Here is a 210,702-nt window from a genome sequence, read left to right as displayed (position 1 = left end):
AGTTTTATCTGCCTCTAAATGCACAAGATATCAGGTTTGAGAATTGTATAAAATTGAAAATCATTTAACTGCATGTTGCATTTATTGTCAAAAATTATATGTACGTATAGTTCTATATTGAAATATTTTGGTGTCGTGTATAGTGTATTAATTGATTGGTTTTAGGGAAGACTGTCTTACGAAACATTTCCTGCATTTTTGTCAGTGCAATTTTCAGTTGAAATGACATGTGACTTGGCTGCTAAAATTGGATCATACCAATACCCAAATGCAACGGCCATGCCATCACCAACATTTTTTTTAAGTTACTCAACTAAGTTCTATTATCAATCCTAAATACAGTTGAGCATTATTTTGAGTAAATGGCTGATAATTAGATGGGGACAGTTGACGATGACGCGCCCGGTGAGCAGTGTTGCTGATGGGCTTCGTTTCAGCTTTTTAATTCCACCAAACACACTGCTATTGATTCTCATCAAATAAAAACAATCTCCAATGCTTTGTTCAAAAATATATAATTGATCTAACATGCACAGCAGAATAAAACATGTGGTAATTAAAAAGAAATCTCAAGAGACATGGAACAAATTGCCAAAACAACACATAGTGCATACTGACTGACAATAGAAGAACATGTACTAAAAGAAGTGACCCAAAATTTTTAATTAAAATGATGATAAAAACATTTTTTTTATTTGGAGGATTTTGCATAAGCAAACATCATATATACTGTAGCCTGGTAAGGCTCAATATGAATTTATACACTTACAAAAATCTTAACACTTTTAAAGCTTAACTGATTAGAAATAAGTACATGTAATGTGGTACTGATTGATATATATAAAACTTCTATCAAACACAGAAATCTTGCATGTTAAACAGACATTACTCAAAATGACATTATATTTATCGTTACCATAATCTATAAAATTTTGTAACAAACGGTGACAGTTTAAATATTACAAACACGTATAAAGCACCCTCGAGTTAAACACATATACATGTACTTTACATGTCCATTATGTATTTCCATTTTATCTTGGAATGTAGTTGATTTCTGTCTTCTGAGAAATGCACATATTGAATAAAATACTGTTATAATTTATCACAAGCAAGGAACTGTCTATAAATCCTGGTTCACACAACTGGAACAATTACAGAGGAGTCTAGGTCAAGTAACAAATTGTGAACCATTTTCTGAATATACTTGTGAAACACTTATAATCATTCACTGCCATCAATTAGTCTTTATTATGAATATACATGTAACACTTAGAGGGTCTATAAATTATGATTTACAGAACAATGTTTTCTTAAGCTATTCTATTCCATCATACTTGTTATGAAACAACTGACTTTCAACTCAGATATTTTCTCTTTCAGTGTTGGGATGACTTACCCTAAAACTTGTTTCAATGAAAAGGTTGAAGAAAGTAGAGAAAATGTTTTTCTATTAAGCTTATGTATCATTATTTTGTATCTTATCCAACAAGGAAATGTAAATTTCAAGGCAAAAATTCAGATAATACAGGGTAGTAGTATAAGATTTCCAAGTCATTTTAGCATCTCATTTTGCTACAAAAATACAACAATGTTCTTGTACAGCAACAGTACCAGACCAAAAGTCAATTTCTGGTGATTTGATTATACAATGTACAATGTAGTTTTGTTGAGTTGTTAATATTAAAAAACTGAATGTCTAGAGTACTTATCTTACTCATATACAGACTCGCGATAAATATCTTTTAAAATGAAACTGAAATTACACTAACATTATGTCACACAATTCCATTGAGAACAAGGAAAAATGTCCAAGACAGTGGAAAAATTAACAAATATCAAATAAAACAAAGTCCCAATACTGTATACAGGGTTTTTTTTCGCCCCATGATATTTTCGCTCTTTACACTTGCAAACGGCTTCTCCCAATCTTTAATTTGCCGTGATACAGTAGTGTTAAAAGAGATATTATTTAAGAAATTGGAACTTGCACACTAACAAGGAGGGCGAAAGGGGCGAAAATAAAACAGTGGCGAATATTTCCCTGCATAAAGTATGTCACACAGGCTATCACAATAAGCACCTCTAACATAATCTTCACAGTCCGATTTGTCCTCATTCATTCAGTCAAAGGTCTCCCAGTTTTTCTTCGGGGAGGGATTTTCACCACTTTTGTTTGAGAGAGACTGTTCTAGAAGGTCTGAGAAAGGGTCTGATGAACGGTCAGTCGACGCCACAGAGCTACCACTTGTACGCTGAGAGCAAACAGAAGAATGAGGCGAGGAATTGTTGGGCAGTTTGATGTTAGATACATTCATAGAAGCTTGTTGAATTTGATGGGGAGTAAAGTGACTAAGTCTGGCAAGTGGCTGATGGGTATTTTGACTAGAGATGAAATGTGGCGGACTAGGGAAACCTAAATGTGGGGATTTATGTGCAAAAGGTTTTTCATCAGAACGAGGTTGATTCTGTGACTTTGTTAGAGTGTGAAGCTCCCAATTCTGCATAAGTTCATGCACACTTTTCCTTTGTTCCTCTTTGCTTTGGGTTGGTTTGGCAGAAGAGTTACACAGTGGATCAAACGTTTCAATGCCATCCAATGATCTTTCCGCTTTTACAGCACTGCCACCTTTTAAATTTTCAAAAGAGTTTTCTCGTGAAGGTCGTCCATTAGGTTTCTTGATCGCTGCTGTCCTCCTCAGCAAAGATGGAGAACCCTCACTTCTCTCTCTCAGTGTTTCAACTGTGCCAACAGTTTGTGATTTGGGAGAGGAGAAGGGGTCAAAGTCATCATCTACTGAATCTAACTGAATCAAAGGTTTAGCCGCTGCTTCTTTCTTTGGTTCTCCCTCTGGTTTAATCTGTGCGATGTCAACTTTCACTTCGTCTGACAGACTCTGTCTGGGGGCAGGCTTGGGCCTCTCTTTCGATGTACGGACACCAATCAACCGGTCCTTCACAACCACATTGTCCTCCTTCTTCTTCTCCACTCTCCGTCTCCTGGGAGGGGCTACGGGGCGGATGCCGGGATTTTCCAAGTCTGAGGTGTTACTCATCGAGTCTGAGCCATCGGCCAATGGGACAGCACTGAAGCTGTCCTGAGTGCTGGTTGATCCGATGCTATGAGAGTCGATCTCTATGAGCGAGGAAAAGGAGGATGGAGCGGGTGAGCTGTTACAAGAGGAGTCCGATTCCTCCGTTACATCAATCTGTCAAACAAATGAAAACACAATAATTACACATTGTACAGTGACTGGTTAACAGTGACATGCAGACCTTAAAACTAATCACAAAAGACTTAGACTTTATAAACACACTGAGCTACATGCAAATTTTTTTCAATAACCTAATAAATTTCAAGTGAAATATGTTAGTAAAATTACTGCAAACAGCTCAAGAGAAGGCATCACTGTAGATTTCTTATTTTACGCAAGTACTTGTACTTAATTCCACAATCCCGCTGGTTTTTATCAAATCGCGAAAACACAAAATCACGATCGCAGATCTTTTTATCCTAATCTCTTATAGATCTCAACACTCAGAAAATAAAAGTGAGATTATAAAAATCCCTAGGTGTGCTTCTCACGATTTTACTCAAATATGAATACCTCGCGTCTACTTAGGAATCTACAGTATTCACTGTGAATGCATGTACCCTAATTGTTAGTAATGATTATAGACAATTTAGTAGAAAATATTATTTTTCTTCAAATACTTTGAGAATTTTGAAACGTAATGTTATAGGAAACAATAATTTGAAATAATTTCAAGATTATTAGGATAATTAGAGCTCAACATCTTATAAAAAGTAGCATTAAACATCTCAAATGCAGCACATGTAGTAAACAGTAAACTGCTAAAAAGACACATCCATGAATTTTAATAGTTCTTAATTTTAGTCTTATGCATAATGGTAGATAAAACTAATTTATGCAAGGATTTTAAAATCAACATTTAAATAAGTTGGCACAACAAACCAAAAACCAAAAATCTGTTAGCAGAACATTTCATGTACATTAAATGGTAAAAAGCCACAGTAGTTACATGTACATGTACTAGTATCAAGAATTTTCATAAAGTAAAATGAAAAAAAAAACCCTGAGATTAACCACAAAATATTATAAGGCTCATAGACAATTACAAGTTAGTTATTTCTCATCTCAATCATTTCTCACCTCAGTACATGTATTAAAATGTTAAATCATTTAAAAGAAGGTTTCATTTATAAATATCCATGTGGTCTCCCAATCCCCTAAGGATGTGTGTTTTACACAAACCTGGGCATAGTGGCAAAAATGCTTCATGATAGATATGGGTTTTGTGTGTCTATAATAGGTAGAAGCTTGAAGTACAAGATATGGGTTGATTGCAATAAAACGATGTCATAAATAGCAAGGGTACTGCAATGTGGAGCATCCCTATGAAGGAAATATTAATTAGGAAAGAAGAATTCCAAACCTGAATGTATGTGACATGGATCTCAATGAAAATTATTCTACATGTATTACTCAGTTGCAAAGGTATGATAAAGGTGACATTTATGGTGACAATGTTTACTCGCAATAACTGTTAAAGGCGTATAAAACATCTACATGTAAATACTGACTGTCTAATAAACCAGAATTTAGCATTTGTGGGTACAGTTTTCCTTTGATATTTTCAAGATTCTTTTGAATGTAGTATGATAGTGCATGCTTAAAAATCAGGCAACTTGACTAATCATCATGGATATATCTACTGGTAAATGCTACTAATATAAGTCATCTACATCAGATTTTTCAAGAAAATTGTGGAGCAATTTACAAAAGTAACCATTTCATTATTTATTAATTAATTATCCAAGCTCTCTATCTCTTTTTAATCCAATAACATTTCTTTCTTTTTTTCATTATCTTAAAGCTTAAAGCTGTTTATAAAATCTTTCAAAGACAAAGCCAAACCCCAAATCCAAACCAGCACAGTGAAAATGAATGGAACGAAAATGTACATAGCATGCAGCTGGAACAGAGAGGCAGCATACGAGAGCCAATATGAATCCGGTGATATGTGGTGCATACAGATGGGAGCCATGCGCCACTATAACCAGACATACCAAGGAGAACCTTTGAGGGGAGACAAGGTCTTCAGCACTGGCCGATTTATTCAGGGCATTCTGGATGTCGGGGTCACCTAGCAGATTGATACTAACACGGCTGTAAGGGAGGTCCATCCCCGAGTCGTCGCTGGGCCTCTCCCTCTCCTCGATGATTTGGTACGTACTCTTCCTGAAACAGAACAGAGAACACCCCTACTTAGCTTCTTACGTGTCTATGTTATTCTAGAAGAAGAAAAATGGAGATTATTTTCAAAGGTTATAAATGTGGACTAAATGTAGATTATCATCATGCTCATCCTTTACCCCAAACTTGTGATTTTTTTAACAGTGTCAACTGAAATGAAACAAAGTTTAAGGATGTCATTGTCTTTGTTTCAATTTTCTGATTTCATTGTTGTCATATTCATAACTAAGTTAAATCAGCAGAGTTCTCAAAGATTTGATTACTATGTAATTGTCATTGGTTGACAGTAAGTAATATACAAGTCTAGATAATCTGTCATTGGTTTGTCAGTAGGTCACATTAAGTCTAGATGTCAGTCATTAGTTTAACAATAGATCACAAGAAAACTTTGTTGACATGTCATTTGTTTGACGGTTAGTGATGGCAAATGTAGATGATTTGTCATTTGATTGACAGTAAGCCATTACAAGTCAATATGACCTGTCATTGATAAGAAAGTCTTAATTAGCAAGTCTAATAAGTCATAACAAGGCTTAACTAGAAAACTGACCAGTCAGGAAGGGCCCCGCTATGACAATTAATATAGAGAAGTGAAAAAAACTTTGAATTCCATCCTCTTTATATTAACAATGATGAAAAATAAATGCCCGGCAGAAGATGTAAAGAACTGGAATATATAGGATCTCGTGATTTGTAGTTGGATATGATTTTCATCCAACAATTAAAGTGTTTTTTTCTTGAGCCTTAGTGAGGGGATAAAACACACAAGTTGGATAAAAATCATATTATACTACAAATCATGAGATTCTATTTATCCCATATTTTATACACCGCAATCAATGTTTACACTGTTTATAAAACTCTACATTATTTTTACTTCATTATGCCTAGGCAAATCCCATTGTAAAGTCACAACTGTGGAATATCAAAAAAATATCCAATGAGTCATATCCACGGGATAAAGTGGGTTAACATGGGATGAAATAAAATTTGTTAAAAAAACAAAGAATTGATACCAATGCAATGATACCTAGGCTTTGCCTCTATTCAATAAAACTATCAGAAATCATTGTGTACGGTATTTTAACCAAAAAAAATATGAATATTATATTTCAAATCCATATTTCAAAGAATGTACACAATACTACACATCATTCAAAATTGACCTTAACTTCAAAACAAAGTTCATTTGCAGACACAGGCAGTGCAGTAATTAATCTCAATGTGACAGATAAAGATAAAGCTTAGGATTTTCTTCCTGTGGAAGGTTAATTAATCCCAAAGGACAAATATTGCACAGCCTTCCATGTATACAATGGTAACATTCTCAGCAGTTATCTCTCTTTGCCCATTCATTCTCAGCAGTTATCTCTCTTTGCCCATTCTTCTTATGCATAGTTAGGAATCTACCCCACCACCCCAGCTCCAAACCAGAAGACATAGAGAACCAAACTTAGCATCAAAATATGTATTTCTGCCTACTGAACTACCATACCAAATTTGAACTTGATTGGGCAACCATAAAAAAAGTTATTAGAAAAAAACAGGAAATTTGTGGACGGAAGAGTGACAGACGGACGGACGGACAGAAGGACGGACGGACAGAGTGATTACTATAGGGCACCCGCAAATCCTTGCGGGGCCCTAATAATTATCTGTCATTTGCTTTAACAGTAAGTTATAACGAGTCTTAATTTTCTGTCATTTCTTATAATAGTAAGTCATAACATATCTTAATTATCTGTCATTTGTTTAACAGTAAGTCATTGCAAGTTTTTCAAATCTAGTTTAGACAAAATAAATTACTGTGAAAAAATTTTAAGGGGAGTAAAAACAATTTTGCATAATGGGGACCATACTGTCAATTCCTTATTTTACACAAGTACTTAGTTCCGCAATTTCGCTGTTTTGTGTCGATTTGTGAAAATATAAAATGGCATGCACTGAACTTCAACTATCATTAAATATAGATCACAACTGTAAAAACAAGAGGCCCATGGGCCACATCGCTCACCTGAGGAACAATAGGTATGATAAAATCAGCTTAATGGAGTCATAATACAAACAATCTGGACAATGTACAATAATACATGTAGATCCTGTATAAAAAAAATCCATTTTTCCCCCTGGATATTCTTATGTTTATAATCATTAGTCTCTTTTCTAACAGGATGATTCTATAGTCATATCACATGTTGAGTATTGCAGTTCTCAAAAAGATCCTAAACAATTGTTTATATATGGATAAAAAAAGCAACATCAAACTCTGAACCTTCTTGTGAGGCCGAAGAATTGTCCTGGAGCCAAAGTATTAACAATTATAAAGAATCATCTGGCTGATTAGTTTCTGAGAAGAAGATTTTAAAGATTTACTCTATATTCCTATGTAAAACTTCGACCCCCCTCCCCCATTGTGGCCCCACCCTACCCTCGGGGGTCATGATTTTCACAACTTTGAATCTACACTACCTGTGGATGCTTCCACACAAGTTTCAGCTTTCCTGGCTGATTAGTTTCTGAGAAGAAGATTTTTTAAGATTTACTCTATATATTCTTATGTAAAACTTTAACACCCCCCCCCCCCAATGTGGCCTCACCCTACCCCCAGGGATCATGATTTTCACAACTTTGAATCTACACTACCTGAGGATACTTCCATGCAAGTTTCAGCTATCATGGCAGATTAGTTTCTGAGAAGAAGATTTTTAAAGATTTACTCTATATATTCCCATGAAAAACTTCAACCCCCCTCCCCCATTGTGGCCCCACCCTACCCTCGGGGGTCAGGATTTTCACAACTTTGAATCTACACTTCTTGAGGATGCTTCCACACAAGTTTCAGCTTTCCTGGCTGATTAGTTTCTGAGAAGAAGATTTTTAAAGATTTACTCTATATATTCCTATGTAAAAATTTGACCCCCCCCCCCCATTGTGGCCCCACCCTACCCCCAGGGGTCATGATTTTCACAACTTTGAATCTACACTACCTGAGGATGCTTCCATACAAGTTCCAGCTTTCCTGGCTGATTAGTTTCTGAGAAGAAGATTTTTAAAGATTTACTCTATATATTCCTATGTAAAACTTCGACCCCCCCATTGTGGCCCCACCCTACCCCCAGGGGTCATGATTTTCACAACTTTGAATCTACACTTCTTGAGGATGCTTCCACACAAGTTTCAGCTTTCTTGGCTGATTAGTTTCTGAGAAGAAGATTTTTAAAGATTTACTCTATATATTCCTATGTAAAACTTCGACCCCCCATTGTGGCCCCACCCTACCACCGGGAGTCATGATTTTCACAACTTTGAATCTACACTACCTTAGGATGCTTCCACACAAGTTTCAGCTTTCCTGGCTGATTAGTTTCTGAGAAGAAGATTTTTAAAGATTTACTCTATATATTCCTATGTAAAACTTCGACCCCCCATTGTGGCCCCACCCTACCCCCAGGGGTCATGATTTTCACAACTTTGAATCTACACTTCTTGAGGATGGCTCCACACAAGTTTCAGCTTTCCTGGCTGATTAGTTTCTGAGAAGAAGATTTTTAAAGATTTACTCTATATATTCCTATGTAAAACTTCGACCCCCCATTGTGGCCCCACCCTACCACCGGGAGTCATGATTTTCACAACTTTGAATCTACACTACCTTAGGATGCTTCCACACAAGTTTCAGCTTTCCTGGCTGATTAGTTTCTGAGAAGAAGATTTTTAAAGATTTACTCTATATATTCCTATGTAAAACTTCGACCCCCCATTGTGGCCCCACCCTACCACCAGGAGTCATGATTTTCACAACTTTGAATCTACACTACCTTAGGATGCTTCCACACAAGTTTCAGCTTTCCTGGCTGATTAGTTTCTGAGAAGAAGATTTTTAAAGATTTACTCTATATATTCCTATGTAAAACTTCGACCCCCCATTGTGGCCCCACCCTACCCCAAGGGGTCATGATTTTCACAACTTTGAATCTACACTTCTTGAGGATGCTTCCACACAAGTTTCAGCTTTCCTGGCTGATTAGTTTCTGAGAAGAAGATTTTTAAAGATTTACTCTATATATTCCTATGTAAAACTTCGACCCCCCATTGTGGCCCCACCCTACCACCGGGAGTCATGATTTTCACAACTTTGAATCTACACTACCTTAGGATGCTTCCACACAAGTTTCAGCTTTCCTGGCTGATTAGTTTCTGAGAAGAAGATTTTTAAAGATTTACTCTATATATTCCTATGTAAAACTTCGACCCCCCATTGTGGCCCCACCCTACCCCCAGGGGTCATGATTTTCACAACTTTGAATCTACACTTCTTGAGGATGCTTCCACACAAGTTTCAGCTTTCCTGGCTGATTAGTTTCTGAGAAGAAGATTTTTAAAGATTTACTCTATATATTCCTATGTAAAACTTCGACCCCCCATTGTGGCCCCACCCTACCACCGGGAGTCATGATTTTCACAACTTTGAATCTACACTACCTTAGGATGCTTCCACACAAGTTTCAGCTTTCCTGGCTGATTAGTTTCTGAGAAGAAGATTTTTAAAGATTTACTCTATATATTCCTATGTAAAACTTCGACCCCCCATTGTGGCCCCACCCTACCACCAGGAGTCATGATTTTCACAACTTTGAATCTACACTACCTTAGGATGCTTCCACACAAGTTTCAGCTTTCCTGGCTGATTAGTTTCTGAGAAGAAGATTTTTAAAGATTTACTCTATATATTCCTATGTAAAACTTCGACCCCCCATTGTGGCCCCACCCTACCCCCAGGGGTCATGATTTTCACAACTTTGAATCTACACTTCTTGAGGATGCTTCCACACAAGTTTCAGCTTTCCTGGCTGATTAGTTTCTGAGAAGAAGATTTTTAAAGATTTACTCTATATATTCCTATGTAAAACTTCGACCCCCCATTGTGGCCCCACCCTACCACCGGGAGTCATGATTTTCACAACTTTGAATCTACACTACCTTAGGATGCTTCCACACAAGTTTCAGCTTTCCTGGCTGATTAGTTTCTGAGAAGAAGATTTTTAAAGATTTACTCTATATATTCCTATGTAAAACTTCGACCCCCCATTGTGGCCCCACCCTACCCCCAGGGGTCATGATTTTCACAACTTTGAATCTACACTTCTTGAGGATGCTTCCACACAAGTTTCAGCTTTCCTGGCTGATTAGTTTCTGAGAAGAAGATTTTTAAAGATTTACTCTATATATTCCTATGTAAAACTTCGACCCCCCATTGTGGCCCCACCCTACCACCGGGAGTCATGATTTTCACAACTTTGAATCTACACTACCTTAGGATGCTTCCACACAAGTTTCAGCTTTCCTGGCTGATTAGTTTCTGAGAAGAAGATTTTTAAAGATTTACTCTATATATTCCTATGTAAAACTTCGACCCCCCATTGTGGCCCCACCCTACCACCGGGAGTCATGATTTTCACAACTTTGAATCTACACTACCTTAGGATGCTTCCACACAAGTTTCAGCTTTCCTGGCTGATTAGTTTCTGAGAAGAAGATTTTTAAAGATTTACTCTATATATTCCTATGTAAAACTTCGACCCCCCATTGTGGCCCCACCCTACCACCGGGAGTCATGATTTTCACAACTTTGAATCTACACTACCTTAGGATGCTTCCACACAAGTTTCAGCTTTCCTGGCTGATTAGTTTCTGAGAAGAAGATTTTTAAAGATTTACTCTATATATTCCTTTGTAAAACTTCGACCCCCCATTGTGGCCCCACCCTACCCCCGGGGGTCATGAATTTCACAACTTTGAATCTACACTACCTGAGGATGCTTCCACATAAGTTTCAGCTTTCCTGGCTTTCTGGTTCTTGAGAAGAAGATTTTTGAAAATATCTCGAAATTTTTCATTAATTTCTAATTATCTCCCCTTGAAAACGGGTGTGACCCTTAATTTTCACAACTTTAAATCCCCTTTGCCTAAGGATGATTTGTGCCAAGTTTGGTTGAAATTGGCCCAGTAGTTCTTGAGAAGATGTTGAAAATGTGAAAAGTTTACGGACAGACGGACGGACGACAGACAAAATGTGATCAGAATAGCTCACTTGAGCTTTCAGCTCAGGTGAGCTAAAAATGACAGTAAGATTTTAAATTCGGCAAAATTTTTCCTTGGATATTTATTCCTCACTTATAATCGGGAATCAACAGTATTTCATAGAGAGAGGGATGAGTTCAGTAATTTCCAGCAGCCATTATTTGTCATTACACAAACTTACCTTGCTTGAGTTCCGTAAACCTTCAGTGACTTCACAGACTGGGTATCTGGAGACTTGCCGGGCCTCATAGGCTGTTAAGTGCAGGAATAATTAGAGCAATAAGTATTCTGAGATATTATGACTTGGTGGCTTTTGTGTCGAACTTCTGGACCATTTTGGTTGCTTTCAACATACATGCAATATAACGCATGCCCATAACAGCCATGCAAACATTTCATTCAATTCATGCAGCGTCAGCTGTAATGTATTTAATCTTTATATAGCTCATGCAAATATTTCATATAAAACTCAGAACTGATTATGTATACTGTTCATATTGTTTTTAATTTATAATTATATGGATGATAAAAGGAAACAAATTAAATCAAACCAACTCTTCTGCCATGAATTGACTGAATTGAAAATAAAGCAGGTGTCCAAAAAATAAAGATAGGTATGCAATAATGAATGTAAGTGCAACAGCAACAAAATTATAGGAGTCCTGTTTATCTGTGTTATAACCACATGTATTCTTTCAGCATTATATATTGTTACTTTGTAAATTCCAGGCTAATTAAAAAAATCATTTCTGTAAAGATTTATGAAATCTTAAGTGCATAGATTTACATTTTATTAACTTTAACGCTCGATTAGTCAGTCCAAAAATATGCAATTTTTCTTGCACCATAAATTGCAAATTTTTAAAAACATATGGAACTGTAGCTCCCAAATTGTCCATCCGAATTCTTTTGGCTGGGAGCTACAGCTAGATTAATTTATTCATGCTTTATTTCATGAAATCAATTTATTTCATAAAATTTTTAATTATGAAATTATACAGTACTGATACTCTTTAAGTCAAAAAAGATTAATCATCACCACATGCATGTACATACATTAAAAAAAAACATTATTCTCTTTGGATGCATATGCAAGTCTATGCACCATAAAATCGTAAAATCTCTGTTTATATATTGACACGCCCACTTACTCGCTGGGCTCGCAGTTCTTGCCCCAGATTGATGGTGTTGGGTCGATTGCGATTGCGATTGTTTGCAGGGGGGCGTGAAGATTTTCCTTCATCCTGAAACACATAAACTTTCAAGGGGCTGCTCAAGAAATTCTTCCTCATCAAAAATACATGCATCAAAACCCTAACAACACCCCATAACCAACTGGAAACTCTGTACGGGGCAAGTAAAATTCATTTTAACTCCAAAATGTTATAAACGTATTTCTAAATTGAAATTTCTGGAAGATTTGGGTACTTGTGCAATGGAAATGGAGAAATGTGTATGAACTTAAAACATGTAAAATAAAATGAACTGCAAGCATGGCCAATGATTACAGCAAGCATGGATAAATCAAAGGGGATACAAACACACACAGGATAATAATGTACCGGGTATATGATAACACTGGAGTCTTATGGTGGATATTTTATATATTGCTATATCTAATCTCATTTCTCACATGCTTTTATATACATGTATTTCTAGAATGTAGAGTGTTCTAATTAGGGTAAACAGACAATATTTCATCAACAATGCAAACACATACATGTATACATGTAACTACAATCTGTTTAACATCAAACACCATTTTTTTTTCTAAAGCAATACTCATGAACATTCATTACACCACTAAATGACATCAAAATGCATGTTTTACGTTTTTTTACAATACAAATTATAGACAAAGTTTTTGCTCTACTTTATATACTAGTAAATCATTTGATAAAAATTTTTAAGAATTACAGTAGGCTATCTCTAACCAGTGCAAATAATGCCATATGATTATTATTCTCATAGGTATAAAATGAATAAATAATGTTTGAATCAATATAAATAACTGCCAAAATGTTTCAATTAAGTTTCTTGACAAAAGAGAAATGTGCATGACCTAAATTTCAATTGATTTTGTAATATGTAATTCAAGTGTATATTATTCCTACTATAAATCAGTTTTTCCATTCTGTGTTGATAAAAAGGGACCATACCTTGGATTTCTGTAGTTCTGAAAATTTGTCTTTGAAATTTGAAAAGTTCTTCTTTGTTCTATCTCGAATCTACAGAAGAAAAATCACAAAAGATCAGCGATATATACAGCTTTTAGTTTTACATTGACTGAAAAAGAAATGCCAGCCAGGACTATCTGTTATGCTCTGTAAATGATGACATTACACTTCATGTTCATGATGGTGATTACTCTCAGAACTCCATGATCAAATGACTTAAATGATTTATTAACTTCAAGACCCTCAAAAAATTTTGTTCATGCCTTCAAGAAAAGTTTAGAATCTATTATAGCCAAAGTATTAAGAGGCTGTAGATATAGATAGATTAGTGAGAAAACTTAATTAATTTTTTGGGGGTAAAGCTTTTCTAGAACAGATGCAGAACAATTCAATGCACCCTAAAATATCTTAATTTCAGTGTATATGCACATTACACAATCATTTTGAATTCACTTTGCATTTCTTGTCTGAATCAGGCCTTATAAATCTAAATGCAACTCTTGCAAACAAATGTCAAAATGCTAAAAAAAAATGATACATGCAGATCAAAACAATGAGTTTCAATAAAATTCAAAGGAAGAAAAATGGGAAAAGAAAAAAAAGATCATATACCATGTTATTAAAAATTTGTGAATAAATTATTTCACTTGTCATGATTGGTTTCCATGGTTTGTGGCTATAAATGTACTGATTATATATGATAAGTGATTTGATTTTTGCTTTCAAAACTGGGTTGTTTTTTTTTCACTTTAAAACCAAAAATAAAATTTTCATAGTAGACATACATGTATTTCCCTTTCAATACAGATAATTATAGACTATCTTGAGTATGATATGTTCACTTTAATCAATGAGTTAATGTAAATAGATTGCCTGCCCATGAGCCTTTTTTCTGTTACAAAATTATTCTTAAAATATTAGACATCATATAAAGTGGTCATCTTTCTGATGTTGAATCAAGATATTAATTAAATTAATAATACTTATGAAACATCAAGACAAATTGATTGCATGCTTTGCACAATACACTTTAATTTAATAGACAGACATGACAAATCATCTTTGAATTCTTAGGGCACAAAATTAATATAAATCAATATACATGTCTAAAACTATTATACATGTATAGAAAAAGAAATTATGATAACAACCCCAAACCATTGATATTTCATTAAATGAAATTTGTTTTAGAACCACTGAACCAATGAACTATACAGGTGTGAGATAATGAATTTGATATGGTGAGGTATATATGGGTATAGCTAGTGATTTTTGTGATTATTCAAAGTGTGTAATTCATTGTAAGTTACTGTATATAAATGTCTGAATTAAATTATACTGCAGTAGTCATAAAGCAAAGGAATTTTTTTTTATAATAGCCTTACATTATGTAAACTGTTCAGTATATAGGATCCACATTAGACATCAAATCAAGTTATTGTAATATATTAAATCTACATGTCTATAATTTCCCTTTGAGACGATACTTGTACAAGTGATGGTGAAGCTGCTATAATGGTTAGGCTGACAGAGGACTGAGCTTGCTTGCAATGCCTGCACTACATACAGGCAGAATATCTCACAATAATGCAGTTAACATAAACATAGGCCACAGACATGAAACATATGGACAAGACACATGCTAATGACTTACAGTATCCATCATATTGGTGACTGTTGGAGCAGCCTGTGTTATAAATAATCACAATACAAAAAGCTGAATAGCCTCCCCTTACACCCATGATAAACACAAAATAACAGATGTGATTTCTACAAATCAATGCCAGACTGATATTTCAAAAGATCTGAATGTGAATATTTTTCTTTATGATACACAGTACTGATGATTTACAATAGCAACATGGAGATAAACAAAAAGTGTGGATGTGTAATATATCTTTAAGTGGATAAATGAATATCTTAATAATTTGTGCGCATTGTACTATTATTAAAAAAAATGATTGGATATTTTTCAAAAAACTTTTGTGCTTACTGCTTGAACATATATTTCTGTATTTCAGCACTGAAACTCACCTTTTCTTTAAAGTCAGCCCAAACATCTTTACTTCCTTTCTGCATTCGTTTACCCTGAGACTGTAATAGATAAATACATATAACATGAAATAAATAAATAACAGAGATGTGAATGAAATTTCTGTTCTCTCCTTGAGCAAGGTGCAGTTTTGAAAACAAAGGTAATGTTACATTCATTGTTATAAAATTAATTAAATCCTGTGAAAAATAATTATAATGATCAATACAGATTTCATTTTTTACATTTTTAATATCTCCTACATGTATACTATTATGTAAATATATATCACATGAGTCAGAAGTTATAAGTACATACATACATACACATGTATAATTGCCTTTTTCCATCTGAAGTTCAATTTTCTCAGTCAGCATGAAACATTGTTCCGAATGACATTAGTAAACCAGTCCTTGTCTTTTTAACACCATTCTTATACTGTCCATAACATTGTGAAACTGATCCTTATACTAACCTTGACATTCTAAAACCTGTCCTTGAACTCTCTTTGTTACTATGATCTTAACATTATAAATCCAATTTGACCTTGTTCTTGTTGTACTAACCTTGACATTATGAAGCCAGTCCTTGTACCGGGATTGAGTATTCAGTTTGTCAGCTCGTGTCATGGCTTCTCTCTCAAAGATGTCTGTAAATCCCTCTCCGCAGTTTAACATGTCCAATCGCTCATTGATAAACTAAAATGCCATGAAAAATTGGTGAATAAGCAAGTCAACAGCAAAATTATGTTAAATAATGGAGAATTTCATCAATCAATCCTAGGGAGTAGAGAATTGACCTGGTTTTGTTTATTTTTTACTATATCATGAATCATTTGATATTCTTTTAATATGGTTGTGAACATTTCATTGGATCTAACAAAGCTCTTATCAAACTGATTGAGCAGAATATTTTTATGTTACACAATGCAAAGAGAAATTACAATGCTAATACCTCTTGAAATATTTGTAGATGAAGAATTTTTTCTAGGAAAGGTTGCATGGATTCTGGTCTTGACTGTACAAATGCTTGTGGATTAAAGGTGATTTCTTCTCCAGGGTGAAACTTTAGAGCATCCCTGTAGCCACCTACAAAATGCCCCATAATTGTTAACTTATTGTATTCACAAAGTTAACATAAATGCTTCAAAGTACACTAGGTACTCTTTCATCACGTTTGCCTGATTATCCAGTAGATATCCCGCATGAAATTCAAAACAATTTTAGATCTTACACAGAACAAATTTTGTGGAACACTGTTGAAATGATATATATTAAAATATCTTTTTTCAAGTCTCTCCCAAGATCTGTAATGGAAGGGGATTTTTATGCTATCCATTTCTCTTTTCAAGGCTAAGAGATGGAAAAGACAATCAATGGATAAAAATTACATTTTGTCAAAAGTTATGCAAAACTCTATGTCAGAGATCACAATTATTTGTTATTTATTTAACACCTACCTATCAACTTCACAAGGGACATGAGGAAGGTTTTGGGAATAGCATCACCAGAGGCTGCCATGGCAACACTGATTTTGTCTTTTTTAAGGTACTTCTTCAAATAGGATTGCTGAAAAGATGAGAAATACTTTTTTAAAAAACAACTTTATGGTGGTACAGGACACCTCCATGCTGCGACGTATTGTTTATGAAATAAACAGTGAAATGAAGTGTAATCATATAAGTAGTTTCTTTCTCAATATGGTCACCTAACAGCATAGAGCAATGGGTTAGAGGGTTTATTACAAATCTATAAGTCATGAGTTTGAATCCCCCTGGGGTTTTTACATTTTTTACCTCCTTATATATTTTCCTATTTTTTGGTTAAAAATATGGTAAAATTTGAAAATTCTAAACCGGTGAAAGTATTCTAATTATGATGTACTTTAATCCACATTAATATTGACAGATGTCCAATACCATTTTCATCATTTCATAAATTAACCTCCAAACTATACTAAACATGTAAACAAAGTACTGAAAATATACACATAATTGACTATTAATTGTTAGCTCCATATCCAAAAGACTATAGAGCTATTAAACTTACAATTTCTGAAGGTAGTTCCTCTAGATCATTAAAACAGGTTTTGATTGTGTTTTCATCCACATCAACTACTACAGCATCTCCAAGTTCACTTTCTCGTACTTTCTGGAAAACAAATAAAAGTACATAAATGAATAAGTAGAATAATGTATAATGCAAGTATAAATATAATGTGACTATTAAAAAAGGTTAAGTACATGTATAATGTAAACAGGATGATATAATCTACTTCATATAACATGTACAGGATCAACAGAGTTTCAAAAAACATTTTACCTCCAAGAGCGATTTGTGGGCTCCAATTAAATATGGCATTGGTGCACTGAAATATTGACATCATGATAAATACATATGTATGTATATATGTAAGTTGATAAGTTGCTCATTTTTTTTTTATTATATCTGATAAAGGTTTAGAAATACAACAAACTTATTTTTATCAGAGAGCATTACTAGATGCAAAGTAGGTCACCATACCTGAGGTAGTCAATCAGGAAAGCTGGTAAAACTGGAATGAACAGGTGTTGCCTAAGAAAACAAGGTAAAACAGCTGATTAGTGAAGAAACATTACAAATCACCAGTACTAGTACTAGTACTTATGGCTATATTACATAACGGAAATCATCAATGTTCATTAATAACCCTGAACGATACATTGTAACCAACTTTTACTATTAGCAACTTTATTTTGTGATGTACCAGATATAATCAGTTTCACAACACTGCTTTGGTAGATTACTATAGATTCTTTTTTTTACGCAAGTACTTAATTCCACTATTCAGCCGTTTTCCATTAAATCGTGAGCATATAAAATCACAAATCCCAAATTTTTATCATAGTTTCATGTTGTTTACTTATTCGAAAAATAAAAGCGAGATTTTAAAATTTGTCAGATGTGCTTCTCCCGATTTTATGCAAATATTAATTCCTCGTGTTTAAAAAGGAATCTACAGTAACTTAACAATTACAAGAAACATTTACTCACAAATAGTATCATGATTGAGACTTACCAATGCATCGGGTAAAGGAGTGTGGCAGAGGCGTGCACGCAGGCCGTCAGTCGGTTCAGTCGCTTGGAGGTTATCACAATTCGGCGCTCATTAAGCATGCTGGCAAAAACCATCATCATCTTCTCAGTGTCCACAGCATTAAAGTACTCAGTCAGGTTTCTCTGTAAAGTCAAATACGTCTGTATTGTTGGCTGAATTGTTATGAAATATTTACTTCTAATGTAACTTTTAGTTTACAGGATCATCAATTTTATTACATCATGCGTATCTTTATTTAATTTGCATGATACACTCCCTTTCAATGCTAAAACTGTCTATCTGTGTATAAAAATATGATAAACATATATATAGGCCTAAACAAAGTGTTATCACAGTGTGATACATAGAGTTTGCTCTTCCAGTATACAAGTTTGTGACACATGTACAGGGTTGTCTCTAAAAATTGAAGTAGAAGGAGGAAATGAAAAGGTAGCAGGGGGTCTGGGGTCTTACTTAAAGCTACAATGTGTTTGAAATGCAATAATATCCAGGTAATTAAGGCATTATAGGCGGGGGAATTCCCCGCCTCCCGAGTCTTAGAGACAACCCTGCATGTAATACATGTACATGTATGTTTCTGTATGAACCAGTATACAGTATGTTCCAATGTACAAATTAATGTTCCAGTGTGTACTTGTGCATGATACATGTATATGGAGTAAGTTCAGGTGTGTAAAAAATGGAGTATATTCCAGTTTATACCAGTGTGACATATGTCGTATGTGCCAGTACATGTACCGGTATGTAACAATACTTACACTAGATGGAATACTGGGGAGTTTCTCAGGATCCGGTGGTGTAAATGTCCATTCCTGGATGAGGAAATTGCTCTCAATTAATATATAAATCAATAACAATATTGGAATACAATCTAATTGGTACAAATATTTATACACTCATCAAGTAAACATAATTTCCCTTTTGGAACATTTCACCTAAATTGACCAATAGAAGAGTCCATACCTCTTGTCCTGCCACAATTTTGGTGGTCTGGTTGGGACCTGGTACCCCATTGGCATAGGCCGCTCTCAGGAGATCGGTCACATCATTGTCCTCGCTCCGATTTATCATCTCTGCCAGCAGGTTCAGAAGTTTGTAAAACACTTCGAACCAAGGCAGAAAACTGAAAAAAAATGAAATAAATATTGCAATATATGTGTATCTAAGGTATTTCTTTAGGGTTCTTTGGTTTTAACAAATTGACTAGCTTCTTTTCTGTTTCTGTTCAGCACAGAACACAGTCAAAATCATTTCTCTTATATAGGTTATCACTACATTAAAGCAGTTTTAATTACCTAGTGTTATTTGAAACTTTTTACAGGTGATTAATAATACTGAGACAATGCATTGCATTCTCCATCAAAAAACAATACACAAAGCCATATGTTTACCCTCAATATGACCGTACACATAATGTCATTACAATCATTATGATAGATAGGTTGGAAAGAGTGGTCACCCCTAATTACCTGACAACACATAGGCATGTCTGAGCTCCTGTAGCGTAGCGACAATATCCAAACTTGTATTTACTCTCAAGGTCAGTCAGCACGAAGGTGAAGTGGTCCACTGTAGTCCTGGGTTAATAGCATACATTATCAGCAAAATTATCACATGGGAAATACCCGGTATACAAAACATGGTCTGAACTATAGGCTCCTTATATATGTGTACTTCAAAAACTGATTTGAAATCCTTTATCATCTTCTGTATAATGAAACTGAATTCAAATTCTAGCATTTTTCTTTTTCTGAGTATGCTACAATGTATGAGTATTATTTAGAGTTAGTAATGTTAATAAAACAGAGCAAATCTATCTATCGTAAGTTAAAACAATATCTAGCAGCGTGATAGGAATTAAAATCTAGCCCAAATCAAACTATGAATACATGAGTAGAGCAATGGATGAGCTTCTTAGTACGCCTTTATTTAAATTTTGTTCCATACAAACTTTCACTGAAACTTGCATAGATATCTTTTGTCTGAAAATTTAGAAAATATAGACAAGAACAGAATTCCTGGTATTGAAATTACCAGTAAGTATTAAATGAAAATATTCAAAGCAACAAATTAAAATCAAAATGCAGCATTCATGCTTTCCATTTGCAACAAAGTATACCACGATTCTTCACAGTAAGACATTGAATGAGTGATCCTGATTGTACACAGAGACGCTTGATTCTGCACTCCAAGAAGTCATACACAGAGGTCAGCAATTAATGGTTAGTAAGCCCGCGGCCATGAAAAACTTACGTATACCTGTCAGTCTCGCAAGGGAAAGCAAAGCTTGGTACCGACTTGAGAGTGTCCTTGAAAAAAAAGGATACTGATAAACTTTTTGAAATCTAGGATTCAATATCCTGTAGAAGGAGAAACATTCGTTGAGTATTTTATTTTTTTATTTTCATTGGGATTATTAATCAACAAAATTAAATTCAGACAATTTTTAACCTCAGTATTCATAAATACAGCGTTGATACATTTTAGAGATTACGAAGGACAAAATTTAATCCCAACAAAATTTTATTTGGTTTAAAAACAACAAAATTTTAACCCAACAAATATATGTGCTTCTACAGTATTTGCTGTCAAATCTGGTAATCTCATATCTGAGGGATCAAGAGAAAAACTTGATCCCAAGATATCATAAAAAATGTAGATAACGAGGGTTTTTTCTGTGCACTGATTTTGTAATACAAATCATAAAAAGAAATATCAGTTTGCAGCTGTCTGTCTCAATGTTACAAATAATATTGCATTAAATTTCACAAAGGAAATTTAACAAAAATGTAGTTCACATTTGATAAACAGGGCCCATGCAGACATTTTTGTTATCATAACATCAAAGTCATGTTGTGAAGCACATACTAAATTGTTCAAATGATCATCACAGAGGTCAATAACTTCAGAGTAATCATAAACCTTCTGACCCTATATAAATTGACAATCGTCAAGTATAGAAAAAATACTACATCCAAACAATTGCTTTAAACCTCCCTCTTCAATAATACCAGTTACTTAACGAAAATTCACAATGGGCCATAAGAAAAAAACTTAGGGGAAAATCAACATTTCAATCAGAAAGTAAGTGCACCTGTCAATGATAGGGCAGGTGTACATGTATTATCTGAATTGTCAAAATGGTCGGCCATGTAGATATCAAGTTTTTCTTACTATCTACATTGGCCATGGATATCAGGTATCATTATCTTTTTCCTTATCAGTCCATTGAACTTTAACCTTTAACCTACTTAAGCACAAAGTAACAGACTACTGGAGGTACATGTAATACTAAATGGATTTCTGATTGGCCAAATTTGAAATTTTGAAAACTTTACTTGCACTATTAAATTATTCACAATGAAGGTTTCACATTTCGCCTTGTTGTAACTTGACATCAACACATTAATCATTAAAATATAAGTTCTACAATATTTATTCAATATTAAGCATATTCATCACTTCCCCATGTGTCAGACAATATGCATTCTAGTCCACAAAATAATGTAAAACAACCTGGTGAAAGGAAAGTACTGTCCCAAAGAAACCACCTATATACAGGACAAACAACGGGGAGGTTTTTACATGACAATAATTAACCTACAAGGTATTAATATTACACCTCCTTATTTACGACATAACCGAGAACCACTTTCAACCTTTGATCCACGACCAAATGTTGTATGTACATTGTACCTTATGCAATGACTTCACTGACCATTAATGCTAGAAACGACACTCCCTAATGCCCATCCTACAGAATAGCAAATTCATGCATGTACAACTTATCTACATCCTGTCACTCTATAATATCGAAGCTGAATTAACTTTTATTAATAGAAAATATAGTTCCACCCTTGACTCCTTAAACCACAAGCAAAATTGGTATAATAGTACAAAATGAAAGTGAAAAATCTATAGCACTCACATCTCTAAGTGCATAATACTTTGACGCTGGTGATTTAATACAAACTAGTCAATATAAGTACTGGTACATGTATATATAAATGTGTACATCAGAAAGATTTAAAAGTATTAAATGATACACTTGTGGGATATCCCTATAATAAACTTGTTCCTATAACAACTTCAACCAAACTCTGACCAATCTTCCCCCCAGAATATTTCAATCACCCCTACTCCTACCACCATTCTCAATGCAGAGCAGGGGTATATATAAGTGACAAAGCACAAATAAGACTAAAATCTTTAAAACAACAGAGAAGGCTTTATATCCAGTTCTGTTGCCTAACATTACCTCATCTTCGTAGTTTGGAGGATATTTCTGCACTATAAAGGTTTCCTCTGAAAAAAGAATAAACAATAACCACTTTATGTATTAAAAAATCTAAATATACACTTTGCTGTCAGAGAAGTAACTAAATTATACTTCAGTTCTTTTCTTTTTAATTTTTCCTTTTGATTTTTTTTTAAATTCTGCTTTTCATGACCTTTTTTTCTCTTTTTTTTTCCAGTTTCATTCAATTTCTAAGGATTTTTCTAGGTAAATAATATACCGGTGTTATATCAATAACATAAAGAATGAATCTTGATAAATGTTTCCTTTGCTTCACAAATTTCAGGCTCTGGCTATTAGCCCCAGTGAGAGGCGAGGTTAAGTACTTCCTGGTAACAACATAAACACGCAAAGGCTATAGCACATCTACACCCAACAGGGCTGCGAGACAGTACACAAATTCTTGGGCGTGCTTAGCAGGACTAGGAGCTACTTACTTCCATCCTTGTCGCATTCAGGTTTCGCCACTTCAAGGAAAACTTCAAATATTCTCTCAGGGTTCGTCCTGAAACACAATTACATTCTTCAAATTGCAATTATAGAAAATTTCACATCTGCATGAGTTCATGAGGCTACTTAACTTTACAACCTTGAGCTGTTTTTCAATCATGATTTAGAATTTACTCCTTTTCATCATTTTTTATCAGTTAAATGGAAACCATCAGTGGAAATTTTCATTATTCATTCAATAACTTGGAAATTGAAAAATAAAGATTTCAATTTTAATATTTTCCTTTCTTTAATACATGTACATACAAATGCTCAAGACTACATTTAAGATTAGTCACTGTGGTATATTGCAGGTGAATACATCATAACATATTGCACTCCTCAGTATCTCTCAGGAAATTGTTGTAAATTGGAAAGCATGGTTCTCTTTAATGTTTAGCTGATATACAAATCTTTTAATTTGGAATGCATGGTTCTGTATAATGTCTGGGTGATATACAGGAATTTTCTTAAATTTCGGTTATAATGAAATCTTTGCTGTAGTTAAATGAATCTCTCCAAATATATCCCAACACAATATCCCAGCAAAATACCGTTAGCATATTTTCTTCTTCCAGGAAAGAAATTTTTATCCAACAAGAACACCTATCATAAATGAATGCAATGTTTGAGCACAGACTTCAAATGAAGAAAATTCCTAGAGACCATTTGCATGAAACAAAAATGAACAGTCACTATTAATTAATCATTTGTAGGGAGAGGGCTACATAATATAAAACTTATGTCCAATTCCATTGTACAGTAATATATAACAATGAGATATGCTCAAAAAAATCATTTGTATTGCATAAGCTTCTCATCAATTTAATCATGAAACACACTACTTCAAAGGCCATGTCAAAGCTATAAAATCGCACATTTTAGCCCTGCTATTTAAGTTGACACAAGAGGAATAAACACAGGCTTCTAAAAGCAACTCAAAAGTGGTGCTAATTAATCAATATGATTTTGATATATTAATGTTACAATTACGGTAAATACAGTTGAACTTCAGTTCTGTATCTCTAACACCAATATCTCGAATACAATAGATATATATGTCAAAGTAATTTGTAAGTCCCAACGACTTATACTTTAAGTATTTCACCATTGACATCTTGAATACTCATATATCTCAAAGTATCTCAAAGTATATCTCAAACTAGTCACATCTAGTTCGAGATAAAGAGGTTTGACTGTATATTCATGCAGGCTTAATGATCTGTAATTAATCCTATACCTTATATTCAATAACTTTTGCAAAGGTCTAATTTTAGTTTTTTTGTAATCACTTTCACATCGCAAAATATTTAATACGCAGAGTTTATATCCGATATTGTTTGCTATAGGATACTTTTAAAGATGCAAAAAAATTTAAAAAGTTACACATTTTCCTCATTTTTGCAAATTTTGTGACACGCAAATAAAAAACGGAGATACGGTACAATCTAATCAGAAATCTAACTTTCTACATTTTAAATGCGGATTAACAAATGCAAAAGATCTTAACTTGGTTAAATTTGGATCCAAAATCAAGAATCTTTCATTTCATTCTGAATATCTTACACCAATTCGATTTATTATCGTCTAAACCACTAAAAAAGTTCATTGACAAGGTCTTATAGATGACGGATCAATAGAATTGGAATTTGTTGGAGGAAAATAATGGGAATATTTAGTGCTGGACTTGTTATTTTATATACCATTGATATAGTGCCATCCAGTTATATAATTTATCAAATTAAAATGTATACAATTCAAAAACAATACAGAAAAAAGTTTTAAATATTTAAGCTGAAATTGCATAAGCATTCTTGAATTTAGTGATAAGTGGACATAAACTATTGCATGAAGAATTGTGTCATGTTTTATGGATTTTTTTTTTTTGATATTGTACGTCCTATAACACATCAGGATGTGCAGACAAATTACATGTATGCCAGAGATTGTACGAATAGATAAATCTTCCATAAAAGTCATAAAATAACTCTGATCATAAAGGACAAACATAATTAAGTAATCAGTTACAAAAAAATAGGTTAATGTTTTTGGTAAAATGTCTAAAGTTTTGGTAAAACTTACAATACTATTGGTATTCAAAATGCCTAAAAATTGTTACTTATATAGTCATACTTGTGATGACGTGTTCTTGAATGAACATTACAAATTTCTAATGCAAACATAAGAAAATGAAATGGAAGCATGATGACATTTTCAACAAGATGTTGATAGTACATAAATAAGAATAAACTATCATGATAATGTAAAATTAGTATGTACTAGCTATGGAGAGTATGCAAATTTTTGTTCTGTTCGACAAATTACGGGAGAGTTGCCTTGATCCATGTAATCAAGCATTTTGGTAATGATAATTAAGGCAGTGAAGACAGCTTTTGTACTCATGTTCATAATATACTTGGCATTTAGCAATGCAAGCATTATCTAAGTGACTCTTGTTCATGGAGTTTATATATTTTCACAATTGATTAGAAATAATACAACTTTAACTGTTTAAAAGCTATTCCATGATTGCTAGTAAAGTATGTTTCAGATGGCGTATAAAATACATAAGAGTTAATCGATAAGAATAAGTTTATGTTAAGATGGACCTTAAACACCATTGAACCATGACACGCCTTCTAAAGTAGACTGCATATCATAGATATCATTCGAGTAAAAAATGTAAAAGGATTACCTTAATCGTGAACCCATTTCACCTAATCTTTGAGCGATATGTTTCTTTACTTCTTTCCATGGCTACATATTGGCATACTTGAATAACTGTTGTAAAATTCGCTATTTACGCTAAACAACAAATTTCATCCGTTTTGACAGGAAGTGACCAGCCATGAATTAATTCGGATAGCCTCGGGGCTTAACACACACGTCATTAATTCGTACTTGAATCAAACTAATGTATGTTTCAGTTTACAAAATGAATTCGGGCGACCTCTATGTAAAATTAATTAATTTCCAATTAATCAGTTTCAACTCTCTATTACAGTATATGTTCTTTTCAGGCTCTCTAGAATTAAATAAGCAGTATAAGAAAATCTGATATGTTCCGAATGAGTTTCACTTTCGATTTAAAGAAGCAGAGGTGTCACTAGTGTTAGATGTTTAATATTTTTCGTGTTGTTGTGGACCTAGCGGTTAGATAATGGGAATTCTAAAAAGATGGTATCAATCTGCAACACGGCATACAAATTTGTACAAGTTCTGCAAAAGAAACCAGCCAGTGTCATATTCTTTTCTGAAGACTCTACATTATAAGAGCACACAAGACATTGACTTGACATCTTGTGACTTTGGTGGCATAAGGAATATTCATACAGAAAGTCAGAGTGAGATGGAGGCCTGGGAAGCTATGGTTGATTATTCAAAGTTATCAGAAACAGATCTTAAAATTCATCAGAGACATGTTGCGGCAAATAAGGTACACATTTTTTCTCAAATTTTTGCTTACTCAAACCTTGAAAAAAAAAATGAAATCTTGTGTGAAGATTTATTTTCTAATTTCTCACAATTGATACATGAACAAAAATCCTTAAAAATGAAAATAGAACCACTGTCTGTCTTTGAACAATGAACAGTGATGAAGCCAAATATTGAATGTAATTTTTTTGCTTTTACATTCCACCTTTATAAAGAAATTGTCATTTGAATTTTCATCTGCTTAAAGACTTTTATAAATTAATAATATGCAAAAAGTGTCCCCTTTATCTGATTCGTTCCATTCAGCAAGACTTCATGTTGTTTATAAATGATCCCTGATATTTCTAGCTATCCTCTATTTTTTACCTTTGATAATTGCTACTGCCACTAATTATTAAATTTTAGGTGCTATACCTCCACAAATTTATGAAATAGTATTTTCCAAAAAGAAGCACATTTTTCATATATGCTTGTAATGCAGGACTATATAATGAAATTTCAGGCAAGAAAACTTTTTTATGTTGATCCTCAAACCGGCTACCAAGTTATGACAAGACGTGCCCATCTGGAGAGAGGCGAATGTTGTGGCAACGAATGCAGACATGTAAATCACAATTATGTCTCCCCTTTCAAAGGGGAGACATATTGTTTTTGTCGACTTTCTTATTCTTATTCTTCTTCTTCTTCTTCTTCTTCTTCATCCAAATTTGTCCAGGCCGTAACTTAAATACCCTTTGACATTAAGAGTTCAAACTTGAAACATAGGTAGATGGTATTGAGAAGGAGTGCACGCCACCAAAAGTTTTGACCTTGACCTATTTTGTTTTTCAAGGTCAAGCTTTTCATAAAAAATATTGTTCGGACCATAACACAAGACTCCTTTAACATACAGACTTTTAACTTGTATCATAGATAGATGGTATATAACCTAGTTGAACCTTACCAACATTTTTGACCTTGACCTAGAATTTGTATTTCAAGGTCATATTAGAAAAATCTTCATTGTTCAACTTCTGAATATACTTTGACAGAAGGACTTCAAACTTTAAACAAAGAACACTAATAATACACTTAGGTGTACTATTGAATAATATTTGACCTTGACCTTGTTTTACTCAAGGTCAAATTAAGAAAAAAATAATAAAATTTTGTCTAGGTTATAACTTTAATACCCTTTGACATTAAGACTTCAAACTTGGAACATAGGTAGATAGTATTGGGGAGGAGTGCACACCACCAAATTTTTTGACCTTGACTTATTTTGCTCTTCAAGGTCAAGCTTTTAATTAAAAATATTGTCTGGACCATAACACAAGAATCCTTTAACATACAGACTTTTAACTTGTATCATAGATAGATGGTATATAACCTAGTTGAACCTTACCAACATTTTTGACCTTGACCTAGAATTTGTATTTCAAGGTCATATTAGAAAAATCTTCATTGTTCAACTCCTGAATATACTTTGACAGAAGGACTTCAAACTTTAAACAAAGAACAATAATAATACACTTAGGTGTACTATTGAAAAATATATTTGACCTTGACCTTGTTTTACTCAAGGTCAAATTAAGAAAAAAATAAAATTTTGTCTGGATCATAACTTTAATACCCTTTGACATTTAGACTTCAAACTTGGAACATAGGTAGATGGTAATGAGAAGGAGTGCACCTCACCAAAAGTTTTGATCTTGACCTTATTTGCTTTTAAAGGTCTGGCTTTTCACAAAAAATATTGTCCGGACCATAACACAAGACTCCTTTAACATACAGACTTTTACCTTGTATCATGGATAGTTGGTATATAATCTAGTTGAACCTTACCAAAAATTTTGACCTTGACCTAAAAATTTTATTTCAAGGTCAAATTAGATAAAAACTTCATTGTTCAACTCCTGAATATACTTTGACAGAAGGACTTCAAACTTTAAACAAAGAACAATAATAATACACTTAGGTGTACTATTGATTTATATATGACCTTGACCATGTTTTACTCAAGGTCAAATTAAGAAAAAGATAATAAAATTCTGGGTCTGGGTAACATATAGTTGACATCATTCTTTTTCAATTGTTAAATTTGCCCCATATAACAATCCTTGGGGAGAAGGGGAGACATGTGTTTTTTTTTGTAAAAAAACAATACCCACTAGTTTTATTTAACTTTTGATTTTGCAAATGAGGTTTTAAAAGTACAAATAAGGAATATATCCATTAGATATCATTGACAACAAAATTGCAATGTTATCAAGTTTTATTTTTCTTTTTTCAGTGTCCATATGGTAGAAAAAATGTTTCTGAGGAGAAAAGAAGAAAAAAATTTAATTCTGCTTTCTACATTTGATTAAATTGTTTAATAATTGTTTATCATTTAATAAAATTCATTAAAATAAGTAATCTGTTTCTATCCTGAAAAGTATAAGTGAATCTTAAATTCAAAATACTGTTCATGTTCATGTAAATGTTTCTCAGTATGGTACATGTAAACTAAAAAGTAAATTCATTGACCAATCAAAACAATTTACTGATTAAAATGTTTTGTCCAATACCCAATGTAATATACATGACTAATGTAGAATTCCACATGCTCCAGTAAACATTAAAGACTACAGGTTCAATACATGAGCAAACTGTTCACATGCTGAAGCCATGTGTGGCCCCTCCCAGAAAATCTTTCCACATTTGACACAAATGTAGAAGGAATCCACAATGCTAAATATTTTCTGAGGTATAGTGTCAATCCTAATATCGACTCCTGTCTTCACAAAAGATGTGTTCCTAGAGTTAATCTGGTAAGTAGTCAACATGTGTTCATCCCAACTGTCCCTAGGTGGAGCTCCATGCGAACGCTTCATATTTTCCGCTTTCTCTGACATTCTGAGTACATCCTTGCTTGGTATCTGTAGAAAGTTGTCACTGTTGCAAACCTACTGGTCAATATAAATAATGAATTACCAGATGTAGCAATAGTTAGCAGTAAAGTCATTCATGTACAGTTATGGTTTATGACGGGTTTACTTACTTGGCATCGGCTTAATATGTCCTCCTTTTTTACTTTCACTTTAAAATGTTGTAGAACACCTACAATCTGTTCCTTAGCTGGCAAAGTATTGTCAACATTATAGCACCTCTCTGCTCCTATTTTGGAACAAATCTGCAAAGTTGTATAAAAGTAATCATTACTTAGAAATTAAAGTTCAATACATTATAATAGTTTGACTTTAAAGTACTGTCCTTTCACTGTACATTTCCTTCTAATGTTACAGTCAACTTACAGTTTGATAAGGGGTCCCTGATGATAACACAATTCTATTCTCCTGCATAGCAGCCTGAAATTATCAAATTAATCAAATCATTAAAGAGATAGAGGTTTTTGATCTGACATAAACTTCGATTTGTTATAAGATTTACTTTTAGGCGTAAAAACTAGACCATTGGGACACTGACCATTTAAATGGGCCTAACTAAATAAAAGTCATGAACTCATGATGAAAAAAAAATTAGTAACTTTTGCAGACTTATATAGAAATTTTAGAAATTTATTTTTAGATCTTAACATGCGTTTTATCATACCCACATTATATGGGTGTAGTATAAGACAAGTAGAACCAAGAAGAAAAAAGCCCATAGGTTCTTGAAAAGTATTTTAAAAACAGAGGTCTGCAATGATTTTGACCATAGGAGCTTGATGTCATGGTCACTGTATACCCATTATTTACAGACAAATTAACTGTAAAGTCAGAGCAAGTTTGGGTCAAAGTGAGAGAAATTAAGGTACAAAATACCTGGTATACATAAGCCATTGACCAAAAAATTTGGCTCAAGGTTACTGCACTTCCTTTATACACAAAAATTGTTTATGTAAAAAAATGAGCAAGATAGGATCGAGGGTAAATAATACTGTATAAGGATTTTCAAAAGAGTTCTGATATTACCTTGATCTTTAACCTAGAGACATGGTTCAAGGTTGCATACCTTTTTATCCAAAGGCTCTCTGGGTTAAGTTTGGACACTGATTGGGCCAAGGGGAGAAAAATATAATCCAGACAAGAATTTTACACATAAGTCTGCAATGACCTAAACCTCTGACCCAGAAAGTTGGATTAAGGTCACTGTAAACCCTTTCCCCAAAGCCACTCTGTAGGTGAAGTATGAGCCATATTGGGCCGAGGGGAGAGAAAATATGCTCCGAAAAGTAATGCCAAATGGAAGGACCTACAGACTAATCACTATAAGGTGCTCGCAATGTGGACCCCTAATTACAAAAATACTTACCGGTACACATTCCATCATAGCCATATCTTTAAAAATTGAATATTTGAGTTTCCATAACTTTTCAAACAATCAAGATCATATATCAACTCTTGTCAAAATACTCATGGAAAAAATTGAAGGGAGATAACTCATTTTCCACAATACATCAATATTGACTTGATCTTAGGATATAAATATAGCAGTAGAATTTAATTAAAGGAATTTTCAAACTCAGGACTATCTGCATTTCATCAATATTGGTTTGATCTAAAAGGTACGGTAATCGGGTAATGACTAAATATTTGTGTGCCTTTGTTACCAAGTGTAAACTACAAGAACTAAGAATTTATACTTAATATTTGAAGTTGCCCCACTCTTATGTTGTTCTTTTCAGTGCCAAAACATTTTTCTCATTATATATAAACAAAGAAATATGTTCAAAATTCAATGAAAACCCACCTGAACTGCTTTCTGATGGTCCTCATCATAATTCAGTATTTGGACGTCCACCCCACAATTCCTGAGCTGTCGCCCCAGGCCCTGTAGCATTGAGTCCACTACCACCCTAAACTGTCCAGGCTCCATCTCTGACCCTAGGTAAGCAGTCGTCTCTGGTTTCTAAGTGGCCCAACAAAATTAATTAGTCTCTAAGGCAAAAAATTTCAAATACAATGTACTTGTACTGGACAGGAATTTTATTGTATTTATATCCTGCCCTGCTGAATGGCAATTAAAATATTGGATGAGGCGGCATGTGACCTTAACTAATGGGAAGGTGCCTTGCTTGCTATATAATGATGTAAATGTAGACTTTGACTGTTGATAATATATATATTGATGTAAATGATGACTGACTTTGGTGGCTGATAGTATAAATAGTCATGTAAATGTTGACTTGATATTCTGTAAACTGAAGCGTGACACAGTAACCTTAGAACAGCATATTGAATGACTGTGTTTTTATACCTACAAAATAAATACCATATTTTTCGAAAATTAGGTCGATACGGTTTATTGGGTGAAGGAGGCCGTTTTTAGCCAAAAAAAAAAGAAAGTATAAATAGGTCGACTTTGAAGAATTGGTCGAAAAATTACCGCTAGTTCTAATGAATAAATGGTTTAAACCAATAACGTTATCATATAGTAGCCTTTAATCTTATTTCACAGTTTTAAACAAAAGGGAAATAAAATGTATTTCTTGAAAACATCGTAAGAAAATGTCTGAAATTGCATCAACATTTTCAAACCAATTAATTCAGTACGGCCGGTTTTAATTTAAGATCGTTTTTTATTACTTCTCTGCCATGTGTACAAACTGGTGTTAACCGGGGGATAGTAACCTAGCCTGGAGGCATGACTACGGTAGCACATGCCACCCTGTGTCTCTGTGTGACTTTTTACTGTGTATATACACACGAGTCAACCTCGATCTTATTGAAGCCTGCGGGCATGAGTAGCACGTGCCGAGAGTTCAACTGTGTATAAACAAAGTAAGCGTTACCCAGACTGATTTCAGAGACACCTGGCTAAAATTTCATCGAAAGTTTTATGTTGAATATACAGAAAAAAACTTGTTCATGTATTCTATTATGAAAACAAATTGGTTTTTTTTTATTTCTACCCGACTATATTTCCCCCCCGTAATTACCCTTTGTACGGTTCTCATTTTACCTTTACCGCGCGAAATCGATTTCCTGTTTATCGTAAGCACACGATCAAAATGCATGACAGCATAAAATAATGATCGAAAGATGATTCAGTCAGTGATCTAAGTAAGAAATGTAAGAAAAATAAATCTATTTACATTTAATTTTGTTTAAATGATAAATTACTACAGAATATTGATTAAAATCCATACGATTTTTACACAGAAATTCAAGCAGTATTATAGTAAACACTCATGATTTTATTGGAGGGTTGCATAAATTTTTGCAAAATTTCATATCAAATTTTCCAACCAAAACAAAAAAAAACATAAGTTGGGCGAAGCGATGAATACGGCGAGGTCCACGTGGCAGGAAAAAAAGTATCGACCTAATTCCCGAAAAATACGGTACTTTTGTGGCCGATATTTTTTATATCTTCAGTATAAATACCGGTGTAAATGTTGACTTTGGTGGCCGATAGTTCTTTGCCTTGGCCTTCATCCTGTCCAGCTTGCTGTCCTTGCTCCACTTCACAGTGACTGGAGGTTCCACATCTATCTCCATCTTCTCCCTCTTAGCAGTTTCTTTTAATCTTTCATATACTTCCAGCAAGACAAAAGCATCCAGAGCTGTTTGATAAAGGTACATGTCTTAGAATCTGATGTTTATATTATTAACTTAACATCCACAAAAAGCTATGTAGGCATCAACAAATAGAATATATGTGGCTATAAAAATCGTCCACTATATTTTCTATTGGAGTTTATCTAAATATCTATTAAAAAACTTGATAAAATGGCAGTGTGCTCTGGAAAAACTAACTATGGTAACACGTGCCTGCCTGCATACCTAGAAGTAGAGAAGCATACCTGCATACTGGATCTGTGTGTTACGTAGAGGACGTCTCTCCCAGTCTGACATCTGCTCGCCTTTGTTCAAGGGTTTACCGAAGCACTGTCTGACGAGCTCACTGAGCCCCCGCTGCTCGACTGCCTGGAACTTGACGTTGACCCCGCTGTCCTTGTCCTCGAGTCCCTCGTCGTCCGAGTCACCCACGGTGTCTGGCATCAGATTGATGGCCTTGTCAATCACCTACAGAACCAAACACAGGAACAGTATACATGTACTTATCAGTCAGGGATTTAAATTACCTGAATGTGACATTACAAATCTCCACTTTTAGTAGCTTTGTCAATCACCAATATGTACAGAAGCAAAGACCAAAACAAAGGTATACAGTGGAATCATTTTAATTTATGGCGATCACTTTTCAAGGGTAGCCACATTTTTTCTGGTTTATGGGGACGGAATTTCGTTGGTAGAAAGTTTTGGATAATTTGAATAAATATTAAACAAATGCTGGTATATTCGTTCACGAGGATGTAAATTCGTGGGCATGGATACCCTTAAAAGCATCGAATATTGGTCACCCAAGAACAATGATGATTCCACAGTAATATATACATTGACTGTCACACATTCATATGAATCTTTATGTGTCATTCTATATCTTCTGAGATCGAATATATAGTACAAGACTTTTGTCAAGATAGTTTATTACAGTAAATAGAAAATATATGAATTCCTTTTTAAAAAGTGGGATTGGCATGTTTTATTTAAGTAACATTGTGTGAAGAAAATTGGTGCTTCCCTGTCAAATGAGTGGGAAAATAATATACCGTAAATACCTTTCTCTTCTATTCAAATACATGTACATGTAAACAAGCAAAATAATAAATTTTTTAGCACTAAATTTTGAACACCTGAGTTTTTAGAGCATGTTTGTACCTTTGCTGCTAGTTTCTCCAAGTCCACTGTTCTCTTTAGATGTGTTAGTGGTTCCTTCAGGAAAGGATAAGTCTTCACAACCATCTTAAGATCAGAATCAAATCCATACCCTACCAAAATAGAAAACACAGATGTCTAAGGTCTCTCATAAATAAGATGTTGAAAGGTAATGCACATGAATCTACAGTGTTTTATCTTCAAAAATAAGATGGGTCAATTCATTTGCTGACCTAGTTTAATCATTTCCTCATTACAAAACAGAGCATTGGCGAGCAAGAACCAATCACTCTTGTGAAGTAGGGAGTGCAATGTAATCATGTCCAACAGAAATATCTGATCCGAGGTAGCAAACTGCATTAATGCTATCCTACAAAGTAAAATGGACAAAAATATACTATGGACAGGTATCAAAAATTATGATCGATTCATGAACAAGAAATATCCATATGCATACAGCGTACATGCATTTTTTTCAACATGTACATGTTTATGTGCCCTGCAGTTCTTAAAATTTTGATCATGTTTGTGCTAAACTAATTCTGCAAATATGTGTACTGTACTTGGTGAAATGATTCAAACCTTTGTGTAGTATTTCCAAAAGATGGTTTCCATTCTGAATCAACCCCAATTGTTAAACCTGGCTGGAAGTAAATAAATATGAATGAATTAATTCATTTCCAACTGTTTCCCCAGTGATCAAATTGCATACATCTAAATTTAACCAATTATAAGCAATTCAGTTTGACTCCATTTACAATTCCATCCAAAATGGTACCCGAGAAAGCCTGGAGATACACTCGTGGTATTTCTCCTTGGTGTCCACCAGCTGAATGCTGGAAGGGTCTAGATTCAGTTTGTAGTAATACGCATCCATTCCATCCACAGACATCAGCTCATCCTCCCAACTCTCCTCCCCGCCCACAGCAGCAGGGGCTGAGGTCGGACCCCTGGGTTAACAACGAATACATAAATATAATGTATATTAATTTAATAAAAAGCAAACAGTTCTAAATGTGCATGTTTCGTATTTACTTGTTGTGTTACATGTATTTCAAATCTCATATTTCAGAAATCTTTGCAGGCTTATTTTATTTCACTAATTTTCATTACTGTAGCAATTAGCAAACTAATCTTCCAAATGTGAGCACAAGAATCTTCTCTTTCTACATGAATATTACCTTTTTGTTAAACCAAGACTCAAGACGTCTAATCTTAGATCTATTCTATCATAAATAAATGGTTGGTTTTTTATAACCACAGTTATGAATGTGAGAATGGATAGAATCTTACTCGGCCAACCGTTTCCTCTCCTCTCTGACAGGATGTGACAATTTTTCGTCTGGTATCTTGTAGAAGTTGGCCCACTTCGCGGCAGACTTGGCATCGTTGTAACACTGCAGCTGTTCTACCAGCTCCAGTTGTAGAGTCTCGTTGTCCCCCACTGCATTTTCCACCATATCCTCCCAGCTACCAGCGGCCATGCTGTTCTACAAAACATCATTCACATATAAATAGTACCTAATATATCGGTACATACATCATGCTTTACTTTACAGTTTTACCTAACCTAGCGGTTACTCAAAGCTTGCGTGATTTGAAATGTGTGTGCAATAAATTAATGCATTTAAATCACTGCTTCAGTAACAGAATACTGTCAGATCATAAATAGTCAAAGGAGATAAAAGTTTCCTTGTACATTTACATAAATGTCTGTTCAGAGTGGTGCAAAATTTAATGCATGGATTATTGCTTACGACACAAATCCCTAAAAACAATAAATATGGCTGAATTTCCATTAGTTTCTTGGCAAAGATGTAATAGTTCTCAATGAATTAATTTCTTTCATGAATAGTATGGTATATTTCATGCCTACAATATTACGTAATTCCAAAGTAAAGATTGGCTTTAAAATTACACTCCCAATTTTAATTTATCATGAAACTGATACATGTACCTCTAAAAATCAATGGTTCTATCAGAAAAAAGCCCTGAAAAATGTAATACTAGTACCAAGTACCCAGTAGAGTGTGAATGTTCAATATCTTTATCTCTACTATATTAAACCTACAGACATTGGTCTTCAGTATACAATTACTCACTACAATTTAAACATACCTCAATGTATCGCTTGTACAGAAGAAATCTCAATGCCCCAAGGCCCCTGGCTGTCACAATATTGGGAATAAGATCTAAAAGAGAAAGAAGTAATGGACCTGTAAAATCTGTGGTGTCAGTCTTATAATTTGTCAAATGATGTTCTGCGTAGTATTCTACAAAATCATCACCCAGCAATGTTGCAACCTATTCGAATGATTTCATTAGCAGATATTAAAGTATAAATCTACAAGTTACTAGAAGACATAATTTACATGTAAATCTAATGCAAGAACATGTTATTAATCTTAATTAAATAGGTCATTATTTTAATTATCACTTCAAGTAAACATGATATAAAATTTGCATGCAATGTCCAAACACATATATTGTATGCCATGTTCAAACACATACTGTATAATGTAAGTAATATTCAAACAGATGTCTGGGCAATCCTTACCATTAGGAATCTCATACAGTTTGGCCAGCCTAGTGGCCAGTTTGCTGATGGATTTTTTCTGCAAGTGACTCATTTTGACATCAGGAACAGACATGGAACTGAGGATCAAAACGCACAACAGTATTATATAAAGTTGTATTCAGTGATCACTAACAATGTTATTAAATTCAAAAGGAATACACAAAGAATCTACTCAAATTTAGATATATATGATGTGTACCTGGTAAACAGATCTGATTTTTTCCTTATGTGGTATATTTTGTGTCTCTACATTGACATACACGTAGTACTGTACATGTAGCTACCATTGCCAAACATTTGACTCGTAACGGCATTATTTTGGTAAACAGAGACACAGATTGAGACAAAGCGGCCCATACCTGACCAGGTTGTTTATGTTGTAGCCTTTCTCACACATACGGTCTAGGAACTGTACCACCAACATCTGCTGACCAGAGTTCCCCCTGAGGTAGGTCTCCAACAGGTTCAGTTTGTTCTGTAGGATCAGAGGAACTGCTATCTGGAAACATGTACAAGTGCACCTTTATGATTATAACGACAAATTACACTTACCATGTCTTTGATCTCAACTAAAATAAACAAGATGAGTTACAACTTTATACAAACATAGTTAAAATGTAGATCATATGATAAGAAATCTACTCTCCCTTTTTCTTGGTTTTTTGTTAGGGAAACTAGACATCAAATTTTTCTTGTGAATTTTAGATTTACAGCACCTACCTCATCAATAGTGAAATGGTCTTGCAGTCCTAGATGTCCGGCCAACAATGCACACTGTAAAACAGATGAAATATTGCTGAGTTAATCCACAAGATGAAATGTTAATCAAAGCTTTATACTGGTGACCTTGGTGTTCATGAGAAAATTCATAAGGATTTTATGTTCATAATCGGTACAGGTAAATGAGACCACATTGTTAAAATTTTTTAGCTACTTTAGTTCTTACCTCGTTGTATTTTTTCTTCTCCAAAAATCGCTTTATTTCTGGCAACATGTAACCGTTACCCTGGTGTCTGAGCTCATATATTTTAAGAACCAGTTGAAACATTACTGTGTGATATCTGCAAAAATGAATAAAAACATCTCTAATTCAAATTTAATAGTCACCAAATACTACTTAACAATTGAAAGAAATTCATCTGTTCATTCAAAGTGTACAATGAACCAATGCAGTACAATATTACTCTGATGTAAGATACATATGTATTAAAGCCATTATAAAAGTCAAAAGGTATAAATATAGTTGATGCAAACCATGTATTAAAAATGAAAAGTTATAAATTTTATCATAGGAAATAAAAATGTCATTTTAATGTTTATTTTACATGTAACTGTGACAACTTACCTCATTGCAACGCTTAAAGCATCAAGCTTTATTTCTGGCGTCAAGATCTGGTTCTTATTTTTAACGTTGCACTGAGAGGAAAACAACCACCCACAGAACTCTTTACAAACTGCATAGGAATAGGTCGTGGTTTTGTGAACATGAAGATCATGTGAATCGTTCAACAGAAAAACAACAAATGAATATGGATTATCGCTTTCTTTCAAATAGTCTCTGAACTGATTCATCACAGGCACTTTATCTTTCCTCTCCTGCCACATTTCCTGCAAGTGACCAGATTTGGCCTTCATGAGTTGTATTTTTTTCTCATCTCCACTCCTCATGGCAGATGCTGCCCATCCAACTGACACTTTAGGGTTGGCTTCTTTAAATGCTTCAGCATCAAAGTTACTTTTGTCTTCACCAGACATGGCTCCAAATTTCTTTGCTTTGTGGTGTGATTTCAGTTTGTTATTAAATTGCAGACTGCTCCACTCATTGTCTTCAGGTCTTCTGTTACTTGTATATGATCTTTGGAAGCAGAGTCTTGGATCACAATGAGAATCTAGAAGATTGTGGTTTTCTACAAATAAAGTTTCCTATATTTTTTTTGTACTGAAACACCCCCTGCCCCATTTTTGTCCGTGATATAGTAAGAACCAATGATATTGTTAGACTTTGCTATCCTTCTACATAGATTTACATGTACGGAAATTATTTTCTGAAATCTTTTTGTCATATTGACATATCAACCACCATGTTGTACCTCTGTTTCTCGCTTCTAAAATCAACAAAGCTCTTTGATCATCTTCAAACGTTATTTCTGAAATATCATAAACACCAATAAGACACAACAAATATTAAAATAATCAATTAAAATTACATAAAAGATTTATCATATTGCGAAATATTTACACTCGTGTTGACATAAAGCTTACGCTATGCTTTATATAGTTCGATCTATTTTCTATTTTTATTTTCCCCTACAAGACCGCTCTTTTATAAATGGAGGTAATAAATACCAACCAGACGTTTTCGTTACCTTTTAGTACAGAATTCACTGCATTCAGCTGTGCCTCGCAAACTTGAACAGCTTTATTGGATGTTTTTATTCTGCATACACCTGATATATATTTTCTCATCAACGTGGACATCAAAATGAACAGCACAATCATCCCACGTGCATAGTTCCTGCCGCATAAACATTCGGATTGTAAAAGAGAAAACCAAACACGGGCAAATCGGGTACGGATTGGTGCTTTTCATTTATTTCTTTTTATTTAGACTGTGAAATACTTTTCATCATTATGACATGAAATATTTAAGATTTTCAAGACAAGCGGATGTGCTCACCAACTAATGAATAAAATACAAATAAAGAAATAGCATATGTCTTGTGGTTTACATAAAAATGAGTATTTTTACGGACTTAGCGTACCGGTATTACATGTATATATATAGACGTCATTTAAAAAAAAAATATGATATCAGAATATGATTTTTGATATAAGAAATTAATTCCAATTCGAAATATATAAAAACACATTTTTTCTTATATGAAAAATTCGGATTTTGTTGTATCACGTACGTAATGATTTTTTCACTTTAAATAAAATTCAAACTGTTTTTAGATATCACAAGATATATTCTTGAAATGAAAAATAATTTAGCCAAGGATCGTCACATAATTGATACCCCTTTAACCTCCCAAAAAAACCGTCGAACTACATAGCCCATTTCGCTTTTTTAAAATCCACGAAAATCTGTTATTTTTTTTTATAGATTATATTTTGAAAATTTATGTTAATAAAAAGGTTTTATAAGTGTTCCGTTCCTGATATTTTTTTTTTTTTGCTTGCACGTATTGAATCAGAAACCTTGACCTGACCTTTGACTTTGTCAAAATTTCATGAATTTCTTATTATAAGAAGTATGTTTGATAACGAGAAGACTCCTTCCTTAACGACGAATTGCAGCCAAAGCATTGTAGAGCCATTGTAGATATGAAGGAGCTTGCCATAATGAAATAAAATAAACCATTAAAATTAAGCCTAGCTAGATACTTAATTTCTTACATACATCTACAGATTTAAAATAAATTTCTGACGGGAGGATGAAGATTGCGTCACAGGGGACATTCATTATGTACAGTCAATCGTTATTTTATGTAAAGCAGAATTTAATTATGATACAGGTCTACTGTCTGCTGTCAGAAAATACAAATGATTTTTTATGCAAGGAAAATCGTTTTCTGATTCAAAAGATATAGAATTTCTGGGACAAAAAATGACAGGTGTTTTTTTTGCAATCAAGAATTCGACTGATAATTTCAATTCAATCAACATTAAATCTCGATATAAATCGAGATACAGCATGGATTTTTGTTTCTTTTATGAATACCGACAGTTTTAAAAGTTAATTTTAACCACAGATTTGAACCTTCGTATGTCACTTGCAAGTCGAACGCAAGCTGAACTCCCGTATTTCTATGGGATATAATAGTTTGGGGTTGATGCGAAACCTTTTCCTGAATGTGTGAAGGACCCTCAGTCTAATTAGAATTAGAACTTCCATCCGCTCCCCGGTTTTGTTATTGTCATTGTAAATTATGTATCTACTGCCACCCGGTAAATCAAACTTTACAACATACATGACATACCCAGCATCGCAAACTTATACGGCCAGTCTTGTATACATTTGCTGACTATGGGTCTATAATCTTTTCATAAGTGGACAGGCATGCATAGCCTACATCCACTTGATATAGGCTATGCCTGTCCACTTCTCAAAAAGAGAATAACTATATGGGTCAACCCACTGATTGCTTCTTCACAGTTTTGTGCATGTAGGTAATATTGCCAATTACCATTGTATATGCATGCATATATTAACCACAACAATGCTTTAAAAATATTTAACATGGTCTTCAAAGCTTACAGAAAATATGCTCTCTTAATGGTAAATTAATGAAACCAAGAAAAGTGGCCCGTTGTCTGCGGTTGTGTGCGAGACTGAATGTGTTATGCTTATTTTGGCCCTGATTTTATAATAAATGTTTTTTATTATTTCCATGCAGCGTAGTCTTAAAAGTCATTTTTAATTCATGGTTCATTGCAAACTTAGACCTTTAAAACTCTTTTGCAGGGTAATGTCCCCTTGTTTTGACTGGCGATGGACAGATTGATTGGCTTATCCTTCTTGGCGGGCGGTGGAATGCTCGGTATATACTATTGTACATGGATACTTGTATTGGTAAGTCCCCGTGCTATTAGTTTTATGAGAAAAATAAAACATGTATATTGATTCTGTCGATTGTTTCTAAAAAAAAAACCAAGAGACACATGGGCCACGTCGCTCACCTGAGCAACACTGCCATTATAAAATCAGCTGTATGGAGTATTATACAAAATATCTAAACAATGTAGTAAAATGTATCCTGTATAGAAAGATTACATGTATGTCAAGATGCTCGCATGTAAGTAATACCATACATTATAGCATTTGATTTTTTGAAAATAATTTTTAAAAAATTTCTTATATAAAACTCAACCCCTTAATGTGTCCCACCCTACTCCTGGTGATCATGATTTTGACAAACTTGAATCTACACTATCCGAGGTTTTATAGAGTCAGTTTTGTTGGCCGATTGATTCGCGAGAAGAAGATTTTCTCTTTATAATTTGACACCCCTGCCCCCTGTTATGGCCCATTGTAATATCAGGAAATCACAATTTGAACAAACTTGAATCTACACTACCTGGGGACTCATAGAAATATAAGCTTTTCTGGCCAAATTGATTTTAAGAAGATTTTTCTCTATATATTTTTATGTGAAAATATGACACCCCCTCCATTGTCGCCCTTATCTACCCCTAGGGATCGTGATTTGAATAATCATGAATCTACTTTACCTGAGAATGTTTCCACAGATGTTTCAGCTTTTCTGGCCGAATGGTTTTTGAGAAGATTTTTAAATTTTGTAAAGGTAAAAAACTGCCCCACCCTATTGTGGCCCAGTTCTACCCCCTGGAATCATGATTTGAACAAACTTGAATCTACACTACCTGAGGATGCTTCCACACAAGTTTGAGCTTTTCTAACCATATTAATTTTTAAAGATATTTGAATATACGAACACATTTTCGATAATTCCTAGTAATCTCCCCTTGAAAAAAGGCATGGTCCATTGTTTAACAAACTTGAATCTCCTTCATCCAATGGTTCTGGAGAAGGTCTTAAATTTTCAAAAGTTTACAGACAGACAGACGGGCGGACAGATGCCGGACAAAAAAGTGATAAGAAAAGCTCACTTGAGCCTCAGCTCAGGTGAGCTAAAAATTATAATATGAAAAAACATGAATAATCAAAGTACTGAAGAACTGACGGGGGTTGATTTTGTCGATGTTTATTTATTTTAAAATCAATGATATGTTATTTTGCATGACAAGTACATGTAGTTTTTAATTTGAATTACGCACATTTTTATAATATGATTTTTTTGACTTTTTCGACAAGAATGTCGAGAAACCCGGGCACCATATGAATCATGTTTTAAAATAATATTTAAAGATAAAATTAATTCAATCAAACTATGTATCAGTAATAGAAATATTTCTCGAACATTGTATGGACCCAAGCAATATTGAACTCTAGTCTCGTTCAACCAAACGCTCAGCTGACACCATAAATCTCCGACAAGGATTTACGGAGACAGCCGAGCGTCGAGTTGAACGAGACTATATTGAACTCTGGCGTAGGAATACATACGACTACAAAAAATATTTAAATTGTTCGTACCATTTAAAATCTGACTATTTTCAAGGTATGTATAAATAAGTTTCCTTAAAAACCATGCTTTAGCATACATTACATCGAATTTATCAATTATTTTCAAGAACTAAGTCTTGTCAGCAGCAATGGTTTGTGCTGAGGTCCAAAACTGATTCACTTTCGGTTTGTCTGAGTAACTGCATAGGAGAGTTGATTAAAATCAACTCCCAAAAATTAACTTTCCGTTTATGAATCAAGATTAACTTTCCGCTTAGGATCGTTAATGAACACTTAAATTTATTGAAGATTAAGTTGAAGGTCAGAGTAGGTTTGGAATTTTTGGCCTTGTGTAATTGTTCCTGATGTCAGACCATTCAGGCAACCTGCATTTAGTTCTGTTGTCGACGTGTTTTTGCATTACCAATATCCTGTATTGACCTGTAATTATCAAGACATATCTAAAATAAGTTTACATGAATTTAATGAAGTAATGTTATCTTTTTTTCTTTATAATAGCCATTTGTGGACAAAGAAAACATTTTGCAGATGTTTTTTCCTCCCAAAGTTTTTGCAGTCGCATTTCCTCTTGCAATTGGTGTGATTGGTCTTCTAGTAATAGGTAATGGTACAATATTTCCCCCGATTTTTCTGATGTGTTCAGCAGTCGACAACAAAGAACTGAATTAATATTTCAATAATCTTAAATTAATTGTATTTATCAATGCATTTATACATTGAGTTTACGAATCAGAATTTTCCTTGTAGGTTTATTCACCAGTGTAACAATGTCGCAAAGAAAAGGCGTCAACGTTTCCAAAAAGTCGTAATGCAATTTGTCTGCTGCAGTTAACATTAACCTAGCTTTTTCTGAAGACATTTTATTAATATTGTAATAAAGGTTTTGGCATGATGCATATTAAATATTATCAACTACCAGTAGTTTATTTTGTTTTGGTATACATGTAGTTTTATATATCAGATACCGATATATGACGGCTCTCCTGCAATATCTTCACATTTCAACAAAAACACTATAAGGTTTTAACAAAACATGTACTATATAAACAAGTTTAAACAAATTAATTTATAGATTTATTATAATAAGAAATCATCAAAAAATGAAATTATTACACAATGAATGGCATTTTCATAACATACGGTAATACATAATTATGTATTACATATTCATCAAGACTTTTCCCTTATTATATATTCGACTTGAGGTATATTAAACTCATTACGTTTTAGTAAATGCTCACACGTTTGTTATTTTCTTTGTAGTTTTGAAGTATGTTATGTCTACATATTTTAATGGCACACTTCTAGAGAAACTCTTGATGTAATAAAATGGAAGAGTAAGATGCCTTAATATAATTATTATATCTAGCAGATACATAAATAACAGTTATTTATGTCTGTATCTAGTTGTTAGTCCTTATTTTTTTTTTTCATATAGATCTAAATATATCCCTTGCGTTTACTAGGAGCTCGGTGGTTGTGGCCGTTTTTAGACTTATTGATCTCCTTTAGAAGAAGAGCTCTTCATTGAAATATAGAAAATATCCAAATTTAAAGTACATTAACATTAAAATACTTTCACCGGTTTAGAATTTTCAAATTTTACACTATTTAACCAAAAAATAGCGTTCTGGAGAGGTAAAAAAATGTAAAAACTCCAGCAGGAATCGAACTCATGACTTATTAATTAGTAGAAAACCCTCTAATCCACTGCGCTGTGCTGTTAGGTGACAATATTGAGACATAAACTACTTAAATAATTAGACTTCATTTTATTGTTTATTTCGATAAACAATTACACGTCACAACATGGGTGGGTCCTATACACCTTAAGCTCGCTCGCTAGTTCACTGTTGTGCATGTTTTAAGAAATGTAAAATGGCATATAAAAGGTAATGCGTGATTTGGGGCCGACAGGTGGTTGTAAATGTGCGTTTTTGTGTAAAAAAAAAAAATGAACGCTAGCGAGCAGCATTCTTATGCAATACTTTTTGTATTTATTCATGTAGACCTTTATTGTTTTATATTCGTACTGACATATTGAGGGAGAATGTAACAAAAGAAATTGACAACTAATGTGGCGGTAGTCTGAGAAAAGGGGAAATATATGTATTTATGAATTCATGTCAGCTTTAAGTTTTTGGAATTTTTCCTCACTAAATAATAGCTTATAGACAAACCTATCATATCTTAAAATTCTGATTAGGTCTGATGGCTAATTTGTTGACTATCCGGCCTCATTAATAGAAGTAGTTGGAACAGTTAAAAACAAGTCACAAACTGGGTCAAACGATATCGGCAAATATTGAGCCGTTTTAACAAGAGTTTGGACTTTGGGCAGTACTCCGTTAACTTTGGCGGTGGACACTTATGGTTAAGCAGTCATTGGCAGATCTTTGGGAAAAACTTTCCAATTTTGACAGTCTATAAATATTAATGAGCTTCTTTTAACGAAATAAAAGAAAGGAGGTCAATATTTGACAGCTCGTTTTGATGAACAGATTAGATGGTTACATCCCAGTGAATGAAAGTCCAAGCTGTTGTTATAACGGCTCTAGCACTTATTGAATGAGACTGTAGATGAATTTGTGTTGGTATTTGACCTCCTATCTACTTCAAAATAATAGCATGAGTGAATGTATGTTTGAAAAGTTCTAACTTCAAAGAAAAGATATATATTGACCATTGCACTATGATATGGTGGAATGTTATTGTCAACCCAAGAGAAAATACAAACTCACACAAGGGTACAATGTGTTAAACTAATCATGGAGTCAAAACTGAGTTAAAAAGTGTTTATTTTTCATTATTTGCGAGCAGAGATTGCACTAAAAGGGTTGCCTCTCTCACTCTTCAACTTTAGATAATTGACATCATGAAATCCAGCTTTTTTTAGGGAGTCAATATATTTCTCAGGGTCCGTATTGCCATATTTCATGATCCCCTTTTCATTGACCTCCTTGAGACTAAACTCATTTAATACGGTAATCATTTTTGCATTTTGTTTCATGACTCTTCGCAATTCTTTAACACAAGCTACTTGGTCATCCCAAAAATAGTAACAGTTACAATGAAACACGTGGTCAAACATGTCCGACTCAAAAGGCAGATTGATTACGTCAGCTAGAACGAGCTCCACCTTTCCTGCAGAGATCTGAGGTTGAAGCTTTTGAGTTGCTTTTTGGATCATTTTCTTGGAAATTTCAGCACCATAAATTTTGCCCTTGCCATCTGTAAATATTTACAGAACATTTTTAGTTTGTATCACGATGTACAAAAATCATATAATAAATTTAAAGATTTATATTGCTGAAATTCTAATTCATATTGAATGTAACTTACCTTTTATTCTCATGTAGGCCTCTTGAATTCCAATGCCTGGACCAAATCCCACTTCCAACACAGAGTCATCTTTAGAAATATCGCACAATTTAACAGCATTTTCTTCAAGTCCTCTATTGAGGTTCTCAAAAACATATCTCTGAAAAAAGAGAGCATTCTGTAGATTCCATATATATATATCGGATAATCTGCTTAATATCGCGAGAGGCACACCTCGCGGATTCTGGAATCGCGCCTTTATTCTTAGGACAGATGTAACTAAATGAAACTATGGTAAAACTTCGGTGTTCGCGATTTAACATTTATAAAAGCGATATGATGCAAAACGATTCAATCGCGGAATTAAGTACTCGCGTAAAATAAAGAATCTATAGTAGGCTATTCATAAACAAGTAGGTATTGTTGACAAAACGATGACCCTTGATGACTTCTAAACTTTGACATCATTTTAAACATTTATACTTACATTCACAAACCATCCAACTGGCCCTCCTCTCGGCTGTCTCAAGTTTCTGGCAAGAGCATCTTTAATGAAACTTGCCTTAATATTAGAAATGAAATGTTAATTAAATTCGGATATTTGTTTAATAACAGTTTTGATTAGAAAATGTTAATAACACACAACCACACAATTTATTTTAACTTCAACTGTGGGTGTTTAAAAACTTTTGGGCCAATTCTTAACCACAGCTAAAATTACGATCGATTTCCCAATGCACATTTGTTATATCATGTTAAAATATACATTAACAAGGGGACCATGTGCCCCATCGCTCACCTGAATAATAGTTCTAAAATCATTCTATTTCGAAGTGGTTTAATAATAAACTCTTCAAAAATACTAGTAAACGAGATGTAAAACTCTCACAAATTCCAAGATTTGACCACAAATTAAACAATACAATCAGTGGACCAGTGAAGCCTACTTTTCGTGGACATAATATCCTTTGACTTTAATAAGAGGATATGAAGATATGAAGATGCTTAGTTACATAGCAAAAGAACTAAGCGTAGCGTTGTATTTCTTTAAAAAAAAGATTTTCAAACCATTTTCCCAATACCTTTCTAAGAAATTTCAAAATATTTTACACATTTTAAAAAATATCATTTTGTATCCCAACAATTGAACGTTTTAGAAAAAATACAAGTCAGTAAATTCGTGGCTAAAGTCGGATATTGCATTTATACGACACAAGTTCTTGTGACTGAAATAGCAAATTTGGTTCAGTTGTTGTAGAGAAGAAGTCAAAAATGTGAAAACTTTACAGAGGGATGGACGACGAACAACAGGTGATCAGAAAAGCTCACTTGAACCCTCGGTTCAGGTGAGCTAAAAAGTTTAACATGACCAAAACCTAAATCAATTTTTGAAAGGAAAAGAGGTTAATGTAGGTTTAGAATTTAATATTCTCCCTATAACACACACATCCCGTTTGACTCTAAATATAGCGGAGTTTAAAAACAGCCTATCAAGAGATTCGTTTCTAGATTTGCAATGATGCTGTATCTATATTAATTAGGTCAACTTCTTAGTTGTAACGTTCGTCGTATATGTTCAGTTATCAAAAGAATAAAAATGACCACATACACAGCATTTTTTTTCTTTTGCACGTGATTCCTTTTGATAGAGCTGATTGAAAAACTACATGTAAGTCTGATATAGTCACACTTGAATCTTATTCAAGGGTATCGCTACCTACGTTTGTGATGTAATCGAGTCCACCGGAGAAAAATTGTTTACAAACATCATTGAAATGCACACAAATGATAACACTAGCGGTGAAGCGGAATTAATACCCGAGTAGATAATAAACATTAAAAAGCGCCTATTTTTTAACCTCTTTACCCCCAGAAGGAAACGTGTACAGTACTTAAAGAACCTCGACCAGGTTTTGAGTCGTTTCTACTTTCGATAGCATATATATTTATGAGCACTTAAAGACCTGCAACTGTGGTTAGCGACGATTATTTCTCAAAACAATTACTTACCATGGTAGATCAAACTGTGAGAACTTCTTAGTTCTAAGTTCAACAACTCCACTGCATTTGGTGCGTTCAATACTAGCACACCTATAGTACAGGTGGGTCCGTTCAAAGTACTACCCAACAATGTCTGTCGGCTTACATCCGTACTGTACTCGACAATGCTGGTACCGGACATCCATGTTCTCCCTATATTAAATGTGTTTATTTATGGATTGTTATTAGAGAAAAATATCTCTCTTCTGTATACTAGTATTTATCAACAACTAAATATGCTGTGGGGTTATCTATAAATTATTTGATCTGCTACAGTATGGAACCCCGTTTAAGCTTAAAACGTAAAGGAACATAAATTGTACATTGTAAACTTATAGAATTATAGGGAAATTCATTTTATGTATCAGCAAAATTGCTCATCAAATAATTTTATAAAGGTGGTTTACACTCCTGGTAACAAGAAGATAAACCCGATTCTTGATAATCAAATAAAAAGTTGATATATTTATGCAACAAAGAATATATACAAGTGAAATAAAGGAGCAAACAGTAACATAAATTATGAATTGAACTGTATTACCACGCCAAATTCCTATTTTAAAATTGCATCAAAGATGCTTGTTGACTGGACCCCCCCCCCCCCCCCCCATTTACGCTTTTTTATAATCTGCTTCGCGGATTAAAATGCGTAAACTGCCCCAACACAGGTTATACGAGTATAGCTTGGGTAGATATTGGGTTCATTTCTAAACTAATTTAATTCTGGTTGTAACGCACTTTCTGATTGGCTAAAAAAATTATTTTATATCGTATAAAGAATGTTGCCTACGCCATAGTAAGACTAACATCAAAAACGTATGTATCAATACGCCTGACGTTATGTTTGAATTGTTTGAATTTTGGACAATTTTACGTCATTTTAAAGGTCAAATGACCGTTTTTATCTATATTGAAGAGTAAAAAATTTAAATTATAAGCAATGAATTCCATGTTTATTAGTATTATAAGATATAAAATGGTTTAAATTCATTCCTTAATTAACTAAATTTTTCTATCAAATCAAATGCCGCGTTACAACCAGAATTAAATTATATAATTTGTATAACCTGGTTTGCACGTCACAAGACACTTCACCAACGTCAAAAACGTACTATAAGTCTGTCCCAAGTTATTGCTTCCATCACTTTTTGATGATTTTACCTGTAAAAGAAATACAATTGAAATCAATGAAAGGGAATATATCCAAGATATCTTCATTGAACAATTATCCCTTTTCACTCATAAAATTTCACAGGAACGTAAACAATTTTCTTACGGAGATTTATAATGGGAAATTTTTACATCTTTTCTCCATTCGGAATACACTCGAAATACATCGCGCAATTTTTTTAACGCTATCATCCGGGCTTATTAATGGCTGATGCAATGCTAAATCTCCGTAGACTTTCAATTTTGGGATGTGTATTGAAACCTAAAGTGGTAGAGGGGGCGTTTCAAAACAGATAATCTGGACTTTTTCATATTAGCGGATGAACGTAGTTTAAGCACAAAGGTATTTATCTCGCATAGCCACCTAACTCCGTCACTACCCCAACTCCGTCACTTTCGGGAAACTCCTCGCCGTTTGAAATCAAGTACGATTATGACGTAATTTTTTACATGTCAAAAATCTTTAATCAAATGTCAACAATTTGCAACGGTTAAAATTTAAGAATGTGTCAAAAAATAACAGAATTAAACCTTGTTCATTTTATGCACCATTAATTGCGTGAAATCAGCTAAAACTTTTTCACGGGTGGACTAAAATATCGATATTTCTGACATGCGGGCCCATTCGACCATTTACGGTGGTCAGCCATTTTTAGAGAGGTCAAGATGAAACATTTCACATGTAATACATTTTTTATTAAGGTAATTAATTACATTTGTTTCAGTCCGCAATAGCCTTTATGCACTACTCTTGATGATAACGTCAAATCGCTCATGCCGATACTTTTGCCTTATACAGGGTATAGATATCTCCGGTATATCACTATTTAGAATATGCTACATTTCTAAAAATGTAATAAATAAATAATATAATAAGTAATATATTAATTAATGATATAAAATATTTGAAATATGTAAGGACATAAATCAAACGGCATCCATACATTCTGAAAAGGCCATTGTGATTGTTGTTACATGGACCCATTTTTTATTCGGGCGATCATTTTATTTCGATGAAATTAGATACAATTTAAATTGTATGCACCATTTTTACTTATTATAACTTGGCCTAGATACAAATGGAGTTTTAACTAAATTGTTAATGTGTCTTCATTCCCTGCCATATCATAGAGTATGTGGGTGACGGAGTTGGGTTCATAAGATATAATAAGCACGCGTGATAAGCGTCGTATTCAGAGAGCTTATTTGAATAAAAATAAAAATATTTTTGTTAATAATTTTATAAATTATATTGTTTCAGATTATATTTAGTGATTGCAAATGATAAAAACCACACAAAAGTAATTTACAGAGAAACGCGGGAGGTTTTCTGCTTATGGTGACGGAGTTTGGGTATTCGGGGATACTATTATTGAAATATCAAGCAAAAAGTGGTGGAAGCAAAAACTCGGGATAAAGTATAATCCGCTTGACGTTATGTTTGAATTTCGAACAGTTTAACATTTTTAAAAGTAAAACGAACTCAATTTGTACAGCAAATAACAGAAAGTTAAATTATAAGGAATGAACTCAATGTCTACCCAAGTTATACGGTATAACCTGGGTTGTAGCAATTTACACTTTTTTATAATCCGCTTCGCAGATTATACCCGTACGGGCTTGCAATAAAATGCTTAAATATTACGTCAATGTTTGCTGCAGTATACGGAACGCACCTGATTTTTTTTCCGGGAATTTTAATGTTGCACGGAACATGGTTCACTTAAAAATGGCAAAAGAAAATGTTGATTATAAAAAACTTCAAACTGACTTAGAACAGCAAGAATTAGAGGTAATTTGCAATTATCAAGGATTATTCTAAAGTCTTATATAATTTTAAAATACTCTGATAGTGAAATTAGGGTTACTTTCAAAGATTATGAAAATTTGTATAACTCGAATTATCTCTGCAATTGTTTATTTTGATATAAGTTGGTGTTAATAGCTTCTGACGGCAATGATTATACCGACAGACCATACAAAACTGAAACAAATTTTCTGTAGTCCACTTTGTTGATTAAAAAGTGTTATGCCATAGCTAGACTCGGCAAATACAGATTAACACGATTTTACTACAGGGTGTGTCTATTTCACTCATTAAACATCTGCCTGCTTTAGTCAAACAATCTTGATAATAGTGTAAAAACATGGCAAAAATCCAACACTTTACTTAAATCAAAATTGCATTTAAAACATTGTCTATACTTGAGTGTATTGACTATTGAGTATCTAGTGGTAACGTGGAGGTCTATTTGATTTTGTGGACGCTGGATCAAATTCACCAAGTATTAAATATTCTTATTTATTTAATTGAAACATGAAAAGAAAAGAAAGATTAAGTAACATGTATCTAGTCTTCTGTTTTTGTGTGTAAGTTATCTTATTTAATTTAGTCTGAGTATGAGCACACACAATATATTAAACAATCTCCGCATTAACACTATACATGTACTCTATTTACACTTAGATCCATTGCATTTTTCTTGAATTTATCACAATTCAGAATATCAACTAACATTATACATAGAGTTTCCCGAATATAAGACAAATTGGTTGTTACAGACACCATTATAAAACCAGTATCTATAGGTTTCGAAAATCATATTGCGACAGCTAGGTACCTGAAGCTATTTTTAGTAACAGGTACTTTCTGTCCATACACAGGTGTAGGCAAAATAATGGGAAAAGGCGCTAAACCTCAATACTGAATTAACAAATAAACAATAATGTGCCTTTTATTTGAACATGTAGATTTATCTACTCAGAAATTTCAGGATGACAGAGTTTCACAAAAAAGCATCTCTGCTAAATGTCTACGAATTCCAAAAGTGTAAAGTTGTAATGTAGTCATAGGAAGTATATTTGAAACTCTGATGCCAGCTAATAGCAGGGATTCCACTTCAGTATGGCTTGTGCACTGACAGGGACCACACTCCATAAATATTATAAAGGGAGGAGTATTCTATAATCTTATTTGATTGAAGCTAATCTTTATTTAATATAAAATTTCAACTTAAATAAATTACAGAAGGTTTGATTCTTTCTAATCAATCTTTCAAACTAATGAAATGCAGGACCCTGTTTTGTATCTATAGAATTTTGATATTAAGTGAAGTACACACATTTGAGATGTTTTTCATGTTCTGTCAGAGATGCTGAAGAAGGTAAGACTGAGTGTATCTTATTTACTTGGATATATTTGTGCAGGTGTATGATATTATTTTCAGTCAGCAGGAGGGGTGGCACCTGCCCAGGTGTATAATCAGCTGCTAGCTCTCTACCTACTTCATAATGACATGTAAGTTTGAAAAAAGCAGAAAAATCTTGACTTATTTTAAAAAGCTTGAATTTATTACTATATAATGATAAAATGAATCAAATAGGTGTATGGTAGTTATTGATAAGAAAAGAAACTACATTGATAGGTTAACCAGATATGAGAACTGTCAGTATTTAAACCTCTTTAATACACTTATTATTGAATGTAAATTAATATTGTGATTTTTTTCCTGTCTTGAAACATCTGTAATATTTTTTTTTAGGTGCAATGCCAAATTTCTATGGAAGAGGATTCCACAGACAGTAAAAAGTGTAAGCCAATTGACTGTTTTCATTGGAATAAATGTTTTCATTCTTTCATGTCAATAGGTACATTTAATTAAAAACTATGATATTTTAAACCAGTTGTAAATGTACACACTGTTGTAATTACCCTAATAAATTATAAATTCTCTCAATATAGTCAACCCCTGAAACAGTCCAGATTTGGGCCGTAGGTCAGAAACTATGGTTACGGGACTACCCAGGAATCTACGAAGCTTTGAAAAAGGAGTGGTCAGAAAGCATCTCTCAAATAATGGAAGCAGTAAAAGGTACTTGTAAACCCAAGGTGTGCTGCCTAATTTACATACCCTTACAAATGCAAACACGTGTCCATAGTTGTATTTCTTATTGTATGCATATGACAGAGTAGTCAAAGGGGTTAAGTCATAACTGTAAGGTCGCTGGTTGGAGCCCCACTATGATCACTTGATGTTGTGTCCTTAGAAAAGGCACTTTATCTGTATTGTCTCGGCCCACCAAGCTGCAGTGGGTACCAGCTTATGCCAAGGGTTAACTGAAATGGGTCTATAGTTACCACAGATAGGCACCAACTTCATGAGCCTCATGGTGCGGAGGATTGAACTTACATGTACCTTGTGTGCTTGTATCAAAATGTGTGGCCATTAGGGGCATGTTTTGGACTTCCCTAAAATTGTGAGAACTCATTCTTTTCAGCTGCCACAAGGGAAAGAGCGAAGACATTAGTATCCAAGGCCTACAGTTCCATTGATAGTGATGATTTTGCTGTATTTATGGGAATGCCTTTAAGTGAGGCGATACAAGGTTGGAACTTTTTCATGTCAAGTTCAAGGACAGGTTTAAACAGATTAAAAGAAATGCTTATGGACAGAAATTCTGTTTATTGAAATTGTGCATTGCCATTATCACAAAAAAAACGTACCGGTAATATGGAGTTTTAATTTAAAAAATTGACTGATAACCCTTTACAAGTAATTTATAAGATAATTCTTTTGTTTCTAAATCCCTAATGTATTCTCTCTGTAGCTGCAACACAAGAAGGATGGACATATGATTCAGCAACTAAATACATCAAACCTACAAAACCAGGTAAAACAGAAATAATGCTGATACTGCCTCTCAGATTGTAAACCTCAATTGTATCTGTTCATCACGGTACACCAGTTTTTAAATGCCCAACATATACATGGACAGCACATGAAGTCAAATCTGTCATGTCTTTCTTCTGTCCTTTCGTTATGCTTTGTTTTACGAGAGCTGGATGACTGTAGCCATTTTAAAGACTTTATTATAATCTTATTTAGATGAAGTGCTCTGTATAAATATACAAAAAATATTCAAAATTTTAAAATATTTTGATTTTTAAATTACTAATTAATAGTTTATGGTCAAAAGTATCATATTAGAAATTTTAAGGCAGATCTGAAGGGTAATTTGTTGACTATCCAGCCTCCTTAAGCTTAATTTCAAATTTTTTTTTATCAAACATCATATGAAGAACATATAATATTTTTAATATAATTTTTACAAATACATGTCATTTTATTTTGATCTTGACCTTTCCTTTAATCTTCACAATACCATATTTTGCAATTAGCTCAACTTCAAAATTATTTTAATTAATCATCATATGAGGAAGGGTACAGGTGATGGCAATTGAACTGTGCCACCTTATCTTTACCTTAAATTTTTATTTAAATTTGTAAAACTTAATTTTTCTAGGATGCTATATTTTTCAAAATCTTTTGGAATTATCTGTAACATGTAGTACATGTATAACTAAATAAAATGTATTTTTATTTATTGAACTTTCAGTTTCTACATGTGTATTTTTTCATTATTTACAGTAATGCTAAAAGATCCAGAGTTATTAAGTGAACAGCAGTTGTCAGTGCTAACAGACTATGTGTCTTTTCTGGAGGCGTGACAAGGGGAAAGAAAGAGTCTGTGTATTACATCATCAGTTGGTGCTTAACTTCACGATGCATGAAAACCGACTCATTAGGAGAGGATTAAACAGAGGCTGGCGAATTAATTCTATGAAGATTTCTAGATTTCTGGAGAATTCTAACCCTCCAATACCATCAGTATAAATTATTAACCAGACAGTCAGAATTCAAAATAGTTTGGTGAAATACTTTACTAGTACATGTACAGTGTATATACCCAGTATATGTACTAATGGTGTATATTTTAAATATTTGTAGTCATCTCATGCAGCCACCGAAATGTTTTGCAAGGAAATTACTTAAAACAAAAACATGTGTATGAACTGTTAAATATTTTACTGTTGATTTTTGGTGTTTGAAAACCTGTCAAGTGTATATGTGCATAATGTATCTGTGGGAATCTTTAGTAAATAAACACTGTGATAACCAATTATGACCAGGTGTTTTTATGAAGTAAATCTTGTTTGTCCAAAAACAGAGGGTATAATTAGCAGTACAATGAAGTGCACGGAGATGCATGTAAACAGTTGTTTTTGCAATCAATACCAATACCATACTCCTCAAGTGCAATACACTTGCCCTTAGATGTGAATTGTGATACCTGGACACAAGTAATCAAGAACATTGTGATTCATGTATCTAGAATATTCAGAAAGTTTTCAAATGAATAAAGTACTAAACTTCTAGGAAAACGAAATTACACGTACTACAAAAATAATTTGAGAATCAATTTTGTTACAAATATTTACCTGATTTGTGTATACAATAAAATTACAATTGCAATTTCCTGCCAAATGAGTTTTTAGAATGAAATGTTGTATAATACACCATCAGGTCAAATGTTACCCACAAGGAAAGCAATCTAAACGAGATGTTTGCACGACACTTATTTAGTTATGCCCCCTCCCTTTGACATACATAATAAGGTGCACAAGCCTTTATTATGGGCAATATATACGAAAATAAAATTGACCTTTTGAACTCAAAATCAATAGGGGTCATCTACTGGTACTATCTGGGATGCATCAACCTATCAAAGATGATGTGTCTAACATGTCTTAGTCAACATATTGTGGACTTGTAACCCAGGTAACTCAATTTAAGAGCATTCAAGAAATAGTCTTCTACATCATATCTTAGGCAGAAATACATTTTTCAAGATATATCAGTAATTAACTTGTTCAACCTTTGCAGAAATAATGAACAGAAAGCAAATATTAAATTGGAATTTTTCTAAGTCCAAGGGGCATAACTCTGTCAAAAATTGCTCGATCATACCCAAAACATAACTTAACCTAAATATTCTCATGATAAAACTGTATACCAAATTTCATTTCAATATATGCATCCTCTGCTAAGAAAATGAATGGAAACTGCAAATAATTGTAATTTTTCTAAGTCCAAGGGGCATAACTCTGTCAATATTTGCTCGATCATACTCCAAACCGAACTTGGCCTTGATATGATAAATATACATAATTTCAGTATGTGCAACATCTGCAAAGAAAATGAACAGAAACTGTTAGTTGTGGACTGACCAACCTACAGTAGCAAAGCAATATGCCCTCCCTTCTTTGAAGGGGGCATGAAAATAACAAAGTACCAAAAATGTTTGTAAAATTTACTTAAGACATTGTACTTCATACAGAGCCATATAAAAAGAAAAACAAACAAATATCTTATCATATGAACAAGCAGACATTTAATCTTCTGGATCAGTAACCTCCATCCTGTAGGAGGTGGGTGATTTAATCTGAGGGGTGACAGTTCTATTGTATTTCAAACAAGTTGTAGTACATACAAAATACTGCAGATGATTTCCATTATAAATTAGTAAAATATTATTTTTTTTTTTTACTGATAAACATGATACCAAGTGTTGCTAATACTGTTTATATAAATAAATATATCTAATATTAAATTAGAAACTAATGCCAGAATTTTGATGGTGTAGGAGTGTAATTAATAGGCATGTGTACTAGTACGGTATTTATCAGTAAATCTTGAATACCGGAAGCTTTATTTTTAGAGGAAGCAAAACATTTTGGGGATTTGCTCAAACAATGAAACCTTTCTGACTAGATTACTTTCCTCATAACAATTTCTCTAAAGTAAATGTGTTAATAGATGATGTACAATGATACGTATTGATTAGTGAACATGATAGGAAATCTGTTGCTAAAAGTTAAGCTGTTTCGACTTGTTGTATAAATTACAGATACTAGTATAGTTTACTAGAGTAGCACTTCTCTTATACATCTCATCCAGTACTTGATCATCAAATACGTCAATAATCCACGGCACAAATAAATAAATGTTACTATGTATTATTTCCCTTGAACACACCCAATATCTATCACATCCAAGCTATAAACAAATATGTTGTACAAGACACAAACCTGCAAGAAATGAATAAGTTATATACTCATTCTATTAACACACTAGCCTTCCAGTCAGCTGATTCTATGTACATACAATTATACGTATCAACCCATGCAGAGTCTAAAGAAATCCTTACCCATCAGATCTGATTTTTTAACCCCCCCCCCCCCCCCCAGCCCCTAGTAGAACTAGTATTTAGATTCATTGTAACCAAAGCCATAAACTCTGCAATGGGCCAACAAAATATTTGAAATCATACAAGTTATATATTGCACCTTTGTCATATTAGTTTTATACAGTCTCACACAGGGTAATCTCAGTCATTACAGACAATCTACCTTCATACCATTTTGTCTTTAAGTTTGTAAATTCTTGGAGAAATATCTGTCATGCACTGAAAACAAAGTTTCCTGAACCTGCAGCCAAACACTGTTTTTTAATAGAATAGTTATGTGTTTTTTTTATCTATTATTTTGCAATTCAAAAACAACAGAACAAAACAGCAGATAAAATATTGCATTCTTATATCTAAAAAAAAAAACCCCCAACTACCCCAAAGTCTTATAGATAAAAAGATTTTATGTTTACAATATCGACTTTTAAGTATGGTCTTTTTGACATAAAACACTGTGTCAGCCTGATATATGTCTTTGTCTTAACAACAACTTGTTCTCAATCTGTGAGTAGCAGAATGAAAGTTGGGAATATAATAACCTTAATAGTTAATTACTGAATTTAAAAAGTAATGCAGCATTGCTATGTTTAGAAGCAAAATTATACGAACCTGACTATGTTCTTTCAATACATTTCTATTATGCTTTCATCAATAAAAAAAATGAACTATTCTGTGATTTCATATTGATGATAAATTTGACAATACATGTATCACATGTATACTAGAATTTGTCAAAGTGTTGCCTTTTACCATCACATTTTTTTCCAACATTCTTAAGAAATGAATGTATTTCCATTACATGGATACATACATGTATGTTTTATACCCAGCAGGCAAAAGCAGCACTTTATAAGAAACTCTACACCTTACATCAAAATAATACAGTGTACACATTTTCACAAGAATAACTACAAAACAGTTGATTGACTACAAAGGAAAATGGAATTTCTTTAGGAAGGGGAATAACAATGGGTTTTGTTATATGCAAACAATACACACACATATGTTAATGTTCCATTGGTATGTTCCTCTAGCAAGCACTTCTCTGTGCCCTAACTTTAGGGAAGCTGCACCAATATTTGTTCTTGCATAATAGTTTACATATTGTAAGCCACGTAGATTGGGTCCAGCTGGTCAGCCAAGAATCCATCCCTTAGATGCATCCTCTGCTTTTCACCCCTTGAGTTGATTGGAATAACTCCTGGATCCACCACTACTACCACCCCTACAATAAGGTAGTGCTCCTCTAGTGTTACATTGGTTACCAGGGGAACCAAATCCAGAGCCTCGTTTTCACTTCCTTCCAGTTCCACAACCACAACCAACAAATTTGTCCATGTAAAAACAGCACTGAAAATTGTAAATAGAATCTTATTGATATATCCTCATCTTAATCATATATAATGTTAACAATGTGATGAGCTACCAATAAAGAAATCAGAATTGTATAATACTCTCACTCACCATTCACAGATTTTGCGATGGCACCTAACAACACTCATCTCTATGTCAATGGGGTGGTACCTCATTCCTCTTAACATTATGGTTTCATCTAATGCACCCACCACAAATATTGCATCATGCCTCCCTAAAAAAAGATACATATTATTTCACCATGGACTCTGAAGTTTAGTTTCAAAATCTACAGTACTTTTGTACTTTTGTTTGTTTAACAACATACGGTAATTCAGTCTCTGCACAAAAAATACAGATTTTATACCTGTATTACATTTTATAAATGCAATCTATGGATCCACTGTGATTTCCTTAAACTGTTTTCTTATTTAGATCACTTTCATATGAGGACCTGTTAATCAATTTTATGTGTACCTCCATCACTTTGTGTCAGCTCTGTTCGACGGACAAATCCGAGGAAGCCTGTTCTGGCGTATCTCGTTGATAAGTCGCCGGTGGCTAGATGAGAGTCGAAATGTTCAGCATGAAGCGAGTCATCCCCATAGATCATAAAGTACCCTGATGCATTGTGTGGACTGTTGACCCAAATCTGTCAATAAACCAACAAGATATTAAACAGAGACTCCTCATAACTATAACAACTGAAATGGTTTAGATAGCTTAATGTTGGACTTCAGCTAGTCTTGGACTTACCTCCCCCAGGTGAGAGTCAGCACACTGACCCTTTGTATCTGGATTGGCTATCACAACTTTTACACCTGGCAACAACTGAAAAGCATAAAACATACTCAAAGTCAATTGCTTGGGACACCTGCATGCAAGCGTATTTGATATGCATGCAGAATTGAAAAGTTAGGTGAATTACAATGTATACTGTGGAATCATTGGATTTCGTGGTGGCTCAATTTACGTGGAATTCGTGGGTACCTCGCATCCATGAATTAACATCCTCCACAAATTAATAAATTAGAGTAATAAAGTCATATTTCCTTTGTAGGTATAAGAAAATACACGAAATAACGTCCCCACGAACCTGTAAAATTTAAGCAATCCACAAAAATTGGTCCCCACGAAATTTAATGATTCCACAGTAAGCAAAACTACATAGAATTCTTTCATATAAACATGTATCTTTGGGATACCAAAAAGATTAGTCATGTGATCAGATCAGAGGGTCTCACCTTGCCAGACTCCATGATACAGAGACTGTGGGGGCTTCCCTTCTCCACCAGTGTCACCCTGTCGTTCCTCATGGCTCGCTTGTCAACATACACAGTGGTGGGATCAGGGCAAGATGCTCCCTGCAGAGTAAAGAAACACAACCACTTACAACTATAAATGTGTTTATGTTGTTTACTAAGCAAAAAAATACATTTACTCAAATTACAAACCCAGCACTCATACTAAAACACTTTTAACAGAATATTTCAGAAAAGTTTTCTTTGTGAAACAGCCAAAACTAGATGTACTGTGAGCAAGCTCACAATTGATACCCCCCGCTAAGAAAAAAATCATAACGCGTGTATTTTTGCTATTATAGAAAATATTGGATGAATCTATTTCACTGTCCATTTTCTATAAATAACAACTGCTTTATTTTTGAAAACTGTTAATTTTCAGCTTCTTATATTTCCATTAATACAAGACATGACACAGACATAATTTAGCTTTGTTGAAACAATGACCTTGAACTTTCTCAATTGACCTTGGGTCAAGGTCATGACACACCCTTTAATCATAAGCAATCTTTGTGTGAAGTAAGAACTTCCAATGTTTCCCAATAAGAAAGATATTGACCGGACACGAATTTTGCATTTTTTCTGCCAGTGACCTTGACCTTGCCCGAATGACCTTGGGTCAAGGTCATGACACACCCTTAGGTCATAAGCAATCTTTGTGTGAAGTAAGAACTTCCAATGTTTCTCCATAAGAAAGATATGGACCGGACACGAATTTTGCACTTTTTCTGCCAGTGACCTTGACCTTGCCCGAATGACCTTGGGTCAAGGTCATGACACACCCTTAGGTCATAAGCAATCTTTGTGTGAAGTAAGAACTTCCAATGTTTCTCCATAAGAAAGATATGGACCGGACACGAATTTTGCACTTTTTCTGCCAGTGACCTTGACCTTGCCCGAATGACCTTGGGTCAAGGTCATGACACACCCTTAGGTCATAAGCAATCTTTGTGTGAAGTAAGAACTTCCAATGTTTCTCCATAAGAAAGATATGGACCGGACACGATTGCACAGACAGACGGACAGACAGACAGACGGACAGACGGACGGACGGACAAGGTGATTCCTATATACCCCCCCAAACTTTGTTTGCGGGGGGTATAATAAATGCTATCTCTGAAAAAGAACCTTACCTGTAATGCCATTCCCAGATTAACTCTGCAGCCGAAACTGGTGCTGACTGACCGAGGAGTAAGTCCGAGGTTAGCGAATAACTTAGTGAAAGACGTGGTGAGCTGGATCCGGGGCCGCTCCTCTGCTATCACACAGCAGGTCCTCACACAGGCCAGGTTTATCCCCCTTTGCTTAAAGACAATACAAGACCATCATTTATCTTTTATTTTTATGCTTAAATTTTCTTTTACTTGCAAGGATGTAAAAATTGACTTATTTTCAGGATATGACTTTTGAAGAGTGTAAAAAGTATTTTGTTAACTTGGTGGGGTGGGGGTTTATGACTTAATTTACCTTTAGCGTAGCAGTTGAAGTGCCTAGACCTCTCGTGCACAATTCCATTACTCCATACGAACAGAAAGTGTCCCGCACTGCAAACATACAGTAAAGATACATATCAGTCACATACAAATTTATTGAGAAATCGTAAGTAATGCTGTAATACTGCTGATAATCAAATGCAGTGACCTGTTGAGTTCTTACCTTTATAATTACTGACAGCAGTGAGCCAAACAGCCGGGTTTGTTTCTACCTCTGATGGAGCAATCAATATGGAATGATGACCAGAATATATACTGAAAGACACAATTAAGGGCATGGTCAAATAGCAAATATGATAATATTGCTATATATAGATTTATTCATGGTAATTTAACACTTTTACAATCATATTTATGATATCTGTACTACATGGTAAGTCAGCTTTATAACTAGTGAATATATTAACTTGATGATAAACTTGAACATGAACAAAATCTCTGTAAAATACATGAAAAAGGCAGAAAGAATAAAGGGAAGTGACTCTTACCTAGCGAGACACCAAAGAACAAAACCAAGTCCACAGTAAGGGTCGAGACACAGGGTTACTTCCCTTGATGGATACAGCTCACATTGTAACTTGATGGATCGACACAGCGCAGTGGTTGAAGCATGAGACATCTGAAATGGAGACAAGATATTTTTTACTGTGTCAGAAACATAGAATATGGTATAAATTGCAATAAATTGGAATAAAAGTCTCAGTACTTTAAAATACTAAAATGTGATTCAAATTGAAAACAAGAAATGTTTGTGAAACACCTATGCCCCCATCCCTTGGAAACATCCACACAGAAAATGAACGTAAACTGCAAATATTTGGCATTTTTCTTCAAGGGGCATAACTCTGTCGAAAATTGCTCAACCATACCCAAAATCAAACTTGACCTAGATATTATTTAGACAAAACTGTAAACCAAATTTCATATCATTATGTGCACCCTCTGCTAAGAAAATAAGCGGAAACTGCAATTAACTGAAATTTTTCTATGTCGAAGGGGCATAACTCTGTCGAAAATTGCTCAACCATACCCAAAATCAAACTTGACCTAGATTTTATTTAGATAAAACTGTAAACCAAATTTAATATCAATATGTGCATCCTCTGTGAAGAAAATAAGCGGAAACTGCAAATAACTGAATTTTTTCTATGTCCAAGGGGCAAAGCTCTGTCGAAAATTGCTCAACCATACCCCAAATCAAATTTGACCTAGATATTATTAAGATAAAACTGTAAACCAAATTTAATATCAATATGTGCACCCTCTGTGAAGAAAATAAGCGGAAACTGCAAATAACTAAAAATTTTCTATGTCCAAGGGGCATAGCTCTGTCGAAAATTGCTTGATCGTACCCAATATCAAACTTGACCTAGATATTATCACGATAAACCTGTATACCAAATTTCATTTCAATATGTTCATCCTCTGCAAAGAAAATGAACAGAAACTGTTGGTGGACCAGCAGCAAAGCAATATGCCCTCCCTTCTTCGAAGGGGGCATAAAAATGTTTCAGAATTTCAATCTACTGATTCCCTTACTTTTACTCCAGCTAGCATTCCTGTGGTTGACACGCTGAAGTCGAGGTAACAAATCATTTCTGGGGTGGGAGCTCGATAAATGGCAGCTAATTTCTTTTTTGGAAGATCATCTGTGTCCAATATTGTTGGCCAAGATTTGGATTCTAGAATCTGTGTTGCCTCCTGTGAAGAAGTTTATATCATTACCAGGTAATTCTTCTTATCATCACAAAAGCTAAACTTTTAGAGTATTATACATGTACCTATGTTTGATGCCTCTAATGAAACACAATTCTTGTTATAATTATGTTCTGAAAGGATTCTTCACTTGCCTTGGATTTGAGTAACTTATGCACAATACTGTTGGTAAGAATGGCGGAGGATTTGCTGACTTCTACAATCATTTTAACTGTGGGGAGGGTGGTGGCAATATTCTGGGGGTGAGGGGGTCGGATAGTGACAGGAACACAGCCCACATACAGACACCCATAGAAAGCTGCTATCAAATCAACACCTAAAAGTAAACAAAATGATTACCCTGTGTATTGAAATCAATGTTAGAATTAACAAATAGTGGGAAAAAATGAAAAGAAATGAAAGAAAATTATGATGAGAGAATCATGTGTTCCTTTTAATTTAACTATCATTGAAGAAATTTGTTGATGAATCATACTATGAGAAACATATAATGCTCATTTTTATTTGTTAAATGTGGCATCAAGTTTATTTATTCCTGAAAACTGCATAACACATATATCTCATAGATGACTAAATTTGCCTAGGATTTCAGTAAGAATATATGCACTATACTGTTGGTAGAAAGACAGATGATTTTGTGACTTTACAATCATTTTTTCACTGCGCAGAGGGTGGTGGCAATATTTCATTATGAGGGACAAAACCCTCCACATTGAATTGTTTTCCATAAAGTTGCCAAAATGAAACACCAAATCATTGTGTCAGAAGATGAAATGATTTGCCTTCATAACAAATTACAAAACCTGTCACACTGAATTGTTTTAAATGGAGGTTCTAATTTGTGAGACTGACCTGGAGGATAAATTAGGGCGACGTGGTCCCCAGTGTTCAGCCGGCCCTTCTCCATCAGCATACAGCCGATCCGCTCTGCCCGCTTGTGGAGCTGAGAGCAGGACATCTGGATCTGAGGCTGAACCTGAAAAACAGGGCCAAAAATTACCATCTCTGGCCACCACCCCAGGATGGACATTTGTCTTTTTTCAGAAACTTGAAGTACATGAAGTACACCAGAAGCTGGAATACTGGTATGCTACAGTGTGTATGCATTCAATGCAGTCGATACAGCAATATAACATGCCATTCAGTCAACTCTCATCTGTGAAGTTTCACCACATGCGTAGTGTATGATATAGGAAAGCATTAGTTGTAATTTGTATGTTTTATGAATATGTCTTGTGTATGGTTTTTTTTAGATAGCTCAATAACCTTCACATTATTTTATTGATATATGTCATGAATAATTGGTCAAGAGTATAATTCAAGCTTGTTATTTGTTGAAAATCAAAATGGCCCTTCCAAACATCATCACAAATTTTACTCTCAAATAACCTGTCCTCAATTTGGTGTCTTAAAACAAAGACTGTTAAAATCTATTACCTGTACGCATTAAACTAAAGTTTCATAATGAACAGTAGATTCTACACAAAGATACATGGGAAAACCATTATGGTAAACAAACAGAAATTCATTCATAAGATAATCTTCAACATAAAATTTATAACTTTAAGTTTAAACGATATATATGTATGTCATAACCAAGCTTTACAGAGACTAATACGTATGAAAAAATGTTTGGCATGCTGCAGAGTTTCAACCAAATTGAATTCATAGAAAAGTTACAGACATCCATTTTTTGTTCATGCAGCCATATAGGAGAATATTCAATAAACATGAAGGCATATCAAGGGCAAATGCTTGTAAAATCTGCTTGCATTGCCATTATATCATAGCAATCATCTTAATTATAAATGTGTATTTGACCACCAAAGTGAATATTTTCTTCTCTTAACAGTAATTGATATACAAAGTCAGTGGTAAGATAAAATATCTGTAATAAATACAAGGCTGACACTCCCAGCTAACATAGATACGAACCTGATAGGGCCATTTTCCTTGTATCTAAAATTTAATCAAGTCAATTCTTAAGATATTTCAAACTAAACAACTTTTTAGCATCCTGTATTTTTGAGCCAAATCATCATTATGCATGATTCTGACTTTCATACGTTACAGTTGTATATACAGCAATCAAAAAGCATATCATATATATGGGTATATGTACATGTATATCAGAACCAAGATGCTTTAGATTTTTTTAAGAAAGTTTTTAAAAATATTTAAACATTCAATATTTAATATGTACATGTATGAACTTGTTCTTTTTAAGCCAATGTATGGTTAAGTTCTCTAAAACTAACATACAATGTGAATATCCACTCTAACATGAGCAGTATATTCACAAGAAATGTTATATGTATACATGTCAAAAACTAGAAGTGATGAAATGGTTCAATAAACATTAAGCCATACCCAACAACAACCACTATCATAAGGTATGTACAGAGGAAGAGCTGACCCTACTGGTCACCTGTTCCTTGAGCAACACAGGAAGAGTTGACCCTATTGGTTGTCTGTTCCTTGAGCAACACAGGAAGAGCTGACCCTATTGGTCGCCCGTTCCTTAAGCAACACAGGAAGAGCCAACCCTATTGGTCGTTCGTTCCTTAAGCAACACAGGAAGAGCCGACCCTATTGGTCGTTCGTTCCTTGAGCAACACAGGAAGAGATGACCCTATTGGTCACCTGTTCCTTGAGCAACACAGGAAGAGCCGACCCATTTGGTCGTTTGTTCCTTGAGCAACACAGGAAGAGATGACCCTACTGGTCACCTGTTCCTTGAGCAACACAGGAAGAGCCGACCCTATTCGTTGTCTGTTCCTTGAGCAACACAGGAAGAGCTGACCCTATTGGTCGTCCGTTCCTTGAGCAACAGAGGAAGAGCTGACCCTACTGGTCACCTGTTCCTTGAGCAACACAGGAAGAGCCGACCCTATTCGTTGTCTGTTCCTTGAGCAACACAGGAAGAGCTGACCCTATTGGTCGTCCGTTCCTTGAGCAACACAGGAAGAGCTGACCCTACTGGACATTGTATCCTTGAGCAACACAGGTTCTTGAGAAGTGGACTGACCTTGGAGTTGAGCAGAGTGAACACAATATGGTCAGGTGTTGTCTGTGACCTCCAGCGAAGGATTTCTGTTAAAAACATGTGCTGAAAAACAATAAATCCGAGGAGTCAGTGACACAGATCCAGTCAGGTGTAGTAGAAATTGAATTTGACATGTTTGTGATTTGAAAATATTTGGTTAATACAAAGCAGTTATAGTAATTATACAAAATAAATTCCTCAAGACTACTGGTATATATAAAAATCAAAATGTTAAATAATTGAAATCTATACACTTGCTAAAGTCCCGCTATAGTAAATAAATAACGGGTTGTTAGAGATATACTGTACAATAAGATAGCTAAACTATATACAGATATTTATTATAATAATAACAAAATGAAAAATAATCAATTTTAGAGACAACATGCTAATAAAACAAAAGGTTATTACATGTATATATGCACATGTATTATAAAAAAAAAAACCATATTAAAAGATAAGAATTAGACCATACCTGTTACAAGTAATGCTACTATAACACTCGACTATGAGGAGCTAGCTACACCATGCTTAACAATAGAAAGGAGACATACTTGAGGACCTACTTTACGGGCAGTGTCCGACTCCTCCTCGGAGCTGCCCAGCTCCCGGCCCTGGGCCTGGGCCATGCGGGCTCCCTGTACGATGTTCCCTACGTGAACCGCTGAGGGAGTGACATCTAAAACAACAGACACAGGAGAGTGAATTTTCTTGCTGTTGAAAAGGTCAGTCAACAAAAGACAAATCAACTATACAATATGTGTGGTACAGATAACTTGTTATTAAAATGAGTTAAAAAGGATTTGTGTGCTATTAATGAAGCATCAAAAAATGGTTCTATATAGATGAAGTTTAAAACACAGTGTTTCAATCATTGTAAACAAAACAAAAATCATAACAATAGGTGGAAATTAAAGAAAATTTCCACTTTTGCCTGAGAGCTAAAAAGAAAAGTATGAAGTGATAATTTTTCATGTTTTTACATACCTCTGGCTTAAGTCATGAATTTAGAGCATTCCTAAGTTTTGGTTAAAATATTTTTATTTTTTTTTACTTTTTGGCCTTGACGTTTCCATTTTCAGATTCTGATTTTTTATTTACACACATATTTAACACATCCCTAATACATGTACAGGTACGTTGATTTCCTATATTTGTCCTGAGAAAAATGCTCTATTTATCTGACCTCACTGATACTGTGTATGTTAACCAATCAGAAAAGAGTTTTAAAGAATACCAGTAGTATGACATAACATATAAAAAAATGAGTCTTGGCTTGCATGGAGGAATGATCTGTAATCCAAAACAATCCAACAGACAGATAAAGAGATATCTGTTTACAAACGTGTGATCAAAAATACACAAGCACTGTGTAAATAGAAATGGAATTTAGCACTAAGCACTTTCTCAGTAAATCAATCACGATATTGACGTCTTAATGAATTGCTCCAGGAATCTGTTATTTGTCTGATTAGTAATGCTGTTTAGAGTTAAAAAAAGAAAAGAAATGTGTTAAAGCAATATCACATCTATAACTGTATAAAGTATTGAAATGTCAAATTTCAATCAGAGAATATCACAGCATGCTAAAATATCATTGTCTGTTTGTCTGTGTTATTACAATGTAATTCATGTACATGTATCTTGGTCTCATCAAATGGCTAATGAATCCAATATACCAGCAAATTATAATAACATGCTTCAGGAAGACAGGCCCCAGAGAGGTTAATAATAGCACAGTGGACCTTCACAGGGATTCTCCCCTTGGGTTCCCCTGCTGAACTGTGAAGATTATCTGAACTGCTACTTTAACAAAGTGGATGAATATTTAACATTCCCAGCAACGGCTTAAAAAAATGAAAAAGCTATGGATACTGGAATTTTTTAACTGAAGTAAAGGGAAATCAAAATGGTAAAAAAGAATTTCAACATAAATATTGAGAGAGAATTTGAGCTTTGAAGACAAATGGAGGAAACATGACCGAAAATGCTGGATTGAAATGGCAATTTAAAAAAGAAAGGAAGTGTGGCATGCTGGGAGGTAATGTGTCCCATTTTTTGTTCTACAAAGATACACATGTATAAATAAATGTAGTTTGATGTCCAAGTCTTTGAAGCCATGGCTGTTATGAATGCTGGAGATGTCCTGTGGAGTTGATACTTACACGGAATGGCTGAGGGAGGTAAATGGTCTAAAACACCAACAACCACATTAATCTCACAACCCCAACGTAAAGAGTTACACAAACAGATGAAAGGACATTACAGTGTGTGTGAATAATTTATAAACAAAATGTCCCATTACCCAGAAATTCAAATGCATTATTGTTAGATGTTTTATTGTGTTACACGTGTATGAAAATCAATTTTTTACAGCAAACAAGTGTCAGTTTTCTGTCCTCATATTTAGTACATCTTGCAAATAAGATCATTCAAAGTTTAATAATACATGGGTACATGTGGTTTTTACCTGGCCTGTGTTCCCTGGGCTTGGGAAGATTTGTGACACAGGTGTGGGGACACATTAAAACATTGGCAGGGTGAAGGGAACCCTCCAGGAACTTCTTTTTGGTTTCTGGTAAATGTATACCACCAAGAGGTGTCTGCAAATAACAAAATAAGTACTCAAAATTGTCTAAGATGCAACTATGTTCATGTATTTAACGTACATTTGTTTATTATTTTTTGTGTTGCAAATTTGTCAAAAATGAGGTAAATTTGTGAATTTCGTATTCATGGAATATCTCATGTGTCTTGAATAGTTACATATAGCTATAATTTATTGCATTTCAGCAGGATTTGATTTTTGTACCTTAAGTTATAATATAATGTGATTATAAACATGATTGCAAACAAGAGGCCCATGGGGCCACATCGCTCACCTGAGCAACAATGGGCGTTCAAAAGATATTGTGCCATATGGTCCCTCGGTAGAAAAACAAAAAATAAATACATTGTATTGTAAAGTATTCGAATTTTACACTTATTTTTGTATACATGTAATCTTTAACATTGTACCTTCATGAAATATTATTTTTTACCAGAATAAGAAAATTCTACGCAAGATATAAAACTAAACATTTGGTAGAGGTATACTGTTAAGTTGTTAACTTCCAAATCCCTATATTTTCGTTCTGCCCCCCCCCCCCCCTTTGTAAAGCGATCAAAATATATGAGAGCATATAGGTACATTTTTTTCATCAACTACTCAGTACTTACTAGTTATTGTATTAAAAAAAAATAGTAGTTATTGTTTTTTATTTTAAAAACCCTACATGTATAGATGTGAAGAAGAAAATTGTACATCAATGTGCTCAATTCCTCAAATTAAAAACATTCAAAAATTTTATTTGTTTTTTACTTCGCGTACAAACCAGGATAATTTTCCGCTGTAGTATTCTTAGGAATAGCGATAATTACTTTATCCCCGCGACAGAAATGTGTCAGAAATATGGAAACTGTTTTAAAGATGTCGTTTTTATTTACTCGTGTCTGAAAAACTATCAAAATTGATGTAGATTTCACATTATTTATTGTATAAAGAGAGGGCCCCAGAGAGTAGATATATACAGAATATTAGTATCATTCTTTTATTTTGTTTGTACAAGTATTTAACATGCTCTAATTCATAGAGATTTTCTAATGTTCAACCAAAATTTCAGCGTCAATTGTAGAATTATAAGCAAGATACAGAGCTCACAGTTCGCCTAGGTTTGATTCATATTTTGTTCACATGAGTTTATTACATTCAGCTTATGATTTTTAACTTGGTATTTCCTATTCAGTATTTAAACTGGAAAAAAAGAATGGCCTAAGATTTTATATTCTTTTATTAACTCAAGACCAGTTCACTGGTATTTGAGGTTCAAAATCAGTGTATACAAATGTACACAAACACAGTGAAGGATCACATGTACAGTAGGAGTAATAATGACGAAAAATGTTAAGTTTACAATACAATAAGATGTTAAAGTTGGTTTCTGAACGTACAGACTTTGAAAATTTTCTTAATAAATATTGAAAATTTTTTTACTTTTTTAATCTTTAGTTTTTAAGATCTGTGTACAAACATAGAATTGTGAGCAAATCTCTGTATCTTGCTTATAATTTTAAGCTTAACACTCAAATATGGTTAGTAAATAGAAATTGAAAACAATTAAACACAAGAAACATTCACTATAACAAATAAAGAACACAATTTATTTTTTCGAAATGAATCATATATATACATGTATATACCTACATATTTCCGTCAGCAATGTCAAACTTTATTTTAAATAAATAAACTCGAGAAAATGCCGAGCATCGCAACAAAACCTAATGCATTAATCTACCATTACGCAAAAGATAATGCCGATCGAATTACCGATCGAATGAATTGTATTTCATTATTTTTTGATACATCAGATTTTGCTTAATTTGCGCAGGTAAACAGTTAACTGTTTGATTTACCAAAGTCTCTGTTTGATTAGATACGTAAAAATCACGAAATAATACAGACGATAGTTCCCAGGTTACAAGCAGAAATAATGAAAACGAAACGAAAATCGGAACAAGCTAACACCAACGTCATGTGTGAAAACTGTCAACGCATTGAAATATTTAGCCTCAATTTACTTCACAAAATCGGCAACAATATATTTTGCATGTTTCAAAAATTTCCCATCATACGCGAACTGTTGCACAACAAGCAAATTCATCATAGTCAGATCGACCCTTTTTCGTATAATGTCATGGCTGCTTTAAACAAAGAACCTCGTTTTAGAAGTATGGAATACGAGTCTAGGTAAAATAGGTATGCAAACCCGGGCCGTGGCAAAATAAAAGCCAAGGCAGATCGACAATCGTCAATTCCAAATACGCATTATTTTGCAGCAATATTTACAGCGAATACAAATATACTACTCCATCAAATATCCTGAAATTTTAATGAGATTGGCAGATTAATAACTGCCAATCTTTGTTTTGCCCAGACCACGTCTTGCCTACCCATTTTACCGGATGCCGGATTACCGGATGCCGAACCCGAAGCTATTAAACTGATTGAAACACGCATTTCCTTTATTATTATTTTCGTAATAACTCAGATTTGAAACAGAATTAGCACTTAATTTTTGCAATTTATATTTTCCTTCCCATAAAGATAATTTATGCTAAACTACGTTGAATTGGAATCAGTAGTTCTTGAGAAGAAGATTTTTAAAAATGCACCCCCCTTTTTCTACAGTTTCAAGGTTTTCTCCGCTTTGAATACAGATCGGACTTTTATTTTTGCAATTTATATTCGCCCTCACATAAGAATGCTTTGTGCCAAATTTGGTTGAAATTGGATAAGCGGTTTTAGAGAAGAAGTTCAAAATGTAAAAAGTTTACAGACGGACAGACAGACGGACAGACGGACGGACGGACGGACGACGGACAAAAAGTGATCAGAATAGCTCACTTGAGCTTTCAGCTCAGGTGAGCTAAAAAAGAGAAAATATTTTTTTGTGAGGAAAAAAAACCCTTTTGTACATTATGTGCATCAAACTCTTGCTTTTTTTTCAATCCAACAAGAAATGAATTAATTTACTTTAAAATGTAAATAAATGAGAGTTGTTTCTATGAGTGGTCACTGACCTTGGGTAGGTAGTTGGGCGGGACTAGAGCGAGGCAGTAGACACCCACTTGGTGGATACTATCAACAGCTTGTAACACACGACTCATCCATTGGAAACTCTGACAAACACAACATACATTGAAATATTACACTGCCGTATGCACAAGATCCAAAACAGATTTAAATTGCTATAAATATAAGATGGTGTTGGATTGCTTACCTCTTCCTCTGTGCAGTCTGGACGCTGCTCAGCTATTATGATAATTCTCTCATCTTTCAAAACCGAAACAGAAAATACAGCAATCCTGAAAAAAGAAAACAACACTTGTTTTTAAAGACCATTAACCATGTATATAATATTATTAACACAAAAAAACATTGCTAAAACACATAACGTTGTATTTTTATTTAATCATACAATGATTTTTAAATGTAAATTCAAATATATGTAGTGATGAGTAACAAACCTTCCTCTGTAGATGAACTTCATCGGTTCCACAGCTAAAACGGTGGCAATGATGTCATCAGTGTTATGGCGACGCCCTGACACGGTCATCAAACCTTCCTTACTGCCACACACAAAAACCAGTCCACCCTATCAACACACACATCATAAGAAATACTGACAGATATTAGCAACCATTGCTGACTATACAACATTTAAGTGAATGACAAAGAAATCAACAATCAATGATTGTGGTTAAAGACCGAGCTAGAAACTTACCGGTCCGAGGAACCCGAGGAGACCTGTGCGCACATATTGCTTGTCCCCAATGATCGTACCATCAGGGTGCTGTGGCTGCACCTTTGAGAACAAAGTTATTTCATTACAATATACATACATGAACTTGAAAATGTAATTTATCATAATCACAAAAACTGGTATACCTTAAGACTTAAACAATTTATATGTGTTATGTACTTATTCAACAACTGTTTGCCATTAAAGAAAATCTCTTGTTCTTTTCAAATGGTCAGAATTTTACTTCTTTCAGTTTTACCTGGAAGGTTGTTGAGGAAATCCCCTGCAGACCCCAGTAGCTGACCCCTGTGTAGTCTGCACAGAGACACAGTTCTCCCACCTCGTCTGTCTGACACAGGATTGAGGGGCCCTCAGTCTTCACAACGATCATCATAGCTAAAACAAAAACAAAAGAGTATATTATACATGTAGATACACAAAATAATATGTTACTGATCCAATTAACAAAGGTGACATATCATAACATACATGTACATAAACCAACTCACATAGTCATTTAAATCTATGTGCTTTTTTATGCAAAGTAGTATTTTAGTCTGACTTTGATGAGATTGGAAAGATTAGTATCTGACTATCCCAACCAGAACTATAGAATAGAAATCTTATCACAATGCATTTGTCATTCAAATTGCTACATGTACATCCTTTATTGAACTCTGATTATTGACCTACCTCCTGGCATGACCTGACCACAGTCCTGCAGGGTCAGTGAGGTCAAACTGTTCTCTGTGTCCACACGCACCACCCCGTGACTCAGGCCCTGCATGGAGAGGATGCCTCGACCCGTAGCACTCGCGCTGGACCTGCCCGGTCTGTCAACAGAACAAAAGTTTTTACTGTCTTTATAGCACATGTATATGCTGCAAAACACAGCAAAGGCAAAACAGGAAGCAATACATGGATTTCATGTTCACTATATTCATGAAAAAAAAAACAACTTAATATGCATATACATTGCTGATGGTTTTAAACCTTTGGCATATTACCTTCTTATTGAGACAGTTAACGCTTCAGAAGAACTGGCACATGGACATATTGCCTCTGGCTTCAATCCCTTACTTTGGAATAAGTTCAGGAATGCATCACAGGAAGTTAAAGACCCTGTTGAAAAAGCAGTGACATCATAATATTCAATATTCACCACAGCAAAGAGTTTTTCTTCTGAAATGTTTGAACATTTTTGAGAAACAAAACCACAGGATAGCTTACATGGATTGGCTCCATCAGCCACCAATAAAAGTCTCAGTGAGGCGAAACTAATGTCCTTGTGATCCTTCTGAGCCAGAAGTCCCCAGTGCATATCTCTGGACTTCACAATGGCCACTGAGGCTGCAAAAATATACAATAATTTGTATGTTTACATGTGCTTTCTTGTTAATACCAACAAAATTCTAACACAAAAACTCCAGTACGAAAAGCAATCAAAGTACTGAAGAACTGACGGGAGTTGGTTTTGTCGATGTTTATTTATTTTAAAATCAATGATATGTTATTTTGCATGACAAATACATGTAGTTTCTAATTTGAATTACGGACATTTTTATAATATGAATTTTTGGACTTTTTTTTACAAGAATGTCGACAAACCCCCATATGAATCATGTTAAATAATATTTAAAGATAAAATTACTTCAATCAAACTATGTATCAGTAATAGAAATATTTTTCGAAAATTGTATGGATCCAAGCAATATTGAACTCTAGTCTCGTTCAACCAAACGCTCTGCTGACACCGTAAATCTCCGACAAGGATTTATGGAGGCAGCCGAGCGTCGAGTTGAACGAGACTTTATTGAACTCTGGCGTAGGAATACATACGACTACAAAAAATATTTAAATTGTTCATACTATTTAAAATCTGACTATTTTCAAAGTACTAATAAATAAGTTTCCTTGAAAAACAATGCTTTAGCATACATTACATCGAATTTATCAATTCTTTTCAAGAACTAAGTCTTGTCAGCAGCAATGATTTGTGCTGAGGTCCAAACACTGTTTCACTTTCGGTTTGTCTGAGTAACTGCATAGGAGAGTTGATTAAAATCAACTCCCAAAAATCATCAAACTATTATCCACATTGAGACTGTGGTTTGAACTTGGCAGACCTTATATCGAATGCATTGAATGTTTTATTGTTTAGTACCTTTATACTTGGTTATCATCTTCATCCAGGAAGCTGGATCAACTTTCATCAAAGAATATGGAATAAATATCACATGCATGCCATTAAACACACTCTGAAACAAACAATGATATAGATAAATAGTGCATACTTCAGTAACTGGGGAATGCCTGAAAGACATAAGTCAGGAACTGGATCTATAACAAAAAGTTCATGTAACAGTACTTACACACAATATACCATGCCAAAGTCCAACATCTCTTTTGAAGTCTAAAACACACACCATAACTTCACCTGAAAATGAGAGAATGTTATTACAATCACTCTACATGCAAGACTTGTTTAACTTGTTATCTTAAGTGAATTCCCTTTATTTACAATCAACCAACATCTCAGTCCAGATATGAAGTTGTGTTCATTCAGTATCTAGACTAAGTCAAGCCTTACCCTCAGTGTAGTTGGAGGCCAGGGTGAGGGTTTGGGCATGACACAACATGGCTTTTCTGGTCACTGTTACTCCTACTGTGCTGCCATCCTTGCTCTGTGTGTACTGAAAACAGAAAACACATTAGTCATTACTGGTGCTGAGAATGAATATTTGATATCTTGAATTCATGAAATTAATGGAGAGTGGTGTTACTTATATACCTGAATCCTGTAAACATAAAACTTTATAAAACATTTTATTAACATGTATCAAAAAGAGTGGCATACCTCAACATAAGCAGGGATGTCCTCTGATTGCTTGGGTGGGGGTTGCCAGTCTTTTGAAGACTTGTGAAAGTTGTCTGTTACTAACCAATTGAGCTTTGGCCATCCTATAAAATTAAGAATTTCGTTATAGATATATTCAGACCTGTGTGTGTGTGCATTTCTGTAGACATTTTGAAATTTATTAAATTCTAGTAGTCACATCACAACCTAATGCATATTAAGCTACGAAATAATCACACACCTTTGAACTGTACAACTTCTCCACTGGCCGTCTTAGACAAGCTCTTGTGACATGCCTCGGATGTCAAGGCATATTTGACATTCAGACTGCCCAATAAAAATCCTATACCCTGGCCCCCTGCATCCTGTAAATAAATGATAGTCCACAACATTAGGAGTGTAATACATGAATGATAGTACATGTATCCTATAAATCATTCAGTTTCCATAAAGAAAAGTTTGATTGGTTACAAGGGAACTTACTCTTCTAGATGAGGGGACTTCCACTGGCACTGGTATCACTCCTGCTTGTAAACAGCCATAAAATCCACTAATGAAAGAGATTGGGTCATTGTTTGGATACACAAGGGCCACCTACAAAATCACAAAGCAAGCATGTAAAAATATGGAATTGGTGTGACAAAATTAAGGAACTTAATGTGATATTTTTGGATATGAATGGCTCCATTTTGACATAGAGCCAAACAGTTCATGTAAGAGCAATATTTAAGACATTAGTTTGAAGAAACCTAAGAATATTAAAAAAAAAATTGTTGATAATACATGTACCAAAATCAAGAGTTGATGGGTACAAATAAATGTACACGTTATATTTGCATGTTATATCTTCTGAAATGAAACTTTTGATTTTGCACAGAGGTTCCAGTTTTAATTCAGTCGACTTGAGAACAACTGTAAGCCATTTGTAGGAATCTATAAAACATACAGTATTGAACATACCCTGTCGTTCGGCTTGATTCCGCCTTCCCCTTTGTGCCCGGTTTTTTGTAACATGTTGTAAGCAATCTTCTGTGTTCTGGCCAGCAGTTTTCCTGTAGAAAAATTATCATACTACATGTGTACAAGATATTTGTATAACTTCATCAATACAGGTTTCTGATTGCGTTCATTACAAACAGTGATTGTATTTCAATTTGATATGTACCATAAGTGAGTGTAAGAGATGGTTTTCCATTCTGGTCTAAAACAGTCACAGCATTGGCTTTGTAAGAAGAGGAGCCATATCGTTGTAGCGCAGACTCTAAATTACGGGGGAGACCTGTTGGAATCTACCAACAACAAGAGCAATACCGTCAAGTAACCCTAACCCTGTTCTCCTCAGTTTGAGGTTTTTGTGTCATGGTAAAAACAATACAATACCTGGTAGTTCCAGAGATATGGATATACTGGTAAATACATTGTGTTTTAATAAGACCAATAAAATGTTTTAAACATTTATCCAAGAGAAAGCCAAGTGAATTACATGAAAATCATAAATCACTAAGAAACAATACATTCATGGGATATAAAAATACATGTAAATACTGTAAACATAGGGTTTTCCACTATAAAGTATATCAAGCTCTTACCACCAGCGGTTCTCCAGGGAATGGAGACATGGTACTGCCCTCTGGTTTTGGTGCATTTGGATCAGGTGCTGGTGCTTCAAATAAATATAAAACAGCTTTTATAATCATTGCCAAGTTTTCAAACAACTCTCTACTTTCATTCATTACACACTACGGTCATTAACTCTTGCCATGTCCTTCAAATACTAACTTTTCATTAACTTTCTGGATTTTTCTCCCCTTTTAAGAATAATTTGTGCCCTATTACATTTAGATCTTTCACATTTATGCATTGGAAATCTCCCTAATGGTATGAATGCTAACACATGCTTATAAAAAGCAGCATGAATTACTAACATCATAAAACTTATAAAACTAAGGAAATTTCAGAAGTTTGCCCATGCAGAGTCTGAAAGAGTATGGAAGACTTGAGGTGTATTTCTGACAATGTTCTGACATTAAATTCAATCTTTCAGCAAATCCTTCTATATCAACAATCATAACACAAAAACATTCTAAAATTGTGTACTTACTTTCCAAAGCATCATCCTCTTCCACGAAAAACTCTGTTAGTGGTTTTCGTTTTGGTCTCTGCAATTAACATGAATCAGTAAACAAATGAATGCATATGGTCAAACCTTTAGGAGACTACAACAAAAGCAAACTACTCTAGACCAAATTTTCATACCTTCAACGTATTTAATAACTGTTGTATCTTGGCAGAGACCTTCCCTTGATGTCGAATTTCTGGAAAAGAAGAGACACACTTCTTTAATTTTTCCTGTACACAGAAAATAAACCATTTCACAATTCCAAAAAGAATTTGATTTTTTCAAAGCAAGCACTTGCCATCATCTTGAAGGCCTGAGATGTTCCCTGAATTGTTCATTCTGACCGATGATATGTGTGCTGGGGCATAGTGGCCCACTCTGTCTGCCTGTCTGGTGCTCTTAGCATTGTTTGTCACATCAGGGGGCTGAGAGATGGGCTGGGCTGTATATAAGTAAACAACAGAAAGGTCATCCATAGAAGAATTTATATATTAATGCACTACAGTAAAGATAATTGTATCCCCATTCTCCAGGAATACAGGGTATTTTATATTTAGCTAAACTATATATTTCTGACTCCTTCCTAAAGGAAATACATACATATTTAGCTTCAGAAAAGTTATTAAATTTCTGTTTTAACATTTTTAAACCAAACGTTAAAAAAAAATTAAAAATACATATACAGCCTGGTTCAAGGAAATAAACATGCAGTATAACATCTCAGAAGTTTTTTTTGTTTCTTTTTCAAATTAATGATGTTCAAAACAAAAAAAATTCAGATTGACACTACAGTGATCAGGGTCAATGCTTACAGTGCCTGGTGCTCTGTAAAACATCAGCGAGGGCCTGGCGGGAGGTGTTCCCAGGAATGGCATAGGCAGCACTGTGGGGACGACTGTCTCCCCCTCTACCCCCATGGTGTGGGGAGGCACTGGCATCAGAGAAGGAGGAGGAGCTGGCCCCACTGTCGCGGTACCGCCCACCTCGCTGGAAATCTCTGTGCTGGTCGTCCCCGAATATACTATCATCATCGTCAGACGATGATTCTACAAAACCCAAACAAAACATCAATCTCACAACCACAGACCCCAAATAACATTCAAAGTAGCATGTAGAATCGAGTGATAAGATATACACTACCATGTCTTTCCCTGGGCCTCTGTTGTTGACCTGGATACTGGACAGATGTTCGTTTGGATGGCAGAGGAACAACCGGTTTTTTGTGTAGAGCGAGGGCTTGCATCACCGCCTCTGTTCTGATCTCTACAACACATACAGATGGTGCTCTAACATCTTGCACTTAATAGCTTTAATACAAAGAGGCTTGATTGCATATGCTAATTTATTTATTTAGTGTTGTTAAGTTGGAATGCAAGGTGAGGTTTCCTGTTGCGGTCTCATGACCACTCGATTATAGTACATTGTATACACACACCTGTTTTAAAGAGATATGAATGATGTCTACAGAAAACCTTCACAGTTCATAATTCATGTTAAAAATAACAATAATACACAAAGCTGCTATTATTTAAAGAATTCAATTTTAACTCATTAATTTTATATAACATGCAATAGGTTTTCAAAATATCTATGGCAAAGATGCTCCTTGTGACCCTTTTTTTAAATAATTCAGTAATGGGGCAATTTTCTGAATGTGATAAGTGCCAGAGTTTTACTTTTTAACACACATATAGGCATGAGTACAGTGCTTTTCCCAGGAATGCAGACTTAACTTCTTATGCCATAATTAGGTCAAACTTACAAGTGTTGTAGGTCAAACTACAAGTGCCGAACATAAAAAAAATAGTTCCATTACATGCAAGAATTTGGCACTAGATGACATACATGAGTGCAGCAGTTATAAATCTATATGAACACCTGTTTACTGAGAAAACATCAAAACAAAGTATAAATGTATTTAGTTATTGGTAACATAAAAACTATCAGTGGTCTGATTCTAACATCCTAAATTAGTCAAAATAAGAGGAAGAAGAGGTGAACCCAAGTGGTAGCATTGCCCTCCCTGGTTAATGATTCTACTTAACTTAATCAAAGGTACCATTATTAACTAGACCATTCTATCACTGATCACAGTAGATTTTAATTATTCCTGAATCAGTCAAAATAAGTGGTAGAAGTGGCGTACCTGAGTGGTAGCGGTTGTCCTCCCTGGTGAGCCGCCGATGTGCCTTTCTTTGAGCGGCAGTCTGGGGGCTCGGTGCACTTGGCTCTGTAAATAATTACATAATGAAGAGAACATGATCAAATCAACAACCACCAAAGCAGGTTTCTTCATCAAAAATGTGAGCAAGTCTGCTGTAATGAATGGTGTTTTTCATGAGACTGAATACACGGTTTCAAGAGGCCGGGTAATAGATACGATGTGGATAACCTTTAATCAAACCTGCTGATGTTTTTATAAAGAGCGTAAGAGGTACAGGTTTATTTATGATCAGAATTGATAGTAAAGTGCGAAAGCACACAGCAACCCTTCGTTCACTGGCCTGACAGTGATGTTTTCACCTGCATATTACACTGCATTAAGATTTACTAAGGCAGACAACAAAATCATCCCTAATCCACTATGTAAACTTTAAAGTCAGACAGGTATCATTTTTTAGGTGTTTTTATTAAGTCTTTACAAATTCTCCACAGACAGTCTGTAAGGATATTTCTACAACATAATATAGTTCAGGTAGTTCTCACGCATACATAAATTATCTAATGAGACATCCTATTTAAAGTTAAAGCACAATTGTAATATTATCTCAAACCACGTAAATAAAGAACTGAATTGTGAGTTTGAGGACTATCTCAATTAACGCATCCAATATAAAGATTAATATATACAAAGCTTCTCCCCCTACACACACACACATACACACATATATACATTGGGGCCCATACCTGTAACAGTGATTAATTAATTAGTGATGTGTACATATGTGCTGTGAGTTAGTAAATAAACAAATCCAATACAGCTCATAAACCAATATCATATCAATAAAATTACAAATGGCTCTCACTTCTCGGGTTTTTGATCTTATGTATTATAATAACAAAGGAAGAATGTGCATTAAATGGTCGGTACATGCTGACAAAACATCCAATTCACCTTAAAAGCCCATAGTGTGTGTCACAGTAACTACCTTCTACCCCTAATCTATCACTCTACCTGCAGGTGAACTACATATTGAACAAAGAACATAGGTGTTTATTACTGGTCGGTGATCACCTTCTAATAAACTCCCTTTCTTCTGGACTATAAACGGGACATTAGGACTTGGACCAATGTGGATATACATGTATAAAGGCAGCTTGAACTATCATTTGGCACAAAGACAACTTAAAGGGTCGGTAAAACATCATCAAATATAAAGGAGTGTTTGCTATTCACATGTATATATTTAAATCCTGAAAAAATTGAAACTTGCTTCTACACATTCTAGTTTTGAGTAAATTAAATAAAACTCAACTAAAAAGGAAAAGTGGGAGATACTGCATCAGTCTAATAACTTCCTAAACTCACAAAACATATACAAAAGTAGAACAAGGTTTCTCTCTGTCCTAGAGTAGATTAGCTCAATGTGAACAAACTAGTAGAGGAAACAGGGCATTCTAAATCATAAAAGGACTATACAAAGCACTGAACTCAACCACCAAAATTATACATGTGTGTGATCTAGATTCCAGCAAGGCGAGGGCCGAGCCTTTGTACGCTAAGTGGAGAAAATTATCAAGTGGGTAGTTGGGTCTGAGGGTTTTTTTTTTTTTTTGAAGGCTTGTTAATGGTTATAAATGGTTGAGTTCTATACTTTGTCACAACTCAGTGAAAGGCTACATTTCCTGAAATAAACGAATACAATAAAGTGATGAATACCTTGATTGAACTTGAAGGGGTGTTCAGAACCACATCTACATTCTGATGTAATCAAACTGCCAGACACAAAGACAGGAAACTGCCGAATCCAAAAACTTCCATATCACTAACTGAACTTGGTTTGAAACATGGCAAAAATAGCCATTAAACACTAAATCTCACATGAATATGTTCCTCCCACAACAAAAAGACAAAGATGGTGGTAAAATGAAAGCATTAAATAATGTTTTTTGAGCACGACTAAGTACACATAGCAAGGCTTAAAATGTTACACATAGCCACCAGCAAACACCAACACATGCAAACTAAATATCCACCACAGGAATTCAACACTGGGATAAGATCAGAAAATCAAAGATAGGGATTTTTTTCATGATTTTTTTTAATTCTGTAAAAAGAAACACTTACGTAATATTGCAAGCAATTTTCCTACAATAAAATTTTGCTTACAGATGTAAAAGTTTAAGAACATGCTCTTTTGTTTCAAATCTTGATTGTTTTAACCTTTTTGATAACACCTCATGCTGCTTATCTACTCAGAAACCTACAAAATGGCTTAAAATTAGCCTTTCCTTTTCCTTTCTGGCAATTACAGAAAACCCCTATCATGCCTGCACCTTACATCTTTTACAGTAAGTCTAAAGCCAATGCTGGTCCTCATCTAATACTACACAGCTACACACAAAAGGTTTTGACATGCAATAATAAGCTAATCAAAAGCTGGATATTAGCTAGTTCATGTGGTAAATGTAATCTTGAATAAGAGCTAATTTGTATGCCTAGACTGGAGAGTTTGACCATACACCCGGCACCTATCAGGGCAGTCCATTAGGGGAGCTCCTGACATGAGTCTGATTGCATCTTATCAAACTGTGCTTTCTGAGCTTTGGGAATGTTTACATTACAATACACAAAAACAAACAGTCAACTCCCATTTATTTATCTCACTCTGACCATAGCACAGCTTCTCAAATCTCAATGCACAGCAGAATACGTCAGCTTCTGGGGAAGCTTGTGGAGAAGCTAGTGGGCACAGAATAGTGGGTCACTAGCAATAAGACTTTATATCAATTCAACAAATATTGCTCAATTATTCTGACTATATCATTTTTTTTTTAGAGTCTAGATCATTAGATGTAATCATGTTATGATATAAAAGGTATCTGAGTAATAATTATTCATCATTCGACTACTTTTTTGCCGAATAAATAGATCCCCATAAATACCTAATTATGATAAGAGACAGGTTATTATCAATGTTTACCTGCGGGTGAGTGGGAGACATAGTTGGCCAATAGGCGAGTCCTCTTCTTCTCATAGCCTTTCTGAGTAATGTCACCTGAAATATACAAACAATCCTTGTCTTAATTAACAAAGCTAATGAGTCTCTGCTTAATGAAAAATAATTTGTCAAGGCTTTGCCTGACCTATTCCCTGTGTCAAGTCAAGCAGTTTTTAGTTCTACCACATCTATCATGCTACAGTTCAATCCTATCTGTCTCAACAATAAAGCAATGTATCTACCTGTAGTTTCTACCATGTTGTAATTGCAAGTTCTCACTTTTTGTTTAAACTAAAGCACAGACAATGATATAGACCCTGCCTTACACAAATATTATTGCTTCAATACTGTATATACCTTTCATGTTTCACCATCAGCATCCAGGGATACACTAGAACCAAAAGGTCATGGGAGTCTGAGTTCTTGTCTAAATAATTTAAGGAAAACCAGATGGCTTCTCTATGACACACAGGCCATTAACATATTTTATAGTTTATCAAACAAAATTATGATGTTCTCCTAGATATACTCTGGAAGAAATCCAATGAATCAACCTTCAGGTTTAAAACTCTGCATCTTCTGATAAAAAAGTTCAAATTGTAATAATCATAAACCTTTAAACTTGAAGAATAACTCTGCTTTCTAATTATGTTTAACAATGCAGAGAAGAATGGTATGGATTTCTCGAATGAACTACACTTTTAAATCATTTTTTGGAGAGAGATATGTGTCAGTTCTTCCCTGGTGGCCGCTCCATTTATTATCACTTTACTACCTTCACCTCATCATCTTTCAGTCAGACCCCTGTCTAGACCGTATCTCTGCTCCACCAAGAGAAAGAGAGAGCCCAGGGGCTACTAATCTGATTACACATTGACAGTGGGGTATAGGGGGGAGGGGCAAAAAACCATATTACAAGGCAATATCCCTTCATAAACTGATTGATTTACCTGCATCCGAAACTACAGCAATTCAGAACAGCTATAATCAGCATGTATACTACATGTAGTACATGTATTACCTATACTTATACCAGTAGACTGTAGTGTACAGTTTAAAAAATATACTTTGTTCAATATTTTTTATATCACTACTGACTTGAATGCACTGATAATGAATGAGGTAGAGTGAATAATAACATTGCTCCAAGTCCTTTTATAAATCTTGACAATCATCTATGCCAATAAATACTAAATATGATCAATTATGAAGAAATGAATAACGAATACACCTAGATCATTATGAGAAAAATGACTAATTATTAATTAATGTATGCACACAATCGCATGTTACACAACAAATGAGAACAAATCCTTAATGAAATAATCTATATCCTTGCTAATATCTCAAGACAATAGACAAAACATGGAGTGAATATTGTAGTCCTATGGTGTACATTCACCCCTATATTTGAATATCCTATTATAAATGCTCAAATTAAAATTTTATAGCTGAATGACTGAGGCCACGACAGCACTGTCTTTCCTGTTCAGTGCTGGCAGCTCCGTCCCTGTGACTGGAATTCTTGCTCTGCCAGACATCCTTGTCATCTGGTTTTCATTTCCAGCTTATATTGTGTAACAGCAGGCCCTCATTGATCTCAAGTCGCTTTAGCCAATTTTAATTCCCTGAATTTACTATAAAACATAGGATCATACTGGCTCCCTTACAACCAAAAATTATCTTTCATCTAGTGGTGAATTTTTATGTATGTGTAAAGTGACCTGGGTCCTTTTAAACTGGAGTGAATACACACAGAACCTGGCCACCTTTGCTGATCTTGATCTATGAGTCATAACTACTATTGGTCTCACAGTTCTGTAAATATTGTGGTTATACTGCTACAACTGAGACTGTTTGGCTGACCTGTTTATTAATCCCCCTCCAATAATGTAATATAATACTTCTTCTCAAAATTCATCAGCAAACTATCAATAATTAATCACACACTGCTTAGGTTCTACAGATCTTCATCCTTTCACACACTTGTACGTTTAAACTGCAAGTTTATTCACCTTCACTAAAACAGCAAAGATCAATGGCAAAGCGCCACACTGCAACTAAATCCTAGTGTATGCACAAAATGTGGCAAACTCATTCTATGTTTTGTAATTCTGAATCATCATATATCAAATTGGATTGCATTCCTAAATTATATACCTTCTGTATATACTCTTTCATATGATATAAGGTTTGGAGAGAGATATCTGGTACTAATAAGACATAATATCTAAAACAATATTTCATCCAATAAATAAAATAAGAAATGCATTGTAATTAATTATTTAATGATTTGCAGTTCATGTATGCATGTGCAGCATAGAGTTTAGGACTAGATTATCTGTTATTGCTTTAATGTACAAGTTTTTACTCCAATGTTTTAATTAATCAGCTAATCATGTTATCTACTAATCTAGTTATATCATCATCTTATCCAAGACATCATAGCTCTTAACCATGAAATTTTATTTTGCATTGGGTAGAAAAATGGTGAAAAAAAAACAACTACACATCAATTAAAGCATTAACATTAATGTGCAGTCACTGTATAATATTTGCTATACACAGAAAACAACATTTTTAATGAATGTCTTGAATGCAGCATTGGTCTCTATGATCATTGATTTTTTTTCTGTCAATATTTTGTATCAGGTAAAGCAATAAATAAACTCTCTGCCATTTGCTACGAATAATCATAATCTAGTAAAATAATTATTAAAATTATGGTGATATTACAACTGTAAAACCCTTACATCATCTTAAATGATCTTGAATCACCCTGAAACACTTACACACCTATATGGTTCATTTTTCACAGGCCAATACACATGTTGTTTACAAATGTATGTCAAAGATCTACCATAAAATGTATTTTGATTTTTGAAGCATTAATATAATGTTAATTATATATCATAAACCGACTGAGAAATATTGAGATGAAGATAAACTGTTCATCGTCTCTCTTTTAAAAAGGGGCACATCTGTATCATTATACAGAAGCACACATCAATATATTCAATTTGAAACAGGCTACTATATGAACAATAGAAACCAATTAAATAATGACTTTACCTTCCGCAAGCTCTATTTCCAGTTCTTCTAATTTAAGTCTGACATCTTCGGGTAGAAGAGATGTGTCTATTGTTTTATCCGCCATCATATAATGCTCAAATCATGTACTGAACTTCATCTGTCATTTTCCTCATTTATGAATCACCGTCGCCATTTTCTCGCTCAACTCTCGTCTGAACTCTCGCCACACCTACAGAACTCTCGTGCATTTCGCTCCATCAAGTGACGACGTACAAAGAGAGGAATTTCAGTCAACAGAGAGGGAAATGTCTATTTTCCATTTCCCCTTCCTCCGGGGGAACGATGGATACAATGATTTAGAATATACGGAATTACAGGTAGACATCAAATTGATGATTTTTCAGATATATATACCGATAACAACAAAGGCTCCATGCGTGCATGCCATAGCTACTTGCCTACTGTCTGACTGTAACAGTAACTGAGTCAGCTGTCCATTCTCGGGACTGATGATGATATATATTTCTTTAAACATTGTTTATTATTGGTTTCTTTAATAGATTGAAAAAAGCTAGCATTAGTATCATATTTCATTCCATTACCTTGGGACCATATTCAGATTATGCATTGCACAACCACCTTGTGGTGGTTTTGTTCCTTATTTGGTTGTCAAATGTCTATATGATATCCCTATATCACCTGCCTATGGCAAATTACCTTTATTTTGGATTAGACCTGTTGATGATGTGCTTTTATCTCAGAAAAGCATAATGTGAAGTGACAAAATTTGACCCATGATTGGTAAAACTTGTATATAGGACTATAGCTGCATGTTTGTAGCTCCTGGTCTGAAAAAATTGGATGGATGAACTTGGAGCTACAGTTCCTCAAAATGTTAGATTATAATTCATGTCTCCTAAACACTTGCGATAATTTACAATTTTTTGAAATTTGGACTGATTAATCTATCTGATTCAAAAAAAATCCTCAGACATTTTACCTCAGAATTTCTCAGATATCATCACTTTACTTGCCGCTCATATTCTTTTAAACAGGCGCAATAAAGTGAAGTAGTGCAGTTTGTTTATTTGTAAAAAGATTTGCACATGAATTTAACATACTTCATTTTCTGAGGTTGGTTAGTGTGTTTAAGAAAATTCAAAGTCTGAGGCAATTGTTTATTCCACAATATAATATCAATTTTACGCATCAAACAAGCTATTTTTAACAAATTTTCGCTGAATATCTGCAGTTGAAACTATCACGCCATGGCGTCAACCAAGCAAAAAGATGACGTCACAATACAAATGAAACGCTGCACGAAAACGTGCATACTCGATCTGTACTCAGCCTCGTTAATTTAAAAACATGTATTAACTGGATATGAAAAATAATGACAAACCAGATTTGAAGCTGGGCCTCCTGAATTTCTAATTAGTTGCTCTACAACTGTGCTATCTGGCTCTGGCGATCAAAGTGGTCTGACTATCACTTCTCCCCCTTAAATGATCTTCACACTCAATTCTCCTGAAGGAGTATAGCGCCAAATATAACATATTGAAAGAAAGAAACAGTGATTGATCAGACTAGGATAAAAATCTGATTTGAACCCAGGCGCCTTGAATATCTAGTCAGTTTGCTTTACCAACTGAGCTTTTTGGCTCTGGCAATTGAACCTGTCTGACTGTCACATTCTCTTCCTCTTAAATGATTCAAATTGTTTAAGATTTAAGATTGAATTTTACAGCTGTGAGGAGATTCAGAACCACACTTTATCCTAGCTATTTTAGCTGTTCATTCAATTTATAAAATATATATCTGCATTACAGGATCACGAGGAGTTGTCGGAACGATTCCGGAAAACCTTTTACTATGGAAAACAACCGACCACTGACAGGCCTTCTCTCCCCCTTACAAGTATGTGTCTTGGATATAAGCAGGACATTTATTTCAAATTGCTCCATGTTTGTCAGAAAATGTTCTCTCTATGTCATCAGAAAAACTAGAGTGTAATGTAAGAGCTGGATACTGTGGTTTCATCAATATTCGTTAAATACCAAATTTTGTGGATTTCGTTGTTAAGTTGATCGACAAAATTAAATGTTAATTGAAGTTCAGTTTCAACTGACATTTTGTATTGATAGGATCATTGGCCAAGAATTTACGTATCCTTGATACTGTGGTTTTTAGAAAATCCACGAAAATTGGTACCAACGAAAATTAATGAAACCACAGTAGATCAAATCAATGCCACTATATAACAGTGTTTGAGTAAACATGGAAAGAAAGTTTAAAATTTGTAAAAAATAAATCAGTCAGGAATGTAAGGAAGAAACAATTCTAATATAAACATTACTCAGATTAAATATTGCCTTGTGTGAGGGCATTATATTTAACAAAGAAGGTGGAAAGGGAAGTTTATAATTACTAATTGTGACACATTGTATTTAAGAAGGCTCGGTGGTCAACAAATTTACCATCCTATCTACCTTAAATACTAAGATACAATTTGTTTAGCTATAAACTATCATTAAGTATAGAAAAAAAATCATGTAATTCAGTTTAAAAATTTGAACATTTTACTGTATCTTCATACAGAGTTCTTCTTTTAAAAGAGATTTAAATAGTCCAAAATTGGCCTTGACCTGTCACTATCCAGCCTCCTTAAAAAATTAGTTTGGTATTCATTTATAAATTTGTAATATTTTTTTTTTGTAGACTTGACAGTAGATTTTCTGAATGCTGCAGTGCCAAAGAAACTGGGAAAAGTGGATCACTATTTTGCTGCATCCAGTGCCAGGTTTGAATTTCTCTTGAAACTTATGTTGCCTTTAACGTGGATTATAAATGATTTCATTTCTAATTTATGAAAAATTAAGATTCATAAGATATATTGGTTTTAATTAAAAGGCATTCTTGCATGTCGCCCTGTTCAATGGTGATGGGAATGATCTACGTGAATCGACTGAAGAAAAAGAACACAGATTACCTGCAACAAGTGTCTTCCTCTGACCTCTTCTTGATTTCTATGGTAACAGTATTATTTAGTTTTTATCTCAATGCTCACAAAGTAAAATGATAAGAAAAGGTACAGTTCAGTATGATGCAATATAATCATTTCAAAATGAAATGCATTTTTAAGAATGAATTTCCAGCTACATTTAATGGTAAATATATACAACAACAGCATTTCCAAATTGAATAAAAAAGGATAAAGCTAATTGATTTTAAATTTTTTATTTCATCAATTATACATGAGAATGTTTTATCAAATTTTTACACTGCAAAGTTTCTGGCCGGTTGTGATGTGCTTGGCAGTACAAGGGAAATAACTGCAAACCATAGAGTAGTGCTGCTTATTTATCCGAGAGAATTCAGTTAATTCAAGGAGAGGCAATAGAGCCTGTTAAATACAATAAGACCAGATAGCTATAGCCTTTTATGTTACAGTACCCGCAACATTATTTTTAGCTCACCGAGACGAAGTCAAGGAGAGCTTATGCTATACCCTCGGCGTCGGCGTCGGCGGTGGCGTCGGCGTCGGCGTCCGGACCTGGTTAAAGTTTTTGTTGCAGGTCCTGTATCTAAGCTATTACTTGTCCTATCTTCACCAAACTTGCATGGGTGATGCATCTGGACCTACTTATGGACTTGAAAGACTTGGATGCTGAATCTGGGTCCTAAATTTCAGATGCTGGAGGAGGTTAAGGTTGTTGGACCAGGTTAAAGTTTTTGTTGCAGGTGCCCTTTGATAGCAATATCTTAGTTACTGCTGGTCCATACATCACCAAACTTGCATGGATGGTGTGCCTTATGATACTGATGCACCAGACAGGCTTGAGTGCTGAATCTGAGCTATAGGTTTCGGATGCTGGAGGAGGTTAAGGTTTTTGGAGCAGGTTAAAGTTTTTGTTGTGGGTGCCCATTGATAGCAATATCTAAGTTACTACTGGTCCTAACTTCACCAAACTTGTATGGATGATGCGTCTTATGATACTGATGCACCTGATAAGCTTGAATGCTGAATCTGAGCAATAGGTTTCGGATGCTGGAAGAGGTTAAGGTTTTTAGAGCTGGTTAAAGTTTTTGTTGCAGGTGCCCTCTGATGATTATATCTTAGTTACTACTGGTCCTTTCTTCACCAAACTTGTATGGATGGTGCGTCTTATGATACTGATGCACCTGACAAGCTTGAATGCTGAATCTGAGCAATAGGTTTCGGATGCTGGAGGAGGTTAAGGTTTTAAGAGCTGGTTAAATAAAGTTTTTGAAACAGGTGCCCTCTGATGATGATATCTTAGTTATTACTTGTCCTTACTTCACCAGACTTCCATGGATGGTGTGTCTTATGATACTGATGCACCTGACAGGCTTGAATGCTGAGTCTGGTTTCGGATGCTGGATAAAGTAAAGTTTTTAGGAACAGGTCACATGTTTAATAGATGATAGTACTATATCAAACTTGCATAGTTGATTTAACTGTAATATGAATGAATCGCAGAGGTAGCTTCAGATGCAGAGCTTGATCTCCATTATCAAGGATGCTAAAAAATAAATCTTAGTTATTACAGGTCCTAACTTCACCAAACTTGAATGGATGGTGTGTCTTATGATACAGATGCACCTGACAGGCATGGATGCTGAATCTGAGCCATAGGTTGCGGATGCTGGAGGAAGTTAAGGTTTTAATTGCTAGTGCCCTCTGATGATGATATCTTAGTTATTACTAGTCCAAACTTCACCAAACTTGCATGGATGATGCGTGTTATGATACTAATGCACCTGATGGGCTTGAATGCTGAATCTGAGCCATAGGTTTCGGATGCTGGATGAGGTTTAGTTTTTTGGAACAGGTCACATGTTTTATAGATGATAGCTTGCATAGTTGATTTAACTTTATTATAAATTAAATGCAGAGGTTGCTTTATATGCAGAGCCTGATCTCCATTATCAAGGATGCTAAAGAAATCTCCTACCTCACTCAAACCAGCTCGATAGATAGATGTGTTTGTTGATAAATGATATAACATGATTCCTATGATATAGTATTGTTTGATATGAAACAATATAATTGTTTGATATGATACAATATGATATCATATGTTATATTATAAAAAGTTATACAATACGATATGATATTGTATCAATTTTTTTTGATATTTTATGATATGATATTGTATCATGATACTGTTATGTATAGTATTGTATATTATGATACAATATTGTATAATATTATATTGTATTTTTAATTTATTATTTTATCACATGATACAATTACATAAGATATTGCAAAATATTATATTGTATCCTATGATACAATATTGTATATTCTATAATATTGTATTATACAATATTGTATAATATGATATTGGTTTCAGTAATATAGAATTATATTACATGAAATTGTATTATATGATATTGTAATATTATATAAATAGTGCCTGTTTGGGAGGGTAACAGTTGAAATTGACACCCCGAGAAAACCATTGTCAACCGACGCGAAGCGGAGGTTGACAATGGTTTTCGAGGGGTGTCAATTTCAACTGTTATCCTCCCAAACAGGCACTATTTATTTTGTTATACTGAATGTCTTTTTTAAAATTTTTAAGAAAATTTTTCTGCTTTTATATAGGAATAACGTGAATTCTACAGCGAACCGTACGCGCATAATTTTCGCGCATGTAACATTTTTTAATGTTACCCGTTGCCAAGTGCGTTGCTAACGCTGAGGGTAATAGTAAATATTATTAACTGCGTCTTAACCAATCAGATTTCAGTATTTAACATGAAAGTATAACAATATATAATATTGTATCATACGATATTGTATGATATGATATTGGTTTATATGATATATTATCTTATCACATGAAATTGTATTATATGATATTGTAATATATATTATTGTGTCATATGATACAATATGTATAATATAATAATGTATTTTATAATATTTTGCTTTATCACATAATATTGTATCATTTGATAAGATACAATGTTGGAATCAAATTATATTGTATTATATGATATAATATCATATAATGTATCAAATATGTTTCAGTGTCATTCAATACAATATCATACTATATTATACAATATAATATGTTTCAATGTTATGATGTATTATGTAATATGATATTGTAATATAATACTATATTGTATTATATTTTATGATATTGTATTATGTGATCAAATACAATAAGGTATAATACAATACAATGTCATATCATACATTACAATATCATATCAGATTATTGTTTATTACGGTATTTTATTGTTTTATATGATATATATTATAAATATGACATGATACAATATTTAATTTTATATCATTGTATTGATTAACATATGAACATATGATTATCATAAAAAAAATTTATCAGATGATATACGATATTTTGTCAAAACAGAATCCATGAATATCCAAGATCATAAAGTATGATTTTCATATAAAATGATAAAGGTGGTCTTATGAAGGTGATGTCTCATAATGGTGATGCTCCGTCTCGGTGAGCTTAGTAATCTATGATTACCTATGTTTTTTACAAGATAAACGATAGGATAGGATTCATGCACGATAAGATAGAATTAACGCACGATAGAACAGTATACACGCACGAAAGGATAGGATTGACGCACGATAAAACAGATTACATGCACGGAAGGATAGGATTGATACACGATAGGAAAGGATAAACGATGTTCATGATAAACGTATAATCGCTTTAAACGATCTTTACGAACAAACTGATATGGTAGAATTTGAGAAAGAACACATACAAATAAAGATTTACGTGAAATTTCTTTTTAGTAACAATTGCTGAGTTGTTAATCATCGCTCCATCATTTATAGAATTCATAAAAATGACCAGTTAATTTTTCTAAAACTAAAATTATGAGCTTTAATGATCAATAAATATTCTGTATTGTTAAAATTGTTTTCATTACCGAACACCTAAGCCGATCACCACGAATATTTCAGCCCGAGATTAAATCACTAGGGAAATAGCGGGTTTAATTATATAAATCCAACTCTTGTTTAAAGTTAATATAAATAAGTACATTTTTGTATAAGAAAATGATGCATTAAAAACGAATTATTATAGACAAGTTAAATAAATATTTATGCAGATACACATTCCACGTACGATTTGTTAACATTGTTTGCATTACCTTACCACACACCCTAGCTAATTGCCGAGAACATTTCAGCCTGAAATCTAATATCACACGGAAAATAAAGGGTTCAATTAAAATACAACTCGGGTTTTAATTAAATATAAATTATATCATAAATACTTTTGTTTCTGTAAAATTTGATGCAAAAAATCATATTGCATAAAAGTTAATGTTTACGCAGGTATACACTCTGCGTACGATTTAATATATTCGATATACAGGTAAATATGTTACCTTGTTCCTAAGAACTTCGTTTTTCATTTTCAGTGTTAACAGTTATGATTTTCATGTAATATTAGTTAATTTTGATCTAAAAAAATTATAAATTAGTATCATGACGGAATGTTGAATAGGATTGTACAATTATTGTTCGATAAATATTCGTATACGGCGCACCGAACGAGTTGCAACTTAGTAATAAATCTACTTGCTTATGAAAAGGCACGAAACGATTAACACAATAGGATAAACAAAAGAATTGTTGAAAATAAACGATAAACCTGATAGGATTAACGCACGATAGAATAGGATTAACGCTTGATAGAACAGTTTACACGCACGATAGGATAGAATCAACGCACGATAGAACAGTATACATGCACGCTAATATAGGATTGATACACGATACGATAGGATAGGATTGTAAAAAATAACGTTGCGGGTACTGTAATTCTAAAACAAATTCACATTAACAAAAACTAAAAATTATAATAAAAAATGTGATTTATAAATTTTTCCAATCAAAATACTGCTAGACCTGTCCATTGTAGGGCTATAAACCTATGCACTAAATGAGTCTTTTCTATCCTACTTAATATCTTTATTTAAATTATCTTTGTCTCTGTTTTGTAGATGATGGCTTCCAAGTTTCTGTACGATGAGGGTGTCGATGATGAAGTGTTTAACGATGAGTGGGCGGCATCAGCGGACATGGAAACGGAGGACGTTAATGAGTTAGAACGACAATTCCTCTCGGCAATTGTTAGTAGGATTTCTATGATATATATTGTAACTGTCTTTTTGAATTGTATGAATTTGTAGGTAATACAAAAGTGAAAATTTATTAAGAAAAAGAAATTGTATATTTGTTTATGAATTGCTCATATCCAATCACTACATTTGTAATTAAGGTAATTTAAATAACTTGAACTTGTGTATATGATCATTGTATTGCTATTATCTATTATTAATAAATTATCTATTGTTATGGAAGATTTCTATGGGTCTTTGAGGTTATAAATATTTCTTGCCATGAACCAGTCCTTTGAATTTAATGTCTCTCCTATCACTAAAAATGTACCCAGTTGCTAAGTTAGTTGTTGTGAACCATAAAATCACTCATAAACTACTGGGTATAATTTCTTGCAATGAAACTTTAAGGTAATTTTACAGTACATGTACCAGTTTTTTTGTTTTCTTTTTTTATCACCCAATTATATTTTGCAGGACTGGCAGTTGTATGTTAATGAAGAAGAATTCTACCAGGTGCTGCAAAGAGTCGAAAGAAGGTTTGTGTACATTACAAATAATAGGCTTATTTTATAAATGGTAAATGTGATAAATTAAGAAATTTTTATGTTAAATGAGTAAATTTTTAAGAAAAAAAGTTTAAATTGCACAGCTTTCAAACATAATGTCTTTTCAGGAAATTGTGCTTCACACGAATTTCATGAAATGAATTTCACATAACACTTAATTTACATAAATGTCAAAAGATCCTGAAATCATTCCAGTTGAAATTCATGGGACTTACCTTTTAACATGCATTTCAATTCAAATTTTGATTTGGAGTAAATGAGGCACAATTGCAGATAAAAAACATAAATCTTTGTACACTATGTAAAATCCTGTAGAAATACTTGATTACAAACTAAAGACTTGAATTGTCACATGATTCAGATGGCGCTGTAAATGCAAGGATAACATGGTGTCTGGGTATTTATATATTTAACATTTGACCTTTCAGGATTGCTATGACTGAGGGTATAGAGAGAGGATGGTTTTCCTATACAGACCTTTGGGTGATCAGTAAGGACCCACAACTCCTACAAATCTACAAGGAAATTGCCAATCTATTACCAAAGGTATGCAAATGACAATGACATGGAGGAAAGTACATTTCATGTTTAAAATCTCTGTCAAGTCTATGCAAGTTAATCTAGCCTTTTGGAAGCAGATTCTTTTTGGAAATTTTTATATGGTAATCGGTGGACTTTTTGGTCCTTTGGATTCATGTATTTGAGCTAAAGGTTCAAAATGACTTTCACTTTGATGTTTATTACAGATGTTGTCTGTGACGATGGTGGCGTACATTGCTGGGATCTTGACAATGGTTGGCTCCACCCTGCTGGTCACAACAGCATTGTCCACTCTGGCTACCCTCACCCCTCACACTCTGCCCTCCAAGGAACACACCATCCTCCCTGTCCCCAATCATATGTATGTGTCTATGGAAGATGGTCCACTCCCTGAGGAAGGAACTGTTCCGACAGCCACAGAAGAACACAAAACACGGCCGCTGGATGGAACTCTGACCTCACTTTGGACTCTTCTGACTTTGCCCTCCATCTTGTCTTTGTCAAACCCTGGTCAATCTGGGCAGGCAACTCGTGCCAAACAGTCTATGCATTCTGCTCATAATACAACCGACTTGGATGATGACTCAGATAAAGAACCAAAGGATGACTTAGGAGACAGTAAGAGAATTCAATTCTTCAAGTTGTTCAAGGACTTAATTTCATTTTCGTTTCCTGAAGTTCAGAAATCTACTCCTGTGTCAAATCAAATGGTATGTGCCAAAGGACCTTGCTTATTCAGTGGACAAAACATTAACTGCAAGAACATATCCAAACCACAAAACAACTGGCTGATCAATTCTCTCTGGAAACCAATGGACTTTGAACAAACTGAAAGAGATAGGGTAAAGTCAAGGTGCAAAGACTGTGGAGCAAGAACCATGCCTTACTCTGGACGACCGGATCGATTCTGTGATACAAGGACAGCTGCCGTGGACCGTGTAGTTGTCGCTCAGTCAGACGTGTCATGTTGTTGTGATCATGTGACTGCTGACTTAGACAGGTCTTTGTTGTTGAATGGGTTTGCCGACATTTCGCTAGGATTTCGTACTATGTTAACTGAATTCCCATTATTTGGGACCTAAATGTAAACTACATTATCCAATTAGACCAAAGTTTGAAGGAACTGAAATACTGCTTGTTAAAAATTTAGTCGTATTTATTGGCTTTTAAAACTAATGTCCTATATCTGATTGAATGTTTTTGGTTTATTTTATAGACTTTTGAAAAGAGAATCACAATTTCTTACATAACATCAAACATTTTTGGCTTGTACTGAAAGACAGCTCTATTTGTTGTCCAATAAATTTTTAGATTGTTTGAATTCCTGTTTGTCAAATATATACCAAGTACATGATCATTAGAGGCTTTAATGAAAACCCTGAAGGGTGGGTTCAGGAATCAGGACATAGATCTAAGTTATGGGGCATAAATTAGAAATATGTCCTATATGTTTGTTGTTGAACAGCTGAGCTCTTGTATATGTATTATGTGAATGGCTTTCATCCTTTCATTAGTATCACAACATGGTTAAATTATGTAACTGTTAAATTTAAATGATTAATAATTATTACTCTTATGTAGCTGGTAAGCGTAACTAACACAAGTCCATATCAGTGTAACATATACATGTATATAGTTAAGTATATTACCAGTTATTGTTCCTTGTACCAGCTCTGGCCTGGTAGCCTGGTTGTATATACAGATAGCCTGGTTGTATTTACATGTATATCACAAATCACTGTTCCAATTCTTGAAGTGGTTAGTGTCCTGGTTTTTCTTTCCTTGATTACCATACATGTACAATGCATGTACATCCGTAGATAATTTAGTTTTGATTTACCCTTATAAAGTATGTGAGTCATCACAAATAATACATTTACTCGGAATTCAGGATTTAATTGCAGGGGAGAGAACTATGTCAAACTGTGTGTGATGTTAACGAAATGCAAATAGGTGTTCATTGATAACTCAATTTATGGTAATGAATTTTAACTCAGTGGGAACAAATAAGAAACCTGGTTTAATTTTATATGGTTTGGAAATTGTGTACAGACTATTAGACCACATAGTTATGTGTCCCTCATACCCCACCCTCATACCAAACTTTGCAACTCCAAAGGACGTATTTAATATAAATATTTACGTATTAAACATAATTTCAATGTTTATGCTTTATGAACTAGCCACACATTTGCAACAAAGCCATTATATAAATAGTGCCTGTTTGGGAGGGTAACAGTTGAAATTGACACCCCGAGAAATCCATTGTCAACCGACGCGAAGCGGAGGTTGACAATGGTTTTCGAGGGGTGTCAATTTCAACTGTTATCCTCCCAAACAGGCACTATTTATTTTGTTATACTGAATGTCTTTTTTAAAATTTTTAAGAAAATTTTACTGCTTTTATATAGGAATAACGTGAATTCTACAGCGAACCGTACGCGCATAATTTTCGCGCATGTAACATTTTTTAATGTTACCCGTTGCCAAGTGCGTTGCTAACGCTGAGGGTAATAGTATACAATTATTTAATGCTTGAGCAGTCAATAGACCCGAATATTTTTCCCGAGGTGCAGGGAACAGCTCAGTATGATCTATTGCCCGAGGCCAACGGCCGAGGGCAATAGATCATACTGAGCTGTTCCCTGCACCAAGGGAAAAATTCGGGTCTATTGACTGTTCAGGCATTAAATAATTGTTTTATTACCTAATTCCTTTTTTAGTTTTCGGGGTTCACAATTTGCACATTGCATATGGTTTTCGTGCCATTATGCAATATACTCAGATTTTTTTCCCATCTTTTACATGCACAAAACCTGCAACATGCATTACAACATCTCAATTTAATATTAGTTTACACAAGGAAGGGAGAGTCTTCAACCCATTATATTTTAAATAGTCTTTTACCTTATATACAGTATTAAAACTGTTGATTATTTAATACTCCATTTTGATAACATTGAATTTGGTTTCACCAAGTACTAAAATCAGCGTCTATGTAAAGGAATATACATTCCCTGAGAACTATCGAAAGGATGTAACATTAACATACCCGCGTTCTGAAATACGTTGCCGATCCAAAAAATCGCAGTCTATTGACCGGCGGTCTAATAGATCGCAGTCTATTGACCGGCAGTTAAAAATAGACGCAAATATTTAATTTGTAATAAAACAAGAAAAACCCTTTGATTAGGTAATAATAAATATTATTAACTGCGTCTTAACCAATCAGATTTCAGTATTTAACATGAAAGTATAACAATGTAAATTATGTACCAGTAGTTGTGCATATTTACAAAGATACATGTATTTGATTTTGTATAGATGTTTGGCTTGAAAAAAGTTTCGAAAAACTAATGATATTTCCAAGGAGCCCCCCACCCTCCTACAAAAAAAAATTCCAAAAAGCAAAAACAAAACAAAGCCAAAAAATGAAACAAACAATGGAAGCTTTAGACTGATCAGTTACACGGTCACTAAGGTTCATGGACACAAAATCACTTGTTTGACCTTCCAGACACAGGTACCCTCGCCTGAAGGTCAAATGGATAACCCAATCCTTCGTCCGTCCATACATAGAACAGTTGTCTTTCTTTGATCCCCGGAGAATATCGGTCAGATACTACATAGCTGTAATAGTGCAATACAATGCTCGGGCGGGAGATGTTGATGATCTTGTATCTCTTTAACGTGCGATATGAAAAACCAGAGTTTGTTAATGATAATCATTACATGCCCTCTTTTCGGTAAATCTCAACTTCAATCTAATTATCTTAGTTTCTTTCATTCTCCCGTATGCTTTGTTATGCTGTACAAGTTTTAATTGGTGGGAAGTTTGTTTTCAGAAGGAAACCTCTTCGTTTGAAACTACATTTGTAGCTGGTATAACACGACAACTAACGACTGAAAACAAAGCCTTTCTGTGCTGACTGGTGTACTCTTAGCTTAAACATTAACGATACAAAGAGAAAGTGTGGTTATAATTTAACAATAACTATCATACATCGAGTTAGGGAAAATGTGTGTGAAGTTTAACACACCACAGCGATAATGAATATGGTTTAAATTAAAGTTGCGAAAGAAAAAAACACTTGAAAAATTTCCCAAAAAACCATCAATTTTAGAGTAAACGGAATTGCTGAATAAAGATGCTAGTATCCCGTCCATGTAAATTTTACTACGTTACCAACTATAGGTCGAAGAACCCGATAAATCATGTCACTGGATTGGACGGCGTCTTAAAGTTGGACAGAATTTAAATGAAGCATTGTCCTTTTACACCATGACACCCCTTTCTGTTTCAAAATAAAATAGAAAAGATTATGGTTTTGTAGAATGGGGACTATAATGGTTGCTAGTGGTTACTCCCAGTAACTCCACAAAAGTGCGAATCCTGCGCGACCACAAGACCAATGGATAATATATATATATATATACATTACAGATACTCGTTTTTGAGTGTACTTTTATAGTATGACAATAACTTTATGGGGTAAATTTCATCGCAGTAATCAAGTGCCAGTGATGTAAACCAAGCAGTTTCAACATTAGTCTTGCTGATTTCATTTTACTATGAACATTTCAGAAAATGTTTTGTAAGGGTACAATTATTTCGCGAAAAGGTCCAGTGTTCAGTAGTCTTCTTGTTTAACGTGATCAGATATAGCAATGTACTGCTTATTTGAGATATAATTTTGGCTTAATGTCTCTCCCTTTATAGATATTTTTCCACAAAAGTTGGTAGAATATTCTCCAAAATTTTTCATACATGCAAAACTTAACTAATTAACCAAAATTAAACGACAAAAAAATCACAAATGCTTATCTTATGATTGATGCGCGGTGGTTGGGGGGGGGGGGGGGCGTGTCAGTTCTCTTGATTTCGATTTTAAATGTTCACCAATGTAATCCGCGTCATTACATACATTCAGAGCCAGTAAAACATCAACAGGACGAGAGGGAAACCGCAAAAGGCATTAAACTTATCGAGGTCTTACTTCTCAAATATTACAGAAACCAATTAAAGGAGCTTAATTGAAGTAGATGGCTTCGGATTTTTATTTTACCACACGCGATATATAACGTTTACATCGTTAGTTTATGATTCAAACATGTCTTACAATGAATCTGTCAATCCATTCTTCGAATATATTTCCCGTGCTCTTGGATTCTTGTAAATCTGACTTTTTTTTAAAAAAGAAAAAGATAAAACCATGTTTGCAAAATCTACTGATAATTTTCTCTTTCCATATTCAGGACGAATCAATGTTTTCCTCTTGAAACATTTTAAAATAAAAGTTTTACCTCTGATAGTGTCTCGATAAGGACCCACTTCAAAGCATTTAATTGATTACTCGAGCATGTAATAACAAAATCCGACTTAATATAGTTTGTCGCGTGTTATAATACAGTCTGTATATACAGGAAATCATTGCATTTAACAGCGCACCTAATCCCCAAAACAAATTCTGTCAAAAAGCCGTACTTCTCTAATGACTAAATAGTCGAGGAGAGGTAAGCCTCATTTACCTTCCTCTAAAGACGTCGTAAATTTTGAATTCATATGTACTGTGGTGGGATTTGTCAACATGTAGGAGCCCCAGCTCTCAGATACGGCTCCCCTTCTTAAATATTTATGTATATTTTGGACCTAGTTTACAAGCTGACTCTGGTAAATTTGTCTACTTCGATAGATCATTGCGCTAGATAAATAAAAAATCGGCGAAGGCAAACAACAAGTCATACATATATCCATGTAGTACGCGCGAGAGCAATATCGGCATTGCGGGTATAGTAGCGGCACGGATGGATTTCCTCATTACGCCAATAAGTTACTGATCGTATGATCTCCATCAAATAATTAAGAAAATTATAATTAGAGGTTCATTTAAAGGATTAACTGACGGGAGTCGATGCGCCGTTCCACTGACGCGAGTATAGCGGGGAGGCATAAATAAACCTGTTAAACAGCGCACTGGTATTTTCGGCAGTTTTCTATTAACCTTGAGTGGTCTCGGGTGTTAACGGCGCAACCTGTAAACGATCCCCTTTTCAATTCTTATGCGACGGTCCCGATTAAATTTCCAATTGATTACAGAGAGGTGTCTGCACTGGGCGGCGAAGGATGCTGGTGGGATTGGGGAGAATTTCTCGGACTTTTAAATGTCATTGAAATGCAAAGCAAGTGGGAAACGTTTGTTTTTGAGCAGAGTTTCCGAAGATGCAAATCCCTGTTTGGAATATGACTCTAATTGGAATTTATGTAGCCACGCTTGTTTTTACTTCAGTGGACTCCATTCGTAGCACCACAGGTGAGATATAAAGATAAATGTTTTATTATAAAAAAAGTAAAATATTGAATAGCGTAAAATGCTTTGAATTTTTTTCTTATCAAAGTCCATTGATTTCTTACAGACACAATTTGAATTTTCTTTTGAAAAGATATACATACCATGTAACGATACAAAAAGTTAAACAAGCAGTTGCGTAACCTTAGTTAAACACGCAGCTATTTTCATAAAGATTTATTCTCATACAAAGGTCCAATTTAATTTTTTAGACTATACTCGGCATGATAATATAAATAAATGAAAAATACTCAATGAGAGACTTTTAGGAAGGAATGAATATGTGGATGAATAGATATGATAGGATTCTTTTTTATGAGCTCACAGACAAATTGAGGCTAACATTAATTACTGATCAAAGAAAGAGAAAAAAGAATCTGTCATGCGCGCCTCTCTCAAACCCATGTGCAAGGAAGTTTTTTCCGCTGTATCAAGATTGAGCACAGGTTTTAAACGAATAGTTCGAGATTACGTGTAAAAGCCAAACATCAAACAACACTTATGATATTGGTAAACCCATTCTAGTATTTACACAATTCCAGTTTTACTTACAAAAGAGTTCCAATTAATAGATGGTTTTTGTTTGCTTAACCAACATAATGCCCAATACATTGATGTCATTTTGGCGGATAATTTTATTTTTGACTTGTTAAGGTTTTCGGATGTATTTATCTATTGAAGTTGAAAAGAATCAACCAAACAGCATATTGTGTATTATAAAGGGATTTCGCAGTCTATTCAGTGACGAACTTTAGCAGTGCATTTCATCTGTGATAATAAACAATCACAATAAATATGTGTTAGCTATGGGAGAGGGTGTAAGTCACTCTCGGCTTCGTCGTTGGATGTCTAAGAAGATCTGAATTAAACAGATAGTTTCATGGAGTGATTTAAAACATTACATTGCCTCATAAATATATTTATCTGTGTCTTGATATTTACAAGAAATAATCTTCTTTATTTGCAAATGTATTGCCCGCAACCATATCTTGTTTGCACGCAGAAGATTTGTTCACATAAAGAATATCGTACATTCCATCTTTAAAGATATCACCGTTGTTTAGATATAGGCGTTGTTGTATAATAAACACATAAATCTGGAGTTGAAGGGACAAGGTAGCGAAAATCTTCAGACCATTGTGCATATTGTCAGCGTTGCACAGTTCTTCACCGATCAGTGCAAGATTAATAAAATTGTTTCTCCCTCACAGAGAGAGAGAGAGAGAGAGAGAGAGAGAGAGAGAGAGAGAGAGAGTCCTCTACTTGTACTTGGTATCCCGTATTCAATGTAGAAGAATGTCTTTCATGTGTTATCGATACTAGAAATGTTTGCTTAATAAAACCCAAGTGACAGGTCTCAATTGCCCATGTTTACTTAGCATCAAACCATCCCAAACAACAATTGGGAACAAAAATCAAGCAAGTGAAAACGTCGAATTTACTTCCATAATTCACGGCGGTGAAAAACACGAGTTTGTCCCCTTAATGAGTGTCAGATAAACATAGAAAATAAGGGACTTAGAAGGTTTCTTTGTATCACGGTGAAAGTAATATCAAAATGTCGAACTATCACGAACCATCGCGCCGGTGTCCGTTGACAAAATGTGTCACTTGGTCGCCTGGTTTTTTATGAAATATCGTCTAAATTATCACGACCTTTGCATACCTACACGATACCAAGATTAAATTTAATATAATATAAAAGACAATTTTTCTTTGAAACTAAACTCTTTTATACAATTGCGTAAGCATCATTTGAGGACGCATGCTTAGTAATGCAATATACTAGCATTTTGTGAATAGAATTATGTTGGGTTTTTTTTAGTAATTTTTAACAAACTGAAACTGCCTACTGTTTGGGGCATTAACTTTCCTGTAGACAATTATGCTTAATATAATTAATAACATTGAAAAAAAATTGCATGTTACGCTTTTTGTATTTCGAGCTATTAAGAATAGACATTGATGGCCAACACAAGGAGCCGTATATTGAGTCTCAAAAAGGCATTATTTCGAAGAAAAAGTTGTTGGAGAAAATACTTTTCAAAGGAACAGATTGAAACATTAAACGTTGTTTTTATTTATCTTTTGTAATTTTCTTTGCAAGTGATAAAAAACCAAACCTGGACGAAATGGTTGCGCTCCTAGGTATTTTAAATCCACATTTATCTATCGCGGGAAAGTAGTAAAATTCTTATCGAATATACTTTGTTATCAATTTCTCATTTAATACCCAAATTGATATATATCCCTATAAATTTATGCGCGAACATTTACTCCGGGCTCAAAAGATTACCCCATCACACTGCCCCCAGTGTTTATGTCGCATCTGTTAGAAACCAAAGAATCAACCAAAGCTTTGGTCTAGCTACACAAGGTTTTTTTTTATTTGTTATGTAGCACAGTAATGTTAAGCCTGTTACCACCGCAGGGCTAGATGAAAGTTCACGAAGACGCTGTTAAACTGAATTTTATCGCTTCTTGTGTGTCTTGTAATTGTCATCAAGGGACCAACAAATATGGTAGGGCAATAAACAAAAAATAAAGAGTGTAATAGCGCTGAATTTTAAAGTTTTGATAAAGTATGTATGTATTATTTTATGGAATTGAGTTAAGCTGATTTTTTGAGATTTTTTACTCTGTCTCTTTCCTGACAAGAAAGCTCATTGAATCACCTCAATGTTCGGGTGTCTAGTCCCTATTTCAAGCCTCCAGCTGAGCGAATTGTTAGCAGACAGGATCCTGATGTTGTTATATCGCAAAAACTGTTGATTTTAAAAGCTTGCACAAGCACGTAAACAATATCCTTACCAAATATCTGACATGGAATAAACGAAACGAATTTTCTGTGTATATAAAGAGGTATTTATTGTACATTTTTCGTTGATTATACAACATGGAAATACAAGAACCCGACCAACACACAGAACAGCTTTTGATTATTAAGGCTCATAGATCATACCGGGCCAAACATTCTAAAAGAAAAAAAATTGGATGTCTCACCAGAATGAGATTTTTGCGATATATAAATCATAGAAATAGAGAAGAAGTGCTGTGTCAATAGACCAAATACCTTGCAGTCGTAAATACTTTTAAGAAGAACTGAACATACATTGTTTCTCAATAATCGATTGTCCATGAGTTGTTGGCATTGATTGAAGAAATAGAGGAACATGCTAACGGTCACAATGGGGATTTCTGTTATTAATGCCATTTATCACTTATATTTGATATCAGACCGCGGTCAACATTGTTGCAAACGTCGCCGAGAAATGCGCCATTAAAAGGATTGCATTAAGACACAATGGGACTCCGGTGAGGTTGCCTATAAATATAGGGTTTGGGCTTGATCAAATGGGCCAAGAAGTAAAAATTAGATTAATTAGCTTCAACAAAAAACGCTTAGGAGGGCGGGCAAGTGATTGGACCCCAAAGTGCCCGTATTGAAGGCTCTGATAATCGGGCACCTGCTCACTTGGGGGTGACAAATAGTTGTCCCTCCGTGTCTGACCCAATGTAAAGTTGTTTCGTTTGTAATCAAGATAATATGGGCTGCCATTGATTTGCCGTGACAAATTGAAGATCACACATTGTTCTGGAATGTTTGGAAAAACGCTTTATAAGAGCTGAAATGATGAGACACACTTTTCACTTATACTGTAATAACGGGTAATTTTTATTATAAATCAAAACGATAAGGCTAGTTGATCAATAAAATATATGATATTTGATCACGCTTATAACGTTTATCAAATTTCATTCTCATCATTTCTATCCTTCCTTGGCTATGATTGGTCGTAAATCGTGGTTTACAAAGACGTCCGCGTTCTACCTAAAAGCCGTGCACGTCGCTTAAAGAGCCGCCGTCGATCACCCAGATAATAGTATTGCCTGGGTGTCATGTATTAGAGTGTATAAAATAATCACACTGAATTCTTATTCGACGTTTTTCACCTTTCTCATGATCCTGTGTTGCTTTGTATCAATGTCGGACGAGAAATTTACGACAACCTGTTCATGCTCGCGCCATTAACATATTATCTAACAAACTAAATCTTTTTAGCCTGAACTCAGGAGGGGAGAAGTTTAAGAAATAAGATAGATAACAATTAATTTGTTTTCCCTGTAATAGGGAATTCAATTTTGAGTTCCATATTCTTCCTGATAAAATAATAAAATCGTGAAGCGTAAGCCCACGTTGAACCACGGTCTAATACCTTTTTAAATTATGGATGATAATTGAAAGCGAAGACGTCTCCAAAGCCTATCAGCATATCTGAAAAATAGAGAGATATATACTTTATTGGAAGAGTAGTGCGGAATTTTAATTTTTCAATTTTAGATATAGATCCATGTCTCTCGGAGCACCACACCATCATCGATGACTTCAGACGGAGTACAAAGTACCGACCGAAGGCGAGCGAGCGAAGACTCTGCGACAATGACTTGATCCCTGGGTGGTATCGCCTTAAGATTAACGGGACTGACGCCGATCTACCGACCAAATGTATCAAGGTGATATCTTGTAAAATTCACCTACTGGTATATATTCAACAAAAAGAATTTACTCATCATTAAATTCACGAAAATTAACGTGACATAAGGATAATCTATTTAAAACTAGTACAGAGACAGATCATTCTAAGCACAAGTCTCCCAATGGAGCAATGGTTTTTTGTACCTTACTAATTTCTATATACAAAATAGAATAATCGAAAGATAAACCTACATTGTTTTTGAAATCAATCTAACATTTAAACATACCAATCTGTTCACTTTTTGATTCATTGTCTCTGAATGGGTTCGATATTCTCGCGGTCACGCATAACTCTTATCTACAAAATAAAGTTGTCCTGTTATTCAGAAATTGCTTTTCCACTGAGTTTTAATTTAAATTTTGAAAGTTCATTTTTGACACTGATATCAGAACCAATTGTCGTATTGTTTGGAAGTTGTCACGCACATCCAAATTTTTGCAAACAGTAGCATCCCTAATTGGTAATACACAGCGAATTTGTGTTGAAGGTAAAGAGATGTGGGACCGCAGCTCCCATTTGGTTGTCAATGCCGAAAGATGAAATGCCAATACCAGGGACAACTAAAAGCGGAAGTGCATGTGTCACGTGGGCCCCGAGAGGAGAGTACCCGGAATGTTGTCCTATCAGGTTCCCAGTTGAAGTAAAGAACTGTATCAATTTCTTCGTTTACAAGTTAACGAGTACAGGAGGATGCGATTTAGCTTATTGTGCAGAAGGTGATGAAATGTTTCTGTCTATAGTAATGTAAGAAGTCTTTTTCAATTAAGATAACTCGATTGATGTTTATTATGTAACACCCGCTGAAAGGGACCACACAAGCAAACAAAACAATACTAGATGAGATAACCTTAATCTCTTTTTTACTTTATTTTCTATCTAAATTATGGTTTTTTTCAGTTCCTAAAAAGACGTGCTCAAGAGGACAAGTTTATATTCGACATTTAAAGAAATGCATAGGTAAATCAAACTAATTGCTAATTTCCCGGCAGAATTAATGCACTCGAGGTCTAATTTTATCACTAAGTTCATAAACTTTCAGACTACAACGCCAGAACCAGCAAGCCTTCACTGCAGGTGAGCGTCTCCAGGAAAAACGTCATGATCACGTGTACCTTCCGAGTTCTTAACAAACTGATTGCGATGACGTCACCAACCTTCTACATCGCTTGGTACAGAAAAGAACGAGGGAATTCCTTGATTAAGTCTACTTTTACAAGGAAAACAAAAGACTCCATAGTTATCGGGGAACATGCTTTTTCGGGCGATACGGTAAGAGCTTTGCCTGGTTATAATCTCCTTTATATCAATGAAATGTATGTACGAAAACTACTTAAATTGTTTTCTTATTTTAATTTCAGGTAATCTGCAGCGTAGAGGAGATTTATCAGCAGAAAAACAAGAAAAGTAGAAAAAGCCGGCCTTATTTTATTGGAATCAAGGTAATGGCATCAAAGAGGGTTGAAAATATTTGACGCACTATCGTATGAGCTGTTTATTAGCAATGTGCTTTGTCACTCTATTTACAAGTGCAGTCTAAATTAAGTTCACATTTTCCAAATTGTTCCGTATATTGTTAAAAAAAACCTCTTTGAATAAAATTCTAAAATATAAAAAGACTTCACACCATCACACCAGCCCATTTTATTGTGCGGTTGAGAACTCTTCCTTACTTCATGTGCCGTTGGTATAATGTTTGAAAGACCCACACTTTGAATGCCATCAACAGAAATTCTCGCTGGCTCAATGTATTTATGGCAATGTCGATTAGCCAGAAAGTTGATTTATTCTCGAGAAAGATTGAAAAGCAGCAAGTACTTGAGAAAAATTTAGCTGTCGTGATATAGTCAAGAACGGGACAAACTAATAAAAGGTCTGTTCTTTGAAGCAGGTCGCATCGCCTCGTATCATCCATGTCAACTCTCTTGTTTATAACATAAGCGTATTGATGTACAAGGCTGCATTATCTTTATCTTTTGAACAATCTAGCGTTGCCTAAACGTTTCTTGATTTTTGCTACTTAGTTAATTCAAAGGTTGTTTTTGACGGTTAAAATAAAGGAAATCCCTTTGTTAGGTAAACAAATTGGTGATGAAATACAGTATTTCCTCCGCTACGGTGGCTATTTTTTTGTTTTGAGGAAATCCTTCATAATCCTAGTTTTTTGATACGCCCAATTTAAGGTTCGAAATCTCTCGAGTGTTTCCCGCACTGGAATGATATTGAGCTATTTTTAAAACCAGTATCATTTTTTTTCAAGATTAGATTTTTATTTTGTAATAAAAAAATCTATTCATATCTAGCATGTTCCAAATCAAACATGCAAAGCAAACTTTCCTCAAATACATATGTGGATCGCACATTAATTTTTATATAAATCTGAAATAAGACAGAATTTGATGAATACAAATTCGCGTAATAAGAGAATGCATGGCAGCTCCGGGGGAGGAGATGATAAAATTAATAAGCAAACAAAATTGAATATTGATGTAATTAGGTGAAGGTGTTTACCTCGAAATTTATTTATTTTGTAGCTTTTACGAAAGAAAATAGTTCTTCGGGAGGACAGACCCGTTACAAATGTAACCCTTATATCAACAGTGCCAATCGTGTGTGACAATAATGCCAACACGTGTGACATCACTGTTAGGTTGTCGCTTCAAACACCAGGTAATGATACAAACTCATTCTTTAAACACAGGTGTCCGCCAAAATTATTCCATTCAAAACACGGCACATTTATTGAAAGGAAATATTTGATTTCTCAATTTATTGCTGAATTATCCCTTTAACACATTTAAAAGAAATTGTTAAATGTTTAATTATGTTACATGAAACCATGTATATCATTGGCACTGAAGTATTTGCTATTTAATGTCTAAATTGTGTGTCCAACTGATTAATAAAAATATATTCTGATTCATAAAGGAGACATTTCCCCCACCATCGCCTTTGAGAAGTGCGTCGTACATTTTGGAATGGGTTGGAAATGTAAGAAGAACATTTGTCAGGAACAAACATTTCAAGTGGCCATGTCGCCCAATCTGAAACATTTGTCAAAGCAGAAATTAATTGTCAATGGTGACATTACAACAGCTAACCTTTTGTCCTGGAAACAGAATAAAGTTAACTTCAAGGTATTACATTAAATAGCAACAAACTTGTACCCCCCCCCCCCCCTCCCCGCTCCTAAACCCGCCTTTGTGTAATTTAGCAATCTATCACAAGTTTTCAAACCTACTCTGAAAATATATTCCAAAAGAGGAAGTGTTTGCTTTCTGGGTATGTTTAAACGATAGATCTATTGTTCTCGGATATATATTATAACGGAGCTGATCTAGAGCACTAAAACTGGCTAATTAGGCACCGTCCGCTAATTGACAATGACCAATATAAACTGCAATTCCCCTAAGCTTCCTCGAGGACCAATCGATACGATGGAAGTGCTGATTAATTTACTTTGGTCACCATTACCGGCGGTCTAGTTGACCAGTGACACTCCATATATGTCACGGGGCCATTAGCGATTGCTATTCACATTACACCAATGGTATCCAAATGAGAGCAGTTCCATAGCTTGCGCTATAGTTATAATAATATTTAACTCTTAGAGAAGTGTTAATGCGTAAACAAGTAGATAGATTGGTATAAAATCAGTATAATAAAATACAATTTTATTTGAGGTGTGTGACGTGTTCTATTTCAGATGAAGGTGGTTGACTTCCCCTCCGCTAGCTGCTACGTTCTGAGTGGTTTACATATTATCTCGTTCGCTGGCAGGTAAAACGCACACTCATAAAAATTCCCCGAAAGGTCATTGTTTTTGGAAAACAAACAAAAGATCAATGACTAACGGCAAAATAACTTTTGATGCCATATTCGTATTTAATCTTAAATGGACGCGTTCAAAGGGTCCGGATTAAATAGTTTGTTGAACGTGCCTATAGATGAATGGGTACATATTTTTCCCGTTGCAGCGTTGAGAAGGTGCAGGAAGAGGGAGTCTTTGTCCTGCTGAGCAGTGAAGAGTCATCGCTACAGGTAGATTTATGGGGGGTTCAGAGACACTCGCTGGGTATCGAACTGCTATAAACGACCACCAACTTCTCGCACCGTATTAATTGTGGTACTTCAGTATGGGTCGATAGCTTTTAATGTCTGGACAAGGAGTACACATAGATGGAGTGTTTGTTGAGGCACTGGAGTCTTGATGAAGGACAGACATCAGGAGACTTATCAATAAAAGGGGCCATAGGTCCTCATTGTTATTTCTAGGGTCTGAATTTGACGTCATAGAACGCCTCGTCAAACTGATTTATAACCATACATTTCACCTCACATTTAATGTTGAATGATGATACTTCAAGTGTGAGTTTAGGTGGACGCTGCAATCCTTTTGTTGTAAATCTAGGTGTCGCGTCATCATAATTCTTGTTCTCAACAAGCGTCGTTGTTTGCACGGATGAATCTTAATCGAAGATGAGCATAAGCAAAGATACCATAAATATAGTACCATATCAGTGTAAACAAGAAGTACCATATCCCCTTACGTCAGATTCGTATATGGGCTACAAAACACATGCAACTGAATATCGGAGTAAACAAGAGTTAAGAGGGCTTGATGATCATGGCCATTTTAAGACTGTATGTATCTCCTTTGAAAGAAGAGCCCTGTATAAATATAGGAAAATACCGAAATTTAAAAACTAAGATTTATATATTTTTTCTTTACTAAATGATACTTTATAGCTTTATAACTGATATTTAAATGTTTTTAGGTAGGTCTGATTTATAATTTGTTGACCACCCAGCCTCTTTAAAATATTTAAAACTCTCCTTTTTATTCTTGATCAAGATTCACGCTCGGACAATGAGGAATCCCCAGCACGATATGTACAGTCTCTGTGGGCTTGCCATGCGCTATGAGGGTGTAACTGTTACTATAAATAGATGTTCCGACAACCAATGGAACACCCGCTTTACGCTACAGTACCAAGGCCAACAGCAAAACTCAAGAATCAACATATTTGAAGCTCGCAATGGAAAACTTTTGACGGTATACATTTCAATTAAGTAATGTAGTATTTCTTTATTAGAATGCCGACTGTTTCGGAAATAGCTTCATAATTTTTGAAATTGAATCTGATTTAAGGAATACCTATTTCAGATATACATACATGACCTCCTGCAAATTCGTATTGACATTAACTCATTGGATATATCAGCATCCGTCCATGTTTCCGGGTTCTATAGCAACAGAGTTGAGGGACTATGCGGAACCGTAGTCCGGAAGAGAAACAAGAATGCTGTTACTACGGTTACAAATGGCTATGGGTTCAAAGTTTGGAGGTTGGTAGGGTTCATGTGTAAATTAAAGAAGTTTAGGAAATTGTAGACATTACCATCATTTCTGTTTTTGATTAACCAGTTCAACAAAACATCAACATTATCTTTGTGTCCATTTCAATATAACGAAAAATCTAGTTGTGACAAAGACAGCCATAGATAGGGTTAACACAGCTAAACATGTCGTCTCTGTTTACAGGATGGAATTTCATCAGAGCTTGTTCCACACCTCTTTCTTGGATTCATATGAAGGGATAAAAACTTCGCACCCTAACTGTCAGTGTTCACTTAACTCATCTCCAAACACGTGCACGGAGAACAAGAATAAAAGTGAATTTTACTCTTTCATATACCAGAAGGATATTACCTCAGAGTTTTACGTAACAAAAAAGAACCCACTCATCACCAAAACATACAACATATCCTCTAAACGGGACATCAGTGATAATAGTGTTTTCATGCCAAGTGACGCGAGAGAACAGTGCAAAGAGGTCATCCGAGAATCGGACCTTTTCCTCAAATGTGTTCCTCTGAGAGGAAGAATTTTGGTGGATATTATTTCTGTGTGTGAGAAAATCGCAGCCGTGCAAGATAGATCCACGTGGATTCCAATAGTGCTACGTCTGATGGAGAGCGTGTGCAATTTTGCCTATACATCTAATACCTCATTGTCTGACCATAATGTCACATCTGGCATTGATCAGGTTACAATAATCAAAGACTTGTTCCGGTGTCCAGAAAACTGTTTCGAACACGGTGTGTGTACTAGAGACGGGTGTCACTGCTACAAGGGGTACTCGGGGGTGGAGTGTCTGAACAAGGCAGGTACATGCACATTCTGAGTTTTTTAAAACTGTTTTACTTTATATAATAATTTCCTCAAGTCTTGTTAAAAAATGCAAATGCAATTTTTCAAATTATTTTTCCTATTAAAGATAAACTTCGATTGATACAAAAGAATTTCCAGGACCGGTTATATACTATTGTTAATCACACTGAAAAAAAATATTTAGCATTGTTCTGAACTATGTATGAGAAAGGCCTAAAAGGCCCCCTAAAATAAATATCATATTTTTACTGTACTAAAATGTTTTCTTTGTAAATGTGAAGAGTTTTTTATTTTTATTTTTATTTTGATCCAAGTGCTCTCAATTCCAAACTGTGACATCATAAACGCAATCTTCTCCCGTAATTTTTGAAATTTATTTATAAAACAATTCATTTGAAGGCAGAAAACATTGAGCAGAGACTTGAACAAACAAAGTATTTTCATCAAAGATTCTTGCATCCAAACCTTATACATGTAACTGACAATGAAACTTTGCTTGTTCAAAGCTGCGCTCTATATTTCCTATTTGAAAAAAAGATAATGTAAAATGGATATATTAAAAGTATTAAAAATGTGCGGGCAATTTGACTCTAATGATATACTGTATATATATACTAAGTAGTTCTTTCCACTAAGAAAGTTGTACTGTAGTATGCTTAACGCTTTGAATTGACCTCGTTTTAAACTCGTCCATTGTAAGCATGGCAAATAGGGAGAAAATATATTGTGGAGAAATTTTCACTGTATAGAGTTCTGTATCTATAGTAGGATTTTACCAAAGTGTTCAAATATGACGTTACATTCCGTAGTTGTTCCAACAAACGACGGATCCAGCCAATCAACCGAAACAAGGACCGTGACCCCTACCCCTACTGACCTCTACGTGACTTCAAGGTCACCAGAGACGACTTATGTGTCAATCACAACCCCTACACCTAAAATAACTCCCAGCACCACTACAACCACCACAACCGCCGCCACAACAACTACTACAACAACCACCACCACAACAATGTCGAAAACAACAACCGAAAAGACAACAACACTAAGTCCAACGACAACAATGGCGCCGTCAACTTCTCCACCTACAACCGCTCGTCCCAGGAATCCTATATTTGTGGCCTGTGACACAAGATCTTCTGGCTGCAATTTTGTTTACCTAAGAATACAATCAAATCAGTTCCCTGTGTCATGTCGTGTTACAAACTTGAAGGTAAAATTATCATAGCTTTCATTCAGATGTTTCCAAATCACAGGGATACACGAATACAATGGAATTTACGCGACTTAAAATCAACAATTATACAATTTTCTCGTCCAGATTTGTATTTGTTGTCATGCAATGTCTGAATGTATCTTGTTTGACATGAAATTTCTTTTTTAGTTCAAGAACAAAGAGTGGATTCCATGGCGACCCTCGATGTTTCCCGCCATTCGCTATGTCACTTCGACGCTTGCCGAATGTCTTCTAAATTCGTCAATTATAATTCCAGCGGATGGAGATCCCGTTTTTAAAGTCGAGGCACGTATTATGCTTTATTGATGAATGACATTTCAATGTTAATTCGAGTTTTTGCGGTTTAATTTTCTTTTACCCTTTAATTCAGGTTCTGGGAGCGGGAGGGGAAGTCCTCTCTGATAAACTGTTCTCCAGGATGAACAAACGATGTCAGAGTTGTTCGTACTGGAGAGGATGCCGAACCAGGGTAGGCAGACAGCAATATTCCAAAAAAGATTATGTTTTATCTCTTGTTGTAAGAGCGATGTTTAATGGTCTGTTTTCTTTTGTAGAGAAATGTATGTGTAATTGATGGAAAGTGTTACATGGACCAAGATAAAAACCATGCAAACAAATGCGAAGTTTGCTTGGCTTCGTCCTCCAGTAATCAGTGGTCACGAAACGAAGGTAAAAACAATTGTTAAAATGATACCGACTGGTGAAGTCCTCACGTAGCAACGGACTTAAAAAGTCATTCATAACACACAAAAATGATAAGAAGAACAGAAATTGATAAGTTAACATTAACAATATATCCTCTGTTACCTTTGTAAATTAAAAAAGGCACTCATAATTTACCAAAAAAGATAACAGGAACATGAATTAGGTTTACATTAAAGATATACACGTATCCAGTGTAACCTTTCTAAATAAAAAAAAAAACCCACGATATTCATTTGAATACTAGTAGATAAATAACTTTTTAGTAGTTGTTGCTTTCAAACATAGCTTTAACGTTGAATATAACCCGAATTATCTTATTTTATTACTATATTATTAATAATTTTAGGTAAAGAAAATTGACGTAGAAGCATATAAATTTGTCTTATTTAGGGAATAATTAAAGTAAACTGTTTTGATTTGGGTTTTAAACGGCTTATTTTGGAGAATGGATAATTGTATGGTAACAAGATTAATTGGTCTTGGGGAAATAGGGGTTGATTCTATGAATGAGAGCATTTTTCAATGCCCAATAGATGAATTCATTCTCCTATCAAAAGATATTTTTTTATAAAAAGAAAATCTAATTACTGGTGACCATTAAAGAATAAAATATGAAATAAAAATGATAGACCACACATGCCCAATTAAAAATAATTAATGACATTTTGGAATTTTTTTAAAAGATAAGTTTTCTTGCAGTGCACAATGATGATACAAATGGCATCTTTATTTTTTTAATACAGATGTTATAATCATACTTTTTTAAAAAGTTTTTTGCTACTGAAAGACCCATTGTAAGTTGTCCAATCATTTGAATGCATTTATTATAACAATTAGTTTATAAGGCAAGAGAGTTGTGGCCAATTTCCTATACTTTTTCTACTTCTATTAAAGAGGAGTATTGTAAATTTAACTTTATAACTTAAAAAAATTGATTTCTACTCAAGAGTCAGAGTAAATGGCAAATTTAAAATGAGGTTTTTAAAAAAAGGTTTTGGCCAGTTATCGACTCATAAAGGTTAACTCTACTTAAATTTTTTTTTACAAAAGCAACGATTTTATGAATATTGTTTTTGATTATCTTGCTTGATAACGTTTCGCTTTAATCATGATCAGCTTCAAATATACGTATTGTGTTTACTTCAAACGATACTTAAAATACATCAGTAAAATTATAAGTATATTAAATAAGTTAGAATTAATAAATGAAATAACACTGGTTTCATAAGAAAAGCAACACAAATTTTGTAGTTATATAAGGAATAAGAGATCTTTCTTTGAGTATTATGAGGTCATAATTTCGGTCGGGGCGTGATCAAATCCAAGAAAGCCCGAAGGGCTTTATGATAGATTTGATCACGCCACGACCGAAATTATCACCTCATAATATTTAAAGACTGATTCCTTATTACTTATATTTATATAATTTTAAGCCATCGTACGATTAAGTATTTAAAAAATATAAATAAGCAAACCCCGCTGGCGCCTCAATTTGGCGTCTTTTGTATTATGAGTTATATAGTTCAAAATCGATACGTAGTGTTATCACAGGCAAAGACATTGGAAAATGTAAATATAATGCATATTTTACATTAAAAGTTTAAAATTTATCAATTAAAACTTAACTAGAACAGTTTTAAAACTGTTATAGTTAAGTTTAAATTGATAAATTTTAAACTATTAATGTAACAAATTTATCAATTTAAACTTAACTATAGCAGTTTTAATTAAGTTATAGTTAAGTTTAAATTGATAAATTTTAAACTTTTAATGTAACACATATATTAATGAATCGTGATTTGCTTTGAACAGATAACCTTCCGCCGGTTCTTCAAAGAGACCCATACAAATTCTCCATGGTGGAGGGGGACACCATCAATGGTAGCATCCTGGCGTATGACCCGGAAGGGTCACCCCTGAGGTTCAGCATCAACAGCACGCGCGCTACCGTGCAGCAGGGAGGTGCGTTCGTGTACATGACAAACGTATCCTCGTTCGGAAGAAAAGACTACTTTGAATACTTTAGAATTTCTGTGATGGACGAGTGCAGTTTGCAGTCTTCCATTGTCATCAAGGTCGGGTTCTTTAAAAATGTTTTTAACTTTTGTAGTTGAATGTAATTAAATTCAATTCAGTAATTAAAAGCATACAAGGATTTGTTAAAAGTTCATGTATCATTCATAGGTGGCAGTGAGATTATGCAGTTGTCAAAATAATGGGAAGTGTGTTAACAAGACCATAACAATGCCGAACAATGACCGCAGTATTGAATGTAACTGTCAACATCCTTACACAGGTATTCTTTTAGATTATTTACATTAAAAAGCAAAGCAAGATTATTTAAAACATAGTCTGTTATATGATTGGCTGAATGTGTTTTACCGTTTATAGGTTCCCGATGTGAGAAGTCTCCAGATTACTGCGCGAGCCGACCGTGTTTTCCCGGGGTGCAATGCACGAACTTGAATGCCTCCTATAGCTGCGGTCGCTGCCCCTCTGGATATGCTGGAAACGGCGCTATCTGTGAGTAAGGTTTCTGTAAACAGCAACCTTTAAGGGGGATTAGCCCTAATTCTCAAAGATTGAGCAGTGTTTGATATACAGAGCCTGTGATTTAAAGGTCGGCGCTAAATATCAATCAATTATGTTGTTAACGAATTGCCATTAATACCATAGATTACTAAAAGTTTTTTTTCTTCTAAACGAATCTCAAAAAACTTTCTAAAGGGTTTGTTTCAATGTGATTGATGAGTTAAGAATCTTGTAACAAATTTATCAGAGCTGAGAAAATAAAACATAACATTGTTGGCTTTTCTTTAAACTAGGTAAGCCCTCGTGCAGTTCATCACCCTGCTTTGAGAACGTTACATGTATTGACGCTTTTTATGGAGAGAGGGGATTTAGATGTGGACCGTGTCCCCGATTTTACCGTGGGGATGGTGTCAGGTGCAACAGGACAGGTCATTAGAAGAAACTTTAGTCTGAATTTAGATAGCTTAATGTTAAACAAAGAAACAGTCTTCCCTCTTGATAAACATTTTCTGAAATTAGATATGTTAATATTAAAATAGAGCAAGGTATTACATATTTATGTTATTGTAGATGTGGATATTTGTAAATACGGTGTTTGTCCCAGAGATGGCCAGTGCAAAAACACGGAAAAACCTCCGGGTTATCTTTGTTTACCATGTCCATCGGGTTTCCATGGAGATGGACAAAAATGTACAGGTTAGCTAAAATTATTACAGACATTTTTTCTGTTTTACATTCATTTGAAAATGCATTTTAATGATACATGAATCTTCTAGATAGATGTAGAGTAAATTGTCTTAATGGCGGCACATGTGTTGGTGGCAATAGATGTATTTGCAAGCAGGGTTATGAAGGAAACATGTGTGAAAGAGGTAAATTATTATTTATCTTACAGCTTTTTAAAAAAATGTAAATGGAGTTAATAATTTGTATAAAACTAAATCTAGATGCAGAAAAATCCATAATTAATTATATAAATATCAAACAGTTCAAAAGACAAGCAAATAATAAAGGAACAACGCAAAATATGAACCATAACAATTTCACCTTTTCAGAAGTATGCTCAATAAAATGTCTTAATGGAGGGCGGTGCTACAAGGGCAATCAGTGTGTCTGTCCCGCTGAATACACGGGGTATTACTGCCAGACACCTGTTTGTAGCCCTCCATGTCAGAACCAGGGCGTATGTGTGCGCCCGGGCACCTGCTATTGCCCGTATGGGTATTTCGGTTCTTCTTGTGAGAGAGGTTAGTACGAAATGTAACGTTTTCTTTGGTTTGCAATTTGCAGAAGCATGCTATTTTGAAACACGCAAACACCAAATGACATGATCTTTCTTAGAAATCTTTATTTTCTATAGCACATGTTTTTTTGTGTTTGATAGTTTTAATCTCCCGGGTGTTGGAGTATATCTATCTATATATAAAACCAGAACTAACAAAAGCCTTATTTTGCCTCTTTGCAAGTAGAAGTAGGCGTAGAGTCATTGTGCTGATTTCTGATTACAGCTATGTGCTTTCGCAGATGCAGATTCTTGTGTCAGCTGAGTTATAAGAGATGTTAGTATTTATTTTTTTGGTTTTGATCTCAAATATTATGTCACATTGTATGTTCAAAAGACAAAGTGGGGCATCTTGCTTTATATAGATATATATGTAATTTGAGTTTTCTTCTTATTCTTTGTAATACTAATATGATTAACGAAATCTCTATGTTAATATATTTCTAAAATCTTTTTAACATCTATAAACAAACAAACAAACAAACAAAGGAATTTGGCTTCTGAATTTCGCTCTTGACGCCTTTTAGCAACATGCTGGACCTATTGTCAAAATGGAGGACGTTGTGTGTTCAATTCCTGCCAATGTAGAAGCGGATGGTCCGGTCAACATTGCCAGATACGTAAGTAAAGATAAGCTGAGAAGTCCCGCGTTTATTAGATTTGGGTTGGAGGATATTCAAAAACGCATGTGTAAATCTCGTTAAAGCTAAATGTGACATGGGCTGCATGAATGGAGGTACTTGTGTAGGGTCAAACCAGTGCAGATGTACCCCTGGGTACTGGGGTTCCTATTGTCAACACGGTGGGTAATATATACTAAGGTGTATTATCATTATATTATTTTTTATTTACATTCAATGTATATTTCTACTTAAGTTTGCATTGGAAACATATGACGTTCAATATTCAATAACATGAACATGTTATATAACATTAAACTTCATCACGGCTTTTGAATAGATATATTACTGTTTCATTTAATGAAACGTTTAAACATACCTAGATCTAATCATTTTAATATTAACTTTTGAAAAATAATTATTAAATCTCATTTATACATCTGAAAAAAGAGAGTTTTTAACGGCAAAGTTTCAAAAATATTGGTATATGTCGCACTAAATGGCAATTTATATGGTTTTCCCATCTATTATCCCTATCCATGACAAAATGGCTTTAAAGCGACTAAACAAACATTGCATATAAATAAACATAAAAATGAATATATAAACATTCAGTGCTTAAAGAAGTGCGCAGCATCGTACTGTTTTTGCTTTTGTTCACAGCTTTATGTTGGCCCCGATGTCGATATGGCGGACAATGCATTAGGCCAAACGAATGCAGATGTAGACCAAATTACTCTGGTCGGTATTGTCAGGTAAGCGCTTTAGATCAATCATAATTCTAAACTTAGTTATAAATAGAGTATTTTTGGAAACGTCACTAAACGTCACTAAATCAATAGGGGAGAACATTTTATTCAATATTTCTTTATTGGTTTCAGATTGTTGATAATTGAGTTGCGATGCTGCAAGGGGAACCATCAACGTTTTGGGTTTACGGGGATCATACTAACATACTCATTATTTCCTTGTTTGTTAATTTGTTTTATGTTGTGACTATTTGCTTGTGTTTTGAGAGAGAGAGAGAGAGAGAGAGAGAGAGAGAGAGAGACTAAAGTGTTGTGACTAATTGCTTAATTGTGTTTGGAGAGAGAGAATGAGCGAAAGCGAGAGGGAGAGAGAGAGAGCGAGAGTTATTTTGATTTATTTAAAATAAAAATAGTGTTCGATATTTTCTCTTTATTATCTTTGATATAGCTCATAAAAACCTGCAGTGAAGAATACACATCTAAAACAAGTAGATTTGTTAGTGAATTAGCTTTGACAAATATTGATATCACTTTATATAGAAAATATGAAATAAATACAATAAAAAGCTAGTTAAAATACAAACATGGCCCAGAGTCATTGAGGATCACCCGAGTATAACAAAACCAAGGCCTCGTAGAATGGATATTTTTATATTATAGATGTTGCTGAAAAACAATCCTTACCCTAGCTAACCCATAAAAGTTTCATTTCAATTAGCAAACTTACAGGTTAACATAATGAGGAGAAAACGCTATACAATTCATTGGCGAGAGGAATAACACTTCTTTGCTTCTAGTATAAGATCTTTCTTATTGTTTTCTTATCTCGTAATTTTAAGACAGAATATATTGTCGCAATAACGAGAATATTTTCTTCGTTAAACTTTGCATAATATTAGAAAGCACAATAGCATCACTGTGATTCCCAATTGTTCTTGTCAAGTGACAATAACGCATTTCAAACAAGAAAACATATTGGTTGCATATACTATATACACCATTTTTAGTCATATTACCCGTTCTCTATCATATGATATTGCACTTTGCTGTGTTTCAAGACCCATAGAGTGCGGTTACGTATCCGGTAATATATTATAAACCATTTTTCAACCAATGTTTTTTAACCTAACAATTCAACTAATTTACGTTAATATATAATTCACGGTTATACAAAAAAATCTGTATTACATGCACTTGACTCTAAAAAATAATTTTAAATGTAAATAATTTACTAGTATATACTATATAATTATAGTAGAAAATATTATTTATAAATGAATTTTTTTAACCTCAAGTATGTAAATACAAGACGTTACTATGCTAGAAATGGTTTGGAACTCGATGAACCATGATTTAATTTCAATGTTTGATAGGTAGTGTCATCATGTGAAAAATTGATATGTACATATTCAATGAAAGCATGTTATATTCCAACGTAAACTGGCTTAATATCAATGGTTTGATCTCAGTATATGATGATTAGATATTGATGTAGAATAGTTCGATACTAGTGTATGGTGGCTGCTCTCGTGATAATTGTATCCTATTACGTCTTAGATGATATCGAAGTCTAGGGATTTGACCTCTGGACTTAAAGTCGCTCATCTTCTTCGAATTCCTCACTGAGAATGGTATTTGCGTAGACATCTGAATCTTATTTAAATAACATGTTACCGATTACTTGTTCATTATGCCAAAGAATGTACAAATTAAAAAATTGGTAAAAAAACCCAAAACAAAACTGTTGTCTTCCAATAAGCAGCCTTTTTCTAAATACATGTAATCTTCCAATAGGCAGGTTTTTTTCTAAATACATGTAATTTACATGGACATAGACACGATTTGAGCCCAAAATTTTTAATTTTCCCCAATTCTAACGCCTCAATTCATTAACATGAACATTTCTAAAGCTTCTTCAAAAAAAGCCAAATTGATATAGAGTTATCGAAATTCTTTTATTTGTACACAAAGCTCTAGCCTTGTCTTTTATTAAATTGGTCTTGCATTGGTAAAAACGAACATTAAAATCTTGTTTTATCTGTCTATAATTTTTTTGAACACGATGAAACACTTTAGCTAGTATCTCACAACTTACAAATCATTACGATATTCCTTATTATTATTTGTTATAAAAAGGCAAAGGCTTTTTACATCAGAAGTTTTGAGTTGTAAATAACTTTAATCTTGACTTTTGGATTTCAATTTTTTGCCTTGCAACAGGTTATCAATCTACCATTAAAACTGATGGATAAAAGTCCGAATTTTATAGCTCAAATCGTGTCTATGTAACGCAAGATATATGTAGATTAAAGTTTTGAAAAACTCTTTTAAGATTCATTGCTTTATCATGCTTTAATAAAAAAATATTTCTGACCTTTTATGATCACCTTGGCCTTCCCTCCACTGGGCCGGTCTATTGTCATCTCCTCGTACACAGCAGGCCCTACTGACTTGGCTCTCAGACTTGAATATTCCCTAAACATAAACTTAACGCCCTCTGAATTTGATTGAAATTAAAAAACATTTTTTTCTTAAAAGTAAGTTTATATTTAAGTAACAATGATAGCATATTTGAGTATTCCCTAAACATAAACTTAACGCCCTCTGAATTTTATCAAATTTTAAAAACAATAATTTTTCTTAAAAGTAAGTTCATATTAAGTAACAATATAGCATATTTGAGTATTCCCTAAACCTAAACTTAAATCCCTCTGAATTTGATTGAATTTTATAGACAATCTTTTTTTTCTTCGAAGTAAGTTCATATTTAAGGAACAATAATAGCATATTTGAGTATTCCATAAATATAATCTTAACGTCTTCTGAACTTGATAGAATTTCAAAAACAACCATTTTTTCTTAAAAGTAAGTTAATATTTAAGGAACAATGATAGCATGTGTGATAAAATACCACGAGTACATTCAAGTGAAATTAACAGTTATTTGTGCTTACAACGGGGCATCGTTTGGTTCGGCGGGTGGATCTCTCCTTTTAGCCACCGTCTTGTCGGTATACTTTTTGTTTTTTGAGAGAACAGGTTCACTGTGAATCTTTTTAATGCTGTTAGCTAAAACATAGAAATTTATTTTACACCCAAGGTCAGTGTAAGACATAATACTGTCTTGGTCTGTCATAACACTGCGAATCAAATTTGTAACGAATAATTCAATGATTTCATCAATGACGCCTCATGATCATTTCATAATACTCAAAGAATTATTTCTTATTCCTTACAGAAAAACATTGCCAATAGAAAAATAAGCTTACATTTGGTTGGCATTTTGGGTATTACAAACAGAAAAATTAGCTTACATTTGGTTGGCATTTTGGGTATTACCAATAGAAAAATGAGCTTACATTTGGTTGGCATTTTGGGTATTACCAATAGAAAAATGAGCTTACATTTGGTTGGCATTTTGGGTATTACCAATAGAAAAATGAGCTTACATTTGGTTGGCATTTTGGGTATTACAAACAGAAAAATTAGCTTACATTTGGTTGGCATTTTGGGTATTACAAACAGAAAAATTAGCTTACATTTGGTTGGCATTTTGGGTATTACCAATAGAAAAATGAGCTTACATTTGGTTGGCATTTTGGGTATTACCAATAGAAAAATGAGCTTACATTTGGTTGGCATTTTGGGTATTACAAACAGAAAAATTAGCTTACATTTGGTTGGCATTTTGGGTATTACAAACAGAAAAATGAGCTTACATTTGGTTGGCATTTTGGGTATTACCAATAGAAAAATGAGCTTACATTTGGTTGGCATTTTGGGTATATTTTTGATGGTCACATCCTCGGTGATGTCTTCGTACAGCGACTGAGCCTGTGGATCTCCGCCAGGTGTATTATGTCTACAAAAAAGTTAAAATCTAAGATTTTTTTCTAAAAGCCTAAAATTTCAAATAATTAACACATTTTATTCAATCAATTTAGGGAAGTAAATTTGTGGATTTTCTTCTATGCATATTGTAAGTAGATTCTTAATTCTTTAAGGATGCAAGATTGATTGTGAGGAGAACCAATTAAATCAAAGACAATCATTAATGATTCAAAAGTTATTCATAGTTGCATTTACAGATGTTCATGTATACATATAATTATTTGATTTTCCTACTGAGATTTGACTAGAGGTTTTTCAGAGCATTCATCGTCTGGATGATTTTCAAAGCATTTTTCCTGTTTCACTTCGGTATTTTCTGAAACCTTTCTCTTTTCAAGAACTCGGTCCATTTCAAAAGTTTCTGGCATTTTCTCCATACATATGCTGGGGCTTCTTTGAACTGCAATTTTAAATTAACTGAAAATGAGTGGCAATATAACATGGTCGTTGCATGCTCCTTTCTTCCCATTTTGCTGCTTATGTCTACAATGTTTGACGTCATAACAGTACATGTAATTGTTTCCTTAATTTCTGATCGCGTACAGAGACGCGGAAATTTTGTGCAAGGTCATACAACGATTCTTATCTTTCTTTATAATTTAACACCTGATCAACATTGTGTTCAAATAGTCCGTCCTTATTTTCAATAACAATTAGAGTTCAAAGAAAAAAAAGTATAGAATTTTATTTCCGCAAATTAGTGATTTGTGCATGTTACTAAAGAAAAAAATCTCAATTCTTTTTTTTTTTCGAACACAAATTAACAAATGATCGACAATCTTATTATGGTTGTGAATAAAGAATATATCATGGAATAAATATATCCATATCTTTACCTGTTCTTAAAATGGCAACCGTCAGAAGGACTACCAGAGAAAACGCTACGAAAATCGACAGACTAAAAACGGTGTACTTGTAGGCTAGACTCTCAAAGAACTGCTGTTCTGGAATCGCAAAAAATACAAAGGAATAAATAAACTAATGTATGAATAAATCTACAAATAAATAGATTCAATAAATAAAAAATTATTCTTTATCACTTAAATTGAAGAAAAATGAGTTTATCATAAATAAACTAATCTATAAATAAATCTACAAATAAATATATTCAACAAATACAAAATTATTCTTTATCACTTAAATTAAAGAAAAATGAGAGAAACCCTCTATATGTAATAGTACTATTTTACCAACCTGAAGTTTTGAATTTTACAAACACTTTCTTGCTATCACCGGCGTCATTCCGAGCAAAGACAAACGCTTCGTACTCTGTACCTTCCTCAAGGTCCTCTAGTTTCTGGTAATAAGTTCCATTAATTTCTGATTCCGGTGAATTGTAATGAAATACCTGTCGATTTAAAACGTGGTATGCGCTCACATAATGTTGATTTACTCCCATATCTGCGACCCACCGTAACTCTGCCGACTGGGAGGAGGAAACGGCCACCCTAACGCCTGTAGGAGGGTTTGGTGGACCTGTATTTATGAAAAAAATATCGGTGCATAAAAACTTTATCTTGGTTTCAGTCATATTCGTGAGCATAATTATTCGTGTATTTCAAAACGCACTCTATTTAAGGAGGCTGGGGGGTCAAAATGTAATATAATATAAAACCATCAGATTTATTTGAAAATTTTATATGTGATTTCTGAAGCTATCAACTACTATTTGATAAAGAAAAATTTCATGTATCTTAATATGAAATTTTATCATTTTCCATTATTTTTATATGGAGCTCTTCTTTTAAAGGAGATCAATATTGTCTAAAATGGCAGCCACCCCCCAGCCCCCTTAAAGTGGTATAGGACGCATGTCGATGTTGATGTAGATAATTTGACATAATAATAAATACTTTCACCGTGTTAGAACTTTCAAATCTTACATTATTTGACCAAAAAAAACGCGTTCAAAATTTTTTTTAGAAAGGAAATTTGTTTTAAAAGAGACTCGAACTCATGACATATTGTTATTTCGATAGGAAGTATGTCACAATATGGAGGTGTCTAATATCGGTGGAACCTTAAGATAAATAAATGTGTGCATGGACATTTGCTTCGCTATAATTTAAGTTGTTTGCAAATATCATACTTTTTTAAACATTTGATTTTGTAGATCCGCTCACAAAAAAATCCACGAAAATTGATGCTTAACGAAAAATAATGAAACCTACCATACGGTTGTAGTGTAAAGCTTTCATTTGCTTGTAGAATTAAACTTCCATAGGACACATTTGCCAAGCATGTGTAAATGGCATTTGTAACAGAAGTGACGTTTTGAATAACAAGGATAGAATAAGAATCAGACACTTGAATCTGTGGAACTACTGTGTTATTTTTGGTCCATTGAACACTTGGAGAGGGAAACCCAGTGGCTCGACAGTCCGTGAAGAAAGGCTGTCCAATTACAGCGCTGATTGTTTTTTCATTGAGTTGAACTTCTGGTTTAACTGAAGTAGGAGATAATTCGGACTTTACAAATACTATATGAGATTTGCAGACTTGAAACAAAACTTAGATTAAACGAGTTTCTAACCAAGATTACACACAGGATTTTGATTTTACTTGTTTTGATATTACAATTCATTTTTTCAATTTTACCATACTTCAAACAACATAGCATAATGAAACCAATTTATCATTAGAAAGGCATCTTTCTGAGTATTTTGATATTTAAAACGTTTATATACATATTCATATAAAAATACTTGCAACTTCCCTTTTCAGGTCGCCATAGCGTAAAATATAAAATGATAATTTTTAAAATCATCAACAGAAAATAGTATATCTTAGGTAAATTGTGTTCTAACTAGAGATGTATAATAAAGGACGTTTTGATAATTCTAATAAAAGTTTTCAAGTTAAGGAACCGTAAACTGTATCAATTCAGTACATATTCCAATAAGTAGCTTTTTGATTCATACATAATGTACCATCACGAAGTAGGAAATATTTTGCTTTTTTGTAAATGAGCTACAGTTTCTCAGAAATAAGTGCAAAATAAACGAGAAGTTTAAAATCACACTGGGCCTGTCAATTCAAGTAAACCTGTTTTACATTTTATATTAACTTACCTACAATGTAAAGGGAGTATTGCTGACTATTCTTTCTCTGACCAAGAACATTGCTAACGGAGCACATAAAATGGGCAGACATAAACGACTGCTTTACATCTAGTATTTCAAGAACCCTGTTATCGGCGCGAAACTCAAAATTATCATTTTCAACAATTTGTGTCGAGTTGTTGACAAACCACCACGATATGTTAATGAATTTTGCTGTTAGAGGTGCAACGGTACAACGCAGGGAGTAACTGTATCCAGCAATAGCAGGCTTGGTATCAGGTTGTTCTATTGTCACATCAGAAATAAGATCTGAAAAGAAAACGACATCATTGCGTCTCTCAAAAACACAATTCATCATAGTAATGATTATCATATACATCCTATTTCCGACCAAGTACTTACCTATCACTGTTAGAGGTATTCCACTGCTACTACTACAGTTATTTGTGTAGGTCCCACTGTCTGTTTGGGTCAGACCTTGAAGGCAAAACTGGATACTTCCGGACCCTTCAAAAGTGGCGTTCACTACCCTGCCCAGGTATTCTGGTTCTTCGGTCACATTATGGTTATCACTGTCGTAGAATAATATTGTTTTGGTGCTATCTTTGGTAACACTGCAATTGCTGCCTGTAGAAACTACTTTAGCGACAAAGTCAAAACAAAAGATGCTTCCGGTATGAGCAAATGTCTTGTCTTCTGTAAAATACGGAATTGAAAATGTATAAAAAATTGTCTTATTTACATGGAAATTAAGAATATCAAGTTTATGACCCAACATAGATGTTAACTTACCCAGCGTCCATGCACCTCCAATAAAAACTAAGCAAACGAGCTTCAGGAACATTTCGGAATTAGACGATTTTTAAAATAAAGATTATGAGCTCGATCTCCAAAATAAACAAAATGAACCTGGTTATTGTACTTTGATATCATATGGAAAAATGTCCTGGGAAAGTTCATTACATACTTCAGCGCATTAATATGTGGGTATCTTATTTTCCTTGTTATATGAAGGAAATACTAACCCGTGCTTCCGCAAAATGGGCATAAATTCTTAAGTTGGTATTTAATTCCTCAATTTGCAATGTCCTTCAACAAAAATTATGTTTTAAAGAAATGTGCTTAATTTAGATGAAGGGGAAATATAATGATTCTTAATTTATTATTGTGAACAAAAAATCGACCCACGTTATAACAAATAAAATACCTTTAATGCGCGTATTGGTTGAACATCCATGGAACTTCTTAATTTAAAAAATAAACTGAGTAAATTTCATACAAGATTAATTTCGTTTCTATCGATGTCAGGAATTCGCACCGACATTGTCGAATAATTAAAATGTCTGTCTGGTTTTCATTTACACATGAAAAACTCTATAATATAAAACATGTAGTGATATTTTGTACAGATAAAGTGAACTTTTATATCATTGTCTTCCCATTCTTTGATTTGTCTTCTCCAGAAAATATGATAGAATTATTTATATCTATCTATATTTATAATGCACTGGAAAACTAGATATAAAAGATGGAGACTTTTACGATATCACGTGGGGTATTTAAACTACGTGCTACATAGATTCCCTACTTTAATTTGAAGTCCTACATAATTATCTGCTTGCACGTGGTTTTTTCAACAGTTTTGTTTATTTATTTAAAGAATGCATTATGCTATTCAATTGTTTATCAACAGCTTTGTTTATTTATTTAAAGAATGCATTATGCTATTCAATTGATTATCAACAGTTTTGTTTATTTATCTAAAGAATGCATTATGCTATTCAATTGTTTTATCAACAGTTTTGGTTATTTATTTAATGATTGTTTTATCGATCTTAATCAATATGACATGTTTGTTTCCTTGCAAATACATCGACAATTAGGCAGACATTTTTGCTATATTATCAATTTACTGTGTTAAACATTTATCGGACTAGACCCAGATGTTTAAACTTCATTTACCAAACGCATGAAATCGGTATTGGCAAAGAGGTTTTAAAAAAGAAGTCGGGTTTCTTTTAACAGCGTCTCTATTTAATGCCTCGCGCATGTCATGGCAACACTTATTTTTGTCACCATTGTCTGCTATCTGTCATTATTCGTTGGCATCCTCGAATAAAGTGCATTTGGCTCAAAATATATAAATAATATATTCTTCATGATGATAATTAACACCATAAAATCAAAATTCAATGCTGATGATTCTTAATTCAATTCTTAATTTAATCTGGCGCATTTTAAAATCTCACACTTAATTAATCGGACAGATGTAATAAATGAAACTATGATACGGTGTTTGCGATATTATAATCTCGCGATTTGGTGCAAACGGTTTAATCGTGGTATTAAGAACTCGCGTAAAATAATGGTTCGACAGTATTTAAAAAATGCGTTATCATAATCACACTTAACATAACATGTAATACGACAAGTTTATTTATGCAGAGCCCTTTTCCTTTTTTATTTATTTTCTGTGCTAAACATTTTTCTAAGTTGAGTTATATGTTAGACTTAAAAACAATAAAATGCTTTCTTTGGTGCTTCATGCGTAATATGAAGGTGGCGTCATTGCAAAAAAATACATATCTCGCCATAACCCGCGTTAGCGGGTAATGTATTTTTTTCTGCAATTAATGATTGCTGCCTTCATAAAACGCACGAATCATCAAAGAAAGCATTTTCTTGTTTATAACTACATCTTTCTTTTAACAACTTAATAAATTGATTGTAAAAAGTAAGTTATATTAACTTATTTACTGTAAATGTACATCAATACGTTAAATGAAAGAAACAGCCAAATCGTTTCCTATGGGAATTTGATGCTGACGTCATCATGATTATTTCGTGCAGTCCGTGATTTTTCTTAGGTAACTGTAAGTTTCGACCAATCGATAAACGAGGCGCGTACATATCAGTCTTGTAGTTTTTAAAGAGCTACGAGTTTTTGTTTTTTTTTAAAGTTTCCGGAAGAAACACGGGAATCATACCCTGTAGATGTAAATATAACATTTTTTTTAAAACCAAAAACGTTTATTCGGTATTTTCAAAATAGTACGAATGTCAGGTTTCAGTTAACAAGGTTTCTGTTATGTGTCACATGCATATTATGGCGACTGTTATTTTGTCCGTGCTTGCTACCTGTCTTCAATCGTAGGCATCTCCGTATAAAGTGCATTCTGCTTAAAATCTATAAAAGAATGATTTTAATTAAAAACCTTTGTGACAATAACTACAAACCCATTTCCATTCTTGATAGAAAATGCACTATGTCAAAACTTTTTTAACACAAAAAATAATACTACAGTGTACAATCGTGCTGTAAATTAAATTTTACTTTTTATTCTAAACAGGAAACTCTACAACAACTAAGTCAATTTCATAGTAAGTGTAAAAATTGTTTTTGGGGAGCGTACCAGAGGTTACTATCCTTGGAAGGCTACCATTGACCGGATCAATCTTTATCTCATCATAAACATACGGACCCAGTGCTTGTTCGGTTAACTTGGAATATTCTCTGTTTTTTTGTAAAATGGAAATCAGATTATAAATTAATATTTATTATAAATTGTACCTTCCTTATATTTCGTTACATATCAAATCCATGAAATTTTATAAAGTATTATTCCTTGAACATTCAAACCTTTATAAAGTTATTTAAAAACATATACAAACTTTGGCTTTAAAGATTCTGTTTCTCTCAAAGGTTTCTTTATAGTATCTTTTTGTGTTTTACTTCCGTTTTTAGTAAAAATCCTTTTTATGCAACTATTTTGCGTTTTCTTTATTCTTTTTTCTGCAAAAGTGTGAAAATGATATTAGTAGTAAAAACCCTTAGTTTTTTAGTAACACGCAGAACAAATTTTTACTGATGCAAAGTAATAGAAAATAATAACTATTGTAAACAGTTATGAGAGGAAGGAAAAGGAAGGAATTCAAAAGGGTACATGTACTTTTTGGTGGTAGTTTAGGTACTTCTGAGATTTCCTCATAGACAAAGCGAATTGGTTGTTCCTCTTGGCATTGTAAGTATTGCCTGTATAAGTAAACAGCGTATTATAAAACATACTGAACAATTACAGATCACAAATATTGTCTGTCTAACTAACTACAGGAAGTTATACAGTAGCTTTTTCACAATTGCAAATTTGTCTTGGGCGTCTTGCTTAATTAGCAATACATATTTAAATGGAATGATAAAGTTTTGATTTCAGTTGATATGAATACAACTTACGTTGAATCATCAAAAACTTGCTTCTTGGGAAGTTCCCCAACATTCGATTCTTCATGTGGCTTCTCTTTTTGTTCAGGAGCAACACTTTCAACCTTAATTGATTCCTGTTTCACTTTCAATTTTGTGGATTTCTTCAAACACTTTCCTATATTATTTTAAATATCATTTACTATTTGGCTTTAATAAGTTATGATCTAAGAATATCTAATGTTTTATTGAAACAACAAGCCTTACCAATTTTCCACCATTTCCATAGAATGATGAACATTGTTACGATCAGGACCAGTAGACCGAAATTCAAAACGGACAGCACAAGCATCGTATATTTGTATTCCACATTGTTCATAAAGAAACCATCTTCACCTTTACTTTCAGAAGCTTTGGAAAATACAAAAATGAACCAACACCCTTTTTTTAATTTCCTTGACTCTAATGTTACAACTTAGGTACTTGTTTCCATTACATTATCATGCATTAAGAATAAATAGGAAAAATCAAATTACCAAAAGTCGAAATTATCCCATTCAATACGAAGCATAGCATCCTCAAGCAATGCATTATGTCTTTCGAGTGAATAGATAAGATTGACCACATGAACACAATATTCAAATGTAAATCTTTTAATTGAAAAACATAACGACGTAAAATTCAAAAGTTTTGTCCGGGTTTAAGACCAGTATTTGTTGAAGAAAAAACTTTTCCTGCTTCAAAGATTATATGGCAGTAAATTTATATCCACTGATTATTTTTCTCCTATATATTCTTATATATAGAAAAGCAATTTTTGTTCTTAATAGGATGTAAATTGTCTCACTATAGAGTTTTAGTAAGTCATGATATACTAGTAATCAATATTTATCATATAACTGCCAAGTTAAGAGTAGTGTCATTGGTTAAATTCTATTAATATTTTACACACTTTCATCCCCTTGAGATAGCAGCAGAAAAACTTGTACAGAGAACCAACTGACGTAATTTTATTTTTGCACTGCATAGAACTGTTATAAATGTACCTGAATAAACCAACAAGGACAAAATTTAAGTTAGTTTTATAAGAAGTTAAGGAAGGAAATTTCAATCATTAAATTGCTTTTTAAGGCATAAAATTATATATTAATGCCAGAAATGATTTATACAATCAAAGTTCTTTTTGGACAAGATCCTTGTTTGTCTGCTTTACATGCAGTGGCTCAAATGTTTTAACATTTCATAAAACCTAAAGTAACATGGTCTATATATTTTTTACTAAAATCCCCGAAATTACTTTCTTTTAAGTTACATTTCAGGAAAATAAGATTTTTAAAAATATTTGGTGTCTATAAATGAGCCTACTTCCGCGGATGCAAAACGTGGCAATTAAGTGGGTCAAGTATTGTCTTTGTGACACATTTACGGACTATATCACAATATTACTTAAGTCAGTCATTTAAATGTTTTTGTTTAAAGAAACTTTTTGATCAACTTGATCAAAATACACCGAGGATTAATCAATTGAATTTGTAATTCATGTGTTATTTACCGTTCTCTCGTTTATAGGTGATTAAGTTATTTCTAAAAATGTAAAGATTTAAGAAAAATTAAAAGATGTTTTAAAACTTACAGCATGCCTGCAAGTTACAGAGATGGTTCTAACGCAAATTCTTGAAAACTGCGACGGAAATAACGATACCATAACAAAATACTCTAGTATAGCCATTTTAACAAAACCATAGACTTTTGTGGTTTGTACCAAACGAGAATTTAATGTAGTCCATTTGATTTCATTGACGGTCTTTTAAGAGGTTTTAAGAGGAAAGAGGTACACTAAAACGACAGTAGAAATGAACACAATTCAGACAGGTAAGAATTTTTAATTATTTTTAAATGATTTCTGTAGTTAAAAAAGGAACTCTTTTAAAATATGGTGATGCATTGTTATCTTCCTCCTCAGTTGCCAATGATTTTCCAATTTCAAAGGAAAAATGGTAGGTTTTCGACATTTAATCGTTTAATCAATGTCAGAACTGAAAGTGGGTTAAATAACAAAATCACACATTTTTTAACGTCATTTCAATGCTGATTTCCTCGGTGGAATGTTCTCAAAACATGAAAGTTGACACATATGCTGTGGTAACAAAGTAGGAAAACACGAAAATACGAAAAATTGAAATTTTCTTGGCGATTTTGAAAGATTGTGGCTTTAGGCACATCTTGGTACCATTGTTTGTTGTTACTCGTGTTATTTTTTATACGTGTTATTTTTTATAATCAACAAAATGAAGGAACATCCCGTCGACGTAGAAGTCCAGTTGCTATTAAAACATACCCCAGAAAATCATTTAGAAATCCTTATAAATCATCGGTCATTCTTAATGTTTAAAGAAAAAAATTGCTGCCACCATTTTTACTTTACTCTTTAGTCATAAAAACAAGACAAACATAATACAATTAAATGACGTCATGCTTTTATTTTTTTTTACCAAAGTGAATCATCAAATCTATCAAATGTGAAGAATATTGGTGTTTCAGCTCAAGCCACCTTTCCGTATTTACAGAGAACTGATATTAATACAATACATTTAAGCAAAAAGTAACAAAACAAATGCGCTGGGGTTTTTTTGTTTTTTTTTATAAAATGCAACATTATTTCTTCAAAGGAATGACAGTGCTACTATTACATAAATTTAACTGTGAAAGCTTATCGCCATTGGCATTTTACGACTACGTTTTTATTTCAGCTAAGACACAAATGTATATCAAAAAGATCGCCATAGTCTTTGATAGAGACTTTGTCTACATACTTTGACATAGTAACCGTGTGTAATCATGAAGTTTAACAAGTGTTAATTTTCTTCACTAATAATGTCCCTTTCCGCAGCCGTCTCTCTCTTTACTTCACTGTAGATGACGCTATCTGTCTGTTGCTTGTCTACATCCGCTAGGATTTCCAAATAAGAACTGCTGTTGGAAGATTTTAACCTAGAATCTGTTTTTGAAAATAAATTTTATTTGTACAAAATGTTACCGACATTGTATTTTTGTGTGACATCAATAAATCGTGCCAAATTTTCTTACAATTTACATCTACATTTTGAATATAAGTACTAATTCAGAAGTAGGTAAAGTACTAAAGGATTCATTAATTTCAGCTTTTTTAGCACTGATACTGATTCGCAAAATTTACAAAATATAAATTAAACAAATCCATATTTTTGGTAGAATGTGATCTTTTAACCTACCAGCTGTATCAAATGTTGACATGTTTTTTTTTGTTGGACCATTCATGTCGTCATAAACGTTTGGACCTGATGTCCGTTCCTTTAACCCCGAATACTCCCTATATTAGGATGATGAGAATAATATTGATATTTATTAAATTTAAAAAAGTTCCACCATCAATCCAAAAAGTTCCCTTTCGGCTATAAAATATAAGAGCTTTAAGTGAAATTAATATCGAAGAGCAATGAAACTATGACAAACTGTGGATCTAGAGTTGGTGGTGCATTCAATGTTTTCCTTTTAGCGTCATTAAATCTATACTTTTGCTTTTTACATCTGGCCTTTGTGATGATTTTGTAGCTGTTTTTCATGTTCATCAGACTATTCTCTGCAAGTATATTAAAATGATATTTGTTATAAGCGTTGATAATCTCTTGTATTAATACATTTAAATTATAATAAAAACCTAACGAAAACATTCCTATTATTATAATGGTTACAAGTAGTTAAATATAGAATGTCTGAAGTTACAAGAAGTTAAAAATAAAATGCCAGGGGTACTTTTTTTCGGCAATGTAGGTACACGAACTTCCGGTATTTCGTCATAGAGAAAATGGAGCGGCTTTTCATCATCAAAATGTGGATACTGCCTGCATGCATAAATGTAATACTTGTCTATAGGCAATGCAATAAAATACGTTCCGTCTTCAGTCATTTTGGATCAATGTTATCATTAACACTCAAAACATTCTTGATTTACAATAAAGCCATTTTTGACAAAAAGTTCTCTTAATTAATCAATGCTTCTCATTTTCTTAAGAAAGAAATATCGTGAACTTGAACTTACGGAGACTTACGGCATTCTTTCTTTGATCGTTTCATAGCTTTAAAAGCTTTCATCAACTTTGCTTCTTTTTCAGGCTTAAGTTCTTCTAGCTTTATTGAATTTTGTTTGATATGTTCTTTCAAACGTTTACCTGTTTACAAAATATCAAAAAATACAAGGGCTCTTTGGTTGATCATTTGAGAGGAAAAAAAAGTTCCAATCATATATGGAAATAAGTGGTAATAAAAATTCTAACCATTTCCCCACCATTTCCAGAGAATAGCTGCTATTGCCAAGGCCAATATCATTAGACAGAAACCCAAAAGGTTCAGTAGAAACATTGCATATTTGTAGTCAGCATCATTCAAAAAGAAATCGTCGACTTTGGAGTTTTCGACATCTTAAAGAAAAATTTAACAATGAAATAAATCAATATGCAACCTTAAATATATTTTCATCTAAATCTAATGGAAGATGAACACGTCACTAACCGTAAGACTTGAGGGTGAATGTTTTGTAGATGGTCAACTGAAGGCTTCCGTGAGTCACAGTGGCGTGACAGGTGAACCGAAGCTCGGGACCCACCTCATTAACAAACAGCATGGAGTGGTGGTCAGCAAGAGTAATCTGGGACGCCTCTTGGCCGGCCTCCTGGTACCATCGTACTACTGGGTAAGGAAAACCCAATGCCCGACACTCCTTATGAAAGGGTTTTCCTGATTGGGAATAAATTGTTTCTTCTGCGAATTGAATCTCAGGGCCAGCTATATATAGAGGAAAGTTTAATCTTTTTTATTCTGATCATTTAATATAGAATCATTTTAACAAGAGCTTGGACTTTGGGTAGTTAAGTCAAACTGCAATGTGACGTAGGCCTGTCTATTTCATTGTAGGCCTCTCAGGCATGGCTCTTTGAAATCAACACGATTTGTCTAGCTTTTGAGCAAAGACTACGCAATCGGTGTATATTTCACTTGAAACCAGCGTCATTTTAACATGTTTTGACGCAAGAAATAGATCGTTACATCCTCCTGAAAGTCCAAGGTCTTTTTAAATTGGTTCTAATAAAATTGTTGATACAGAGAGAGAGAGAGAGAGAGAGAGAGAGAGAGAGAGAGAGAGAGAGAGAGAGATTGTTACTTACCAATAACAGTTAAGGTGTAATTTTTACTTTCGACCGTGGACCTATCGCGGTCCCTTGTTACACAAACCAATTTTAAGCCTGTATATGACTGTTTGACGTTTCTTATTACTAGAAATTGTCTATAATGACCCTCTGAATGAAACTCCTCATTTTCGGGTACTGTAGAACCATTAGAAAACCTCCAGACTATTGAGCTATCGTTTGCGATTTTCTGAGGTAAAATGTTGCACACCAAAGTATAGTTCTGGCTGGCAATAGCTGGATAAAGGGACCTTTGTTGAACTTGTATTTCATAGATTTGACCTAATGAAAATTCAAATAATATTACCCATTCAGGTATAGTACAGTTTAAGATCCTTCACTTTAAAAATCATATTTTGATTTCGAAATACTAGTATAGTGCTCACGTGCCCTATATAAAAAATTCAACAAACAGGATTGTGTTACCTAAATATGTTTCTTTTTACACAGTATCATAAAAGAAATTATAAAGATTACCAAACGCCACTGTAATTCCAATCCAAAAGAAGCATAGAATGCTCAGACAAATCATTTTGGTTTTTATTTTCAAATGAAACTATGAACACTCTTAGGCGGAAATATTTTTCTAAAAACGATTTACTTTGATATTTTTGTCCGGGGATTAAGAATTAAAAAAAATATTCCTGTCTCAAGGTAACCTAGCGATTTCTTAGAGACATGAGGTAAAGAAAAGAAACGCAATTTAATGATTTTAAAAACGTGTTGATTAATCACAGAAGCGCTACTATTTTCCAAATACCAAACAGGTTATGCACGTCAAGAAACGTGCAACATCTCACCCATTTCCAACTTTCTCATACAAATTGAAACTTTTGATACTCGTAATGGATTATTATAAGATCGTTGAATTTAAATATTAGCATTTTCAACTTACAATCTACCTGCGATAGTATAGAGTTCTTTCTACATAATCTATCGTAACGGGAGAGGTAAATATGGTGTTCCGATGGGGCCACTTCGACCTTCGCACTTTCGCCTTTAGGTCGAGGTGCGAGAGTGCGAAGTTGCAAAGGCGAAAGTGCGAAGGTGCGACGGCGAAGGAGCGAAAGTTCGAAGATGCGACGGCGAAGCGCGAAGATGCGAAGGCGAAGAAGCGATACTACTATCGCACCTTCGCCATCGCAACTTCGCACTCTCGCCTTCGCATCTTCGCAATTTCGCCTTCGCCTTTTTATAATTGTGGAGCTCTCTATCGTTTAAAGACAATTTTAGATGTATAAAAGGACATCTGAGGCAGACGATGAACTTTTTAGAATTTATTTTCAACAGCTTGCGCAGATCCATAACTTTTTCTAGGAGGGGTGGTGGATGGATAATTATATTTGTGAGGGGGCGGGGGAGGGTTCCGAGACATATTTTGGAGATTTTATTATTATTATATATAATTAATAAAACTAAATTTTCCGGGGGGATGAGATCCGGACCCTCTCTCCCCCTTTACAGCATGTGTGAAGTTATTAATATTGAATTTTCCGGGGGGCGGACCCCCTCTCCCCCTCTAGATCCATACATCAGCAAGGAGTGCCGCATAATGAAATTAGAATGTTACTGTGTTTGATCCACGGTAAACAGACAGCTGGTAAGTGACAGGAGTCTGGAAGTGCATATGTATACATTATGGCGGACATTACATTTTTTATGGAGTATATAATGATTAAACATAGCCAGCACTGGTAAACATATATGTCACATATACACATTAAAATATTTATAAACATTCATAGTAAGCACGATGGCCTAGCGCATGCGTACCAATGATATCATGGATTAATCGGAAAACCTTGGCGAGTACGGCATCTGCATCAAATTCTATGTAATCGACCGAGACTTTCTGAATGCTATCAAAAAAGGCGAAGGCGAAAGTGCGAAGTTGCGTAGGCGAGAGTGCGAAGTTGCGAAGGCGAAGGAGCGATAGTAGTATCGCTCCTTCGCCTTCGCACCTTCGCACTTTCGCCATCGCATCTTCGCGCTTCGCCGTCGCATCTTCGCACTTTCGCCTTCGCAACTTCGCACTCTCGCATCTTCGACCTAAAGGCGAAAGTGCGAAGGTCGAAGTGGCCCCATCGGAACACCATAGGTAAAGAATTCCATTGCAGAAGTGCAATATGCAGGAGTTTTTTACGAGTTCGAATTCTTAAATAAAATAGAAGACAGTTTTAATGAACCATCTAATCCCTTGATTCCTTATCTAAGATATATCCACGAGATAGGATACATCAGCTGGACTTCATCCGCAGCCATGACAAGTGTATACAAGTTATATAACCAGAACTTACATGTAAGAGTATAAATGAAGATAAATAAAACGTTAAAAATAAAACATTAAGATGTAAAGAAAAAATCAATGTTTTGCTATATTTAATTATAGATCCGCTCCAGAGTTTTTGTTGACGGTGCAGTAAACTTGGTGGACATATTCAAAATGTTGGCATACACTAAAAATTACCAATATATAAACTAAACTTGATATATTTAAATCAGTTCATGCCCTGCACCACTGCTGTTTAAAGTTCAAATAAGAAATACAAATGATATTGTCAATGATTTATAAATAAGCCAAATACGTTGCACAAGTGAATTAATCGCAACTTCTCGGGCCTTTCTGTCAAAGTGGAGCTGTTATCCGCCTTTCGGATAGGGCCGAGAAGTTGCGATTCGGAAGTGTACTTATGTTGTATTATATCATAAAATCAGTCTTTTAGTACACTTTGAAACTGTTATACGTTTTACTTTCAAAACATTCATTTGTATGCCGCCTTAGAAGGAAGTGCCGGATGTTTTTTATGCAAGTTCCGTCAATTTGTCAACCCTAAATATTTATGTTTGCAAATATTTCCCTTCAAAATTTGGGAACTAATCTCTAAACCAATCCATATAGTAATCTTATATTAAGATAAATAAAATTTCCCAAACCATTTAACTGTAAAACATTAATTCATTGAAAGTTAGTAATATTGCTCTAAAGTGGAATGCAAATATTTACTATTTATACAAATCTTGTTTAATTTACATCAAATATCTTTCTTCAATAACATAGTATCCTCCTTTTTTGCCAAATTAACGGAAAACATTATTATAATTTCAAAAGAGTCTTGTTAGGACCCTAAATCTGAAGTGTAACATATTATTTCAATGATGTCGTTTATTCTTTAATTTGCAGAAAAGTAAAATATTTAGTTAATCCAAAAATAACAACAAAGCAATTATATATTAAACGATGATTTAATGGTTACACTGTTACACTGATAAGAAGACATCGTGACAATACAAATGGATTAGCGAAAAAGCGTGATACATGTGACTGAGACAGAAGAGTTCAGAGTTCAGATACCCGGATTTTATTCTGAAGGAATGATCGGACTGTTCTGATTTGGGTATCATTGTAAACTCATGGCTTTTGATTTCTGTCCCATCGGAAATGCACATCGAAGTTAAAATAACACATAGTACAGTTTATATATTTCAGCAGTAATAGAAAGATGTCAAACGTAGAAGAAAGCCAACGAAATATTCCAAAAACTATTCAATTCCATTAGCCGCCAAATTAGAGAACTTCTATAGTTGTTAAGTCAAAACAGTTAACCCAAAATTCGGATTTTAGTATTGCGTATATCCCATGGACTCGGCCAGATCTTGAATTGGGATATCAGCAACTCCTCTTCCTTTTCCGAAATTCATTCCCGCCTGGCTCGCTCCCTGGTTGCTGCCGTATTGTAATCCGATAGTTCCTGCTCCTTCCTGTGAGTATTGGTCTGCACGGATGTCCGCCACGTGTCTGACGGAGCCAAACGACATACCCGACTGGCTAGCAAATTTGTTGCTTCCAGACTGCAGTCCTACCGTTCCCTGTCCTTGTTGATCTAAATCATCGGCACGAATATCAGCAATATGTCTAACAGCCCCAAAGCTCATTCCAGACTGGTTCGCAAATTTGTTTGTTCCAGATTGTCCACCCACAATTCCCTGCGAGTCTTGCGACATGTCATCCACCCTGATATCAGAGACATGTCGTCTGCCGCCAAACGACATACCGGACTGGCTTGCTCCCTTGTTGGATCCAGACTGTAACCCTATGACGCCTTGGCCCTCCTGACTAGCAGTATCCGCCCGGATGTCAGCGATGTGTCGAACGGCCCCGAAACTCATGCCTGACTGGCTAGCGAACTTGTTCGTTCCTGCTTGTGCCCCGACGATTCCTTGTCCTTCCTGTGACATTTCATCAGCTCGGATATCAGCAATGTGTCGAACACCGCCAATCTTCATGCCTTTCTGTGAAGCGTACTGATTTGTGCCTGCCTGAGCCCCGATGATGCCTTGGCCTGCCCTGTCCAGATCGTCGGCTTTGATGTCAGCGATGTGACGAGCAGCACCTATCTTCATTCCTTTCTGACTCGCGCACTTGTTGGTTCCCGCCTGTAACCCGATGATACCATGCCCAGCTCGTTTTTGTTCCTCTGTAAAGTGTACGATGTGTTTTTCTGTTGGTTTAGATCCAATTACAGGTCCATTAAAGGAATTTCTTTGTGCCTGAAACAATCAACGTCTCTATTTAAAATAATGACACGTGCTTTTGAACATAGTACACCACTTTGATTCAGTACAATTGTCTTATAGTTGTTAATTTCTGGGAAAATCACTTACCATATCAGTAATTTGGTGAATTTTGTTTCGGAAATAAAGCACAAAATACTCGAAGTAAAGAAATTAAAGTTAGGTTTATTTTCAAACATAACCACCTCCATAAGTCATAAAATTATAACACTCAGCTTTAGAATTAAATATTTCAGGATAAACTTGTTAAGGTAACTTTAAATAAGAGGGCTTTGTATTTCATTATTTGTATACGCCCAAGAGTCATGCAATGATGCAGTAACTTAATGTGCAGAACATGTGAAGAAAATTTGAGGTAACATACAATTGCTGGACAAATATTTCCCCAATCCAATATTTTTTATTACACATACATATATTGTACTAATAGCTTTATTCTCTAAAACATTTTCAATTGTTCTTTATTCAGTTTCGTCCACAGTTACAACAGGGGTCTGTTCGGTTGTTTCGGATTGAATAACGGGTTTCGGGGGCTTGAAACCGGTTTTCTTGCAGTACTCTTCGGCCAGATCAGTGATTTTAATGTCGGACACGTGACGCTGGGCTCCAAATCCACGCATTCCCTTTTGACTGTCGCCTCCAGTGTAGGAAATGACTGGAGAAATCTTATCTGTGCCTTCCAACAGAAGGTCATCAGCTCTGATATCGCTAATGTGCCTAACAGCGCCGAAACCTCGCGTTCCCTTCTGGCTATCGAACTTGTTGGTGCCGCTCTGTAGACTGATGGTTGCCTGCCCCTCTTGGCAGGCCTGGGACACCTTCAGATCAGAGATGTGACGGACTGCACCGATGGCCGTCATCCCCTTCTGACTTGCCCACTGGTTGGTTCCAGCTTGCAAGGTGATGACGCCCTCGGAGGTTTTGTCGAACTTGTCAGCTCTGATATCAGAGATATGGCGGACAGCCCCCATGGCTGTCATGCCCTTCTGGGAATCCAGTTTGTTTGTACCAGCTTGAAGACCAACTGTACCGTGTCCGGACTTAAGTTGTGCGTAACTAAAGTCACGGACATTTTTCTCGACAGGTTTGTTGCCAGCAGTTTCGCCTTGAAAACCATTACGTTGGGCCTAAAATGAACAGTAGGGAGCTTACATTTAGTAAAAATTTACAGGTATTGATCATTCAAGATAATTTTGATGAACATTTTTAACAACTGTTATTTCATAATCTAAGAAAAAAGCATAACGAAAAAGATTGGAAAGCCTTGAGTCTTGTCAGTAAAGCCAAAATTACACAAACAACGAACATTCAAACAATAGAAACACCATTCCAAATTCATTTTTTCTTCGGAAGTTTGATTTCGTTCATTGCAAATTATATCTCTCAGAAAATAAAAGCCAACTTACGAGAATTTTAGAGAGCGATGAGAATCCTCGAGCTATTGGTACGGTTAATCTTCCATCAAAATACACACTGTGTATGATACACAAAAATGAAATCACAGAAATTACCCAATTTTTTAATTCCTTAACAACGAAAAAATCCTTTCTTTTGATAAACCAACATACAAAATGAATTTTGGGAAAAATTAGATAAAAAACATATATAGACAAAAAAAAATTAATCTGATCCGCGATTATAACAAATGTATGTTATATTGATAATAATTAAAGATTACGGTAGACTATTTAAGGTAGGATATAATCATAACTTTACGGATAATAGTCCCATCAATTCTCGATCGTTCGGATAGGGTCAACATTGGGGTGTTTTGGTTTTTTTTGCGATTTTGATAACAAAACACGTTTCTTATATCGTTGTTTTGCTGAGATACAATTAGTCTTTTACTATACAAAGTAACGGACAAGAATAAAAATAATAGATTTTATTCACAACACAGCGTCTTTACATCATGAAATTTACAGTGTACGTACATTGTAATATATTAGATGACACGTGTCATATTTCGACGTCTTGTCTTTGTATAAAATTGTATAAAAGAATAAAATTTATTCCAACGAAAACACATTTCAGTTCAGCCTCACTTCTATATAATGATATCCGGTTCCGGTATCCGGTGATAGGGCCCATTTGGAACATTCCGAGGTATCTTATGGATAAGCCTATTAAAAATGCTTTTTAATCCAAACTATTTTTGCAAGAGCAGAGATAAGCGTAAAACTGAAAATGACATAAATAACAAAACGTCTCGGCCGAGATATGTTTATTTTTTGTTCTCTCATCACGTAGAAAGCAGTCTGACAACATTTACATTAGCAAAGGTTTAGCGCATCGGGTTCCGCGTGGCTACCATACTTCTGCTCACAAAAGACGTCTTTCTTTAAATGTCCTTTTAAAAAACATATTCTAGAATATAAATAGTCAACCAGTAGTCCATTGATTTCGTGGCACTTTGTTTCGAAATTAATGAAAACCATGGCAGATGTAAATGTTTTGAAAGTCTTTACGATGTTGATCCTCCGTCCCTGTAGTAGTCTATTGATCTTGTTCCGGGTATTCTTGCATGTCTTGTACAGATGGAGTGTAACCCATTTTACGTCTCATATCTTCAGCTAAGTCGTTAACTTTAATATCGGAAACGTGACGCTGTGCTCCAAATGACGTCATTCCCTTCTGGCTGTCGAATCTGTTGGTGCCGTATTGCAGGGATACCTCGGCAGCTGCCTCGCGGTCCAAATCGTCGGCCCTGATATCAGCAATATGGCGGACTGCTCCAAAACCGGTCATTCCTTTTTGGGAGGCAAACTGGTTAGTGCCAGATTGTAAACTAATATGACTCTTGCTGTCGTCGGAATACTGGTCTGCTCTGATATCTGAGATATGACGTACAGCTCCAAATCCACCACGCATTCCTTTCTGGGAATCGAACTTGTTAGTTCCTGATTGAAGACTGATATGAGCATTCGATTCCTTGTCGTACTGATCGGCTCTGATATCCGAAATATGTCTAACAGCGCCGAAACCTGTCATTCCCTTTTGGCTGGCGAATTGGTTAGATCCTGCTTGTAAACCAATATGATTTTGACCATCTTGAGATAAGTCGTCGGCCCTGATATCAGCAATATGACGAACAGCGCCAATACGCATGCCTTTCTGGGTTGCAAATTTATTTGTGCCACTCTGAAGACCAATAACACCGTGAGATTGCTTGAGCTGCTCATACGAGAATTCAACCTGGTGCTTCTCGACGGGTTTGGAACCACAGGTGGGGCCGTTAAAATTGTAACGTTGAGCCTAAAAGATATAAAGACCGTGTCCAAATTCCCATTTTTTCTGTTTTAATTTTTTTTTTCATTCAACAATTGGTTAGAGACACGAGTACTTCAAGCAGGCACTTGATTTCATCGGGAAGTAAGAGAGGAGCTTCCAAAATTGCGTTACTGGCGCTGTTGTCATTTTTTGGGCCAAACTAGTGATATTAAAAGAAACACAGATGCTATATTGTTGTACAATTTTATTTTACATGTACTTTGTGGTACCTTTTGAAGGATTAATTTTGATTAGTTTTTGTTAACTTTAACATTTTGCCCCTTTTATTTGTCCAGCAAAGTTTTATTGCGTTATGTTCCCATTCCTTCTAGCTATATTGCTACACAAGAGAAGCCCTATTGGCAAAGATATTCCTACATTAGGTCAGGGAACTAGGTAAATTGACTAAAAAACCAAACTCCCGATGAAATCTTAAATAACGATTCACATTCAAATACTGTTTATAATATAGATTGTATGCAAAAAAGCAAACTTGCAGCCAAAATATTTATATCAAAAGATAAGTTTTGAACAGCCAGGCAATAGAAGAGTCTACAACATACAACACAGCTATGCAATTATAGTTATCATCAAAAAGCGATATCTACTTACCACTTATAAACCATGCATTGCTTTCTAGTTCAGCGCATGCCACTTTTACACCACCATATCTGCTGTCAAAAAGTTGGCCATTGTTGAAAGCGAACCGTCTTTATCAGATTGTCTTTCTTATATCACAGGCAATCGAAATACAACACATATTACATTACAAGCAAACGAGAGAGAAACGCTTTGAACTGCAGCAATTGTATATTTCGTCAAATCAAATTGTCCGTGGTGCACATTTCATGCAACTTTAGACAGAATATATCTGAAGCCACCCAAAGTTTACGTGCAAGTAGGATATTAGTGCAACAATTAGAATTAACATTGTAGATAAGATATTTTCTGCACATATCCCTTCAACAACAAAAGTGTGCGAATTTGAGTGCATTAAATTTTCTGGAGTATTTAGTTGAGGAAATTATGGCCATATTGTTAAACAGTGCAGAGGGCTAATTGCTGAGCATCTGATAGGATTTCAGTTTCTATTTGCCGAAGGGAATGTGTCGTTGAAAAAAAGAAGCTAGAAAGCGTTAGTAAGGTTTTGTCTCAAACAATTAGAGAGCGTTCATGCAAAAATGTTTGAAACTGAATATATTTATAGAAGTCTTGAGATTAAATAAGATGTAGTACTAGTATGAAAATTTAGATCTGTGCGCTTACCTCAGTTCCAACTTGAAGGATGGTGGCGATGACCATTGCCATGTTCCTGCCTTCGTAGAGGTCCACTGTCTGGAACAGGCTGTTGTCGGGCACTCCATAGGCGTTGGCGCCTTTCAAAAACAGCTCGATGTTTTCCATCTGCAAGAAATCAAAAGACGATTTAAAAAAAATGTTAAAACATTATTTTTTTTTTCTAAAACTATTTCTTTAAAGAAAAAATTTCATGACAACGTTTCTGTCGATACTTTTTTTATTTGTCAAATTAATGATATCATTTTGAAAAAAAAAATGTAATCACCATGAAACTTGCAAGGTTTTGCCAACAAATGGCTGCAATTGTGAAACTGAATATGATTCTTTTGCCTACCAGTTCGTTATCATCATTATTTACAATCAAATACATGTATTCAGTAAACATAACATTTACAATAAGACAACCTCTTCAAATCTTAACATGTATAAGAGCAACAAATATTCCAGTGAAGTTGATAGAGTTTTTCTTCTTAGAATTAAATACAACTTAAAAGTTTATGCAGATTTTGATACACGCATAGTATAGATATGTCATTCTGTCAATAGTTTGAATATCATACTGACTGTAGGCATTGAATCAAGGCATATGCATATTTCTTGATGCAAGCAAGTACATAAAAATCGACCAAGACCAAAGCATACGTACTTACCTAATTCTGCCACATTTACCAAATATCATGCAATTGATATAACTTATCACCAAGAGCACTTCGAAGCCACTACTACTTGTTGATAGAAGTATTAAAGAATAGTTAAGCTATTGTTGTATTCTAAAGTAGTTCATCGAAAGCAATTTTCAGCACGAGACGAGTACTACTACAGAGACTGCCGCCATTGCTGGTCCATACGTTACCTGCTTAAAGGGAGCGGTACTTGTGTTGTATTTTAACTTAATATTGTTACATTCTGGAGGAAGATTTGGAGTTCCATCGTACAACTTTTGTAATAATCTGTAAAGATTTTAACAACCTCAGAAACCAGTTCGACCCATCCTACCTCATGCTAACCCTTATTCTGCTCTAGGGAGCAGAGAATCCACCGCCTCGACCCGACTGACAGAGCTCTGAAATAAAAAATACGTCAGTTTTGGGGGAGGGGTTTTTACCTGCTTAAAGGGAGCTTGGGAAGTGTTGAATTTAAGTTTGATTTTATCACAGGCCGCGGGTTTATTTGGTGTTCCCTCGTACAGTTTCTGTAAAAGTCTGAAATGAAAACCAAAAACTAATCCATTAGTACTAGTAGATTATCAAAACAGTGTTTTGCTCCGTGATATAAAGTACGGCGCATGCGTTTTTTCAATACAGATATCATGGTCAGCATTTCCTTAATTATTTTTTATGGAAATTTTTTTATTCATTTACACGACATAAACTAAATAAAATAGACACAAATTTAGTTAAGCTAGGAAAATCATGAGCTAGGCTCATATAGATTTGTTTGTATTTGCATGAGATGAAATTAATAAAACTATATATATCATCATTTTGATGATGATTTTGATGAAACAGAACTGTACATTTGTACATAATAATATTTCTTGGGGTTTTTTGGTTAAAGTTATAGGGGTGGGGTAGGATATTTCTGACATACTTGATGAGAAGGATTCCGTCCTTGAGGTTTTTCTCTACCGTCATCGAACCTTCACCAATGTCTTCATTCAAGAGCTGTTTGAACCAGTGCCTGACCTCGGCCTCGGCCTGGGGGTCGTACTTGGCACCCATCTGAAAAATAGACCACAGTCTTAGACCTGGTAAGCTTTTTGTTGCGCCACAAATTGTTATAACTGTACACTCACAATTTCATATTTGTGTCTTCCGTTAAATGAAACTGCCGGTAAACGTTACCAATACGAAGCAATTCGTAAAATGAATTTCCTATCAATCTTGTTGCTTAAAGTTATGATCACAATTACGATAATTATTGCGTTATAAATCTAAATAATGATAACAACCTTCTTTAATAATCTTACCTAAAATGGCTTATTTCATTTAATATTGAAAATAAACAATGCATTTAAATATCTGTAAAAGAAAATTGTGCTATAATGAGACCATGCCGAATAAACTGTTAGTTTACATGTGTGGTCATCAAACTGTTTATAATTGAATACTGTAATGGGGTAGAATCTAGAGACTAGGGCTTGCCCTCTAGTTCCCGGGAATCATGGTGTATAGATATATTAAATATATAGGATATAATAATCATTATATAGCTTTTTACACTATAACAGGTTTTTACACTATTACAGGCATGTGTGTCTGATCAAATAGTAGGAGTGACAGTTGTATATCATTATTGTACGTAATACACTGTGGAATTCCTCTACATCGCATTAATTATGTCTGTTAAGTAGCGCTCGTTGTCTACGGTAATCAAAAAGCAATGTCTGTATATTTTTTTGGCCACAGTATTGTACCGCAGACGGGTATAGCAGCGTCGATTTACCCCATACTGTTTACATACATCGCTCTAAATTAGGCATGCGCATTTCTGATCCGGCACATAAGATGCCTTGTTCATTCTAGATCTTCCAAGGCCGATCTGGTGGAAAACATTGGCTTCCATTCAAATCGAGCGAACGCTGAATAAGCAGTGCACTGCCAAAGTTCTGTGTTGCGGAGTGTGATCCCCCCTTTCCCAATGATAAACTGTTCCCTATTATGAACTCTGGATTTCAAAGTTTATACTTTCATGAATAACCTGTTAAAATAAATAATGCTGAAATGTTTCTCATTTTCTGAGGGCTTTGAGCAAAATTTGTATTTCCTAGAAATGGGGAATTATCTTTATGTTGTAGGCATAGATAAGCCTAACCAGGTGCCTGTGCTATCCCCTTCCCCAGCGTTTTGAAGTTCTTAACCAGTGACTCATCGGCTCGCTTCTTATCATTTTTGACGTCATTCAATCAAGAGTTTGCAGGTAGAATTCCGCTACAGACTGATTTCCGAAATATAGGGGAAAGTTTTATGTTTTTAAGAAAGAAAGTAAATAATTTATCAATTCTTATTAATTAGTTTCTATGGTTACGGTCGTTTGAGTGAACATCCATTATCATTTTGCTTCAAAACAGAGTTGCTGATGATAGCTTATACTCAACTTCTAAGATAAATAAAGACAATGTGCCTTTAAAACTGTTTGTCTTTGAACCTTTAATTAATTTCATTTAGAAATGAAACCAAACAAAAATATCCAGCTTTCTGAGGTTTTCTCCCAAGGTTACATGGGTGTTGTAAGTTAAACTTCGTCCTTCTTGATCAGATATGACTTTATGCATTTATCACGCCTATCACATGGTGTAATAGAATAACATATGCTTCGTCTGAACTAGATTTCTGATAATGTGGTATGTTGAATGGGATTATAAGAGTAAAGCTCTGCTGGATGCATTAGGCTTACTCAAAAGTAGAGTATCTCCAAGACTGATCAGGAAAAATGAATTTGCCATTTGTGTCATAGATATTTTTGCTAACGTATGACAAGCGCTATATTGGAGTCACCATACTAGTGAACATGCCGCTAAATCTCTATCATAGATATAGCCTGTTGGAGAGAGTGTAGCTATGCTTATTGGAGAGACCTATTTCAGCATGCCTACTAAAAAGTTCTCAAGTTGGATATATTGCTCTAGTTCGTAGATATCTGTAGTCTGCGCATGCCCCGTATACCCGTTTGTCTTGATGCAATGAGCCTGTTCTTGACAAAGTTCGCTGCATTGAGGTGTGTTTGAGTCGGGCTGTGCTATCGGTGATTGAGGTAGCGCCACCTGAATCCTAAATGTGAAAACACGCACACGTGACAAAGAAGAAAACAAAAATATCCACACATGCGTTCTGTTGGAATGAAACCAAAAATACCATGCAAAATAAATCAAATAAGCGGCAGCAATAAGATGGTCAGCCTAAGTACCCCTGATTCAGCATAACATCACAGCAATATATAAAAGAACCTGCTAAAAAGTAGTATCTTCTTTTTCAACAATGTTTGACAATTTGTTATTTCACTTTCTATAAATAAAGTAAAATTTCAATCAAATGTTCATTCTCATAAAACTAAAATTCCATCTCCATTATACTTTGTGCAAGTGTTTTGGTACAACTAGGATATAATAGGATTGAAATTACAAAGGGAGACATTGTGTTGGGCTCTAAGTGTTGGGTCAAAGAGGAAAATTTGTTTCTACTAGTGTAAAGGGTCAGTTTTTTTTACCTTTGCCTTCATAATAGTCATTGCCCATTTTAATTCGGCTTTTAATTCGGCCTGTAGTGTGAAAATACACCTGAGAATTAAAATTATACACATTTACACAAAGGTCACACAACTAATTTTTTGTCTTGTTCGTAAGCAATGCGGATTAAACAAATAAGCAAGAATCATCCAAACATGAATACAGTAAGCGGACACGGAAACACATCTCTTATATCACCCACGCATCGCATGTTGTCATACAAGCATAATGACGTCACTTGTTGACGCAAAAAAAAACCAACAATGTTAGACATGCAACATTTCAGAGATGTCAAATAGTCTTTCATTCATTGTAAAACGTTTTGAAAAGAAAGAATCCTGTTTCAGAAAGCCGCTGAGTGACAGATGGGGCACGTGTCTTGCTACTACAGCACGTGTGACTGGGGCGCGTGGCTGTCAAGTTGTGGGAGGACTCCGCTAACATTCCACAAATTGTTAAGATTGTTTTCACTTCCACGGGTTTTATAATCAGCATAAAATAAGATAACTTAATTAATCAACATTGTTTTAGTCTTATGATAAAAATTTTTTTACAGTTTTAAGTTTTGCCAGAGAAAAAAGGTTAAGATTTCAATTTGATACAATTTTTATTTCAATCAAAACAAAATTTGGGTGCCATGAAAATAAATATTAAAATAATCCTAGGGAACTTTAGAATTGTTAATCCTTAAATTCCTAAAATAGTAGACTTATTATTTCATAAATGTGTTCCGCAGTGCGATGGAATTTTTCTCTTGTTTATTTTTAGAAACATTCCGACTAAAGTTTTCTCTCTCAGCGAGCCATATGAGAGCAAGAGGGATCAAATTTCATTGGTTCTTCATCAGCTGAGTCTGCTGACAGATCAAAATGTTACAAGGATTTTTCTTACATTTCCTTCGGAACAAGACAGTTTTTGATATTTCAAGGATGAAACATGTAATTATGATAAAGACGACAGAGATATATATCTAGAGTAAATAAAAAGATTTTCTTCAATCAAAAGTAATCACTCTTTTACAACAATTACAAATCCAAGTAGTTAAAAATCACTCCCCATTCTTGCTGTGGGATATTTAAAAAATGTTAGAAAAGCTTATATACACGTATAAAACATTCAAATTATTAACAATGACGATCAACCAAAATTGTACAAACCTTGCTCGAAAGTGCACGATCCATTCCCATGGGTTTCATACGTTCTGCCATTTTGAAAGTGTGTGATTTTTTCCTAACTATTGACTAGATCACTCAAACAAGCTCTTCCTCGTTCACCAAAAGGCCTATCTCCCTTCAAAGCAGATGATAAAATGGAGGAACAGTGACAGAGGATTCTCACAACTCCCTCCTATAGCCTTCCCGACTTACAGCGCTGTTAACAATTGCTGAGCAGCGAAGATTCGTACGAACGGAATACCTAAATAGAGAGGGGGAAAGGCCAGCCACTTCTTAGCAAGCCCCTAGTACAAGCAACGATCGAGTTTCAAATTGCGACATGCTTTATCCAAATATGAGCAAAGCTTGTGAGCATGTGATGTGAAATGGGCGGTTCTCCCTAGCAACGTTTACCTCTGCTTCCAAACTAATGGAAGCCATTGCAGACACACAGAATGCAACCTTGATGCTGATTGGCTAGTAGCTCTTTGAACTTCCTGGAGTTCTAAGATGCTCTCATGGTAAACAAATTTGATGTAAGTAATCAAGCTGCAGACCGATCTGGCAACACATTCTTGCTCGCACTACGTGGTCGTCTCAATATGCTCTGACAATACCGGGATATCAAGCCGATATATTGTTAAATGACGGTGAAAGAATGTATGATCAATGCTCAAAGATATGTCTGATCATAAAATATCAGATGACGAGTTAATCCCACAAATAATCTGTCTACCTAAAGCAGTTTCAGAAATATTTAGCGCCCCTTCTAATCAATTAAAAATGCAGTGTAGTTTTCGCGGATTTTTTTTTTGTGCGTTTACATATTTAATTACGGGTAGATTTGATGTATATATCACACAAATGCAAAAGAAACTGTAAATTGTCGATAAGAGCGTTTTAAGAACGGTGCCTTGCTATGTCCGTTTCTAGTTATCTATATGGATCGTAACAGAGTATATCAGAAATCGCAGAATGCGGAACAAGTTCAAATAAACAACTCCCTCATCCCATCATCAAGCTAGTGAACAAGTTTAACTTCTATAGATTAGAACAGAAAATGTTTAGCAGATAGCGTTATTTTTCAAAACTTGACATTGACATTGAAACTTGTTTCAGGTGTTGTTTTTTCAAATTTCTCAAGATTTGATACAAGACAGCAAAATTCACATGTATTAACGTGTTGAATTCATCATTTACATGTAGTATAGAAAATATTCTCATCAGCATATTATATATTAAGTTGAGCATTCGCCAAATTCTTTTCATATGTGTTTCCAAATAAACGATACCACTTCCATCAGCAAAACTTTCAAACACTACAAATACTACAATAGCAAAGTTTCAATGGATTCCAGACAACTTCACTAAAAATAGTTTTGTTCTCTAAAAGCCTGGCTTCATTCACGAACCACGGATATTGAATAATATTTCTGCAGCAGGCAGTTTCATTTTCTATAATCTTTTTATTCTGTTCAGACATAGATCTGATTAAGGTTCCACAAATCGGCAGTTTCACGTGGAGCCTATTTTTACAGTTTTATCATTACATCTATTTGGATATAAGATATACGCTACAGAACTTCCCCCTACACACGATGCGCTGATCCATAGGAACTAGTTTTATTGTGTAAGATATGCTGGTCTGTGTTTGCTCTCTTCATCTTGTTAGCGCGATATTTACTTAGGGGGTGCCTTACACGTTTCGGATCAGGATCATTCCAGCTTAAGCTTTCCTCGCATCCGGCTTAATCTGGTACATGTCGTTTTATCTATTAACGACCGATATTCGATATATCAACGCACAGTGGTTTTGTAATTAGTTCTACATGCACATTTGCCGCGCCCGTTTAAGAGTAATAAACACAAATAGTATGTTTCTCGTTCTCTTTCAAATATTTTTCTAAAAAAATTTGTCATTTATGCTGTGCAAAAACACTAGAGCACTGTTAAAATTCTGTTTCCATTCACTGAGATCACACGTTTTTAGTAAGTCAAAGTAAGTCGTGGGCTTTTTTTCTAAGTAAATCATCTGACCATTTTGATAATCGAGGGTGACAATTCCGAAGTTTGACCAACATGTTTTTCTACAAATGTACTCTTTCACTTAATTTAAGACATTGTTAAAAGATATTTAAAATAGTTGTTAACATAAATTATCTCGGTTGTCGCTAAAGAGTACTATACACTGAACCAAATACAGGAATACTAGTATCATAAATATGAAATAAAAACCATTATCTTTTACATAACCGAGTACAATTATTACACTTAAATTTTTTCGGTACATGGAAGAGGGCTAATCCAAAATAAAGACGTCGGTTTTGTCTGATACATTAACTACATTGTGACACATGCTGGATCATCAAACAAAAAATGTAAGAATACAAATATGACCCCTCCCCCCCCCCCCCCCCGAAAAAAAACAAACAAACCAAAAAAAAAAAAAAGTTGAATAATTGGTACAGATTCAATTAGAGATCCTACTGGCAAGAACCAACCAAACTTACTGGGGGTTGTGTGTGTGGGGGGGGGGGGGGGGGGGTTAAAAGCATGAAATCTTGCAGAAGAATCGCCAAAGGGCCGAGCTTTCGTGATATGTAAAGGTAGTAAAGTAATCATTTACAACAGATCTAGACAATCCGGGTTTGTTTGCGCTCCTATGGAAGCCAGATCGTCCACGAGGTTTGGCGATCAAGTGAAGGCGGTTTATGATATGTAAAACTATTCCGAGATTACCGGTAAAGACTCGGATCAGATACCTTCCAGTTTCAATCAAATTGTCCGCCTATAATTACAAGCGTACGCATTCGTTGAAGCGTAAAATGCATTGGTTAGCAATTTTCAAATCAAAAGTGACGTTTACTTGTATTCAAATACATGTACCTCAAGTAATAAGATGTGGTAATATGTGTTAATGTTATAGTATATTAAAATGGTTTTCAAGTAGCGTAGTGGACAATGCACTCGCTTCTCCCCGCTGCAACACAGCTCGATCCCCGTGATCAGCAGTGGTTGTACGTGAGAGGGCACGGCGGTCGCCCGCTTGGACACGTGGGTTTTCTCTGGGCACTCCTGCTTCCTCCCACATCAATGACCCTATCGCGCTAACATCCGTGCCAACGACAAACATTAATATTAGTTGTAGAGCTTGTTTGTCAATCGTTGTAAAATAAATGAAGTCCAATAAAATGTGTACTTTGTCTTATCTCATACTTTTTAGGAGGTTGTAAAATAAACTGGTTTAACAAAAACATACAGTTTGTTTGACCAATTCACAATTATTTTACAAGATATAAAATCACAAAGAGTGCATGATTCTACATTGTAATTGGAGAACTCTTTTCAACTTACTCTGAGTTACACGACAAAATAGTACTAACCATTGAAATTTGAATTATTTGAACATAAATTAATTTGTTGAAAGTTGCAATTCTCCTCGCACTTTTGACTTGTTCATCGCCATCTCGCGCTTTAACAATACAGACCATTTGTCAGCGAAATTGTTATAGATGAAACACTTCTATATAGCAAAAGTTGATTGAATTGTTATTTTGAACAAAAGTTTCAAAATATTGTTGCATTCCATCTTTAACTGATATTCGTCTAAATGTAATTACTGTGGTGATCATCATACAAAAGAAACCAATACTTTAACTTGTGGACACAACTCAAATCGAGTGTTCAACAAAAAGATCTCAACCTCATGGTATCAGTCTGTTTCCATGTTTTTCAGTTTTGATAATCTGATATTCTCTCTCTCTCTCTCTCTCTCTCTCTCTCTCTCTCTCTCTCTCAGCTCCTAATAAAATTTATTCGAAAAACTAATTAAAAACGCAGCAAGATCCCGGATTGCAACAGGTGAGTTCAATGGGTTACTTCTAATACATGTACAACCTGATAAACCACTACTTTTTATTGCCTAGCTCGATCTTGGCCACTGTGTGTGAGTTTTATCAAACGAGCAGGATTGGTGAACTTGCACTTATGATTCAACCAATTTCGATCTATAAATCAAAATTTCGATAAAATAAATATTCTGATAGAATGCACATACATTTTGAACTTCGACTAAAACTTTTAGCGCCAAAGCATTGGGAACTCGTACATATGAATAACTGGATATGTCAGACATATGTCAGTAACTCGGTAAGAAATGCGTTTTCTTCATTTTCTTTGCGACTGACATATAGCGGGAGAGATGAGGAAGATGAACACATATCAACATGAGCACCGTTCGTGCTTCAGGTAATTAGGTGCCGATGTTTAACGGGCTCTAGATCCAGCGGCCGCGACGTTCAACAACGCAGCCTTCACAGCAAGAACGGGCACCGGCTGCACCAGTTATTGCTTGTTGATGGAGTATATCTGATTCTGATAGATATATACGTGTACACAGTGAGGACCTTGATGAAGAGAACGGTACAATTATATAGCACAGATCGACATTCTTGCCCGGGAGTACGTTGTATGCGTTAGGTAACATTTCCTCTCTAAATAAGCTTCACAGCGGGCTGTATTGTTCCGACATCGTTATCTCTAATTCTGTCGATAATTATATATCGATACTTCGTCCCAATGATATTAAAGTAGAAACTACTGATAGCTCTTTTGGACACTTCTGTTAACAATTTGATTGTCCTCTCTGATTGCAGCAAGCAATCCAAAGCCCAAAAGATTCATAATTTCAAGTTCGACATTGTCTATGCAACAAGCGGATTATTCCAGCATTCCCGCGAACAAAATCATCTTAGAATATTTTACATTTAACTCACAACGACGTTACCTTGCAATTTACAACTTACATGTTCGCGGCTACTTACTTTCGCGACCAAACACAATTTTATCACGAGCTGAACTGGCTTGCTTTGGGAATATGTCGTAATGATGATGTTTTAACGACCTCTTGGAACTCGAATTAAGGTGGAATATATACACTGTAATACAACCTAATTTTCATAAGTTCATGTCATTTCGATAACATTTCAAAATATATTGGGGAAAATCTAATATAAATTGTTATTGCTAATTGAAAATAGAGGGAACTTCAATAGATACTGGCAAACAGATTGATTGGTTGATAAAGTCAGCTGTGGTCAGATCTAGGGCAACAGAATTGTTATTTAGAAAATCTTTAAAGTAATTCACACCATGTGAAGACTATCTACTAAAGAGATGCTCCAGTAGCGACTCTTTTCCAAACATAAACCGGAATCATTCAGATCAGTGAAAAATACTAGATACCCATAAACATTTTACTCGCGAGTTGATGTCTTTACTGTAACATTTATAAACATTTTGTTGGTGCTCTGCAACATCTGGTTCTTTATATATGACAATTATAAATGTTAAATGTACGTTTTAAGGGAAAAACATCGTAAATTCTTTCAGGTAATAAGCAGACTATAAGCATTAAAGTCGAACCAAGGCACAACGCAAATCTACGTACATGTAATATATATAACATGACGTGACAAGAACTGTCGAGAATCTTAGCAAATACAGGCACCGTTTTGTTATCATTATTTACATTTCATCCATTCAGAATCAATTGAGACGAATCAATGACCAATTCATCTCATAAAACATCAGATAGACTAAACAAATTAACAGCTGCACACAGACTAGCTTCTGTCCATCCATTCACAGACGCTGGATTTTAGACCCATCAAATTTATGTGATTATTTTATTTGTCTGTCCAACTCAGTTCTCTATAAATTTAAAACTTATTATACATATCAATTTACATTTTCAATTCCCATGCCTTTAACGAAGCTGCATGCACAAAACTTTAATTAAAGAAAAATAAACACAAAAGAAATTTAACCTTATAAATTCGATTTATAAATTGTATTGACTAGTATATTATACAAACAACTCCAAGTGCTTACAAAATTTCTATAAACATTCATTTCGCTTATTAAAACAAATTCGGCTTCCATGTTATTCCTACAGTGAAACACAATCTGTGATTTGCTAACATACTTGCAAATATTCCCTTTAATTGTAAAAACTATACCTTAGTTTAGAAAAATACTTTCGCAATCAAAATATAATAAACATATAACATAAGGTTTGTAAGAAAAATCCTATAAGTTTGTAAAAAATGTTGGAATTGTTTTGAAAATGTCATAGTTACATGTACATAAAACGTAAAGAAAACTTTTGTTAACAAAGGCACCTGCCGTTAAAAATATTTCTTTCTTTCTATTAGTATAAAAGTTTCTGTACAGGAAATTATCTTTACATAGAAAGAAAAATGTACACAATATGGATTGTCCCAAAAAAAAAAAGTCTGTTGGTTTAAATCTATGCATTTATGATATCACCTTCACAAGCCAAGAATTTTTGGTCCTCTTTGCCCCCCCCCCCCTATTACATATTATGGTTCTCAAAGGAGTGGACTGAAACCCTTTGCTAGTGAAGTTGTTAAAATGAATGAGTTTTTCATAATATTTGGCAAAAGCATTATTTGTATCAATTGATTAAAATATAATCAATCATTAGAGGATTGTTACATATCATTAACAAAGTCATGTTGCCTTCTTAAAATGCATGTAATATAGAAATGTACATCTTTCTTTATTTTTCAGATGAAATATGATTTAACAGTAGTAAAGTTTATCAAATTGAGAGAAAAACTTTTTCTATATGCATGTTTAAATTATACAAACAGTACCATGAATAAAAGTAGACTTTTTAGAACAACAAAATATGAAATGTTACATCATTTTATGGTGTGACAAAGAACTAAGATGGTCAACAAAAATAAAAGAATGATAAATGAGTTTTCCTTAATTTTTCTAAAATATTACGACGTACATGTATGTATAAAAAATCAATACTTATGTTTGATAGAAATGGTAATAAAGTAATCTAGATTTCACTGCATGATTAATGTAGATGAGCATATATTGATTTATGAAATGTATTATATTACTTCAATGACATCGTCTTCATAATGTTTTAACACACCTGATATAGAGACAAAATTTAAAAGCAGAGTAAATCCCATAATTTTTATATGTCCAGAATATAGGTAAACTCGACTTTGGCAAATCAACATTTAAAACTCATTTTTAATGCAATTCTAAGCTGGCTTTCGTTTGATCTTACTTGGATTTCAATAATCGTAAAACACTTTGGAAAGTTGGTACCTTATTCCAAAAGCAAGAAAACTGCATAAAATCTACAAAGAAAATAAAAGTAGGATTATTGATGGAACTTTTAATAATACCAGTTCAATACAGTATCATCTTTGCAAGCCAGGGTTGATGATCGGTGTGTACAAAAATCACTGGCTCACAAAGATGATCCAATTCAATAATTGATAAAAAAAAAAAATCATTCCACTCCTTCCTTTATAATCCTTACATTACCATAATTTATAAACATATGGCATACAAGCAAAGAAATCTACAACATAATGTTCTGTTTTAATTACTGATCAAAATAGCTCAATTTATTAAGTTTTTCAAGCCTTGTGGTTCAGGTTTCAAACCTTTCAATTCTTTATCAAGTCTACATGATTAAAAAAAAAAGATTTACCTGAAATGTTAATAAAAGTGTGACTAGAGTTTTTTCGTGCAGTGGTCCACAGAATTTCAGCACCAGGTTAATGAGTGTCATGTTATTACACTCCATGTACTGGTTGTCCTCTCCCACCCCCTCCTTCACCTCCAGAAGATACAGCATCCTGAACACAGTCACGGACAGCTTCCCAAAAATATTTAAATTCCTGTACTTAAACGTTGTTTTACTCATCTCTACTTTGTCACTCTTTGGATCATACCTGACACAAAAGGAAAGACAACTCTATAACTGTGAAGACAATCTATTTTGCAATGAACATTACTACATGTATAACAAATCTTACTTAACTGTTGTTCTTTAAAATGTATCAGCCATTTATGCCATAAATGTACTTTAAAATGCTTTACATTTAAAAGAAAAACATCTTTGTTTGAGAAAACACTTACTGTTCATTTTAAATATGAATTACAATATTCCTAAGGAAGAATAGCAGTGAGTTGATGCATACAAGACATGCATAATCAATACAGACTGTTTGTCTACTATTAACCAGTTTTGATTTGTGTTCTAAAAACATCAATATTTTTGAATAATAAATTCAATATTGAATCTTACTTTGGTAACCTGTGTCTTGGACATGGTACCATTCTGAACAGCTGGGGTACCGAGTATATGAAATTGAAGACTTGAGGTATGAAAAACAGCAACATGGTTTTGCTAAAATGCCCTAAAATTGCCACCACAGCAAAAGTCATTCCTGAGAAATAGCAGAATGTATCTCCAACAAAAACATCTGCAGGGTACCTTAAATTAAACAAGAGGAATTAAATCAGACAGTCTGATCTTTACAAAATTATGAAGACTTCAACACTTTTACAAAACATATATATATTTACCAGTTGTGAATAAAAATGGCCAAGCACACTGCAGTATAAGGCAAAATAAAATAAATGCTGAACACATGTGCTTCTCTGCAGCATCCTGGAAGATAATAACATGTATATATTTATATACCAAGTAGATACCATTCTCATTCCTATACAAATGAAGCATTACTGAAGTCACACATTTATGATTTTGTTGATGAAAGCATCATCAAAAACTCAAGGCAATTATGTCAATTACCATTCAATTCCATAAAGTTGAAAATAAGTACAGACAGTGCAATAATGAGGGATTGTCCAGTTTCCAATCCATTTACACCAGATAAAATGTTAATGGCATTGGTGCAAAACACAGCCAGCATTCCCATGTAGACGTAATATAAAATCCCTGTGAAGCAAAGATACAAGTATTACTGACAAGTTTTTATATTAAACTCAATTAAATCAAAATAAAACAATAGATGTGCACTAAGCTCTATGGAATAAAATAATCCAATACTGGGCATTCTCACCTAAATTTACATCATGACCAAAGTAAAACCGCAGAGGTTTAGGAACTATAATGACTGTGGAATCAAAGTTCACAAAATAAACCATCAGCAATGGTAAAGAGGCCATTGTTGGTAAAAACAGTTTGTGTCGCCACTTCAACTCCAAGACATCATCAGCAAATCCCAAAAATATCATACAACATATGGACAATAGAGCAGCAATGTATTCTATATACTGGAAAGATAAAAAAAAATGTAAGTAATTTTTATTGCATTAGAATAAGGGTAGTAACTCCAATCTTTGATCCGCTCCCACAATCTCATGTCTCTACCGGTACTTAGTGTAGCACCACCAAACTGTCACATCGGATCAAAAATATTATTTAACCCTATGATTTTTATCAGACTGGCTCAAATTTGAGACCCTTCATTTGAAAAATCCAATGTTCTACTGACTGAGTTAAAGGGTTAACACACTAGCAATAGTCTGTTCCAAGATATTTATGTAGCACATTTGACAATTAGACAATTTTTAATAAATATACACATATCTGTAAAAAAAGTGCAACTGAAATCAATGAAAGGGAAAATATCCAAGATATAAATATCTCCATTGACACAATATCATTTTTCACTCGAAAAAATTCACAGGATGAAAATAAATTTTTTACTGAGCTTTATAATGGAAAATTTTGACATCTTTCCTCCATCAGAATTCATTTGGAATATCTCGCGCAATTTCTCAACGTTTTCATTCCGGTATTTACATGTCTACTGCAAGGCAAAATCCCAGTTGACTTCTTATTTTTGCTGTGTTTCAAAGGAGAAATCTTGGGATTTTTTTCATATATTTACATCATTTGAACCCTTAGGCATTCATATATATCAAATAATTTAAGAAAATGTGCAGCATAAATATTTTAGGACAGAGTATACAGTATGGCTATTATAAGAGCATGCATGGCACGTTTATGTGTTATAGCTGAACGTAAATCAAAATGCAACTCGTAAAAACACTATTTTGTGCACAAAAAAAGACCTACAAACCTCATGATGTGGGAACGACTTTTCTGAGTTGTCTGTCAAGATGTGTTTGTAAAATGGTACAGGGATGAACAAAAACATAATCACAAGGAAAATGGCTCCACAAATCATCCCTTGAGATTCCGGACTTAAAAGAGAGACATCAATGAAAGAAAAATGGCAAATAAAAAAGATACCTTTACATAACAAAGGCAACAAATGCAATTTGCTTGGTTCACAACATAGCACAGGCTAAGACTCACATTTTTCTCTTGTCCCGTTTGCTCATGTCGATCCCAGACAGGTGGGCATTGATAAACATCGTTTTAAACTTCGGAATGATGTTGTAACAGACAACAAAGCCACATGCTGACATTAAAGCATTCACCAGAATGTGAATTTGTGTCTCAGACATCTCCATTTCGCTGGAAATTACTTATTTACCGGTTTCAATCTGATGCAAGTGGACTGCTGGCAACCATGATACCTCTCGCGAGATGATACGTAACTTACTTTTACTTTCGATTCGCTGCACGGGCACTGAGGTTATATTTGGCGCCATTGTAGTAGTGGGAGTAGAAGCATAAGGACGCAATAAATTGACAGAATAAGTCATGTCAGGCCGTGGAAAAGGAGGAAAAACAAAATCAAAGGCAAAGAGCCGTTCTTCTAGGGCAGGACTGCAATTCCCAGTTGGAAGAATTCACAGACTTCTTAGGAAAGGTATTAGTTTTAAAAATTAAGCAAATTCATCAGTTCATTAATGAATTAAAAAACAACACATTGTCTTGACAACTAAAACGTCACTACCTACCTATAAGGTTTTGAACATCAGAACATCAAGCATTTTAAAGTTATGGAGTTGATAGAAATGAATAAATTTTGGAGGTTTTTTTTTAGATATGACATAACATTTTAGAAATGAACAGCAAGTGAAAAGGTTCACATGTATATGAACTTGTTTGGTCACGTGATCAAATTTTGTGAAGACTGAGGGCTTTCCAGAAGATTTGATCACATACCAGCCAAATTCATTTCCCGGTGAACTTTTCAACAGTGCTGTTTATTACTTATAGTTACATTTGAAAGAGGCGAATTGTTTAGAATTGTTCTACTTAGCAAAGATTTTATGTTTTCGGTAATACAAGCGATAAGTGTGTGCAATGATCATTGTGACGTCGTGAAAAAGTTCATATAGAAATGAAAGTTCGCTTTATTATGGGTTCATATAAAGAAACATTTGTAAATACATGTATATACAAAATGAATGAATTTAGGAATGAGGAAGATATCATTTTTTTTCAGGGAACTATGCTGAACGAGTTGGTGCAGGTGCCCCTGTATACTTAGCAGCCGTATTAGAATACCTGGCAGCAGAAGTTTTGGAGTTGGCAGGAAATGCAGCCAGAGACAATAAGAAGACCAGGATCATCCCCCGCCACCTCCAGCTAGCCATCCGTAACGACGAGGAGCTGAACAAACTCCTCTCGGGGGTCACGATCGCCCAAGGTGGTGTACTGCCCAACATCCAGGCTGTTCTTCTGCCCAAGAAAACTGGATCAGTTGGAAAAAAATCATCTCAGTCCCAGGAATTTTGAAGAGAGAAGTGTTGTGCAGAGGAATTATGTGTTGCATTACGATATCAGAGAGGCGAATGTGTTGTGTTCTTCATTACTGTTGTGCCATCAGAAATTTTGCAGTTACTAAGTTACACTTGTTCTACAGTTTTATTGGTTTTTGTACATTTTGCAATATAATAGCATTATCTTGTTGACTTTCCTTTTCTCACGTTACTTCAAATTATCATGAGTCAGACCAAATGACGAATTACTGGTAGAAGTGATAATTGTAGCATTCTATTGTTTTAATAAATATTTGTTTTCTAGTCATGTTTCTAGAAATATTTCTTAATTTCTTCTTTATAGATGATTTTTTATGTACTGTGTGGCTGTTAATTGAATAGAAACTGAATTAACCTTGCCTATATGGTAACAAAGTAATTTCCACATGTTGTGTAGTTTAAAGTGAGGAGGAGTGTTGAAAGTTGCATACAGTGGGTAGTATACCCATTAAATGGCTTGATTTTACAGTGCACTATTTTATTGATGCCATTCATTGGTGGCAGCTGAGCATTTATTTTGGGAATTAGGAATCTATCTTTGGATATTTAATATGAGATGATCTAATAGAGTGGGAGGTGATCAATTCCAATAAAATCCAAAGGCTTTAGCCTTTACGATAGATTTGGTTACACTTGACAGTATTTGATCACCTTGTAATTATTGCATATATTTATATAATTTTCAGCAATTCTACAATTTAAAATAGACATTGATAAAATGTAATGGAGTGTATGTTACGAAATCAATAGAGTTATCATGGACAAAAAAAATGTAGCGGCAAATACTAGTAGATAAAAAGACTGCTTATGAAGTCGCATGCATGCACAAGTAAACCCCAAAAACTTGATTTGAATGTATCTGAATGTGCTCCAGAAATGAAGACGAAATTTATTTTGCTGATTATAAGCATTTAATTTTGTGCTTCGCTTTCTTTTGCTTTGTCAACCATCATAAATTCAAAATTGAATGCCTCATATTGGTATTAGTAAGGTGGAGCTTTCTACTCCCAAAATAGAGTTGTATCTTAAAATGACCTTGGGTCAAGGTCATGACGCACCCTTAGGTCATAAGCAATCAGTGTGTGAAGTGAGAATTTCCATTGTTTCCCCATAAGAAAGATATGAACCAGACACGAATTTTGCACTTTTTCTGCCAGTGACTTTGATCTTGCCCTAATGACCTTGGGTCAAGGTCATGACACACCCTTAGGTCATAAGCAATCTTTGTGTGAAGTAAGAACTTCCTATGTTTCTCGATAAGAAAGATATGGACCGGACACGAATTTTGCACTTTTTCTGCCCTTGACCTTGCCGGAATGACCTTGGGTCAAGGTCATGACACACCCTTAGGTCATAAGCAATCTGTGTGAAGTAAGAACTTCCAATGTTTCTCCATAAGAAAGATATGGACCGGACACGATTGCACAGACAGACAGACGGACGGACGGACAAGGTGATTCCTATATACCCCCCCAAACTTTGTTTGCAGGGGGTATAATTATGATACTGAAACAATTGAAGTTGTATGTGAAAGGGTATGGCGGTTGACCGCTTGGACACATGGATTTTCTCTGGGTACTCTGGCTTCCTCCCAATCGGGCTAACATCGGTGCCAACGAAAAATGTTAATATAAGTTGTGGAACTTGTTTATCAATAGTTGTAAAATAAATATTTTTTTTTAAAAAAGATGTCTGCTATGGCTTTAAAGTTTTGACCTAGATACTTGCTTTTTAAGGTCATTACCCACCCCTGACTACAGGTTACCTGTAGTCATGGCAGGGCAGTGACCTCAGGTTGTCTTTCAGTAAGTTCTGAGGAAGATTAGGCAAAGGGGAAAAAAATATAGTCTAAACATAAATTTTTTAATATATATCTGTGATAACCTTGATCTTTAATGCACAGCCATCACCAAATGACGCTTTGTGGCTGAAGTACCTGTATGAGTCAAATTAGGCGAAAAGGCAATATATGGTCAATAAGGATTCTACGATTAGTTCTACTAGGATCTTAACCGTTGACCTAGAAATTAGAAAACAGTATAAGCCATGCTTGGGCAAATGGAAGAGAAAAATGTTCCAGACTGACGGAAAGATATGGAGCTCCAATATGCCCCCACCCCCCAAAAAGTTTCATTGGAGCAAAATGAACAAGTGAAAAGATGTCAATGTGACGGCAAACCGGGTTTTCTTTTATGAAAATTGTATCCATAATCCATGTCAACCCTGAATTGATATACACTACCTGACATATCCAAAAAATGAAGTACCCATATGCAATATTTTGCCAAAAAATGACTCGAGTTCAAAAGCTGGTATTTTTTTCACAAATTATCAGAAATCAAAATCCTAGCAATATGCACACTTCTGATATATGTACAATTGATCTGCAAAAGAAAAACTTACTATCATAAAAACTGTAGGAGTTATCTCTACAATGAGGGTACCCTATATGCAATATTTTGCCAAAAAATGACTAAGTTCAAAAGCTGTTATTTTTTCATGACATCAGAAATCAAATCCTTGCAATATGCACACCTCTGATATATGTACAATTGATCTGCAAAAGATCAACTTCCTATCTTATAAACTGTAGGAGGCGTTATCCTTACAATGAAGGTACCCTTTTGGCAGTCACCCATCTGCCTGCCATTTTCACCATTTCAACAACCGGATTTTTCAATGGAAAACATGGTTAAAAATGAGCTAGGTCATGAGCATAACTACATCAGATATAATCTAAAGAAAATCAAAAACTATCAAAGCTTATATGACTATAAATGGCTTTAATTCATTAACATTGAACAACTGATAGATGACTTTGATATACATGTATTAATGGTATGCGAGAGGAAGATAAAACGAAAAAATGGCACATCAGAGTTATGAGACTTGGGACGGTACAAGAGGCCAAGTTGGGGGCACCTTGCTAACAACAGCTTTCATTTGTTTCTTTATCTTGGTATAATGTCTTTTAAACTCCAGACCATCACCCTGCAAAAACAAACAATATATATATATAGATATCAATCATACATAGAGATACATGCTGATCTGCATCTTAAGTCACACAACATTAGCCAACACCAATATGGCTTTCTTTATAATATGTATTGTTCTTGGAAGGGCACTTATGGCAACCAGAAATTTCACAATACTTTGATGTTTAAACAATATAAGCACAAGTATAGCAAATTATATTTTTAATCACATAGCAAATAATACTTATCCATGTTCTTGATTTAGAGTACAGTTTTAAATATGACAGACAGATGTAATAAAAGATCTCTGAAAGAACTTTGCCCTTACCTTTGATAACCTGAAATCTAGCAGCAGATTTTCACCCATGTCCAAAAAGCAGGCCTTGAATACCAAAGGAATATTCCTCCTGTCCTTAGTTGTTATGGTAACCTTAAAATATATTGTTTAAGTACAAATGTGTAACAACAAGAATGAATTCTAACTCACAAAATATACAGGTACTTTAGAACAAACATGATTTATTTTAGTTCAGTTAAGTTATACATGTAATACCGGTATTTACAACAAGTTTCAATTTATACATATAGCATTTCGAACAAAATATCTTCTGAATATTGTACAATCCTTTGACTTTTTGCAACATACCATTCCTGGAGAATTGAATTTCCATCTGTATCCTAGAAGATCAAACACTTTTTCCAATTCTTCCTTTGTTTCATCTTTATCAGGTTTAACAAAAAATCTTGTCATCCTGCGCACCAACTTCTGCCATGGATTCTGAATAAAAAAAAAAATAAAATCACTTAATATCTTCAGTAGTTCATAGAGTGTACAAATCTAAAAATTTAAATAAAAAAACACCAGATTTTTATGAAAGACATACTTAAAGGCAGGTTTATACTGCACAACAGGAAAGTTCTAAAATGAATTGAAGTTGATCCCTAAATATACAATACGAATCATTACGAGATTGAGTGGTTGATATAGGATGTGTCTGACCTGTGAAGAACCGGGTGTTCCCTGGATCTGACTGCTTAGCAACATGTGATCTGGATGTACAGGTTGTGAAAACCAGAACTGTCTGTCCACAGGGTCCAGGGGAGAGTTGGTATCGCCCTCTGACCCCAGCCTTTGTCTGGATTCAGGCTGAGATGAGGAAATGTGGGTGAAGCTAAACAAAACAACATTTTCATTAATTGGCCATCCAATTCACCTAACATACTTTTGACGCAAATTCATCCTTTCATATCTTTTGCATTATATCTAAATTGTGTACAAGTATTTATAAGTATATTACCGGGTATATTAAATATCAATTAGGTAAATTTACCTTTCTTTTGAGTGAGATGGGGGTGAGAGTTCATTTCCTGAGCAGATTCGTTTGAAGGGACCCGTACTTGAGGGAGAGCTGGTTGGCGAGGAGGGGAGGCGGTTTAGCTGACCTACAACAATGTCATCTCAATGTTACCATCTCAATGTTATCAAAGGAAAAAGTACTCAAGACTGTGACCTCTCCCAACATTTTATTGCTATTTTTAAGATGCTAAATAATGATTGCATAAAGCAGCTGCTAGTCTACTTCTGTATATCAATTACCGGTATATTAACAAGATTTCCTGATTTGTCAAAGTATTTTTTGAAAAACTTGAATATGATGTATGTATTCAGTCCTTTTACTCGTGAATAGCCTATTAATGGCAGAGTAGATACCTAGGGCTGTTCTGTTGAAGTTTTTGTTGAACCACTGGTGATCCCTGATCTGTCTGATGGTATACCTTTTGGACCTGTTCTCTACCAGCAGTTTCCTCAGTAATGCTTAAGAAACAGTAAAATCATGCATATAACACTCATATTTCATGCTTGAATGACTTCTCCACTTTTTTTCTCAGCTATTTTCAGTTAAAATCACAGCATAACATCTGTATACTCCTACTTTTGGGCTGGTTATACAATTAATTGAATCATAATTTAAATTAGTCTTTAATCAGATGGACAAGTCAAAAACATTAAACACCTTGCATCTTTATTGTGTGGGGTATAATAAACAAATGACCTACGAGTATAGGGGAGGGTATCAGAGAATCTCTGATGATCATTTGTGCATTCTCTGACAGAGATGATCTACTTACACAATGCCAGATTGTCAATTTTGTTCCAGGGAGTTTTGGTGATTTTACAGTCCTTCCAATCACAGTACTCCTGACAACCATACGTTGGCTCATCCCAAGGCAGCTCTTAAAAATGGGGTCATCAAAATAAGTTAAATTCCCAAAATTAAATCAAACTAATATGTGTCTTTTTCCCTCTAAATTCACAATGCAAATTTTTTTAAGAAATCTAATATCATTTTGCATGACAAACATGTGTTTGCTTTATATTATTAATGACCAAGCTAAGCCCATTGTCATACCTCCTGCTAAGAGAGCTACTAATATCACTGCACAGGACCAAATATCAGCTGGTTCTGCATCATACGGTTTCCTTGACAACACTTCTGGAGCGATATAAGGGACTGTTCCACAACATTTTTCTAACTGCCGCGTATTTCCTTGATATCGAAACACAGTAGCGAGTCCAAAGTCTGAGATCTTAAGATTATCTACAAAACGAATTGATACATGGTCTTTTGGTGATTTTATTAGCAAGTTTAAGGAAGGAGTCTTTTCTGGTTTTCGACTTTTCAAATGTAAATTTGATTACCGTAATGTGAAATGAAGATGGAAAGAAATTAAAATAGTATTTTTTCTTTCTTTTTTACTATCATACAACTTGGCATAGAAATAGTAATCAATGTTCAGAATCTTACAAGGACTATATTTTTGGTGGAATATTGGCATAGGAAAATATCATATGTTTCGCAATTCAGAATTGCTGTAGATTAATGAGTCTGTTCAAGCATTTTTAAAAACAATAACATTAATGTTGGATTTTAAACTACTATGAACTATTAATATGATACTTGAGTTTCAGAATATGTTTTTAAAATATGATTTGCCTTTCAAATTACATTTTTATGAGCTATTTAAAGCGTCCATTCTATACATTGATTTGTGTGAAAAAATCACTATAATCAGTTTTTCTCTCTTATAAAATGGTCAATACATTAGATTTTCTGTCAATTTATATCTTTAAGTAAGGTCTTCATAATTTGTAAAAATCAAAAATATTTTAATATTCAAAGCATAAAAAGATAATCAAAATATCTTCAAAATTTAAGAAAATTATAGGAAATGCGGGCTAAGCAATATCAATTTTAGTTTAAATATTTATTCCAATTTAGTAATGTAAGCTGATAAACAATCTGATATTCTATCAATTCATTTAAGAATGGAATCTTCATATCTTAACTAATTGTCTACATAACTGCAAAGAACTACATTTACTTTTATCCTCCTTTAAGTTGAGGAAAAAGGTAGTGACCTTGACCTGACCTTTATGTGAAAACAAGGAGGTCAAATCTGATTAAACTGATAGAATCATTTGGCTATACAATCTGTTCTACTGTGTCAAAATTTCACGAATTTCTTATTACATGTATAAGAAGTATGTTTGATAACAAGAAGACTCCTTCCTTAAAAGCCAAAATCAATTTTTGCTATTTTCATAGCATTAAAATGAAATGATAAAACCCTTAGTAACTTTTATAAGTTAACAACTTGCCAAAATCATCCAGAAGGAGGTTTTCTGGTTTGAGATCTCTGTGGGTAACTCCTTTCGTGTGCAAATATTCCTAAATACAAAAATAGATTATGTACATAATTACCTAGTGTCATTAACCATGTTTACTTATGATTTGTAGCAGTTTAAGTACCTTCAGAATTTGAACATAACAACACCAGTCAAGCCAGAAAAATTACTGTGTGCAAGTACCTTTACTGGAACTTATTTTCATGCAGAGACAATAATATACTTACCACACCATTAATGAGTTGTTTGAAGTATCTGTTTGCATCCTGTTGTGGCATCCCAACATCTGGTTCTAAAATATTTTCCAAAGAGTTAATACTTGTGTAGGAATCATTAACAAGTACTTTATAAAGACTTAATTGGGCAAGGTTTTGTCATAAACAAAATCAAATTGTGTCTGATTCCCATGAATTTGTATAAGTTATGCATGTACATGTCCATTAAGAAGTATTCATCACATTTATCTACACAACTTCAGAATTTACAGTTGGGTTTATAGTATTAACATAGATATCTTAAATGATTTTTAATGACGACTTAAGGTAGTCCATCCATAACTATCATATTTCATATCTAATAGATTGCAAGTTTGATCACTAAAATCATAGTGTGATTTTAAGGAGTTTATTAAATATTAAAGTTTCACCTTTGAAATCTTTAAAAAAAATTAATTTTAATAAATTTATCATATGTTGAAGTTAACATTGAAGTCTATGGGAAAAATGCAGTCTTAAATATATTTATTTAGTACAAGTAATTTTCTCACATTTCTCCTGGTAAAAAGTTGCAAAAGCTTTCGATGTCTTCGAATTTGCTAAAATAATTCATAGTTTACAATACATATTTTCAGAAAAAGATTTTTTTAAATTTTCTTAAAGGGCAGACAACTCTTTAAAAAAGTTTTAAGTGCAAAAAGTTCATTTAATTGACTACATACATACATCCAAGTTTGGTTTATGTCAGACTCATAATAGCGAGCACAGCTCGCCGGCGCACAGCGCCGGAGCAAAGCGAGCTCTACCGGCAAGGCGCGTGTGAATAGAAAATTCGGACTAGTTGCACATTCATTCAACGGATTTTTTTGGCGTCAGTAAATCGGACCATTAATGCATTGTTTTAATCGTCCCAGTAGTTCCCTGTAATCATGGCAATTTTTATCACTTCACACTCTCATGAGAATCAGCAAGACAATATAAAAACAATAACAATGTATACGACATACAGTCAATGCTACCTCTAAAGTTCCCTTTAGTACACTGTCAATCAAAAATAATCGAGTGACGTCACAAAGGCTTACACATTGATCCGATAGATTTTTTCGGCGTCAGTAAATTTTGACCCACAATTCATAGTACCAATGGTTTCCAACCTCACGTTCTCGCGAGAATCAAAGTAAAACTTTTGAGAAGCATATAAGATGTGTAATTTTAAGACCATCATGCTTTTTAAGTAAATAAAACAGTATACTTCGCGTACTTTTATTTCTCACGGGAGTTTTAAAGAGTCAGATGTCACTTAGCCAACTTTGACGTCACAATAAGGGGAAATTACTCTAACTAAAGTTATTGTAAATCTGCTGAAAATCCTCTCAAAATCTTGCAAGGCTAAAGAATGAGGACATTTTTCAGATATAGGAGACAGTTGTAACTTGCACTCATTTGGATGAATGCTATCATTTATTTTATCCACTATAATTACGATAACAGAAACGTACGGGGGGGGGGGGGTGGAGGGGGGGGGTGGGTGGATGGCAGCCTCATCCAAAAAATCTTTACAAGCATGAAAATTCTAATCCTTCAGCTCTTAAGCAGTTCAATGCTTTCTTTATTTTCAAATCCATTTATTACTTGCTCCCAATCCCAAGGGGGGGGGGGGGGCAACTCCATGATAAGTCAATTTTCTATGTGTAAATTGAAAAAAAAAATTAACATGGGGGGTGGCTCTATGATAATTTTGTATGCAAGTTAAAGAAAAATGTCTACTGAAAAAAACTTACGTACGTTACAATCACTTTAAAAGAGGAGATAGAGTGCAATGAACATTTATATTAAAATCATTATTATTCAACAACTTTGTATCTGAGATTGAACTAATGTTCAACTTATAAATAAATAAATAACAAATCTTATAAACTATGAATAATGTAAATTTACTGAAAATAGGTATGTTTTATTTTAATTTGCAATCAAATTTATTTACTTTGTTAAAATTATTTTTATTGATTTATCATAATTCATTGTTTGATCACATGCTGCGCTCGCCCCAACGGTCGCACCGTAAAACATATTAGCTTCAAAATATGTATTTGATGTAGTACAGATCAATCAAAATTGTTAAATTCACCTTCAAGTTAGTTATGGATGGACTACCTTAATATTACTTAGTAAATTCAATAAAAGTGAATCCAGAAAAAAAATTGAAAGAATTTTTAAAATTTATATTTCCATTCATTATATACTGATAGTGTTGACCAGGAGAAAAATTACCTATTCTGTCAAACAATTCACCACCACTAGCATATTCTAGGAAGAGATACTGAATTTTTCCATCCTTGCGGAATCCATAGAATTTAATGATCGTTTCATGACTGAGTAACTTGTGTACACAGACCTTTCAAAGTGAAAACAAATACATTTATGTGAATATACATGTGTTCAAGTATGGAAAAAAGTACATTATTTTCCTTCCAAATCTTTAAATATTAGGCAAGTCAATGAGACTGAGTATGATTAGTTGGTGAAAGAGTAAAATTTAGTAAAATTTGTATTGTCTAACGCATTTAAGGTGGTATGGGACATCGGTGACGGTCGATATTGATATGGATTAAAGTACAATAGTACCGGTACATTATAATTGAAACACTTTCACTAGTTTAGAATTTTCAACCAAATTTAACCAAAAAATAGCTTTTAAAAATATTTCGAGAGGTAAAACTAGTAAAAGCCCCAGAGGGATTCTAACTCATAACTTACAGGTTCGTAGAAAACCCTCTTACCAACTGCCCTACGCTGATAGGTGACAAAAACGGAAAGGAACTTCTTATATAATTAGACTTTATTTCATTGTTTATTTCAATAAACGATAGTCACAACATGGAAGTGTCCCATACCACCTTAATGTCATTCCTCATAATGTGAACGTCAAGTCCAAGCCTATCCGAGCTTCCACTTACTTCTTTTCGAACAGCCTCAGCTGCTGCAGGATTTTTCTCTAGGTTAATGATTTTAACAGCGACTGCCTCTTGAGTATCTGAATTGACTGCCAGCTTTACTCTACAGTAACAATTTACTTATTGTGACACATCAGAAATAGATGATTCTCACAGAGAAAAAACTAGAATCATTTATGTTTGATGTGGAAGTTGCAAATTATTGAAATTAAGTCTATTCTTTCAATAGTTCAACCACTGTTGTTCAATTGAGAAAAAGTATTTTGATTTGTAACTTAATTTAAATCCAAGTTTCATATTAGCATTTGCCTCAGTCAGAGAGTTTATTACTTTTGAAAATCACATCTTATCCCAGAAGTAAATATTCTGGATCTCATAATTAGAAAAGATGCTTAGCATCATATAATTTATACTTACTCCCCATAGGCACCTTCTCCTAAAGTTTGCACAAAGTCCCATCCTTCAACAAAAGCTGTTACTGCTGTCATGGGTCCTACATAAATTATCATAAAAAATAATATAAGATATTTTAATAATTGTTTTAATATTGAAAATGAAAAAAAAATGTATTTGATGGTGATGAATTTGACCTTTATGATTATCAGCTGTTTGTGAAACCTTACTTGTATTATAGCAATTCAATGGTGTGGATCTGTTTCAAGTTCAAACTTCTGCGTATATGACCAATATCATTTTAACTGCATTGACTTACAATTTTCTGTAAAGATAAAATTAATCAGAAAATGTCATATTTACAAATTTTAACCATTTCAAAATTAGCGCCACATAAAACGGGCGCGCTTTTTATTTTCTCGATATGAAAAACACATCGTATTCATAATCAAAAATAAACAAACAAAATAAAAGCTCACCTGTTAATTCCTTATTGTTGTCGGATCATTTTGACACCTGCAGTGATTCCTGATTGCTTTATTTACAATCGTAACATATCGTTTAATCTCAAACAACGACGACGACGACAGCCGCAGAACTTTTCAATAACAAACGTTTGAACACCGATCCCGACGCCAGCAAGTGGCATTTTCAACAGCAAATGATGGGAAAAAAAAGATAAATCAATTGGAACCTCACAAAAATAAAACATTAAACAATGAATAAAATGTTTGTATATATACATGTAATATTTACTGGTGAAAAAAAGTGCCGTTGATACTTATTATAATAACTTAGAATCTAGTGAAATAAGTTAAAACTTTACTGGATTTAACTAAAATCGTATAGTATCAACCATCATATCCTTACAGAGATTCACCCATTGCAATTTACTGGAAGGAGGGGGGGGGGGGGGGGGCAGATCGAGTTTCTCTTAACTAACTGAAGTTTTTAAATAATTATTAAGTTTATTGTTTATTATTATTCTTTATACGACAGTAACACTTAACTGTTTAGATGTTTTACAGAATTTAACATTGATATTTCTGAACAACATGTGATGATATTATTTTGATTCTTTACTGACACAAACAAATAAATAAATTATTAAAGCTGTTATAGGTCAGATGACACGTCATAAATGCTCGAAAGTACCATGTATAAATCATTCTGTGTTGATGGTTTAATCGTTCTTTAAGAGATTAATTGCACATTTTCAAATTCCTGGAAAATGTCCAGTGTCCTTCCTTTAAACTGAATGACTCATCCCACATGTCAAGTGAAAGCCTTATTTAGAACTCTGTTCCGTTGTGTTTCCAAAGTAATCATGGAGCTAATTATCTTAAAAATTCTATCCAAATATTTCCATGTTTGTGTTTTGTTTCGTTGTTGACGTTGTTTTTGGATTTTGGGGTTTTTTATGTTGTTTTTTTTCTGTTTGTTTATTTTTTATAAACACGTCAAGTTGGATTTTCTGACACCGGCATTACCACGCGATCAGCTTGACATTTAGCAAAATCCAGTGAAAATTCAGTGATTGTATAGTAATTTACTCAACATTTCCTTCCTTTGGCATATTCACTGATGTTTTGAATATAATGTAATCGCACTGTATATTTAACAATAAGCCAAAATTAAAATACATTTAGTACAATATACCCTCCTTACATTAATGGGCCATTTCACTGTGCATAAATGATCGACGTGCAGTCAGTGGCACAGCTGTGTAGAGGCCACTATGAAACATGTTATTTATACTGTGAAAATACTAAGTAAGTAAGTAAGTAAATGATTTTTTATAGTGACATGTGTTTTATAAACAAATAAAGATACATGTATGTGATATAATACCTTAATAAATAAACACCCGGCCCACTAAGACTACGTTGTTTAAATATTTACCTTTGTCTTCAATTCACATTTATGCATGAACATTTTTAAAGCCCAGACATGCGAAAGAAGTGTGGGAGTTGGGCACATGTATGAAAAGAACAAGTTCTTTATGGGTTTTTTTAAATGTTTTTTTTTAAATTTATTTTCAATATAGAACAAAATCTTGCTGGTTATATAGTGCTCCATTTCTAAACATTTTAAATAAAAATTTTAAATGAATTCTACGATAAAAAAAACAAACAAGCAAGCAATGGGTATTTTTTCTGTCCTATTTTTTGACCAATCGGCATGTTTTATCTAGAACAAACCCTGTGATGAAAAACTCGTGTAGAGATAATGTTATCTTTGGTCCTAATAACAAAAACAGCTATTGAGTCGTTTGTCGGGATTTCAAAATATGTTAGCTAGCCTTTCGTACGTGAAATCACCAATGTTTTAATTTAATTTTTTTCCATTGCATTTACATGTGACATTTGAATTCCGGTGTAACGAAGAATATATTGACCCGGGTTGAAAATTAACCCGGGGTCATTTTTCAACGTTAAATATTGATATCCTTTCTGATATATTTCATTTTATCAAATAAAATATACAACATGACTAGTAGTCTTTTTATCAAATAAAATATACAACATGACTAGTAGTATATTTTATTTGATAAAATGAAATATATCAGAAAGGACATTGAGACCAAAAGTCGTGAAATTTATCCCCGGGGTCAATCCTTATCCGTGGGGGGGGGGGGGGGGGGGGGGGTGATTTTTTTTACATACTCCCAAAAAGTTGGGGGGGGGGGACTTCATGGTAACTCCATTTTTTTATATGTAAAATTTAAGAAAATTATTTCCTGTGAAAAAAAGTGGGGGATATAAAATCTTTATATAGAGCTCTTCTTCTTAAGGAGATCAATACACTCTAAAACTGACCACAACCATCGAGCCCTCTTAATATTAAAACTGAAAATTTGATATCCAGTCACATTACTATGTAAATAAAACTAAGAAAATGACCTTTTGCTTCTGCGTAGAACGGGCGGGTTTGGTTTGCAATTGTTTTGGACAAAAAGCTTGTGGAACAAACTTTAAAGGTCACAGAGGACAGATTAATTCTCAGTTTTTACTGTCAGAATTTGTTGTAGCTTAAGAAAATAGGTTATTTGTTTTCAATACGTGTATTAGAACAGAATACAAAGTAATGTGCCTATCCCCCCCCCCCCCCCCCCCCCCACACACACACACACATTTTTACCTTTCTTGGGATGTCAATGATTATCGATATTATTTTGAGTTATAAAATTCATTAACTACGTGTAAATTTGAAACACATCTACAAAACGTTATATATATTTTTCTCATATACTCTTCTTTAATAATGTAGGTGCTTGTAATAGGAAGGTCCACCACCTACCCAGGTCCCGTCGCATGATCCTCTACTTCATTTTCTTGTCCAAGTTTTTTTTTTTATATTATTAAAGAGAGTGCAGTTTACCATTTCATAGACGAAAACAATAATAGTTAATAAACTTCTGTGAGATCAGAGCTATGTAGAAACTAAAGAAGCAAAATTAGCGTTATTGTCATCCTGTACAAAAAATGATAATAATAGGTTGCTAACTTGCTATTCACCCAGTTAAGCAGAATTATTTATGCCTTAAAAAAAAATACGATTTGTTTCAATCATATCGATTTGTTTTTTTCGTTTATCATATTTTATTTAATCCTGATTTGATGTAATAGCAGATTTTCAAAGATAAATAAAACACTGAAAAGTATCAGCATTCAAGGAAGTGTACATGCACATCATGTCTCAATTCTCTAACATTTCCGACATAAAAATACAAATATTACTGGATATGAATTTAAAAACAAAAAAGATGATTTCCGGTTTTTTCCTTGAGAAAACTTCTCTGAAGAAAATACTTTAAGCGTATCGTAATATTTTAAATTTGTTTTTAACTGTGTGGGTGTAAATACAAAATTTAGATAATTACAGATTTAACATACTGAGTGGGTGCAAGAACAAATATATCAATATGTCATACTGTAAATTTTGTATTTACACCCACCTAAAAATTGACAATGAACAACACCACATTTTCAATTAACACATGAACTGGGTGAGTAAACAATATGACGTATGATAAATTTGTATTTATTATTTATATAATTATGTTTACTTATCCAGCAAATGTAAGAAAAGTTTCACTGAATTGAATAGTTTATCGTGTAACCATGTATACTAATATTCTGATCCAAACATAATCCTTTAAATATATTGATATCATACAAAACAGCTATTATACGCGAAGAATTCACTGAATGAAATAATTAATACATATTTGAAGTGATAATATGTTAGTTCGGAAAATAATCAACGAAATGTTTTTGTATTTCGTCCTACTATCATGGAGTGAAATTTGAGTAACTGTTATCTATTCATAAATATACCTTTCTCTTTGTACAAGACAATAATTCACTTCAGTTATAATTGCTTAATTATTTTATCAACTCTTACACCTCACCTTTGATTTAATTGACTCACTCATATTGAAGTTTTACTCTATGACATTTGTCACTCGTGCTTAAGTGCTAATTTCTATTGTTTTCAATTCTTATTTATATTGTGTTATACACCATTGTTGAGAGAGGGGAATTAGGTTTCGGATTGTTCGGGTGTAGTTTTTGGATTTCCAGAAATCACCCATACCGACCTAAAGTTCAAATAAAGTGCTTTTTACCATCTAAAGCATTTTAGTTTTATTGTCGCCGGATATATAGAAACACCTTATTTTCCCCGGTGATACTACTGTTGAAATATGTAAACATCAAAATCTAAAGAATCAGAATAATGGAAAAGAAATTGTTAAATAGTTCCAAGTCATAAATGTGATCAGTTAATTTATGCTTATTTGCTGATGGATTTTGAACCGGTTTCATGATCAAAGTTCCACAACGCGGGTCAATTTTCAACGGATTGGGGTCTTAATCGATACATTTGGTCTCATTTTCAACGTTAAAAAATGACCCCCGAGTCAATTCTCAACACGGGTCAAAATTCTTCGTTACACCGGAATATTCTCTTGGACACTCTCGTGTAATGGCTCTGTCCTCTGGCTAAAGTCGTTACAAACAATAAACACAGTGTAATATGTTTTATATTGTTTTTGTTTATTTTCTGATTTTTTTCAAAGAAGTACAAAACAATCAACAACAACAAAAATCAGCTGAAAAGCCTCGGTACATATCATAAATGTTAAAAAAGACAATACATGTATTTAACTTTAATATTTTAATAATAAATTATTCTTAGAAGTACGCAACATCACGTGATGTCACACGCTGCATCCACAGCACTTCCCTGGGGAGCGGGAAGTCCTCCAGCCACATGTTTCTCCGTCTGTCCAGGCATTCAACTACTGATTGACCACTGTCAGGTGATCCACCAATCAAATACAGCATCGAACCTTTGAAAGATAAACATGGAAATTACATCAACCGTTCACTGCTATCTACATGTATATACATATGTATATAAAAGAAGGTCAATGCAAAATTGTTTTATATCGTTTTGTGTAAACATAAGCCTATGAACTACCGGTATTTTTTTCTTCAAGAATTAATTGATTAATTAAAGCCCATTGGAGGGTATCAGGGTTACCAACCTGAGGCAAACGATGCTGTGCTGTGATATGTAACATCCCGAGGCATGTAGTTACTCAGCCTCCATCGGTCATTCTTAGCATCGTAAATATCCACATCCGGTATGCTGACGGTATCCATTGTGTTCCGGTCTGTAGCCAAACCTCCACTGAGGTACAGGGTGTCCCCGACACAAGTGAGACTGGCATTGCAACGACCAAAGCGCAAACCGCTTCTTTGCATCCATCTGCAAAACAATTACAGAGGACTATGAATACAGTGCATGATATCATAAATGTTTTAAAACTAAAATACCGATACATTGAACACTCTTTTACTTTGACCAATGACAATATATGGCGGTATCTCAAGTACCTATTTGTGAATGGGTCGTAGCATTCCACTATATTCGTGATTGCAGATGCTCCTTCTGTGGAGTCCCCATATCCCCCCGCAATTAAAAGCTGTCCATTGAGTTCTGCGGCGCAGGCGCCAGCTCGGGCAGTGGGCATGGATCTGACGAAGCGCCAGCTGTCGGTGACTGGGTCATAGCGCTCCACTGACGTCAGCAGCCTGAAAGTAAGGGCACATGTAACTATCCAAATACAGCACTTTTGTGTATATAATATAACACATACTTGTTTGGTGAACGAAATTATGAATCTTCAACAATAAATTACCTATTGTCGCTATCTAATCCACCAATGGCGTAGATGAAACCGTCAACAGCACACACAGTATGATGCACACGGGGAATTTTCATTGGCGCCAAACCCTGCCAGCCATTTCTAGGACTGTATAGCCATACGTCCCTTCGGGGTTTTGTCAGTTCCTGGTCTTGATACAATCCGCCTGTAAATAGATATAAACATGGATTGCAAGTTTTACAACCTAGACGGTTATTTAATTGAAAGAACTGTGACAGGGCGTAGGGCGACTGACTCACCTATCACGTACACCTTTTTGTCAACAACGATCATGGTGTTCTTTTCAATGCGGGTTGAAGACGACTGATTGAAAATCTTCCTTTCACTTTTCTTCACTACAAAGGACAATCCACTATAACAGTCACTCACATTAAAAGATGCATTCATACCAAATGTCTGGGATGGACTTTTAAATAAACACGAACCTTCTAATTCCTTCGCATATTGCATTTGGTCGAAGTTGGTGGAATAGGGCTCCATTCTATCTCTGCACTCAATCATGGTGGCGCAGTTCTCTTCACTGTTGGCGCTTCCAAATGATATATCCATCAAGTGGGCACAAGACGCGTTGTTCTACAAAGTAAAGTGACCGTACTCTCACATCCTGTAACTCACTGATAAACAATCAATCACCATGAAATTTAAAAGATACTTTACTTACATTAGTGTGATTGACCTCGCTGTTCATAGGATCACTGGAGGAGCAACCTCTGGGAAGGGGTATGTCCAAGTTTAGAGGATCATCTCTATTTAGGTCCATGGCATTTCTTATCCTAACGAATAAAGAAAAAAAATCGTTAATTCTTTAGAAATATGGGAGTTCTTGGGTAAAGGATGGAGCGACGGGAATAATAATTGATACAATAATAGAGAAGAAAACGTGATAAAATTAAATTTACCAGTTGGCCTTGTGAATCATGTTCAGGCATATCTCGTTGGTTCTCAGAATGCTAGACATCTCAAGGCACTCGAATAAGTTTGTCTGCGTCATCAGAGGGAATCGAACACACTTCATGACCATTTCCAGAAGCTGTGATCGCTGCTCCGGACAATAGTTTACCCATTTCATCCCTGCGCAGAAGACGTCCATTTCAGAGTGAGTGATCAGCCTGTCGTTTGAGAGAATCAGGCACAGAGTGTCTACGTCCAGTTCCAGGAAGCTTTCAGAGACACAGACGGATAAGTATTTGTCTGCAATACAGCGCAGTAGAGGCTCCGTGAAATCGAGGCTCGGGTCCTCCCGCACGGCAACCAGTAACTGAATCAAGTCTTCTTCGTGAAGAAAATTGATTTCATCGATGCATCTTTGCCTTATTTCGGGGACTTCAAACTGTCCAGAAATTCTCACCAGATCCAGCAATGTTGGTGTGGTTATTTCCAATTTTCCGGCATAAACAAATTCCATGAAGATTTTGAGAGACTGCATGGCGATTCCCCTCAGTCGGACCTCGGCAATGGGTTTTGATTGCAGAAAATTGTTCTCGTAGAACATCGATGCAAAATATGGGCTAACAGTGCATAACGGGGCTCTGTGGGCATATAGGACCTCATTCTCTACATAGAATCGAACATCACATATCTTGCTTTTCTGGTAACACTCTCTTACATAGGACCCGATTTTTGCCCAGTGCATCATCTGCCTTTCCATGTTGTCCAGTTGACTTGGTGTTTCTGGGGTTCCCCTGTTTCCAGTGTGGTCAGCAATTGGAGGTAGAGGTGGACTGTCGTATGTGGCTGATGAACGATGCGACATGTAATCCTGAACACTTGCGGCGCTTGTACCTCTGTATTCCTCAGATGAAAGATATGGTGAACTGGAACTAGTGTCACTACTGGAACTTCTAATATACTCTGCGAAAAACAGAAATGGAGATGAAATAAATCAAATGAAATAAAACGCTCGTTACCTTTCAAATAAGATACTGTATAAAATATAAATCAAAGAAAATACCTGGTGTCTTATATTTTTTCTGGTACAGATCTTGCTCTTTCTGGCTTTGAGGGGCGACGTGAAAGAGTTTCTCTTCAGAGGACGGGCCTCTGCTGGAGGTGCGAATTGTAGAGACTGTCTCTGGGGAGGAGGAGGAGTCTTCGCCGCTATCAATCAGCACCCCCAATCTCTCCTCAGTCAGAGTGTCCTCTGTCGTTAGACTGTGATTCCCTACCAGTGTATGATCACTTGAGGAGCTATTAGAGGAAACATCGTCCGGGGTTGTTGGGCGTGGCATTTGAATCCTGTCAAAACTACTCACACCGGTATCTGATACGTTCGGAAACAAGCTATTCAAATGTCCAGGCAATGTCGCAATCGGTTTGCGCACAAAATTTGGCAAAGTGTTTTGCCTCTGTTGGTTATTTTCTTCTAAACTTTCTCTGTGTTTTGGATCATTAGACATCAGATGGGAGTCCGAATAGGTTACTGGTTTTTTAGTGTCTAAGATGTATTTTTTCGCGGACATTTGGCGATGAGAGATTCCGTTGATTTGGACTGAGGCATTGGTATCCTCTGAAACTCCATGAATTTTCTTCCACTCTGAATAGGAAATGGGCATTGGCTTAAGGAGGCCTGTTGGAGACTGGCAGTGAGAGGTGGGCCTGTCCAAGGGCTGGAAAAGAAACTTAGTATCTTCTCTAGTGAGTAACCTGCTATTTCTCTCTAGCGGTTGGAATTTAGGGGTAGAAGCCAGGGATGCCGCTTGGTGGTGTCCTACTCTGGGAGGCATCTGCGAGTCAAACGAGGTCGAGGACTTTGGTGGAACAGCAGGTCTTTGTAGGTATCCATTATTTCTGAACAATCCTTTTTGTTCATTCCTTGGTCGCAATGTGCAATCTGACTCTGTTATACGTAGGGATGCCAGGGGAATATTCGGAATGGTACCTGGTACCTGTTTTCCCTGATATTCCGCTTTTGCACTCTCATTAATTTCCCAAGGCTGGGAAAAATTAGGTTTCTTATTGAACATTTTGCATACACTGTCAAATGCTTCGACAACAAACAAAACTGCTATGGAAGTTATTGTGACGTAGTTGTGACGTTTGATTATTGTGACGTTTTATGACGTATATAACGAAAGAGAGGGCTGGAGAGAGAGAGAGAGAGAGAGAGAGAGAGAGAGAGAGAGATCATAAGTTATTAAATTTTTTAACAGCAATACAAATTTACAAACAATCTAAACTACAGTTATACACAATATAGTAAACAGTGTAAACTAGTCCACGCTGACAATGGGATTATGCATAGTCCACTCCAGCCGTACTGAACTTTCCCCCTGTAGTTTTCTTCATATTATTTTGTCTGTTTTTGAATGTTATTAATAATTAACATGTTGCCTGTTCTTCGTGACAGTTCTCTTTACATAGTAGTTTGTACGTAACTTCAATCTATCTTGCGTCCTTATTTTAGAATTTGCCTAAAGATCTTTTATACGTGTATTTTTTTTTTCTGTCACGCATGTTATATTTATTAGCAAGTTATAACTATTATATGATATATAGTGTGTAATTAAAATCTCTCAACACAAATATACCGTGGTGTTGAGATCAAAATAAATGAATATAAATGAATGAAATGCAATTTGTGATGTTATTTATTTAAGCTGTTATATGTATACAGAGAAATAAATAACACGTTATATTTATGTCTCTGATGTACATGTACATGCATATATTCTACAGCTTTACGGAGATTTGTCGATTGCACAAAATTATAGTATACCAAAATGTCGTTTACAATTGTATAAATCTTCATTTGTTCCCACTGTTGTTAATGAATGGAATGCGCTTTCAAAGGATGTCCGTGAAAGTGACTCCATTCGCATTTTCAAAGAAAAAATACATGTTTCTATCATAAATCAAAATGATATTACCTGTCGAACTAAACCTGATTTTTTTTACTTATGGTGACAGATTTTTGGGAGTTGATTTTAATCAACTCTCCTATGCAGTCACGCAGACAAACCGAAAGTGAAACAGTGTTTGGACCTCAGCACAAATCATTGCTGCTGACAAGACTTAGTTCTTGAAAATGATTGATAAATTCGAAGTAATGTATGCTAAAGCATTGTTTTTCATGGAAACTTTTTTATAAATACCTTGAAAATAGTCAGATTTTAAATGGTACGAACAATTTAAATATTTTTGTAGTCGTATGTATTCCTACGCCAGAGTTCAATATAGTCTCATTCAACTCGACGCTCGCCTGTCTCCGTAAATCCTTGTCGGAGATTTACGGTGTCAGCCGAGCGTTTGGTTGAACGAGACTAGAGTTCAATATTGCCTGGATCCATACAATTTTCGAGAAATATTTCTATCACTGATACATAGTTTGTTTGAATTAATTTTATCTTTATAGTTAAATCTTTATAATATTATTTAACATTATTGTCGAAAAAGTCCAAAAATTCATATTATAAAAATGTGCGTAATTCAAATTAGAAACTATACTCTGTCCCAAGATATTTTGGATTCACGTTTGGCTTAAGGTAGCTCCATACTCGTAAAATTCTCTGAGGAAAGTTGAAAAACTGAACTGATTTCGACTTAATAGACTTAAATGTCATCAATTGTTAGAAAAAATATACATGTCATCACACTTTTTGATATGCCAGATAAACATAAACTAAAGCATATTTTAGCATTAGAAAAATGTATTTTTTTTCTGTTAGAAGTAAAATCTTGTAGGCAGAAATTTGTTTTTCTTGTTTAATTTTAATGTCAACTTTATCAGAAAACTAAAATTACAAAAATATTTTAAAATTAATCGTTGGAATAAGAAAAACTATAGTATTTAGACATACAACTGAGAGAAAAGTCAGAAAAAGAGTTATTTCCCCTTTGCATAGATAAAATATATAAAAATTTGGAAATTTAGTATAAAATTAAGTGCGAAAATATCTTTAACCTACCAATAATTCTAATTACATCCATGTGATTATATTCACATAAAATAAATAAAACTATCTTGCACAATTTTTATAGAATTCAAAGTTTTACAAAAATGTGCGACGTCACAGAACACTGGATCTACTTTAATTGTTTGATATTTATAAATACCTCAGGATCCAAACGATGTTCATTCAAAAGTATGAAAAATTTCCAAGATTTCTCAGTCAAAACGCCCCTGTTAGCTTATCAGGTTTCAATACAATGCTAAAAAATGTGATGTCTACGGAGATTTTGCATTGCAGCAAGCCCGGATGATAACGTTGAAATATTGCGCGATGTATTCCGAGTGTATTCCGAATGGAGAAAAGATGTAAACATTCCCCATTATAAATCTCCGTAAGGAATCTGTTTTCGTTCCTGTGAATTTTTCCGAGTGAAAGATGATAATGTGTCAATGAAATTATCTTGGAAAATATCCCTTTCAACTATTTCAATTGCACTTCTTTCACAGGTAAGTGTATTTTTATTAAAAATCGTCCAAACGTGAATCCAAAATATCTTGGGACAGAGTATACATGTATTTGTCATGCAAAATAACATATCATTGATTTTAAAATAAATAAACATCGAAAAAAATCAACTCCCGTCAGTTCTTCAGTACTTTGATTTAATATTATTCATACTAGACTTCGTCATAATTGTGTACTAAATAGTGATCTTTTTCGTTGTAATATTATTAATAGTCCACTCTGTTCGTGTGGCAAGCTCGAAGACACTTATCATTATTTTTTCACTTGTAATAAATATAAAGAGGCCAGAAATGTTATGCTTAATGAAATTTTCAATATTATAAATTTAAATATTGTTAATACTCATGTCCTACTTTGGGGCGACAACGCAATCAGTGTCAGCGAAAACAAACATTCATTTTCTCTAGTTTATCGTTATATCAAAGGTACAAAAAGATTTAGTTGATGTTTGTACACCATTGAAAATTTATATATAACTGTCATATGATCTGTTGACCTTACATGTTGTGTATACATTATTTTTACTGTATTAAATACTTGTATTGGGAGAGGGCGATCTAAGTTTTTGAACTTGTGTCCAATCCCTGTTGTAATTTTTGTACAATAAAAATATGTTCAAATCAAATCAAATCAAATCATTAGATTTAATTTCAGTTTTATTTCAATTTAATAGGCCTAATGAATTGTTTATCTTTTATTCATGAACAAATTTCCAAATAAGAATTTAGTCGACAAAATGTAGATGAACATACTTGCAAAACACCAATCCATTAGATGCATGTGTGGGTGTATTCTTTAGTTCATTCTCTGTATGGCGACCCTATTTATTGTGCATAACATACAGGTCTAACAGCTGTGTAATGTATACATGTACATGTATACAATAATTAAATCAACTATTAACATTCGTGTAGTATATATTGAGCTTTTTGAATAGTGTTGAATTATAATAGATTGAAGCGCCAAAGATATATGATAGGTAACATGCGACACGATTATCGGACTTGAAAGCTTTATATATATCGTCCTCGTTTTCTAAAAATAGACAGCGATATTCTAAGGATTTTTTATCGATAGGTATGCCTTTCTATGTATGTAGGCATTAAACGACCATTCAAACAATGCTATTCTGCAGCATTATGTCAAATCATTGGATAACATTGGAAATGTTACTGTAGAACGGATGCATTTTGCACAAACATTTATTCTTGTTCCAAGCCCAAACACTGTTCAAGGTTATTTTTAGACAAGAGAATTTTATAACGAAAACTGGGAATTCCCCGTATGCATGGATTCGAACAAAATGATTGGTTCATTTGTACCTCGTGATTAGGGACTTTCCCAATATGCAATTTTTCCATGGAGGTGTAATGGAAAGAACTGCGACACGAGCGAATAATTGGAATTTCAGAATTCCGTTGAAAACAATAGGGAGTATTTGTGTTCCTAACAATTTTCATGGGGGAGAATGAAGATTATTAACGCCCATAATTGTAATAACCACGTCATAAACATGAGCAAGAGAGTGAAAACAAAACCAAAAGTAAGAGCCAATGTAGGAACTGGGATGACGCGGAAAAATGTCGACGATAAGGAGAGTGCGGACCGTATTGCTGCAGCGGAGGCTATGTCGTGTCTTTCCTCTACACCCTTCATTCTGCCGTCCTCTTCGGACGCCATTGTCAAAGCTGTGACGGACCAGAGACTAGAGACCATGGGTGACACTGCCTCAAATCAAGACATGATCATGACTGTCTCAAAAAGGGGAAAATCTAAACAGCGCCGAGGGGGTAAGCGATCTCCAGTAAAAACACAGCAGACGAACTCTGATATAACGGAGAATAATGTTACTGTAAGTCAGAACTCTAACCCATCCGGTACAATTTCCAATGACTCATGTAAACCTAGTACATCCCATCAGAATGTTATTAATTTTGAAAGTGTCAATACAGCATCAATATCACAAGCATCATTGATTGCACAGCAGTTAAGTAATCTTGTAAAGATACAGAAAGAAAAACAAGAGAAAGCTGATGCAATGCCATCACATTCCAACATCAAGTTTTCCCTTCAACAAATGTTAGAGTTGAAAAGGACCCAAAGTCAGGACCATTCACAAAGTTCAACAAACTCTGTGCTAAAACTTCCCCTAACAGTGTCCACAACAGAGAGTAATATAGCAAGAGACATGGCTAGCCCAAGCTCTGTTACAAGTAGTGAAAGCATAGAGCTGCCCCAGACCACAGTTGACCACATTCTGAACTCCAATAAATACGACACCCCAGAAGCCTCCCTACCCCTGAAGAAAAGGCGGTTACAAACCTACAAAGATGGAGAGGTCCCAGCCACTGAAAGTGGTTTACCATCGCAGAAAATGGTCGACCTAACCACTGACAAACAGGACCAAAACAAGGATCATAACAGGAAACAGCAGGGTAATGATAATTCATCCATTCCAATTTTGTTATAAAATCTCTTTCAAGGATCAACACCTCTTCCTTATGTTGATAAAATCTGTATACTTTTTTAAACCATTTAGTAACAGTTCATTTATTTCTGAGTAGAGCCACTGAATTGAGAAGTACCGTATACATCACAAGTTTTATTGAATTGAAAAATTGCGATGCTTTGCCTCAATATCAAAAGAAATTGCAAGCTGTTAAAAGATTTACACATAATTTTATCTGGACACAGACTGGAGGCATTGAACCTCCCATCAGCTGAGTGCTAGTGTATTGATTGCTGTTATACTGATCAATAAAAGCTGCAGTCTAATAAATAAGTATAGAAAACCTATACATGGCAAATGCCCAAAAATAGCATATGGTCTGAAGGGGTTGGTTGTGTATGTTTCACCTGAACCTTAAGGTTTTCCTGCCCAATATCTAACACTTGAACCTTGAAAAGTACTGCAGTATCTTTGTTTTAATAAAGATTGCATTTAAGGCCACCATTAAGAAATGGAAGAGGTCCATATTTGTGATTAGTTTATCTTGCAAGATGGGTTTACCAGGTATTGTGATAAACATGATAAACTGCCTTAAGTGATATGACCAATTAATTACAATCAAGTCTTCTTTTCTTCCTAATTGCCAAGTTATACAACTAAATAAACTTTTTGTAGGTAAAACTTAAGGGAAGTCCCAAACTGCCTTTGTAAAATTGTCATTTTAGAAAACTGAATGTGTTCATGAGAAAATTAATTATACATATTTATGCTGCCTTATTGGTTAAAACATTCATGAATAAATGCATTATTTTTATCTTTATTGCACCATATATTGTGATACACTGATGATTTGATATTGAAATGTTAGATTTTATTCATGAAAATTTTAATAACTATCATTTTATAACCTACATAGTCTTGGAAATGAGTTGTCTTGTTCTCTGATTTATATTGACTTTGATTCTCTTCTAGTGGACACCTCTAAGACTGGATCCTCGGGTATGTTTGTGAATCCTCAGATGAGTCTAATGCTACTGAACGAGATCCAAATGGCCCTCCACCAAGATGAGGATGGGGACTTGTAAGAAAATCTTTCTGTCATTCCATGAAACATGTTAGGCCATCCTTAAAAAAATGTTTGTTTGGAATTGCCACCTGAGGTTTCTAGACCCAGGACGGAGGGAGGAATTTTTATTTTTCTAAATTGAAGTTTAACTAATCAAAAATTGGTTAAAGAATAAAAATCTCCACATTAACAAAAAAGGTCTTTATTTTTTGTTAATAAAATTTTATTACCCATGTTAGCGGGGGTATTTCATTGAGGCGGGAAGCAATTCCAAACAATAATTTTATTTTGGTCTAATACAAAAAACAATGAACTACAACCTGTATATAATGTCACATTGCAGTTCCTTCTAAATATACACCTTTACATAGACTTGCAGTATATGCACACTTGAGGAAGGACAATTTATTTTAGCTGTGTAGTCGGATATGTTGTGTTATGTGTGAAAGTCATGTGGTCGTGGACACTAGCTGATAAACTTTTATCTCGGGACCAGTAAACAAAATTTACGAGAACCATGCTACATGTAATTTTAGAGGATAACACCTGATAATGAATAAACCACCATGTAGTGGGATTTGTACAGGTGTTCTATTTATAGGCAGCATTTCAATATTCAATAGACACTCAAATCTTATGCAAACTTCGTTGAGTTAAATCGCTATTGAATTCAAAGTGCATTTAAAAAAGCTATTACAGTAGTTGGAAAAACCAGATATGGATGATAGATTATTTATGAATTGCTGACTACCGTGGGATTTACCTGTAGACTGAGCAGTAAATGAACACATTGAATGACCTACATAATGTTCTCTGTTTCTATTTGCATAGTACACTTATTTTTCAGTTTTTTTGGAATGCCCTGGTTAATCTCGAAAGCTGATATTTGCAATGAAAATGTTTATATATGGTCTACATGTATAATTCACAGTGATCACATATTGTTTGTGCTTCTCTGAGCCCAAAGTTTTTCTGATCAAAATTTTGAATGTTGTCTGTCAGTACTTTTCACATTTTTCTCATCTTCTCCAAAATCAATGGGCTTATTTTTACCAAACTAGGCTTGAAGCATCCCTAGGTCAAGTGAATATTTTAGGTTGGCCTCCTTCTAAAGGGGGGGGGGGGGTGGGTTTAGGGAATGCCCCTGGTAATAAACATAGGGCGGATTGTTTTAAACATTTTCTTTTAAAGCAAATAAGCTAGCAAGGGGCCTCAATTGAATTTTAAAGTTCAGAATGTAAATGAAATTATTTGAAGAGGTCTAGAAAACACAAGGGTTTCAATTTTACAACAACAAAAATTGTAAAGAAAATAAAGGCCCTTGAGTTGTGAAATAAACATATATTACCAAGTATGCTAAAAAGGAAAATTTTCAAGGAGACCAAATGGAAGTAAGGGTCTCCATTTTGCAGGGAAATAAATTCTTTTGAAGATAGTGGTAATCTAAATATAATTTGTGAAAATGATTTGGATGCAAGATAAATTGATTAAAAAAAAAGTCTTTTTATTTATCTACTTAAATGAGAGGAATATCATTGTTTAGAGGGGGGATTCTCCTATTTTACACTTGCATATAGAGACTTCGAAGAATTCCTCTGAAGAAATTGGATTTTGTTGCATGTATGATTGATAGAATTACTGGTAGAGGAAAGCTATTTGAAGAAGTTTCAGGGTTTTTCATACCATACTAGTAACTCTCGATCTTTTTGACAGGTATGGCTGAGAGAATGACTTTTAAATTAATGAAGCAATCGACCATGAAGACATTATAAGTTTTTCGTAGCCTGACTTGCATGGGTTTGGAAGGGGCCAAAAATGAAATTTATCATAGATGTTTACAAGAGAAAAAAAAAGTTTCTCCTGATATTGTAAGCTAATTGGGTCAGAGCTAGATTTGTATGTTAGATTATCACAGTGTTCCGGTGAGCAATGTGGCCTATTGGCCTTTTGTAAATCAAAAAAACCCTTAATGCAAACACAAATTTTTTTGCAAAAAAAATCATAAAACAAAACTTTGATGTATGAATATTTTGTGTTGGCTTATTGTTTATAGTGAAAACCAAAGGATCACAGTACCTATAAAAGCAATGATTGTATAAATTTAATCATTTGAGACACACATTTAAACTGCTGGGAGTAGAGCCTTGCAGATGTACATTTTGTAACTTACAATTCCTTGTATAGTAGCCCTATTAGTTAGACATTCTGCGAAAAAAGTTTTAAGCATTATTAACGAATCAGAATTCAACAGAAACTTTAAAAAAAAATTGTTATGATTTTTTCAATGTATAACATGCTGTTGAAGTTTGAGAATTCATCTCATTGTTTGCTTTCACAGGCCTTTACATATTGCTGTGGCACAGGAAAACATTGTGATGGTCCAGAAATTTGTTCATCTAATGACAATATCTGGTAAAAACGTGGACAAATACAACAAATCACTACAGGTAGGTTATGCAGAGACGTGCATTGTAGATTAACTTTTATCTACAATAATTTAGCCCTCTCCGATTTTTTATATCTGATGTTTACTGGAGAGTAGCCCTCTTCCCCCAAAAAATAATCGGGAGAGGACTACATTATTGCAGCTAATTAACTTTGTGTAATTTAAATGAATGGAGAGTTCTTTATACAGTTGACATTGCATACTGTCGTTGTTTATTATGGATGTACTTTTGAATATTTTACTTAGCTTCTTTTGTGGAATTAATGGTCAAATGCTAATTGATTTTGACTTGTATTCACCGTGTGTGTTTTTAAACATCATGAATATTTCAGCGTCATGATTCTTCTATAAAGTCCTGAAAAGAGGCTGAAACTGTACATTATGATGCAAGTACATGTAATAAAAAATCTTTTTGGTATCCAGACCAGCCCACCAGTAAACATTAGCTACGAATTTTTAGTCATTTCTAAAGCCCCATGGTTCTTGCTTTTAAGATTTTCGCCATTGTTTAGGACGTTTAATGAAAATTTATCTTAAGATACTACTTTTTGAAAATGCATTTCCTATTTGCATCGAAAGAGATTCCAAAATATATACAGGAGACTGCTGAAAGCATTTTACCCATGATGCCAATATAAAGTTATTCAGCTACCAATATATATGGTGTGCTGAATATGTTAAGTCAAATTAAACAGTACATGTATCAATTATTAGACTTATCTCCCTTTCTCCAGATCTAGTGATATTTTTATCATTTTCCCAATTTTTATATACCCCTTCATGAAGGTGATAATTTTCTTCTGACAAATGATATGCAGTGAACTGAAAAACAATGTCATCTTAATAAATATAACTTTTTTATTTTGCCAAGCAGATCAGTTCTTTTACAGGCACATCAACTGTGAACTTTACCTCTCTGTTTTTCAGACTCCTCTACATCTGGCCGTGGAGCTGCAGTTTGACCAGGCGGTGTCCGTCCTCCTGATGGCTGGAGCCAACCCCTCACTGGTCAACAACGAGGGCGACAGTGCAGTTCATCTAGCCGTGAAACACAACACTATCAATAACCTAGCACTCATGCTCATCAAAAGTCAGCACAAGGCAGATATCAATGCCAGGAATTTTGAAGGTATTGTCTCAATGTACATTGAGTTTTCTCTCTATTTTATAAATATTACTGATGGAATGATGATGATAATAAATAATGGTGATGATGATGAAGACAAAAAAAAATTGTAATAATTTTGCAGCTTAAAGATACTACACTTCTTCTCCATAATATTACAATATGTTAAAACCTGTTAAAAAATTAATTAAGCTGTAGACACATCTGTGTAATCAAAATGGTGTTAAAAATAAAAAAAATATGTAAACTTAAGCCCCACCCTAAGGCCTTACATGGTACATTCCCAATGAAATTTCAGAAAAACAAATTCAAAGGTGTCACATTTACATGTATTCCACAGATATTTTATTAAAGATTTGAATAAGACAAATTAATATTTTTTAATTTGAGTATCCATTGTAATATGAGTACATTATAATACATAGATATTGCTTATACTTATAATATATGCTAAATTTGAAAGATTAAGTCAAATATGTACCAAGTACAAGAGTTTTAAAAGAGGAATACCGGGTATGCTGAGCAAAAGCTTCAATTCTTCAACTAATTCTTCACTGTCTGCACAATTTGTTAGACTTGAGCTAGTGACTTCATATTAAATACTAGTATGACAGTACCATACACGTTTGAAAACACGAAACTGATTATATTGGGGTAAACAGGATGTGAGACAATATCACAATTACAGTGAAATTTGTCACTTGTATCTTGTATTTCTGTATGGGGAAATACAAGATCTAAAAAGAAATTGCGCAAGCACTGATACATATTATGTTTCTTTAACAGGTTTAGCCCCACTTCATTTGGCTGTTATTAAAAACCAGATAGAAATGGTGAAGGTTCTGATAAGGTGTGGTGCTGATATCAATATTCAGGTGAGAGAACTCATAAACAGGGAGTGGGCTTGAACAGCTGGTAGAGGTATATTGTCATTCAGGATCAGGATTTCCTGAACCTGAGGATTTCGTGAACCTGAGTGAATTTATTGTGAGAAGACCACAATTGCTATTATTTAGTTCAACAAACAGTTCTGTGATCATGCAATATGGTGCATCTATTTGATTATGATTTTTTAGGAAGATTTACAATAAAGTTGGTTGATTTTACTGAGTAAAATCTTGTAGTTGCCATATACATGTACAATACAACGTGTATACCAATATACAACATAAAAAAGTCTGGGGGAATCTTGCATTGTTTGCAAATGCATTATTGCATTAATGAAATTTGGAATGCTTTCAAAATTATTGACCACAAATTTCATCTATTATTACAAAGTATGCATTTGTAATAAACTTATTACAATTCTTCTTTTAGGATGGCAAGAGTGGGAGGACGCCATTGTTTCATGCTGTTGAGGGTAATCAGTTAGCTTTAGTCATGCTGTTCAGGCAATGCAATGCCAACCTGGAGCTGACTAACTATGCAGGCATCACTGCTTTAATGGCTGCCCAGGCCAAGGGTTTCTCTGAGGCCAGCTCTGTGTTAATGGTGGGCCTGGACCCCAAGGCCATCATAGAACACAAGGAGAAAGAGAAGATGATGATGCCCAATAAAAAGGTAACAGGCACTGAACTATATTATATGAACTACTTTATAATGTCAAGATTATTACACTTGGCAGAGGTTATTGGATTAGTACCCTCATAAATTTATACAATTATTCTAGTCTTGCCAGGATCATAGATTTCTATTTAATTTAAAGTCTTAGAATAAAGAGCAATACCATTAGATAGGGCTATATGGGTTCATTGGATTGTAGAACTAGTAAGACAATCTTTACATAATGTGCATTTAGAATCATGCATAAAAGCGATGTTTTTCTTTTACATAAAACCCATTAGTACTAGTGCTTCATATACATGCCAAAATATTTTATGGTCTCCCTGAGTTTAAGTCATATTCATATTATCACATATGAACAATATGCCTTATGAATCAGAAAGCTGACTGAATGTTAAGATAAAACCATGAACTTTGTAAACAATGAAGTAATTAAACTGTTCTATCTATTGATAGATGCCAATACCAAGGATTCCTAGTAAAGCTCATTTGATTGTACCTGTTAATCAAAGAGGCATTAAAAAGGAAAGCAACAGTGAAAATGAAACCAGTTCACAAGGAAATAGTCAAGAGAGTGAAGATGTCAAGCAGAGGATAGAGGAAAAAACTGATACTCAGCAACTGTATGAAAGAGCTGTCATGGAATTTAAAATGAAAAGAGAAATTCAGGACAGTGAAGTGGGGGCATTCGAAATTGACCGTAAAGAAATTGTGGAACAGAAACCTCTTCAGTTAACAGTAAATCTTCCAGTGAAAAAAGAAAAACAAAAGCGAAACAAGCAAAAGAAACTAAAGAAAGAAATTAAGCAGGACAGTGATATAGAGATTTCTTCTGAGGTAGTTGTTCAAACTGTCCCTCACAAAGGGCCTGTGAACTCTGTGGTGGAGAATTCAGAGTGTAAAACTACTTTAGAATCCATGAATAACACTTCTAAAACTGTTCCAGTAAGTGGTACTAATGCTGCTAAACCAGTGAGCACAGCAGAGAATGTGACTAGCATCAATGCTAGGACGGCATCCCTACTGGCAGCTCACCTCAAAAGCATGAAGAATGCACTGACTAGCAGCAAACATGGTTCCTCGTTCCCACTAAATCTATCCTGTGATGGAAAGGAGACTGTCAACTTTGAAACAACGAGTACGACGTTATCCAATGGATCCTAGCATGATTTTGTCATGTTACTTGACACTTTAGTTGTTATGAATATGAATTGTGAGGTTATGTATTGATTACTTGCAACATATGTAACACATTGTAGTTCTCTATTCGATGTGCTGTTTACCTGTAAAAATGACTTAGAATGTGTTGAAACCAGAATTTGGGGAAAATTTTAAAGCTTGATGTGTCATGGTTAGAATTCCAAGTTGTTTCAGCTCTGACTTGATTTCTACTTACTTAGCTCAGGTTTTAGATTCAATTTCCCAGTGCCTATTCTTAAAAAGCACATTTTACATCAAATATAAAGCCAGAAAATTCAAGAAGTTTTTGTAAAATTCAAACAAAAACTATGTATCTTAAGTATCAAAAATAGCTTTATTACTGGTAAGTATATTTATGTAGTTTTAACATAAGTATACAACGACAGAGATCCCAATACCTTTTACCCAATGCTTCAGTTGCTTAACTGTGCATTTGCTGTCATTTGATAGGTATAATATTTGTTAGCCTTTGCAATTTGCATATTATCTTCAAGTAAGATCTACTGAGATGCCTTGCATTTATTTATGAATCAAATGAATTCAATTTTTGTCTTTGTTATGAAAGTTATATATCTCCCAGGATACATTTTTCTTTTATGGAAATTTTACTGACATACCCAAAAACTACCCAATTTATAACCAAACAATTCATGAATCAATAATCATATTGAAGTTGAATAGATTTGATATTTTATAATATGTAAGATTTTTGTGTAACTTCAGTAATAGATAAGATGAACAAGTTGTTAACATTTGCATATATGGGTTGTAGATCTATAGGGCATTACTGAAAATGAATTCTTGGTGCATGCATTTAGTTAGTTGCTTAATTAATAAAATTGGGGAATTGATTAAGATTTCAACTTTGTAACTGCCAGGAACTCTTTATTTGGTATAACCTTTTTGTTTACTTCTGATTCTGTACATAAGTAATTTTAAAGGTCATAAAATTTATTAAAATATGTTATGTTATTCTCAATTCTTGCTTTCATGTCTAGGTACTTCAGATCAAAATATTTTTGCATGCTTAATTAAAATAAGTAAAAAAAACAAGCTACCAATGAAATAAATGTTTGTAAAATTAAATAAATATAACTAGATAGACATTTATATGCCTTGGAGAGCCCGTTTGTAGATTTTATGTACTTGAGGTACTAATGGTGCCTTTTTTAGTTCAATTAGAAGAGGCCCATGGGCCACATCACTCACAGGAACAACACCTTAGGATATAGGTTACAGAACAACATTAGTTCAAACATTTTTAAAAAAGGCAAAGTGTATGGTGCAGTGATAGAACAAAGGGTACTATCGCCGCACTCGACTTGTCTCGATCCCATGTCTTTCGCTACTAACTTTGAGACCGGATCCCTTGTGGCAGTCAATGAAGGCGTCAGAAGGTTCCCCTTTGTGTATACAGCGTAAGCATCGAACATGAGTTTTGCTCTGAACCATTAGATTGATGCTGACGATATCTCGATAGGATTAAGATATTCTCTGCTAGACCAACCGACCCGTAAAGACATGAACAATACCATAAGGGATGTCGGTTGGAGCCCGTTCGAGACAGTCTTCGGCTGACATTGTAAAGTAGAAACTGGTTTTTGTCCAGCGATCAGCAGATTGGGACTCTTGCATAGAAACAGCCCATCCCTTGTCGCATTAGATAATACTTAAAGATATTGTAAATAAATTTCACCATGTTCTATTCATATGAATGCCGAACCTTTTGAAAACGATGTCCTTTTTCGGTGTTGTTGGCATGTCGATGTAAAGAAAAGTTTCAAACAGACGACTTTACATGTTACCTTCCCCCATATTCACACGTTTCGAGGGAATAATTGTATTTACATTGTAAACCATATTCTGGAAAACTGTGTTTTTCACACAAATTTAAAACTTGTCCTTCCAAAGTTGTTCGGCTCTAATGTACACTGTACGAGGATAGAAAAGATGTCATAGACAGTGAGGCTACTGGTGTAAAGGTGATGAAAATGCTGCAGTGAATAAATGTCATCAGTTACAGGGTATAAAGGGTACACCATTATATCTGGTATCTCTTAACAAAATGCCGTAAAATTTCTCCCCTTTCAAAAAAACACACGCTTTGCTGTTTAAAAACATTCTGCTTCTGCTTTCGGATGTGTTTCTATACCACTGCGCAACAATATACATTTATTGCATGATGGTGAGGGAAATATGAAGATTCACTCCCCCAAAGAAATCATATTTCCCGAGGGAAACAAATGATGATACAACATACGTCGATTTTTAATACTTTTTTGACTTGTCGAAAGCAATAACGTCGTGATTTGTGTGTGTGTGTGTGTGTGTGTGGGGGGGGGGGGGTTCTGATGGTCTATCTTTGTTTTCATACATTCGAATCAAATATAGTAAAATTGATTTTTGTAGCATAAAGAGAATTCAAATGATTAAATATTTTGATTTCATCATATTTGTCAACCTCGTATGCTCATTTTGGCTTTATACCTTTGGGATGAAAAAACCCGAGATCTCACACATGATATTTATTCCCCGGAAGACAAGACGATTTGTCGCCCGGTCACGTGATTGTCTAGAACCAATCAGATGTTGCGTTATATAGAATAATCATATTGAGGTATAATAATATTTGTTGTTTGATACAGATAATCAGAAATAGCCTGGAAATTCTTTTTTTGTTCCAATTAACTTTGAAATGATTTAGCACTGGCTCGGACAGTTGCATCAACATCACAGGGTAGTCCACCAAGGTCCACCAATCCTTGCTTAATCCTTACTTTATTTTGCAGCAACTGCTCAAGACACATGCTTTACAACTCTGCTAATACTATATTGAGAGTCGAGGAATAAATCTTCATTGACTCGGCAAATATATGTAAAATCTTACAGGGAATGAAGTGATTAAACGACACTTGGTTTATGTTGGCTTTATTTAAGGAATCCCCTAGCATAGTTAGACTATTTGCAACATTGTAATTTAGATATCGAATTAAAAAACTGAATTCAAACATTCGTTGTCGACGGATGTAGCCATTGTTAACTAGTAAGAACAAATGATAGATAGATGATAGTGAGATGACAGGTTTATTTTCAATTTAAATTCTAAGCTTGAATTTAGTGTTATTCCAATTTTTCACAGTACAGACAAGTTTACAGGAGCTCTATTTATAAGTATCTTAATCAAAATTGCTGTTGCAATGATGTATTATAATACATCGCATTTGTTACTGTAACTTTGGATTAAAGACACGAGACGAGCCTTTTTTAACCAAAAGAGAATGGAGATCTCTCGCTTTGTGACAATTGGTTCAGTGGTCATAGGTGATGGGCCCGGATCCCGAAGGTTGCTGGTTCAAACCCAGCTGTGATCACTTGATGTTGTGTGCTGTGCCCCCATATAAGGCACTTCATCTACACTGGCTCAGTCCCTCCGGCTAAAATTGGGAATCTGCTTACATGTATGCTGGGAGTTAACCTGCGATGGAATGATGTCCCATCCAGAGGGCAGTCAATGTGTCTCAACCGCTTAGCACTACAAAAACCAGGGGAAAGCACCAGCCCTACGCGTCTTCATGATTTAACTTGTACCTTCAATCTCACTTTTAACTCGACAACTAACATTAATTAAAACTTAGTTTCACGTTCAGTCTGTTCGCTCCCATCATTATTGGTATTAATGGATAATAAATGCTTTAGTTCAGCATTGTAAAGATATATTTGAAAATGAGCAAATGGTTAATTTTTAACTCAAATCGTGATCACACCCTTTTAATTCAGCTAGTACGAAACACCTGTTAAATTTTTTTTATGTAATATTTTCTCAAGTAACGGCATGATTCTTAGTACAAGTTAATTTCAAGTCATGTTCAGAAAAAAAAACCCCTCAAAAATATATCATGCCATATATTAACTCAAGGTAGAAAAGAAAACAAGCTATCGCGTTATTTTGATGATATCTGTTTATTAATCTTTTTACAATTTAGCATCCTATCATATAAAACGTTAGTCTGTTTTATAGTAAACATCTGAAAGGACATGTCCACCAATAGTTATCATTTACATGTATCTTATACTCAAATTTTTATCATTTTGTCTTCACAAGCACAATGCTTACATTGGTCAATAATATTACATCAGAATTATCACGAGTTACCAGTTAGACTAGAATTCAGTGTATTGGAATTTGTAAAAAGAGGCAACTCGGGTCGCTGTTCTGTAACACAGTGTACTGTGGAATCATCATTGTTCGCGGGGGACCAATGTTCGTGGCTTTCGTAGGTAATTCTTGCCCATGAACTTTCATCCCCACGAACCTATACACAATAATTTGTTTAATACATGTATTTATTCAAATTATCATGATAACATTACCAACGAAACTACGTCCCCATGAACCAAGAAAACTTTGGTTACCCACGAACATTGACCCCTACGAATTAAAATGATTCCAGAGTAAGTTATAGAAATCTTGAGATGAGTAAAATTACCAATTTTATTTTGTTATCATTATTCCAAAATCTTGTTTCATCAATTTCTTATTAAAATCGTCATGGGTGTTCTATTAGGAATTTCACACCCTAAGTAACACCTATATGAATACACCAACACGCAGAACTTCAAGAATCGTGTCATATTGATATTTTTGTCGTGTGATCAATTTCAGTTTATTTCTCTCACAACCATAGAATTGTACACGACGTACAAAACTAACGTTTTACAATATCGTTGTAAAGGTAAGTAAATGGGGTGAACAATTAACAATTTGATTTTTCGTTTTAATAAATATAAATAATTTCCTAATGTCGCATAACTACCGTATTTGAAGTCATAATTTTACAAAGCGATTAGTACTGAGAGAAAAACAGTAACCTTTCGTTGAAAACTGACTACGTGAGTTACATAATATTTTACATTCAACGATAAAATGAAAACCATCGCCAATTCTGTTACAATTACATAACATTTGCAAATATGTTTACTTATATTATATAAATAGTGCCTGTTTGGGAGGGTAACAGTTGAAATTGACACCCCGAGAAAACCATTGTCAACCGACGCGAAGCGGAGGTTGACAATGGTTTTCGAGGGGTGTCAATTTCAACTGTTATCCTCCCAAACAGGCACTATTTATTTTGTTATACTGAATGTCTTTTTTAAAATTTTTAAGAAAATTTTACTGCTTTTATATAGGAATAACGTGAATTCTACAGCGAACCGTACGCGCATAATTTTCGCGCATGTAATATTTTTTAATGTTACCCGTTGCCAAGTGCGTTGCTAACGCTGAGGGTAATAGTAAATATTATTAACTGCGTCTTAACCAATCAGATTTCAGTATTTAACATGAAAGTATAACAAAATAATATATGGAATTGCGAAAACGTTCAATTCTGTATATCTACCTTTGCAAATCCTTATATGGACATATAGAATAGCGAAAACGTTCAATTCTGTGTGAACTTTTTAATGACACTACAATAATTACCACATGCGCTTATCGTTTGACGGTCGCATTATCTTAAACAATAAACACGGTTATGTTAATGAGTCTGAACAAATTACTTTTTTACCGGGATGTTTACCGGGATGTGAACTTGGTTGGTTCTGAGAAGTCCGTCATTATGTTACATTTGTTTGGTGTATCGAATTATCTGCAATGTTCAAAAGCCTTGGCAAATGCGAAAGAATGTCATAAAAGGATGTACAGTTTTACATGTCTAAATGTATGAAGGTTATGTCTATGTTTATATGAAAATATTTCTAGAGCTTTAGCTGTTTATTTTCAGACTCTCATTGTTCTAAATAAAATGTTTATTAAAGATTCGATTCTGGCAGAAATGTTTATATCCGTATACCAAGAGATTTATATATTTTTTCTCTTTGCTAAATGGTGAACCCCTCACCTATTTTAAATTCCCATTGGAGAGGGGGTTCAAAATATTATGGCGGCGAAATATTGGCCCCCTCGTATCTTTGATAATATTACGCATCCCCTACCTAATTGCCGTCTGATTTGCTGTCTGTTATAGATGTTCGTTAATTGGAAGTTTTCCCTATTGATTGTTTCAAAATTATTCGTGGATAAAGCATAGTTTTAATGCAATCTCTCGAAAACTAAAAAAAAAAAAAACCCATCAAAAAAATTTCATTAAAAAAATCACAAATTTTCTATAGTTTGTAAAGTAAACTGAATTCTTTATTGGAAGTTGTTCCATGTTACTTTGGGTGTGTTTAACTTTAAGCCATGAGTCGCATTATCTGTACAGTAAGTGGACATACTATTCATAGTCCTCTGCGTCTCCGCACACACTGGTTTGGTACAAACGAACTCTGGCGGACGTTATACCCATTACTTGTCGAACCAGAAATTACTCATTCTTTAATCACTCCTGAATAGAAGCCAACTCGCGTCAGTACTTTCGATACTTTAATTCAATTAAATCAATAATGTCAATGCATTTGTTTCTCAACCTCAGACTTCACATACATACAGTAAAACTGGCACATCAACTTTATCAAATAAATCTTATTTACAATCCCGAATGCTTTTATTTTCCGATTTCTGTGCTTGCTCACACAGTCGTGTTTTTGCTTTACAAAATGAACCTGCTATTTAGAATACCCCACCAAGAAAATTAAAATCCGTAGCTATTTCATCAGGTAAACCATTATAAGTCAAAACATAACAGAATTTGGGTTGACGACCTCTAGAAAATACAACAATTTTCGTTTTACAAATATTCACAGTAAGTTTCCACTTAACGGTATATATTACAATATTTACAAACTATAAATCATTTGCAGACTCAGCTAAAATTACAGTGTCGTCTGCATAAAAAAGGATAACATTTTCAAGACAAAAACAATTCTTCTTCAATTCCATTTGTACCAGTAATATAAATAAATAATATAAACCATTGTCGTTTCCAACTTACAGATAATCCCCATAGTCACTGATATATAAGTAAAACAAGAATGGTTATAAATCTTCTCCTTCTCGTACCCCATCATAACAATTAAAATGATTGCATGAAAAACCATTGTGTCATGGTGTGGTAATTTTTCCTTTGATGTAACCAATCTTTAAATCGGACAGAAAACCTTCAAATGGCACAATTCCAATATACAATCACACCTAGTAGGCGGGGATTGGCTCTACAGTAACGTCCACAGTACTGTACAATAAGCTCTAAGCCACAAACATGAAATGAAACTTGATACATATTTTTTATTTCATACCTATGAACATATTTTGTATATATGTAAAATATTTACCATATTTATTCCACTATTAAAAAGTTTATGCCAAATTCCTCCATACCGTATCAAAAGCTTGTCTAAAATCTACAAATGGATAATTTCTTTAATGAATAATTTCATTTTACTGTTTATTTAAGTGTTTGTGTTAAAAACTGCAGAACAGAAATATTGTCACTAATTTGGTAAGAGCATAACAAAATCAGACAACAAACATCTCAAAAGGTTAGGTAGGAATTGCTGCTCTACTACAGTACCCATTTATCTTAACCATTATATCTAGAATCATTTTAACAAGAGCTTGGACTTTGGATAGTTGATGTCAAACAGCAATGTGGCGTAGGCTTGTCTATATCATTGTAGGCCACTCAGCCATTGCTCTCTGAAATCAACAAGATTTGTCTGGCTTTTGAACTAAGACTACGCAATCGGTGTATACTGTGGTTTCACCAATTTTCGTTGAATACCAATTTTCGTGGATTTCGTTTTTAAGTTGATCCATGAAATTAAATGTTCATTGAAATGCAATTTCTATTAACATTTTGTATTGATGGGGGTCATTGGCCACGAATTTACATATCCTTGAAATTGTGATTTTCACTTTATCCACAAAAATTGATACCCTTGAATATTAATGAAACCACATTTTTTTGGTCCTTACATGCAAAAACTTTTTTATCAACATGCAAATTCAAAAATTACAACTTTTATGATTTTCTTTTACTGCCTTTTGGTTAATTCAAAAAATCAAATTGTATGTTATATATTTATTGCCACCCGGTTAATTAAAAAGAATTTAAACTTTCATTTACTGTAACTTAAGTTAGTTATAAATTAATAACAACTTGTATTTGTTATATTTACCGCCACCTGGTTAATTCAAAAATTGCACGATAGCGGTGTCTATTCAGATATTCGAGATTACCCGGACTTAGTGCTCAGATAACGAATGCACTCAGGATTCTTTCTCCAAAACAAATTATAGCTGAATTCTGACGATGATCGAAATGCATCCCTGATAGCTTTTCTCCTATCTCTATTCAGAAAATCTAATAACAATCTTTTCACCAATTAAAGTTTATGTTCCATTTTACAGCTAAAAGTCTCACGAATTCCACTTTTGCACTGGCAGTCGCCCTTTATTTAAATCAAAGTCTTAACAATCTAGGAAGTTACTTCGTTTGAAAACACAACAACAAAAATGGTGGAATATTTTATTCATTTCTTGAATAAATTATTTCTTTTTTTGTACTTGGTTTTCTTCCTTTATTAGAGTCAGGGAATTATTACCTTCTATTTCTGTTAAATATATCTGTAATGACCTGCCTATAGGGTTTTTTTAATACGTGGAATTAAAACAGAGGGGAAAGCCGTCATGTTCATTCATAAAAAGAAAAGACGAACACATAGTGGCATTGACACCTTCTTATTTATTACTAAATAATGATGCACTTATTCTTACACAAGAGATATTGATTTTTTTTGAAACGAAAAAGAATAACTTTAGGCTACTCGTAATAAGCCCTTAATTAACCTAAAACATAAAATTTATCATACTATGACAAAACCAGTAAATTTATTGCGGGAGAAAAAGGAAATAAAAACATTGCACAAGCAAACACTTGAAACAATAAAATTTATAATATGACTGAATAATTCCTAGCTCTCTGATTGGCTGGCTGATATCCAACAATTTAGAAAACATAGAACGTTATATTCACCTGCACGTGACCTAGGAAGTCAATATAACATTTGATTTTCGCTACATCGGACTAAAAATAGATCGTGCAATGAAATATCGCGTTTCTCAATTTGTTCGGCTATGGCTTCAAACTAAAATTCTCAATTTTAATATGTCTGTGTCAATTCGTCGCCGAATCATATAAAAAATAATTATTGCTGTTTTTTTCTTCAAAAATCTTCCTATTTATCCCATAGTGATAAAATAAGGACACCCACTGTGGATCATCTTTGATCCACTTGCGCTATAATTTAAACAAACATTTTACACTCTACATTTTTAAAAGAAGCTTCCATGTCAATTTCAGACTCTTGAATCTCTCCGGAGAAGTCTTTTGAAAAACAAAGTCCTGAGAATTTGGCATTTGAGAAGTTTAGGAAAATATAGAGATAACGACTGCAAATTTCGAGCCAAGTTCGTTCTTTATAATGCTTTATATTTTTATATAAATCTAAATGTAATGGTAATGCATTTCAATGCATTATTTGGTTTAAAAGTAATGCTAGCAATGTGTAATGCAACAAATTTAGCATTACAAGTTATGGTAATGTAATGCGTTACTCTCCAAAATCTATTGAAATGCTGACATTTCGAGGCATTACCTCGCAATACTATACTATTTTATGTATATTTATATTTTAAAATTGTGATGAATTGAAGAACTGAAATTATACTTGATAAAAAATTATTTCAAAAAGGAAAGATTCTTGATTTAAAAAATAGGAAAAAAATCTATTCTTTAAAGTTGTCATTATTTCTAGCTATAACGATACAATTATAAGATATTGAAGAGTGTTGTTATTAAGAGTTTTGGAATCGTTTTTAAGAAATATGCATTTAGTGAATTCTTCACCATGAAGAATGTGTGAAAAACACACAATGCTACTTTCGCAAAGATTGCAAAATGGTATCATTCAATCCGAGCTTCCTCTGCTTCTGTAGAACGTTTATTTAGTATATAGCTGGAAAGATTTTCAAACCCTACAGAATGCAGATAAAGGATGAAACTTTTGAATCTTTGACGATCATAAATTTTAAAAGTGCAAGATCAATCTTTTTATAAATCATCCAATTTAAACCTGATAGTGAACATGAACGTGTGGATATGTTCAAGTGTGTTTCATATACATGTATTAAACATTTGCAAAAACTTTTTATTTAGCTTTACTTTTTTGAAACTTATTATTGACAATGTAATTATAATTAATTACTTTATTCACGTGCTTTACTTTAAGAAAATTAAGTAATAATAACTGGAATACGGTAAATAATGTTAGAAAACTATAAATAAATTGTCTATATAATCTGTATGTACATGCATACTTGTTTATCATAAATCTCCCTCCGTATTGTTAAAAGCTTTGATAAACACTAAACTTAGTTGCATTAATCCGCAAATATTTGGATTTAATTTAGATATACTTATATCGCTGGAACAGAAACCTGAATTACGGCAATAAAGGATATAGCCTCGATACCTAAACAATTAAAATAACTCCATCAATGCATCTGCCGTTTAATTTATAGATAGGCCACGTAACATGTCTTACTTTCAATCACTCAACAGCACAAAACCCTTCAACTGATTAAAAAAAACCGGTTTGAATGAAATGAAAATTAAAATGAATAACAACCAACATAGAATACGACATGTGAGATTTATTAACATTTAACGATAACAATAAATAGTAAGCACTGACATCAATATTACACAATAACAATGAATACATCAGCATAATCTGTGAGACTACAGTCTCTTTCTAGACAATGCTTCATAAACTTGACTGGCCAAGTAACATTGTTACAGTATAACATCCCCTTGTTTACATCGAAAATATACAGCAATTCTCTGAAAATATAAGATCTACCTGCCAAATACATATAAAGACTGCCAAAAAAGAACAATCCTAAGGAATGTTTTCCCTCGAGAAGCTTCATTCTTGTATACGAACGACATTTTTATTAGTTGTGGAAATGATAAAATAGATCAGCTCCATTATTTAGATATAAAATTTAATTACAAAGTGCAAGTATTGAAATTATGAAATCAACCAGACTCGCCTCATTTTTTCGAGCAGCAGCCGCCGGTGATATTTTCCCATTTTACGACTATCGTTTTAATGTATCCGTGCTCTTTTAACACCGTAAAAATCCACAGTTATCCTGTAGCTAATTTACACCTCACTGAGAAGTCTCGAAAGCAACCGATAATCTCTTACGTTCGAATGTTCCAACAATCCCTTATCACACAAATATTTCTAACTCTTGAGCCGTATTTGCATAATTGTAGCAATTTCGCTATCCTATTCCGCATTCAAAAGTAGTAAATTCTTCAGAGAAAAGGGAAGTAAATCAAGGGACAACATGTCAAGCTAATTGTATCCGGGTACCTCACCACGTGACCTCTGTTTGTCACGTGGTTTTTCCACGGATACACAAGTTAACCTCATCCTCCTCCCGTTCGCCTGGCCGGCCTGTATCCCGGCCCTCCTCCACCCATCAATGGATTGTAATCTACAATATAAGTAACGTTAACGACATTAAGGGGGATGTGCGGCCATCTTGTACATTTGAGGATAAGAATGTAAATATATCTTGAACTGGCTTTTTTTCTGCCCGAAACTGGCCAAAAATGTTGCCAAAATATATAAAAGCAATAAATACGAAGTCCTACATGTCATTTTATTTGCAAGTATGCATACAAGAACAGGACAATACCTTTTTAATCACCCAGAACCGCTGTCGAACTGCGCACCTATACAGACTTATTTTGGAAATTTAAGAATCTGAAAAAATAAGAAGGGGGTGCATTGGTGTGCTCTCTACAACCATTTGTTGAGAAAAATGTCTACGCTTGCTTATTTAAGTTGAAACTTTGTCTCAAAGTAAGGTACCCTTTTCTTAAAATGGGCCTCAAAAACCACCAGATATACCGGTATTTGTCTGTGTCTATGGAGGTACATTGCAGATAATACTATCATTAAAATAAGATGTACTCTTTTTTAATTTAAGACAATCACTTTTTTGGACCCCTATCCCACTTCTAAAAAGAATATACTTTATTTTATACTTATGAAACTAAACAATCCACATAAAACAAACATGGGACAGGTATAGAGATGTATATTAAATTCAAAACGGATTGTTTGGAATTGACATTTATTTTTTCTATGAAAATATAACGTCAATGTGTCTTTATAGACACAGGAGCTTTAAGTATAGACTGGATTTTTCTAAAATAGATCCCATGCAGACTAATAAAAATAGGGTACCCTATTTTGAGGCAGTTACAACTTAAATGGGCAAGCTTGGACATTTTTCTCAACAAATGATTGTAAAGAGGACACCAATGAACCCCCTTCATATTTTTTTTACATTTTTAAATCTTTAAGATGTTTGTACCTGCGCAGTTCGACAGCTGTTTAGAGTGATTAAAAAGGCATTGTCCTGTTCTTGTATGAATACTTTTCAAACAAAATGACTTGTAGGACTTCGTATTTATTGCTTTTATATATTTTGGCAACATTTTTGGCCAGTTTCGGGCAGAAACAATCCAGTTCAAGAAATGTTTACATTCTTATCCTCAAATGTACAAGGTGGCCGCACATCCTCCTTAAGTAAAACAAAATAATACCATGAGATACATGATTATATTGGTTTTGACCATGCTTAAAATAGTATTCATATTAACAATTTTATGATTTATGACAAAATGCAACTTTAAAAATAAACCATTTCTAACCCGAATGACAAATAACTCAACGTGTATCAAGATTTTTTTTTAAGGTTATGCTTTACTTTCTATTTTCACCTACCATTTTGTCGTAATTTGGGTTTTGGTTTTAGTTTCCCCGGACTTTCTGAAGACTCGTCTTTCTGCAAATGTAGCAACGAAATTTACTCTAACAACAACATATCAATCTAGATCCCTTCTAGCATGATTATGTCAGACATGAAAAATGCTTTACTTCACAACCATGAAAACAAAAAATAGTCTTGCTAAGTATCATCTGCAATTCCCACTATACAAGATATACGGTACAAACATGCAGTTGCCGAGTATACGAATTAGATTTCTTGTTCAAATGACATTATGCGTTTTATATACTTGCAACGGTATGTATGCTCTATGGCCAAATCCCTTTCTTAGTACATGTATTCTCTCTGACGGCAATGTGTATTGTATGCATCCTAAGTAGATTTAGTTCCACTAGGGGACATAGAACTTTTAAATCGCAATTTATGTTCACAGTTCAACTAAAAATTGCGTTGCAAGGAATCATACCAAAGTACTGATGCACATAAAGAGATGATTGACTTGTTCCTCGTGTGTTTTTATATCTTACATCGTTAATAGGATTCTTTGCCCAGAGGTCAACTGAACCGCTGACGAGCTATTTAAAGTTAGACCAATACTGGAACATCGGGGACGTTAAACAGTGATGGCTCGCTGCTGCAAAATACCTGACTTTGAAGTCTATCCCGACTGACCATCAACCTTTATAGTTCTGAAGTCAAGCGCTTGACGTAGGAACAGTGCGCATGCATTAAATCCTCTTAGACGTCTTGTAAAGACCAAGGTTCAAATTCTTACCGTGCAAAACAATCTAACTGAAGACAAATAACGTGGTTTATTTGCTTCGGACACCATTCCGAAATAAACGGTGTACTTATTAATAAAAAACCCATCATGACTTGCAGTATAGTACAATGTGATATCCAGTCAATTAAAAACAGGACTTTTAATGTTTGTTTGATTTCTACATTTCGTGATTAAACAAATAAATTAGATTATCAATCTTAACTTGCAGACAATTATGAAATACGGTTTCTGAACTATATATTGCTGCATAAATCATCATTAACAAGGTTCAACCGAACATCTATAATTAAAAAATAAAACCGTAATGAGAAAACCTGTTTTATGCAACAGCTTTCTGTGGATAACCAAATTATCCGGAAATTGAAACCAGTCTGAATAATAACTAATCCGTCATTAAGGACTGAATGACGGAGAAGAGGCTCGTATTCTGTCCTCAGCCGAATTAATATAACCACAAAGCCTCGTGTTTTTCAGTATCAGATTTTCGCTGTTGACCATAAACTATCCGAAAAGTCTGCTAGACGGGCATGCTTCCGTTGAAACAACGACAATCCGGACCTGTCTCGAATTTTAACTCATATTGCGTATACTTGAGACACGTGTTCTTTAGTATATTTTTTTAATTTCAGTTCAGTATTCTGGTTCAATTTAATAATGAATCAGATATTATGTTCGAAATTTTACTGTAACAATTTGGCGTTCGCTGGTAAGCTTGGTAAACAACGGTCATTGCTGATTATAACCGCTGTCCTGTTGCATTTAATTCATTTACTTTATATCTCTGTCAAATTATTTTTCAGCTAATTTTAAGAATGAGTCACATGTAGAATAATACAAATATTTCGTACAATTGTTTTTTTTACGGTGCATCTATTAGTTTTTTATGTAAAAGCAATAAAAAATTAGTTTATAGTCTTTTTTTTCAAGCAGATGAAACGTTCAAGACTATGTTACATAAAAAGCTGTAAAAACAATTCAATTTGTCTAAACAATATAAGACAACAAAGAGAAATAGTTAAGTTATTGCTATATATACAAGCATACCCATGTCATTTTGTAAATGTAAATGAACTTGGTTTGTGTTCATGCAAAACCGGTAAGACACTAAACTCATCATTCAGAGGTTAAGGTAGAAGGATTAAAATGTTTCTTTGTTTTTTTTTTAAGTAAACGTAACGTTTTATATATATATATATATATATATATATATATATATATATATATATATATATATATATATATATATATATATATATATAAAATACATTGCAAACATTAGCCAATAATGGTCATCTATCGGTCATTGGTACATAAGCAAAGGCACGATATGTATTGGTCCCTAAACATAAATCTATGTGTCGAGATCAAATTTGCAGGACTCACAAATTCACGTACAAAGAATATTAACACTTAAAGTTGGATAAAGTGTTTGAAACAAAAAATGGACATGTTATTATATGTTTATTGAATTCGGCATGGTTTTACACTGTGGTGACAATATTTAAGTTTTTCATGACAGGGGTGTGTACTAATACCAATTTTTTTTCTATTTGTAATAAGAGAGATAGATGGTCGTGGCCATATTAGGGCTATATTTACCTACCTCCTTAAAATGAAAAACTATCAAAAGATATAGTAAAAATCTTAAATGTTTGTTTTTTATTTATGGGCAAATATATCATGTGTCAAAGCTTAAGGAACATCTGATGATTAATAATCGAACATGTTCAACGTTCTCATTTTTATTCTTTTGGACTTTTTCTCTTACTTTAAGGCTTTATAGGAATTATGTAGAAAATGAAATAATTTCTTGACATTCTATATTGAATCACGGAAAAAGTAATACCAAAACCTATATATTTAGACTGACATCATTTAAAGACATCATTCTAAAGAGGAGGCCAAGAGCTTGTTTAATGCCGTTTTTAAGAGACTCCGCGCATTCAAAACATATTTATTAGTCAAAATAAATATGGACAACACTCTGAAAAGTGTGACTTATTTACTTTGTATATCATAGAAAATAACAGCTTAAAACATGGTTTTTCATTGTGTTTACCGAAAATTTTTGTCCAGTTATACTCAAACAAAGCTATTGTTGTGAAGCATCATCGAAGGAATTTGTCTCTTCAAACATTTACTAGATCTTGATCTTAAGTTATTTTCGCATGTTGTCTTTTCAGATTTTCTTCACCTGTTCTATCATTTTAATATCATCTTTAGTTTCTATTGTCAACTTTTCAGCTTAGGGAGTGGGCTGAAATAGTCAAGTACCTACGATGTACCACCCAACCCTTCTTATGAAGATAATTAAATATTGTTTTAACTATGTGTTTACATAAACTCGTGTATATCAAAGATATTCAGCATTCTACTACTATTTGTAAATGACGATGTTCGATATAAAATGAAACAAATAAATCACCCTTTCCAGCATACTACCGTACGAGTTCACAGTAAGTGTGTTCAATTAGTAACCTGTTTTATAATTGGGGTCATGTTTTTAATACTGTATCAGTTTAATCACTTCTCCCTGAGCAAATTACCCCTCAGATCTCCTATTTCTGTCGTTGCTAGCGTTTCAATTACGTTAGAAGAAAGAGGTCCGTCTTGTACGCGTGTAGGAGAAAGATTCGTCCAATAATTCACAAGAGGGCGGCTACCGAACCGTCATAAATTCCACTCGACAGAATGGACAGATTCAGAAAGAACAAGATCGTGAATACGGTACAAGCATTTAGAAAAAACAGAAGGTAAGTCCATTTAACAATACAGTGTTGACAAAACCGCGAAAGTAAGAATTGTTTTCATTAATTATTAATTTTCTGGAAATTGTTATCCCTACTATTTTGATCAATATCATTGTAAAAAATGTGTTAAAATCTTCTTTACAGCGGATTAACTATTTAACATTGAAATATTCTCCAATAATAACTTAATTTTAAATTTAGTTTCATTTAACTTCCGTATAAGGTTGAAAAAGGAAAATGTTGCTTTAAAATAACAGCATTTGTGGTCATTAGCATGCACTACAAATTTTTTTAGCGTCGAATTAGCAAGAAATGTAAGGCGTTTCATTTATAGAAAATAATTTATCTATATGTAAACAGTGATAATATAATTAAGTTAAAGTAACATGTACTCTAAATAATTAATCTGCTGATGCTGCATGCCATTCCGAAGTAC

General features: G+C 34.2%; 17 protein-coding genes and 2 long non-coding RNA genes across 44 annotated transcripts in view; 7 read left to right on the top strand and 12 right to left on the bottom strand.

The window, feature by feature from the left end:
* Positions 1-498: 498 nt before the first annotated feature.
* Positions 499-26,306, bottom strand: LOC105320979 (DENN domain-containing protein 1B). 6 transcript variants are annotated; one of them, XM_034447353.2, is made up of 21 exons: positions 26,147-26,306; positions 23,400-23,467; positions 22,924-22,970; positions 20,919-20,974; positions 20,135-20,242; positions 19,629-19,788; positions 19,424-19,477; positions 18,627-18,787; positions 18,092-18,142; positions 17,891-17,936; positions 17,618-17,719; positions 17,029-17,137; positions 16,524-16,657; positions 16,136-16,267; positions 15,572-15,631; positions 15,192-15,224; positions 13,520-13,588; positions 12,512-12,604; positions 11,542-11,612; positions 5,093-5,264; positions 499-3,209 (listed from the first exon to the last, which is right to left on the bottom strand). In XM_034447353.2, exons 1-21 carry the CDS (start codon positions 26,161-26,163, stop codon positions 2,124-2,126), a joined length of 2,829 nt encoding a protein of 942 aa, XP_034303244.2. In that variant the 5' UTR covers positions 26,164-26,306; the 3' UTR covers positions 499-2,123. The 6 variants fall into 6 exon arrangements, with proteins under 6 accessions (XP_034303244.2, XP_034303248.2, XP_034303245.2 ...); XM_034447357.2 differs by having other exon boundaries at positions 5,189-5,264; XM_034447354.2 differs by having other exon boundaries at positions 20,925-20,974.
* A 120-nt stretch (positions 26,307-26,426) lies between these two features.
* LOC105333272 (uncharacterized) lies at positions 26,427-29,279 on the top strand. The gene is made up of 3 exons (XR_004596300.2): positions 26,427-26,887; positions 27,389-27,490; positions 29,159-29,279. It is a non-coding gene; the product is annotated as an uncharacterized lncRNA (long non-coding RNA).
* Positions 29,280-29,389: 110 nt separating this feature from the next.
* On the bottom strand, positions 29,390-39,728 carry LOC105333271 (exonuclease mut-7 homolog). Of its 5 annotated transcripts, none has more exons than XM_011436173.4 (19): positions 39,516-39,728; positions 39,240-39,296; positions 38,495-39,056; positions 38,096-38,210; positions 37,870-37,923; positions 37,509-37,648; positions 37,129-37,226; positions 36,690-36,763; positions 35,865-36,061; positions 35,350-35,521; positions 35,154-35,215; positions 34,805-34,941; positions 34,575-34,684; positions 33,656-33,878; positions 33,237-33,415; positions 31,600-31,758; positions 30,162-30,215; positions 29,909-30,040; positions 29,390-29,813 (listed from the first exon to the last, which is right to left on the bottom strand). In XM_011436173.4, exons 1-19 carry the CDS (start codon positions 39,646-39,648, stop codon positions 29,493-29,495), a joined length of 2,979 nt encoding a protein of 992 aa, XP_011434475.3. In that variant the 5' UTR covers positions 39,649-39,728; the 3' UTR covers positions 29,390-29,492. The 5 variants fall into 5 exon arrangements, with proteins under 5 accessions (XP_011434475.3, XP_011434478.3, XP_011434479.3 ...); XM_011436176.4 differs by lacking the exon at positions 39,516-39,728 and adding an exon at positions 39,412-39,478; XM_011436177.4 differs by lacking the exon at positions 39,516-39,728 and adding an exon at positions 39,389-39,471.
* Positions 39,729-46,042: 6,314 nt separating this feature from the next.
* On the bottom strand, positions 46,043-48,743 carry LOC105344368 (uncharacterized methyltransferase YdaC). Its single transcript, XM_011452141.4, has 4 exons — positions 48,593-48,743; positions 47,070-47,144; positions 46,604-46,742; positions 46,043-46,492 (listed from the first exon to the last, which is right to left on the bottom strand). Exons 1-4 carry the CDS (start codon positions 48,593-48,595, stop codon positions 46,068-46,070), a joined length of 642 nt encoding a protein of 213 aa, XP_011450443.3. The 5' UTR covers positions 48,596-48,743; the 3' UTR covers positions 46,043-46,067.
* A 2,702-nt stretch (positions 48,744-51,445) lies between these two features.
* LOC105344367 (COP9 signalosome complex subunit 8) lies at positions 51,446-55,759 on the top strand. The gene is made up of 7 exons (XM_011452140.4): positions 51,446-51,584; positions 53,020-53,090; positions 53,335-53,383; positions 53,535-53,664; positions 54,071-54,178; positions 54,401-54,463; positions 55,222-55,759. The coding sequence occupies exons 1-7, from the start codon at positions 51,507-51,509 to the stop codon at positions 55,299-55,301; spliced, it is 579 nt and encodes a 192-aa protein (XP_011450442.3). The 5' UTR covers positions 51,446-51,506; the 3' UTR covers positions 55,302-55,759.
* Positions 55,760-56,930: 1,171 nt separating this feature from the next.
* On the bottom strand, positions 56,931-86,481 carry LOC105344365 (disco-interacting protein 2 homolog C). Of its 3 annotated transcripts, XM_011452130.4 has the most exons (43): positions 86,341-86,481; positions 83,251-83,325; positions 82,395-82,415; positions 80,253-80,336; positions 79,247-79,369; positions 78,919-79,152; positions 78,405-78,548; positions 78,244-78,302; positions 78,089-78,146; positions 77,577-77,650; positions 77,153-77,276; positions 76,948-77,039; positions 76,471-76,581; positions 76,229-76,352; positions 75,988-76,091; positions 75,721-75,823; positions 75,503-75,567; positions 75,295-75,388; positions 74,361-74,480; positions 74,138-74,252; positions 73,824-73,963; positions 73,390-73,526; positions 73,113-73,193; positions 72,856-72,983; positions 72,609-72,693; positions 72,409-72,507; positions 69,260-69,392; positions 68,955-68,981; positions 67,344-67,468; positions 66,772-66,852; positions 65,679-65,702; positions 64,596-64,719; positions 63,878-64,059; positions 63,567-63,728; positions 62,516-62,646; positions 62,191-62,282; positions 62,002-62,078; positions 61,668-61,838; positions 60,478-60,597; positions 59,990-60,064; positions 59,711-59,885; positions 59,345-59,468; positions 56,931-59,230 (listed from the first exon to the last, which is right to left on the bottom strand). In XM_011452130.4, exons 1-43 carry the CDS (start codon positions 86,426-86,428, stop codon positions 58,978-58,980), a joined length of 4,758 nt encoding a protein of 1,585 aa, XP_011450432.3. In that variant the 5' UTR covers positions 86,429-86,481; the 3' UTR covers positions 56,931-58,977. The 3 variants fall into 3 exon arrangements, with proteins under 3 accessions (XP_011450432.3, XP_065933261.1, XP_065933262.1); XM_066077189.1 differs by lacking the exon at positions 68,955-68,981; XM_066077190.1 differs by lacking the exons at positions 65,679-65,702; positions 68,955-68,981 and having other exon boundaries at positions 67,356-67,468.
* Positions 86,482-86,538: 57 nt separating this feature from the next.
* On the top strand, positions 86,539-96,879 carry LOC105344366 (protein CNPPD1). Its single transcript, XM_011452139.4, has 8 exons — positions 86,539-86,678; positions 88,131-88,218; positions 89,020-89,101; positions 89,212-89,332; positions 94,333-94,461; positions 94,927-94,988; positions 95,447-95,564; positions 95,765-96,879. The coding sequence occupies exons 1-8, from the start codon at positions 86,607-86,609 to the stop codon at positions 96,638-96,640; spliced, it is 1,548 nt and encodes a 515-aa protein (XP_011450441.3). The 5' UTR covers positions 86,539-86,606; the 3' UTR covers positions 96,641-96,879.
* A 4,261-nt stretch (positions 96,880-101,140) lies between these two features.
* LOC105344364 (von Willebrand factor D and EGF domain-containing protein) lies at positions 101,141-120,162 on the top strand. 4 transcript variants are annotated; one of them, XM_034447345.2, is made up of 29 exons: positions 101,141-101,869; positions 106,248-106,420; positions 106,931-107,159; positions 107,341-107,400; positions 107,483-107,712; positions 107,802-107,882; positions 108,975-109,110; positions 109,369-109,577; positions 110,147-110,220; positions 110,418-110,481; positions 111,296-111,496; positions 111,608-111,789; positions 111,986-112,611; positions 113,425-113,828; positions 114,000-114,137; positions 114,223-114,321; positions 114,407-114,521; positions 116,370-116,632; positions 116,742-116,853; positions 116,949-117,080; positions 117,383-117,517; positions 117,660-117,785; positions 117,866-117,961; positions 118,145-118,336; positions 118,598-118,648; positions 118,899-118,991; positions 119,078-119,173; positions 119,655-119,746; positions 119,873-120,162. In XM_034447345.2, exons 1-29 carry the CDS (start codon positions 101,779-101,781, stop codon positions 119,885-119,887), a joined length of 4,515 nt encoding a protein of 1,504 aa, XP_034303236.2. In that variant the 5' UTR covers positions 101,141-101,778; the 3' UTR covers positions 119,888-120,162. The 4 variants fall into 4 exon arrangements, with proteins under 4 accessions (XP_034303236.2, XP_034303238.2, XP_034303237.2 ...); XM_034447347.2 differs by lacking the exon at positions 119,078-119,173; XM_034447346.2 differs by lacking the exon at positions 118,598-118,648 and having other exon boundaries at positions 101,145-101,869.
* LOC105344361 (uncharacterized) lies at positions 120,009-126,990 on the bottom strand. The gene is made up of 9 exons (XM_066077188.1): positions 126,702-126,990; positions 125,802-126,077; positions 124,825-125,106; positions 124,467-124,574; positions 123,865-124,030; positions 123,504-123,601; positions 122,694-122,808; positions 122,115-122,215; positions 120,009-121,393 (listed from the first exon to the last, which is right to left on the bottom strand). The coding sequence occupies exons 1-9, from the start codon at positions 126,781-126,783 to the stop codon at positions 121,332-121,334; spliced, it is 1,290 nt and encodes a 429-aa protein (XP_065933260.1). The 5' UTR covers positions 126,784-126,990; the 3' UTR covers positions 120,009-121,331.
* Positions 126,991-129,641: 2,651 nt separating this feature from the next.
* LOC105344360 (uncharacterized) lies at positions 129,642-131,559 on the bottom strand. Of its 2 annotated transcripts, XM_034447350.2 has the most exons (8): positions 131,427-131,559; positions 131,158-131,301; positions 130,924-131,068; positions 130,643-130,725; positions 130,365-130,485; positions 130,106-130,206; positions 129,831-129,879; positions 129,642-129,680 (listed from the first exon to the last, which is right to left on the bottom strand). In XM_034447350.2, the coding sequence occupies exons 1-8, from the start codon at positions 131,515-131,517 to the stop codon at positions 129,674-129,676; spliced, it is 741 nt and encodes a 246-aa protein (XP_034303241.2). In that variant the 5' UTR covers positions 131,518-131,559; the 3' UTR covers positions 129,642-129,673. The 2 variants fall into 2 exon arrangements, with proteins under 2 accessions (XP_034303241.2, XP_065930186.1); XM_066074114.1 differs by lacking the exon at positions 129,642-129,680 and having other exon boundaries at positions 129,749-129,879.
* Positions 131,560-133,363: 1,804 nt separating this feature from the next.
* Positions 133,364-137,187, bottom strand: LOC105344359 (uncharacterized). Its single transcript, XM_011452124.4, has 9 exons — positions 136,590-137,187; positions 136,092-136,394; positions 135,439-135,711; positions 135,204-135,347; positions 134,969-135,098; positions 134,683-134,771; positions 134,383-134,509; positions 134,142-134,239; positions 133,364-133,888 (listed from the first exon to the last, which is right to left on the bottom strand). Exons 1-9 carry the CDS (start codon positions 136,642-136,644, stop codon positions 133,746-133,748), a joined length of 1,362 nt encoding a protein of 453 aa, XP_011450426.4. The 5' UTR covers positions 136,645-137,187; the 3' UTR covers positions 133,364-133,745.
* A 2,149-nt stretch (positions 137,188-139,336) lies between these two features.
* On the bottom strand, positions 139,337-150,956 carry LOC105344358 (calponin-2). 11 transcript variants are annotated; one of them, XM_020073723.3, is made up of 6 exons: positions 150,636-150,956; positions 148,919-149,023; positions 146,844-146,974; positions 146,107-146,203; positions 145,221-145,358; positions 139,337-140,660 (listed from the first exon to the last, which is right to left on the bottom strand). In XM_020073723.3, the coding sequence occupies exons 1-6, from the start codon at positions 150,684-150,686 to the stop codon at positions 139,731-139,733; spliced, it is 1,452 nt and encodes a 483-aa protein (XP_019929282.1). In that variant the 5' UTR covers positions 150,687-150,956; the 3' UTR covers positions 139,337-139,730. The 11 variants fall into 11 exon arrangements, with proteins under 11 accessions (XP_019929282.1, XP_065933259.1, XP_019929281.1 ...); XM_066077187.1 differs by lacking the exons at positions 146,107-146,203; positions 148,919-149,023 and adding exons at positions 146,359-146,455; positions 149,460-149,510 and having other exon boundaries at positions 150,636-150,945; XM_020073722.3 differs by lacking the exon at positions 146,107-146,203 and adding an exon at positions 146,359-146,455 and having other exon boundaries at positions 150,636-150,945.
* Positions 150,957-156,340: 5,384 nt separating this feature from the next.
* On the bottom strand, positions 156,341-160,996 carry LOC105344357 (UDP-N-acetylglucosamine--dolichyl-phosphate N-acetylglucosaminephosphotransferase). The gene is made up of 8 exons (XM_011452116.4): positions 160,828-160,996; positions 160,589-160,712; positions 159,563-159,776; positions 159,292-159,438; positions 159,063-159,147; positions 158,782-158,970; positions 158,182-158,425; positions 156,341-157,822 (listed from the first exon to the last, which is right to left on the bottom strand). The coding sequence occupies exons 1-8, from the start codon at positions 160,983-160,985 to the stop codon at positions 157,757-157,759; spliced, it is 1,227 nt and encodes a 408-aa protein (XP_011450418.3). The 5' UTR covers positions 160,986-160,996; the 3' UTR covers positions 156,341-157,756.
* Positions 160,997-161,093: 97 nt separating this feature from the next.
* Positions 161,094-162,449, top strand: LOC105344354 (histone H2A). Its single transcript, XM_011452115.4, has 2 exons — positions 161,094-161,287; positions 161,870-162,449. The coding sequence occupies exons 1-2, from the start codon at positions 161,179-161,181 to the stop codon at positions 162,160-162,162; spliced, it is 402 nt and encodes a 133-aa protein (XP_011450417.1). The 5' UTR covers positions 161,094-161,178; the 3' UTR covers positions 162,163-162,449.
* A 2,499-nt stretch (positions 162,450-164,948) lies between these two features.
* On the bottom strand, positions 164,949-173,051 carry LOC105344353 (serine/threonine-protein kinase Chk1). The gene is made up of 15 exons (XM_011452114.4): positions 172,893-173,051; positions 172,644-172,738; positions 172,438-172,513; positions 172,024-172,123; positions 171,338-171,461; positions 169,079-169,143; positions 168,825-168,894; positions 167,575-167,763; positions 167,294-167,398; positions 166,875-166,979; positions 166,495-166,606; positions 166,164-166,335; positions 165,810-165,941; positions 165,492-165,593; positions 164,949-165,176 (listed from the first exon to the last, which is right to left on the bottom strand). The coding sequence occupies exons 3-15, from the start codon at positions 172,506-172,508 to the stop codon at positions 165,066-165,068; spliced, it is 1,458 nt and encodes a 485-aa protein (XP_011450416.2). The 5' UTR covers positions 172,509-172,513; positions 172,644-172,738; positions 172,893-173,051; the 3' UTR covers positions 164,949-165,065.
* Positions 173,052-177,531: 4,480 nt separating this feature from the next.
* LOC117681708 (kelch-like protein 3) lies at positions 177,532-181,191 on the bottom strand. The gene is made up of 9 exons (XM_034447343.2): positions 180,603-181,191; positions 179,551-180,502; positions 179,313-179,424; positions 179,077-179,224; positions 178,891-178,986; positions 178,625-178,796; positions 178,320-178,517; positions 177,968-178,191; positions 177,532-177,769 (listed from the first exon to the last, which is right to left on the bottom strand). The coding sequence occupies exons 1-9, from the start codon at positions 181,108-181,110 to the stop codon at positions 177,612-177,614; spliced, it is 2,568 nt and encodes an 855-aa protein (XP_034303234.2). The 5' UTR covers positions 181,111-181,191; the 3' UTR covers positions 177,532-177,611.
* A 4,201-nt stretch (positions 181,192-185,392) lies between these two features.
* LOC105344352 (uncharacterized) lies at positions 185,393-194,894 on the top strand. Its single transcript, XM_011452113.4, has 7 exons — positions 185,393-186,500; positions 187,487-187,595; positions 189,919-190,027; positions 190,954-191,155; positions 191,939-192,027; positions 192,470-192,712; positions 193,172-194,894. Exons 1-7 carry the CDS (start codon positions 185,534-185,536, stop codon positions 193,877-193,879), a joined length of 2,427 nt encoding a protein of 808 aa, XP_011450415.3. The 5' UTR covers positions 185,393-185,533; the 3' UTR covers positions 193,880-194,894.
* A 10,100-nt stretch (positions 194,895-204,994) lies between these two features.
* Positions 204,995-210,702, bottom strand: part of LOC105344351 (selenoprotein S) — a 16,424-nt gene continuing 10,716 nt past the window's right edge. Inside the window, exons 5-6 of the mRNA XM_034447342.2 lie at positions 206,729-206,789; positions 204,995-205,427 (exon numbers count right to left, since the gene is read on the bottom strand). Coding sequence (XP_034303233.1) covers positions 205,360-205,427; positions 206,729-206,789 — 129 coding nt within the window. The 3' untranslated portion in view covers positions 204,995-205,359. The remainder of the gene's footprint in view (positions 205,428-206,728; positions 206,790-210,702) is intronic.
* LOC105344350 (uncharacterized) overlaps positions 210,131-210,702 on the top strand; it is a 3,230-nt gene continuing 2,658 nt past the window's right edge. Inside the window, exon 1 of the long non-coding RNA XR_902864.4 lies at positions 210,131-210,269. This is a non-coding gene — a long non-coding RNA (uncharacterized lncRNA). The remainder of the gene's footprint in view (positions 210,270-210,702) is intronic.

The sequence above is a fragment of the Magallana gigas genome, chromosome 2 (genome assembly GCF_963853765.1).
Source record: "Magallana gigas chromosome 2, xbMagGiga1.1, whole genome shotgun sequence".
NCBI lineage: Eukaryota > Metazoa > Mollusca > Bivalvia > Ostreida > Ostreidae > Magallana > Magallana gigas.
This window is presented reverse-complemented; position numbering and strand designations above follow the sequence as displayed.

Bases quoted from the DNA above. Each gene is read 5' to 3' on its own strand.
- LOC105320979 (XM_034447353.2), bottom strand. The intron at 20,975-22,923 runs GTAATGTTAGGC...TTTTTTTTCAAG, and splicing joins CTCCAAACTACGAAGATGAG to GACACTCTCAAGTCGGTACC. The intron at 18,143-18,626 runs GTAAGTCTCAAT...TTGTTTTCTTAG, and splicing joins CTCCTTTACCCGATGCATTG to GCAACACCTGTTCATTCCAG.
- LOC105333271 (XM_011436173.4), bottom strand. From the start codon at position 39,648: ATGATTGTGCTGTTCATTTTGATGTCCACGTTGATGAGAAAATATATA. The intron at 34,685-34,804 runs GTCAGCAAATGA...CTATTTTGGTAG, and splicing joins TGAGGAAATGATTAAACTAG to GGTATGGATTTGATTCTGAT. The intron at 33,416-33,655 runs GTATGCTTCTCT...TTTATCAAACAG, and splicing joins CACACAGATCCAGTATGCAG to CTCTGGATGCTTTTGTCTTG.
- LOC105344368 (XM_011452141.4), bottom strand. The intron at 46,743-47,069 runs GTAAGTATAAAT...CTCTTTTTTCAG, and splicing joins CAGTTGGATGGTTTGTGAAT to AGATATGTTTTTGAGAACCT. The intron at 46,493-46,603 runs GTAAGTTACATT...AAATATTTACAG, and splicing joins GGCCTACATGAGAATAAAAG to ATGGCAAGGGCAAAATTTAT.
- LOC105344367 (XM_011452140.4), top strand. From the start codon at position 51,507: ATGGTTCACTTAAAAATGGCAAAAGAAAATGTTGATTATAAAAAACTT. The intron at 53,091-53,334 runs GTAAGTTTGAAA...ATTTTTTTTTAG, and splicing joins TACCTACTTCATAATGACAT to GTGCAATGCCAAATTTCTAT. The intron at 54,179-54,400 runs GTTGGAACTTTT...TTCTCTCTGTAG, and splicing joins TTTAAGTGAGGCGATACAAG to CTGCAACACAAGAAGGATGG.
- LOC105344365 (XM_011452130.4), bottom strand. From the start codon at position 86,428: ATGATGGCGGATAAAACAATAGACACATCTCTTCTACCCGAAGATGTC. The intron at 63,729-63,877 runs GCAAGTGAAGAA...ACTTCTTCACAG, and splicing joins ATAAGTTACTCAAATCCAAG to GAGGCAACACAGATTCTAGA. The intron at 60,065-60,477 runs GTGAGACCCTCT...TATGCTTTTCAG, and splicing joins GTATCATGGAGTCTGGCAAG to TTGTTGCCAGGTGTAAAAGT.
- LOC105344366 (XM_011452139.4), top strand. From the start codon at position 86,607: ATGTCTATTTTCCATTTCCCCTTCCTCCGGGGGAACGATGGATACAAT. The intron at 88,219-89,019 runs GTATGTGTCTTG...TTTTTTTTGTAG, and splicing joins GCCTTCTCTCCCCCTTACAA to ACTTGACAGTAGATTTTCTG. The intron at 94,989-95,446 runs GTTTGTGTACAT...TTGACCTTTCAG, and splicing joins CTGCAAAGAGTCGAAAGAAG to GATTGCTATGACTGAGGGTA.
- LOC105344364 (XM_034447345.2), top strand. From the start codon at position 101,779: ATGCAAATCCCTGTTTGGAATATGACTCTAATTGGAATTTATGTAGCC. The intron at 109,111-109,368 runs GTAATGATACAA...TGATTCATAAAG, and splicing joins GTTGTCGCTTCAAACACCAG to GAGACATTTCCCCCACCATC. The intron at 114,138-114,222 runs GCACGTATTATG...CCTTTAATTCAG, and splicing joins ATCCCGTTTTTAAAGTCGAG to GTTCTGGGAGCGGGAGGGGA.
- LOC105344361 (XM_066077188.1), bottom strand. From the start codon at position 126,783: ATGTCTGCCCATTTTATGTGCTCCGTTAGCAATGTTCTTGGTCAGAGA. The intron at 125,107-125,801 runs GTAGGTTTCATT...TCATAAATACAG, and splicing joins CTTTACACTACAACCGTATG to GTCCACCAAACCCTCCTACA. The intron at 123,602-123,864 runs GTAGGAAAATCA...ACTTTTTTGTAG, and splicing joins AAACCTCTAGTCAAATCTCA to ACATAATACACCTGGCGGAG.
- LOC105344360 (XM_034447350.2), bottom strand. From the start codon at position 131,517: ATGTGGTCAATCTTATCTATTCACTCGAAAGACATAATGCATTGCTTG. The intron at 131,069-131,157 runs GTAAGGCTTGTT...AAAATAATATAG, and splicing joins ATGGAAATGGTGGAAAATTG to GAAAGTGTTTGAAGAAATCC. The intron at 130,726-130,923 runs GTAAGTTGTATT...TTACTTATACAG, and splicing joins CAAGTTTTTGATGATTCAAC to GCAATACTTACAATGCCAAG.
- LOC105344359 (XM_011452124.4), bottom strand. From the start codon at position 136,644: ATGATTTGTCTGAGCATTCTATGCTTCTTTTGGATTGGAATTACAGTG. The intron at 134,510-134,682 runs GTACCCCTGGCA...ATATACTTGCAG, and splicing joins ACCTACATTGCCGAAAAAAA to AGAATAGTCTGATGAACATG. The intron at 133,889-134,141 runs GTAGGTTAAAAG...TTTCAAAAACAG, and splicing joins GTCAACATTTGATACAGCTG to ATTCTAGGTTAAAATCTTCC.
- LOC105344358 (XM_020073723.3), bottom strand. From the start codon at position 150,686: ATGGCAGAACGTATGAAACCCATGGGAATGGATCGTGCACTTTCGAGC. The intron at 146,975-148,918 runs GTATACGGGGCA...TCTATTTTTCAG, and splicing joins CATTGCATCAAGACAAACGG to ATGGGTGCCAAGTACGACCC. The intron at 140,661-145,220 runs GTAAGCGCACAG...TGATTGTTTCAG, and splicing joins TCCTTCAAGTTGGAACTGAG to GCACAAAGAAATTCCTTTAA.
- LOC105344357 (XM_011452116.4), bottom strand. From the start codon at position 160,985: ATGGAGATGTCTGAGACACAAATTCACATTCTGGTGAATGCTTTAATG. The intron at 158,971-159,062 runs GTAAATATATAT...GTTTAATTTAAG, and splicing joins GCCATTTTTATTCACAACTG to GTACCCTGCAGATGTTTTTG. The intron at 158,426-158,781 runs GTAAGATTCAAT...CTTTTGTGTCAG, and splicing joins CCAAGACACAGGTTACCAAA to GTATGATCCAAAGAGTGACA.
- LOC105344354 (XM_011452115.4), top strand. From the start codon at position 161,179: ATGTCAGGCCGTGGAAAAGGAGGAAAAACAAAATCAAAGGCAAAGAGC. The intron at 161,288-161,869 runs GTATTAGTTTTA...ATTTTTTTTCAG, and splicing joins TCACAGACTTCTTAGGAAAG to GGAACTATGCTGAACGAGTT.
- LOC105344353 (XM_011452114.4), bottom strand. From the start codon at position 172,508: ATGACAGCAGTAACAGCTTTTGTTGAAGGATGGGACTTTGTGCAAACT. The intron at 168,895-169,078 runs GTAAGTATATTA...TTTTGTATTTAG, and splicing joins AACAACTCATTAATGGTGTG to GAATATTTGCACACGAAAGG. The intron at 166,607-166,874 runs GTATCTACTCTG...ACATTGTTGTAG, and splicing joins CTTCAACAGAACAGCCCTAG to GTCAGCTAAACCGCCTCCCC.
- LOC117681708 (XM_034447343.2), bottom strand. From the start codon at position 181,110: ATGTCCGCGAAAAAATACATCTTAGACACTAAAAAACCAGTAACCTAT. The intron at 178,192-178,319 runs GTACTTGAGATA...ATTGTTTTGCAG, and splicing joins TACGACCCATTCACAAATAG to ATGGATGCAAAGAAGCGGTT. The intron at 177,770-177,967 runs GTTGGTAACCCT...TATCTTTCAAAG, and splicing joins CACAGCATCGTTTGCCTCAG to GTTCGATGCTGTATTTGATT.
- LOC105344352 (XM_011452113.4), top strand. From the start codon at position 185,534: ATGAAGATTATTAACGCCCATAATTGTAATAACCACGTCATAAACATG. The intron at 186,501-187,486 runs GTAATGATAATT...ATTCTCTTCTAG, and splicing joins TCATAACAGGAAACAGCAGG to TGGACACCTCTAAGACTGGA. The intron at 190,028-190,953 runs GTAGGTTATGCA...TCTGTTTTTCAG, and splicing joins AATACAACAAATCACTACAG to ACTCCTCTACATCTGGCCGT.